Source organism: Dermochelys coriacea, chromosome 7, assembly GCF_009764565.3.
Source record: "Dermochelys coriacea isolate rDerCor1 chromosome 7, rDerCor1.pri.v4, whole genome shotgun sequence".
In the NCBI taxonomy this organism is placed as follows: Eukaryota; Metazoa; Chordata; order Testudines; family Dermochelyidae; genus Dermochelys; species Dermochelys coriacea.
In genome coordinates this window covers 123,297,297-123,579,675 of record NC_050074.1, presented here as the reverse complement: position 1 = coordinate 123,579,675, position 282,379 = coordinate 123,297,297, and the positions used below count along the sequence as shown (strand labels likewise).

Below are 282,379 nucleotides of genomic sequence, written 5' to 3'. Positions count from 1 at the left end.
CAAACCTTGCAGCTGCTTGGCTCCTTCACTTTGCCTCACTTAAGCCCAGCCTGCAGAGCCCTGTAGCCTGCTGGCTCCCCCTCAGTGGCTCTCCCCAGCTAGAGCAGCCTCTAGTCCCGTGCTGGTGTTGCTTTGTCAAAGATCTCCTGTGAGGACAAGGCCCATGTGGCTGAAAGAAGAGAGGAGGTCGCAGGAGCTGTTTAGTTTCCTCACCACCCTTGCCTTTTCTCTGAAACTGGAGCCTATTGTGGGGGCAGACATTCTCCCCATCTAGCACCATTTGTGCCCTATCGGAGAGGAGCAGCTCCAACAAAGCAGCAGCTGTTTTTGCAAAGGTGTTGTCCTTTCTGAAAGGAGCTGCATCAGAGTGCCTCTGTAAAATTTACCAAACGGAGGGAACTACTGTAACAACACTCCATTGTGTAGAGCTGGTGCATAGTTGTTAGTGATTGCACACAACCCCTCCTAACACAAGCAAGGTAATGAAAAGCTGAACCTTAATAGTTCATAAAAAGAAAAGGAGTACCAGTGGCACCTTAGAGACTAACAAATTTATTAGAGCATAAGCTTTCGTGAGCTACAGCTCACTTCATCGGATGCATTTGGTGGAAAAAAAAAAAAAAACCCACCAAATGCATCCAATGAAGTGAGCTGTAGCTCACGAAAGCTTATGCTCTAATAAATTTGTTAGTCTCTAAGGTGCCACCGGTACTCCTTTTCTTTTTGCGAATACAGACTAACACGGCTGCTACTCTGAAACCTGTGCTTAATAGTTCATCTCATCCACCTGGAGGCACATACCTATCCACTATGCACCACTATCTTCACTCTGCCCTATCAGGTTGATCTGTCTTCTAGCACCTCCCTAATAGTCTTCCTGTACTACAGGTGGGCTGCTGAGAACAAGGGTTAGTCCTAATTAAACCCATCTAATCAGTGCATGGAAATTCACTTTTTTTTTTTTTTTGCAATGGAACTTCATTTCCAGTTCACAAAAAACCCCACACTTGTCTTTCTAGTTTTTCTAGTTTTAATGTATTCAATACTCCTGCTTAAATCAATACGGAAAACTGCTAACTTAGCACTCAGTATCCACTGTAAAACCAACTTTTCACAGTGAGCGTTCTCCCAATTATGTACTCAGTCTAGCATACTGTAGTCTCCAGTTTGAGGAGACTTTTTTCCTACTTGGCATTCAAGTGACAGCCTTAGTCTGCTGTAGTGACCATGTTCAGAAGATGTTTCCTACTTGGTGTGCAAGTGACTGCCTTGGTGTATGTGATCATGTAAAAATTTTTACCAGTTGTGCTAAAAGAACTGTTTCTTATTTGCTCTGTGGAGCAACCACTGAAGGCCATCATGCACTCATACACCAAGCAAGTTCATTACATTGCCCCCTAGCCTTACACTTATCACTAGCCTATACTTGTTCTAACAAAGACAGATATCTTCATATGTGTTACTGTACATCCAGACCTTTTACATTATGTACATTAACTATAGCAGTCACTACCACTCCTGTTCTAATAGACTGCATAACTCTATGCTGAAACTTTTAAAACCTAGTCGGACAAATGGACTAGTACAAAGGAAATCTTTTCTTCCTCCCTCCTTGCTAGTTACCTAGTTTTCTCTCTAATACAATGGGAGAGGTAGAGCAGCAAGAAATCTCTCATCCAAATCACATGATGGAGAATCCCTCCAAAGGGAATTGAAGGAAGTGCAGGATATGATGCTGGAACTGAGAGCTAAGCCTCTAGCTGTAAATAACTAGACTCTCTGGAGTTGCAGGTTTATATCTAGGCAAATTTTCTTTCAGTCCTCCATCCTGCTACGGTCAAGAAATCAGAGTTCTATGTCACTTGTGTCACATACGAGGCCCATACCATCTGCCTGGGCTGCTGAGAACCTGTGGCTTCTTTCATGAGTATGGATTGATTGCTGAGGTGTTAGTCAAAACTTTCTCCTCTTTTCCTTTCTTTCAACACATGCTTTGGGGGGCATGGATCAGTGTTTATGATACACTCCCCGTCAGTACCTGGCCCAAGCCGGGGAAGCTAATACTCCAAGCAGCGGACCAAACGTGGTGATGACTCCTGGCCACATGCCACCCGAGGCACATTGCGCATACACTAAGAAGAACACATGCTTTGTGTAGCTTGGGAGGCACAGTGCTTGCCACCGTCTACTCTAAAAGCTGCTCCGTTTCAGTGGTGGTGTCTCTGAAGCACGCTGGGCTCCTTCCTGTGAGGAAAGGTGCCAAATAAATTATTATATAGACGTACTGCGCCCAGTTCATCGGCAGTCCATGAATTTCAACTGAGTTACATCATGGATGAATTCAGCCTGCTTGTAGTATCACAAAATAACCAGATGCCAGTTGCTTCAACATGGTTTAGCCACTAGAGGGTGGCATAGAATATGATAATGGTCTCTGTGGCTTCTACACAGCAGCATGAATCAACAGCATGACGTGCTGCTGAGTGTATTTTCAGAGCTGTTCCTCTCTCAAGGCTCAGAATTATTAAATCTGGAGAGGGGCCCTAGCCCAAAAACTCAGATAGGAACATCACCAACCAAACGGCTGCAAAGTACGCAGAAAAATATACAGCAGTGAGTGGGAAAGATGAAGTTTGAACAAAGTCTTTCCTGGCTCCCAGATCAGTGTCATTGCCTAACTGGTTTCAGAGTAGCAGCCGTGTTAGTCTGTATTCGCAAAAAGAAAAGGAGTACTTGTGGCACCTTAGAGACTAACAAATTTATTAGAGCATAAGCTTTCGTGAGCTACAGCTCACTTCATCGGGTTTTTTTTCCACCAAATGCATCCGATGAAGTGAGCTGTAGCTCACAAAAGCTTATGCTCTAATAAATTTGTTAGTCTCTAAGGTGCCACAAGTACTCCTTTTCTTATTGCCTAACTGGTGTTGCTAATTCTTGTGATGGGTATTTTGTTTTTAAAACCTTACCTCCCGAGGGCAAGTGATTACATGGGGCTCTCACCTTCCATTTTAAAACAGTGTCTGTCCCTCATGTTTGCTGAGAGAAGTGGGAAAATTTGATCCCCTAAAGCAGTGGTTCTCAAACTAGGAGCACCACTTGTTCAGGAAAGCCCCTGGCGGGGTGGGCCAGGCCAGTTTGTTTACCTGCCATGTCCACAGGTTTGGCTGATCGCAGCTCCCACTGGCTGCGGTTTACCGTTCCAGGCCAATGGGGGCTGCAGAAAGCGGCACGGACTGAGGGACATGCTGGCTGCCCTTCCTGCAGCCCCCATTGGCCTGGAGCGGCGAACCGTGGCCAGTAGGAGCCGCAATTGGCCGAAACTGCGGACGCAGCAGGTAAACAAATTGGTCCAGCCCACCAGGGGCTTTCCCTGAACAAGCGGCACCCCTAGTTTGAGAACCACTGCCCTAAAGGTTCAAAGCCCAGAAGACAAACTTTGGGTTCTTGTGATTTTTGTTCTTTTTTTGTTTTTGAAATTTCTTGATTTGTTTTTATGAGGGTGGGCGATGCTGCCTATGGTAAAAGGTATTCTGATGCCATGTTCTCCTTCCCCTGCCTCCCCCAGCAAACAAACCTGGCAATATTGGCCTTTGCATTAAAGCAGTGGAGGCTTTTCTCTAAACCTCTCTTTATTTAAACAATACCTAAAAAGCTCCAAGAACCTGCGGTAACTTCAGCCTGCTCTCGACTGTTCTGCCTTCTGCACTCCAGCATCCCACCTTCCAAATCAAAGGAAGATCCTTTGCCACCGTGTCATTGCACAATAACAACTGTTCCATACAGCAGGAGCCTGACTCAGCTGCAGTGGGGGAGGCTGGAGAGCTCTGCCTGCCATGTGAAGGTGAGACTACCTTTACGCAAGATGGGTGACATAATATCTTTTATTGGACCAAGTTGGCCCAGTAAAAGAGATTACCGCACCCACTTTGTCTCTCTAATATCCTGGGATACGCGGCTACTCAAGGTTACAGCCTCTTGGCTTTTTTGTTTTTGCTGGGACTGAAGCTGAAGGCGGCCCCTAGGCTCTATGGTTAGGGAACTGTAAAGAGATCCGTGCTACAAACCTTGGCCCAGCTGAGGCGCTTGGGAAATGGAAATTACAAGCTCCAGCGCTGGGAGCTCTCCAACCTCTGAAGATGGGGAATACCAAGGTCCAGGAGACATCTCGTAACAGTAGGCTAATGCCTTCATAGAATGTTTCCACTGTCAGTGACCTCAAGTACAACCTTATTCGCCAACCCCGCCTCCACTCAAACATACAACTTATTGCATGCTGTTGCATGCATGTAACCCACAAATCTGTGTGTGCTACATCATCTCTCCCTCTGACACAGAGGATGTGGGCTTGTTATAGCTGCCTCTTCTACTCAGACCATAGTGATGCATGTAACGAGCTCTAGAGCAGTGGTTCTCAACCAGCAGTACGCATACCCCTGCGGTACGCAGAGGTCTTCTGGGAGGACATCAACTCGTCTAGATATTTACCTAGTTTTACAACAGGCTACATAAAACGCACTAGTGAAGTCAGTACAAAGTAAAATTTCATACAATGACTTGTTTACACTGCTCTATACACTGAAAAGTAAGTACAATATTTGTATTCCAATTTATTTTGTAATTATATGGTTAAAATGAGAATGTAAGCAATTTTTCAGTAATCGTGTGCTGTGACACTTTGGTATTTTTATGTCTGATTTTGTAAGCAAGTAGTTTTTAAGTGAGGTGAAACTTGGGGTATGCAAGACAAATCAGACTCCTGGAAGGAGGACAGTAGTCTGGAATGGTTGAGAGCCACTGCTCTAAAGGTCCGCAGCTTAATGCTTGCTGTTGGCTGTCACACACATCAACCCTGAATATTTGCTGAGGTGGTAGTTGATGTTCCTTATCAGTTGGCGGAAGAAGAATGTGCCTTGTGATCAGGCAGAGTCTGTCACTTGAAATGTGCCCTGTGGGTATTTGGACCAAGTAACTTCTAAGGGGCCCCATAACTTGGTGTACCTTTGTTCCTTAAAAAGAAAAAGAGTACTTGTGGCACCTTAGAGACTAACACATTTATTTGAGCATAAGCTTTCGTGAGCTACAGCTCATTTCATCGGATGCATTTGGTGGAAAAATGAAGTGAGCTGTAGCTCACGAAAGCTTATGCTCAAATAAATTTGTTAGTCTCTAAGGTGCCACAAGTACTCCTTTTCTTTTTGCGAATACAGACTAACACGGCTGCTACTCTGAAACCTTTGTTCCTTAGGTGTTGCAGAGGAGAGGAGTAGGGCATGTTGCATCTAACCACCTTTAATCCCTCTTTAAATAGAACTTTTGTTCAGAGTGAACCACACACCAACCTTACCTTCAGTAAATTCTTTCCATCACTTTTGCTGCTCTGCCTCGGAAGATCTTCACTCCCAGATGTTGGGTGGAGGAAAGTGGAGTTTTGTGGTTCTTGTGAAACAGACACAAAAGCCAGTACACCCTTGTCAACTCCTCATGCCTGCTTTTGAGCCCACCAAGCTCATTCAAAGCTAGAGCTTTTGCAGGGATACCTGTGTTTAGTGAGTGATTTATATACCCTAGATAAGCAACCAATGTAAGCACCCACCAGGTTGGGCTTGTATGTGGGTAGCCCCATCTGCAATAAAACCATAGTGGGGATGCTCCTTAGGAGGTCATGGATTGCAACAGTTGCCATCTCTAATAATATTGTACTTGGATATACTGTTACTGGCATTAGTATAGGTACGGATCCGACCCACCAGCCTGTATACGATTTGTGGCTGGTGGGAGAGTTTGAAAGCCAGATCCTAATTATGGGGTGCTTCTATATTAGCGTAGGGTGGCTTCTCTCCTACAGCCTGAAGTGATCTTCTGTTTTTCACCTACCGCTTAGCCCCTTTATCCCCACTCCCTGCTGTCTTCACTTCTAAAGGCAATTGTCTGGGACTCCTGGTAGCTCCCTAGATGGCAAGATTTTGAAAGGAGATCACCTACATGTGCTAGCCACCATTTCCTGTGCCAATAAATTGTTTTCCACTGTACGGTTAGCTAGCCATGAACCTCAAAGAGCTGCTGTACTTGTAGACATAATTGCTGCGCTAGTGATATTAAATACGTTGCTTTTTTCAAGCACTCTGACCAGCCTGGACTGCTATCAGCACATTACCTTCCAGGGCCATGAAGGGCACTAAATGGAGCCAGATCCCGTGAATGAGTTCACTATTAAGCACTGAAAGGCTACCTGAGACTGTGTTTTGAAGCAAGAACCTTGTTGTACAACCATGTTTTGTGTATGTCTGAAACACATTGTGCCTGAACTGTATCACATGCTTTTGTTAGATCAGTGAAGACACTCAACAGATCCATGTTTTTTGTTTGATATGTTTTTCTTGTATTTGCCTGATACTAGAAATCATAGAATATCAGGGTTGGAAGGGACCTCAGGAGGTCATCTAGTCCAACTCCCTGCTCAAAGCAGGACCAATCCCCAACTAAATCATCCCAGCCAGAGCTTTGTCAAGCCTGACCTTAAAAACTTCTAAGGAAGGAGATTCCATCAAGTCTCTGGTGCTACAACCAGGTCTGAATCCGCACTGAGTCTCAGGTAGTTTGGCTTCTAAGACAGATGAAATCAGTCGGTTCAGGAGGACACGAGCAAAGATTTTTCCAGCGACAGATAGGAGAGAGATCCCACAGTAGTTATCACAGACCATTTTGCTGCCTTTATTTTTAAATAAAGGAATAATTGTGGCATCTTTGAAGTCTTGTGACATCTCTTCGTTTTCCCAGATGCCAGTAAGGATCCTCTGGAGTGCTGTTACCACCTTTGGACCCGCAGATTTATATATTTCTGCAAGTATTCCATCTCTGCCTGAGGACTTTCCTGACCTCCTCATACTGATGGACTTTTCTATTTCTTCAAGTGAGGGCGGTGAGTCAGAGTGGTGCTGAATAGGCTTTTGAAGTATCTGATTAATAGCACTTGTTTCAATTGAGGATGGTCTGTTCAGTAGTTGGCTGAAATGTTCAGCCCATCTCTATTCCACGCCATTTTGTCTTTGACTGTCCAGCCATCATGAGCAAACCTGTGTCCACCTTTGAAGGTCCATAGACTAGCTTCAAGAAATCAAAGAACTTCTTTGTTTCATTTGTTTCCACATATATTTGAGTGTCTTCTGCTACCTTCTCCCACCATTTATCTTGTATTAAGCACAGTTGTCTTTGTGCCTTGCTTTGCAGGTGTTATTGTAATAAATCGTGTGGAATTGGCAATGTGAGCAGATGCAACTTGAGCCGGTAATACTGCACTGGAGATAGGAAGAGGTAAAATAGAACACTGCTGAGGCCACCTCTTCTTACCCCAGAGCATGGCTGGGCAAACTATGGCCCATGGGGCCAGATCAAGCCAGCCCACAAGCTCCAGCAGGGGAGCTGGGTCGGAGGCTGCACCACGCAGCTCCCAGAAGCAGCGTCATGGCCCCGCTCCAGCGCTCTAGCCAGGGTGCAGGGTTGGGGGCCACTCCCAGAAGCTGTGGCATGGCCACACTCCAGCTCCTACGAGCTCCAATGGCCCCCTCCAGCACTCCCATGGGAGCTGCAGAGGCGGTGCCTGTGGATGGGGCAGTGTGCAGAGCCACCTGGCCGCGCCGCCACATAGGAGCCGGAGAGGGGACATGCCACTGCTTCCGGGAGCCACTTGAGGTAAGCACTGCTCAGATCCTGCACCCCTGAGCCTCTCCCCATGCCCCAACCCCCTGCCCCAGCCCTGATCCCCATCCTGCTCTCCAAACCCTTCAATCCCAGCCTGCAACACCCTCCTGCACCCCAAAACTCTCTTCCCCAGAGCCTGCACCCCCATCTGGAACCTGCACCCCTTCCTGCACCCCTGCCCCAGCCCTGATTGCCATCCCACCCTCTGAACCCCTCAGTCCCAGCCCAGAGCACCCTCCTACACTCAAAATCCTCATCCCCAGCCACACCCCAGAGCCCACACCCCCAACCAGAGCTCTCACCCAAACCCCAATTTTATGAGCATTCATGGCCCGCCATACAATTTCTATTCCCCGATGTGGCCCTCAGGCCAAAAAGTTTGCCCATCCCTGCCCCAAACCCACCCAGACCCAGCACTTTGCTGAGGAGACCTCCATCTGTGGGCACTCACACCCATACAGCGCCTCCTGTCTCCCCAGCCATGTGGCTTTTCGGAAAGGGAGGAGACCGCTAGTTACTGAACCCAGTAGAAAAGCTGTAGAACCAGTTTAAGCAGAGACCTGTGGGCATGGATAATATCTTCTGTGGTTTGGACTGGTCTGTGCTGTTCTTTAATCAAAGCGAGTGTCCTTCCTAAAATGAAAGGAGCGGGGAAACCCCATAGAGCGTAACGTTCAAAGTAAGGTCTACCGGGGGGACACGGTAGCTGTTAGCATCTGACCCACCTTGCTGTTTCTTGTAAATGATCTGGATTCAGTAAATGGAATAAACTGCTGACTGCTACCCTCAAGGTTCTTGCGCCGCACTCATCCCATTTTCAGTTCTGCTTAAAAGTGCAGCTTTCATAATTTGAGCGAGTTTCTACCTTGTAATGGAAACCTTCTGGAATCGAAAATCTGATGTGCCTCCTACAGCTGAGTGACTCGGGTAGTGATGCAATGACTAAACCTACCCAAGAGCTTCAGAACAATGAGCCACGGGCAATAGCGCCGTTATCACAGCAAGATCTTTTAAAGCAAGGCGAAGGCATTCCTGTAACTTGCCTTGTGTCACGGGGGGGGGGGGGATTCATCTGGAACTTGCCCAATGCAAACGGCTTGTAACGCATTATTCAGCCTTGTGGTTTTCCTCCCCTCCCTTGCTGTAATCTGTTGCAACGTAATGCTGTTTAACTGCTTGCTTAGAAACGGACAATCTCCTGCCTTCAACAGGGACCATGCCCTTTCGCTAGGAATGTTTTATGGCAGGGGTGACCAAACTGTGGTTCGCAAGCCTCATTTGGCTTTTACACTTTAAGTGTAGTTTGCAGAACTCCCTGCCACTCCCCTTCCATCCCCCATTCTTCACCTACTAGACTTGGAGTGGGGGTGAGGATCTTAGGGCTTCAGCCTGTGGTTTACACTACTAGGAGAATATGTCCCTTCCCTTGGGATAAAGTGAGGACAAACATCATATTTGTCTAACCTGCTCTTTAAAATCTCCAGTGACAGAGATTCCACAACTGGGGTTGGCTTTAAGACGGGGAGGCACTATGGGCGAATAGCCTAGTTTTTCCCAGGATGCACTGATATAAACACAGCTGTGAAACGTGGGTGTGTCAACACAGCAGCTCTTTCACAACTCAACCAAGCAGGTCAAAGTCGGCTCCTTCTGAGACAGTCGTGTCACCAAGTCAGCTGAGAATGTTGCCAGCTGGTTACAAAAAACGAATGATCCTTGAAGTACAGGCCAGGCCTCAAACCTCAAACTTTTTTCCTAACTCGTTCAGGCAACATGATCTCATCTGGGTATGAGTGGTTTCCAATTGGCCACCACTGCCAGCCAATTGGAGCGCTCCATCCATCCTGCATCCAGTGCTTAATTTGTAATGAAAGAGGTACCGGGGCTCAAGCAATATTGTTACTTTCATAACTTGCCAGCCCTGGCAAGTCCCGCAAGTTATGCACTGCCTGCATCCTAAAGCCATTTCATCGCTTCTCAGTCAAGGTATTTCTCAGCTGGCATAGCTGTATCATTACGAATAATGGGCAGACTAACCATATTCCGTACTGCTGGTTGCAAGCATTCAAAAATCATGAGTCATAGTCCCCAGAAAGGGGGTTTTTTTTAAACAATTTTTTTGCCTTCTCATTTCCGAGCCTGTAGAGTTCACTGGGGTCACATTTTCTATGCACCCATGAGGGCTAGACACCTGTGTTTTTAAAAGGAAACCTGAGATTCTCCTCCAATGACATGGATCCAGGAGCAGAGGGTTAGGAAAATTGGCAGATTCACAACAAAATCAAGAGAGTTGGTGACACTGCATATTACTGACAGCAGCTACGATTACATTTCTTCATATAGCCACTTGACTTCAGGAGCTCTGGCCTTAAGGAAAGCCATAATTATTATGAGACTCATGGCAAAATCATGCAAGTTGGCAACGTTGCTAAAATCAGAACCAGGCTAGCCGGAACTGGGGATAAAAGATATTCCTCAGGGCAAATCCCCCGCCCCCAAAGCAGCCGGTTAGAATTCAGTGTCTCTCCCACCACAGCATCCCCTCCGGTAAGGTTCTGCCTACCCAGAATTATGCAATACTCTGGCTCTGAATTTAATGAGATTCCAGGAAATTTTTGGTTTCTCTTTGATAAATGAGCTGCTGCTGCACTTCCTGAAGGAGGCTGCCCCACTTGATCACTCCTGTGGGCTGACTTTGTCTGTCGGGAAAAGCAGCGGGGGAGGAGAAGGAGTGGGGCAATGAGATGGACCGGCATAGGAGACTTAGCTCATTCAGAGGCAGGAGTCCAGTCCACTCTGGGCCATTTGATCACTGAGTAGCGTATGGGGGTGGGAACATTTGAAAGTTTCATTCTTTTCTCTAGCAAAAGAGTAATGGGGCCACTGATTTTAATATTGCAGCAGAACCACATTAAATCACACTCCTAGTATAACACTTTGCTCTGATCTAGTACTAGCTGGTCTCCCTCACCCACAGAAGTGGGTCTGATGAAAGATGTTACTTCCCCTGCCTTTTCTCTCTTCCATAGTCCTCTCAGCCATAGACCTCAAAGCAATTTATGAAGGGGAGGGTGGCCCAGAGCCACAAAGGTGAAACCAATGGGAGTTAGGCACCGACATGCCTTTGACGGTCTGGGCCTAAGTGTCGCTATTTCAGGTTTAAAGGACAGAGAGAAGGGTGGAGTGACTCGTTCACCATCACAAAGTGAGTCTGTGACAGAGTCAGCATTTGAACCCAGGGCTCTTGATGCAGATCAGGGGCTGCAGCAGAATCAGTCTCGGGGCAACCTAATGGGCACAGCTGGGTGTAGTAGGCTGCCTGGCTAGCTCCACCACCTGACTGGGGGAGAGGCAGCAGACAATCTCTAAAGCACAGTACAGCAGCAGTTTGGCAGCTGCTCAAAGCATTTGCCCCTGGCTGGGATAATGCCTGTGTGTGTGCTTGTTCTGAGCCCTGCTCGTCTCTTGCCTTCTTCCAGGTAACCTGGCTCTGGCATCTGATTTCCAGCTCGGATGCTGGGGTTCTCTTCCTGGCTACTGTCTCCTGCGCTAACCGCTAGACTGACTGTCCACATCCCTGTTTCTGACAACTTCCAGCCCTCTTCACAGACCAGAGATCATTCCCCTAGAGCAGAGGTGGGCAAACTTTTTGGCCTGAGGGCCACATCGGGAATAGAAATTGTATGGCGAGCCATGAATACTCACAAAATTGCGGTTGGCGTACGGGAGAGGGTGAGGGCTCTGGTTTGGGGTGCAGGCTCTGGAGTGGGGTTGGGGATGAGGAGTTTGGGATGTAGGCGGGTGCTCTGGACTGGGACCGAGGGGTTCAGAGGCGGATCAGGGCTGTGGCTGGGGAAGGGGTACAGGAAGGGGGGCAGGTTCTGGCTGGGGGTGCAGGCTCTGGGGTGGGGCTGGGGATGAGGCATTTAGGGTGCAGGAGGGTTCTCCAGGCTGGGATTGAGGGGTTTGGAGAGTGGGAGGGGGGGATCAGGGCTGGGACAGGGGGTTGGGGCGTGGGGAGAGGCTCAGAGGTGCAGGCTCCCAGCGGCACTTAGCTCAAGTGGCTCCTGGAAGCAGTGGTATATCCCTTCTCCAGCTCTTATGCAGAGGCGCAGCCAGGCGGCTTTGCACGTCGCCCCATCCGCAGGAACCGCCCCTGCAGCTCCCATTGGAGCGCTGGAGGGGGCCATTGAAGCACTTAGGAGCTAGAGGGTGGCCAGGCTGTGGTTTCTGGGAGTCGCATGGTGCGCCCCCGATTCTGCGCCCCAGCTGGGGCACCAGAGTGGGGCCTAGATGCGTGGTGCAGCCCCCGACCCAGTGCACGGCTGGAGCAGCCCCCGACCCATTGCCCCAGCCGGAGCGGGGCCAAGCCGCATAGTGCGGCCCCCAATCCAGCACCCCAGCCAGAGCGGGGACAAGCTCCAGACCCCGCTCCCCAGCAGGAGCTCGTGGGCTGGCTTAAAACGGCTCATGGGCCGGATCCAGCCTGTGGCCCATAGTTTGCCCACCTCTGCCCCAGAGGCAAAAACTTGGGAGGTGCAAACTGGCAAACAAATGCAATTTTCAAAAATCCAGGATTGCGCATCAGAAATGCATGGATCCTGTTATACTGATAAGCATAACTTCTGTGACCACTGCTGCAGCAAATGTTCTCTAGTATATTACTGTTGCTCTTTAGGCTGACTGGCTAGATAATATTGTGGGGGCTGGCCAGGTTGTTTCTGTTAGAAGAAGAAACTGATGATACAAGTCAGGTAATTGTTTGATGCAATTTATTTACCAAGAATGTACCCAAAGTCCTGTTTCCGTGAATAGTAGAAACCAATAAAACCAAAAAAGGCAGTCCCCTTGCAAACAGTTTCGAAGTTTGCATCTCCAGCCAGTCCTGTGTCCCAAGGAGCTCGGTCTTACTACTCCCTCTCGGGGCTACACTCACAACAGCTTTCAGAGTAGCAGCCGTGTTAGTCTGTATTCGCAAAAAGAAAAGAAGTACCCGTGGCACCTTAGAGACTAACAAATTTTAAATTTGTTTAAATTTGTTAGTCTCTAAGGTGCCACGGGTACTCCTTTTCTTTCTACTCACAACAGCATCTCTCCTTGTTTGTTGGCTTTCTCTGACTCAAACACGCACAGCTTGCCAAATGTTCAGCTCGCTCAGAGTCTGCAACCAACTCCAGGGGCAACCCCTCTGATCACATTGCTTAGCCCTGGCCAGGCCTGGCCATGTGACAGATGGCCTGAGACCAGACAAGCTACTGCCCAAGGCAATCTCACTCCATAAAGAGGCTTAATTGCTCCTTCCATTTAGCCTGAAAGAAGGATGGTTAGCACACCCATCCTTGGCACCCAGGTCTGTGATTGATGGCCGCCATTAAACTCTCTAACATAACACTGTTTCACTGCACTGAAAGTTAGGGAGTTGTAACACAAAACCTCACTACTACATGTCTTTTAACTAAGTTCTTTCGGGCAGGCACAGTGCCTTCTTTTGTGTTTGTACAATGCCCAGTATACGGTGGATGCTACTGTAAACAATGGTTTCAGAGTAGCAGCCGTGTTAGTCTGTATTCGCAAAAAGAAAAGGAGTACTTGTGGCACCTTAGAGACTAACAAATTTATTAGAGCATAAGCTTTCGTGAGCTACAGCTCACTTCATCGGATGCATCCGATGAAGTGAGCTGTAGCTCACGAAAGCTTATGCTCTAATAAATTTGTTAGTCTCTAAGGTGCCACAAGTACTCCTTTTCTTACTGTAAACAATGGTGAGACTGGCCCTTTAAGGGGAGCTGGGCTCAGCTGCAGCTGTGCTCAATCATCTGCCTCACCCGTGATGGGTTTGGGCTTTGGCTAGTGGTAGGGTCAGATGACCAGGCATCACATGATGATAACCTAGGATTGGGATCCTTATAAAAGGGAACTTGATTCCTGACCCAGGAAGATCCATCTGGGATTAGGAAAGACCCGGGAGGGGAATCTCTGGAGCAGTCTAGAATGGTTTGGAAAGTTGATGACCTGAACTGGTAAAGAGGAGAGAGCTGCAGGAAAGTACTGATGGCCGGGGACCGGGGTTAAAGAGGACTGTGGAAGAAGCTTGCCCTCTTAGTCAGAGGGAAAGGCCTGTCTGGAACTGGCTGCAGTGATGGGAAGGCACAAAGCACTTCAGAGGAAATCAGGAGCCGGGAAAGGCACAATGGACTGGTGAGCCAGGAGCAGAGGGCTGGGAGATTCTGGCTCTTAGTTAAAATTTATAATAATATTAAACAGAACCCAAGCAGGGAAACGTAACTTGAAAGCACTTATTGTGTAGTGGCTTTGATTTCCTGTGGAAATGGTGGCAGTTGTAGGGCCTGACGCTGAATGAGGTAAGACCCTGAACGGACACGTCATTACAATGTTCCTTGCTTTGCTATAGACAGGGAAATGGAAGTACAGAGAGCGATGAGTGACTTGCCCCAGGTCAGACAGGAAGTTTATGGTAGAGCAGGGAATAGAAACTAGAAACCCTGACGCCCAGCCCTGGGTTTCCATAACTTCCATGCTTCATAAGATATTTGGATGATTGCAGAGAGGTTGCAGGGAAATTGCCTTTTTGTAAAAAGAAAAGGAGGACTTGTGGCACCTTAGAGACTAACACATTTATTTGAGCATAAGCTTTCATGAGCTACAGCTCACTTCATCGGATGCAACACACAAAAGCTTATGCCCACAACAGTGATTGCCTTTTTGTGTAACTCTTCACTTAAGGTCTTACTGGGGCTCAAGGGTAGCTTAACTCTGAGAAACACACACACATTTTCATGTCACTTTATGCACTGACTGTCTCTTCATCCTGTGGTTGTAGATGTTCATTCCATAATCCCGAAGATGCTGGTTGGGGAATTTTTAAGTACTGGGTGTTCAGATCAACTGTACATTATTTAAAAAAAAAATAGGGTCAGATTTTCAAAGACCCAAATGGGAGTTGGAGCAGTCATTGTCCTCTGATTTCAAAAATATGCCCCTAACTCCCTGGAAAAATGTCTCACTTGTGTGTGTGTGTGTGAAATTAGATTTAAATCTAACAGCCTCCTATAGAATCCACCTCCTACAGATTGCGGAGTGTCAGCATTTGGGTTTGCTTTAGATAAACACTCAGAAGTTCAGCTGCTTCAGAAAATTGCTTGAACTTTCTAGGTTTGCAAAAGTAGTCTGCTAATCTCACAAGAACAGTCTTCCAGGCACTTCCTGTTTTTAGCTGGTCCTGCCCCAGAAATATAAATGGACACAAAAAAGAAACACCCAGCAAAGATATCTAAATATGTTTGACTGTTGCTGGTGTTGGACAAGACTGTTTCAGACGGGCTTGCTAAGAGGAACTGAATAACCCAATGCAGGGTTCTTTAGTGCATTCGTTAAGCAAAAGATTGTACTATAAGTCATAGGGGACTATAGAAAGACAACTTTTATTGAATCAACTTCTGTTGATGAGAGCTTTTGAGCTCACACAGTGCTCTTCTTCATCTGCTAGGTGTATCCTTTGCACAAACAGTGACTTGAATCCTCAGATAAAGAGTCTGATGCTCTACCAGTGGACCTGTTTGAGCTCTGTCTCAAAAAGAGCAAGCAGGATGACCTGGGTATCTATAAGCTTCTACCAGTCTTAGGCAACATAATGAAAAAGCTGATATGGGATTCAGCTGATAAAGAACTACAGGGCAGGAATATAACTAATGCCAGGAAACATGGTTTTATGGAAAATGGATCTTGTCGAACCGGATTTCATTCTTTGAGATCACAAGTGTGGCTGAGAAAGGTAACTGAGAATCATGGGACTGGAAGAGGCCTCGAGAGGTCATCTAGTCCAGTCCCCTGCACTCAAGGCAGGACTAAGTATTATGTAGACCATTCCTGACAGGTGTTTGTCTAACCTGCTCTTAAAAATTCCCAATGATGGAGACTCCACAACCTGCCTAGGCAATTTATTCCAGTGCTTAACCACTCTGACAGTTAGGAAGTTTTTCCTAATGTCCAACCTAAACCACCTTCACTGCAATTTAAGCCCATTGCTTCTTGATGTTTCCTCGGAGGTTAAGAACAATTTTTCTCTCTCCTCCTTGTAACAACCTTTTATGTACTTGAAAAACTTATGTCCCCTCTGTCTTCTCTTCTCCAGAATAAACAAACCCAATTTTTTCAATCTTCCCTCATAGGTCATGTTTTCTAGATTAATTATTTTTGTTGCTCTTCTCTGGACTTTCTCCACTTTGTCCACATCTTTCCTCAAATGTGGCGCCCAGAACTGGACACCTCCAGTTGAGGCCTAATCAGCGTGGAGTAGAGCGTAAGAATTACTTCTCATGTCTTGCTTACAACACTCCTTCTAATACATCCCAGAATGATGATCTTTGCTTTTTTTTGCAACAGTGTTACACTGTTGACTCCTACTTAGCTTGTGATTCACTATGACCCCCAGATCCCTTTCCGCAGTACTCCTTCCTAGGCAGTCATTTCCCATTTAGTATGTGTGCAACTGATTGTTTTGTATTGATATACATAGACTTTTGACTTCGTACTGCACAACATTCTAATTAAAAAAATTAGCAGTACACCATATCAAACCACATGTCTAGTGGATGAAGAACTGAGTAACTGGAGTAGTTGTCAAAGGGGAATCTCCATCAAATGCGGGGGAGTGTTTCTAGTGGGGGTCTGCAGGGATCAGCACTAGGCCAGACACTGAACAACATTGTCCTCCATCTGGAAGTAAAGGTGAAAACACTCCTGATAAACATGAAGATGACACACAGATTGGCGACGTGGTAAATAATGACGGCAGGGTAGTTATACAGAGTGATCTTGATTGCTTGGTAAGATGGGCCTGTTCTAGCCATACATTTTAATATGGCCTAATGCAAAGCTATACATCTACGAACAAAGACTGCAAGTGACACCCACGGAACGGGGGTGGGTGGGACTGTCTCCTGGACAGCAGTGACTCTCTGAAAAGGATTTAGGGGTGTTAGTGGACTAGGAACTCAACATGAGCTCTCAGTGCGATTCTGCGGCCAAAAAAAGCGCCCAGTGTGATCATTGGAAGTATAATAAACAAAGGCGAGGAGTAAGGCGGTGATTTTACCTTTAGTATACGGCATTGGTGATGTGGATACAGGAACACTGTATACAGGTCTGGTGTCAATATTTAAAAGGATGTCAAAAAAAATAGCAAACAAAAGCCACATGGTTAGAGGGCAGGAGAAAAAGCCTTGTAATGAGAGACTTGGCACTCAATCTGTTTAATCTCTTGAGTTGATCACAGTGTAGAAGTAGCTTCATGGGAGATAAAATCCCAAATATTAAAGGGCTCTTTAATCTATTAGTAAAAGGCAGAATAAGAACCAGTGGTTGGAAAGTGAATTCAGACAACTTCAGCTGAGAAATAAGACCCACATCTTTAACAGTTGGGGAAATTAACTACTGGAACGCAAACCATGAAGGGGGTGGATCTTCTGTCTCTTGGAGCCTTCAGTCTTGATCTGAAGGCCTTTCTGGAAGACGTGCTTTAACCAAACCTAGGTTGTTGGGTTCAGTACAGTGGGAACTGAATGAAATTCTATGGTCTGCTAGTCAGGAGATCAGACTGGATCTAATAGTTCCTTTTCACCTTAAACTCTCTGCATCCTTGTGTGCACTACTACAAGTGCACTACTACGGTGGTTCGCTCACATCTGACGCCAAAGCAGTCGTGTCCCTGGATAGTCTTGCTGAATGCAAAAGTAAGGTCTATCTGAGGCACTTGTAATGGTGTCCTAGTATGAGCGCCTCACAATCTTTAATGTATTTCGCCTCCCAGCGCTTCGTGAGGTCTGTCAGTGCTTTGATCCCAGGTTAGAACCCTAATCACTGAACAATTCTTCTCCTTTGCTATTCTTCTGCTAATAGCTTGAAAAGTTCCATCTTCCAAAGTAATCTCTTCTGAGCCTGCGATATTGTCTCTGATTTTCCTTAGGCACCTGTATCCGTCTTTAAAGGTGAACACATGACTTTTGAGAGAAGTGACTTCATTCCGAACCAGGTGCTCTAAAAATAGCTTTCTGCAGAAATACTCCCAAGGATCTGAGTCACCCTGCAAAACTGATTGGGCTTAACGATGTTGCCTTGCTGCCAGTCCCCGTATTAGTCTGACTCTGAGACATGGCTCTTGCTAAGATGGGATACAAACAAAAACTAGATTTAACAAAAGAAAGTGGCTTTCTGAAAACTACCAGCACACTCCATCCACTGGCAACTTTGCTATAGGGGGTTGTGTGGGCAGTCGCATGTGGCTTTTGAGAGGCTGTTATGGTTCCTGGCTGAGCAGTTGTCATACTTGGTATTAATTAATTAATGAGCTGCTTCACTTTCATGTCCTTAGCTATAAAACCAAGTCACGCTATTAAACTCTGCTTTTGCCACTGCACTCCAGGGGAGATGGAGTGGCCTGGTGAAAAGGGCATTAGACTGGGACTCAAGAGAGTAGGGGGCAGCTCCTAGATTTCTGCCACAAACCTTATGAATAACTGTGGGCAAGTCACTGTGCCTCTCTGCCTCAGTTTCCCTATCTGTAAAATGGGAATAATAATCTTTTTACTCTTCTTAGTACCGTGTTTTTGAGCTCTATGGAAGAAAAGTCTTTATGTAAGAGCAAAGTATAACGAGGCAGTTTTCAGAGGCTTCGAGTGACTCACCGTTCCCCCAACTTGCCAGGTGATGTTTCACTCGGCTTGTTGTGCAAGCTCACTTAGGTGAGCAGTTTCTTTCAGCCTCTAATCTGCTGCTGAGGAAGGAGCAGGAGCAAGCAGAAACAGTTGTTTTGTAGATACAGTCCCAGGGTGGTTTCTTGCATTTAAAAAAGTGCATTTAAAACTTTCTGGTAAGCTGCCAATGTGGCCCATGGGTCACAAAGTCCAGCCATCCCTGGCTTGGAAAGAGAAGAGGGTACTGATCAACTCTCAGAAGTGCCTAAAACGTGTTGCCCTTTTGCCCATGATCCTGGTAACATCAGAAATTGTTCCCCTGCCTCCTCCTCAACTTCCCAGGGAAGCAGGACCTTTGGAAACCCTGTCTTTCCTTTCCTGGGAACAGGAGGCTAGTCTGACTGGTGCTGGGGAGTTTCTCAAGAATTGAGTTGAATCGAATCCTGGTAATGATTGTGTCACTGGCACGGGGATGCCGATTTTTACCCTCCCACATCTTCCTCCTTTCTCAGAAAAGCCTGGAAACCAAAGGTGAAAGGAGGGGGTGGGTGGTGGAAGCTGCGCAGCTCATGTGCACACTTCAGTCCAGGAAGAGAAGTGAGTAAGTTGGCTGTAATATTTAAAAGTATCTCAGGCTGCGTCTCTCTCAGTCTCACAACAGCTGGAGCCGCTACGAAGACAGCTACTGGGTAAGTGCTTTATTCACTACTGTGACTCTTTCAAAGAGATCCATTCCTGGAGCAGGGAGACGCACATCTCTGAATAAGACAGATCTTGTCCTACACTAATCAGTTTGATTTTTATGGCTCCAGAAGCTTTACGTATAGAGAGCTTGTTTTTTTTCTCTGCGCAGCGTGTTAATTTCAACTGTCGCAAGATGACATTTACAGACAACAATAGCAGTGGAAGGGACGGGGGACTGGCCTGACAAAATGCTAAATTTAGCAGGATCTCGGGAACGCTCTGGTTGGAATATTGAGCTTCTTTTGTAAACGGTGAAACCAGATTAGCTCTTTTTTAAAACCCTTTTGGACAGAGAGAGTTTCCTTTTCTGGAATATAAAATGGAATAGTTTGTAGTCATGCTTCTATAGGTGTGCTACTGCCATTCCTCAAATCCCAGCATGCCATATGCAAGTTCTGCTGTCTGGCTCATTAGAACCCTTTCTCCAATTGGTAACTTTTTGGGTAATTAGTGGTGGACATTGGAATTTAGGGTTTTGTGTTCTTTTTAATAAACAAATTCCAACATGTCCAATGCCCGTTATGATCTCTAGGTTCCATTTAACAGTATGCTGTAGCAAGACACCTTAAATATTAGCCAGACTTGTGGGTTTATGTTAGTTTTACAGCAGTGTAACTCTGTTGACTTCAGCGAAGTCACTCCTGCTTTACACCACCATAAGTGACAGGAGGATTGAGCCCCACATCTCTAAATCCTGGATTAGTCCTGTATGTGGGGAAAAAGGCACAGGTAGAAAGATAAAGATGACAACTTCATTTATTATTTTCAGTTGTGTAAGATTTATATGTTCAGGATTTATACTGCACCTATCTCAGCTGTAACTGTATACTTCTACCAGGCATTTCTCTTTAACCTCATTAAATCCTGACTCATTTAGCCAATATAGATAAGTGATTTGTTGTTGGAAAATAACTTACTAAACTCTCTTGCTTTTCACAAAGAACTTGTTTTGTGTTTTGCCTATAATACTGTGCTAATTATTTTTTAATGAGGGTTTTTTCAGGAAAAGTACTATATCTGCTGATGGACATGGCAAAAATATGACCTTTAGCAAATTAATGAAAACCCAAATATTTTAACTTGGGGGACATGGTGGTTTAGAACAGTTCTAAGGGTTTGATCAATGTTTTGTTAAAGTCAGTGGAAAGACTCGTTAATTTCAGTGAGATTTGGGTCAGGCCTGAAGGGTGTGAGTGCATAGGTAGTGTGTATGTATTTATCCGGAGGAGGGAGGGGGCCCTTCTACAATGCCCATTGTATATGGTTGTTTGTAAGTCTCTAACCCAAATTCAAAGATGATTGAAGTCAATGGACTTTGGATCAGGCCCTAAGGCAGTAGAGGGAAGTCAAAAGAAGAATCCTGAAGCCAAAATGCTTAAAAACAAAATGAACATTTTGTGTTTATTGTTTTCTTGGGAGGGTGTCTGGTTTTGAATCCCTAGAGTTAAACCTCCCTGTGGGGTTCTTCACCTAATTCAGACACAAAGCTGAAAGTGGGATTGTGATGCATGTATGTGCCTCACACCCGTCCCAGCCAGGGAAGATTTAAAACTCCGTGTTGGGAGCAGAGATGGCAACTCGGCCAATCCTTGGTGTTGGGGGTTCTCCAGCGAGGGCTTGTGAGGCTCGGCGTGAGAGGCGGCAGAGCCAGGTTAGCCATTCCAGCGAGACTGATGAAACTGCTCTTGAGTCGCTCTCTGTAGGAGGCTAATTTGTGTACATAGGGTACAGGGACACAGTAAAATTCACCCCCATGCAGAGGGCCAGCACAAGGCTGTGGTACACTTAGCCTGCCTCGTGCTGGCCTCTGCACAGGGGTGAATATCCACACTGGGTGGATCCCGCACTAGCAGAACCCGAGGAAGCAACGATTCTGTTCTGTGCAGAGTCTCCGTGTTCTTATTGTCCTGGCATCTAAGTGCCTGTTACTGCAGCCCTTGGACTCTGCCTTCTTTCTGACAGCATGATGGATTTATAACCCATGGGGCATGGGGGTAGTGTCACATTTTATGCCAGTCACCCAAGGGACTGTAAGGGCTCCATCTGCAGATTAAAGCTCTTTAAATATTCATAGAGATGCTATGGCCTCAGATGTTAAGAGGGAAGCTTAACAGTCTCAACCCTACGTCTTTTCTTTTTGCGAATACAGACTAACACGGCTGCTACTCTGAAACCCTACGTGGTGACATTAAGATATAACGATGCTAAGATGCTGGTTTACAGTGACATAAGAATGAAAGCCCAGAATCAAAGCATCTTTCATATGATCCTCCATTCCTTACCCCTGTGCCTTGTACCTGGAATCCCACTTACCGTGCTGCTGTTGACACGCTTAAGTCCAGCTAAGAAATAGCTAATAAGAATGGGCTGAGAAAGGCATACAAGTGGCATCTCTTTAAATCAGACCATTATAGTCACATGACTTAGTATCTTTTAGTTTTTTTTATCCCCACATTTGGGGCAATGGGGGCGGCAGCGTGGAAATGCACATAGTCATAAACAGAAATATAAAAGGGCAAATTTTGCTCTCTGGTATGTGTCCAATAACTGAGAGTCACATGTATCCTAAGGCAGGATAATATACACATTGTTCAGTAATGAATCTCAGCTGGGCAATGGGGAAATGCAGCCTTCTAGATTGTCAAGCTCTTTGGAGTAGGGTCTGTCACTTATTGCTGACTTTTATTTAGCACTTTGAGAAGTACTGATGACAAACACAAGGTGAGAGCTAGGAACAGGGTGTACAGCAATCAAGGCCTGGCCTCTAGACACTGCAGTGATATAAACGTTTAATAAAAAAAAACCTGTCACTGGCCCAGGATTGAGCACTGCAAGTTCTGCTCCGAAGATCAGTGAGGTTTTGGAGTGTCACGATGCTCCTAGGCATGAGGGGAGAGAGAGGGAAACACTGCTGAGGCAGCTTTGCTTGGTAATTGTTTTCAAGGCTCTTCAGAGGCCGTCAGAAATCTCAGCTGAGACTAGGGAGCAGAGTGCAGGTGAAGGACCAAACGAGCCAAACGAACGCAGTTTGATGTGTGGTGTGGGGAACTAGGACATGGCTACTGCCCTCCCACGCTGCTGTTTTCATTCTGTGAAAAGGGCGGAAGAGGCAAAGTTCACGTTTTAATATGGGGCAGGTTTAGGGTAAATTTTGAAATTGAACCAGGCCTCAGGTTTTATTATTACATATATGTTAGGAGAGACCTCATGGAACTTGTTGGACGTGTGCCAATCACTTTGCTTGTACAGTATGTTGTACAGTATCATTTTCCTCTGTTTGCGTCTGTCTTTTGCAGCTTCAGATGGTAAGCTCTTTGGCGTCAGGACTGTCTTTCATAGTCGAATATCTCATATTTTTTGGCCTCTTCTGTAGCATAAACAGTCTGTTGGAAATCTCTCTCTGAAGGCCTTGGGCCAAATCTGAACAGGAATCTTTCCAGTTTTGAATCAGAAGCCTTTAGCTGAATCCTTCTCTTTCCCTTCTTGTGAATCTCAAATCACCTCTCTAGCTCCTCCTCTTGTTGGCTTCTTGCTCAGTAGGGGAATCTGAATGCATCCGATGAAGTGAGCTGTAGCTTACGAAAGCTTATGCTCAAATAAATTGGTTAGTCTCTAAGGTGCCACAAGTACTCCTTTTCTTTTTGCAAATACAGACTAACACGGCTGCTACTCTGAAAGGGGAATCTGTGGGTCTTGTCACTTACAGCACAGAATCTTCACAGCTGGATCGTGTAGACTGATTCTTCTTCCACCTACCTGCCCCTGAGCAAATGGATCATCTAGAAAGTGAATCTGGAAAACACATATGGAATATGTGGGCTGAACCAAAAGGAGTGAAACAAAGAGCATAACTGAGTTCAAAATGTTAACATCCTTGGCCACACTGGGAGAAAGGGTTGTCCATACAGTTTATGTATAAACAGAGCTTTGGCTTGTGAAGGGAACTAATGCTATAATCTTGCAAAAATTATCTCTTTTGGTGGGGGAGGGGGGTAATGTCAGTGTAGCCAGCTTGATTTTCAGAAGAGGTGAGACTTGTCCGCTTTGATCAGACAGATATCTGATATTTGAATTTGGTATTTGAATACGAAATGCGGCAAATGTATGTTTAATCACACTGTGCACGAAACCCCAAACTGATCGCTTGGGACGAAATCTGGGATTGAAGGCTCTGTTGGGGAATTTAGGGAAGCTGAACTAAATAAAGGGGATGACCTGCTGAGCTAGCTGACCTCTTCCCTGATCCTACCATTTCTGTCCCAATCCAGGCTACTTGGACAGTCTAGTAAAACCTGCCCAGGAACTGAATCCAATCTAAACAGGTTTCAGAGTAGCAGCCATGTTAGTCTGTACATAAAAGAATAAATGGACACAAATCAGACGTCAAGAATTATAACATTCAAAAACCAGTTGGAGAACACTTCAATCTCTCTGGTCACTCGATTACAGACCTAAAAGTTGCAATTCTTCAACAAAAAAACCTTCAAAAACAGACTCCAACGAGAGACTGCTGAATTGGAATTAATTTGCACACTGGATACAATTAACTTAGGCTTGAATAGAGACTGGGAGTGGATGGGTCACTACACAAAGTAAAACTATTTCCCCATGTTTATTCCCCCCCCCCTCCACTATTCCTCAGATGTTCTTGTCAACTGCTAGAAATGGCCCACCTTGATTATCACTACAAAAGGTTTCCTTCCCCCCCCCCCCCCCCGCTCTCCTGCTGGTAATAGCTCACCTTACCTGATCACTCTTGTTACAGTGTGTATGGTAACACCCATTGTTTCATGTTCTCTGTGTATATAAATCTCCCCACGGTATTTTCCACTGAATGCATCCAATGAAGTGAGCTGTAGCTCACGAAAGCTTATGCTCAAATAAATTTGTTAGTCTCTAAGGTGCCACAAGTACTCCTTTTCTTTTTTCAATCTAAATAGTGTGACCTCATGGTACAGAGGAAGAAGAGAGACCTGGGTTGTCCCTATGACACCAAAGCGTGGAGATGACCTTGGGGAACAACCCAGCCTCTTCATCTCTTCTCCAAAGCCTTGGAAAGCTGCTCTGCAGGTCCAGGGCCCAGACTTGGGAGCAGAGACTAAACTGGGGAGGGTGAAAGGGACACATTATCTTCCCTCGATTCTCATGGAGATTCCCCAAGAAAGACAGGGCAGTTGCCACCAGGGATTCACCTCTGGCTGTATGGTTCCATTGCCATGTTGCCAAGAATGGGGGTGGGGACCAGACACTCAACACAGGTAACCCTGGCTTCCTGTGGATGGGTTCCTCGTGTGGTAGCAGCCCTGTGGCCTTTTCCTAGGGGGAGAGGAGGCAAACAAACCTACTAAAGGAATAATGTGGTAGGAAATCTTTGCAAGGATTCCTTTGCAGAGATCTCATCTCCGAGCCCCTTCCTGGGACTTCTACCTTGGACAAAGATGATCTGCCCCAAAGGAAACTTGTCTAGAATTACAACCTAAATTTCCTGATTCTCAGGCCTGGCTGATAGGCAAGGTTGGTCTGGTGGCTCAATTATGGTCTATCCAGCAGCCTGCTCCGCTCTCCTGCCTGGTGTAGTGTGACCAAAACCAGACACTGGGCCTTCAGAAAGCCATAGACTGCATGGTGAAGGTCCAGGGAAGAACAGAGTTGCTACTTTACATGGCTAGCAATGACTAAAACCCAGATTGGTGTTTTAGGAAGGAAGAACTAGCAGCAGGATGGACAGAGAGAAAACTAGCCATCTGCTGATTCTTATGCTGCCCATAACATAAGAACGAAGGGACAGGAGGTGAAAATGGGGGGGCTATAACTTAGAACAAATCAAAGGGCACACGCTGCTCTGCACAGCCGTGGCTTTCAAGGCCTGTCCTAGGGTCTGAAACAGCAGCTGACTAATGTCATGTATGGTCCGTGGCAGTGCGTGTAGCTCCTTTGGAAAGACGGGTGCCTTGTGAATATATTTATCATCCTACAGGCTTCAGACATGCATACAAAGGAGAATGGTCTTTAAAATAAAGGCATGTGTAACATCCTTCCCTCCTTTTGTTTGATTCGAGCATATGCTGTGTAGGGCAAGGATCTCTGCATGATTTCAAAGCATGGGGCATACCTCCCTGCTTCAGGTCACCAGGTGACTGCCTGCAGAGGTCAGAAAGAATCTTTTCCCTTCCATGTGCAGAGTTGCACGACTGGCCAGTACCACAGCCTGTTCTTTTTACTCTCCTCTACAGCATTAGCTACTGGCAATCAGCAGGGATAAGATACTAGCTGGACTAAATAGTCTGATTTTTGCATGGCAAATCCTGTATTCCCATGCCTGGCTTTTACTGGAATAAGCCAGCATCCAGGACACCTATAATACTCTCACTGTATGTGTGTGCAACGTGTATGAAGTGGAGGTAGCTGACTGCACTGATTTTTGTGGCAATAGTCTCTTCCTAGACAGAGCTGGGTCAGCAAAGCCTCTTCTGCTAACAAAGCTGTTGTGGTTCCTCATTTCACTTACTAGAAACGAATACCTTGTAACCAGCACAGGAGCCTACCACTCCAACTGATGGCAGGCGTTCCCAGGTCAGTTCATGTGGCCATCAGCCCGGTCAATGGTTCAATGGTGCCGGGCAGGAAAGCATGGTGGCAGAATCTAAGCACCAGGATCCATGAGCAAATAGTCTACGCCTCCAGCACAGGCTTCTCCACCGAGACATAAGAGTTTTAAGCTAAAAGCTTAATTGCAGTCCCTGTGAAGTAGGTGAGTAATGCTACTCCCACTTTAAAGACAATGAAACCGACACAGGCTGTGACTTCTCGGCTCGCCTTGGGTTGCCGGTGCTTGAGTCAAGAACAGAATGCAGGAGTGCTGACTCCGTGACCCACAAAATATGACTCTGTGCTCATAATCCCCGTCCACCTGCCCCTCCTCCCTCAGCTCTGTGATACTCTGACTGGTGTGAGTTTTTATGTTAAAGTTTAAAGAGGCAGGGACGTAGCAAAGCATCATGAGACGAGCAAACAGCTAAGCTCAAGAGCAGAACCAAAGCACAAAACCAGCCACACTCTGGGCTTCTTGATTTGCTGTTCAAAGGTATTCTGTTTAAATGCCCTCTGGACTGGGAGTCGTCCTGTTTGGTTTCAAGGGTGCACATGAGATCTAAATCGGTGCTAGACTTACAGTAAGCGGAAGTATTTATAGAAAGTGTAGCTGGGGGTGGTGGTGATTCAGGCTGAGGGCGGTGGTGATTCAAGCTAACTGTAACTCTGGCCTTAAGTCAATGAATAGTTTGAATTGTTAACATCAGTTCTGCATGTCTGCATTGCCAATCCTGGTTCAACAGATGCTCGATTAATACTGTGGAAGTTAATTTGTGCATTAGGGCAACTGTGGCTTCTTGACCTTCTTGAGCTGAGTCTGTTGATTCAGAGCATGTGCTGACAGGATGTGTGTTTGAAAATGTTAGCAAAAAATATATATATAGTTTACCTAGATTTGGACAAAACTGCCTCTAAAGGCAAAGGCAGCAGCCTGGGTGCAAGAATGGCTGAGTTCTACATTATGCTTGATTATGCCACTGACTCTCTGGCTGGCCTTTGGCAAGTCATGTCACCTCTGTGAATCAGTTTCCCCATCTGTATTTTTCTCTTCTTTTTTTTTTTTTTTTTTTTTAAATGGAGAGAGAGAAATTGAAGGGGAAGCCAACTTGAAATTACTCACTTTCAAAAAATGAGTTAAAAGATCTGAAACTACTTTCATCTTTCCCCCAAGTTGTCCTGTTAATTTTTGTGGTTTTACAACCACACTTTCCTATTTTTAAAATGTTTCTCCCTTGTTGTTTTGTGTAGGTCTCTCATAAAACAGCAAAAGGGGAATGTTCTCTATGCAAAGCATAATCAAATGCACAGAACTGCATTTAAACTGCAACCTTCCCCCCCTCCCCCCCACCTTCTAATTGCTTTCAATTCTCGTAACCATAATTTTTACATGAAATGACAGAGGGTAAAGTTGGAGACCAGTGTGGGATTTAAACTGACAGTGACCTAATTACCCTTTTTGTAAAGTGCTTTGAGATCCTTGTATGAAAATTGCTACTTCCTCACTCGGGTCACTGCTTTAGCTGGGGAGTCCTCGGAGCATTCAAATCAAGCCCACTTTCTGCCATGCAGCCCAAACCCTTGCTGGAAGAACAGTTTCAGCTCCAGGGTCCACAGGAGGCAGCACTTCTCCAGGGGTGCCTCAAGGAAAGAGAGCCCTCCTCAAGAACAGCCCGCTCACCCTACTCGCTCTTCGGCCGCCCAGGGGGCTGGAAACTACACCCACATGCTTTCAAAAGTGCTGAATCCCCTTTGCAAAAACGACTTGGCCACGTGGGCTTTCACGCCTATTGACTGAGGCTCCGAAGTCGCTCTTGAAAATGGGACTTCGCTGCTTTCAAAACATCTCCCCACGCCTCCCTCTGTCCTCCCAGAGTAGGACCTCATCCTGCTCCCAGTGCCTCGGAGGGTACAAGCCGAACCCTCTGCCATAAACTCCTTTCCCCAAGGTATCCAGCTAAAGGTCACTCGGTAAGCGGCAGAGAGGCAAAATGCCCAGTGCAGCGACACCCTAACAACAGGGATAAACATTAGCGCTCGACAAGTTAGTGCTCCCAGAGTGATCTTAATCGGGTACCAAGAGACGTGATCTCCACCAGCCTAGTGCGTAACAACAGAACAGACTTCTTTTACTAACACATACTTTATACTTTCCCACCTATTTTATTGAAAATCAGAGCACCAAGTATAAATCTCAGTGGGCTGAAAGACAGCAAGAAAGAGAGAAGATTGATTAGTTTTAATCAGCATATGCCCCCTACATCTTTTATCACTAGGAGCTTGGATCCCTCTTTATCACTGTAGTATCTGATCAGTTCCTTGCCATTGCTCCAGATTGGGAAGGTGTGGGGATTCCCACCCTGCACAACTGGCTTACGAATACCTGCGTCATCTCAGAAATGACCTGGGGTAAGGACTGCTCCCATGAGAGATGGCTGCATTATTCCCCCCGTTTAGTACATATGTTTGCACAGAGCAAACATAGTTGCCAGTTGGACTCCACATGTTCTCACTGCATCTCTCCCCCAGGCCCTGCTACTGCATGACAATACCACAGAAAATGCAACACAAATACCAAGTAGCAGCATGGTACATTTCTCTTGGGGGCTATGACTATCTGTTTGTGCAGTGCCTAGTGCTATGATGCTAGGGCCTAAAGATGTTATCACAATTCTACTAATACGTTTTCCTCCACACACACACCCAAGCTTGTTCTATTAGAAAAAAAAACTCGCTGTCTCTCTCTACTGCTAGCAGGTTTCAGAGTAGCAGCCGTGTTAGTCTAACACGGCTGCTACTCTGAAACCTGTCATTATGCAAGGCACTGAATTTAGCCGTATAGAGTAAAATTTGTTAGTCTCTAAGGTGCCACGGGTACTCCTTTTCTACTGCTAGCACTTAGCCTTCAGTCTGGCATATATAAACAAACTCAATTATATTAAAGTAGACATGTTCACTCAGAGAAGTGATAGGTAAGATCCCATGGAAAAAAAATCTAAGGGGTTCAGGAGAGCAGGCAGTTTCTCAAGGAGACTGTAATAAAGGTGCAATTGCAAACTATTCCAATGCAAAGGAGAGACCGGAAGACTCGTAAGACACCAACATGGCTTGAAAATCAAAAAGGAATTCCACACAAGTGGAGACATGGTCAGATATGATAAGGAGGAGAACAAAAGATGTAGAGACAAAATCAGAAAGTCTAAGGTATAAAATGAGTTACAGCTGGCAAGGGCCATCAAAGGGAAGAAGAGGCCCTTTAAATACAGTAAGAGCAAGAGAAAGCGGAAGGAAAGTGTAGGCCCTTCACTTAGTGGGGAAGGCGAGCTAATAACTGACAACATCAAGAAGGCTTCAGAGTAGCAGCCGTGTTAGTCTGTATTCGCAAAAAGAAAAGGAGTACTTGTGGCAGGTGCCACAAGTACTCCTTTTCTTTTATCAAGAAGGCTGTGGTGCTTAATACCTGTTTTGCCACAGTCTTCACTAAAAGGGTGAGTGGTGACCAGATACTCAACCCAGTTAATACTGACAACTAAGGGGAAGGCATGGACGCCAAAACAGGGGGGGAACCAGGTTAAAGAATAATTAGAGAAGCTAGCTGCATTCAAGTCAGCAGGGTCTGATGAAATTCGTCCCAGGGTACTTAAAGAACTAATCTTTGAGTAGGGGGTGCTAGAACTGGGGTGAACAGTGGGGGGCCATGGTCCCCCAATAAAAGTGGGAGTGCCAGGCCTGCCCATTTGTTAACATGGGCATAGTTTGGGTGGTAGGGAGGGCCACTCGGTGGGGGTGGGGTTTGAGGTAGACCTTAGCCCCCTAGCCATGAGGCCTTGCCCCTCCCCTGCCAGGCCAGAAGGCAGGCATAGTAAGAGTCACCCAAGAAGCCTGGGCCACTGTGAGGAGCCCCAGACCCTCCACCTGCCCTGGGCAGCACACCCGATGAGGGGAGACATGGGCTGGGGGCTGTTGTCGGGCACCCCAGCACCTGCCCAGGGCAGGTGGAAGGTCTGGGACTTCCCACAACAGCCTTAATTTAAGTTCTGGAATCGGCTGGCAAGGGATGTCATGGAGTCCCCATCAATGGAAACTTTTAAAAACAAGTTGGACAAACACCCGTCAGGGACAATCTAGGTTTTCTTGGTCCTGCAACAGCACAGGGGACTGGACGTGATGACTTCTTGAGGTCCCTTCCAGCCTGAGGTTTCTATGATTCTGTGTTAAGCCTGTGATGATAGCCATACCTTGCCAAATGGCCACATCTCAGATGACATGAAATAAACCAGATTTTTTGTTGCTTTAAAAAAAGATCTATTTATTGGGCAGCTGCTGTCACCTCTCTGAAGGGGAGAGAAGAGAATGAAAACTTAGTTCCTCTAAATTCTTGTACTGGGTAGACAGAATCTTTAGTGAGTAAAACTGTGCCCCCGTGAAGTGCTAGCAGAGTTCTCCCCCCAACTTCATGCATAAGTTAAATATAGAAATTGAAAGGACAGGCTCATAGCTAGAAGCAGCAATGCCCTGTAGTGTTAGACTATGCAAACTATGTGTTTGGAAGTAAAGATCAAAAAGAGTTTTTGTCGGTTTTTTTTTTAAGTGGAATTTTGGGCAGCAGATTTGTATAAGTCTCTTTGGAACGAACTGTCTGAAGGGTTAATTTTCCACAGTGTGTGAAAACGTACCCATGTGTCCTTGGCAGGTCTCAGAGGTCATCCTGAAGCTGCCATTTTTGCACTGTGAAAAAGCGGAATGAACAGTATTGTGTAGAAAAGCTTTTGAGATTAATCTTCCTTCCCAGAACTGTACTTGCGGTCATTTAAGGAAGGTTTCATGCTGAAATCCTATTTTCTTTAGTGAATGGCCTTGAACTGAAGATCAAACCAATTTTACTGGAAACCTTTGGGAGATACCAAGAAGCTTTAGTGTATAAAGAACACTCACACTGGGACTTCCATATGAGCTTGGACTAGTTATCTTGTCTGAGAGGGGCCAGCACCAGACTCTTCAGAAGAGGGTACAAGACGACTTAATTATGGAACAACCTGGCCACAGGAGAATTTTCTTCCCATTCGTCAGAGGATGATGGGGGTAAAAATGTATTACCCTCCTAAGAATCAAATTGTTAATCCTACTAAGCTTGTGCTCTCCCTGATACCTTTAAAGTAGTTAGTTCCCCACGTAAAGCACCTGTTATGTAAAAATATTTCTCTTTATTTCTTTAAAACTTGTTGCCTTTCAGTTTCACAGAAATTCTATATCCTCTCCATCTGGCTTCTGGATCAGTGGACCCCATACGTTATAAGCCGTCATTACGCTACAAAGGAAAAATAAGCTATTGTAAAGCATCTTGCCTGCATCTAAAGGTGACGGCTCACGCTCTAAATACAGAAACTTGCTTAGTTCCAACACTTGGTGCACAACTATTCCTATTTAAAAGGGTTTACAGCTCAAAGATGAATGAGTTAGACTGTGGAACTCATTTCTGCAAGTTATCACCGAGGCAAAAAAATCTCAGCAGGATTTTAAAGTCATCCACATTTATGTGGCTCACAAGCATAGTTGAAGTTGTAGAAAAGAACCTTAGCAGGGATATAAATTCTCAAGCTGGACTGATCCAGTGTGGCAATTCCTATGTTCCTAATAATGGAACAGAAAACCTGAGAGCACTAAATAGGAACCCTCACTGATTAAAGTTACTAAATTAGGAAACATGGCCACTGCACCCTACCTCTAGGATAGAAAGATGCCCAAGTACTTTTCTGTATCAGTTGCAAAATCAATGTCAATTCAATATTGTCTGTGCTGCTTACTAATACATTGAACCAGCTTATTCTACTTTTCCTTACAGATGGAGGCTAACATGCCATGGCCCAGTGAGCAGGAGCTGGAACCTAGCTGCTTGGCTTTGAGAACTGAATTCCATAGGCTTTAAAATAATAAAAATGCCCTGTGGATTCAGTTCTGTAGCTGGGTAGCAAATAACCTGCAGCTTCTCTACAGTGGCTGGTTGAAGAAGGAACATACTGGAGCCTCTTCTATTGGAGCCTGGATCACCCATTTTAGGAACTAACTTATAATTATTTGCCCATTGGCAAAGAAGGAATGGGGAACTAAAATTAAAAGTAGTTTGCAGCCTATACTAGGAAATCTCAGTGTTTAATCTAGAAAGTTGCTAGATGACAGACTTTAACTGTGTCTTCCTCTTTCGCAGACAGGGGGGTGAAACAGAGGAGTCAGAGAGAGGAAAATTACAACAGTGTTTCTTCTGTCTGGAAATGGACAGGCACATTTAAGAAAACAAACTTGTTTGTGTGCTGATTTATTGTGTATAACTGTATCCCTGTGCTAAAAATACAAATCATTAGACTAGCAACGAGCTGGGTGTGACCAGCCGCGTCTCCCCAGCTTAGCTGGAAAACTCGAACAAAAGAGAACAAAAGTACAACTGGAACAGCCCTAGAGAGGTCCCTATTCTTTCTGTGCTTGAAGTGGACAAGTACCACTAGAATGGTTAAGAGAGATTCCCCAGGGAACCACAGCTCAGGAGAAAGAGCCAGTGGAAAGAGAGGCCTAGTCTAAGGCTAGAATAGCCTGGTAGTAGATGTTGCGGGAACAGGTCTGTGTGATTACATGAAAAATTACTTATTGTGGTTACTAGTTTTTCTCCTGTCTATTTAAACCTCAGACCCACCAGCTGCGGGAGGCCCTTGGATTCAATGACATCCCCTCTCAATACAGGCCAGTAGGCCAATATTAGTTTATTATGCAAAAATGTGTAAGTTGTGTTGAATTCGGTGCTGGATCTATTAGTACACTCGTATTGCATGAATAAACATGACCAGATGAATTGCAGTCTCCTCTCTCACCCCTCTGTAGGTGAAATTCTGCCTTATCGCCATACCAGACAAGTAGCAAGTGGAATGGGGGTGGGAAAGAGCAGTACAACAGTGGCAGCATCTCAGATTGTGACCTTCTACTTCCCACATATTAGTAGGTAGGAGGACTCAGTGCTGCAACATATGCCCGTTCAGTGGCAACGAGCCTCCACTCACAGCAGTATGGACTAGAAAACACCACCTCTGAATGATCACCCTCTGGCATCTCCTGTCGATAGCAGTTCCCCCTGCTACGATAAATCTAGTGTGCAGAACAAACCCCTCCTAGAGCAGAGGTGCTTACTTCTCCACACCCATTTGATCAAACACTGCAAAAAATAAAATAAAATGGAGTTTTTAAACCATGACTCTGACAAACAGGCTTGTAACGGAGTAGGAAGAAGTAGGAGAAGAGGAAACATGCACTGGACAGTCCCCTCTGTAATATAAGGGCAAGTAGTACAATTTTTACATGGGCAGCATGGATAAGAGGCCAAACTAAAAAAAAGGCTGGCCATGCAGCGGGCAAATGCTGAATGTGGGTCACCTGCCTTTGGAAGCACACTGGCCTGCCACCTTTTGCACCCTGGTAGCAGGAGCATCTGAGGCTCCCTAGAAGGGGGAGCACTTGTACCCACACTGTGGTCCCAAGGTCCCAGCTATGCTGTCCTCTCTCTCCCCCCCATAGATCCACCCAAGGCCCCATCCCTGCTCAGCCTTTTCCTGAGCTGCCCCCTTCTCGGCCTCTCCCTGTCAGGGCCCCCGCTCCACCTCTTCCCCATCACTTTTTCCTGCCAGAAGCAGGAAGCCTACCAAGCAATCATTAGGTCCACTAGACAATCAAGGTGCTAAAGGAGCACTTGAGGTAGATAAGGCCCTTGCAAAGAAGCTAAATAAATTCTTGGCATCCATCTTCGCAGCCATGTGTGTGAGGGAGATTCTCACACCTGAGCCCTTCTTTTTAGGTGGCAAATCTAAGGAACTGTCTCAGACTGAGGTGTCAGTAGAGGTGCTTTTGGAACTAATTGATAAATTAAACAGTAATAAGTAAGCAGGACCAGATGATATTCATTCAAGTTCTGAAGGAACTCAAATACGAAATTGCAGAACTAACTGTGGTAACCAACCTATTGCTTCAATCAGCCTCTATAGCAGATGACTAGAGAACAGCTCATACAACACCAACTTTTTTAAAAAGATGCAGAGCTGACCCTGGCAATTATAGGCTAGTGAGCCTAAATTCAGTTTCAGGCAAATTGTCTGAGCTATAGTAAAGAACAGAATGACCAGACACAAAGATGAGCACAACATGTTGGGGGAAGATTCAGTATGGCTTTTGTAAAGGGAAATCATGCCTCACCAATGTATTAGAATTCTTTGTGGGGGGTGTCAAACAAACATGCAGACCTGGGTGATCAAGTAAATTATATTGACTGGAACTTTCAGAAAGTCTTTGACAAGGTCCTTCACCAAAGACTCTTAAATAAAGTAAGGAGTTATGGGATAAGAGGGAAGGGCCTCTTCTGGATCAGTTAAAAGACAGAAAACAAAGGGTAGGAATAAGTGGTCAGGTTTTACAGTAGAGAAAGGTAAATAGCAGGATTTCCCAAGAATCTGTACTGGGACCAGTGCTGTTTAACATTCATAAAATGATCTGGAAAAAAAGAGGTGAACGGTGAGGTGACAAAGTTTGTAGATAATACAGAATTACTCAAGTCCAAAGCAGACTGCAAAGAGATCTCACAAAACGTGGTAACTTGGCAAGAAAAATGATAGATGAAATTCAATGTTGACAAATGCAGAGTAATGCATATGGGATATTATCCCAACTATATATACAAAGTGATGGGTGATAAATTACCTGTTCTCAAGAAAGATCTTTGAGTCATTGTGGATCGTTCTCTGAAAACATCTGGTCCATGTGTAGCAACAGTCAAAACGCCTACAATGTTAATCATTAGGAATAGGATAGATAGTAAGACAGAAATTATAATGCCCCTATATAAATCCATGTTAGGCCCACATCCTGAATACTGCATGCAGTTCTGATCACCCCATCTCCAAAAATATATACTAGAAGAGTACAGAGAAGGGCAACAAAAATGATCCGGGGGATGGAATAGCTTCTATACAGGGAGAGGTTAAAAAGACAGACTGTTCAGCTTGCAAAAGAGACAACTGATGGGGTATCATAAATATAAAGGGAAGGGTAAAAACCTTTATGTATGCGGTAATATAAAATCCCTCCTGGCCAGAGGTACAGAATCCCCTTATTTGTAAGGGGTTAATCAGTTCAATTAACCTAGTTGGCACCTGACTAGAAGGACCAATGGGGAAAGAAGATACTTTCAAATCTGCGGGGGGGAGACTTTGATTTTGTGCTCTGTGTTTGTTCTCTCGAGAGACAAAGAGAGAGACCAAGCAAGTAATCCAGTTCCTATTGAATGATGCATCTAAACTTACAGGAATAGTAAGTTATAGCAAGGAACTGTGTTAGAGTATCTCTTGTTTTAGCTTGTGTATTTTCCCTACGCTTAGAGGGAGGTTTATCCCTGTTTTTTGTAACTTTAAAGTTTTGCCTAGAGGGGAATCCTCTGTGTTTTGAATCCGATTACCCTGTAAAATTATCTTCCATCCTGATTTTACAGAAGTGCTTCTTTTACTTTTTATAATAAAAGTTCTGGATGGTTTAAAAAAAAAAATCTGATTGGGTTTAGTGTCCTAAAAACCCAGGGATTTGGTCTAGGTTCACCTGTACCAATTGGTTAGTATATTATTCTCAAGCCTCCCCAGGAAAGGGAGTGAAGGGACTTGGGGGGAATATTTTGGGGAACAGGAACTCCAAGTGGTTCTTTTCCTTGAATCTTTGGTCTAACTCACTTGGTGGTAGCAGCGAATACTGTCTAAGGACAAGAAGGAATGTGTGCCTTGGGGAATTTTTGACCTAAGCTGGTAGAAATAAGCTTGGGGGGGGTCTTTCATGCAGGTCCCCACATCTGTACCCCAGAGTGGGAAAGGAACCCTGACATGGGGGATATGATTGAGATCTAGAAAATTATGCCAGGTGTAGAGAACACCAAGACGGACGTCTTACTACCCCTTCACATAACACACAAACCAGGAGTCACCCAACAAAATTAATAGGCAGCAGGTTTAAAAAGAAACAAGTTCGTACATCACCCAAGGCACTGGCCACCTGTGGCACTTGTTGCCAAGGGATATTATGAAGGCCAAATATACAGCTGGGTTCAAAAAATAATTCTGTATGTTCATGAAGGACATTCCATCAATGGCTATTAGCCAGGATGGTCAGGAACCCCATGCTAGGCTCTGGTGTTCCTAAGGCCCTGATTGCTTGAAGTTGGGACTGGATGAAACACTTGATAAACTGCCTTGTTCGATTTGTTCCCTCTGAAGCATGTGGCACCAGCAACTGTCGGAAGACAGGATACTGGGCTAGATCAACCGTTAGTCTCACCCAGTATGGCCGTTCTTATGACTCCAAGATCTCTTTCTTGAGTAGTAACAGCTAATTTAGACCCCATCATTTTCTATGGAAAACAATCCCAACTACACAGTGTGCATTACTTTGCACTTAACGTTGAATTTCACTGGGGGTTGGCACACGGAGTGTCTGGCAGGAGGCAGCTTCCTGCTCCCCTCTTGACCCTTCAGCATAGCCCCATTTGCTTCATCTGCACAGGGAGTGAGACAGGCAGGGAGCTGGGTCCCCGCTGCTGAGACTGCCCAGCCATTGCAGGGAGTAGAAGGCTTCATCATATGGAAGCTGAGTCGTTAAACCCCCACCCCACCCCCATCTGTGGGTACAGTGTGGGTGGCAGCTCTGCCCAGAATCCTCATTCTGTGCAACACCACTGTTTCTTAGAATTGAGGGGAAAATGGGTGCACATGGGACATGAATCGCCAAGGAGGCGCTCAGCAAAAAAAGCTCTACCTCTGATCAAGAGGCTGCTGCGGCTCTCCATTAGCTCAGCAGTCTGGGCCACGGATCTAAAAGCAGCCAACCCTGCTGATGGAATTTTCCCCTTTTTAAGCAAAGGAAACTGACCCACAAAAAACTACACTAGAAGAACATTAAGGTTGCAAAGTCAAGCCCTCAAAAGTTAGAAGACCTGAATTAAGGCTGCCCATGCAACCTTAATTTGGCCTCCTCATGCCTATGCATTTGGCTACAGGCTTCAGTTACATGATCATGTTATTTTCCCTCCCATAGGACTCCTGCCTCATTCAGTGCATGGGATGGCTGGTGCTCTGAACGCACAGCTATACAATAGCTTGTTTTATCCTCATTGTTCGGGGCTGGTCTTGTGGCTCATTTACTGCACACTTATGCAAGCTCTGCTGTGAAGACAGTTAATTTCCTCACAGCCTTTGGCAGTATAGTATATAAGGGCTGGTCTGCAGAGGTTCAGTTTTCTGCACTGGAGGGGGGGGGGATGGGGGTTGACGTTTTATCTGTATTAGCATGTTGCTGACTAACTGGCCCATGGAGAGATTTATTTTGAAGGAATTGTTAATTTTGGGTACCTAATTTGAGACCTAGGACCGACTGACACACACCCCCACCCCCAGAAAACTTAGTGCATTATTTAGTACTTTTCTGTTCAAAGCCACCGCTCCCATTGACTTCACTTGCAATGTGAGTACTCAGCACTTCTGCAAATCAGACCCTAGTATCTGGGAAGATTGCTTTAAGTGATTTGCCCAGAATTGCACAGCAAGTCTGGCAGAGCCAGGAATAGGATCAAGTTATTCAGGGCACAGTTCAGCTGCTTTCACCATGAGACCCTCCTTTCTCTTTCACTATATAGCTTCCAACTTCCACAACAAACCAAGCAAGGGTTCTACTGACAACAGCCTCCTTCACTGCACAACCCTGCTTCCCCCCCACCCTGAATAGCAGATTCATCCCATGCACTGAATAAGGCAGGGGTCTTATATATGGGGGGGGAGGGGAGTATTCAATCATATACCTGTAATTAAAAACTGCCTCATCATGCATACCTCACAAGGAGGGCAAATTAAGGCTGCCTCTGCAACCCTAATCCAGCCATTTCTTAACTCTCAAGTGCTTAATTTTGCAAGGATAATTTGTGTACACACACACACAGCGGCAAAGAGTCCTGTGGCAACTTTAGACTAACAGACGTATTAGAGCATAAGCTTTTGTGGGTATATAAGGTGCCACAGGACTCTCTGCTGCTTTTACAGACCCAGACAAACACTGCTACACCTCATGCATCCGATGAAGTGATCTGTAGCTCACGAAAGCTTATGCTCAAATAAATGTGTTAGTCTCTAAAGGTGCCACAAGTACTCCTTTTCTTTTTAAGGAAGTGTAGTCACTGGCAATGAAGACACAAGCACACATTAGGGGTTCACATTTTATTTTTTTTATTATTTAAAAAAAGCTACATAAATTTGCAAGCAACTTAGGGACTGCCCTCAGGCCTGCAATAAGTTTCCAGTGCAGCCTGCCCTACAAGCAGTAGATCCCCTCTTCAGACCTCGCAAGGGGAAAAGGCTAGTGCTGTGGAACATACAACAGCTGTGACATCTGAAGTATGTCAGTGGCGCTCGTAAACTGGCATCCACAGTTGTGTCTTTTCCAGTGCCCACCTGGCAATAGCTGTGCTCACCTGGATCCGAGTGAATGATCAGAATGAGGACATGAAGTCAGAAAGAGATCACCAGACCCAACAGTGTGTACAAGGGGATCTCTTTACACCACCTTCTTCCAGCCTGTAGTGAAGCATTGACACAAAATTCCATTGTGAACAGTACAATCTTCTGTATGAAGCAGTAATTACAGGGTGTACAAAAAAAGACAGCTGCATGTTTAGTGTTCAAACAAGACACTTTCACCACACTGTCCTCAGAAGTGTGGCAAGTTGGCAGAGATGGAGGGAGTCCAGTCTTCCTCGCTATTCACCCTGCAGAGGACTGCCAACAAGAAGCCAAATTAGTGACTTGTGGGATAGTGCTCCTTACCCTAGTTTAAAAAAAAAAAAAAAAAAAAAAAGACTCACCAACTCCTCTTCTAAAGGAGCACAATCTAGCAAGCAGATTGTGACTGTATTTGGTCAGCCAAATGAAGCCTATACATTCTCATTCAAAGCCAATATTCAAGAAACCAACCAATACTGAGGTGCACATGGGAAGGGTGGGAGGCATGTGTAGTACATGTCAGCTGGAGTATAATCTACATCCGTGTGTTTATGGAGTGTGGGGAAAGTAGGCAAAGGGATTAAATAATTACATTTTTGGCAGTAGTTCAAAACTTGCCTAAGGGGAGTGGACAACGTTGTATGCCCATGCTAGTTCCCAGTATTCTTCCCAAGCACCAGAATGCAGCTGCCAACTCTTTGGCCGTGAGGACAAGGAGCACCAGTTTTGTGTGGTGCTGGCTACATTAACGTCTAGATTTCTTTTTCTTCTTCCTGTTTCGTTCCTCGCTGTCATCATCAGCTTCGCTAGCTGTTGGGGTGGGATCCCTTCGGATGACTCTCTTTTCAACTGTGTAGTCCTGTTCTCCCACTCTGGGGTCTCCTTTCACCAGGAATTCCCTGTTCTGGAAGGTTATGGAAACATCAGTCCTCGGGTAGGTGCCATAAACCCTGCGGAGATCCTCCTTCACAAACTCTGGAAGTTCCCGTCTAGGTCCAAAGACCCTCTCTAGTTTCCCCCAATGAAGCTCCCCTCTCATGGTGAAGCCCTGTGGCCATATGTCCTGACCCTGGCTTGGCCTTTGGTATGCTGCATATGGATTATAGTTTGCATAGGGGTTGTACAGAGACATGGGAGTCACCGGAGAGAAGTGCCAGAAGGGGTAAGGATGGAAGTATGGGTTGGTGCCATAGAAATGATGATACTCTAGTTGGTTTCCTGCATAGTCATGGTGGCCGTTCCAATCCATGATGGTGGTGACAGGCCGGCTATAGAGGTTGTGCATCTGGATAGGAGGGAACATTGTGGAGTTTGGAGATTCAACGAGTCTGCCAGGACCAAGAGGCAGGTAGGTGTATGGGGAGGGCTGGTTCATGCTTGGATAATGCTCTGGAGGCACAAAACCATAATGGTACATGGTCCCGATCCTTGTGTTAAACAGGGGTCATTGCTTCAGAGCAGCTTGTGTCCTGAGCTGTGGAAATAAACAGAAGATGCAGGAGGAGAGGATAAGTTAAAAAAAATGCTTTGGTCCCAGCATTGTTCATGCTGGATAACAAATGAGTTTCCTAGAACTAAGGTGTACTGAGCAATTAACTAGCCTAGAGGAACAACAAAATGTAACACCACAGCAGTTCCAGCGTTTCCAATGTACGGTCAGATGCCACCCATTCGCATGCAACATTTACCCAGATCTCTTGGAGCTGCAGGACTAGGAGTAAGTGTTGCAAAAAATCAGCCATCTTGCAATTGATTTTTCACATGACTCACCAATTAGCTATTTGACACTCCTGCTTCTGGAAGAAGCCAAGAATTGAAGAGTTAACCTAAGTAACATGTAGAGGTTAGGATTAAAGGGTTTGGGTTTTTCTAAAAAACTCATTCACCTTTCTTGAGTTACTAGTTATGTCTGAACATGCCTGTCTAGGTTAGGACATCACCAGTGAAATTCCATTGCAATTCCTCAACCAGCCTCATCACTAGTACCAGCAGTGTATTAAGCAACACGATTAACATCGGTTACATGTTATTCATTCTCTCATCCTCTCCCCGGGGGGAAAAGTTATGCACTATGTATACACTGCTGTATGTTTATATTAGTGAAGGCAAGACAAAGAAGGGCACGGGGGGGGGCTGGAACAATTTGTATAGTGCGGGTGCTGAGAGCCATTGAACCAAACTGTTAACCCTGCATGTCAAATATAAAGGGAAGGGTAACCACCTTTCTGTATATAGTGCTATAAAATCCCTCCTGGCCAGAGGCAACATCCTGTTACCTGTAAAGGGTTAAGAAGCTCAACTAACTTGGCGGGCACCTGACCCAAAGGACCAATAAGGGAACAAGATACTTTCAAATCTTGGGCAGGGGGAGGCTTTTGTTTGTGCTCTTTGTTTATGTGTTTGTTCTCTCTTGGGACTGAGAGAGGCCAGACAGAAATCCATCTTCTCCAGCCCATCCTAATCCAAGTCTCCAATATTGCAACCAGTATAGGTAAGCCAGGCAAGGCAGATTATCTTTTGTTTTATGAATTTTCCCTGTGTTAAGAGAGAGGTTTATTCCAGTTTTCTGTAACTTTAAGGTTTTGCCCAGAGGTGGATCCTCTGTGTTTTGAATCTGAATACCCTGTAAAGTATTCCATCCTGATTTTAGAGGTGATTCTTTACCTTTTCTTTACTTAAAGTTCTTTTTTTAAGAACCGGATTGATTTTTCATTGTCCTTAAGATCCAAGGGTTGGGGTCTGTGTTCACCTGTACAAATTGGTGAGGATCATCATCAAGCCTTCCCCAGGAAAGGGGGTGTAGGGCTTGGGGGGGAAGACGTCTCCAAGTGGTCTCTTTCCCTGTTCTTTGTTTAAAACGCTTGGTGGTGGCAGCATACTGTTCAAGGACAAGGCAAAGTTTGTAACCTAAGCTGCTAAGAATAAGCTTAGGGGGTCTTTCATGTGGGTCCCCACATCTGTACCCTAGAGTTCAGAGTGGGGAAGGAACCCCGGACACTGCATATGATGGAAACCACTTGAAGCCAGGAGTGTGGTAGCACCCATAGCTCCACTAGTTTCAGCACGAATGGAAGTGCAACTGGAATGGAATAGCAGAAGATGGTGAGGCTTCTCGTGTTTGTGGGGCCTGATGAAGATCATACCCCAGTGTGAGAAAAGCTTCCTTCTCCTGCACAGACATACTTTGCCTAAGTGTTGGGTGACCATTCTGCTACTCAAGCAGAATGGGGCTAAGTATGGTCATCAGCCCAGAGCTTTAGGTATCCTGCATCCAGGGCATTGTCCTTTTCTTCAAGGCACTCAGACCTTGAGGAAAAGAACCTTGAACTGGACTGTGTTCCATGGGAAGCTAAGATGGAGAACAGAGGAAAGGAAGCAGGTCACTGGGGAGCAGTGTACCAGCACAGATTGCTCTTCTAGTTTACCAGAATAAGTTGCATGGTCGTTTTACACTGGTGCAGGGTTTCTGAACAAGGGGTTTGCACTGTAAATACACAAGTGCCGCTATCCCCAGTTTAGACCAGACTTACCCCATTGCCTGCCTTCCATCAATGCAGATACTGAAGTGATAGGCATAAACCTAAGTAGATGATTATAACTGCTGCAGGGATCAAACATCAGCAAGCATTCCATCCAGACTTAAAGTGGCTGACTGGTGGTTTATTTGGTACCACAAGTGCACGCTCGTAACTGATCTGAGGCCATCAACAAGATTGACCAAGAAACCTATTTCCAATGCACCCATCAGAAAGAATGTAAAAAGAATCAGGAGAGGAATGGTGAATTGAAAAATTGATTAACAACCCCAGGTGTGATGAAGTAGAGGGTCACAGGCTCACTTCCTGCAGCGAGTCATCTGGTTGCACACTAACCAGGCTTTATTCATGCTGCAATGCATCAATTCCCATTTAGGAACAGACACAGTGCATATAGATCCCCTATACTAGCGCATCCCTGGGTGCTAGCTGCAATGCTGACGGAGCTGAACAGATTAGGCATGCCACATATTCATTCAACAATTGTCACCTCCACTGACAAACTTCCCCCTAACCCCACGATCAGCATTTAGTTAAAGTTCTGCATGTTTCCTAGTCTTTAGATGGAGTACACAGAATGAAGCTGTATTGGTCAGCCTGGAATGGATCTTTCCATGCCCTTGTTGGTTAGGTCCTACTCTAAGAGGAGCGTTTCCTCTAAGAAAAAGAAGTGTGTGGGTGGAAGGACACTGTTGGCACAATCTCATCTAGGAGGCTGGTTCTCTGAGAGCAGGGCAGAGAGAAACCAGGCCCATGCAGTGAGTACAATAAATCAGTGAGTTAGACACAAGGAAGGGAGATTTTTATTCCCCCTTCCCAAGTGGATCTGAAGTGAAGTGACTTGGGAGCTGGTGGAGGTGTCTGACAATAGCTTGTGACGTGGTCATGCCAGTCTGGAATGGCCACAGAGAAGCAAGTTATAGAACTGTCAACAACAAGCTGAAAGGCTAGATAAGCGTCTCAATGGGGACGGAGTCAAGGAAAGATGCTTGGATCAGGAGGGAGCGTTCCATGTTGGGACCTCTACTAGCGGAGACACCAGTATGACTGCACTCTCCTCTGTTTTATGCAAGGGTAATGCCCCCGTTGGGTTCCTAGCAAGTTGCCATCACAACCTTTGTTTGGGCAACCCTGGCTGTGAAGCACTAGATGGAAAGTTGCCAAGATGGCTGGTAAAATGAGACTAAATTGCTTTTCCTTAGATACGAGGACCTCCTTGTTCTACAGCCAGCCAGAATAACTTTGGCTTAACTTCTGGAACTGGGCCAAGCCTGCTGTCATACAAGTTGGAGACTCCCAAGGAGTCAAGAGGGATGCACAGCAGCATATCACATGCCAAACCACAGAAAGTTCAGGCACCATTTCCCATGCAGACAGGTCACTCAGCAATAGGGCGTTACCACAATGCAGACAATACAGTACAGCACCGTGGGTGTTTGGAAGCCTGCTAGGGCCAGCCCGTGTTTGCCAGCTAGAATAATACATACCCCCCACTTGTTTTGCTTTCACAAGCCCACATTCTTCAACTGTCTAGTGCTGCCCTGCTCCTTCATCTCCTCAACTAGGGCTCTACCCTGAGACAGAAGAAATCTCTTAGCCATAACAGAGACTTTCTTTTTACACACCGATATCTGGAGGTCTTAATCCCAGTTTGCCAAGTGTGTGTGTGTGTGTGTGTGTAAGTAACCCACACCCTTCCTGGGTGTGTTCCTTCCCATCTAGTGGCACCAAGACCACTTAGAGATAAAATGAATCTGCTCTACAGCCTTAGCTACGAGCCAGTTGGCTTTTAGTTCACGTGGTAGAGGCTTATGCACTAAGCTCCAAAGGTCCCTGGTTTGATCCTGCCCACTGACAACTGGGGTCTTTTGACGTTACATGTTCAGTATTTATCTAGTAGTGCTATTGCAATACAAGCAACACCGAGAGGGCACTCCCAATGAGAATCAAGCCCCTGTTGTGCTAGCTGGTCTACAGAAAGTAAGACTGCTCCCGACTCAAGAGCTTAAATCATGGACAATAGACACACTTTTGTCCCATCTCTACATTGCTGGGCACAGGATAAATTGATGTTATAGACCCTTCAGTTCTTTCTTCCACATTCCTTTTTTTGGGGTCTTGCAAAAGGTGGGGTTTGCAATGCACTGAGAAAGATTGCTTCCACGAGGCTATATTTCTCAGAAGCTTCAACACCCATCCCAGCTGTCAGAGTCTGTATTTATAGCAGTTGTGGACTTAAGCCTGTTGGCATAATTGGACCGACAAATTTACCTTAATTGTAAGCTCAGCTGTAAGAAGTAGCTGGAAGTTCATAAGATGTCATAACAGATAGCAACAAATGTTAATAGGAAAGGGATAGACTCAATTAGTCCAAACAAAAAGGCCTCTTGTTAGAACTCAAGAACTGTGTTAAGGTCATGACTGGTACACACTAAAAATCAGTGAGCCAAAATTAGTGTTAGAAATTTGGTCTAATTGGGGAACAAGATGGGAAGAATAGTCCATCCACCCCACAATGCTCCCTTTTGGGGGGGGGTCTTTAAAAAGAGGACGGGGGAAGCAATAGAAGCAGCTTTTGACAAACCATCATGGCAGCCAGCTTTGTCCTCATGGCTGTCACACACACACACACACACACACACCCCTCCCCTGCAAGAGAAAAAAAGCTAGCAAGGATAGGAAATGTTTTTTTCTCTCTCCCCTTCTGTGTGGGTTTGTCTTCTTAGGAAATGGGATTCAACTAAGAAGGTCCAGCCCATCTCAGCTAACTTCTCCCCCCTGCCCCCCAAAACCAAATAAACAGTTATTACCATCTTAGGTTCCCACTAAAAGATGGTCAGACAAGGGTGTTTTTGTCCCTTTTAAAACAGCTCTCCAGCTAAAGGGAAAGGCAAGGAGGGATGTTGTTCAAATAAGAGCCTTATTTAATACTCTACATTTCAAAGGCTCCATTTTTCTTTTCTGTATCTTTAGTAAAGAGAGAAAGGGGTTTAAGGGAGTGTTTGCCATGGTACTAAGCAGGCCGAAGCCTCAGAATACCAAGCCCCAAATCTTGTTTAGCAATGTTGAGCAGTGACAGGATCTTGTGACACCTTTACCGCTTTGGGCCCATTTATTCCATGTAAATTAATAGATCAAGCCATTGCAACCTATTTGCCCACATAGGACCCTGCTGTACATGCAGAACCTTGAGCAGGAGCAATAGCTGTCGACAGTCACTCTCAGTCACACCCCACACGAATCTCTTCCATTGCACTGCATGGCTCCCTGCTTGGAAAGCAGGGCTTTGACTCTGACCCTTGGTCCATGTCAGGGTGGTCACTTGAAGCAGCAGAGTATGGCAGACGTGCCAGGGATCAGTACAGGCTGGGTGTTAGGGGTGCAGGCAGGAAGCTGCTGAGGTGATGGTAGGGGTACCATGGCAAGGGGGGGGGGGGGAAGAAGAGTAACAATGTAAGTGGGGACAGAGCCTAGAGTTGGCTATGGCCAGCAGCTGCTTTGCTGGATAACAGCAAGCAAGTGGTTGTAAGTGCACAAGGCCCCAGCATTGATAAAGCCGCTTTCATTCCCAACGCCCAGTAGGTACACATCAGTGCTGAAATGCAGCCATCTCTGGGATGGAAGATGGCAGTCTGAACAATGCACAATAGTTACCCAGGTACTCAGCACAGAATCACACCTTGACCTCCTGTATCTTAGGGGACAGTGGGAAAAAGAACCCTGGTGCCCTCAGGTCAGAGTCACTATAAACAAGAGTGCAAAACAGACACTTTAGGACATGGCCATTTCTAGACAGCAAGCACAACTAGCCAGAGAAGGGTGGTAGTGTAGCTTAGCACCTCAAGCAGCTAGGAAAGAGGTCATTACCTGTCTCTGTAGGCAGCAGTGTGCGTTTTGTTTCCTTAGCAAAGACTTGAAGCTCTGCTGTGCTTCCCTCTTTGGAAAAATCAGGCACACCCAGAGTGGAGTCAACCAGGCTGTTCTCTTAATGAGACAACACACTGGAGCAGAGCATAATCCTTGAGGTTAGAGATTCACACCGAGCTCTACTCCTTGCCTCCCTGATTCTTTAATTTTAAATGCTCTAGTTATCTCCAGAGGAATTCTTGGACTAGCCAACTATTGTGTTTAGTAACCACTCCAAGCACCTCCCAAGCCTGGGCACATTCCAGGCAGCTATGGTTACTAGACAATGACTAACAAGTACTAACCTGGCAAAGAAGGACACGTTGAGAGGTTAGTCAGTTTCCCCCAGCTAATTGGTCTTCTTCCCAATTTTGTGAGCGTACCCTTCCCAATTCCCCCCATACCCCAGTTAGAAGGGTGTCCACCCCAACTCAGCTAGTGCTGCAGTCAAGGCCACCCACAAAATGGAGATATTGCCTTAAAAAAAACAAACAAAAACACTACTAGTTGACACGTGATCTTCACCATCTCTGCTTGGAAAAAAATTCGGATAGTTCATACACTCCATTGTCTTGCCCAAGTCTACCTCATGGATTGTGTCTGCTCCTCTCCCTCTGCATCCATTCATCTTGCATAGGCCTCCTCTAAACCTTTCACAACATCTGGCTACTGCTGATGGAATCAGGTCAGAGTCTAATATACAGATCTGGAAAGGCCCTTGAGAAGTCATTAAGTCCAGCCCCCCACGCCAAAGCAGGACCAAGTAGTTGGTCATGGGTGGTCTAGGTTGCTTGTTCAACTTGTTCTTACCCACCAGTGATGGGGATTCCCAGCGCCTCCCTTGGAAGCGTATTCCAGAGCTTAACTATGCTCATAGTTAGAAAGCTTCCCTCCCCTCCTCCTCAATATCTAATCGAAGTCTCCCTTGCTGCAGATTAAGCCCATTACAGTCCTTGTACAACCTGCAGTGGACATGAACAATCAATCACAGTCCTCTATAAACCGCCCTTACCATATCTGAAGGCTGTTAGATTCCTCCCCACCACCCCACCTCAGTCGTCTTCTTTCAAGACTAAACACCCCCAGTATTTTTAAATCTTTCCTCATCATCAGGTTTTCTAAACCCTTTATCATGGTGGCTCTTTTCTAGACTCCTAATTTGTTAAGATCTTGCCTAAAGTGGGGCACCCAGAATCAGACAATACTTCAGCCGAGGCCTCCCCAGTGCCAGGTAGAGCAGGACCATTAACTCCTGTGTTGGACATATGACACTCTTGTTAATATGTCCTAGACGGATATTATCCAGTTCCATAATTGCATCACATTGTTGACTCATTCAGTATGGGATTGACTAACCCCCAGTCCTTTTCAGCAGTACTGCCACCTAGCCAGTTATTCCCCCTTTTGTAGTTGTGCATTTGATTTTTCCTTGCTTAGTGAAGTACCTTGCAAGTATCTTTACTGAATTTCATCTTGATTTCAGACCAAGTCATCAAGGTAGTTTTGAATTCTAATCCTGCCCTCCAAGGTGCTTGCAACTCCTCCCAGCTCGGTGTCACCTGCAAGTTTCATAAGCACATTCTCCATTCCTCAGCAAGTCAGTGAAAATATTGTATAGTATCAGATCCAGAAATGACCCCATGGGACCCCACCAGAAACATCCTGCCAGTTTGAGAGACCACCACTGATAGTTACTTTGAGTATGGTCTTTCAACCAGTTGTACACCCACCTTATAGTAGTTTCATTCAGATGACACTTCACTAGTTTGCTTATGATAAGGCCATGTGGGACTATCAAAAGACTCACCCCCCCCCCAAAAAAAAAAAGACACCCCCATCCACACCTGCTACTTTCCCCCACTCTCCATTAGGCCAGTAACCCTGTCAAAGAAGGAAATCAGGTTGCTTTGGCATTTGTTCCTGACAAATCCATGCTGGCTATTACTTTTAACCCTGTTACCCCTAGGTGCTTATAAACGGAAGAGCCTTTTCCACTGCAGCTCTGAGAAAGAACTAGATATACACAGAGGAGCATGCTTCAGAGCTGACTTGTGCCATATAGAATTACTAGGGAACAAACAATCAAGTAGAAACCAAAAACATTTGCAGCATACAACCAGAGTGTTAATTCAAATATGCAGAATATTTACTTTAGTACCCTAATCCAATTCAGGCACTCAAAAGAGACAGTTCTTCAGGGTGCCTTTTGAAACAGGGACTCCATCCCCAAATGATGACATTGCCAGTTCCCTCTTTAATGCCAGCAATTTTCACAAGGGAGAGGTTTTGTTGATCAAGTTGTCCAGCAGCAAAGCAGCTCCGATATAATCAGATTTAGTGTGGAGAAGCAGCCAGATATTTTATCATGTCATCAGATCTGGGCTGGATGTATTCTGAACCCAGGGTTCCTGCTCTAGAGTGTTACCCTGCAGAGTACTCAGGAATGCAAAAAAAAGGTGTGGGGGGGAGGGGGAGGAGAAGAGAGCAGAGATAACAAGGGTACAATAATAAAGTGCCCCAAGAATGTTCAACATACTACCTGAGCATCTTCCAGAGTTTAATATTATCAGTTAACTTACATCAGTTAAATACTTGCCTCTCCATTCCCCCACCCCACCTTCCTGGAGAGTAAACACATGATTTATTGGTTCTACAAGATGTAAATAAACTTTTTCCTTCAATAGCATCATGCTGCTTGTCAATCTTGTGGAAAAAGGAAATCTGAGACAGCCAGGACTTGCATCTGACTGGAAATCCTACAAGAGAGACTCAAAAGGGTCAGTGTTTGGTTCTTAATCATCTTCCGTTTTACCCATCCCAGGGCCATAGCTCTTTTGGAGCTCCCCAAGCAAGCAGGATCTGAGAGCACTGCAGAAGTTGCATACATACCCTCCCCTCCCCCCGTCCCATAGGATGAGCAAATCTTGCAGCATTTCAATTAAGCTACACCATTTCAAGGAGGCTCTGGAGGTGGTTCACCACGACAGGACTTTTGTTAGAGGCCTTACTTAAGAGAGTTTTCAAATAAAATCTTTAATTTTCTGACCAATGCACTAAGAGGGGATGTTTCCAAAACACTGTTGCTGAGGAGCATAAGTCCCACTGACATACAGAGTCACTTAAACACAAGTGGAAAGTGAAACAATCATGTTAGAGTGTGGATTTCCAAATATGTTCTCCCTCAGTGATGCTTCTGCTCAAGTGCATTGCATTAACAAGTTAAGACAGGATTTTTCCTTCAACTGTTGCTGGCGTCAAGCAGAGTCCTTTATACCTCATTACCAAGCACAAGATGACATAGCATCAGAGAAATCAGAGATGGAGCAGGGAAGCTTTCTTCCCTTGTCTCTTCACCCACTCTTCACTTCCTCTGGCCAATACAAGATGAGGGGGGAGGGGAGGGACACAACAACTCAAATGTTCTATAGAACTGTCTAGTTTCAGCAATACTCAGGAATCTGACCTCTGAGTTTAGCCAACATGTTTGTTGGGGAAGCAGGAAAGAGCAGTGTTGTTTTGTTCCTCCACAGCTAGCATCAGTTAGCTAAGCAGATGTGATGGACACTCTCTCTCTTTCTAAAAAAAGATGCTCTAGCTCAGGCAGGAAGCTATGGGCTCAGTGTAGGAACTGAATTGGTGAAAGATTCCATGGCTTATTAGGTTATGCGGGAAGTCAGACTAGATCAGAATGGTTCCTTCCTTCCAGCCTGAAAAAGGTCTACAACAAAGAGACAAGGTGGGTGAGGTAATAGCTTTTATTGGACCTGAAGCACTTAGAGGAGAGGAAAGTGATCAGGAACAGTCAGCATGGATTCACCAAGGGAAGGTCATGCCTGACTAATCTAATCGCCTTTTATGATGAGATTACTGGTTCTGTGGATGAAGGGAAAGCAGTGGATGTATTGTTTCTTGACTTTAGCAAAGCTTTTGACACGGTCTCCCACAGCATTCTTGTCAGCAAGTTAAGGAAGTATGGGCTGGATGAATGCACTATAAGGTGGGTAGAAAGCTGGCTAGATTGTCGGGCTCAACGGGTAGTGATCAATGGCTCCATGTCTAGTTGGCAGCCGGTGTCAAGTGGAGTGCCCCAGGGGTCGGTCCTGGGGCCCGTTTTGTTCAATATCTTCATAAATGATCTGGAGGATGGTGTGGATTGCACTCTCAGCAAATTTGCGGATGATACTAAACTGGGAGGAGTGGTAGATACGCTGGAGGGGAGGGATAGGATACAGAAGGACCTAGACAAATTGGAGGATTGGGCCAAAAGAAATCTAATGAGGTTCAATAAGGATAAATGCAGGGTCCTGCACTTAGGATGGAAGAATCCAATGCACCGCTACAGACTAGGGACCGAATGGCTCGGCAGCAGTTCTGCGGAAAAGGACCTAGGGGTGACAGTGGACGAGAAGCTGGATATGAGTCAGCAGTGTGCCCTTGTTGCCAAGAAGGCCAATGGCATTTTGGGTTGTATAAGTAGGGGCATAGCGAGCAGATCGAGGGACGTGATCGTTCCCCTCTATTCGACACTGGTGAGGCCTCATCTGGAGTACTGTGTCCAGTTTTGGGCCCCACACTACAGGAAGGATGTGGATAAATTGGAAAGAGTACAACGAAGGGCAACAAAAATGATTAGGGGTCTAGAGCACATGACTTATGAGGAGAGGCTGAGGGAGCTGGGATTGTTTAGTCTGCAGAAGAGAAGAATGAGGGGGGATTTGATAGCTGCTTTCAACTACCTGAAAGGGGGTTTCAAAGAGGATGGCTCTAGACTGTTCTCAATGGTAGCAGATGACAGAACGAGGAGTAATGGTCTCAAGTTGCAATGGGGGAGGTTTAGATTGGATATTAGGAAAAACTTTTTCACTAAGAGGGTGGTGAAACACTGGAATGCGTTACCTAGGGAGGTGGTAGAATCTCCTTCCTTAGAGGTTTTTAAGGTCAGGCTTGACAAAGCCCTGGCTGGGATGATTTAACTGGGACTTGGTCCTGCTTTGAGCAGGGGGTTGGACTAGATGACCTTCTGGGGTCCCTTCCAACCCTGATATTCTATGATTCTATGATTCTATGAACTCCTATTGCCAAACTATTACCCCACCCACCTTGTCTCTTTAATATCCTGGGACCATCAGGGCTACAATGGCACCGCATACGGCAAAAAGAGCAGATGAGGCAGTAACAAGCATCAGCACCTGGTCATGTCAACATTCAGTTTCTACCGCTTTTGCCCCCCCCCCCCAGGAAAGGGCAATGAAGGGCTAAATGATTTGCTATATAGCCTTGGTCTACGCTTAAAAGTTTATCAGCATAGCTAATGTCAGTTGGGGTCTGAAGAAAAAACCCACCAACACCACTGACTGATGTAGTTATACTGACATAACCCCAGCATAGATGCAGCTATAATGATGGAAGAGGGCTTCCATTGACATAGCTCATGTCATTTGTGGAAGTGATGTTCCTACACCAACAGAAACACATTTTCTGTCAGCGTAGGCTGGGCCTACACCATGGGGCTGCGGTGGCATAAGTACACCAATCTAGTACACTAGTCTCCGTAGTGTAGATGTACCCATCATCTTTGATCTAAGAACAAACTTGTGCTCTTAGATGAAGCACTTCGATGACCAACTAATCTAGGGGGAGATACAAGTATGTTCTCCGGTGAGAAAACTGCTAAGTCACTGTTAGTGCACCATTGGCATCTTAATATATAGCACTCTGGAGATTTTGAAGTTTCCTCATCAGTTCCAGAAGAGAATGTTCCATAAAGGGAAGAGACCCCAGTCTCTGTTCACTAGCAACCTGTTGGAGGAGAGCCCAGGGCATGGTCTGTCAGGGAATAACCCTTGCACTGACTGAGGTGAAGGCCAATGGCTTAGACTACATGAGTGAATGGTTCCCTTCCACCCCCATATACAAGGGTACATTTACACTTCAAACACTACAGCGGAACAACTGCAATGCAGCTACTCAGTATGGTGATGGGAGGGGTTCTCCCATTGCTGTACTGAATCCACCTCTGCAAGAGGCAGTAGCTAGGTCAGAAGAAATCTTCTGTTCACCTAGCACTGTCTACTTCAGGGTTGGGTCAGCTAGATCTCTCAGGGTGTAAAAAAAATCCACACCAAGAAATGTAGCCATTTCAGTGCAAGTTTTCAGCATACACCAGCCCCAAGATTTATAAGTTCTTTCTGGGGGCTTGTCTTCACCACAGCATTAATTCATGTTGCCCATAACTTGAATCCCATCCACACACAAAAGCTTTAACGGGACTGTGGTGGTACTTTTAACCAGTGCTTAATTGTAATGAAAGAGGTGCCAGGGTTCAGCCAATATTTTTTACTTTCACAACTGAAAGAGAAAGTCCAGAGGTGCCAGGGCTATGAACTGCAAAGTTAAGCACTACCTTTAACTCAAGTTAATTGACTCATCAGGGGTGTATGCTATTGCCCCAGTTCATGCAATTCACCAGCCGCTAACACACACACACACACACACACACACACACACACACACACTGGGCAGCTCGTCATTTTGCAGTGTGGCTGCTCTCACTTGAGGTAGGCTATCAACACACAAGTTAAGACAGAGCCTAATGTTACACATTATAATTTTCACCCCTTGATCCCAGAATGACAACCTATAGAGGACACCCAAAAGAACCTACCAAATCTTCCCTATTTGGTATAACCCTTGATTCTTTTGGCCCTGTCCCACAATAGAAGGAGGAACTAAGGCCACTAAGAAGAGGCAATGGATTTAAGAGAGAAAAACTAGTAAATCACTATGCACAATATGATTAACAAGTGCAACTTATTGCTGCAGGATAAGAATTGAGGGCTAACACTTCTTCAGGGCCCAAGACTATCAATAGATTGAGTCAGGAAGAAGTTTCCACTTGGCACAGCATGGCATAGTTAAGTATATTGTGGGATGGGGAGGTTGATCCTTCAGAGGAAGGTACAGCTACCAGGCACTGTCGGAGACAGCAAAAAGAAAAGGAGTACTTGTGGCACCTTAGAGACCAACAAATTTATTTGAGCATAAGCTTTCATGAGCTACAGCTCACTTCATCGAAAGCTTATGCTCAAATACATTTGTTAGTCTCTAAGGTGCCACAAGTACTCCTTTTCTTTTTGCGGATACAGACCAACACAGCTGCGACTCAAACTTGTTGGAGACAGGGTATCCAAGCAAACAGACTAGCAAGTATAACTGTTGTTGCTATGTCATAGCCGCTACCAGTGGGACTGAAAGCTAGATGGAGACTAATTTCAGAATATCAAAGCTGTTCCTGGATAACCTGAGAGGCTATTGCAAAACACCAGCAACCCACTCCACCCAGAGAGATGCAATGCTGCCAAAGGAGTGAGGCAGGTGCCCCTACCCACCCTAGAAGTGATAGAATAAAGGAGAACCAAAAGAAGGGAAGGTTTCTAAACTAGAATGCCCATGTGTTTTTAAGTTCCCACCCTGAACGAGATCTTGCACGCTATCCTTTCCCACTCCCACCATTCCTAAGAATGAAGTGTATCAAATCCACAAAATACTCCCCAAAATATTCAAGACATTGCTGGCAGGACGTTCTCATCCTTTGAACTCAGTCCCCAAACTTTAGTCCAACATAGGCAAAACCCATCATCCTTCAGTGCATTCTCATCTTTTTATCAGTGTTCTCACTGAGTGCGAGTGAGAGTGCACAACCCATTGCATTTTTTAAATGGGTTTGTTGGTTGTTTCTGCTTCATGGGGAGGTTTGGCTGCTGGATTTATATTTTTAAGGTCTTAAGGATTTCAAGAGCCTAGGATAGGTTTTTGCTTTTACAAAGCTAAATCTAGAGGGCAGAGAGGAGAAAAGGAAGTGTCCTTTATAAAGTAGTAGGTGCAGTGAATTCCACTTATTACTGCAGTAAAGTATCTTAACATTTTAATTTGACTTAAATTTACAAATTTTACATTGCACTGATTTTTCCCCCTTCTCCTCATTTAGGATAGCATGAAGTTTGATTTTAGGTACAGTGCCTTTTATACACAATCTTAACCAAAATGCTTTCAAGTGCATTAGATACTGGGAGTGAGGTGACAGTTTACAAAAATAGCAACTGTTTTATACTCAAAGGCTTAGACACAATGTTTTTCATTAGACAGGTTTCGATTAAAATTTTGGGTTGCCCTAGAGAATGCTTATTCTTTACTTTTCAGAAAAGTTGCAAGGATATTGGATATACTCCCTTGTAGCCTCAAAGGATTAAGATCTGAAAAAGAAAAGGGTCTCTCTGACAGCATGATAGCAGCATACAAGAGAATATGACTTAGCATACAAATGAGCAAATACTCTAAATATAGGCTATACAGTTGAATAGTTTCCAGTATGGGTTTTAAACAGATTACGTTTGTCTAGATAGCAGCACAGGGTCTAGGGTATTTTTACTAGCTTCCGGGTACAGTTTAAGAAAATTATCCAAACAGAAAGACATGGTTCAAACCATTTGGGTTAGAAAGGTGCTGTCGATCATAGATAAAATGTACAACATTTCTCCCAGCAGGCTTTGTCCTTTAACATTTCAGCACAGCATTGAAGCTCTACTGTGCAGACCTGCTGGAGTTTGGTTGATAGGCCAAAGCTACAAGTCAAAGGATTCTCATCTACAGACCACCACCTCAGCTCCATTGCACCAGAAAGAGAAGCAGAAACAAGGAACAAAGGGTGGAATCCACAAAGGGTCTTAGGCGTTGCAACGTTCAGCTTCACAGCACCTGAGGGGAGGAAGGGAGAAATCACAGGAACAGCATTGATCTAGGCTTCCTATACTGTGAATGGGGAGGGGAGGCCCCCCCCGCCCCAAGAAGGAGATTTCCAAAAGCCAGCATGCCAGTCTGGGAGCTGCCTAACGTAGCTAAGCCAAGGGTGATGCTGATAACAGGAGTTGATCCTAAATCCTGTCACGCTCATTGCGGTTATCCAAGTCCAGGCACCTTCCTTTACTTTGCAATCCATGAATAGGAACCCTGCCAACCTGAAGAGAGGCTGCTTAGGCCCCCAGGTGTTTCCTGCAGGAATTAATTAGGCAGCTGGCTCTCATTACACCCCCCATTAGTCAAGCAAAAAAAACTCCTACCCCTTTCAAGCCTTTGACCTGGTAGCAGACTAGCCAACATATCTTCACTTCCTTCTCGTAGATGGAATTGGATTTGCTCAGCTGTGGTCATGGGCCTTGCACAGCTAACAATTTATTGAGCTCAGGTGATGGGAGGAGGGCCTGCTTTTCTGAAGCAGGATGATCTGAGTCCTAGCCCTGCTCCCTCTGGACTTCAGGGTGGACTTAAGTAGGTGCAGATCTGGTACAGTACAATTAGTGGTTAAGACTTGTTACAGAAGATCATGCTTTAGACAGGTTTGGGTTTTTTTGAACTAAAGCAGCAGATTTACTTCACAGACACAGACTTAGTGAAGTTAGTGCCCACTTCCCATTGAAATCCAGTGAGAGTTCAGTAATTACTTCCCTTAAAAGTCTTTGAAAATTCCAGCCCCAATACCTAGCAGAGGCTTCTGGGAAAGACCACAATTAGCAGCAGTGACTTTCTCCTGTGCATACTGTAGCCCTGATGATATGGAGAAATATATTTATGCTCCACTTTGCACCTATGAATAGCTGGTGGCAAGTTTAATCTTTACAGAGGATATTTTATAATGAGAAGCAGTTGGTATGTTTACTGTTATTTCATAACCTGTCTCACACACACAATTGAAGTATGCTATATAAAATACAGATTAATTTAAGATGGGGTCCTTTTAATATTTAACAAAAATCTATTGGATTAACATCTTCAACTATTTAAGTCTAAATAATTTTAGAATGCATTCTATACATTTGACTGCTTCTTGCATTTTGCTGATCTTAGTTAATTAGAACAGTAAAACTGACTAGTCAATTTCAGGTGACTTACTGTCTCATGCACTAACACAGTGGTTCTCAAAACTTTTGTACTGTTGACCCCTCTCACATAGCAAGCCTGAGTGCAACCCCCCCTTATAAATGAAAGGCACTTGTTTATATATTTAACACCATTATAAATGCTGGAGGCAAAGCAGGGTTTGGGGTGGAGGCTGACAGCTCACAATCCCCCCACGTAATAACCTCATGACCCCCTGTGGGGTCCCAACCCCCAGTTTGGGAACCCCTGCACTAACAACCTGTGTGTTACAGGTTTCAGAGTAGCAGCCGTGTTAGTCTGTATCCACAAAAAGAAAAGGAAGTCTCTAAGGTGCCACAAGACCAACAAATGTATTTGAGCACAAGCTTTCGTGAGCTACAGCTCACTTCATCGGATGCATTCATTTTCCGCTGAATGCATCTGATGAAGTGAGCTGTAGCTCACGAAAGCTTATGCTCAAGCACATTTGTTAGTCTAAGGTGCCACAAGACCTCCTTTTTCTTTTTGTGTGTTACAAATATTGCTGAGACATGATTACTTGATTATCTTAAAATAATCCCATTGCCATCCAGATCAGAATGCTCCAGTGGAAAGAATTATAACAAGAATTATAACATTCAAAAAACAGTTGGAGAACACTTCAATCTCTCTGGTCACTCGATCACAGACCTAAGAGTGGCTATACTTCAACAAAAAAGCTTCAAAAACAGACTCCAACGAGAGACTGCTGAATTGGAATTAATTTGCAAACTGGATACAATTAACTTAGGCTTGAATAGAGACTGGGAATGGATGAGTCATTACACAAAGTAAAACTATTTCCCCATGGTATTTCCCCCCCCACCCCACCCCCCACTGTTCCTCTGATATTCTTGTTAACTGCTGGAATTAGCCTACCTGCTTGTCACCATGAGGTTTTCCTCCTTCCCCCCCCTGCTGTGGTGATGGCTTATCTTAAGTGATCACTCTCCTTACAGTGTGTATGATAAACCCATTGTTTCATGTTCTCTGTGTGTGTGTATATAAATCTCTCCTCTGTTTTTTCCACCAAATGCATCCGATGAAGTGAGCTGTAGCTCACGAAAGCTTATGCTCTAATAAATTTGTTAGTCTCTAAGGTGCCACAAGTACTCCTTTTCTTTTTTCTCCAGTGGAAAGTAATCCGTCTTGGATGGTTTAGCCACAACAAATCCTGTATCTTGGCAGGGGGCTAGACTAGATGACCCTTGTGGTCCCTTCTAACTCTATGATTCTATCATCCCGTAAACACTTCTGCACATACATCACCTGATTGACTTTAATGGAACTACTCATGTAAATGTTAACAAAAATGTTCTCAAACGTCATTGCACCATGATCCCCTTCTGACAACAAAAAACTACTACATGACCCCCAGGATAGGGAATAAAGCCTGAACCTACCAGAGGTCCGTCGCCCAGGCTGGGGTGGGGGTCAAAGCCAAAGCCCAAGGGCATCAGCCCCAGGCAGGGTCCTAAAACCTGAGCCCTGCTGCCCAGGGCTAAAGTCCTCAGGCTTCAGCCCAAGGCTGTGGGGCTTAGGCTCCAGCAAGTCTAAGCCAGCCCTGGCAACCCCATTAAAATGGGGTTGAGACCCACTTTGGCGTCCCAACCCACAGTTTGAGAATCATTGCTCTAGATATTAGATTTTACAAAATTCTCTGCTGGAGACCAATGTGACAATGACAGTGGCATTTTAAACAGAAGATTAGCACATTTTATGTTCAGGTGATCTTTAGAATTAGGGACTGTTTACACAGGAAAGTTGTACTGGGATAAGTGAAAGTGTGAATTTAGACTAGTGTCATTATACTGATATAATTCACCATGTGGACACACTTGTTTGGAATAAGAATAGTTAGTGTGATTTTGAACGGAGTTTAACTAAACTGAAAAAAGCCACTCTTATTGTGGGATGAGAGTTACAGAGCTATCAGTTAATATTTGCCAATTTTTACCCAAACTTTGGGTCACTTATGTACATGAAAATACTGATTGTGCTAAGCAAATCCAATACATTATTAGGTAGACGCAGGGGTGAAAGTAACTTAAAGGGACTTACCCATACATGCAGGGCTAGAGTCCTGAGCAATGAGCCCCCCTCAGGCAGAAGGGGCAGGGCCTTTAAATCGCCACTGCTACCCTGGGGCTCCGGCAGCGATTTAAAGGGCCCTGGGCTCTGGCAATGGTGGATGAGAGCCCTATGGTAGTGGTAGCTGCAGCAGCAGCTGGGAGCCCCAGAACTCTGGTGGCTGTATGGTCAGCTGTGTACCAGCTCTTGCTGGTACACCGGACAGGACCGGCTTAAAAACATCTACCAAGAAGTGACAGTAAGTTCACAGAAGTGTAAATGGGAGGCTGTTTGTCAAGGACAGTAATACAATTGAAGACGCACACTCATGCATGTGTGTATGTTAATGTACAGTTCATTAAATAAGCCACAGCATTAAACTGCTTTTAACTTTCAACATCCTTACTTTTTTCTGTCCTCCCAGCAAGTGGAAGCAGGTATTTATATAGTACCTTAGCTACTCTCAGACTGAAGTAGTGAGTTAAATACTCTAAACACTTATTTAAACTGAATAGCAGCTGGACAAATTCCAGTTTTAGAGTAGGACCCCCCCTTAAATTGCTTACTAATTTAAAATACCATTAGATGAACTAAAAATACTACAATTACTCTATACTTAGACATTCTTTGCCTGCAAGTAGAGCTTTAAAAAAAAAAAAAAAAATCTAAAAGGGTCTTTTTAAAGTTACAAAAGAGCATTTAAGTGATAGAATACAATAGAAGCTAGCTAGCTGTTAATAATATAATATAACTGATAAAGCAAGAAGAGCACTTTGTCCTTTAAGAGAGTCACAATACATGAAAATAGAAGTTAATAATGAAGTGGAGGGGGGGTGAGATCACCACCTCCATCAATATACAGTCAAACTCTTCAAAATAAGAATTTATGAAAGTACACCTTAAAACTTCAGACCCCTTCCCAAGGCAACAGACAAACAGTTAGCATCACTCCTCAGAAGATCATAATTTTGAACAGCATTAAGAACAAATTTTTAAAAAAATTACCATTTACTGCTTTGAAGAACACACCTGCTCCCCAGCTTTTCAGTGAGCTTGGCAGCACAACTTCTATTTGTAATCACTGTGATAATTCCAGTTGTTACAGTTGGAATGACCCATATTAGCTACTATTGTTGGCACCTGTAGTATTATGTTGCTATCCCAGTTGTCCATAAATAAATCTTACAACAAACTGGATATTAGTATTAGTTTAAAATGTATAAATTGAGCTATAACCCAAAAGGCGATGGTTCTATTACCAGGCCTGACTGATACTATAGAAACAACTTTTCAATGATAGCTTGTGTCTTGCTGTGAGTCAACATTGCTTTTTTAGTTCTAATTGAATAATTTATTAAATAATTAATTTATTAAATAAATTTATATTTAATAAATAAATTTATTAAATTTGTTAGTCTCCAAGGTGCCACGGGTACTCCTTTTCTTTTTGTGAATAATTTATGTTATACATGGTAAATTACCAAACATGGTAGTGTGTGGGGGGGATTATCACCTTTTGTAGTGATAATCAAGGTGGGACATTTCCAGCAGTTGACAAGAAGGGGGGGGGAATAAACATGGGGAAATAGTTTTACTATGTGTAATGACCCATCCGCTCCCAGTTTATTCAATTCTAAGTTAATTGTATCCAGTTTGCAAATTAATTCCAATTCAGCAGTCTCTCGTTGGAGTCTGTTTTTGAAGTTTTTAACTTAGGCTTGAATAAAGACTGAGAGCGGATGGGTCATTACACAAAGTAAAACTATTTCCCCATGTTTATTCCCCCCCCCCGCCGCTGTTCCTCAGACATTCTTCTGGAACTGTCAACTGCTGGAAATGGCCCACCTTGATTATCACAAGAAAAGGTCCGTCCCCCCGCCCCCCACTCTCCTGCTGGTAATAGCTCACCTTACCTGATTACTCTCCTTACAGTGTGTATGGTAACACCCATTTTTTCAAAAAGAAAAGGAGTACTTGTGGCACCTTAGAGACTAACAAATTTATTAGAACATAAGCTTTCGTGAGCTACAGCTCACTTCATCGGATGCATTTGGTGGAAAAAACAGAGGAGAGATTTATATACACACACACAGAGAACATGAAACAATGGGTTTATCATACACACTGTAAGGAGAGTGATCACTTAAGATAAGCCATCACCAACAGCAGGGGGGGGGAAAGGAGGAAAACCTTTCATGGTGACAAGCAGGTAGGCTAATTCCAGCAGTTAACAAGAATATCAGAGGAACAGTGGGGGGTGGGGTGAGGGGGAGAAATAACATGGGGAAATAGTTTTACTTTGTGTAATGACTCATCCATTCCCAGTCTCTATTCAAGCCTAAGTTAATTGTATCCAGTTTGCAAATTAATTCCAATTCAGCAGTCTCTCGTTGGAGTCTGTTTTTGAAGCTTTTTTGTTGAAGTATAGCCACTCTTAGGTCTGTGATCGAGTGACCAGAGAGATTGAAGTGTTCTCCAACTGGTTTTTGAATGTTATAATTCTTGACGTCTGATTTGTGTCCATTCATTCTTTTACGTAGAGACTGTCCAGTTTGGCCAATGTACATGGCAGAGGGGCATTGCTGGCACATGATGGCATATATCACATTGGTATCATGCATTCCTACAACTACAATACCCACCTGCTGAAGTGAAGAAACAGATTGACAGAGCCAGAAGAGTACCCAGAAGTCACCTACTACAGGACAGGCCCAACAAAGAAAATAACAGAACGCCACTAGCCATCACCTTCAGCTCCCAACTAAAACCTCTCCAACGCATCATCAAGGATCTACAACCTATCCTGAAGGATGACCCATCACTCTCACAGATCTTGGGAGACAGGCCAGTCCTTGCTTACAGACAGCCCCCCAATCTGAAGCAAATACTCACCAGCAACCACACACCACACAACAGAACCACTAACCCAGGAACTTATCCTTGCAACAAAGCCCGTTGCCAACTCTGTCCACATATCTATTCAGGGGACACCATCATAGGGCCTAATCACATCAGCCACAATATCAGAGGCTCGTTCACCTGCGCATCTACCAATGTGATATATGCCATCATGTGCCAGCAATGCCCCTCTGCCATGTACATTGGCCAAACTGGACAGTCTCTACGTAAAAGAATGAATGGACACAAATCAGACGTCAAGAATTATAACATTCAAAAACCAGTTGGAGAACACTTCAATCTCTCTGGTCACTCGATCACAGACCTAAGAGTGGCTATCCTTCAACAAAAAAGCTTCAAAAACAGACTCCAACGAGAGACTGCTGAATTGGAATTAATTTGCAAACTGGATACAATTAACTTAGGCTTGAATAGAGACTGGGAATGGATGAGTCATTACACAAAGTAAAACTATTTCCCCATGTTATTTCTCCCCCCCCACCCCACCCCCCACTGTTCCTCAGATATTCTTGTTAACTGCTGGAATTAGCCTACCTTGCTTGTCACCATGAAAGGTTTTCCTCCCCCCCCCCGGCCCCCGCTGCTGGTGATGGCTCATCTTAAGTGATCACTCTCCTTACAGTGTGTATGATAAACCCATTGTTTCATGTTCTCTGTGTGTGTGTATATAAATCTCTCCTCTGTTTTTTCCACCAAATGCAGCCGATGAAGTGAGCTGTAGCTCACAAAAGCTTATGCTCTAATAAATTTGTTAGTCTCTAAGGTGCCACCGGTACTCCTTTTCTTTTTGCGAACACAGACTAACACGGCTGCTACTCTGAAACCAGTAATAACTTACTAATGCATAATTCCTATGTGGTTCAAGCACCTCTTTCAGAAAGGTGTCCAGTCTTGATTCATCTCAAGACTAAAAGAAAAGGAGTACTTGTGGCACCTTAGAGACTAACAAATTTATTAGAGCATAAGCTTTCGTGAGCTACAGCTCACTTCATCGGATGCATTTCAAGACCGTGATCCCATGAGACGCCCCTGATCGAGCATGGGAAAATAAGTGATGTTCGTAAGAATGGTAATGTATTTAGATGTTTTTAATGCTCTAAGTGTTTTGACCTCTCAGAAAAACTATTCATGGTGGCGGTGTTTGCTCTTCATTTCAACCTGTCTCCCATCTATTCTGTCTTTCTCAGCTAGACACAAGGAGCAGGACTCAGCACAATGTGAACAGCCAGATCTCTGCTGACCACTGGCATGTGTTCCATAGGCCACCAATGGCCTGCAGTCCAAAGCTGGGCTATCTGTCTGCTCGCTGATCTTGTTCTGGAGATATAAATCCAAAAAGTGTTAGGAAAATCTTTGAAAAGAGAAGGCAGGGGCTGTGGATCCTGCATAGAATCTCATGGGTACTTGGCTATAATCGGTTTCCCTGGGGATAAAAGGGGTGAGGGCTAGGATTCACACAGTCTTAAGGGGACATGGGCCCCAGTGGGGCTCCCCAGGGGTGGAAGGGACAGGCATTGGGGTCGAGGGATCTCGCATAGAGTCTCAGGGGAACAAGGTCCCCAGCAGGGCTCCCCACAGTAGAAGATGTGATGCTGACAGACCGGGTGCTAGCTCATGCTAAGGAGCCCAGGCCTTTGGGGATTCCGAATTTGGATCTCTTTGGTTTGTGGCTTTAGGGGCATGACAAATACATAGCTGGAACCAATCTGACCAGTGTGTCTGTATTGTTACAATAAGTATTAGAATTATAAAAATGTGCTTAATATTTAGACTTTATTGAATGCTTATAAATTGCTGCATGCATTAATCTCACTTATAACATCCGTATCCCATATTGTAAGGTAATGTTTAAGCATTTGTGTAATGAGCCTCTATGACTGTGTAAACCATCAGAGAGGAGAGAGACATTAATTGGTGTAAAGTGCTGATCTCCAACCAAAGGTGTTATTTCCTACCCCCCAAGGAAGGTCCCTTGCAACAGATGAAGTATTTGCTGATTGCTCTTCCCTCCCCTCCCCAAATGGATTCCTTCCATCAGCTGAGTTTGCAGCTCAAGAGGGGGGAAAGGCCCTAGCAAGGAGGATCTTTATGCTGCTTGGAATCACTGTGGCAAGATTTATTAATCATAAGCAAAAGATCCTCAGGGTTGAGCCTGGGTTAGCCCTAAAGGACGTATTGAGTTTGCTTATTAGAGAAACTTCTATTACTGTACCTTAGAGACTAACAAATTTATTTGAGCATAAGCTTTCATGAGCTATAGCTCACTTCATTGGATGCATCCGATGCAGTGAGCTGTAGCTCACGAAAGCTTATGCTCAAATAAATGTGTTAGTCTCTAAGGTGCCACAAGTCCTCCTTTTCTTTTTGCGGATACAGACTAACACGGCTGCTACTCTGAAACCTTCTATTACTGTGTGAAACTGAAGCTAGGAGCTCCTTGGGAGGTGTGTGCAGATACAGGGTTACCTGCTTTAGCCTTGTAAATAACTCCCATTTCTTTCCCCTCTATAATAACTCGAGATACGAGACAGGGTGGGTGAGGTAATATCTCTTATTGGCCCAGCTTCTGTAGGGGAGAGGGACGAGCTTTCACCAAGCTCTTCTCTAGGGCTGGGAAAGTGTTACTGCTAAATACTAGGTTTGGGGTGGGGATCATACCCAATCTGTGGGGCAGGGGGCCCGACACAGGTAGGGGGCTGGGGATCACACAGTCTCCTGGTCATGGGCCCAGAGAGTCTGAGGACTATGGGGGGAGGGGTTGGGGGCAGGGCCAGGCCTCCCAGGCTGAGGGCTATGGGGGGGGGGTTGGGGGCAGGGCCAGGCCTCCCAGGCTGAGGGCTATGGGGGGAGGGGTTGGGGGGCAGGGCCAGGCCTCGCAGGCTGAGGGCTATGGGGGGAGGGGTGGGGGGCAGGGCCAGGCCTCGCAGGCTGAGGGCTATGGGGGGAGGGGGGGGGCAGGGCCAGGCCTCGCAGGCTGAGGGCTATGGGGGGAGGGGTGGGGGCAGGGCCAGGCCTCCCAGGCTGAGGGCTATGGGGGGAGGGGTGGGGGATGGGCCAGGCCTCGCAGGCTGAGGGCTATGGGGGGAGGGGTGGGGGATGGGCCAGGCCTCCCAGGCTGAGGGCTAGGGGGGGTATTGGGGCGGGAGGGGTGGGGGGGGGGGGGGCGGGCAGGCTGAGGGCTATGGGGGGAGGGGTGGGGGATGGGCCAGGCCTCGCAGGCTGAGGGCTATGGGGGGAGGGGTTGGGGGGCAGGGCCAGGCCTCGCAGGCTGAGGGCTATGGGGGGGAGGGGTTGGGGGGCAGGGCCAGGCCTCGCAGGCTGAGGGCTATGGGGGGAGGAGTTGGGGGGCAGGGCCAGGCCTCGCAGGCTGAGGGCTATGGGGGGAGGGGTGGGGGGCAGGGCCAGGCCTCCCAGGCTGAGGGCTATGGGGGGAGGGGTGGGGGCAGGGCCAGGCCTCCCAGGCTGAGGGCTATGGGGGGAGGGGTTGGGGGGCAGGGCCAGGCCTCCAGGCTGAGGGCTATGGGGGGAGGGGTTGGGGGGCAGGGCCAGGCCTCGCAGGCTGAGGGCTATGGGGGGAGGGGTTGGGGGGCAGGGCCAGGCCTCCCAGGCTGAGGGCTATGGGGGGAGGGGTTGGGGGGCAGGGCCAGGCCTCGCAGGCTGAGGGCTATGGGGGGAGGGGTTGGGGGGCAGGGCCAGGCCTCCCAGGCTGAGGGCTATGGGGGGAGGGGTGGGGGGCAGGGCCAGGCCTCGCAGGCTGAGGGCTATGGGGGAGGGGTGGGGGGCAGGGCCAGGCCTCCCAGGCTGAGGGCTATGGGGGGAGGGGTGGGGGGGCAGGGCCAGGCCTCCCAGGCTGAGGGCTATGGGGGGAGGGGTGGGGGGGCAGGGCCAGGCCTCCCAGGCTGAGGGCTATGGGGGAGGGGTGGGGGGCAGGGCCAGGCCTCCCAGGCTGAGGGCTATGGGGGGAGGGGTGGGGGGCAGGGCCAGGCCTCGCAGGCTGAGGGCTATGGGGGAGGGGTTGGGGGGCAGGGCCAGGCCTCCCAGGCTGAGGGCTATGGGGGGGGGGGGGGGCCCGGGCCAGGCCTCGCAGTCTCGAGGCCGCGGCCTGTGTGGCGGCGCCAATGGCAGCAGGGCCAGGTCAGGCCCGCGGCCCATAGAGAGGGAGAGCGGCCCGGCTAGAAGGGCCCCTGTCCAGTCCCCTCCACATTCCGAATCCGGATCTCTGCGGTTTGCGGCTTTAGGGGCGTGATTATGTAAATTAGGTGCCCTAGGGCTTTCTGACTGGCTCGTCGCTATGTCACTCAACTGAGCGACGCCCCCCCTCACCTGCCCCACCTTCAAAATCTGCGCTCACCCAAGATAGCCGGAAGGGTGGGGCTGGCTGGCTTCGCCTGCCCGGAGTAAAGATGGCCGCCGCGGGCTCCGCCTCAGGTCCGGGGGGCCTCCCCGCCCCCTTCGGGCAGCGTGGGCGGGGCCGAACGCCCGCTGTGGCGGCAGTTGAGTGCGCACGCGCGCCTGGTGCTGACACGGGGGAGCTGGGCTGAGATTCGAGGCAGGTAGGAGGCGCCGCGCGCTCTTGGGGGATGCGGGGGTGGGGCCTGCACGCGCTTCCCCCCCCCCCCCTGCCGGGGAAGTGCGGGGGATGGGTGCCCGCTTGTAACGCTCGCTCCTGGCGGGAGCTGCCTCTCTGCCATGTCCTGGGCAAAGCGCGGTGGGGGTGGGGTTCTGCCCCCCCCCCGTCACTGGGGTCTGTCCTGGGCAAAGCGCAGTGGGGGTGGGGTTCTGCCCCCCCCCCCGGTCACTGGGGTCTGTCCTGGGCAAAGCGCGGTGGGGGTGGGGTTCTGCCCCCCCCGTCACTGGGGTCTGTCCTGGGCAAAGCGCAGTGGGGGTGGGGTTCTGCCCCCCCCCGGTCACTGGGGTCTGTCCTGGGCAACGCGCGGTGGGGGTGGGGTTCTGCCCCCCCCCGTCACTGGGGTCTGTCCTGGGCAACGCGCGGTGGGGGTGGGGTTCTGCCCCCCCCCGTCACTGGGGTCTGTCCTGGGCAAAGCGCGGTGGGGGTGGGGTTCTGCCCCCCCCCCCCGTCACTGGGGTCTGTCCTGGGCAAAGCGCAGTGGGGGTGGGGTTCTGTCCCCTCCCCCCAATGTAGGGGTCTGTCCTGGGCAAAGCGTGGTGGGGGTGGGGTTCTGTCCCCTCCCCCCAATGTAGGGGTCTGTCCTGGGTGGGGGGGTCCTGCCCTAGGTAAAGTGCTGGGGGGGTAAGGGTTCTATCTCCATTCTTCTCTATAGGGGGCTGACCTGGGTAGAGGTGTGGGGGTGAACTGGTTGTTAGAGGGGTGGGCAAACTCCAGCTCGCGGGCCGCCTGCGGGACCATCCTGTCCGTCCCGCCTGAGCTCTCAGATGGGGAGGCTCCCCTGTGAATTTTCACCCGGCGGCACTCCGAAGCTTCCGGCGGCGGGGTCCTTCAGTGCTGCCAAAGACCCGGAGCGCACGAAGGAACAGGTTTCTTCAGCTTCTGGCAGCTCATCACTGGCTGTAGGTGTGTGTTATCCTCATTTCACAGTTCAGGAGATGGAGGCATGGAGTAGAGACTTGACAAAGATGACACAAGAAATCAGTGGTGGAGCTTGCGACTAGAACCCAGGAGTCCTGCTTCTCCATTCCCTACTCTAGTCACTAATCTCTTCTCAAAATTCAGTTTCAAGGGTGTCTGAATAACCAGGTGAAAACTTGATCTGAACTAGGACTTCAGGTGGAGATGATATTGTCACCACTTCTTGAACCATCCTCCTTTGCGACAAAGCAAACAATTCCTGTATCCAGCACTGCACAAATAGTGTGAGTGGGTAAAGGAGAACTTGTATTGTTCAGTATTTTGAAGTTCGTTCTTGCATGGGGAAATGCTCATAACAGTGTAGGTAAATCTGCTTAAACTGGTCCAGTGACATCTTTCAGGACTGAAACATTACAAAGGTTCCTGACTGCCTCAATTTTGGGCCCTGTGACAGGCTTCAATAAGCCTTTCAGGAAACACCTTATGATCTGGTGATTGAAACCCCAGGCTGGAGAGAGGGAATGACTGAGTTTTCAAAAGATTGTAAGCAAAAACAAAAAAAACCCTCACTGACCAGTCCATACTGAAATGAGTTCTGTGGAGAAATCCTGCTCAGATACCATGATGATGGGTGGAGAAGAAATACCTAGACAGAGATGTTTTCTTTAACAGCATGAAAAGTGGCACCAACACTTCTCAGCTTGTTGTACACTTCCTACTAATGCTAATGACAATAATGGGCAGGTACTGAAGTGCTATACCTCCAGGGTTTCAGCACAGGAGTAAGAAAAGGAGAACTTGTGGCACCTTAGAGACTAACGAATTTATTTCAGTATAAGCTTTCATGAGCTACAGCTCACTTCATCGGATGCATGCAGTGGAGTAGTTGGTTGTGGATTGTTTTTAAATGCAAAAAACGCAAAAAAAACAAAATTAGAGTAATGTTAAATATCTGGCTTGTGAGTGAACCTATCAACTTGATGTTTTATTAAGATTCTTATACCACCCTTATCACTAGTATCTGAGCACCTTCCAGCAATTCACTAAGCCAGGAGACTAACATCTGTGAGGTATGGTTCATTCTCTTTCTCGTCCTCTTTGTAAGGAAGAATTTTGTGTGCAGCTGTGTCTCAGTAGGGGATTGTTTTAATATTTTTTTAACATGTACACATTGCTGTGTGTTTGCTAGAGAAGGCAGTTGGAAGACAAGAACCTTGCATTTGGAGCAGAAGGTGGTGCTTTTGATGGTCATTAGTTCCTGCGGGGTTTGTCCTGCTGTCTGTGACAGGCCCCCAAGAAATCTCAGACTTTCGCACAGATGAGCTTTACCCTTTTGGTAAAAAGTTCCATTCTGCCTGAGGAGCAAAGCTGTCTAGAAGGATCTTCATCCCGGAGCATGAAGCAGTCTTTTAGGTATGCTGGGCCCAAGCCACTGAGTGACTTGAAGATAGATGGAGATATGTGATGCTATGCCATAAACTCATCTTTAAAGGCACGCTGTCAGTGTCAATCTTTTGGTTCCAATTACTCTTTTAAAATGTGGTTTTTTTTCTCTGTTCTCTCACTGACAAGTTGCAGTCATTTCTCCTTTGCTAATTGACTACACAGGGAAACAGTGAAACTAAGTACCAACTGATGGCAAATGCACAAAGTAAACAAACTTGATCAGGGAGGCTCTTGCTGCTTTATTTTAGAAAGTCTACTTGTTGTAATAACAAGGTATAAAAGTCAAACAGAAATGGCTTTCAAGATGACTGTGTCCCTTTAACATTCCCAGTATTGCAGTAGCTCATGTGTTCCTCAAATAGTGAGTTAATTTTGTGTTACATAGGCACACCTGGACATTCTCAAACCCTTGGTTGTGGCTGTCAAAATAAGCTTCACTGTTTGCAATGTTGTAGCCATGTTGTCTCCGGGATACAAGAGAGACAAGGTGGGTGAGGGAACATCTTTTAGTGGACCAACTTCTGCTGGTGAAAGGAATAAGCTTTTGAGCTCCACAGAACTCTTCTTAGGGCCTGAATGTCTGTCAGCTTCTTCAGACCTAAAGAAGAGCTCTGGGGATCTCAAAATCTTGTCCCTTTCACCACAGAAGTTGGTCCAGTAAAAGATAAAAGAAAAGGAGTACTTGTGGCACCTTAGAGACTAACAAATTTATTAGAGCATAAGCTTTCGTGAGCTACAGCTCACTTCATCGGATGCATTTGGTGGAAAAAACAGAGGAGAGATTTACACACACACACACACACACACACACACACACACGGAGAACATGAAACAATGGGTTTATCATACACACTGTAAGGAGAGTGATCACTTAAGATAAGCCATCACCAGCAGCAGGGGGGGGAAAGGAGGAAAACCTTTCATGGTGATAAGCAGGTAGGCTAATTCCAGCAGTTAACAAGAATATCAGAGGAACTGTGGGGGGTGGGGTGGGAGGGAGAAATACCATGGGGAAATAGAAAAGGAGTACTTGTGGCACCTTTACTAAGGTGCCACAAGTACTCCTTTTCTTTTTGCGAATACAGACTAACACGGCTGCTACTCTGAAACATGGGGAAATAGTTTTACTTTGTGTAATGACTCATCCATTCCCAGTCTCTCTTCAAGCCTAAGTTAATTGTATCCAGTTTGCAAATTAATTCCAATTCAGCAGTCTCTCGTTGGAGTCTGTTTTTGAAGCTTTTTTGTTGAAGGATAGCCTCTCTTAGGTCTGTAATCGAGTGACCAGAGAGATTGAAGTGTTCTCCAACTGGTTTTTGAATGTTATAATTCTTGATGTCTGATTTGTGTCCATATATTCTTCTACGTAAAGTCTGTCCAGTTTGACCAATGTACATGGCAGAGGGGCATTGCTGGCACATGATGGCATATATATATTAGCTAGATGTGCAGGTGAACAAGCCTCTGATAGTTTGGCTGATGTGATTAGGCCCTATGATGGTATCCCCTGAATAGATATGTGGACAGAGTTGGCAACGGGCTTTGTTGCAAGGATAGGTTCCTGGGTTAGTGGTTCTGTTGTGTGGTGTGTGGTTACTGGTGAGTATTTGCTTCGGGTTGGGGGGCTGTCTGTAAGCAAGGACTGGCCTGTCTCCCAAGATCTGTGAGAGTGATGGGTCGTCCTTCAGGAGAGGTTGTAGATCCTTGATGATGCGTTGGAGAGGTTTTAGTTGGGGGCTGAAGGTGATGGCTAGTGACGTTCTGTTGTTTTCTTTGTTGGGCCTGTCCTGTAGTAGGTGACTTCTGGGTACTCTTCTGGCTCTGTCAATCTGTTTCTTCACTTCAGCAGGTGGGTATTGTAGTTGTAGGAATGCATGATACCAATGTGATATATGCCATCATGTGCCAGCAATGCCCCTGCTGGTGATGGCTCATCTTAAGTGATCACTCTCCTTACAGTGTGTATGATAAAACCCATTGTTTCATGGTGGGTGGGTGTGTGTGTGTGTGTGTGTGTGTGTGTGTGTGTGTGTATAAATCTCCCCACTGTATTTTCCACCAAATGCATCTGATGAAGTGAGCTGTAGCTCACGAAAGCTTATGCTCAAATAAATTTGCTAGTCTCTAAGGTGCCACAAGTCCTCCTTTTCTTTTTGCGAATACAGACTAACACGGCTGCTACTCTGAAACCTGTTTCTGATAGAAGATTCCTACATTTACAGAGTTTAGAGCCAGAAGGGACTCTTAGATTATCCAGTCTGACCTGTATATCACAGGTCATTACATTTCACCCAGTTATCCTTTATTGAGCCCAATAATTTGTCTGACTAAAGCGAATCTTTCAGAAAGACTCCGTCTTGCTATGAAGACATCAAGAGTTGAGAATTCACCACTTCCCTTGGTAGTTTTGTTCCAAAGCTTAATCACTTTCACTGTTTAAAAACTTGTGCCTTGTTTCTAATTTGAACATTTCTGGTGCCAGCTTCCAACCACTTGTTCTTGTTGTGCCTTTCTCTGCAAGATTTCTCTGCGTTAGCAGCACCTGGTGTTTTTTTGTGTTTTTTTTTTTTTCCTCCCCATGAAGCTACCAATATACTATAATCAAGGCAGTGCTCAATCTTTTTGATAACCTAAACAGCTCAAGATCTTTAAATTGCTCACAACAAGACATTTTCTCTAGCCCTTGAATCATTTTTGACTCTTCTGCATCTTGTCCAGTTTTTCAACATCCTTTTTAAAACATGGACACACACACTATATGCAGTATTCCAGTATTTGTCTCACCACAATGCTGTACAAAGGTAAAATTGCCTTCCTATTCCTGTTCAGTACTCCCCCCAAATCCTTTTTTGAATCTCTGCTTTCCAGGATACAGTCCTCCATTCTGTAGGGATGGGTTGCATGCCTTATTAGATGTATAACTTTGCATTTGGCTGTATTAAAATACACTTTGTTTGAATCAACCCTGCTTATTAAGCAATCCAGATTGATCTGTATGACTGCTTTCTCCTCCTCATTATTTACCACTCTGCCTGTCTCGGTCCTTCACAAATGATACCAGCTGTGATTTTCTGTATACTTTCAGATCATTGATGAAAATGTTGAATAGCATTGAGCCAAGTACTGATTCTTGTGCAACATCACTAGAAACCCTCCCATTCAGTGGTGATTCTATATTGACAACTACTTTTTGAGATCTGTCAGTTAGCCAGTTCTTAATCCATTTAACATGTGCTTTTTGTTATGTAGTACTAATTTTAATCAAGCTGTCGTGTAGTGTGAAGTCAAGTGCCTAATAAAGATCTAAGTATTTTGCATCTATGCAGTTACCTTTATCAACTAAGCTTGTGATCTTTTCAAATAATGACATGGGTTTGTTTGACAAGACTGGTTTTCCATAAAACCATGTTAATGCAGAACATCAACTAATACAAATCGTGTGAATTATATAATCTGTGTAGCACAAAGTTATAGATGCACCAGTGAACATCATTAAGGGTGTGAACCAGTTTGACAGAAGCACGATTGCATAGTTATAAAAGAAAGGAGATGTTCAATTTCCTCCATTATGGGGATGTCATATGGCTGGTTAAGTAAACCAGCTGGGTGCCTCACTGTTGTGCATAGCAATTAAAGTGCATGTGATATGTTTCCTTATTTGTGTTCTTCCTTGTCTGAGCCAGTTGGTATCGCATTATTGCACACACATTCCATTGCTTTATAAAAATACAATTATAGTAGGAACCTATTTACTGAGCGTTTGTTAGTATTGTAAGTTGGTGTCCCATCAGTACTTTTCCGTAAAATCTACCTGCATTAGCAATGACTACCCAATGGACTCTTGAAGAAACATAGAGGAGTTAAGATTTCACAGGTGACTTGCAACTGAATCCACAGTCCTAGCACTTGACCCCTACCCTAGTGCCCCCTTGAGAACAGTTAGAAAGTCTGCAACAGCTTTATCCATCCATCCCACGGGCTCATGAAGTTAAGAATAAAGTATTAATGGTTTTATGGAAGATGGACCAGACTGTCTTAGAGTTTCGTTTTGCTCTGGGGTGGTGCTTGAGGGAAAGAGCTAAGGTTGTTTGGGTGAACTTAACTATTAAATGTGGGTTTTTTTGTAAAGAAGGAACTTTGCAGTGGACTTCTCAGGGGATTTTAACCTTGTATCTTTCTCACAAGAAGGGAGAACAAATTCAAGGCTTTTTTGACTGAATTAAGATTGAAGGAATCAATCACATCAGAGTTTAAAGGTGGTTTTTTGTTTTTTTTGTTTTTTTTTTTTTTTGCCTAGAAATCTCCATAGATTTTTAGGAAAAAAAAGTTATAAACTGCTGCTCAGTGATGAACAAGTCATTTAATACAATAAAGGTAAATTTATTGTAAAAGGTGAAAGTTGTCCTTTATGGAGAGCTTGTATGAGGCCTTCTGTGCTCTGGAGAGTCCCAAGGTAACAATGTGTGGAGTAGGAAGGGGGGTGTATGGAATGGTGGTTACCTGTTTGCGCTCTATCTGTGACTGGCTAGAAAACTAGGCCAGATGTTGCAAGAATCCTAAAATGCAATGCCAGCTACAATCTGCTAACATCCTTTGTAAGAAAGGCAGTGCCTTCCAGGTGTTTTATATATGAACATTGCCTTCTTAGAGAATAGACCGTAATTGGCAGGAGTGAAGCATATGTACTAAATGCAAACTTTGCAAAAGCTGAAGTTTCCAAAACTGATGTGTGTATATATTGCTTTTTAACTTAAAATTCCAGCTTGGTAGTTGTGCTTATGAGATTCAGAATAACTAACTGACAGATATACCTCTCTTGAAACTCTTCTGGCCCTTTATTTCTTGATGCTGAATATTGAAAAGTTCTGAAATATGTCACAAGTAACTTTACCCAAGGGAAAAGACTCTAAAAATAGCAGTGTGGCAAATTTAAATGTAGTGCTTTTATGGCTCTCAGAGCACAATTAAGTTCTTTACGTGCAAGTTCTTTATCATTTTATTCTTTTCGTCCACACATTTACAAATAGAAAAAATGAATGACCTCACGACTACCCAAACAAACTTTTATTGCTTACAGATGTCAATGCTTTAACCTTCTGTGAGAGATGATACATCTGTGATGGAGTCACGGGGAGAATGAGTAAAAGAAGCTTTGCTTACTTAAATCAACAGTATGGTATGTAAATGGCAAAATGGAATGTCTGTAGAAGCTCCAATAGCTCTGTTGCCTTTACAAATTCAGGGCGATGTACAGTGTTGGAGTGACTTTGCTCTGATACAGGGCTCCACTTCTCAAGATATGGAATTCTGTTAGTGCTTGTGACAGATGCTGACAGCACTGGAGACTTTTTAAGCCCCCTGTTTTCTCACTAAATGTTTGATTTAGTACTGCCTCACACTGAGGCAAAGTAGTAGGGAGATTTTCTAGTCTGAGAATACATGAGAATAAAACTTAGTATGGTGGACAGCATCATTTTGGGCTCAATGGGGATATCCTGCATGGCCAGAGAAAATAGCTCTGATGCTATGCTGGCACTGGTAAATCAGGAATAACTTGAGTGACTTCAGTGGCATTACCCCAGTATAAAACTGGTGTGCATGAAATCAGAATCAAGCACAGTGGGGGTTGGTTTTGGCTTTTCTCTGCACACTGGAGCAGCACATGTTTTTCCTCCAGATTCTCTCCTCTTCCATTTGATAAACCGTTTCCCTTTCATTACCCCAAGGGAATTCTGCGCCAAAATGTAAAAAATCTGCACACGATATTCTAAAATTCTGCACATTTATTTACTGACAAAATTTGAAGGCTCCAGCATGGCAGTGGGGCACACAGGCCCCTGACTGCACAGAGGTGGGAGATCACCCTGTAGCCCCCACCCCATGACATAGACTCAGCAGTGAGGCTGCATGCACTGCAAGGGCCAGGCCTGCCTGTCCATGCCATGCACGCTTGATGTAGGCAGGCAGGCTCAGCCCAGCAGGATCCAAGTGTGGAGGGGCTTGGTATGGGATGATAGGGTTTGTGTGGAGCAATCTGGTTGTGGGCAGCTTGGGGGAGGGGAGGGCCCGTGTATGGGGGGGGGGGGATCTGGATGAACAAGGGCTCATTGGTAGGGGGGTTCTGGGTACAGAGGCAATGGGACTGCAGGGGGGTCCAGGTGAAGGCTCAGCAGTGGGGAGTCTGGGTGCTGGCTAGATGGGGTGCAGGTCCAGGTGCTGGCTTGGTGGGGCTCGGTGGGGTGGGGGTCTGGGTGCAGAGGGCTAGTCAGGGTGGTCCAGGTGCAGATGGGATGGGAGTAGGAGTTCAAGTGCTGTGGGGCAGTCTGGATGCAGGGGTAGGGTCCAGATGTAGGGAGGTGGGGCTTGGCAGGGGAGTGTGGGTGCAGGGGGGCTCCAGATGCAGAGGGTGAGGCTTGTTGGGGTGTGGCTTTCGGTTCAGGGGCTAAGTGGGAGGTGCAGGGAGTGAGGCTTGGCGGGGCAATCTGGGTATGAAGTGGGTCCGGATGCACAGGGGTTGGGTGGACGGGAGAGCAGCTCCCCATACAGTGACCCCTCCCCCCCCATGGCTGAGGAGCAATGGGGGCAGGAAGGAGGGGGGTGTGAAGCTTCCTGCAGCTGAAGAGGTTTCAGCGGGGTGGTCTGACCCTGGTCGCTCCTTGCAGGGGAAGAGGAAGTCCCATCTTTCCCAGTCCTGCTGGGACTAGCAGCTGAGCCTGGCACAGGATAGGAACCACTGGCTGTGGCGTGTCTTCTCCCCCCCGCCCAGTGATCGACCTCTTTGTTTGCTGCACGGATGCACCCACGCTGCTGGGGAGCGGCACGTGACCGCTTTTGTGGCTTCCCTTTGTTTCCCCATCAGAGGGTCATTTTTCTGTGGGGAAGCAAAGAAATCTGCAGGGGATGTGAATTCTGCACACATGCAGTGGCACAGAATTTCCCCAGAAGTACTTTCATGAGGGAGTTGTAACTTACATGGCTGTCTTCTGCTTACTTCTATTGTACAGCAGCAGACAGGCTGATATTACAGATTGGGGAGTACTGTGTGATCTTTAACTGCAGAGCCAGCACGGACCCTGAATGACTTCCTCTTTGATTTCTTAGCAAAACTGCAGTAACTTGATTAAACGTAATCAAGAATATTCAGGATGCTCTCAGTGAAGGACATAGGAATTACCAGACTAATGGTCCCGTAAATCCAGTTCCCAATGCCAGGGGTGAAATCGTGGCCCCATTGACACTCATGGGCCAGCATTTCACTCTAAATGTCTCAGCAGAAGGTGCAAAAGAAACCTCTGCAGTAGGGGGAATAATGGAATAACCCATCCACAGAGAGCATGTCTTCCAAACCTCTGTTAGAAAGAGGAACTGATGGGATAAAAAGATGTCCTGCTTTAGTTCATCTAATGTAACTGCAGAAGTTCTCCCTCTATGTATAAGGGCGAACTCCTACTGTTCTTGTGGCCTCTACTTTCTTGAGTTCCTCCAGTTAATAGGTTCCGTATGTGTGGGTTGGGGAGGGGGGAGAGAGGGTTTTTTGCTTAGTTTGAATGTTTTTCTTGCATGTTTTTGTGTTGAGGATAAAATGAAACATCCAATTTTACCTTCTCTGTTCCATTCCTTATTTTATATATGTTAACCGCGTCCCTATTAATCATCTCTCCTCTAGATTAAACGGTCTTGATCTCTAGTCCATCTTCAGAAGTCACTCCAGATCGTCAGTTGCTTTTGTCACCATTCGCTGGACCCCTTCTGTTTCTGCTAATTTATATTGATATAGGGTGACTAGAAGTGAATCCATATTTCAGATGACAGTCAAACCTTTGACTTTGGCATTATACATGTTCAGTGTTTTCTATGCCATTCCATAAGCATCCTAAAATAAAGGTATGCCAATCAAAGGACAGCTAAATTATGGCTTTTAACCCTGTTTTAAAAAACACTTCCTTGATTACACGGGTAAAGCACCTTGTGCTATTGAACACCTCTTTTTAGGATATCAACGTATCCCTTTCTTTCAGATTACATTTTTGGGAAAAACAGTGCTAGATTAAATGAGGCAATGTGTGTTTTATCTGGGTATAATTTGAGATGTCATACAATCTTTGATCCCTTGTTAATCCCCCCCAAATTAAAAAAAAATCCCCATTTGAGGCTTGTCAGCATGTCTGTCTATAAATAAATGCTTATTATCTAGTAGAATTCCCTTCCAAGATCTGTTTTCCGCTCTGGAGGTGCGTTGTTGTTTTTTTTTTTTTAAATATGGTATCCATGCAGAATTACAGCTTTAACTCCTAACACATGATATGGACTATGTTGAAGTTAGATCTAGTTGCAAAACAGAGTATTTGACTCCAAGTGGGATATTAAACCTCTGTGTAACTGGAATAAATGCTGCGTATAATGAATGAGTTCGAAGGAGGTGACTGAGCATTCCTTGGGCTGGGCAGATAGCCATTCTTGCCTTTGCCATAAAGTGCTGACGCTCCTGACTTCTGGTAAACGTTGAATGGGTCTGGAATTTTGCCCTCAAGTTTCATCCCAGCCCTTGATGCAACTCCTAGTGAACTCAACAGGAAGATACCAGACTCCATTGGGAGCTGGCCTAGCCTTTAAATGAGTTACTGTCACTGTTAGGGGACTTCTTACACTGCTAATACTACAGAAATGACAGTGCTTGTGTTCATCTGCAAGTTAGCTTAATAAAATGTGAGTTCTTTCCATAATTGCCATCAGGCAATCCTTGGGATTCAGCTTTTTGTGCTGAAGATGCAGTTTTCTTAACTGTGAATATATTTAACTTCCTTCTGTAAGAGAATGAGGACGTGCCAGTGGGTTTAGTTGTATTGCAGTAGTGACTAGAGGTCCTAATCAAGATTCAAGGCCCCATTGTGTGAGAAACTGAAACCTCTGTTTCCTCTTTCTGGGGACCTGGATTCCAAAGTGGTTTCTGTCCTGTAATATCGTGGTGTCAACTAGGTATTACAACAGTCTGGTATTGACTTTCCACATCACAAAACTGCAATATAACTCAAAATTAAGTAACTTCTGTCTGAGCGAGACTAGCTGTAGCAAGTTACGATTGAGGTGTTTTGTGAAAGAAGTGTGCATGTGTCCAACTGTATCACACCTGCTTGAACTAGGGCTTATTCCAGCCGGTTTCCTGGCATTTGTTTTTGAGTCTAAAGTTCACCCTGGTAACTAACTCTTTCTTCTTCAATTTGACTATCTAAAAATATCTGCGATTAGTTTGAAGACTTCTGAAGACTGTTTCTGTATGCAATCATAAATCCTATTTCTGCTCGTGTTCTTGCCTTAAAGTATGGAAATAGCTAAACTACTCTATGCCAGACAACAAAGAGCATTAAAGTACAGTATATAAAAACTGTCAGTATTCCTACTGGTAAACAGCTGAACCGAGGAGAGCCCTTGATCTAATCTGATAGTTTGGGCCAAATGATAACTCAGTTTAAGGGAATGGCTTTACCACAGCAGATGGCCTTTAGCCTTTTAAATCCCATTTAAATCCACTTTGAACAACTGAGCAAAGCAATCTAATTCTAACTTGATATGTATTGGCTGGTAAAGCTTACATTTGGGTGGGTAGATTTTGTGGTCTTTGTTAAATAAATGGATTGACTTAATTCTATAATCTTTTTTTTTTTTTTTTTTTCCCAACAGGAGGAACAATGGACTGGCCCCCCAACAAAAGTCAACAGATGCTGGGGGAAGGTGTCCCACCTGAAATGGAGATGATCTGGAAAGCTGAAGCACTCTGAATGAACCAACATGGGTTTGCGACTGTTGGGTTGTCTCTTTAATTTACCCACTGCTGTGATCTATGGGTCCCTGTCCCTCTTTGTTTCCATTTTGCACAATGTATTCCTCCTATATTATGTGGACACCTTTGTTTCTGTTTACAAGATTGATAAACTGTCCTTTTGGATTGGGGAGGTAAGTTTCTGAGATGTATGTTTTCCTACCATTCTCAAGACATGCAGTAGGATCTGAAACCAAAGCATCAGGTTAGAATATGGGAGAACATTTTGGTAGCTTAATTTCTTTTTTGGCAGGAAGTGATAAAGGAGCTAGTAGTATTAGGGCTAAATTGGGTGACCTAGCACTTCTCACTCATACAAATATAGAAAGATAGTCAGTTGGGGTATAAACACCAGCAACTTACATTTTAAAGAGTGCCTTTCCTCTTGGAGAATCCCAGCGCATTTCAGACTACACACAGCGGCGATGAAACACAGCATTGAATGAGTCTGAATGAGACTTCCTGAGTGCCTGTGTCTAGATTTAGGTTCCTGACATTAGGCACCCAGGTTTGAAAATGTTGGCCTTTGTGCATTATTCCATCATCTCCCAAAGCATGAGTTCAAACTTGACTGAGTCATGTATGAAAATGGGTGGTATAACCCTATTTGCCAGTACATATTTTTTATACAACATTAAGCCATTAAACAGTATGACTCTCAGCCTGGAAAGGCACAGTATTGGCACAGAATGGGCACAGAAAGGCGGTTTGCAGTATAGTGACAAGGCATATGTTGGGTGGTACATTATCACATTATCAGTACCAATTGGTTATTATCCCAAGGAACTGTAATGGGTCCCCATCTGGATGCTCGTTACCTCAGGAACAAGACTCGACTGCTGATGTGATTCATTGTGGCTTGTCTCACTATTGTATCTCTCTTTTCTAGACAGTATTTCTAATTTGGAACAGCCTCAATGACCCTTTCTTTGGCTGGTTGAGTGACCGGGTATTTCTTAGCACACAACAGTAAGTTTTTGCCATTCATATCCTCCGTTAAATGCTGGAAAGCTAATATCTTCAGAGTAGGCTGGAAAAGATCTTAAAAAGACTGATTGTTAGAAGAGGAATATTACTTGGGTATGAAAATCTTAAACTCCCCTGCTCATGGTATCCTGAAAAGTTGGATGTTGCTGTTGTGGCTTCAGGGTTGGGTGCTGCTTGTCCATCACTTCAGTGTGTGGAGGAGGAGGTGGTCATCCACAAGAATAGTTATACTAATGCCCCCAGTCAAGTCACCTTGCGGGACTGAGTCTGGAACTCTGGATCTAAAAGCACGAGCCTCTGCTGCTTGAGTTAAGTCCCATTAAACTTGGGGTCAATAGCTGACGTACAGACCTCTGTACATGGTCCGTCCACTAGAGTGAGACAGAGCTATTCTGTTACAACCCGTTGAACCATCTGCATTGCCGCAGATTTACTGTGGGATTGTGAAGAAGGCAGTGCTGGCCTGCCAAGAAGGGCTCCGTTCGCTCCTGTGTGTTGGCTTATGTTCCTGGTGTTGGGGCCTGTTATCTCCTCACATTAGCAGAGCCAGATGGGAGCTGAACAAAGACACTTACTACCCTGACAAATGCAGTGTTGAGATCCCTTCTACTTCCTCTGAGCCTTTCCTATAAGGGAATAGAGGGTGTGGCAGGGACACTTCCCAGGGGTTGTGACCAAAGTTTCTCTCTTCTCTTGCAGGTCAGGGGTGGAGATCTCCTCACCAGAAGTCATTCTGAAGAGACTTAAGGCACTGAGCCGCAACGGGCCCCTTTTTGCCATCTCTTTCCTGGCTTTCTGGGTTTCGTGGGCCCACCCAGGTCTGCAGTTCCTCCTCTGCCTCTGTCTCTATGACAGCTTTCTTACCATGGTGGATCTCAACCACAGCGCCTTGCTCGCAGACCTTGCTGTTTCTGCAAGAGACAGAACTAGCCTAAATTTCTACTGCTCGCTTTTTAGTGCCATCGGTTCCTTCTCTGTCTTCATGTCCTATGCAGTGTGGAACAAAGACGACTTCTTTTCTTTCCGGATATTTTGTGTGGCGCTGGCTCTCTGCTCTGTTGCTGGATTTGCTCTGGCAACGGGGCTGCTCAGACAACGATTTGAGACTGAAGTGAAAGTGAAATGGGACCAAGAATCAACTTTAAAAGAGTAAGTGGCACCAAACTACATAGCATCAGATAAATGCCCCTTTGATGTTGTGGCTCCGAGTCTCGGGTTCATTCTTGGGGTAGCTAGTCCCTGTTGCTGCTGTGACTACGCTCTTTTTAGCGTGCAGCTCCAGTTTTCTGGGACCCGTACCTGCAGCTCCAAGTGTAGATATACCCTTAGTCTCCTATAGCACTTTTCAAAATGGGAACCGAAGAAGCTCAAGTCGCTTAGGCATTTTTGAAAATTTTACCCGACAGCTGTAGCTTCCTCCCTTCAAAATTCAGAGAAACCAAAAACAAACAAAAAAACCCCCAAAAACCTAAGGCGATAGAGGGACAGAGTCCTGAGGAAAGACTCAGAAAACTGGCCCACGCTAACTAGTCTTTTAAAGTCAGATGTGCCATTGCACATGCCAGGAAGCATATTTAGTCTGAGTGCAGTTATCCTGAATAGGTGTGGTGTTGGGAGTATCCTGCTTGCAAATGCCCGAGAGCCCATCTGCATTGCACTTCAGTAGTTGCATGTGTAGTTCTGCACACAATTGTGTGACTGGCTCACAAAAAAATGGGCTCTTTACGTCTAGCTTGGCTAGCTGACGACTAGTAGGTGGTTTTCATGTCTCCCTACGAGTATCTAAGTGTAAATACCAGTGAGGAAAAGGGGAATTACTCAAATTGTGTTTGGAGCTATAATTGGGAATTATGGGATGAATTTAAGAGAAGGAAGATTTAGGCTGATGACCAAGAAAGGTATCCTAATGCTGAGATCTCCTAGACTGTGAATAGGCTCCTAAGGGAAGGGTTGCGCAATCACCATCTCACTAGACATCTGAAACTAGGCTGGGGCATAGCACTAGTGAATGCATTGCTGACAGTAGTCCTGTTCTTGGTGGCAGATGGAAGCTACAGGTAACTTTTTGTCCATCCCTTAATTTCTAGAGGATACACTAATAGTAAAAGGTCTGTGCCTGTTAAAATGTCAACACAGCATTGTCATAGAAATGTACTTGCTCTCCCTTTACCATGAGGATGGAAAAAGTAAATACCTTTCTTGCCTCTTACTGCCTGACACTCGCTAAGCAGCTGGCGTCTGCGTGCTGCTCATTCCAGTGTTCATAACTCACTGTGCCCTCGCGCTGCCCCCTCTGTTGTATCCACTTGTCTCATCTCTTAAACTTAGATTGTAAGTGCTCTTTAGGGCAGGGACTGTCTTTGTTTGTGCAGTGCCTCACATCCTGTAGGTGGTCCCACAATAAAATGGACAATAAAGATTGAGACTAGAGTAGTAGGAATCTGCATTGGACTGTAATAGCTACCCAGGGGAGGGATGCTCTTACTGGTGCAGATTTGAGTTGCTGACTCACTAGGCAAATATTCCAAGTTTTTGATGACCGTGGTTCTGGTTGTGGCTTCCATCAAGGAGCAAATATCCTGCCAGTTTCTGACTTGCTCCGTGAACAGAGAAGATGAATGGTAGGATGAGGAAAGTAGCCAGCATTGCATCAGTGCATGCACTTGTGAGCAAAGCAGGGAGCACTGAGTTTACAAGCCCCTTGGGAGTGCAGAGGAAGGGGGATAACAGAAATTCTCACGTGCAGAAACAATTAGAGTGGTTTCATTGTCCCTGTAGATTGTACATTGAGCAACCATCTGCCCCGCTGGAGAAGAGGATTACGTTGGGAGAATATCTCAAACAGCTGTCCCGGCACCACAACTTCCTCTGGTTCGTCTGTATGAACCTAGTACAGGTAGGTCTAGCTCGGACGCTGTACCCTAGTGATTCAGATGAGAGCTGTTAGCCAAGCCAGTCTGAAATTGACTCAACAGGATATTGGTTCCTTATGAGGAAAGTAGAGGTGTCTGAGTAATGCCATAACTCCTCTTGGTGTTTTCTGCACATGCTTGTGTGGCTTCGCATCAGCCAGCTGTTCTGTTACAGGAGGATTCCTTGCGGAATGTGTGGGTCTTACTCTTCCATCTGCAGCCAAGAGGGGTGATAAGGCTGAGCTCCTGCTTCACTAAGGAGTGGAAACTCTCAGCCCTTCAGAGACCATCATGTGCAGTTTAACAAGGATGCTGCATTTTAATGCCTTATCATGGCTGTTGAGGAGAATTACTAGTGCAAAAGCAATGGCCAGAGAAATCCTAGTTCCTGTCATCGAATGCCTTTGAGAACAGTTTGGAAACGCATTTTTTTTCCCAGCCTTCCTGTGAGAGCACTGAACCTCCCCTCCCCCCCCCACATTCCTGAGGTTCATGTCACAGCCACTGGGCTCTACTCAGAGCTAGTTCTTGGTTCCTCAGCTAAGTGCCCATAGAGATGACTGCCAAACAACAGAAAACTCCACAGCATCGCTGCAGCACTTGCAGCCTCAGTTGTCTCTGAGTGTTTGGTTCTCCCACATAGTAATGCACAGAGTAGCTGCTGAGCTGGCCTGGCCTGGCCTGGCCTGGCTGTGGGCCATTCATGGTGGCCATTTGTTTCATGGGGTACAAGGGTGTAACTGATGGCTCTCAGAGGCGAGTGCAGATGGCTCTGAAGACAGCATGCTTTATTTATACAAATGCTCTGATGCCAACTTCTCTGCTTTACAGATCTTACCTGTAAGAATTGCATGTTACCCTGGCACTAGACTCCTAGTGGAATGGAGCCTAGCACACTATTGGCTTAGGCTTCCTCTTCTTGCTCCGAGTATTGCTGGTCAGTTAATCTTTGTGCTGTTTTGTCGCAGGTTTTTCACTGCCACTTTAACAGCAACTTCTTCCCTCTCTTCTTGGAACACTTGCTGTCAGATCGGATCTCTCTCTCTACAGGATCCTTCCTACTAGGTGAGCCTGCATGGGGAAATGGAGTAAGCAGCACCCTAGAGCTGCTGGGTTGGTACTTGGCTCAGCCCTGGGTTTTAGTTCGAAAGCACTGAGACTCGGGAGAAAGGTGCACTCTTTTCTCAGGGCTCCAGGAGTGACACTTGGCCTAGCTATCCCCAGATGGAGCCATTGCTGCAACCATCTTGGATCTTAGACTTTCCCCTCCCTTCACAGACACACAGGAAATAATCTCTCTAACACTTTTCAGGGGCAGGATGGGGAGAGGCAGGCATTGGATCTCTGACCTGGGTTTCACAGAGGGGGGTGTGTGGGGGTGTGTGTGTGTGTGTGAGAGAGAGAGAGAGAGAGAGAGACCTAGACCTAGACTTGGTCATCTCTGCAAACCTGGGTTCAACTCCAGACCTGGGGAACAAGACCATGAGCTCAGTCACTTTCTCTTAGTTGCTGTTGGAACATGCCCAAGCTGCCACCCAGATCTGCCTGATTGGCACTGCAAGGTTCAATGGCAGTTCAACTCTGGAATACTAGGGTTGTCTCTGGGTCAGGGCTGAGATGCATTGGCACTGCCATGTCATCTGACTTCTACCAACTCAAGCAGCTTCTGTGTAGAATCTGGTTGGGTAAGCACAGAATTGGGAATTCGCAGCTTCAATCCTGGTTCTAATGCTAACTGCCTGTGTGTCACTGGACAAGTCACTTACCTGCCAATGCTCCCATCTGTGAAATAGGGATAACACTTGCCTCCTTCAGGGGAGGGTTGTGAAGATCTTTGTGCAATGCTTGGGACTAGAAAGTACCATGTAAGGGCTGAGTATTTCCATTATCCCCAAACTCACTCAGTTTAAATGTCTAGCTGTTCTGTGGTTTTCTTTCTATTGCCCTGCTGGATGAATTGTGCCTTGTCTTGTATCTACTCGGTCTCAAGGCACTGCTAGATGCTGAAACTCCCTTGAACTGTTTGTGCCTCTCTCTGCAGGTATTTCCTACATCGCCCCTCATCTCAACAACCTCTATTTTCTGTCTCTCTGTCAAAGATATGGGGTTTACGTGGTGGTGCAAGGGCTTTTCTTCCTGAAACTGGCTCTCAGCATCATCATGCTTCTAGCTGGACCCGACCAGGTGTATCTGCTCTGCATCTTCATAGCCAGGTAAGTTGCTTATCTAGGGTTTCATTGACCTCTGTGCCTATAGGTGAGCTGGTGGAAGCTGTCCAGGTGGTTAGCCACCCCAGGGAGGCTATGAGCCATCTCCATTTTACAGCTGGTGAATCTCGGGCATACAGGTGAGCCATGGTCTTGCAGCAACTCACTGTCAGAGCTGAGAGTAGAACCCAGGAATCCTGACTCTTGACCAAGTGCTCCAACCACTAGATCATGTTGTCCCTTCTAATGAAGAACTCCCTCACCTCCGATGGACTGAGCAAGATGAACTGAACAATCCATGATTACACCACACTTCATAAAAACCTTGTTTAAGAACAAATGAGGAAATAACATGCTCTTCTCAAAAATCGGGCTGTGTCTGCAAATGCTGGCTTGGCTCTGGCGTGTGGGACTGTCCTCACGTAAGCAGGGATGACTAAGGGCAGCTGTTTTCAAACATACTGTCATCTAGTGTGTGAACTCAACTCGTGGGCATTGCCACGTGACCTGTTCCTGACAGGACTGTCCCTGGACCAGGTGAACCACCACAGGTCACCAGGCTGTACAATGGACTCAAGTGTTCAAGATGAGGCAGACTTGTTCTCTGGATCAACTGCATCTTGGTAGTTCTGGATTGGTGGGAGGAAGGCTGGGCTTGTGGCTAAGGTGCTAGCCTGATACTCGGGAGCACTGGTTTCAGTTCCCAGCTCTGTGATGATGTGACCTTGGGCAAGTCCTTTGTTTCCCCAGCTGTAGAATGGGGCTAGTACCTGCCTCAGGCGTGTTTTGATGTTAAACTTCAGGTAAAGTGGCTGGCAGGTGCTAGGGAGAGGCAAAGCAGCATTGTTCTGTGTCAGCCCTCTCTGTATTTAAGTGCACCCTGTTTCCACGATCTGCTGTGCTCCGCAGTAACCGGGTGTTCACAGAAGGAACGTGCAAGCTGCTGAACCTGGTTGTCACTGACCTGGTGGATGAGGATTTTGTCTTGAACCGCAGGAAGCAGGCCGCCTCAGCACTGTTGTTTGGGATGGTTGCCTTGGTAACCAAGCCAGGCCAGACCTTTGCCCCCCTGATTGGCACCTGGTTGCTCTGTACTTATACTGGTAAGTGACGTAAGAAGTGTTGTCTGGAGACAGCAGTAGGGTGGGGCTGAGATGAGTGTCTCTGCTGGCTTTTATGATGTGAAATACTTGGACAAGATCCACTGGCAACATAGTTTGCAGGATGTTTTATTACTTAACAGGTTGTCTAAGTTAACACTCCATGTACCTTTGCACCCATGCCCCTGGGGTGGTACTGTCAGAGCTAATAACCTGACCAGGGGAAGGCCTGGACAGTATTTGTATGGGAGACCAGCTGGGTGGGAAGTGGTTGTAGTGATTCACTGTGGGTTTTTGTACTGGACCCATGGCCCAGTGAGGATCCATGTGCTGCATTTCAGTGAAGGATTAGCTTGACGACACCACCACCTACCTCTCATGTTGAGAGACATCAGATTTGAACCCAGGCCTGTGAGATAGAGATCTGATACGAATCCATCTCCCCACACCTGTGCTGAACTCCTCCCTACACCTGTGCATTGTTATCCCAGGGACACTGTATCTGAATTGCACTGAGAGTTGCTTGGGCTACGGGACCTTGTTCGGTGGCTGTGAAGCCCAGATCCCTGGGGGAGATGTGGTTAGCTCGAGGTTACAATGGTGGTTTGAAGGTGCGTGGCATTTTTACAATTTCTAGCTGAGTCTTACAAACTGTTTTGGCCTCAGGTTATGACATTTTCCAGCGGGCCCCTCTGAGCAACGTGGTGAGTGCCCAACCAAAGCTGGCATCCAACACAGCCTGGGAACCAACTCTGCGCCAGGGCTGCTTTTACCTCCTCGTCTTCATCCCCATCACATGTGCATTATTGCAGCTCCTCAGCTGGTCGCAGTTCAGCCTGCATGGAAGGCGCCTCCAGACGGTCAAGTCCCAGCGCCAGAGCCTGACTCAGAGTCGATCACAAGAGATCAAAATGATCTAGATGTGCCTGAGCCCTTCAGCTCTCACTGGCTCTGTGCTGTGGGTGTGGTTACGCCTCTGTACAGTCCAGGGGATGCAGACTGAGGCAAAGGGACTTGCTGGTTAAGAACTGAAAGTGTTTACAATTCAACTGTGAAATACTCACAATGCAGATGTTTCCTCGCTCCAGGGGACAGTCGGTTTGGCAGGCAGGTACTCCAGAGACAGGGGTGACTGGTGCGTGCTCAGATTGGGGGTGTTTGCTCAGGCTATCAGATGGAGTCTTAGCTCGTGCACTTTCACCCAGGGCCCACTGAGGTGTTGCTGATCTCAAGGGAGGGTGGGTGACAGTGACATAGAGTAAAGGAGACACATTCTAACACAGTCTCTAGTGCAATATCTCACTCCCATCGGTGGGAAAGCAGATGCTGTTGGGCCAGCCCAGTGGTGGTTTTGTGCAGTTCCATCCAGGAAACCTGGGCTCAGGGTAGCTCTGCATTGGAAACGTTACCAGTGTGCTGCTAGTTAAGGGAGTGACTTGTTTTTATTTTTTACTGGCAAAAGTCCCAGTGTAGATGCAGTTACACAGGCAAAATAAAGCTTTTGTGGATAAAGCTTATTTGATTCAGGGAACTGGTATCGGGCACACAGGCAAAGCACTCTTGTGTGGCTACAGGCTGCCTCTCCACCTAGCCCTACCTGCAGCCCTTTCTAGTGTGAACTAGGCCTATGTCTCCTGCCCTGCTCTCGCGCCCTCGCTCACCAGGAGCAGGCAGGGTTGCAGAGGCACTGTGGTCATCTCCTTCAGGGAATGGATGCTGTTCCTCACCAGGCCCTGCAGCCAGTTAGGGGGCAGGTGTGACATTCTCTGGCAGGGGAGGGCTGGAAGAAGTGGTGACTCTGAGGCAGGGCCCTCGAGTTAGAAAGGGGTTTACAGGATGAAAAATTGGGACAGGGGACTCTTTTGGGAATTGGGATTTGAGACTCTTCAGTGTAGCTACTCCCTGCTGACGTAATGTCTTACACCTAATTCACTGCAGAGCAGTGACGGTTCTTAGATCAAGCCCATTCTGTTGGGTTCAGGACAGGCCTGTTCCCTGGAATCATTTAATGTGAAGCAGAATCTCTTTAGCAAGATCAACACTAGTATTGCAGCTGCAGAAGTCTCTCCTGGGATGTTACTAAATGTGACACTTCTTGAAGTCATTCAACAGTCCAGAAGAAGCTGGGGGGACTTGCCCATTGAGCTGGGAGCCCAAATGAGGGGAACTCTTTGCTCAGAGTCCCAGTGTTAATCGCTTTCATGCAACCTGCAGAGGCTTGTGTGAACGGGATGCCGGACTCTCTGTAGTGAACGGGCACCTTCCCTGTGTTACTGCCTTTCTCGGGGGTTGATTATCTGCTTCTTTCTCTGCTAAATGGCTCATGGTTCTTGAAGCCCATTTTTAAACAGAATGTAGGACCTCCTGACGCGGGGAGGGGTTGCTCTAGAGCCAAAGGGAATTGGTACAGCAACACCAGCTTTGTTGGGGACCTGTACACCAGCAAGACCCATACCCAGTGAGAGTGCTGAGCACTGTAACCCCCCCTCTTTGCAGCCCGTAAGTAAGGCGGCACAGGGCCTTACCACACAAGCCCTTGCTCACAAAAGCATTCATCCCTGCAGTACAAGTAATCCCCCTGCAATCAACAGAACTGCCTCAGCCTGGAGCTGTAGGATTGAGCTCCATGGAACCAAACTACCTGATAAGGGGAATAGTTCTGTGTCCCCCCCCAGTCTGGGGGGAGTGGAGACTCTATTTTAAATCATCTTGACAAATCTTATTATGAGCCTAAGACTGAGCCTCTCTACTGCTGGGGAGGGGAAGCTCAACCCTGCCCTGCTACCAGGTGGTTCTTGTACTCGTGGTTCTTCTCTTCTACCATTGGTGAAATTCAGGCCCCATTGAAGTTGATGGTAAAACTTCCACTGACTGCAGTGGGGGCAGGATTTCACCCCATCTGTGTAAATAGATTTTTATTTTATGTCATCAGAGTATACGTGCTGCGAATTTAGAGCAGTATCTAAACTAGTGAGAATGGCAGCTCTGATGATAAATTGCTTAGACTTTTTTGTCTTGTTTTAAACCATGTCCTAGTAGTTGACTAGCTCAGCAGCCAAACAGAAGTTCTGGAGCGAGATAGCAAGAGAGGTTGAAATCTATAAAAGGCCTTGATCACGCTGGGGTCGGAACAAGCACACATTTGTAGCTAGCACAGTTCTGATCCGGGTTGCATGCAGGGGCTGTTGATCTGTGAAATCCCCTAACTGGTTTGTCTCGGAACGGTTTATGCTGAATCTATTTCTGCTTGAGTCAACAAAACTGGATCATGACCAAGATGCATCATGCAAAACATTTTGGGATTTGGTTTCAGTTTTGGCTGGAGGAGGACAAGCACCCGCCTACTCTCTCAGCTGTAGGAGAACAAGGAAAGCATAGGGAGCATGTGAAGGCCAAACTCCCCCATCATGTATGTGCTGTGTATTCAGTTAGACACCAGCTAGGTGCCCCCGTTGGGGCTTCCTCTTGTTCTGCTGTTAAGGGTGGAGCCAGCCAAACTACTGCCATGTCACCTCAGGACACAGCCGCCTCGGCTCTCGGACCAAGATGTAACGAAGCTGTAATAGTTACTGCCTGGAGGCGTCTATATCTTTTGATGGTTAAATCATAACTTATTTATGTAATTTTTAACAAACTTTGACAGATTCTTCATTTCCTAATGAGCTGATTAAAAATTACCTTTTCTGTATTGCTGTTCGGTGGTTCAGTGTGGGCTGGGCGTGTTAATATTGTCAGTTTCCGGAGTGCTTTACAAACCAGCTAACGCTGGAGAATCACTTTTCAACTTGCTAAGCTTGGTCTGAAGAGTTCTGGACTAGCTTGCTCCTCTTGGATCTCAAGCTCCCAGCATGAACCAAGTGGGATGTGTAGTTCCTGAGGTTTTGGCCTTTCAGTGCCAGTAGCTGTTGCACACAAACCAAATACCAGTGTCCTCCCAAATGCTCCCCTCAAGTTCTTTTGACTGCAGCCTAGGCAGGTGCTCCCTATCCAAACTGCAGCCCTTGTGGCAGACCATGCCAGTTTTGGTTTGGTTTGTGACTGGGCTTTTGTATCCTTGGTATCTGACCTGTTCCAGGTTCTGCCGGGCTTGGAGCATCAGTCTCTTTCCAAGCCCATTTCCTTGGGCAACATCACCCCTCAGGTGCTGCTCTGAACTGTAAACCGCACTTTCCAGTCTTGGACATATGCAAGGCAGCCATGTGGTCCCTGCTCCAAATGCTTACAGTACTGTTGCTTCAATTCAGCCCAGTATGGCAAATCCCACTTGATTCTCTGGCCTGAAAAACCTTTTGCTGGAATAGGGGAACCTAGGCTTTCCCTCTCCGTAGGGTTCTGTTATTGGCATTCATCTCCAGAGAAACCAGAGTGTGTGAATGTCTGTCTCTGATAGTTCACTCTCTGCGTGGAAAACGTTTGCCTTGGTGTGTATCTGTTTGAGGTTCACGCTCCCCTTTCTCTAATATCTTGCTTTGCATCCCTCTGGTGGTTCTTCTGTTCTTTGCAGTGGCTATCAATTTTATGTGGGGGGAGGGCCACGGGGGAAGGGAGGGAATTCAATGGTGTTGAATCTGGGTGTCTGGCTCCCCCCATTTTACATTCGGCTGTTGGCTCTGAGTGCAAGTGGCCTCGCAGCCCCATCCGTGCACAATTCTCCTTCCCACAAATACATTTTGAGGTAAAGTTCTCCTGACAAAAGCTTTACCTGCTCCTTCCCCATCTGTGTTAATATGGCTTTTCCATCTGCTCGGATTCCCCTTCCTGGCGAATAAACACTTAGTGGCACCCGGACACCGTCTTAAAGCTTGGGGTACAAGTGCCTTCAGGGTAGCACCAGCTGAATTATTCGAGCAAATCTGGTGTGAACACCAGTGGGCTCCCTGTGGCAAAGGATAACCCCTAAGCCCAGCTGTTCTACCCTCAGCTGCCTAATCTCCCTTGGCTATAGCTTTCCTCTGTTTGGCACCCTGCTGTCTCCATGCTCTACACCTTCCTCTCAAAGCCACCTTGTGACAGGGTAGGAAGGGGGCAGCCCCCTATGGAACAGCTGTAGCTGAGTAGTGACCCTTTCTAATTAAGTCAGTGCATGAGTAAGCTGAGATAAAACTAGCCACAGGTGACTGAGGGGCAGCCTGGGCTCATGATTCACACCCAGCTCCAAGGCAGGAAGCTGACTGAATTAAATACAGTTCAGGGCTGGCACTTTCAGTGCATGCTCCACCTGCTACTACCTCACCATTGATGCTTCAGACAAAACAGGAACTTAAAATGCAAAGCAAGGGCTGGGGAAGCTGTGCTGGGATCCTCTGAAATAATTTCTGGTCTGGCTCCTGTGTGTTCTGTTCTAGAACCACTGGCCTTCAGCCTCATGGGGGCTCGTCTTCAGCTCCACAGAATAGGAGCAGGCGCCAGGTGGAAACTAAGTCCAGTTTATAGGACCCTTTTAAAAACACTGTCTTGTACTTGTTCTGGCCTGGCTTCCAGCTGTGATTACTGGGACTTCACCTTTACTACTTTCAAACCATAGCTCACATCTTTCCTTTCAGCAGGGGTCCGTTAAGTTGTTCAATAATCCTTGCTAACTATCATACTGTGAAATGAAGTCTCAACTGCGGACCCATTTGTTGGCTCTGACCAGAGTCTGCCCCCATCCTTTCAGCCTATTCTTGCATGTGGAGTAGTCTGTTGTGAACTGTTCCACCAGGCTGTTACCTTCTCCAGAGTTGGATTCCTCCTATATGCCCCACTTCTTCTAAATTACCCAGCTGCCTGGGGTGAGGGCAGAGGGAGATTTTTTTTAAAAAAAAAAAGTCTGTCAGTCACCCTCCTTCCCCCCCGCAACTTGTCTGTTTGGTCCCTTTGTCCTACCCACTTCGGATGCTGTGGAGTGTAAGTGTACAGCCCCCAACAGTAACTTCTGAAATGACCACCAGTGTTCCAGGGGAAGAAATTGTCTCCAGAGCAATTGCTGTAAGAGCCCATCCAGCCCCCCTCTGCAGACAGAGAGATGCAGGTTTTTGTATATGAACAGCTTTATTTAGGTATGTTGGGCACGGGCAGGCACCGCAGTTGGGAGAGGTGTGCGAGGAACAGCATCAGGCTGATAGAACAAACGCTAGATTGCAGACAGCGCCTTTGGCTGGCGAGTGGGGCTTACAAACAGAACCCTGCCCAGAGCTGCTGCTCCTGCTAGCTCCAAGTCCGGATAAGGAATATGGGGTCAGGCAAGGGAAGAGGCAGCAATCTTGTGAGCTGTCCTGTGCTGTAAACACAGAGTCATTCCCTTCCACGCATCACCTGCTATCAGATGCTGTCCAACAATGTGAATACAAGTACAGCTTATTTTCCAACAGAACAGGCTCTTTGGGTTAGCAGCTATTCCTCAGCAATGGGCTTTTACTTCAACCCACCATTATTTTGTTCTTAGAAAGACTGGGATTAGGAGGAAGCTAAACATCAGCCCAACTTCCCACTAGTTATTTGCAAGGGAAATGAGTTCAGTAGTGGGGAGGGGAGGGAAAATGGGGGAGCCTTTGCAACACCAGCTGTAGTGGCTAAGCCTTTATAATACATGCTACTGCTTGAGTAGTGCTCTGGGTACCAAAAGTGCACTGCAAAACAGACGATGCAACAGTGTAGCTGGCTTCTCTGCCTTGTCCAGGTGGGAAGCTGGCACTACAGAAGACCTGGTACTGCACGGAAGTATGTTCCTAAACTGCCCTATCCCAAAGTGGACTGTTGCATCTCATTGCTTTCTACACCTACATCTGGCAGCTTTGGCTGAGGCCAGAGGTCCCTGCTGGTGCTTTGCAGCTTGAGTAGGTTAGTTCTAGGCCAGGGTGCAGCCTGCATGGCTGAACCTGCTCCCACTTTAGAAAGCGAATCTGCTACAAGTCATGCAAACAAATGGATGGGGGGGGGGCACATAGAATTTGCCTACATGCAAATTAAAGTCTGATGTCTAATCTTCTCATTTCCCTTTTCTCTGCACCAGCATCTGCAAACCACTGAAGCTGTAATAAACGTGTAGCATTTTCTAGAAGTGGTGATCCAAACATGAGCAACTAAGACCTGTGGGAATTATATAAGCCTATTTCTTCCTTGTGTGTCTGGAAGAGACAGTAATTTCTTAGGCTCATGTCTGATGATATAGCAAAGATTTTAAACTCAAGTTTAGCTCTCTAGGGAGGCAGCAGATTGGCAAGGAGTGTGGGGGCTCCATGGGTGGCACTAGCTGGTTTCAGCCAAGGGGAGCCCTCCTCCAGCTCCTTGGCCTATTCCAAAGCAACTCTCTAAATCAGGATGTTAAATCAGATTTAAGGAGTGCACAGACCTTCAACAGCCGCTGGCCTCACAGCAGGCTAGTTAGCCAGACTTGCAAGGAAAGGAGACTGTTACAGCTCAGGGGTAACTTAAGAACAAACTTTTATCTAGCTGGTGCAGGCAGGTACAGTGTGGAGTGCACAGATGGGATACAGAAAGGGAATCAATAAGCAACTGACTTACAAGGCTGTGAAAAGAGACTTGGAGCTAGCGGCTACTGCAATCATATCCTATGTCACTTTTACCTTGGTGCAGGGGATGGACTTTATCAGCTGGCCTAGGAGAATAGGCCCTCCTTGCAGAGCTCTCTCTCATGCTGTTTGCTTTAGGCTTCGTTGCTTTTATAACAAACTACATCGTAGCTGCAGCCTACCTGGCTGCTGCTAACATTTTATAGACTACTGCCCACTGTCCCCCTGCTACTCCTAAAGCACCTGACCTCGAGGGAGACTTTCCATAGAAAATTCTCTGTAGTCTAACTACTGCCAGCCTAGAAGTCTTAGGGCTTGTCTACACTGGCCATTAACAGCGCTGCAACTTTCCGCTGGGAAAAAGCACCCCCCGAGCACAGCAAGTTGCATTGCTGTAAAGCACAAGGGCAGACCATGCCCCAGCGCAGACTATGCCCCAGCGCTGGGAGCAACACCTCTCGTGGAGGTGGGTTTTTTTAGGGCCTCTCCCAAAGCTCTGTGGCGATTCGACAAGGCACGTTAAAATGCTGCCACAGCAGCACTTTAGCCTTGCCAGTGTAGACTAGCCCTTAATGTCACCAAAGTCTCACTCCAAAACGCTAAATGGTGTTAATGAGGCAGCGTCAGGCTGTCTAGTAAGCCTTTATCAGTTTACACCAGTGTTCAGATAGGAGGGCCCTGATCTTACCTTATTCAACACCCCAGTTGCATTAAGGTCTGGCTCAGGCATACTGGGCCTCTGTGCATTTTAAAAAGGTGGCAGCTGCCCCTCTATACAAATGGCACTAGCCCCACTCTGGATGGAGACAGCACTGTTTTTGGAGCAGTATAACAAATGAAATTGGTGTAGCAGGAGCTACTGCCCTGGAAAGGTCCTATCTTCCACCCCTCCCTTTCTATCTTCTTTGTTCTTAAAGGGGTGTCAAATCTGCTCATGTTTTGCCCTGACTGGATTTTAAGACACTTGAATATACAAATACAACTTGGTGAGACTGCAGCAGCTTTCAACAGCATGGTACTGCCAGCCTCGCTCTTCTTCGTGGGGGTGTAAGGTGAGACTCTGACTCCCACTCACGTTCTCGCTAGTGTAAACAGACACTGCCCTGATAAAAGCAGTAGGAGAGGCACGGGGATTGAGCCGGGAGCAGCCTCCTCCTGGAATTTATTCCGAGGCAGGCTAAGAAGAAAATTCTATCCCTCCCACCACACAGTATCACTCCATTGCAGAGCTGGGGTGACCAGATTCTGTTCTGCACGGGCACTACCAGCCAGAAGTTGTCCTGGAGCCTGTCAGTACCACAGCTGCAGGCATGATGTTAAGAGGGGAAGGGTGGCTTGTGAAGCAAAGGATGCAATTGCACATGTGGGAATTACTGGTGTTTACACCTTCTGTTTCAAGACACAAAGCAGGGATTTACCACAGGCACATTACTTAAAAAACAAAACACACTATCCAGACTGTCTTCTAAATGAGCAGGCTTTAACACTTTTTTCCCTTTAATGATAAGCACAAAGTCTGCATTTGCATCATTGCATGTCTGATGGAGGCAGCTGGCTTTTATAATAGAAATAAAGCTAACTGCATATTCTAAATCCAGAGATTGAATCTCCAACTAGCCATGTAGTATCTAAAATAAAAACAGGTGGTTTAAAAAAAAAAAGTTTTGGAAGGCTCCTCTCCCCCTCCATGCCCCTAGAGGTGCAAATCCGTTAGGAGGTAGGAAAAGCTCTGGGTTTTCCCAAGATGCTTCTTTCCTACTTAAAATACCTTCCCCTCCTCCTACCCCAAGCTTGTTCTTTTCAAAGATCCAGACTTGGCTCTATGTAGAGATAAGGCTACTACCCTGACTCCACAACTCCCTTGAGTTCTCCTCTAATACTTAAGTGGCTAAACCAGGCAAAATATTTGGTTCTCAGCAGCAACCTCATTTAAAAAACAAAACACTGAGAAGTAAAAAGCACCAGCTGCTCCCTCAGAACAGAACACACCCACCCAGAGCAGGTACGTGGCCTTCCATACGCTGTAGTGGTGTCATTACAGAAGGGCCAGAAGGGTTAGCCGAGCGTTAACCCTACAGTGGCATGAAGAGCTAATGCTCAGGAACCTGATGATAATGCCAACGTACTAACACAGTTTATTGTCCTCTCAGGTGGTGCATTCCTAGAGAACTCTGACTCTCTAACAGTAACCAAGGAGCATTGCGGGGTTGACTAGCTGGCTACTATGCTATGCATGTGTGCTGTAAACATTAGTGTTAGCATTAAACAATGGAAAATTCAGTAGAAGGGTATTGGAAGGAGAGCAGCAGTCTCACCCAGAGGGGTAGCCGCTGCCCCTGGAAACAGCAGCCCTGTTAGTAATGTAGATATTAAACATTTCAATAAATAAAATAATTCAAAAGTTACAATGTGCTTTTTCGCCCAAGGACGGATCAAATGGAAGAGGTTTTGTCTGGCTGAAAATGGATGGTTTCTTGACCCTGCTGTGGGAGAAAGGGGGAAAATGCCGTTTCCTCTCTTACAGAGAGAGGACACAGCACTGTAAACCTCTCAAAACAAAATCAAAGCAAACACACTAGTGCCTTTGTACCCACCCTGGGCACCTGCTTCACAAGAAGGAACGTCAGTGAACAAGAGACTACGATCATAACCGGCTAGTACAATCAATCAGAGCAGAGGAGGGGTGATTGTGACCTACACCATGCAATACAAACTAAGTCCTATCAGCAGTTGCTCCAGCTGTGCGGTTGTGGTCCATACCCATGGAGCAGGCTAAGAGTTTACACACACACACACACACACACACACACACAAAAGTGGAGGGGGTTGTAACTGCTCCCAATGTGTTTTTTCTGTATAAAATAAAAATAAAATAAAAAGAACTGGCCTGTGAGACACTCGCTGCTGAGCACCCACAAAGAGCTAAGCAGCCAGTGCTGTGGAGTGCCGTAGGGTAAGGACACACCAGGGTTTGGAGTCTTAGGCTACGTGACTACAACCTGACTAGTTGACTTGCAGTGGTCAGATCCCTTCTGTCCAGCTGTTCCATTTCTAAGCCATTCCCTTTCTCTAGAGTGAGAGGTGGCTACAAGAGGAGTGAAGATCAAAGGGGAATGGGTCATACCAGAGAAATGGGGCCTGGTTATTTTTCCTCCTACAGTTTAAAAAAAAAAAAAAAAAAGTTATCTAATCCTTCTCCTCCTCTTTCCTCCGTGACATTCCAGGGCCATGTTTGCACGCGTGCGCACACACACACACAGAGCTCCTCACAGACACTCGGACTCAGAAAAGCAAGTTTAGGACGGGTCCCAGGCTAGAAGGTTTTTCGGTGGATGGCACGGGCTCCATCTTCTTCGTATTCCTTCTTTGAAACCCACATTTTCTTAAAAGTGTCCAACGAGGCCAGAATAGAGCCCCTGGGGGGAACAAGTGAGTGTGTTAGCACAGTGGGACAAGCCAAGGGCTCCTAGTGTGGGTCTTGTTCCCTCGTGTGTTATCTGGACTGCAGCAGCACCTCCAGGCTGCTGTCAGGGGCCAAAACCCCAGGTGCTAACGGCTGTGCAAACACAGAGAGAGAGCTCCTGCCCCAAAGAGCTTACAAACCGAATCCCAGTTTGCTTTAGGCCCACACTGGTTATGCTGAGCTTTCAGCCACCATCATCCATGCTTTGTCCATGGGGGAGCTGAAACTGCACCAACAGCCAGCAAGTCGCAAAACACAGGCGTTGCCAGCAAAGTGGGTTTTCTTATTTCAACAGCACCTTAAATGGGCACGGTCAGATAGGAGCCTATGGTCCCAATTCCCCTCTCGCTTATTGGTCTAAATCAGCAGTAACTCCACTGAAGTAACTGGTATCAATGAGAGGGGAATCCAGCTCCAGACTCTACCATCCAAGGGCCTGCTCCCACTGACTGGGATGGTGCAGGATGAGATGAGCCTGGGAGGATTGGGGAGACCACAACAGGATAGCAGTGTTTCCTTGGCAGAGGCTGCACCTATGACTGTGCTGAGTCCAGCATGGCTTTATGATGAACAGACCACGCCCAAGATGAGACACAAGACCACAACCCTGCTCACAACAAACATGACCCAGTATGGTCGGGGCTACCCTGGCTCTAACTGTAGTGCGAGCAGGGCCCAGGTTTGAGCTACACAGTTAAAGCCAGGCTTGGAGGCCAAAGTACTTTATGGTGTCGCTCTGCAGTACGTACCCGATCCACGTGGAATATAATCTCTCCTGAGGAGCAGATATCTGAAAGGAGAGGCAGGGAATGCAGATTAATATTGTCCCCAGGATACAAGCTGCTCTCCAGTTACCTTCCCCCCCAGTCAGTCCCACCCATCAGACACCTGCATCGGGACTGCTTTTGCCATCAAGCTGCACTGCCAGCGGATGACCATGGCCAGAGATTCTGGAGGTGGGCTGCATTGCCAGCAGGACCCCTCTCTCCAGAGCCCAAATGGGTTTCAGCGCTAAGAGCAGCCACCGCCAGGGTGCCCGGGCTATTCTGGAAGAGCTGGAGTTGGTTGGAAGTGCAGGCCAGCGGACACCTCAGCCTGGTGTCTCCAAGGGACTCAAGGCTGCTGAACCTCGCCGGTGCATGGTAGGGGAAAGGCAGGCCAGGAAACCTCGAGAAAGAGCACCCCTACCCTTATTTTGACGTCCTTGGGTGCTAGTTTCTTCACTTCACTCAAGAGCCTGTCTCCAAAGCCTGCACAGAAAAGGAAAGTTGCCTTTAGTTTGGGCCTCTGATCACGGCCCCCAATCAGTTATTGCAGATGCAACAATGCTCCGCACAAAATACTGCGGGGAATGGCCCTTGAGCCCAAGCCAGAGTCCTTGGTAGGCTCAGGGAGCCCACAGAGCATAACCAGAAAGAAGATCCTGATACAGCGGATGTAGGAGCTTTGTATAATTTAGAGCTGTCCCACTCTGTATTTTTACAGCATTTAGCCCACTGGGCCCTGACCTTGGTTGGTCCCTACACACTAACCAAGATTAGTGCTAGTAATAACTGGATTCATCCTCCTAGGCAACCTACTCCCTCCAAAGGTCACCATTCTCGGCCGGGATCAGCGGAATGGCTTTATCTGGACAAGCGAGAAGACAAGCTGTCCCTGGGGAGAAAGGAGAAGTCTCAGAAGAGCTAGGTAGGCTTGGCCTCCTGTTTCTATCTGGTTGAGTCAGTCTCCCAACCACAAAGCTCAGAGAAGGTTGGGTAGGCGCACCCTTCCCCCCTCAATTCCTGTCCCTCCAGGGCTACCAGAGGACCAGGAAGCAGGTCCTGGAGAGTTTCATCCTCTTACCAGAGGGGTGGACTCATGCCATGGTGCAGAGCAGCCCTGCCACAAAGTGGAAGGAGTAAGCCCCATGAGCATGTCCGATTCCCTCAGAGCAGAGAGTGGGGGAAAGGCGAGCCTGGCGTCACTCATTTCATTGCAAAGCATGCTGGGAAGTGGGAGGAGTCTGTGGCCTTTAACACAGACTCTGCTTCTGAGGGACTTTCAGGGAGGCTTGCACTGAGGAAGTGGTCTTGGGTGACTCCTGAAAAGCACAGATCGGGAGGGCCCAGGAGAGACTCATCTATATGAGTAGTGTTTGCACCTTGACTCCTGCTGGAGTGTCAGAGTTCTTGGGATTTCTATTACAACTAGGAGCTAGTTGTTCCATTAGCATCATCTCAGAGTGTAACACACGCCTTGGCTATAAGAGCAATCTCTCCCTCTACATCCTTCTCTTATCGCCCCCATTCTAAGGTGGGCAGGGACATCCAGACGTGGATGTGGCTACAATCATTGCACCTGCTCAGTTCACGCCTGGGGGGATTTCAATAGCCCTGCCACCAAAGCAAAGACCTTCAGGAGGTGCACCAGCTTTCTAGGGATTTAATAAAGAAACTGCCCTAAAACGGCACAATGGAAGAGCAGAAAGAGCCTGGCTGTTCAGTGCTTTCTTAGGCAAAATGATGATGGGAGAAGGGGAAGGACACGATAGCAAGGGGAGAGCATCAACGACACGTGTGGGAGCCGGATGCCAAGGGTCTCTACTTTGGTCTACAGAAGCTTGAGAGGCAATTCCAAGCAGGGAAGGGATTATCTAGGGGTATGACTAGGAGTAACGGGATGAGACTGGATGTTGGTAGAGGTTTTGGAGAAAAGAATGAAGTCTCAGGCTGTGGCATCGTCTTCCCAGGGAAGTGTTGGCGTCTCCATTGCTAAGCTAGACAAAGCCTCACTCCTTCCCTGACCCTTTGAGAGCAGCTGCAGGATCTAACGGGGCTTTCCTAGGATTCCATGACCTCACCCCCCACCCCCAGTGGTGTCCAGGGGAATTCGGCTCAAGGCGTCGTGCCCAGTCGGAAGGCAAAGAGACCTTTGAAGAGCGTGGAGCCCCCAGAGAGCACAATGTTGGAGAAGAGCGTTCGCCTCAGGTCCATGTCAGATTTCTGAACAGCAAACACCAACACCTCGTGCAGCCCCTCGCACTCTTCTCCAATCAGGTCAGGCCGGAACAGTAACTCGGGGGCTCGGAAACGGGCAGGGCCGATCTGCAAACAACACAAGGGAACAGGTTAGCTTCCAGTGCGGCACAAGCAGTAGCGTGGCCTATGCGTGTATAGCAGAGCCGCTTAACCCTTCAATGACCAAAACATCAGCGAGTTACAAAGAGTCTCTCTGACTTACCAGATGTTTGTGTGACATCATTAACATCCTGATGAGGAACACAAGGCTGATGGGCTGCTCCCTTTAACACACAATAACCCATGTAGCTTCATAGATCCAAAAATTTCATGAACATGAAGCAAGCTCCAACATGCCACTAAAGTACTAAGTAAATTATTACTCCCACTTTATAGAGGGGGGGAAGAGGGGAAACTGAGGAAGCAACTTGCTCCTAGCCCCACAGTAAATGAGCAGCAGAGCTTGGAGCAGAACCCAGACCTCCTAATTCCAAGTCTGGTGGGCTAGAGGAAAAAAAACCCCATACTCCTTCCCGTCCTCATCCGGAAGGTTTCACCTTTAGGTTTTCTTTCTGTGCTGCTAGAGGAGATAAACCCCATCTACAGGTTGCTGCTGGATTTGCAGTACGCTGAGACCCATTCATCCTGTCCTGATCCTGCATCAGAACCTCCTAGTGCAGACCCCTTGCACTTGAGGTCTCCGTGTCACTGATTTAACAGCAAGCCGTGTGCCATTAGCCAGGAACAGCACATGTTTCTGGATCACTGGGATTTCAATGAGTTACGGGTGCGCAGCGATCCTCAGGGGGGAAGCTGTATTTATCAGAAACCATTTATCAATTGGTTCAATCACTGTAGGTCTTTAGAAAGAAATCAATAAGGAACTATTCTAACCATTTACAAGAGAAATCCTGTCCCCACAGCAGCCACATTTTAGCAAGAGATTTCTGTCAAGACATCCCAGACCCTGCAGTGAGAGGGCCAGGACGTTCTACTAACATTGAGCTTCTTATGAAGAATAACTTAGTATTTGTCCTTACGCACCTCAATAGTGCTTCCATCTGGCAGGTAGTACTGGGCTTTCTCGGTCTCTAACGTCTCGTCCTTCTGTGGGTTTATTGACAGGTAACAGGCACGCTGCAAAGGGAATGCAGGCAGATGAGCAGGGCTCCTAACCAAATGTTTTCCTCTGGGAAGAGAGCAAATTTTAGCAGAACCTTCTGTCGGGACAAACAAATATTTCAGATCAATCTGAACTGAAACGTTTGTTATTCTACCCTGAGCCACTGAGGTACCTCATTCTGGTCCCCACTCTCTAGCTGCGCTACATCTCCCATGATGCACCAAAGACTCCTGGCAGCTTAGCCCCTATAAGGCTTCATGGGGAAACAAAAACATTCTGATATTTTCAAATAGAAATTTTGTGACCTTTTTGTTCTGCAAGAAGCTTTGCTATTTTGACTTGGTCCCTTTTTGGGACGCACGTATCAGAGAGATGGAAATGCTTGCCAGGCAACTCCACAAGCTAGTTAGAAAGGAAACAGTGTGAAAGTCAAAATGCAAAGAATAAAAAAAGAAAGGGTTAAGCCCAGAAATCCACTGCTACTGTCCTTGCTGACCAGGCTGAAGCAAGTTAAAAATCCTTTTAAAAATTATTCTCTCTGAAATCCTTAGCACCACCAACTCCAGTCCTTCAAAAATCATGTCAGGCACCAAAAAAAATCATTATTGGTTTAAATATCATATGACAAATAATAAATTAGGGTTTCTTTTTTATTTTTCCTCCTGGTTTTAAGCCTTTAGGTCACACTCAGGTTTTCTCCACAACCAGGAGGGCTACAAACTTTCATTAAAAAAAAAAAAAAAAAAAAAAAAAGTAAGTAGAGATTCTCATATTTATCCCTTGTCTCCACAACCTGGGTCTTTAAGGAAATCAAACAATAAAGCTTGTGATAAAATCATGAGCTGGCAGCACTGCCTGCTGCCTTGGTAAAAACCAATAGCAGAAATCTCACTGCAACCCTTGGTATTTGTTGGAGAATGATGAATTCTGGCATCTCTGCGGTGAACCAGGAAATACTGGGGGGGGGGGGGGGGGGGGCAGTGTGGGAAGGAAAAGCAAATTTAAAGCTCTTGTATGTGCTAACTCTCCACTCCCCCAGCTTCGCTAGTGAGGAGGTTCAGCATGCAAGTCTGGGCTCATCTCCATTTTTGTTCTGGAGCTCAGCTTTCATAACGGTAAGGTTCAAGAAGTCAACACCTTCCTGGGAGATGGTGAGCCCAAGAGCTAGAGCAGAGATTACAATAAAGGCGGTTTCGTTGTTTATTTTCTAAGAGGCAAAACGCACCAAGGACTCTGGCCATTTGTACGAGCGTTTCCAAGGTGCAATATACCACCGATTTGGAAGCATGCATGTTTCTCACTTTTCCCCATCCTATCAAGCCCGGCATCTTGCAAGGCATGGGAGCTACAGGATGTTTCCTAGTCACTTTTGAAGAGCTGAAGAGAATCTTCTATATTTCTCTCCAGCCACTGAAATGTCAGCCCATCCTCTCTTGTAATCAGCACTCACAAAACAGAAACAACACCGCCACAGGTAACAGAACAACCACCCACAAGCCTCACACCTCCAGAGCTTTGTGCATTTGACTGAAGTCACTCAGCTGCTGCAGTGAGCAAGTGTGGGTGCCTCTCACTTAGCAATCTAAGCAGCTGCACTTGAATTTGACTCCCAAGCCACGAGCACATTTTCTATCTTCTCTCACTCTCTTGCTGGCAGGAGATCAGAGACTGTGACCAGGCACATGCATCATCAGTCTTAAACCAACTGTACAGACAGCAATTATGTGACGGGATTATGCAGCGTGGCAGTTATCCACCAGATGTCACTACACAGCAACGAGAGTCAGAAATTCAAGGGCTCTAATCACTACCGGACTGATCCTGCACTCTGATTTCTATGCTATCACTCCAGTAGCTCAGCACCTAGAGAGGCAAAGCCTCCTTTGCAATCAATCAGTGGGAGCCCTGTGTGTGTTCGAAACTGCTGGACGAGATCCAAAGAGAGAAGCAAAGCTACTCCTAAGAATCAGTCACTCTTGTAATTAAAATATTCATCTTCCTCCCCCCCCACCTCAGTTTTGTCCTCTTCTTTGGCAGAGATGAGCTGCCTTCCTCTGTGTTTCTAACACAACAGTAGCCAAGATGGCTCAGGTTTGTTTACTTCCTGGAGTGTGCATATTTGTGAGAGACTTTGCCGCAAATGATCACAAAATATTGTTTAGGTCGGGGCTCCTAAGAAGAGTGTCTCTAATCTGGGCACTGCATTTTAAATGTTATCGTTGTAAATAGTGGATTATGGAAGATTTCACACTTCTCATTTACATCCGGCACAGATTTAACTAGTCCTTTTTCCTCAGAAGAGGACTTTAGTGCTAATGGAAGGTGCCACCCTGCCAGCCCTGGGACTGGAGTTCTGCATTTATCTGCACAACCGGTACAGCACAGGCATTGGCAATGCAAGCCTCCCCCAAGCTGACCGGCCTACGTGTCTCAGCCCTGACATGAAGAGAGCCTCTGTCGGAATCAGAGGGGAGTTCTGGCTCAATGGCCTATTCAGTTTTTAGGGGCCCCACTGCCAAGACTGCCATCAAGGAGCTGGCCATTAAGGATCTGCATCCCCCACTGCATAGACTCCTTGGCTCATCACTGCAGAAATCACCCCTAGACCAATCACAGACAGCAGGGCACCTCTTTGATTGTTTTGACGATCTCAAACTCTGATGACGTGTGGAAGTCGTAGCCTTCTTTCCGGAGATAAAGGCGAAGGAAGCGGGATACATCGCGGCCAGCAATATCGATCCGCATAATGGAGTGAGGCATGGCAAACCCTTCGTAAATAGGAACCGCATGGGTAACGCCATCCCCGGAGTCCAGCACCACCCCTGTGGTTCTCCCTGTAGCGTAACTGCAACAAAGGAGGGAAAGATCGTATCTGAGTGACAGGCAGAAAATTTCATAAGTGTCACCTGAACTTGTACCTGGCCCAACGGACACCATGTTTACACTACAGACAAATCATAAAGCAATGGAGAGAATCAAATAACTGCAGAATAATTCAGCTTACTTCTGAAATGGGCATTTCTACTTTTTTTTTTTTTAAAAGTAGTTTTTTCAATTCTGAGGAACTCTGTTTAATTTTGACCTTGATGCAGGATTTGGGGTGATTGTTTTTAAATAACATTTTACAAAATGCACCATGGATCGAAATAAGTAGTTATAATCAATATATGTAAACGTTGGTAAAGTGAGAAAGTAAAATTGATCAGTCCAATTTCATAAGCGAAATGCAGAAAGAAAAATGACCGGAATGAAGAATACTATATTAAGAGTTAAAAAATGCATTTAACAATTTAGTGGGTTACTAATAAAAAAAGAGAAGGATTTGAAAAGAAATAGGACTAATCCCAGGTTCACTAGCTGATCCATTTGAAACTGGACAGCGCACAAAATACAGCCATTTTATAAAGCCTCCATTGGTTTAATATGGCTTGGTAAAGACCAGGACAGAAGTCCTTGCAGATGAACTCTGCAAATCCTTCTTTTAGCCAGCCAGTCACACACAGTTCCCTGCTCACCCCATCTCCCAAAATGCCATACTCTAATGCCACTGGAGGGGCAGGAATCACTATGTCGGCCAGCTCAGGTGCCTCACATTGCCTAGAGAGTACTGCTGGTATGCAGCATGAGCCCAGAGCTTTCCACAGCGGGCACAATATGGCTGCAATGCCAGGCCAGCGGGCGAGAGATACTGCTTTGGATACACTAGCCTTTCCTCCACCATTGCCACCAACCGTTTACCTCCCGCAATGGTAACAACCATGGGTCACTAATTTACTCAAGGCACCAGCAGCCACCAGCATTGTAACGACCACAAACCACTACTGCAGGCAGACCTAGATGACATGGTGGTATTATTACAAATGCCAACGAGATCCTTGCCCTTGTTTATACCAGCACTCCCACAAGTGGAGCTGAACTGACCCCTACTGGGAGTGGCTGAGTCATTACACATATTGAATCTATTTCCCCATGTTAAGTATCCTCACACCTTCTTGTCAACTGTCTAAATGGGCCATCTTGATAATCACTACAAAAGTTTTTCTCTCCTGCTGATAATAGCTCATCTTAATTAATTAGCCTCTTACAGTTTGTATGGCAACTTCCACCTTCTCTCTCTGTGTGTGTGCGTGCGTTTGTGCGCTTACTATATGTTCCATTCTATGCATCCGATGAAGTGGGCTGTAGCCCACGAAAAATTATGCTCTAATAATTTGTTGGTCTCTACGGTGCCAAAAGTACTCCTGTTCTTTTTGCGGATACAGACTAACATTGCTGCTACTCAAACCTTTTCAGTGTGGCGTTCTGCCCCCTTTAGCCATGGCTGGACCAAACAGAGGTTGAGCCTGCTGCAGCCTTGGTTAACAAAGCTGGGTCTTCTAGGTCAGGCAGTATTGGCTCCTGCTTTAAGATGCCCAAGATGCTTGGGTGATCTAGGGTGCAAAGTTGCAGACTGTGGCTTTTACAGGGATTTGCGTGTGGTGGACCTTGTTACACTAGCAATGACTGGAGAGATTTTTCAAAAAGAGCCTAATAGCTGGTATATTTCTACTTCTTTCCAGGAGGTTAACAACAGAATTACACATGGGACAAAGCTGCAAACATCAGAGCTTGACCCAAACGCCCCTGTGGTTTTGGGAAGGGCCAAGTAGTCCCCATTTAAATAGTCATCCTCCAAAGGAACGGCTGGCTTTCAGGACAACCTCACTTGAATTTTATTTCTGCCCTTCTGCTCAGGCCGTGCAGAGAAAGGGGAAGATACTTACAGGCTGAGCACCGCTTGCATGGAGATAAAAAGCGCTGGCACGTTGAAGGTCTCAAAGAAAACCTCAGCAGCATCGCTCTCGGTTCTTACGTGGTTCAGGGGAGCCTCCGTCAGGAGCACAGGATGCTAGTTTAATAGAGGACAAACAGAACTCAGCAGAGGGGTTCATTCTGGGGCTCTGAACACTGCAGCTGGAACGCTCTATCCCAGCTAGAGGTAGGAGTGGGGCTCTCTCCCTCCCCACAGTTGCGAGTGTCCATACGGATTGGGGGCATGATTGGAAATGCGTTCCAGAATAACTCTGTTATTAAATATTAATTATTTAAAAAATTAATAAACTCTGTTTATTCGTGCACTTTAGGCACCGCAGGGATATAAATAGCAATGTGGGATGAAGTTAAGGAATGAGGGAACACTGCCAATCAGTGAGATCTCAGAGGCTGTGGAATAATCTCCCACTGGAAGGGTTGGAGAATCCTCAGGACTTGGGCCAGTTAGACAGAGCCCTGTGGAACAGACTATAGGGGACTATCCCTTTCCGTGACCGAATGGATCTTTTTTCTATCTGTCCACTCAGAAGTCCATCATTAAGTTTTCCAGCAGGGCTGCCTTTAAAACACAGGCCCTGACTAGGGGCTGCAGGCTTCAGTTCATCACCATGCTGCAGAAACGCTTCTAAGCCACTTCCAGAGCCATTTCGCAGTACATCTCGCAGAGGCTGCCCTATTTTATTTCTTTCTCTCTCTCTCTCTCCAGGTTGAGTGCACAGGGTTTACTCCTCCTTCCTTTCAAACAATCTCATTAGTAAACATTTGGTGAGCGGATAAAGCAGAACAGGAACGATTAGGAGCACCCGGCCTAGCTCAGAAATAATGGGATGCTGCATTGGGGAGAATGTGAGTGCGGGGCATGAATGCTGGATCATCGGTAAAGCAACAGTATCAGATTAGCCACAAGGTCATTCTGCTTGCATACTTCTTGGCTGAGGTCTAATGGAAGCAATAATTTTTGATTAACGAACAGGTACATTTAGAGCTTCTGCAGGGAAAAGCAAAGAAAGGTGCCAGATGTACCCCATAGCTGACACACTTAGCAACAAAGCCTGGGCCTGCATGGAATCTCACCTCCTCTGAGAAAGTCTGAAGCTGGTCTTTCGAATACACATACTGCCAGATGCGCTCCATGTCATTCCAGTCCTTCACCTATGCATGTTTCCATGGGATATCTGATCGAGAGCAGACCTCTGTGCTCCTAGCCACATAGAAAAGACAACGTAACACGACTTTCAGTGAGATTTCCAAACATATTCCTCACCGCCCATTTCTAGTGACACTGCTCCTCTTACAGATGCATCTGCTTGCTGTAAGTCCAAGAAAAACACTGAATGTTTGTATTAATTAAAAAGGATAGGAGGAATTTTTAAGAGGCCAGGACTGTAAATTAACCACAAACTCCTTTCCCCCAGTATTCCCAGGTTATAAGTAAGGTCTTTTTATACTGACAGCACATTCAGATCTTGTATTATACAGCACCTTCATCCCTACAGTCTCAGAAACTGATATACAATATCCATAAACTGGTACATTGGCTGCTCTAGTTTATTGCATGATGGGAAGCTCTAATGGGGGTGTGCACTGACCTTTAGGAGAGTCTATAGGCCAAGTTCAGCCACAGACAGGATTGTTAATGGGGGGTTTGTAGTCTGGAGGGATTCATGGGACTATGTGCTGGGCAAGACAGGACTATATAGGGCAATCTTCCTTGCTCAGGCTATGGAACCAGAAGCAAAGCAAGATCTGGTATTTAAGGTTCTCGACCATTAGAGATGGGGATTCTTGCAGCGCAAGAAGGAACTGTGAGCTGGCTAGAGAAAGGCCAGAAATAGGAGGACCCAGAGAGGAGTGAAGTGAGTGATGGAGGAGGCTATGGGCTAGCTTCCTGTTTCTGGGGCCTGCAACAGGGGTGTCCAGGCAGGGTAGAATGAAATCCACCTCCACCCTGTGCATCAAACAGGGGCAGTTGCTGGAGGAAGGACTGCTATTGGCACTGATCAGCCCTGCATCAACAGGGGGTGAAGTTGGATGCGTGAAGGATGGAAGCGTTTAGCCCAAGGAAGACTCTCTTGCTGTGGCCAGAGGGTCAAAGAACTTATAAAAAAAAAATCAACTGGCCTACGACAAGAGAGAGACTGCAGATCAGAGGAGGAGGCTGAAACACAGATCTGGAGCGGAAACTGAGGCACAACTGTACCCAGTGACAGAGAGATAGGAACCTGTTACCGAATCCCATCACGCCCCACTAAAATGCAGCCACCTCTGGGGAGAAGGACGGCAGTTGTTTAACACCCCACAGCACCATCACGTAGCAGTCAATGTATGTTGTATCCAATTCAAAACTGTAGGGGAGATTAGGGAGGGAGGATGTAATTGTCCAATTGGAATCAAGCCAGGACACTGGGGGGTGGAAATCCCCTCTAGGAAAGGGCTATGGACTCCCGTAACAATCATATCTGATCAGGAACATTAGTTTTATGTCCCTTTTGACAGGGATGTTGTCTAAAAGAAATACTACCCTTCTACAGGCGCAGAGAACAGGGACAGCAGAGAAAGACTCCGCAGTTTCTGAGCTAATATAAAACATGTTTAGCTGAAACAACTAACACTACCACCCAGGGGAAGGGCACGAACATCAGCTTGCTGCAGGCGCACCTGGACTGGAAAGTCTAGACTACTCCCCTTCACAGCTCTTCCACTTTCAGTGGTAACATTGCCCTCCACTAGTGCTGCAACTCTTCTCAGCTGGGAACTATGACATCCCCACGGAGCCGATACCCAGACACATGGGGATCCCTGATAAACAGGCACTCTTACCTCTGCTTTTGGCCCAATGAAAATGTCCCCTTCTAAAGCACCAGCCATGACACGAACGTGCTTTGGTCTGCCCACACTACAATGGAGGTTACAAGTATTAGTGAGTCTCATGCAAGACAGGATACGTACCTGAGCATTAACTGGTCAGTGCTTCTCTGTTTTCTGAGAAGCTATTGCTAGCAATGGTGCAAGGGACCCCTTCTCCTGGGTGAGCACACATACACCCCTGGGAAAGAGAGTGAGTCTGGTGAACTAACAGCTGTCAGTGGTGCCCAGGCATCCGGATCCTGGAGTCTTTTCTCAGCTACAGCTCCCATTGACTTCCACAGCCATTTTAAAGGAGTAAAGATGATAGAACTGGACTCAGAATAAATATATAAAAGGTATTTTTTACCCATCCTGCTTTTGTTTTCTCAGTTTTCCAGAGTACCTCAGTTGTCTAAGAGCAGGGTGACCATTGTACTGGGGTTAAATTAATTCCACCTTTGGTCTCTCTATAGTTCTACAACTACAACCAGTTACTGGGAGCCCACGGGACTTGACTAAAGCGATACATAATTATCCTTTGCACGTTTTTAGCAACTTCAGGCAATCTCAGAGCATTTAACATTACTGAACTCAGCTCCAGGACACCTCTGGAAGGTGAGTATTATCCCAGTGACAGAGCCAGAGATAAAACCTACTTCTTCAGATTCCCAACACTTGCTTAAACCACAAGACCATTCCTCCCTTCTATGTAGACTGCAAATGGTCTGGGATACTCAGAGCAACTACAAAACCCCACCAGAGTTACTAGAGTACTTACTAGTTTGGAAAACAGTACTTCGGTATCTGGTCACCTGCAAAACCTGCCTTGATCACACCCGAGCCCTGTGGGAGGAACAGAGAAGCGTGTGAAAAACAAATAAATAATATTGAATAATTCTGCATGTCAGTCACATGGCACTTGTGCTCACAACAATTTAAAAACAAGTAGCATGTTAAATGGAGCACGAACAGTCCTCCCCTATATCATGTCAACCCCGCATGAAGAAAGCCCCCCGCACGGACGATCGAAATCCAGACAAGTTCTTCCTCAAGAAGATGTGCTTTACAGTGTGTGCTCAGGAGGGAGTAATTTCCACCTTCCACTGACAACACCTTGCTGTGCAGGCCTCGAGTGTGAAGGCCTAGGAACGTCAGCAAAAAGTATCAGCTCCTCTCAGCCGTCACACGGGTGCACAGAGCAATCCCAGAAAGCGGAGTCTGCGTCATACAGCAAATTATTTTAGACCCGAACATTGTCACCTGTTTAACATCAGAAGTATGCTACGGGCTCAACAGACACAGGAAAAGAGGCCTCCACCCCAACAGGCCGCTGGTCTAATCTGAACAATATACAGGTGGCGGAGAGGGCAACACAAAGCAAATAATTATATGGCAGAGTTTAGCAAAACCATGCCAGTTTCGTGTCTTAGAAGGGCAGGAGGAGGGTTCACAGGCCTTTCAGAAGAAGCATGCCTGAAGATGGGCTCTGGAGGAAAGGATGGAGGCGTGGATGACTGAGCCAGGGAGGAGTATTAAGGGGAGAACCACATGGAAAACAGACTGGAGTTGAGGCCGGGAGAAGAAGCTAAGGGGGTGTGCCCTTTGGGGCAGGGACAGACTTTTAGTTCTGTGGCTATACAGCATTTAGCACAATGGAGTCCTGGGCCATGACTGGGGCCAACAATAATAGGTGCGCAGCCTCGGCAGAGCTATGGGGACAAGTAGAGAGCAAAAGGAAACAAGAGCAGAGAGCAGTGTGGGAGCTAAATTGCACAGGGCTTCGGACGCAAAAAGGAGCTTGGATTGGATTCAAGAGGAAGCCAGTGAGAAGAGGCTGGATACAGCAAGGACGGTAGATTTATTTTATTTTATTTTTTTGAGAGGCAGGGAGGCACTATTCAAAGCAGAAAAACCCCACAGGAGCAGCATGTAGAGTAGTTAAAAATTGAGCACTTTGAATCTTTGGTAACAATTGGCCTGGGCAGCTGACCTCCTGGAGCTGCAGAAACCTCTCAGACCAAACAGCAAATCCTCATGGATATTTTCAGGATACATCCTGGGAATGTGGCTGCTACCACAATCACTGCAGATCCTCTCCCCTCCTCCACTTCCTCTTCCCCTTTCTATAGGAGCACCATCTTGAAACAAAGAGTGATCTCAGGGAAACTCCCTGGTTTTTAGTATAAACAACAGAATCTCACATGCTCTCTCTGGAGATAATCATGGTTTACTCACTCAGGACACTGAAAACGAGCGCCTTCATGGAAAGGCATGCAATTAACACATGAGAGTGGAGTGAGGCATGTGATGCAAGCTGAAGCCAATCGATTCTAATAATGGGGTTCTCTATTCACCTTCAGTGACTCCACAGCATGGTTTCTTGGTTTACAGGTCAAGAGGATTGTTCTACCTGCCACACAGGATCCCAGACAACCAAAAGTGCTCTTCACCCACAGATCTCACAGCACCCCCAAAAGGTGGGTTAGTGTCTCTGTCGTCATGTTACAGATAGGAAGGCCGACAAACTGACTCGCCCCAAAACACTCAGCCAATCAGTGGCAGACTAGGAATAATACCCGGGTCTTGCCTCCTAGGCCAGTGCCCTACCCCCCGCCCATGCTGGAGCACTGTGAGTCATCCCCATCCTGCCATCAGAGCACAGTTAAGACGTTCTGTGCGACCCAGAGTAGACTCCTGCTTGGTGGCCCATAACTTTCTCGGATGGCTGCACTAACCTACTCACAGATGGAAATGATCTGTGAAATAAGAGATGGGGTCAGCTTGACGTGGACTCTTTTCTGACACCAGTTTTAGAGCAAAGCCATTATTCTAGTCTACAAAACACAGTCTTGAGTTTCCTAGGCAATAGCTTTAATATATACTTGGCAATACACAATTTCATTCTTTGATATTCACCGAAGGAAAGAGCAAAATAAATAAATACAGTAAGGCATCCTCCTCCAAAGGCAGTTCTTATTTAATATTTTAGTCTAGATAATAATTCAGTACACTGCCAGCATGCCTGGCTCCAGGGAAGCAGCTGCAGGAGAACAATGATGCTCCTATTTAACACTGAGAGGTTCCCAGCAAGGGATGCATTTTTAAACTTACTTATTAAAGTTCAAAATCAGTTGAGATTATTTGTCCCTCAAAAACATAAATTGGACTTCAGTGGAACACACGAGCCTGCAGGACTTGGCCCAAATGCAGTAGTACCAGGCACTAATCCAATCGCAATTGTTAGCCATCTCTCTATTATGAGAGTTGACAATGCTTTCCAGTCTATTTAGTTTCCCTGTAAAACGCTTTAATCTTCCTAAAGAAAAGGTACACTTGTGTGCACTAGATAGATGGATCAATTTAATCTTTGCTCACTGTCCTGACAGATCCACACAGAAAAGAATTTAAGTGGTTAAAGGGACACTGCCAGGTCAAGAATCATGGTTTTAAAATAAATATTTTGGGGAGTTATGTTGCCCTGGAATGAAGTTCATTTCAAGGAATGTGGTGGAAGCAATTTTAAGTACAGCAAAAACATATGATCTCCCCCCTGGCTACAACAACACTGCACACCAAAAGCATATTAAAATTTATTAAAACAGATTTAAAACTCTATCAAGCTTCCTTTATCAGTTATCCTGATTGGTTTTGCATTTTACATACGGGAAAGAAACCCTAAAGATTGTTTTAAAAGTCAGTGAAAATATATTTTGTTTACAATACCTAAACTTTGGGAGCACAAGCACACCCCTTTCACCAGCTTTGTAGTGGACTACAAAACTGATTCACTAACCCTGAATGGGTTTACGATCTGAATAAACATGGAATTCACTGACAGATCAAATCTGCTCTGTTCTCACTCTCTATGGAAATTATATATTCCATCCTCTTTCACTTCCATTTTGGTAGATATTATTTTGCTAACATCAAGACTATAAAAAAGAAATTCAGTCAAAGAAACAATATCCAGTAGTGCTGTATCAGCTGTGGAAAACAACAACATTCAGATTACAAAGACACACTTGATTCTCCTCTCTCAGATCAGGCCTCATGTAAGTAGGGACGACTACACAGAGGTCAGTGGAGTTGCCCTTGCTGAGGCCAGTGCTGAATCTGGCCCTTCACCTCGACTGGTTACACTTATGTTCACCAAGGCCACCCATCCATTGATTTTGGTGAGGCTCCATAGGGGTGCGGCAATCTGCCCACAAGGCACTCATCATAGAATGGAGACTCAAGTCATTTACAAATTACTTATGGAAAAAGGGGGCGGGGGTGTTAAGCCAGTATTATGCAGCAACCCCAACCTCCAGCTTTGTACAACAAAAGACCAGTGCTGTAAACGTGAGTCTTCAGCTGGCAATAAATAACAGTAATAGGTAAGAGTAGGTATTACTAGTGGTAACAGCAGGACTGGAATCGGGACTCTCTGGATCTGTTCTCGAGTCTCACTGCCTCATTTTACATGCCTAAAACAGAGATAATAGCCAACTTTGTAAAGCCCTTTGAGACTCTCTGATGAAAGGCACTACAAAGAAGTGCAGAACAGTAGTATATTGTATGCACTGTTTCCACTTTCTCTCTCCTAGCATTTTCCTCTAATCACTCACGGACAGCTCCAAAATTGCAATGTCACTGTAAGATCCTGATATGGGAGCCTTGCCAGTGAAAAATGCTGCTCTCACAACATAAATTGCTCCATTATTTCTCTCACATATACTGGGAAAAATCTCAATTTAACTAGTAAGGGACAAAGTGAAACCAGATATGCTAATATGGCTCTTTATACCTTGCTCGACTCCAAGCAGTGTCTGCAGATTATTAGCGTTAAGTTCTAATAACATTTCCTTTGCATTTCTCCCATGGTTTTCATCCTAGGAGATCACAAGCAACTAAAGCACTGAGAGGTTAAGCAGCCTGCCCAAGGTCACACAGAGTTAGTGGGAGAATAGGGAGAGGGGAACAAACTGTCTGGACCAGGTTTCAAAGTTTGAAGTGTTAAGATATGGTATTCCAGTTCAGGAAAATCTCTTTACAAGGAAAAGAAGCCAGGCCTACCAAGTCAAACCCTTGGTCTAACTTCTAGACAGCATTTCTCCTCGATCCTAAAGGGAACCATCAACTGTGGGTGTAAAAGCCAGCAATACAAACTATGGCAGGAGCCACAGGAAATTTGAGATGTTTCCCTAAGAGCAAAACAAGAGTCATGCCTTCCATTCAGACACATACAAGTCACAACACTGAAATATATTTGGAATTAGTTACTGGGAAAGGCACATTGGTACGAAAGAGTTCAAGAGATGGGTGGATTTCCAGGTTCCAATTGGGATGGACAGTGAAAATGCAAGAGGGAATTAGGAATCACCCAATATAAGGGCAGACAAGGTAGGATGTCCAAGCGTGATCCTAAAAGGGCTAAAGTTGCAAGGTACAAGAAAACAGGGAGTGTGTTCAGAACTGCAAGGCAAGCAAGCCCATTTATCATTCCTGAATCCTTTTGTCAAAAGTGATGGAGAACAATGGAAGCCCAGGCAGGATCCCCTCATTTGACAAGCGAACAGTAAAATTTGTTTGGAATATTGGCATCAAGGGGCTGAAGGGAGGAGACCGAGTGTGTGATCCATTGTAACAAATCAGGTTGCCTCTAAACCATCCCCCTCCTTCTCTCATCCTTTACTGTATGCTCTGTTAAATTTGTTAGTCTCTAAGGTGCCACAAGTCCTCCTTTTCTTTTTGCGAAGACAGACTAACACGGCTGCTACTCTGAAACTTTACTGGATAGTCCCTGTTGTTGGGAGGCCCCGCAGATCAGAGCTAACGAAACTGCTGTCTGCATGGGGCTCTGAAGTACTTCACTAAGGCATGTAGCCAACCTCATCTAGAATACGGAGGTGTCTCCCACAGAGATTAAAGTTCTGGCTTGAATCAAGGAGAAGGGCCATGTGCTAGAACCTGTCATCTCTGCAGGCCATGCCCCGACTCTTAAATTCAAGGCAGTGCAGTGTATTATGGGAACAGTCATGTCATCCCCATGAGCCTCACTTCTCACTGGTCTGGAGATGGAGCAGTGCACGCTGGGAGCTCTTAGCCCCAGGAACAGGGCATACCCTCTGAGCTCAGGATGGAGCAGTGTCTCTGAGAGGCTCCACCTCCTGCTGGGCACTTCAGCAGTGCATGCGGGGTGCCTGGTCAGGGCAGAGCCTTCACCCCAAACCTGCCCAGACTAGCCACAGATGTCCTGGGATCCCAGCCTCTACCTATGACAGACAGCCACGGTAGCCAATCACCGCAGGTATATTCCTCAGGGGCGGGGCTCGTGAGGTGTAGCAAAGGGACAGGGCATCCCATGCGAGTGACAGCCGAGAGAGCCAATCAGGCCATCAAAACACTCCCGTGCCCGGGCACCACCGCCGAGGTAAGACCGGTCGAACCAGCAGGTTAGGATGATCCGTCCTCGGTGACGGACAGGCGAGAGAGCCAATTAAAAAGCGGGAAGGAGGGCGCGTACTGAGTTGGGTTGACCCGTCGCTGAGTCTGGGAGAGCCCGAAATCAGGACGGGGCGGGGCTGAGGGGACTCGCCCGGGGAGGGGGAGCGGCAGGGCGGGGCCCCGGTGACAAAGGGATCGTGCTGGCGGTGTCTTTCCCGCCCCCCCTTCCCTGGTGCCGGCCTGAGGGGTCCGGGCCCGGACTCACGTTATCTATCACCACGGGCTGGTTCGCGATCACATCGTAGGACTCCATGGCGGGGACTCGCCGCAGCCGCCAGCCAGAGAGCGGACAGCCCGGGCTGCGGGGCGCATGCGCGGAGAGGGAGCGCAGGGCAGCTTGGGCGCTGTGCGCTTTATGAGCGCTGCATGCTGGGAACTGTAGTCTGTACGGGAGGGGAGGCCCGGGGCTTCTTGGGAATTGTAGTCTGTGGGTGGGTTCTGGCGTGGGGGGGGCGGGGTCTGTTTTGCCGGACATAGGCTGTAGTGTAGACATAGCCTTATGTTCACCCAGATAAAGTGACCAGAGAGACTTAGGCCACGTCTACACTACCCCTTATGTAGGCAAAACTAAGAGCTTCTCCCGCCGACAGTGCTGTCCACACCGGTGCTTTTGGCGATGAAACTTTTGCCAATCGGGATGTGTTTTCTTCACACCCTGATGACAAAAGTTTTGCTGACAAAACTTAGTGTCATCTGCGAACTTGCTGAGGGTGCAATTCATCCCATCATCCAGATCATTAATAAAGATGTTGAACAAAATTGGCCCCAGGACCGACCCGTGGGGCACTCTGCTTGATACCGGCAGTCAACTAGACATCAAGCCGTTGATCACTACCTGTTGAGCCCGACAGTCTAGCCAGCTTTCTATCCACTTTATAGTCCATTCATCCAATCCATACTTCTTTAACTTGCTGGCAAGAGTACTGTGGGGGACCGTATCAAAAGCTTTGTAAAAATCAAGATATATCACATCCATTGCTTTCCCCATATTCACACAGCCAGTTATCTCATCATAGATAGGTTGGTCAGGCATTACTTTCCCTTGGTGAATCCATGTTGACTGTTCCTGATCACCTTCCTCTCCTCCAAGTGCTTCAAATTCCTTGAGGACCTGCTCCATGATTTTGTCAGAGACTGAAGTGAGGCTGACCGGTCTGTAGTTCCCTGGGTTCTCTTTCTTCCCTTTTCAAAATATGGGCACTATATTTGCCTTTTTCTATTAATCCAGGATCTCCCCCAATCGCCACGAATTTTTAAAGATAATGGCCAATGCCTCTGCAATCACATCAGCTAACTCCCTCAGCACCCTTGGATGCATTAGATCTGGACCCATGGACTTGTGCATGTCCAGCTTTTCTAAATAGACCTTAACCTGTTCTTTCACCACTGAGGGCCGCTCACCTCCTCCCCAAACTGTGCTGCCTAATGCAGCAGTCTGGGAGTCTTCAACTTCTCTGAGGGGCAATAATCTCTATGGATGTGTCAATTAGCAAGTGAGTTCTGATGGCAGGGAGGGAGGTTCTCAGAGAGACCCTGCCTCAGGTCATTTATGGCAAGAGTTACCAACTTGTTACACACTGGGCAGTGTTCCAGGAACAGTCTGTAACTGCCCTCAACTTTAATACAGACATGCAGCCTCTGATCTCAGAATGTAATGGGGCCCTAAGAGGGGAGGAGGGGAGCTATCTGGACCCTTTGGGGAAAGAATGGGGTTCTATGAGGGAGAATAGGGGAGGAGGAGGATGTGTAGGATGCCATGTAGCTTCACTTAGGACACCTGGGCTATGGGTAGCAGAGATGAAGCTTTTGCCTATGCTACTCTGTAGCAGACACCGAGATTAACACCTGATCAGTGATCAGAGGGTATCCTCCTCCCACTCTGAATGTCCATGGCAAAAGAACAAGGTGTGTGTCACAAACTGCCCAGCTGTAGCTAGTGTAGGCCACCATGTGGGATTAGGGGGAAGAACGGGCCACCACAGAAAACCATGAGTTGGTCTCCCATAGCCTTAATACAGCCTCTTAGCTGTGCTCAGAGTCTAGGAGGCACCAGTATTGCCTAGAACCTCACTAGCCTCTCAGGGGCCCTATTACCAGCCTTAGGGCGTTTTCCAATCTTAGGGTCCATTCCTCTTCCCAAATGGTCCCTATAGCTTCCCCCCTCCTCTACTCACACCCTATAGGGCCCCATTCTGCCACCATGTGGCCCCTATAATTCCCACTCCTGCCCTATTCTTCCCTATAGGGTGCATTCTTCCCCTCCTTCCTAATCACCCCCATAGGGCACTCACACCTCTCCTCCTCCTCCTCCTCCTCTATAGGGCCCCCGTGTCCCCTCCACAGGGCCCCCAGGACTCCTATTCTGCCCTATAGGGCCCCCATCCTCCTCCCCCCATAGGGCCTTCATAACTTCTCTCCTTCACTATTCGTCTCCACAGGACCCCCATCACTCCCCTCCTCAGCAATAAGGCCCCTAGAGCGGCCCCTATAGCTCCCCCCTCCCAACAAGGCCCCAGAGTTCCCCATCTCCCCTTGTTTGCCCCATAGCCCCGCCTCCCCTAGGGGGCCTCACTCTCCCCCGCCCGCTGCTGCAGCCGCAGGCCGCCGCCGCTAGGGGTCGCGCACGCGCCGCCCTCCGCCTCAGCAGGGGGTGGGGCCGGGCCGGGCCAGGAGGCCGGGCCTCCGGCGCTGCGATTGGCGGAGCCGCCCGCCACTCAAAGTGCGGACGACGGGGCCCGCCTGGCGCCTCCTCCTCGGGAGTCGCCGGCGGACGGAGCCGCCTGGGCCGGGCGTGTGGCGAGCCGGAGCCGGAGCCGGGAGCAGCCGCCTGGGCCGGTCCCCAGCCCCGTATCCCCGAGCGCGGCGCAGGGACCCCCCGAGCCCGTCCCGCTCGCAGCGGCGGCCCCATGGAGGGCGCGCGGCCTGGTGGGGCCCCCCCGGGGGCCGGGCCCGGCTCCTTCCCCCCGCTCTTCCCCCCGGGGCTGCACGGCATCTACGGCGAGTGCCGCCGCCTCTACCCCGAGCAGCCCAACCCGCTGCAGGTCACCGCCATCCTCAAGTACTGGTGAGAGCCGGGGGGTCCTGCGGGGGGCTCCCTGCGTGGACGGGGGGGGCTCCCTGCGTGGACGGGGGGGGCTCCCTGAGCGCGGGGAGGGATCCTGCGTGGACGGGGGGGGCTCCCTGAGCGCGGGGAGGGATCCTGCGTGGACGGGGGGGGCTCCCTGAGCGCGGGGGGATCCTGCGTGGACGGGGGGGGGCTCCCTGAGCTCAGGGGGGATCCTGCGTGGACGGGGGGGGGCTCCCTGAGCTCAGGGGGGATCCTGCGTGGACGGGGGGGGCTCCCTGAGCGCAGGGGGGCTCCCTGCGTGGACGGGGGGGGGCTCCCTGCGTGGACGGGGGGGGCTCCCTGAGCGCGGGGGGGGATCCTGCGTGGACGGGGGGCTCCCTGAGCACGGGGGGGGATCCTGCGTGGACGGGGGGATCCTGCGTGGACGGGGGGCTCCCTGAGCACGGGGGGGGATCCTGCGTGGACGGGGGGATCCTGCGTGGACGGGGGGCTCCCTGAGCGCGGGGGGGATCCTGCGTGGACGGGGGGGGCTCCCTGAGCGCGGGGGGGGATCCTGCGTGGACGGGGGGGGCTCCCTGAGCGCGGGGGGGGGCTCCCTGAGCGTGCGGGGGGGGATCTTGCGTGGACGGGGGGGGCTCCCTGAGCGCGGGGGGGGATCCTGTGTGGACGAAGGGGCTCCCTGAGCGCGGGGGGGGCTCCCTGAGCGCGCGGGGGGGATCTTGCGTGGATGGGGGGGGCTCCCTGAGCGCGCGGGGGGGGATCCTGCGTGGACGGGGGGGGCTCCCTGAGCGCGCGGGGGGGGATCCTGCGTGGACGGGGGGGCTCCCTGAGCGCGAGGGGGGGGATCCTGCGTGGACGGAGGGGCTCCCTGAGCGCGGGGGGGGGCTCCCTGAGCGCGGGGGGGATCCTGCGTGGACGGGGGGGGCTCCCTGAGGGCGCGGGGGGATCCTGCGTGGACGGGGGGGCTCCCTGAGCGCGAGGGGGCTGGGCTCCCTCAAGGGGAGATCCTGGTTGGGGGGCTGGAATGAGGGAGATCCTGTGGGGATGGCTGGGACGGAGGCCTGGATGAGTGGGGGTCTGGGCCATCAAGGGGCCTTGAATGGGGGGCTCCCTGAGTGGGAAAGGGAGATGTTTGGCCAGGGGAGGCTCCCTGAGTGGGAGAGTTGGCTGGGTCTGTGGGAGAGGATGCGGGGGTGGGTCGTGGGGTGGTGCATTGTTTTGAGGGGAGTTAATTTTGTGATCCACTCTTGCTCTTCGTTTTACTCTGCTCTTACTTGGCATCAAGGAGAGCCAGCCCCAGTGTGTATGGTAACACCCATTGTTTCATGTTCTCTATGTATATAAATCTCCCCCACTGAATGCATCCGATGAAGTGAGCTGTAGCTCATGAAAGCTTATGCTCAAATAAATTTGTTAGTCTCTAAGGTGCCACAAGTCCTCCTTTTTCTTTTTGCAAATACAGACTAACACGGCTGCTACTCTGAAACCTGTCCCCTCTCTGTGGATAGCTGGGGGGCCACAGACTCTATTTTGGAGCTCTGTAGTGGATCATCCTGGCCTGTGCAGGATTAGGATTTTTCCCTACAGAATTTTTTCTGGTGCTTTGCAGCGACCCTTAACTAAACTTTTTCATTCTGGCATTTTTCCCTTTAATTTTGTCAGGTCTGCTTCTGGTTAGGCAGAAATAGAAAAGCGGTTCTTCCTGTACCCATCTCTGATCGAACCAGGAAGTAACTGGTATCCTTGCAAAGATGCATTGCTCTTGTTAGAATCCAGACTAGTGCTTTTTGGAGGAGAGAGTCTGATTCTCTTAGGTTTATTGGCTGCTAATCCAAATCTGGGATGTAGAGATAAAATAAATTGTTGCTGAATATCTGAGGAAGCTTGGAATAAAAATGGTTGTTGGTTTTGTTTTGTTTTGTTCTTTTCAGTCTGAGTGCAGGCTAACACTTTCCAAGTTTGGTACCTAACTAAGTGGGCAGATCCGGTCACTACAGTTACAGCAGTATAGAGTTAGATGCCTTCCTTTAAGTGTTCAAGTGTGACAAGAATTTCCAGTCATTTCTGTTTAGGAGTCAGCGTTTCTCTTCTGTTATGCCAATGTCAACTAGAATGACACAAGATTTGTGTGAGACAAAGGTAGATTTTGGTTTGTGGTGACGATGATGATGAAGCCCTCTTTGGTTTTTAGGAATAAATAGCATTGAATGTTTCACAAGGTGCTGATTGGTTGAGATCTGTGTGCACTCACCTCCTAGATCCTGGGAAAGGAGCTAGTGGCAGGGATGATTCTGTTACTTTTCTGTTGTCAGATCTGAGGCCTTGGCTCTAATGTTTATCACCATTGTTAGTCTGTAAGGTGCCACAAGTGCTCCTTTTCTTTTTACCAGTGCAGTGTAATCGGTGGTCATCATAACAGTGGGAGTTCCTCTAGCACCAACAGAGCACCAGTGGTGCAATGTATACACACCAGAGTTGTCTCCAAGAGGAGATTTTAGCACAAGGGCTAGTGAAGACGTAATGTAATGAAGGGGAGATGTGACCTGTCTGTCGGAGTCTTTAAACATTTGTGAAAACTTTGCTGAATTCACTTCTGTTGTTCGCTCATGCCTATGTTGTCTTCACTCTCATCCCTCTGGACTGTAAGGTAGATCAGTGATAGTCAGACTGAGGCTCATAACTGCAAGTGGCTTTTTAATGTGCACATGATACTAAAACACTGTGATTTAATTATTAACCAACCTAAAATATTAATAAATAAGAATGCTTTTGCTATGTTATTAACCAATTGTAGTTGATAAAATATTATTTGGTCAGTTTTTCTGTGAGAATTGTTTCATTTACTGTATAAAAATAAAATTTAATAGTAAATGGAACAATGAATTCACAGTACTATGGTTCTTTTGGATAATGTTGATCACTAATTTAATTTAGCTCCTGAACCACTGAGGTCTGAGTATCACTGTTTTCGGTTAAGAGGAAATAGCTCAGTGCCTCAGGAATAATATTGCAAGGCTAATCAGTTTTTAATTATATGTAATCAGTCTCTTTAAAAAAAAAAGTTATGATTTTTAAACAGTATTGCAGTGTCTAAAGAGTTTTCTGGCTTGCAAGGGAAGTATCTATGTAAACATGGAGCAAAACCAAGTGACATGCATACCTCCTTGAGGGGAAAAAAACTGAGGGATGAAAAATACTTCATGCAACAGGTGTGTCCTTTTAATTTGTTTCATTTGTGTATTTTTGGGAATTAATTCAGATAGCTTTTGGAAGCACTCCTGTGCCTATGTGAGTGGAAATTTCTTCTCTGTAATCTTCAGATGAATACTCTTATTAAGAGAAGTGGTTAAATACTTCTGAAGTAAAATGCCTCCAGGACATAAAATTGAAAGCAATAGAGCAGCATTGTTAGTTGTGTTCCTTGCTTTAATAGAAAGTTGTTCAAAGTTTGTAGAATCGAAGGTGACTGTTTCATTTTTACTCTTTCACTAGTCTGTTTCCTGCCATATTTTATATTTCAAGGCATTTTTCTAGTAGTGCTATATTACCCAGTAGTTCCTTTTCTAATGACTGTATCATGTTACCTCCTTTCACTAATCATCCCTTAGGAGGCTCTAGCTCAGTGGTTCTCAATGGCTACTTGCAGCCCAATCATCACAGAGCTGCGGCCTGCTTGACGTCCTCTGGGCCATATAAGTAGTATTGGAAGTGGCCCACATAACGCGTTGGGGCCTACAATGGTAAATAGGTTGAGAACAATGCACTAGCTGAATACTTGGTCAGGTCTTTCTCCATGACAGAAGCCCAGGAAGTTTTAACATTGGTCAACAGGGAATTCTTCATGGAAGTACAGTTTCTCCCTGAGGCTAACCTTGCTGCTCACATCCACTATCCAACTGAACGTGGTGTAACACATTTATTTCCCATGCTAGCACTTTAACTTTATGCAGTTCTAATTTTCCAAAAAAATTCTAAACACTTCCATTTATCACAACTTCGTGTCTGAACCTTTACACAGAAAAATGAAGATTTCGGTACAATTGCAAAGTGTGCATTATAGCAAACTCTTGCAGAGGACAGTATATGAAGAGGTATTTGGAAGGCCAAAAGTAATGACAATTCAGATATTTGTGCAATATATGGATTGTTCTGGTGGATTGTTTGTATATCATGAAGAGTGTACTTAAGTGTCTTACAGACGAGTCTCTGCCCTGATGAAATTACAATCTAGGGCCCTGATATGCCTGTGAGCAACAAATTATAGGATTGGGGCCTGACCAGACAACATACAAAGGGATGGGGGCTAGCTTGTTATAAGAGGTTTGATTGTATGCAGCCATTTTAGTTCCATGGCTTTTTTGTTTGGCTCTTGTTACATTTGTTTTGGATAAGAGTATTTTTGTTTTGACCAGAAAGCAGGTCAGACAGGAAACGGTTAAACAGCTACTTTTTGTGTTCCATAAATGTGGCTGACATCTTGTCTGTCCTTTTTCATCTGTCCTTTCTGTTTTATGATAGTACAAATAGCAAGGAAAACGGTTTGGCACATTTTCTCATATTGACGGGGAGTTACCTTTCTCTCTGTACAACCAGATGTGACTACAAATTGCTAAGGAGTTCACTAACCTTGTTAGAGTGTCAACCAAATTTCTTTTTGTCTTACAGCAGTAAAACATTCTGCAAATTCCATTTTTATATAAAATGGATTATTCCATTAAGTAGTCTGGTAGTTGCTATATCCTGACTGTAAATAGTGTTCCACTATGCAACCAATTCTAATATTTAACTTAAAAAGAAAAGGAGTACTTGTGGCACCTTAGAGACTAACAAATTTATTAGAGCATAAGCTTTCGTGAGCTACAGCTCACTTCATCCGATGAAGTGAGCTGTAGCTCACGAAAGCTTATGCTCTAATAAATTTGTTAGTCTCTAAGGTGCCACAAGTACTCCTTTTCTTTTTGCGAATACAGACTAACACGGCTGCTACTCTGAAACCAATATTTAACTTGATGCTGTGGGATATGTTTTTAAGTCATTCTAAATTGACATTCTTAGTGTACTAAGAAGACATTAATAATATAACTTTGCAGAGAGAACGACTTTTGTCTCCAGTATTCACATTTTGTTTGCTTTCAAAAATATACAGTATTCTCTTAAAACTCAATCTTTTCTAATTCTACTTTAAGAAATAGAATGATTTAGAAAAAGTAGGAGTATACATTTCTGAACTGAGTTAAAGGTTTGCAGTGTGAGTATTGATATCGCTGTTTTTCTAGTATAATTTTTCAGTCGTCTTTGGGTGTTTTGTGGAAACTTTTGTGGAAATAGTCCTCCAGATAGTTTCATTCTTTAACTTTGAAAACACTCAACATATGAGACACATGCAACCTGTCTTCCTATGTTTAAAACTCTGGATTTAACTTGGCCTTATTAGCTTTTCTAGAGGGAATTCAGGTATGCTAATTTAATTTGTCACTTGCAGTGATTTGAAGCAAGCCTTTGTCTAAAAGGCCCATACCAGCATCTGTGCAGACTTCGTATTAATTTAGCGTAAGACACAGTCTTTCAAGACTCCCATGAAAATAAAAAGCACAGCTGAAAGTGTCATTAACAAGACAAAAAGAAAAGGAGTACTTGTGGCATCTTTTCTTTTTGCGAATACAGACTAACATGGCTGCTACTCTGAAACCTGTCATTAACAAGACAGTTGAGATAATACATAGAAAAGTTCACCTTTGTCTTCATAGCTTTTTTTTTTTAAGGGACTAATGATACTGAGATTATTCTCTTTATCTCAGCATGTAAAACAGTTAAAACCATCTTTCTCCAGTATTGTACTAGAACTTCCTTTTGTTTTTTACAGGTTGGGGGGACCAGATCCTCTGGACTACGTTAGCATGTACAGGAACTTGGGAAACCCAGCGTTGAATGTTCCTGAGCACTGGCATTATGTCAGCTTTGGGTTAAGTGACTTGTATGGAGACAACAGAGTTCACGAGTGAGTGCCTTATGGATTCTATTGCTGCATGTTGTGCTTTGTATATGTTGTGGATGAGGAGGAGCAAGGGACAGTAAAACAGCATCATCTTTGTGGGTCAAACATGCATATTTTTTGCATTGTAGACTAAGACCATTCAAAGGGAACTGCAGCTCCTCATGGGTGCAGAAGTCTACCATACAGTTCTCCTTGCAGGACCAGGGCCTACTTTAGAATGTGATTGGTTAACTTATTTGTTTAATGATTTTAACTTTTGATAAAATTCTTATTTTTCTTCTGCTTGATACTTTGGTATTTAAACTGTTCCACTGTGGTCGTCTTAAACCCTCACCAATCACCTGTTATGAACCTCCTCTTTAAAATGCTGTTGGAGCATCTTTCCTTGAGCTGGGAAGGCAATGTTAATATCGGTGTGTGGGCATAGGGAGGCATTTGTAGATGCTGGGCCCCCATCCCAATCAATATAAAGGTGCAAAGATACAGTAATAGAAGCATAAGAAAATAATCACTTGGTCTCTGTTCTCACTCCCCTACTGTTGGGCTGCTCGCACATGGAGATGGTTCCTCTCTCCCTGCTACTTCCTTCTCTTTTTTTAGCTTCCAATATGGTGGCTTTTGTCAGGTATGTTGCATCAGGCTAAGAAAAGTCATACTGGATCTCATTCTGGTCTTTTCCTACTGGTCTTGACCATTAGTTATAGGTAGAGCAAGCAACAGTAGCTGATAAACGTATGGGCTGTGGTTTCTAAGTCTTCTCAGAGTAGTGTATCTAGTCTTCTAGCCAGGGGAGGAGAGACCTTCCGGTGGTGGTTGTTACCTGGCTTTTATGAAGCAGAGAGAATTGATCTAGTGAACCTCTGAATGTAGTGTTTTTACAGTTGAAGGGCAAGTACCCTTGATTGTTGGTATGGTTGTGGGGGTCTAAACTAGCTCATCTAAACTTTACCTCCTCTTTCTGGCCTGAGTTAAGCTTCAGCCAGCTGTTTTTCACTCATGTCTTTTGCTTTGTCTCACCAAAGCAGGCACACAGCCAGTTCCTTTAACTTCTCCCACATCCACAAGGCAGCAGGCAAAGTGACTAGGGATCCACAGCCAGATACTTTATGGTCCTTAAATTATGAGATTTACATGGTAAGAGCACAGTAGAGTTAAGAGCAAAAGACTGCGTGTATGGCCAGATTTTAAAGAGTTCAGCATCAAGTAGCTTTCAGTGGCTGCTGCTATGTGTTGAAAATCTTTTTAGTGTCTCGACGAACATATAAACCTGGTGTGCTGTAGTTCATTCTATGTGCAATCTGAACAAATATAGTGATTTCCCCGCCTTAAAGAGCCTCTCATTCTTTGGAAGTAAACTTATTAAAGTCCTTATGAAAATATCTTTAACAGAATTCCGTTCAGAGTCCTTCAGGAGGGTAAAATGGTCATGTGGGAGAGGTTGGCAGTGGTATAAAGTAGAACTAATGTTGTTTGGATGACTTTCACTGTTGCCATACAACCTTAGACCTTTTTTAAGGTGGAGCCTGCAGTAATACACTATAGATCAAATCCAAAGCCCACTGAAATCAAATGGAATTTTTCCATAGGTTGCAGAGATTACTGGACCTGACCAGATCACAGCAGACTGTAAGATTTTTAAGAAGTGTGCATTTTCATAACTCCTCCCTGCTTAATCTGTTACAAAATACACTGTCATCTTCCTAAATGAAACCTGCCCTGATCCAAAAGCTGTGCAAGCCTTTAAATCTCTCTCCTTGTGACCTAGTGTAGCACACAATCTCTCTCTCAAACAGACTTTTTTGGTAATACTTCTGTTATTCTGTACAATTTAGACCAATTATAATACAATATAGCTGAAAGGTTTTTTAGGAGTGAACCCAGCCTGAATTGGGGGGCCCCCTGTATGTATATTAATAATGAAATAGCAAACAGATGTTGCAAATGAAGTGAACATGTTGACTTTAATTTATATTTTTTAATAAGAACCTGAAAAGTCTGAAGTGTAGCTCTCCCTGTGACTCCTTGCTGACAGATTTATTTTCAGTTAAAATAGCACTATTTCCTGCACTGCTTAAATATCAGTTATGCTCTGCTTAGAAAACAGGTCTGTTTTTAGGAGCCATAGAATAACGTGGAAGAAATTTAAGAATTTCAAGTGGGAGAACTTTTTTTTATTTAAAAAGCACTCAGTGTTTCATAGTATAATGGCAACCATGACACCAGCTGTGTTGGCTTGATTGCCCTCTGCATCCTAAATCATTGCATCATGACAGTGTTACGGAAACAGAGGTCTTTGATTGGGACTTCACACAAAACTATATTTATGGAAATAGGTATTTCTAAATAGCTGGGCAGCACTACCTGAGTGGTAGCAGAGATCCCCTTCCTAACCTTTTGAAAAGGTTTCTCCACCTTCTTTAACTTCTCTGCCTTTAAAATTCAGACTTGTTTGTAGCTTGATTCAGGGGAGGACCCCACTGCTCTAGAAAGCAGCGAATCCATAGAGTATAATCCTTTTGAATGTTACTTTTTGAAGTCTATATATGGCATAGTGATAGTGTATTTATAAATATATAAGATTCAGCCTGTCAAAGGTATCTGAAACACTCTCTTAAAGATAGCCTTGGAAGGATTAGATTTGTATTGGAAAATGCTGGTAAATGTTTTTTCATTGGTTTGTGTGTGTATATGGTGCAGTGGACATTTCCTCATCAATAATAATTGAAATTTACAAAGGCAAAGAAAGAAAAATGCTGCTGGAGGACTTCTGAGATTTTTGATTTAAGGATATTTATTTTGTATATTGATGTGATGCTGACACTTGTGTTTTAACAGTTATAAAGCTTTAACTTTCTGAATCTCAGTATCTACTATCATTAAATTGTCTGACTGTCACCCATTGTCTGATTCCTTCCATAATTTTCTGCAACTGTGAAAATTTAAATCAATAAAACAAAAAAATGCTTAAAAATAGGCAGTGGTATTTTCTGTAATTTTTTTTTTTAATCGTATTCTGCTACGTCTACTGCAAGGTCACACACCTCTACATCCTGCTCAGAGGAATAACCTCTATTCCAAGAATTCATCCACCTTTTTGTAATACACTGCCATCTTTCCACCTGGGTTATTTTTGTTTTATTATAGTAGCACCTAAAGGCCTAGCTGAGTTTAGGGCCCTGTTGGTGCTACGTGCTGTATATACACAGTAAGAGAGAGGCCTGCCCTCAAAAAGTTTATAATCTAAATAGACAAAGGGTGGGGGGGAAAAATGAGCCCCATTTTACAAAGGGGGAGGTGATGTGCCCAGGGTCACACAGTGAGTCTGTTGCGGAGCCATATCTCCCATTTCCCAGGCCTGCAGTTCAGCACAAGATTCCCCTCACCCCCAGTAGTTTAACAAGCACTGGAAAAGAGGGTACGTTGCTATTCCCTGCATGCTGTAAAAACTGTGAAGGGGTTGAACAACTTCAGTGGTATGAAATCTGCGAAGAAATAGTATAGAGTCACAGCAGAAAACACAATTTATATCGGGACTGAATTGTGGGGGTGTGGTTTTTTTTTTTTTTTAATTTAACGTTTGCTGTCTCCAGAGGAGAAAACTCAAATACTGCTCTCATGTTCAGGTGTTTTTTAATACAAGTTCCTAAAACTGAAGTTTGTGTCCTGATCTACATACAAATGGGGGACTGTTCTGGCAGCTTGGCAGAAGCCTAGTTGCTTCAGCAAATTTGCGTAAAACAGAGATGAAGGCAGCTGCAATCAGCTCTAATACAGCTGCACAGCACCACCTGCTGAGACAACAGGTCCCAGTTTGCAATGCTGCTTTTGATTTGAGGTGCTCTCCACTCTTATCAAGAAGGAGCATTGCATGCTGGGACAACATGTTGTCTCTGTGGGTGGCACCTCCCTACTAAAGGTAAGGGTATGTGCAAATCTTCTAAGAATTTCATGGTATGCACTAGTTGCTCATACAGACCAGGTGAATTGATAGGGTATTTGTTATGGCTATTAAAAGTGCAAAAACTGGAAGCTGTAACAAATATGGGATTGAGGAGGAGAATAATTTTTTCTTTAAAGCTCTTATTGAATTTGGTGGGATTTTTGTATCTTAAAGTTGGAATTTTGATATTTTGAAAGTTGCAATCAGTATACTCTCTCTCCCCTCAGTGAGAACGGTCTTCCCCTTATGAGTTTGCCTGAATGTAGATTGATAGTACTGACACAGGTGTCACTTTAGTGGGCCTCTTAGTTCTGTAACCCCTCATATAACTTCTTTTCCCTCAATTTGGCAGCCCAGAGTCAAATTTAGATCCTAGAGAGTCCCCAAGTGCTTTACAAACTACATAAAGCACCACTGAACTATAACTGTGAAGTGAGAATGTGCAGTGGTGTAGTCCTAAACTGCAGTGTCAACCCACTAGCCTGGCATTCCTACCCCACCCCCATGCTTCGGGGGGGTGGGGCATAGTGATGTAGTGGAACCAGAATACTGTTCCATTGTGTTCTGGCTACACTGTGCCATTCGGAATCTGACAGCTAGCACACTGAAAGGTAGTGGAGATAGGGATTCTGGGTTAAGCCTCTTTATTCTATGAAAAGTGGTGTTAGAGAAATGTCCATTTAGAGCTGATAAGACACTAGAATTTTTGGTTTTTGAGTTTGACATTTGAAAGATCTGCCCACAAACTTCATGAAATTCATTGTATTTGCCTTTAAATCATGAAAAATGAAGTCAATCTGGTTTGGATTCAAGCCTGGGATTCCAGGAAAATTTATATAAACAGTAAATTTCTAGCTTCCATGGCTGCGAAGATGTGCAAATGTGTGAACTGAGCATAACTACTGCAGACGTGTGCCTCAGTTTGCCTTAAAACAATAATCCAGAGATGCAACCTTCCTTCTGCCTTTGACTCATTTCACTAGGGTATTAGATCTCAAGTCAACTGACACTTAAGCATTAGACTCTTTGGTAACCATTTTAGTGGATTGAATAGGGAAGGTGGTTTGAGTGAAGAGCCAGGTGTTGCTAGGGAAGGAAATACAGCTTGTCAGACAGAGGAGAGAGATGTGGGGGGAAGAGAGAATCAGAAAGGAGGATGGGGTGGGTGGAAGGATAGAAATGTTGGTGGTTCTACAGTTTGGTGCACGTCCCTTGCTGAATGCAACAATAAAGTGTGACAGATAAGGCAATTGCCAGCAATATCTTTGGGACCTTATTGAATTTTAAATATCTTTAGAGTCCATTGTATTAAGTGAATGGTTTGTGTATTATTGTGGGCTGGGCTTGTATGCAACCTTTTGAGGGGGAAGATATGGCACATGAGACCTGGAGGTTCCAAGGGCTATATTGAACAACGTGCCAGCCAAGAATGGACTTTGAGTGTTGAGTGGTTTTCCTAGGGGAAATCTACGGGCAGGTGAATGCAAATGTGCCACCTCTGGTTATGTAAAACCCCAACCTTTTGAAGCTATGCCCTGAGGCTTGCGCCATTGTCTGCTGATCATCTGCTGCCTGAGGCCAAGATCAAAGGCCCAAGTTGTATGAAGGAAAGACTGAATTTTCTCAAAAAGAAAGGAGGACTTGTGGCACCTTAGAGACTAACAAATTTATTTGAGCGTAAGCTTTCGTGAGCTACAGCTCACTGCATCTGATGAAGTGAGCTGTAGCTCACGAAAGCTTATGCTCAAATAAATGTTAGTCTCTAAGGTGCCACAAGTACTCCTTTTCTTTTTGCGAATACAGACTAACACGGCTGCTACTCTGAAACCTGAATTATTCTCAGTTGTTCTGGTTCTGAATAAGAAACGGTTATGAACTTGAAATCATGATTAATTGCCATTTTAATTGCACTGTTAAACAATAGAATACCAATTGAAATGTATTAAATATTTTTGGATGTTTTTCTACATTTTCAAATATATATTTCAGTTACAACACAGAATACAAAGTGTACAGTGCTCACTTTATATTTTTGATTACAAATATTTGCACTGTAAAAATGATATAGTAGTTTTCAATTCACCTCATACAAGTACTGTAGTGCAGTCTCTTTATTGTGAAAGTGCAGCGTACAAATGTAGATTTTTTTGTTACATAACTGCACTCAAAAATAAAACAATGCAAAACTTTAGTGCCTAGAAGTCCACTCAGTCCTATGTCTTGTTCAGCTAATGGCTAAGAGAAACAAGTTTGTTTACATTTACGAGAGATAATGCTGACTGCTTCTTATTTACAACGTCACTTGAAAGTGAGAACAGGCATTTTCATGGCACCTTGCGGTGCCGGCTACAAAAGTATTTACATGCCAGCTATGCTAAACATTCGTATGCCTCTTCATTCTTTGGCCACCATTCCAGAGGACATGCTTCCAAGCTGACAATGCTTGGTTGTTTTTTAAAAAGCCTTAATTAAATTTATGACTGAACTCCTTGGGGGATAATTGTATGTTTCCTGCTGTTTTACCCACATTCTGCCATATATTTCATAGTTATAGTAGTCTCAGCTGGTGAACCAGCACATGTTGTTCATTTTAAGAACACTTTTTCACTGCAGATTTGATGCAATGCAAAGAAAGTACCAATGTGAAATTTCTAAAGACAGCTACAGCACTCAACCCAAGGTTTAAGAATCTGAAGTGCCTTCCAAAATCTGAGAGGGACGAAGTGTGGAGCATGCTTTCAAAAGTCTTAAGCGCAACACTCTGATTCAGTAACTACAGAATCCAAACCACCAAAAAGGAAAATCAACCTTCTGCTGGTGGCGTCTGATTCAGATGATGAAAATGAACATGTGTCGGTCCGCATTGCTTTGGATTGTTATCTAGCAGAACCCTTCATCAGTATGGATGCCTGTCCTCTGGAATGGTGGTTGAAGCATGAAGCGACATATGAATCTTTAGCATACCTGGCACGTAAATATCTTGACACTGGCTATAACAGTGCCATACAGGTAACATTGTAAACAAGAAGTGGGCAGCATTATCTGCTGCAAATGCAAATTGTTTGTCTGAGCAATTGGCTGTACAAGAAGTAGGACTGAGTGGACTTTCTAGGCTCTAAAGTTTTTACATTGTTTTTTATTTTTGAATGCAGTTTTTTTTGTACATAATTCTACATTTATGTTCCACTTTCATGATAGAAATTTCACTACAATACTTGGATTAGGTGAATTGAAAAATACTATTTCTTTTTTACAATGCAAGTATTTGTAATAAATATGAAGTGAGCACTGTACGCTTCATATTGTGTTGTAATTGAAATCAAAATATTTGAAAATGTAGAAAACTTCCAAAAATATTTAAATGTGATTAATCACAATTAATTTAATAGCTTGATAGCCCTGGTTTAAACCTGCAAGTGACCCGTGTTCCATTCCACAGCGGAAGTTGAAACCCTCCCCAGGGGGTTGACACCTATCAGAGCCTGAAGTCTGAGTTTGTGTGATCTAAGGCAAGCTTTTCAGCATGTGTGTAGATTCTTGTATTGTTTTTAGTGTGTTTTTTCTCACATGCTTTCACCTTAAGGATAAATGTGCTTGCTGATGAAGAGCTGTGGTAACTTGCAACTGTGGGCATTATACTGTTTATAACCTCTGGAGAGAGAGCAAAGCACAGATACTGGCTGGTCTTTTAGGCAGTCTGGCTTGCTGGAGATATCGCAGTGTAGGTGGGGAGCTGTGCAGCAGGTCCCTGCCCAAGGGAGGTGACATCTGAGGAGCTGGGAGCCTAGAATGGGTAGGAGAGACTATGGAGGGCAATATAAGTGCGGTTGCCCAGACCTGTAAAGCATAAATTACTGGACAAATAAAAAATTGTAGTTACAAAATGAAGTCCTTGCCATATCTTTATGCTTGGTCTTTGTGCAAATGTGCTGTTGACATCCAGTGGGAAATCCATTAGGGATTGAAGGTGGCATGGAGACCTGAGCTTCTGTTCCAGGTCACCCCATAATGAAAACCTTAAATTCTGTAGTCTCCAGTTAACGGATTTGATGCTCCTGATCTATGGCTTCATAATGTGCTCACTGCTGGAATTTCTGGGCACCAATTAAAAGAATAGTAGCTTTCGTATCCATTGTGGAACCAAATTCTCTGCTCTTTCCCATAATATCACAAATTGAGCTTTAGCCAGTGCATCCAAAAATCGTCACCTGGGACAACATCTGCTACAGGGGAGGGGGAAATGTAGAGCTGAGTATTAAGGTCAACTGAGGGGGAGGAGCTTGAGTCAACTGTCCTACATCTAAGTTAATTGGACTGAAAGCAAGGAGTCTTGAGTTTATGGAGGAGGGCATTTTATTCTGGAACTCCCCCTCTCTGCCTTCCTCCCCTGCTTGTTGATCAGAGATGAAATATATTGTGTTGTAATATAAGTAATGCTCCTCTTTTCATTCAGGCTTTTGCCTGAGGGATGGGGCGAGGAAGGGCGGAATCCATATACCTAATTGTCGTTTTTTTTTTCTTTGTACGTTGGCATAGTTAAGCAAATCTGATACAACTGAAAAAATAATTTAAAACAAGCATCACACCTACCATTCAACACACTATAGATACCTCACCTCACTGAGATAATGCACTAGGGCTGTTTTAAAACTTCTGATTCTGTGTTGGAGGTAGACCTCCCTTGAAGCTATGGTCACCATGTGGAAACATCCCCCTTCCCCCCCCAAGCGTATTTGGTTTCGAAATGTCATTTGTTCGAGGTAGCTAGCTCCATTAATAATGCAGACATCTTGGGCCACCTACAGAGAAGTCTGCCTTGTGCTGTTGTATGTGTGCGTGCAGAGGCTGGAACCAAAGCACATTCTTATTGTGTTGGATTTGGAAATTAGACTTTTTTTTGAAGTGTTGAGGGGAATTATAACATTTACAGCCCAGTCGTTGAATTTATAAGGTGGTCTGTTTTCAATAAAATGAATGTAACTAGGTTTATAGCGCTGCATTGCTGGAGGCAAAGCCAGCTTTCCAATCAGCAGCACATCTGCATGTGCATCCTGGTAGGATAAACATCTTCTCTCTGATGCAAAACCATTTTCCTGACACACAACGAAGGTGGCTGAAGAAAGACAGCACATTTCCAAATTTTTTTCCTCTCAAAATTAGATTTGAATGTTTGTCAGCACATCCTCTGCCTGTGTGTGTTCATCCAAAATGCTTTCTCTTTGAGAGAGGCAGGGCTTCCTTCCGAACCTATCTGATAGGTCACTGGTGCAGAGAGCCAGAGCTGTCCCACCTCATTCAACATGCTCTGTCTGTCAGCCCAGGGGAAGAGATTGGGAATCCAGCTTCTTCAAATGACAGCTTGGAGCATTAGGACCCAGGTCCATGTCAACTAGAAAAAGTTTAGTGGATTTGGAGCATGTTCAAGAAAAGAATACTTCGAGGATGGCTTGATTTCCATAAAAAGATGTGAAGGAAAATTTTTGGAGGAGAAGAGTGGAGATGGAGGGAGAACTAGGTATACTAGTAGTAGACAAATAGCATTAATAGGTGGAACGCATTAATGAGTGATCTCTGAAGATGAGAACCAGTCATACCCATGACTTTTTAAGCCTGGATACTTTTGGATATTGATGGGGGAACAAGAATAACACTAACTAAATAAGAAAGTTTATAGGCGTTTAAAAGGTAAAGTGGACCTAACAAGATGCTCCACTTCCATTGCTGGACAATGGCTCATATTAAACTCTCCAGTTGTGTGGATGGGCTTGATCTGATATATACAAATGCCAGACAGGAAGGAAAGTCTCCTTACTTATAGAGGAGGAAGTAAGAAATTTTCATTAAAGTGCAAAGGGAAAATCAACTGTCTTAACCTCAAATCTCTTCTAAATGCCTCTCTCTGGTTTGTGGCAATAACTTGCATAAACTTCTGAGGTTATTGCTGCTGCTTAGTTTTTCTTTGTAGTTCACATTTTAAAAACAGAGGTCTTGTGAAAATATCCACCCATTGCTCATAAGGAAAGGGCATTAGTTGTAGGTGGAGTAATTTCTCGTCTAGCTCCCCAAAGTATGACTATTCTTATGTCAGCAGTTTCACTATTCAAATGCTTTCTTTGTAATCCCATCCCAAATAAGTCTGGGATGGCTTGGTGGCTTGAAAACTTGCTGCTCCCAACAGTATATTGCTGGACATTACCATAAGAATTACAGAACCCCCGTCATCAAATTTTGCATTTACTCTGTTGCAGGTAGATCACACTGTATTAGACATTGAAGGCCTGATTTTCTGTTACCCTTCGCCTTAAGTAATTTATACCTGTGTAAAGTGAATGCACAGTCTATCATCTCTGACTAGTTATGTTACACTCACTTTGCTCTGGTGAAAATGAACCTATCCTTTGTGTAGTAACAGAGAATCAGACTATGGATGTGTCTGATCACAGGCACTCTAGAAACCCTCTCAAAAGGATAAATTGTGGTGAATAGAATGCAGGCACTGTCCATGTGATGCAAGGCCCCATTTTAGGCTATATCTACACTAGAGGGTTTATAGTGGTGCACCTGCACTGATGATGTGCCTCTGTAAGCGCTCATGTAGCTGCTCTGAGCTGATGGGAGAGAGCTCACCTGTTGGCATAATTAAACCACCCCCAGACCTTGCTGTTAGTTCAGCTTTTCTAGTTGTGTGGACGCTCCTGCTCCAATATAGAAGGGGGAATATATTTTTCTTTCTTTAGTACCTAAATAATGATGCTAACAAAGTAAATAATGCAAGATATGCATGTTTTGATTCACACCTCTGTGTGTGGTGGTTTTGTTTTTTGTTTTTTTCACCTGACACAGTGGTATGGTAGAAACAATTTTCCATCTAAATCCTATGCCATAATAGATGTTACTGCTACTGCTTATTCTGTGGCATAAACCTGGTTTATAACTTGCTTTGAAAGAGGTCTGTATTGAACTTCGGGTTAATTCTCCAGTTACTCTTCATTTTTTTTTTTTTTTTTTTTTTAAGCAGTGACTAAAGGCTTGTCTACACAGGAAAACTTACCAGTGCTACTATACCAGTATAACTATCCTGTCATTAGCTATCTTGATGTTACTCCCTGTGTAGCTACTTTTATTTGGAATCGCAGTGCTTTCTTCGGTTTAGCTTATGTTGACATAATGATACTAATGCCATTAAATTGCCTCAAGTGGATCAACCCTAAATTGATGTTTCCTATGTTACTTATATCTGTATAAGCTCACAAAAGCTTATGCTGAAATAAATTTGTTGGTCTCTAAGGTGCCACAAGTACTCCTTTTCTTTTTGCGAATACAGACTAACACGGCTGATACTCTGAAATCTGTATGTACAGTTATGCTTCTCTTCTCTAAAATCTTTTTTATGGGTAATGGAGAATTTACTGTTGAAAGATGGATGGGGAGTTCTGTTTAGCAAAATGGGTGTGAAGAGCTGTATGCTAGGCTTCCGCATTTTGCAATATAGTTTATGCCTCCCTGAGGTGTAAACACTCTGGATTAGTGCAGTTACGATTATAATATTATGATGATGGTGATACTGAAATGTGCTATAAATCTACATAGCTGTTTGATGTGCATCTCCATGAAACTTCTCTATTTCTGTTTCAGCAAGTAACTGACTCTCTCCAAAACTAATACTGCTTGGCAAAGAGACAAGGCTATTTACTCTTGACTAAAATTTTTGGAGGAAATCCTGACTCCATTGAAAATTCTCTGATTTCGAGGGGCCAGGATTTTACCCTTTGTGTAAAAACTGTCTATTAAGGTTGCAGCACAAATAATGCACTAAGGACAGCTTTTTGACAGCAGTAAGTACGCTGCAGAATCCATGCCCCTGAAAGCTTAAGGGTTACGAGAAGGATAAACTTTCAGGAGAAGCCTAAAATTTAAGAGTAAAATGTAGTTCATCGGTCTCAGCTATCTGAATTTCCCTTCTGGTATTCTTCTGTTGCTATTGGTCTAATTCTTTGCCTTTCCCTGCTCTAATGAGATCAAGGCTAAGGCTGGGGTTTCTTTCCTTATTTAATGTATAGATTCTTCTCTGGTGCTTATTGCTACATTTTCTGAACCAAGCTTGCCATCATCCTGGGCGGTAAAGGAGTATTATCCCAACCTTTTACAGATGGGGAAATAGCTCTCAAATTAAGTGACTTGACCATAATCACTCGGGATTCAGGAAGTATATGGTGTGGCTGGGACTAAAGCCTAAATCTGAGTTCCAATCAGTGCCTTAACAAGACTCTTTCCTTGCTTTGGAGTAATTTTTCTTTGTGATGATTAAGGATTTAGGTTGAATCCAAGTGGTACACTAAAGATGCTTCCTATATGATTTATTTTACCTACATAATGTAGCTGAGGGGGGGGTGGGGGGGAAACTAATAGCAGACACCAATGTTTGTACAGTACATGGTGTGATAGAGTCCGGATCACTGGCTGAGACCTCTAGGCATTATTGTAATAAACTAATTATTAGATCAGCTATTCATTTTGGATTATTTGTCTGTCGTCCTTCCTACACAATCCTCCGGTATTTACAGAGCCACAAGAAGAATGAAATCAGCAGGGAACATGATTGCTTGGAGGACAGATTGCTGTGGGACAGATGGAGAACCAATTCAAGGTTGTTGATGGCATTCACAGATCAGCAGCACATGGTGGACCACCACTTCTAGGCCTGAGAAATGAGCACTGACTGGGATTGCATTGTAATGTAGGCTTGGAATGACAAATGGTGGTGGCTGCAGAACTTTTGGATGTGGATTCTGGATCTGTTCCCAAGTTCACTTCAGCCTTCCAGCACAGGGACACCGGAATGAGAGCTGTACTGACAGTGGAGAAGCCCGGGGCACTCGTACTGTGGAAACTTGCAACGTTGGATTGCTACTGGTCAGTGGTATCCTTTTGGAGTTGGAAAATCCACTGTGGGGTGTCTTGTCATGCAAGCACATGGGGCCATTAATCACCTCCTGCTATGCCAGACTGAGAGTCTCAGCAATGTGTCGGACATAGTGGATGGATTTGCCGCAATGGGATTCCTGAACTGGTGTGGAGCATTAGATGGCATTCCTATGCCTCTTTTAGCGCCAGCCCACCTTGCACAGAGTACGTTGACAGAAAGGGCTACTTTTTCCATGGTTTGCAAGTGCTGGGGGATCACCAGGGATGCTTCACTGACATGAACATTGGCTGGTCAGGAAAGGTGCATGACGCTCGCCTCTTTAAGAATGCAGGATTGTTCAGAATGCTACGGGGGCCTTCTTTCCCAACTAGCGGAATACCATTGGCAATGTTGAAATGCCAATAATGGTCCTGGGGGACCCAGACAACCCCTTTCTCCCCGGCTCATGGAACCGCATACTGGCTACCTCAACAGCTACCAGCTCAGCAGGTGCGGAATGACTGCTGAATGTGCTTTTGGTAGATCGAAGGGACTCTGGCCATTCTCACAAGACTGGATCTCAGTAGGGGAAGAAAAATCCCAATGGTTATAGCTGCTTGCTGTGATCCACATAATCTCTGTGAAGCAAAGGGGGAAAACTTGCCACTGGGGAGTAGGGCAGAGGTGGAGTGGCTTTGCAAGAGCACTTTAACAGTGAGCCACAGTAATGCATTGTGATGTATGCATTACTGCTCTACCTCTACCTGGCGCTGCTGTTTTGGGCCTGTTAAGAATTGTGTGGTGCTTGGTGTACATGTGTGAATATAGCACTGTCGATGCACCTAATAATTTTGTTGTACTTGCTGTACATTTATGATGAGTTGTCACGCTCTACAGTAACAAGTACTGAAATGGGTGCTTTCATTGCTCTTTGCAGCATACGTTGGGAACGAATAAAGATGAATTATTTTCCAAACAATAGAATTTTGGGTAACAAAACCAGCGCAAAGAAAAATCTTCGCAATTTACAAGCGAAGTTAACAAGGGGAAGGAACATTTACATCCATTTAGCCTAAACTTACACTGACCTGTGACAGCCACAGTTGCTGTATATGAAGCTGTGGCTGTCCATGCTTTCTTCTTGTGTGGGATGGTAGGGGTAGGTGTGGGAACCCTGAGGCCGTATGAAATGCTGAGGGGAGAGGCATAGGGACTGCAATGGAAGTCGAGCCCAGGATTGTTGAATATGGAAGTCCCAAGAATCTGCAGCATCTGTATTTGCTGGCGGAGAAGCCCTATTGTGTCCTGGTGCATTTCCCTCTGCTTGTCTTGCTGGGACTCCTGGGTTTTTCTTCTGCCCACTCATTCCTTCCCCAGGCTGTCTGCAATATTCACCCTCCTTCCCCTTTGCTCATGGTCTGATGCAGCATTGGCTTGTAGGATCTAACTTAACGTGTCATCTCAAGTCACTTCCTGATTTAAGCAAGATGGGGTAGCTTTTTATCTTTGGAATGTGTATTGATTTTAGTGTATATCACTTCCTGTGGAAAAGCATATAGAGTGCCTCTGTGGTTTTATTTTAAGAGGGTGACCCTTTGAATCCGAGCAGTTGTGTTAGCAAATCAGCTCTTGCCCAATATTTTGCTGAGAATGAAGACTAGGATGGTCTGTTAACTGAGATACTGGTACATAGCCTACGGGGGTCCCTTAAATATTTTTTTAAAATAGCCTTTTTATTATTACTATTAACTTGGCAGAAATGGTGCAATATAAATGAGATCTCTAAAACTTTGGATTTCACACAGTTTGGGACTGTGAATCAAGACAGGTTAGTGTCCCTTTCTGATTCCTGTGCACTAGCACAACACTTTCGATTTTTTTTGGTAGTGTTTTAACAAAAGTAAGACATACACTGGCACATCAGAAAAATCTCCATTTTAATGTCATTTATCTTTTTGTAAAACTTATTCATGTAACCAGAATTTGGAGTTTAAAATTCTTTGGCCCAGTTCTGCTTTTATTGACTTAAGTGGGAGGTGCACTGAACTCCCTGTCAATGGCCTTGTACCATAGCTAACTTCTTGAATGAATAACTAAAATCCTTTGAAAATTACAGACTAACGGTAATTAATACTTACAAAGGCAACAGGGTAGATAGGCAATTACTGTTCACTTGTGGGGCAGAGTTTGGAACACACTTGACTTTGCACAGAAAGAAATAGTAGCTGTTGCTGACATCAGAGTCATGGGAGCTCTGTCTAGGTAATTTATATAGTCCTCAGTGCCATAGTATCTAAGTGCTTCACAATTAATAAGATTTAATCCTCGCAACATCCCTGTGAGGTAGGGAAGTGCTATCACCATTTTACAGAGGGAAACAGAGGCACAGGATAGCTGAAATGACTTGCCCAAGGTCAGACAGGAAGTACATGGCCAAGCTGAAAATTGAACCCAGGGCACAGCCCATTGATTCAGAAGCCCTATCTGCTAGCCCAGTTTTTTTGGGGAAAGATTGATCCTATTATTGGGGCCAGAAATGGTTGTTTAGAACTGTTCTGTAACTTACCAAAGTGAAGCTATAATTATACTAAAAATTATTCTGAAGTGCTTCTCATTTGCTAACTGGCGTGGCTACAGCTAAGGGTCAGTGTTTCCAGTTGTGAATGCCCCATTTTCAGGCGTTCATAACTCTGATATGTTTATACACTCACTCTCAAAAGTAAATACCCAGTACACTCTTCTACTTGTCCAGGAGTCTCTCTTTTTCCCATAGCTTTTAAAAGTAGACTGAAATACTGCCATCTTTGCACTGGAATGAAAAGAAGCTTTTCTTGTTTCTTGCTACAGTGAGAACATACACGCTTTGGCAAGCAGCTTTGATTTAAACTAAAAGGCTCCAGTTTTTAGCACTGATTTAATGCAGAGTGCTAGTTTGGCTTTTGATCCTCTTAAAGCTGGGTTATTTGATGTGAAAAACACCCTGGATACTCCGCTGAGGAGGGGAGCAGCTTTTCAGTTCTCTGTGTGTGGCTTCTGGAGAGGTCTTGGCAGAGCTCTGAGTGGCAGGGGGCTTGGGGAAGCTGGCTATGCTGATCTATAAATAAAGGGGCCTCTATTTCTTTGGATTCCTTTGCTAGAACTAAATGTCATGATCAGTGAAACTCTTACCCCATTAAAAGAGCAAGCCAGACTTCTGCAGCGAATGTGCAAAATGTGGACAGTTCCATTGGTCTTATTTGCTGAACAGAAAGATTTCTTAACCAAAGAATGGCCTGTAGTATATGATTCTGGCTTTCAAAAGGTTTATTTTTATTCATATGACAAAATAAGGTTTTACTATTAAATATGGGGTTGGATTTGACTTGGCATATACAAGAGCCTTCTATTACTGCTGTAGTTAAAATATGAAACTGCTTGATGCATGTCACTGATGCTAGCCAGTGGACATGTAGCAAGCCAAGAATTCCCCCATCAATGTCTGGTTTTGTGAAAATATGGCTAGCTGAATGCTTAGGAATCAGGATACTTCCTTTATTGGAAGAGGCAGAAATAATGGGATGTACCTAGAGGGTTGAGTTTTTTTGGTTTTGTTTTCTCTTATCTAGTATCTCTGGAATTTGGGACAAGTATAAATATTCCTCCTTCCTAGCATTTTTATTTTCTGGTCAAATCTCTTTCACTCAGTAGTTCATAGTTCAGCCGTAACAAGGCATAAACCAAACTATGTGAGGTATTCAGTTCTGTTAGTATAGAAACTTAATGCTGTATTGGAGCTCTCAGTTGATGTCTATGGATAGATACAAAATGTTAGTTCTGTGTTCCCACCCCGTTTCCTCCCTCCCCCATCTGCAGTGTTAATTTCTAAATGTTGGTCAGACTGGAACTTTAATGTTACTGTAAATCTGAAACACACCTTCAAACTAAGGTATAGCGATTCTCCTACTGATGGAGTATAAAGAAATTAATAGAACTACGGTGTTGGTACAGTGAGGTGAGTTTCAAATCTTCTGTAGTGAAGGAATAACGTCCTGTCAGTTTCACGTTGCTGTCACACACATGAACTTTGTCTTGAGGGGCAAAAATGGTGTATTCATCAAACGTGTTAGCTCACTCAAGTTAGCTTAATGTTATTGAAAAGCCCTGGAAAGACTCAGACTGACATGTTTGAAGCCATGATAGCTGGTTGTATTGCAACCTAGGGGTACTATTATGTTAATCTGTCTCAGTTGAGAAACATAGTGTTTGCCTGTCAAGACATACCCATGGAGAGACTTTGCGGGGAGGAATAGGATATGAAACTATTGAGGAGTTGGAGAAAATAAACCAATAGAGAACAAATTAAAGGCTGCTGAACTCCTGGTCTTATGTTGTCTCCGATTCTCACTGACTTAAGGATTTATCTGGTTACTTTCTGGTTGAATTGGACTCTTATTAGACATGACAATGGTACGGTCATTGGTTGAGGAGAAAATTCACTTCTTAAATAGGGTAGCTGGATCTCAGTGTCTACAGGATTTAAGCACTTTCGCTTATTATGGACTTTTATAGCAACTACTGTGACTATACCAGATTTATTTAGAATTTTATTTGGGAATGTTGATCATGGGAGAGGAGAAGCAGCAGCTTTGACTTTATTCGAGATTGTTTGTCATTTTTTCAAGTGGTTTTCAGTTCAAAATACCTGGGGTATTTTTAATAATTTATATTTTGGAAGTTAAACAAGACTTGCTTATTTTTGGAAATTAAAAAAAAATTTAACCCAATATTTCACTTGTACAAAATTCTTAATAGGCCTTCAGTAAATATGTATGGATTTTATCACAATCATAGATTGGCTTCTGAAATTACACACTGATCAGGATTAATTTTTTAACAAATTACAAAACTAAAAGTAAAACTTCAGATTAACGATTTACACTTCATAAATTATTATTGCATTGGATGTTAATAGAACACTGGTGAATCACATCTGTTCCCTCTCAGTACAGTGTCTTTTTTCAGCGACCACTTGTCAAGAATATAAAAATTTGAATCAGGCCTTCAAATATAAGCTCTGTTATCGCTGACTCAGTTTATTTAGTGGAATAAAGAACTATGCAAATAGTCATCTTTCTTAGTAATTGCATGCTTTATTTAAAGAATTGAATGCTGAGTTAAGAAATGAGAACTTAAGAACCATCCATGTTAAGTATTATGAGCTGTCACATTTTTGCAAAAAGAGAGCATGTTTCCTAAAGTAGATAACTCGTAACTGTTCAGTGTGTATAACTGAAGTTTCATCTAAAGTTTTAACTTTTTAAAAAACCCTAAAATGGGTAATCCATAGCACAGAATAAAAACTTGGGGAGAAAAGAGGGTTTGCTATCCTGGTCAAGCGAATGGTGTTGATTCTTTCTTCGTTTCCTAGTAACAAGCCTCAAATAACTTTTGGTAAGGTTGATAATTATCCTGTAAAATTAGCTGGTAGTAAAATTGACTGCCAGTAATCTACCATTGGAAGGTAAAAGTTGGGTTGCTAGCCTACACTGGTGGTCTAAACAGTCCCTTTTGTGTAGACTTCATAGCCACATACGTGAACACTTTTTTTCATTACTGCATAACTTGTTCACACATTAATTTATGGCATGTGTGTGGACTTTTGATAAACAATTATTTGTAGCTAGAATCATGCATTTTGCTTTATAGCAGCTTTTTCAAGCTGAGCAACTGAATAACACACTTTGAAGTATATATTTAGAATTCACGTATTGGGGACATAATCCTGCAGAGTTCTATCTTGCTTTACAAGAATTTTAACTGTGTAAGATCAGTTTGAAATTTCAATGTCAACTTTATTATTTTTTTAATTTTTTTTAAAGCAAATTCCAAGTTGCTGATACAGCACCTTTTTAAAAGTAATATATCCTGGAATTAAAAAAAAAAAATTGTAGTAGTTTTCCTACTCTTCCCTATTATAAGGGTTTCTTCTGTAAATTTCCCCCTTACTAACTGATACATGGAAGCACTGAATTTTTTATACAAAAGTGTTGTCAAATATGCAAGGTTAAAAAAAAAAAACAGTTTAAGTGAGCATTTCTATATACTTTGCATTTTGGTGTGACCTGTGAGTTCCTTTCCCAGACCCAAAGAAGAGCTTTCTTTGGCTCCAAAGTTCCTCTCATCAACAAAAGTAGGTCCAATAGAAGATATTACCTTGCCCACCTTCCTTCCCTAAAGCAGCCTTTTTGGTTGGTCCTCATAACTGGTCACTTAAGACAGGCTCCACTAATCAAAATTCAATTCCATGATCCCAAACTTTCTGTATAACCAATAAGCATTTCCATGGTTTATGTACAGTTTGTAATTATGCATTTATTGTGGCTTGTTACTGCAAGCTATGTTAGTTTCTTGGAATTATGTATTTACAAGCCTTGACTAGCCATTCTTGAATACCAGGTCTGTCCTATTTGCAGCAGATATGCTTTTTCTTTATGCCAGTGATTGTCAATTCTTCATATGATGGAGTGTATTAAGTAGTCAAGATGAAAATGAACATGCTTGAGTGTGTAGGGTAGAGCTCCTTAGTTAGATATCTAATTTTTCTTCTCTGTTTCTTTTCTCCCCTGTGCTTAGTCTTTCAGTAACTTCTCTCATTGCCCGCAATTACAGCGGCTCTAACCTTTTCAGGTTATTTCATAGCTTGGCCCTGTCCTTTGGTATATTTGCTGCCTCTCCAGTTCCATCATCTGCAAATTGGATCAAACTTGCATCAAAGAAACCCAACAAAGAAAGTTATGATTAGGCTTGGCATGATTTGACTTTTATCTGTAAATGTCAATTTCACTGTGCAGCAAACCCATGAAAAATATTTCCCTTAATAATCAAAATTTACAGATAGGCAAAGAAAGAAACTTAAGGCTGCTTAAGAACTTAGTGTGATTTAAGGATATTTACGTTGTATATTTTGATGTGATGTTGACAGTTTGTGTTTTTAATTGTTATAAAGCTTTAACTTTTTGAATCTAAATATCTACTGTTATTAAATAATTGTCTGATACTCTGTTTGACTCCCCTGTAATTTCCTACAACTGTAAATTTAAATTGATAAAAACCAAAAAAAAATCTGTTGCAGTTACCAAAAAAAAAAAAAAAAAAAAAATTCTGACAATCCTAATGATGATGCAGCTCTGGAGAGTAAGTACACAGTAGTACTTGGGTTTGGGTTTTCTTGTTAGTCTCAAAACCCTGAGAGCTGTTGTCCAACCCAGAATTTCTCTGTGCGAGGAGACAAATTCTTTGCCATTATGGCACCTGGAAGTGCTCTGAGCATCACTGGTGGTCCCTGCACCACAACTGGGAAATACTTTAGTGAGCTTTTTGATCGCCATGTTTTGGGTGTTTTTAATATAAATAAAATGTTAACACCTCCTGCATTATATCTTTCATAGATGTTAGCAAGGGATCTGGATCCAAGAAATTCACTTTTTCCGTGAACTTTGCCAGTTACCATAAAGTTTCTTGCAAATTTATGCAACTTACAGAATGGTACTGGCTTATGAAGGCCTGTTTCTGTGTGATGCCTCTATGCTGTCTGTAAATCTGTCTTTCTTATGCCTGCTTTAAACTTCATGGCACAGCCATAACAAGCAAGTAAGGGATGTGATGGCATTAATATGAAGGAGGCTAGCGTCACTAACTGGTCTCAAATTTTGTGGACTTTAAATATTTGTCCATGTGGCTTAGAAATTTCACAGCAAGTCTGATGTTTTGTCAGTCTTCGGCGTCTGGGAGGGCAGACATTTTCCCTTCTGTGTGAGTGTAAAATGTAGAACTCGAAGTGATGGACTAATGATAGTAAAGCCAGAAATCATAGGACTGAAAGGGACCTGGAGAGGTCTTCTAGTACAGTCCCCTGCACTCAAGGCAGGACTAAGTATTATCTAGAGCATCCCTAACAGGGTTTTGTATAGCCACTCTTTAAAATCGCCAGTGACGGAGATTCTACAAACTAAACCGCACATGCTGCAAGTTAAGCCCATTGCTTGTCCTATCCTCAGAGGTTAAGGAGAACAGTTCTTCTCCTTCCTCCTTGTAACACCTTTTACATACTTGAAAACTGTTACCGTGTCCCCTCTGTCTTCTCTTCTCCAGACTAAACAAACCCAGCTTTTTCAGTCTTTCCTCATAGGTCATGATTTTTAGACCTTTAGTCATTTTTGTTGCTCTTCTCTGGACTTTCTCCAATTGTCCACGTCCTTCCTGAAATGTGGTGCCGAGAACTGGACACAATACTCCAGCTAAGGCCTAATCAGCGCAGAGTAGAGAAGAATAATTAGTTCTTGTCTTGCTTACAACACTCCTAATGCATCATTACATTGTTTGGTTTTTTTGATTTTGTCCAACAGTGTTACACTGTTGACTCATATTTAGCTTGTGGTTCACTATGACCCCCAGAATCCTTTCCAGAGTACTCCTTCCTAGGCAGTCATTTCCCATTTTGTACATGTGCAACTGATTGTTCCTTCCTAAGTAAAGTACTTTGTATTTGTCCTGTATTGAATTTGATCCTGTTTACGTCAGTGTTTCTCCAGTTTGTCCAGATCATTCTGAATTTTAATCCCATCCTCCAAAGCACTTGCAACCCCCTCCAGCTTGGCATCGTCCACAAACTTGTAAGTGTACTCTCTATGCCATTATCTAAATAATTGATGAAGATATTGAACAGAATTGCACCCAGAACTGAACCCTGTGGGGCCCCACTTGTTATGCCCTTCCAGCTTGACTGAGAACCACTGATGATTACTCTCATGGAACAGTTTTCCAACCAGTTCTGGACCCACCTTATAGTAGCTCCATCTAGGTTGTATTTCCCTAGGTTGTTTATGAAAAGGTCATGGGAGACAATATCAAAAGCCATACTACTTTTCCACTGGACAGTCTTGCTTACTTTTCAGACTTGATCTCCCTACCTCTGCCAATGTGACCTTACTCTCCTGAGTAGCACTTGCTAGATACAATCAAATAAACCTGCCACCTAACTCCTACAAAAGTAATTGGCCAAGCATTCACCCGGTTTCTTCTGCAGTCAGTTTCCTGTTTAACATTTTCAGTGCTGCCTGCCTTATCTGCATACTCTGGACAAAATGCACTTCTAGTGCTAGTTCCAGTGGACTGCTGACATCCACAACAGAGACTGAAGTATTTGAAGGGTTTAAATCAGTGCTTCTAGTAAGACTTTTTCACCTTTTTCTGTTGACCTTCCCCAGTACAGAATATTCCATGCCATATCCCAGAGTAGAGTTTAGATTTTTTATTTAATGTCTGAATTACTGTATTAGTTTTATGCAGAAGCGAGCTGGCTAACCTAATGATTCTGTGCCATTTGGATGCATGTAGATTTAAACACAACTAGAGAAGCTCTGAACTCCTCATTCGTCCTAGGAGGAAAAGAAAAGGCACAGCCTCTTGAAAACCATTGCCCAGCATTGCTGCTGCTCACATCTACCTAATCCTTAGGCTCACCCTTGGTGAGGAGAAATATGTGACCCATTTGCTTTTCCTTCCCTCCAGATTTACAGGAACGGATGGGCCAAGTGGTTTTGGTTTCGAGTTGACGTTTCGACTAAAGAGAGAAACAGGGGAGTCAGCACCACCTACATGGCCGGCAGAGTTAATGCAAGGCTTAGCCAGATACGTCTTCCAGTCAGGTACTGTAACATTAAACAATTGCTGCCTTGTTTTCTATCACTCTAACTCTGATGGGTTTCGTGAACATCAAAGTGCTGGATTTGAATCTTGTATTTATTCAGTTAAATCTCTGCCATTTTAGTCTTGATCTGTCTTGTGAAAATGTTTGGTCAAAATAAATGTTGCTTTCAGCAGCCTATTGGTAGATCTCTGTGCTACTGTATAGGTGATCTAGGTCCCCCTACCGTGAGCTACTTGAAGGTACAGAATGTTTAGGCCTTAATAGGAAAGGGAGTCTTTGGGATTACCTGTTAGTGATTCCTCTAGACAAATGAGGAGCTGCTCAATGGTGGAAGAAGATGGCTGAGATATGAGGTCTTAGGGAGGCAGGGGTTAAAGCTGAGACAAATGGAAATCCTCAGGGCTGTGTCAGTGATATAGAAGATCTCCTAGGAAATGTCATCTTTCCCATGTTGTACAATATAACTGAACTTAACATAAAAAGTGGTTACAAGGAGGAGGGAGAAAAATTGTTCTCCTTAACCTCTGAGGATAGGACAAGAAGCAATGGGCTTAAATTGCAGCAAGGGCAGTTTAGGTTGGACATTAGGAAAAACTTCTTAACTGTCAGGGTGGTGAAGCACTGGAATAAATTGCCTTGGGAGGTTGTGGAATCTCCATCATTGGAGATTTTTAAGAGTAGGATGGACAAACACCTGTCAGGGATGGTCTAGATTAGAGGTTCTCAACTGGGGGTCCATGGCCCCTGTGGAGCTGCAAACAGGTTTCAGGAGGTCCACCAAAATAAACAAGAGAGCAGGCCTGGTATCAGACTTGCTGGTGCTCTGGGCACCAGCAAAAGCCCAAGCAACTTAGCTTTGTGGGGCCCCCCTGTGGCGTGGGGCCCCCCAGCGATTCCCTGCTTGCTGCCCCCTAATGCCAGTCCTGGCTTTTAATCTACTGGATATGAGAGAAACAATTGTGGCACAGGTGGGTCATGGAGTTTTTATAGCATGTTGTGGGGAGACTCGGAAAGAAAAAGGTTGAGAACCCCGATGTAGATAACTTGTTTCTGCTGTGAGTGCTGGGGACTGGACTAGATAACCTCTTGGGGTCCCTTCCAGTTTTACGATTCTGTGGTTCAGAAAATGGCCCGTTGGGTAGAGTATCAATTCACATTGTGTTTATACATGGGATTCTGTGGAGTGATTGTGCATATAGTGAATGCCTTTTTGATCCAGTTCTGGGGTTCTTAACTGTTAAAATAGCTTCCTAAATCAGTAATTACTAAGCACACACAGATTTGTAACTGTTTCTTTGCCAGTTAATAAATTGCTCAGTAACTTCTCTGATTCTGTGCTGTTTCTTCAGTCAGATGAGTGACTTTTAAATTGGAGGGGCCCAGAAAAAATATGATCACAGTCAGCTCCCTTACTGCTGATCATGAATGCAACCCCCCTGTGCTCAGTAGCAGTACTCACATGGTTGCTTTCTTTCAAATGCTGACTCAACAGAACAATCTACCCACAAATCACTTGTCTTGATCTTAAGAATGTCACTTGATGCCGGGTGGAATGAAGACATATTGTCTAAATTTGGCTATTGAAGTGGTGTGCAGGCCCATTTTTACTGTTGCATCATTGAAATTCAGGTTCAGTTGTTCTTTGAGATTTTTTGCCTTGGTTCCTCACAACTCCTAAAGCAGTTGTATTCTATGTGATTCCCATCAGCTGTCCCAGATTGAGAGTCTGGTTCAGAGTACAAGATTTCCCACCTAAATCTGATATATGCAACTCTTACTTAGCTTTCTAAAGCATTTGCTGTCATTGACTATCAGGGCTGGAAGGGACCTCAGGAGGTCATCTAGTCCAACCCCCTGCTCAAAGCAGGATCAATTATTAGGGAATTATCAGCTTTTGCCCCAGATCCCTAAATGGCACCCTCAAGGATTGAACTCACAACCCCAGGTTTAGCAGGCCAATGCTCAAACCACTGAGCTATTCTTCTCACGTCCCTGTCAGTGGATGCATTAATAAGACTAGCTTTTTTTCATGCACTTCTGAGATGTTTGCTTCTTTCTTTGCAATTGCCTCTAATGTCTCACTTATCGATGTTAATATTATTTAATCAAGATTTAAGGCCTTTTTTGTAGCATTTCAAATCCCTAAAATTCTGTATAAGTTCTCATACCAGGCTTATCAGCATAGTGTCTGAGCGCCTTCCACTTGTACATTAAGCTATGTGACTAATATCCATCACTTGTTTGTCCTCATTCTCTCCCCAGGAGGAGGTGTGTACACAATAGTGTTTTGACAGGATTTAAAAAAAATACTTAGTGGCCATTTAAACCATGTTAATCGAAGAGACAAACTTTTGAATCTCCATGTTGCATTTCTTGGAGCAATCCAGTAATAGGAATTTCGTGTGGACAAAGTGACATTTTTTTGTTTCTGTGCATTTCGAGTGAGCAGCAGACGTGTAATTGGTGTTAAGCCATTTAGAACAGATTCCCTACAAGAGGACTTTTCATGCTTTCTTCAAAATACATAACTCCATCTTTCAGACCTGAAACCATAAAAACAGCTTTCAGATATTCTCTGGAAAGAGCATTTATGTCTTCATAAATTTCTGTTTTTCATCTTTGCTATGTACTTCACTTTTAATTGGTCCATGACATTCAGTATTATCCTCTGTTGATTCAGATTGATGCTGTCTTTATAGCCCTCATGACTTGTGTTCCAGACACGCTTCAAATATTTTTAATAGACTGTTTGTGGTTCTTACACAATTTAAAAAAAAAAAAAGTATGTAAATCGAGGATTAACTTGCAAAGTAAACTGTCTGTCCCTCGTGGTAGCAGCTAAGCTTGCAATTGTGAGGCTATAACTAAGCATTAGAGAGGCCATCTCTTTCCCAAAATAGAAGGAAATTGTGTGTTGCTCAATGAGTAATCAAACTACAGTTTATTTTGCTACAAAGCTTGTTTGGCAAACTCTATCGCTTGCTTTTCTGGCGTGAATAACTGTCTCTGAATTTACCTTATTGTAGCTGAAAAGCTCAGCCCTATCTCTCTCAATCATTGACATCGGATCAGAGCACTGACGTACACATTTGAAATGGATTTGGCATAGGGCATGCTCAGTGGTGGATTTCTTCTTATTCCCACCAGTCACCACAAGTAATGCCTGCGGAATCTAAATGCACCCGCCCCTTCCCCTCACAGCTCAATCTCTTGCCCCCTCATCTGATACAACTCAGTACTTTTCTCCGCTCCCACTCAGTCCCACCAGCCACCTCGGCTGTGGGACTCCAAGGCGCTATGATAATACAAATAATGATGACTGACAGCTCAGAGCAGCTGTATCTTGTGTCATGTAGCCTACCTCTAGCCTCCTCTGTTGTGCTCGTGGGGGAGGCGGAAACTGACACTAATAGTTTTTTTTTTTTTTTTTTTCTTCTGGGTAATGAATATTTTCATCTTGTCTTGATCACTTTTTGTAAAGCTGAAATGGATAATTCTGCTTTGTCCTGCTTTTCTCCCTTTCTTGGGCTTGGGCAAAACTTTAATGCTATACATTGAATATTAAAACACATGTTTCAGAGTAGGTTCTTTCTCCTTGAAACACTATCTGCCCAAGGCATGTTATGGCACTAACAGCATTTTCTTATGCTCAAATGTTTCCTACTCGGAACTCTGTGCCCATCCCGTTGTGTGGTGTGGCTGTCAAATGCCACCGCGATCAGGCTGGATAAGGACCTGGATATCAAATCAATAGTACTTTTTAAACCTGTGGAGGTTTTAATATTTACAAATGACCTTTAAAGCATCTGCTGAATCAAAACAACTTGAGTAATTCTCCGCACTTCACTCTGCACAAGTAGAAAAGATAAAACTGGCTCAGTGTATGGATGGTGGTCTCAAAGCCACATCTGGTAATGGGCTCCAAAGCTGTAGGGCCAGTTAATGAATTAGGGCTCGTCTACAGTGCACTAGAATCATAGAACTGGAAGGGACCTTGAGAGGTCATCTAGTTCAGTCCCTTGCACTCAAGGCAGGACTAAGTATTATAGTCTGCACTAGATGGGTATAAATTTTAGTGCACACTAACTGGCCCTTGTGGATGTAGTTATGTTTCAAACGCATACTAGGGAACTTTGTGGACCCCAATAGGGTCCGTAGGGGCTGGTTAGTGCACAACACGCTAGCACGGTCTAGAATTTACACCCCTCTAGTGTGCACTATGCACCGTATTAGAGGTAAGATTGTACCTGTGAATAAAAGCCAGTTTGTTGTCATAGGTATGCTTTACCATATCCTATAGGATATGGGGGCATGGGATGATGTTATAACCTCACTGTTACTGAGTAGTTTCATATGAAGGAGATAAAGGGCAAAATTCAACCAACTACTGTTTAAAATAACATTACCCATGATTCTAGAACACTTCTCACAGATGGCACCTGTGCCTTCACCCAAGTCTCATTATATTTTGTGATGTACACTTTTAAGCGCACAAGTGTCTCACTCCTGTTTCTTTTACTTTTTCTGCATTGCTTCTTTACTTTAGGCAATCTGTCTTCTGCACCGATTTTTAGAATTCTTCAAGCTTTGACTTTGCTGTTCATTGTAACAAACACTTGATGCTTTGTGCTTTTGATTAAATTGCACTGGCTCCCCTGCTTCAACAAAACCAAGTTTGCAAATCTTAGTTCTATTTGTGGCTTTATCTGTTTTTGATTTTTATCACTGTTTGACCATGACCACAAATTCCAACTCTGTTGTTTTTAGTTTTAAAAAAATAAATAAATAAAATCCTAGAAACTTTGAAAATGAAACTGTTCACGATTTAGTGACCTTAACTCGTCATGGTTCATGGTTACATTGGGAATATCTCATGGTAGAACAGATTTATGCCTCAGTCCAAACTGAGGGGGGTAGGGGAGGGAACACTGCTCCAGTGGAAAATCTGTTCAAGGCTTTTTAGGTTTGTGGTTAACTCTATGCTGCAGTAATGAAATAGTTTTACCAGTTTTGAAAGTGTGTGGTGTGTGTGTGGTTTTTTTTTTTTTTTTTTTTTTTTTTTTTTTTTTTTTTTTTGTAAATTAAACTATGCAATACCTTCATTCTCAAGTCAAGTCTGATTGTTTCCAATAATCTACCTAATTGCCACATGAAAGTAGTACTGTATTCATGTCACACAAAGGTTATTGGTATCTGAGAACTTGTACAGTTTCCATGTTTCTTGGCCTGAGACAAACTAGTTATATTTCAAAATCCAACTGCTTGCATGCTGTAGGAAAGATCTGCCAGTAAATGGTACATCATAAAAACACCAAGGCAGAGTATGCATCATATTAGTTGTCTGTGAAGCTTTTTGCAATAAAAGTTTGTAAGTTTCTTAAATCAAATTGACTTAAAAATATTAGCAGCAAATCAGGTTTTTAAAATGGAGACCTCTACAAATTAAGCACACTTAAACTTTCTGTGGTTTTCCTGGTTGCAAATTGTTCTAAAATCTGTAAATGACTGCTTTAAAATAATTATTTTAAATACTGAAAACTAGTATTTAAGACTTGTGTCTAGTTATTCATATGACTGACAAAGTATGCCTCTTTGTACAAGCTCTTTGTTGCAATAAACACTAAGTTGTAAACTCCTTGGGACAAGGACAGTCTTTTCTGTGTTTGTACAATGTGCAGTCCTGGTCCATGCATGGGGCTTCTAGGTACTCTGGGTAATACAAGTGATGATAAAAAGGAAGACTTTGATTAAGCAGGGCAGCCTTTGCTCCTGTGCAAAAGTTAACGTGGATTTTGGTTGTTACTTTACCACATGGAGGGAAGTTGCTTTTATAAGTAGAGCTCAAATCTCAAGTCTCTTAGATTGTCACTGAATTATTCTTTATTGATTTGTTAGTCTCTAAGGTGCCACAAGTACTCCTTTTCTTTTGCGACTACAGACTAACACGGCTGCTACTCTGAAACCCGTATTAAACTGTTAAATTTCTTAAAATTTATTACATAGAATTGATTCTACCAATTCCAATCACATGTCAATAACAATGTCATCTGGACTACCATAAAAATTAGAACAAAGGAATTTAGGCTTCAGAAAGCCCTATTGATATGTCTGGGCCTTTGTTTCTAGTGATCAGTGAGAATTTCATCTTTAGTGTTTCAAAAAAAAAATGTAACTTATTGGGTTCTCCTTTTCCAAAGTTACTGTAGGAAAAAAATTCACAGCTTTGAGTGGCTCTGAGCTGTGGGTAACAAATGTTGCGATGTTAGGAACTGACAGAGCTTCCATGGCAGTTACCTGCCTGGCAAAACTTGCTTCTTACTAGCAAGGTGGAGAATTTTGCTTCTGTTCATGTAACTGATTTAAGAAGTTATCACTTTTTTATATGGATCTGAATATAGTGACTATTTAGGCATAATGTAAGGTGCTCTTTCTCTTCCACCCCCCCAAAGGTGCAGAGCTCCTACAACCGTGTTAAAGTCAATGGGAGCTGTCTCAGCATCTCTTTAAAAACAACAAACGCAACTAAAATGAGGATTGCCCAAAGCATCTTAATCCCAATTCCAATGAGAAGTAACATCATCTGACTATCTCAATCTGCTTTATGAATGTTAACTAATTAAGTCTTAGTCACAAGAGCACCGTGAAGGTGGCAGGCATGTTAATTTTCTCTGTTGAAAGAGACACTCATTTGGATTAAGTAATTTGACTAAGGTCATACAACCCAAAGCAGTCAGACTTCATAAGATCTTGGCTCCTAGAGTCCTGCACTAATCACTAATCTCTTCCCCTCAAAGTCATTAATATCTACAAGTCTATGCTCTATCCAAATGACTGTTTTTACATACATGGTTTTAAATGCTCTTTTATGCAGGCACATTCTTCTGTAAAAGGGTGCTTCCCTGAATACAAATGAGATTTGTCTAGCTTTTATAAAATATTGCTTATTTCCTCCTAGTAGGATGAATAAAGCCAAAGATATTTGCCTAGTTATTCATATTATTTTTCTGGCTCTATGCTTTTTTTTAACCCCAGACTCATTTTATCATTTTTTACTGGTTGCTATGGTTCTGAAACGTATAGTTTCCAGTATAGAACTGGCCCTGCCTTCCCTGCAGTATTTCAGAACTTTAGATTAGAAATGGAGGGGATTACCTGTGTTTCAACTCCACAAAAGAATAAGTCAAATTATACATTTGTTTTAACAAACCAGGTATGCAGTTAACTTTGCTGCACATAAACATTGGAACTTCTTCTGCACAGTGAAGTTCTTATAAAATATACTGTGGGCCAGTTGTTTGCCTTAGGTGAGTAGAGCTCAGCTGTGTAAGTAGACTGCATGGTTCAGTTCTGTGAAAACGTAAGTTAAAGTCCCTGTTTCCAATTTAGCCCGAGTTGGACATGGCCAAAACCTATCACTATCCAGAAGTGTGCACAGGAATTTAAATTTGACTGCTTTTGGAGGGGCATGTTACACACACACACACACACACACATTATACACATTAAACCATATCAACACACACGCATACATCATAGTGTATATGCATAGAAGTAAACAGCAGTACACTCACCATTTCAATGAAAATCGATGTGCCGTGGAACCATCTGAATAAATGTATCCACAAGTACTTGGCTGCTTGGGGAGAGTGTACCCATGGTCACTATCTGATAGCTGTGTAGTGGTCCATGTGAAATCATTTGGGTCCAAGCCCAATTCCTGTTAGAGGGATCATTCCTACACACCCCCACCCAAGGGGGAGGGGGGGAGAGCCCTGTATTGAAGACATTTTTGACACTCACAGGAGAGATGGTCAAACACTGATTTGTGTGCAGATGGAACTACCCTCGCACTCCCTGCATATACGAGTAAAGGTTTATGTGGTAGTATATGGATAAGCTTGTGCTAATGGTGCCAGTGATCTAGAAAAGAGAATTGACAACTCTGGAGGCAGAAATTGGACGACCAACGTTAAAGACTAAAGAAAAATTATTTGGCTATATCTAGAATGATTCTGAATCATAATTTTGTAGGGATGGATATGTGCACTCTCTTGAAATAAACGTTTCCAAGAGTTACACAAGCAATACATTTAAGCTATGTCTGTGCTAAGCTTTTTCTCTTAATTTCCCACTGGTTCAACTACCCATAAAGCTCCAGGGATGAAAACATTACTGTAGATTGCCTGTTGGCATTTTAAGTAATCATCTAACCCTGTTCGAAGTAGGTCTAGATGAGATTTTGGTCAAAACACCATAGGCTTAGCTATGTTCATATTCCCACCAGCAGAGCTGGCCTGGCAGTAGCAGTGGGGAAATTAAGAAAGTTGAGAGTAGGTAAAGCCTTTGGATGTCTGTTTGGGTCCCAGGATTCAGTTCTGCATACTTGTTTTTTATTAAACGTAGATCTGAGTTGGGGAGGGGGGCTAAACACCTATCTGCTTCCCTGATATAATTACTGTAGGGCTCTCATGAAGTCTTATTACTGTTGCGTTTAGTCTTTGATATCATTTTTCTCTGCTGTTTTGACATTGTGAATTTTCTGGGCAGAGCTCACTGAAGGGGGTTTTATTACAGTTCTGTTCTCTTCCCTCCCCCCCCCCCCCCCATGCAATTGTGGTCTTCTGGCTTCTTTTGGCATGAAAATGGTTTCACTGTCTATGAAGAGGAGGCAGAAAAGAAGTTGCAATGGCAGTAACAACTGTCAGATTTTCTTCCTAGTTTGTGAACTCTTTAGGGCAAGGACTGTTTCTTTGTGCAGCCAGCACATAGCACATTCTGGGCACTACCATAATACAGGTAATATTAACAGTCATGAATGGAACAGCAAATACAATACTGGGGACTGCTTCTGAGTTATCTCTAGGTATGATATATGAAGCAATTCACTTTCTGAACACCTCACAATCTTTAATTATTGTCTGAATGCGCCTGGGAGGTGTGTGTGTTTAAAAAAAAAAAAAAAAAGTGCTGATCCCCAATTTTGCAGATAGGATACTGAGGCAGAGTGAGACTAAGCAATTTGTCAAAGGGGTCTCCGACTGGAGCTGAGACTAGAACCACGGCCCCACAAGTCCTAGGTTGGGGCCTGGCCTCTGGACCATCCTCATTTCATTTAGCAGGACTAGTTTGCAACAGCATATTGATTTTGATGATACATCTCAAAGACTTTAATCAGAAGCTAATGAGGAAATCACAAACAAGTATAGATTTAAATACTGTGCAAGATTATGGAGAATGTTGCTTCACAGAATTTTGCAATTCATGCAGTATTGCCACTTCTGCTATTCCTGAGAGCATAAATGCAATTAAATCAGTGGTCCCTGAACTTTTCAGGCTCACATGCTCCCTTACCCCTGTCCACGCCCCACCAGGAGTGAGGCCACGGCTCGCGGGGGTGGAACACAGACAGGAATAAGGGGAACAAGGCTGGGGCCACAGCTGGGGGTGGGTCTGGGCCGGGAACAGAGCCATGGCCTAGGCTGGAGGAGGGACTGGAACCAGGCCAGGGACAGGTGCGGAGTCGCGGCTGGGCCACGATCTGGGGCTGAGGCTGGGGATGGAAGTGAGGCTGTGGTTGGGGGCGGGGCCGGAGCAGAGCTCAGAGCGGGGCTGGGTGATGCTCCCTCCCCACTCCTCATGGGAGCTGGCCTAGGCCCTGATGTGCGTGCCCCCCCAGTACTCCTCCATGCTCCCTTAGAGGGGTGCGCCCCACAGTTTGGGGACCTCTGAATTAAACTCTCAAGGATTTTGGATTGGTAAGTTCACTTTCTGCTGCACAGCTTCCCTCATTCATAGTAAGTGGGCAATGCTTGTCACCTGGGGAGTTCAGAAGCACCCGTGTTGTGCTGGAAGCTCCAGGACTCTAAACCCACCCTTCAGCTCAGCCCACCAGAAGTTCTGCCTCCATTGGTGGAACAAGTTGGCAGTTCAGCTTCTCCCGACCACTTGGTTTTATAGCTTTAACTTGTTTTTGTCATTTCATCTTCTGGCTCTGCACCTCCTATTCTCAGCTCAGGAATCAGCTGAGCATTGAAGCTCTGACCCACTGGTCCTCCAGTACCACACCTCTCTAGGGGGTTCCCTCTGCCCCAGCAGTAGAGAAGCTCTGCAAACATCCTGAAAAGCTGTTCCTACTGCCTCTTGAAGTGGTGTTGAGTGAGTTGTGCATTGTTGCCACAAGCTAGTGACCTTTGCTCTGCCAGTACATGGGGCTTTGAGTTGAACTGGTGTGTCGAGGCTTCACCCACCACTCAAATCCACAACTCGGCTGTGGGAAGGATTGACTAGGAGCATAATGGTTCCCAAGCAGATGAGAACCGTTCAAAGCCTGCTTGGGGTAAATGTAGCAAACTCCAGAAGCCGCAGGTCAAAAAAAGAAAGTACTTCGCACCCTTCTTAAGGGTGTAGATCATGTTGTTAATGAGTGAGCAGTGTAAAAACAGGGTTTAAACTAGGGCTCTAAAGTGATTAAAAAAAATTAATTGCAATTAATTGCGTGATTAAAAAAATAAATAGAATACCATTTATTTAAATATTTTTGGGTCTTCTACATTTTCAAATGTGTTGATTTCAATTACCACACAGAATACAAAGTGTGCAGTGCTCACTTTATTGATGACAAATATTTGTGCTGTAAAAGTTTTTCAATTCACCTCGTACAAGTACTGTAATGCAAGCTCTTTATCACGAAAGTTGAATTTACAAATGTAGAATTATGTACAAAAAACCCCTGCATTCAAAAATAAAACAATGTAAAACTTTAGAGCCTACAAGTCCACTCAGTTCTCTCCCCACTGTATTTTCCACTAAATGCATCCAGTGAAGGTGAGCTGTAGCTCATGAAAGCTTATGCTCAAATAAATTTTAGTCTCTAAGGTGCCACAAGTACTCCTTTTCTTGTTGTGGATACAGGCTAATACCGTTGCTACTCTGAAACAGTTCTACTTGTTCAGCCAGTCACTCAGACAAACAAGTTTGTTTACTTTTGCAGGAGATGATGCTGCCCGCATCTTGTTTACAGTGTCACCTGAAAGTGAGAACAGGCATTCACATGGCACTGTTGTAGCTGGCGTTGCAAGATATTTAAATGCCAGATGTGCTGAAGATTCATGTGTCCCTTCATGTTCAACCACCATTCCAGAGGACATGCGTCCATGCTGATGATAGTTCTGCTGGATAACAATCCAAAGCAGTGTGGACCGATGCATGTTCACTTTCATCATCTGAGTCAGATGCCACCAGCAGAAGGTTGATTTTCTTTTTTGATGGTTTGGGTTCTGTAGTTTCCGCATCGAAGAGTTGCTCTTTTAAGACTTCTGAAAGCATGCTCCACACCTCATCCCTCTCAGGTTTTGGAAGGTACTTCAGATTCTTAAACCTTGGGTTTAGTGCTGTAGCTATCTTTAGAAATCTCACAGTGGTACCTTCTTTGCGTTTTTTTTGTCAAATCTGCTGTGAAAGTGTTCTTAAAACAAACATCATCTGCTGGGTCATCATCCGAGACTGCTATAACATGAGATACATGGCAGAATGTGGGTAGAACAGAACAGGAGACATACCATTCTCTTCGAAGGAGTTAGGAGTTAAGTCAGAATGTAATTAATGCATTATTTTTTTAACAAGCGTCCTCCGCATGGAAGCATGTCCTCTGGAATGGAAGCCAAAGCACGAAGGGGCATATGAATGTTTAGCATATCTGGCACATAAATACCTTGCAGTGGTGGCTACACAAGTGTCATGAGAATGTCTGTTCTAACTTTCAGGTGACATTGTAAATAAGAAACCAGCAGCATTATCTCCTATAAATTGTAAACAAACCTGTTTGTCTTTGCGATTGGCTGAATAAGAAGTAGGACTGAGTGGACTTGTAGGCTCTGAAGTTTTACATTATTTTCTTTTTGAGTGCAGTTATGTAACAACAAAAAATCTTCATTTGTAAGTTTCGCTTTCATGATCAAGGGATTGCATCATGGCTCTTGTATGAGGTGAATTGAAAAATACTATCTTTTACAGTTCAATTATTTGTAATAAAAATAATATAAAGTGAGCACTGTACACTTTTTATATTGTGTTGTAATTTAAATCAATATATTTGAAAATGTAGAAAAACATCCAAAAATAGTTGTTAAATGTCAATTGGTAATTTATGTTTAACAGTGCGATTAAAACTGCTCTTAATTGTGATTAATTTTTTTTAGTTAACTGACATGATTAACTGCGATTAATCGACAGCCCTAGTTTAAACCCTTTCTCCTTTCCTCCACTCCCTAGGGGAATGTTTGGGGCTTTTCTGCAATACAGGGGTGCACTCTCAATCCTCTGCTCCTTCCCCCACTCTGCAGAAAAGCCTGTTACTTCTGTAGAGCCCTGTCTTGGCAGGGCCTGTTTGGTTTTCAGCCCCAGGGGTCGTCACTTGCCAGAACAGGGCTCCAGGGGAAGGAGTCTCTCTCCGACCTTCCCCATTTCTGTAGTCTAGCTCCACGCTGAAGCATAAGGACCGCTGCAGGCCATCTGTGCCCCAAGGGGAGGTATGTAAGGACTCCGTTCCCCATGCATTTGCACCCCCAGTAATCCCATGGTGAGTAGGTGAGAAATCCATGCACTTGTTAAAACGGGGGAAGGTGGCTGTAAAGCCACAGAAACTGGCAGTGGGACTTGCAGTCATAGGACCACAAAGGATGTAAATTTTTAACTAACGTTTGCCTTCCAGCAGTTTATCGCTTTCTGGGAGCTGAGCTTGACGGACTGCTTTTCAACTGTCTGTGCAGTGCATTAAAATGGTGTCTTAAAAGTATCTTCCTTTTGCTCTTCTGATCAGTCCAGGTGCTTGAGGTACAGTTCTTCTGAGCCACCACGTGAAGACCGTCGTAAGACTTTTGATGATGCACTGCCACATGTATAAAGATGTAGTCATCTTAGTCTCCTACAGTTTGTCTCCAGCAAGTGGAGAACATTGCCCCTAGCAGACTTCTGCTAAAGGAGAGAAGAAAGAAGCAGGCCTAAAGGAACCCCCATGACACAATTGTAGCAGCATACATGATATACTGACAATCTGCAGGCCCTCATTCTTGGGTGCAGCTGAGCACCACCCCTTAGCAGGTGTCCAACATGACTAACCCAGCAGGGGGAATCAGGCCCCAGTTCAGTGCCAGGCTCCAGCTCAATGGAGCAATGCCAACCCCTTCTGCCCAAAGTGCAGGGGTGACTCAGAAGGGTCTCTCGTTGGGGAATCCTGACAAGGGGGGAAGCCCCACATCACCCCTCTTTGCATCCTTCTACTAATTCCCCCTTCTCTATGGCATCACATATAAGCTATTTGTCTTCACTTTCCAGGCCCTTGCTGGCCTATCCTCACCCTACCTTTCATCACTCATTAAGATCAGCTCCTGCCGCTGATCAGCCCTGGATGCCAGCCTCCATCATTCCCTTGTTAACTTTTCAAACAGGTATCTTTGTGCTTTCTCACATGCTGTCGTTTTGTTCTGTCTCTACAGCGCCTAGCATGATGGAGTCCTGGTCCGTGACTAGGGCTCCTTGGCGCTGTGATACTTCAAGGAATGTCCTGGGGTCTCTGCCCCTTTAGGGCAGAAGGGGCTTCAGGAGTCATGTCCCCCTCCCTGCCCTCCCCTGAGCTGGGTGAGTACCTCGGAGCCCCTGTAGCCCTTCTATTAGGATAAGGAAGGGGAAGAAAACTTTGCAGAAGCTCACTCTGCCTTGGATAAAGACTGTTCCTTGATTTGAAGAGGGACATGGGTTACAGGAAACCGGCCTCTGCAATGTGCTCTGGCATTATCTGCAGCTCAGGCTGACTGGGGCCTCTGTCTCTTGCCCAGCTATCCCGTCCAAGAAGCAGGAGCAGCCATCTTTAATAGCTAAGGCCCAGACAGCCTGAGCTGCAGATAATGCCAGGGGACATTGCAGAGGCCTGTTTCCTGCAACCCATGTCCCTCTTCAAAGCAAGGAAGGACAGAGCCTTTATCCAAGGAAGAATTTTCCTTCCATCAGGAAGCAAGAAGTCAGGAACCTGAGGGACTGAGCAAATGGTGGCAGCAGCAGCTCTGGAAAAACTGCTTGTCTGCATTGACACCCCTCATCCAGAGAGAAATGGCAATAGTTTGTATTCTGAGGTTGTAACCACAGAGTTAATGAAAACAGGACTTTTCTGCTTTCTTTTTTAATGGTGGTGGCTTGTGAACATAATGTTAGGACATTTGGGACAGACTCTCAAGGGACACTTTGTGGTCAGGTTAATCATTTTTACATATCAACTAGATTAACAAGAAAAAATTAGATCTCACTGACGCATCTGCTAACTTCTTCCATTTCCTCTTACGCTTGCACCTTTGTCTACAGTTTCTCATTCCTGGTAACTTCAGGTTCTTATGCACAAGCCTAATGGTGGAACATTGATGCACAGAATTGTTTCAATCTGTTTTCATTTAACAATTATAATTGCATGGAAACATCTTTATTGACTTCAATGAGCAAAATCCTAAATCTGCTTGATTACTCTTCAAGGGAGGCTCAAGAATTATTTTTTTTGATTTCCACAGTAATGAACCTTCACTGTGTGCAATTTTAAAAAACATTTCTTACCAACAGTTAGAAAATTTTTATAATTCCAAAGATTTAGGAATTTTTTTTGACAGAATTTGGTGTGAAGACAGTTGCACCCTGGTTTGATGATAGAGCTGGTTAAAAAATGTTCGTTTGTTTTTTTCCCCTTGGAAGACTTCAATTTTTCTGTGAAAACTTGAAATCAAACATTTTGGCCAAAACCAAAAATATTTATTGTTTCGGAAAGGCTGCTGTGATACCTAGGAAGAGTTGTAGTTTGGGTGTCATAATCATGTTCCCCTGCAGTTCCTGGTTGCACTATAGCTCCCTTGATGCACCATGGTTTCCCATCTTAAAAAGGGGAGTTGATGTATAATGGGAGTGTCTTGCCATGGTGCATCAAGGAAGATGTTCTTGATTTGGGGAGACTGACACACGGTGGAGAGGAAGGACATTTGGTAACCAAACTACAGCATCTATGATATATCAGGGAAGCATTTCCAAACAAAAATACTTTGGATTTTGGGTCAAAATAGTTTATTTTAATTGAAAACCTAATTTTGTTAGCCAGCCCTAGTTGAGTCACTTACACTTTCTGTCTCGTGCTCAGTTTGTGTGTGTGCTTCCCTGGACCTGTAGCAGCAAAGCTGAAACTGAAGAGGCAGGAGTATGCAAAGGGAACAGAAGTGGGCTGAATGCATTTGGCGCTACTCCTGGGGGCTCTCAGACCTTAATGTCAATAAGGGAGCAGAATAACATCGCTTTATAACTTTAAACATTGGATATCCTAGACCAGAAAAAAGGTGAATGTTCCTTCAAACCTAAGCTGCAGACATGAGAGAGACTGATCCATGTGATCCAAAGAAACCTATTTAAACGGGGGGGGGGCAGTAAAATCAAACAGTCTTTTTTTTTAAAGGGGGATTCATGTGGGATTACCTTTTTTGTTTTTTTTTCTCCCACCCCAGCTGAGGCAGCGTAGTCATTGCTTCTTAATCAGTATATTTAAAATACTGTCCTTTTAGGGCTAACTCTCTACAACTTGTTCCATTCTTTCTCCAAACAGTGCAGATGCAGACTTGCAGCTACACAGCTGACCAGTGGGCGCTAGGTCCAGTGTTCGGTAAAGTGGTATATAAAAAGTGACAACATTGCCACAGTGTATTGCCTTGTTAAATGTACAATGCACAGCTGTTTTCTGTAGGCTCACCTATGGGAAATCCTATGGATCTGCTGTAATGCTGGTGCACTGCAGGACACCTAGCTAAACAAGCGTGACTAGCACTGCCTGAGCGTGGGGAGCCTCATGCAGTCTGAGACTTTATTAGGACTCCTATTAACTGCTGCCATGCCAGACTCCTCATTATCTGTCCACAGAGAGGGGATGGTGCTCCTGCCAACCCCTTCCAACTGATTATTTTAGGGAGAGGTGATGAGAGAATATCCCCATGCCTAGATGGTAGGAAGCAAAGGACACACGAGCAGACCAACTCAGAGGTGCCTGTAGGAGTACGGCTGAGTGGTTTTTGGGGCTGGGGGTAGAAGACTCAGAGCATGGAGAAAGGAAGTGGTGGTTGGTAACAGGGCAGGAGGTGAAGGAAGGTTAGTGGGGTGGTGCTGTTGAGTTCATATAAAGTGCTTTTGCAGTCGTATCAGCTGGCACTTGAGGGTTTCAGTGTTTCACTGGGTTTGCAGCACCAAGCTGTCATAATAATAGCCAACATGTACGTGAGTGAGTGAAGTCCACAGCTTCCACTGCGTCAATCCATCTTTGAAGGCACGCTAAATTCAGTGGCTCTAGTAGGGATGTTGCAGTGTTCCAGTCAGCAGACGTTTGGTATTCCTGTATCAGTCTTTCAGTTTCTGGCTCTGTCACACTTGCTCTGAGACCTTAGGCAAGCCATTACCCTTCTCAGTGCCTCAGTTTCCTCATCTGTAAAACTGGATAATGCTTTCTTCCATTACATGGGTGTTGTGAGGATAAATCCAGAAATGAGAGGTGCTCAGTTGCTACAGTGATGTAGGTTGTAAAGGCACCTAGATAGACGATGCATGGAAAGGAGGAGGAAAACCAGGGAAAGACTAATAGAGTTGGAGGAAGAAGGAAAAATGAACAAACCAGCAAAGAGACCAAGATGCATAACAAAGAAATAAATGATCTGACAGGCAGGAGAAGGGGTAAAGGAAGCACAGAGACAAAAAGAATTAGTTTTAATATATTTAGAAAATGGTTAAAATTCTACAATAAAATAGATGTGAATGCTAGAATATATAGCTGCACTCTTATCGCTATTACTCCAGGTATGTGCAAGTTGTCGTATTATCTAGGGCTTACTCTGCACTAGAAAAACTAGTATCTTTAATTGTCTACCAGTGGAAGCTATAATATAAATTGGCCTCAGTCGCTTTCCCATGTTGCCTAACCCTACTCTGAGTAGGATTGAATGACAATTTTTAATGCTGAGGGAAAGCCTGAATCCTCTTTCTGCTGGTAGAGCATTACAGGCCCCACCCTTTGCCCCCTGAGCCTGCTGTCAGGGCAAATTGGATGATCAGGGAGGTCTTTATAATCTTTAACTTGTATGAATTGGTTGGACTCTGTTGAAAAGCTCATTAAACATAGTCTGTTTTTACATCCAGACTGGACTTTTGAAGTCATTAAGCTTGAGCTGTGCAATAAAGAACTTTTTTTTTTTTTTAAGTTGACCATCAGGTTGAAAATACAAGATCAGTCACTGTTCTGTCCTTAGGAACTAAGTTTTTAAACCACAAAGGCCCAGCAGTACTTGTGGTACTGCTGATCTGTTTTTTCACACGTTTTTCTTAGAGAACCTTCTGTCTTCGCTCCCTTGTTTTTAAAAGCCCAATTTGAATCCCTGCAGCTTAGGCATTGTTTAATTGTGCTCCTGGGATTTAATTCTTCCTTAGGCATCTTGTCTACGGTGCATGTCTTTGGCAGGCAGCACAATGTGACGTATTCTGCAATTTTGTACCACTTTATATTCCCTAGGCTATGGCAGTTCCCTACTGTTTCCATTTTCCAGACAGAAGGTAAGTGAGTGCAAAACCAAACTGCAGAAGAGAAACACTGGAGGGAGAGCTCTAATTATTTTTTTACGTAATGCACATACATCATGGTTTTTAAATTCTGTTAATTCCTTGTGGGAGCTTTTCCCAAAATACGTTCAACTCAAACTGAAAATGTAGTTATAGACCAGTGCTGCCAACACACCCTGCAGATTACATTGTTGCTTTCCCTTTTACCAGCCCATCTGTTAAATGCTATGTAGATTAGACAGCGTCGTATACATTGCACCATCATTAGGGATAATTTAATCATCCCTAGGTTATTTTAATGTAGTGTGGCCATCAGATGGACTGGAAAGATATTTTCTTCTTTATACTACAGTTTTATTTACCTTTTTGAAAAACAACTTGCTATGACCGTGTTTGCTGAAGTGTTTTAGACTTAATTTTAGGTGTCTAATTCATATATCAGGTGTGGTCATAAGATTATCTTTAATCTATTAGTGAGCATACTTGGAAATACAGTGAGGGTTTTTTTAAGTGATGGCTAATATATTAGAATTGTGCCCTTCATCTGCACTTAATGCTTCCCAAATGATGGTAGCTGTTCAAAATGGTAAATCGCTTCTGAAAATCTACAGTAGATCTAATTTATAGATGAAGAACTGCCACTTTAAAAAACAAAAAACAAACCCCTGAATTTTAAAACCATGCTGAAGAAAAGCAATTTATATGGAGATAAATTACACATACTGGCTGGTAATGGTGAGATCAATGTAAAAAATTCCTGTATTTCTGCAACTATATGATAAACTGCATTTAATTTAAAGTTTTGGCTGCGTCACCTCCATTCTGCTCTCTAATGCATCAGGGATCCTTCTAACATTCCACAATGTCTTAGCCTCAGACTATTTAAAATCTTGCCACAATACTTCCTCCTCCACACTCCCTATACAGATGGACTTTCTCCCAAAGTTACATTGGCCTGAGGTGCCTGACTAGTCCCCAGTGAAATGTCCCAACTCAGAACTAGAAACATGGGTTTTTTGTTTTTGTTTTGGTTTGTTTTCACTTTGGAGAGATGAAATGAGATTCCAGACTTTCCTGTGACACAGACAGTGTTTATCTGGCCCCTGGGAGGAATGTGGTAATCTTGTAACCATCGCTACCACACTCCATCACATCTATTTATTATTAATGTCTTGTACCCAGACTAAGACAACAAAGAAATGGAAGATGCTAAACTTTTAACTAAGAATATTAGATCTAGTGATCAAAATATAATAGCCAACTTTATCATTGGCCTGTGTTGCTGAAAATTCAAAGATTTTCAGGACCTGAAGAGAGAGCATGTTCTATGCAACTCAGCAGCAGTCCCCATCAGACTCTAAGTGCGGTTTAATTATTTTCAAAAAATTCCATCCATCACAACTATGACCAGAATCCTAAACAGAGTTTGAACATTGGAAGTAGAAGGAGAATAGATAATCCCTGACCTTGTTAAGTACATGGAGAAATGACCCGCTGCTTGTAGAAAAGGGGTAGGAATGTTTTTGCCCTTTAACCAACTTCCATCAATTTTGAATAAAAGCAAAGAGTGACGAATTGAACACTTATTCGGCACCAAAACTGCACAGGACTTTCTAGACTAACGAAAGATACTGTCCTGCAGAATTTAGTCTAAATTTAGAATAAGCATGATGAGATAGAACAGGGGAAAGGAGGCTAAAGGACTGTGTAAGATTGTGCAGTTGGGTGACTGGTTTGCATCTTGAGTCTTTGGTTTTGAAAAAATTTTGTTTGTAGTTTTAAAGTTAAATTTAGCTTGAACTTCCTCTATTTCTTTCACGTCTTTGTGAAACACGCCCATGGTGAATGAAGGATATGAGCCAGGAGATTAGAAGGGATTAGGCAGTGGTGATACTGAGGGGGATCGCAGATGTGGGGGTATGATGGGGTGCATCAGCCCCCACTGGTGCAGCAGGGGTTAACCCTTCTCTCTTGGCCAAGGAGGCCATGCACCCTCGACTCTGCTGGGCATGCTCCAGATGGAGACGGGATATAAAAGGCAGCAGAGCAGCTCTGTCTGGGCTGACCACTGGCGAGGAAGGAGATGCGCTGCTGACTCCAGGGGGAGAAACGTCTGCACTCCAGGACGCGGAGGCCGGCCAGCCAGAGATAGACCCCAACTATAGACTTCGGACACCACAGAGAGGGGAGAGACTGCAGAGATGGCGAATAAGAGAGAATCGGGTAGGAAGCGACCCAGGGAAACTTTGTGAGGAAGTGATTGTAGAACCAGAGACAGGCTCGGCATGTTTCAGTAGGGTCCCCACCGAGCTGGTGGTGGGCATCCCCACCACCAACAGGGCCATGGGTTGGGACCTGGTGGAGAGGGCTGGCCCAGGTCCCACTATCCTGGCCACCGCCCACCCCAGGGTGATGCCTCAGCTCCCCTACACTATTGACTCTGGCCGCTGGGCTGCACTGCCCTGAACGCAAGAGCCGTATTGCTGTCTCTGGCTGCTATACCACACAGCCCTGAGCACAAGGGCTGGACTACGAGCTAAGGCCCCAGGGCCACACAGCCAAGGACTGGGGGCAGCCCTACAGACTCAACCATCGGGCTGTAATGCACCTCTCCCCCGCCCCCAGAGAGTGACAGGGTGTATCAGCCCCTCAACAGGGGGCTGTCATTGAGGAACAATAAAATGCAGAATGTGACATTTCTGTTTTGTATCTGATTAAGCAGTAGCTTTGACCATAAAAGTTATTGCCGTGAGTAATGTTCAGGTCGCGGACAAACATTTGACTTGCTTCGAAGCACCAACTTCTTAAAAGAACTACATTATAAACTATCCCAGCAGCTTTCCCAAGATCTAGCTGCCAATTACACTTTTCAGTCTCCTTGCAACAGTATCACCTGATGACAAGCAGTACTACAAGGCTGGCATTATTAAATTGACTTGGCAGGAGGCAGTTACTGATTTGAATGCAATGGACAGCTCAACTAATTGCAATGAGAGATTTTGTGTATCCTTAGTGCCTAGCTGCTAATCATGTTGCAGCTCTCAATCTAAAACTCCTAAGAGAAGGTGGCTGAGAAGAGATTGCGGGGGAGAGAGGGCAGGGTAGAAATCTATTTCCCTGGATTGAAACTTTCTCTGTGTAAAGCACCTGACCACACTTTTTTTTTTAAATTTTTCTAAAGCTTTTTGTTAGATTATGCTGACAAGTTTTCGATTCACTTGTTTTGCACCAGCTGAATTTGCTCTCCTTTTGTACTTTTATGTGAATATTCTAGTGAAAAGGTTTACTAACCGGAAGGTTTGTGGAAATGGCAGACTTTTAAGGAGATCCTGAAGAATGGGTGTGGAAAAGCAAACTTGAAACGACCTGATCTGTTTCTTTCTTAGAACTGCACCTCTTAAATGTTGAATATGTTCAACAAACTGTTCGCAAAATATCACCAGGCCACAGTTGTGACTTTGAATTGTTTCTATTGGCATTAAAATAGCCTGTAAAATTGTGGCTAATTTCAAATAACATATATTGGAGAAAAATCACAATTTTCTTCAAGGACAATTAATGAACAAGGGCAAAAAAACAAAGGTGTGGAACAGTTCCCTGTGAATTATGTTCCCAGCTCTAGCTGTGGAGCTGCTAGACAGTGTCTGTAGGACAACCAAACCCCTGAATTATGACCACTATTCCAAGAAGAAAAGGAGTACTTGTGGCACCTTAGAGACTAACAAATTTATTAGAGCATAATTTGTTAGTCTCTAAGGTGCCACAAGTACTCCTTTTCTTTTTGCGAATACAGAATACAAACACGGCTGCTACTCTGAAACCTATTCCAAGAAGGGGGTTCAATTGCTTAATGTGGGCTGTAAAAGCCAGTTGGTACTGATCTTTTAAAGCCGTGGATTTAGGGAAAGATGGGGTAGATCTGGCATTATTGTCTTAAAGACATTACAAAACATAAACACTGAGCTGGTCAAAAAAGGTAATAGAGATTTCAAAACTTTTGCTTTGTCCCAATTGGGATGAAAAGTAGAACTCTCTGAATTTTTTGTGAAATATATGTTGTTTGTACCGTATTGAAATGTATCAATATTGATGATACAAAAATTGAAACATTCAAACTATTATATAATCAAAACATTTTGATTTTTATATTGTATTATAAAGTTGAAATGAGATTTTTGACTTTACTGAAATAAAATGTTTTGATTAATTTCCTATCAAAAATTTTAATTGATAGTGTTTGATTTCATAGAATTGATGATTTCTGTCAGAATAAACATTGTATCAAACACTTTCAATCAGCTCTAGTCCATACAAATACCTAATAGAAATTGAGCACATTCCAGCCTGGCTTAAATTATTCTGTTAAATGCTTTCTCAGGAATTTCCGAGATCCACAAAACATGAACATTTTAATGTTGGTTCCAGTTTTAAATAAATGTTTTCTTTCCAGTTCCCATTCATTATTCAAATCCACCTGCCAGTGCAAAGTATTTCGGGCCTGTGCCATAGCTTTCCATTTAGCTAACTCCCAGCACCCTTTCTGTGCTTTGTTCTAAGTGCGCAGATTTGATTGATACATCCTTAAAGAGACTTTTTTTTGAAGTTTTCTGGTTACTTTAGTTTTGCTTTTTTTTTTTTAAAAAAAAAAAAAAGTTAAATACATTTCTTTTGTAAATTAGCTGTTTTTGGTGTGTCAGAGGAGTTGAATAACATGCTTAAAACATATAGTGCTGGCAGAGAACAGAGCATTTGGAACACTCCTCCATCCCCATCCGTCTTTACTTGTACCTAAGGTAATCTCTAGTGTGTTGCATGTACAATTAGAATTACTGGGAGAAAAAACAGTCTTGCTTTAAAGTTTGGTCTTATGAGTCCTATCCCCCCGCCCTCCTTCCCATCTGTGTCTTATGGTTTCATAGCTCACTGAACCCCTGCTCCACACAATTGGCATACCTTACACTGTTGTGCCAACCAATGATGCTTTCCTCCATTTAACCCCCCCCTCAAAAAAAAAAATGCCTCCAGAAAATCTCCTGGGGCGTGAACATTCCAGCTGGCTTCTTCCCAACTGACAGGACAATCTGTTAAGTAAAATATTCTTGCTGCAAGTGCAGATCAAATTCCTCACCTGCTATATAAAATTATTTCCTCTCGGCACAACAGGGCTCTTGCTAGCTTCCTGTAAGGGCAGAGTTAAAGTGTAAGGTCAAAGAAGAAACCACAATCCCACCATGATCCTAGCTTTCGGTGCTAGTATTACTGTCCTGTGATTGATGGCTTCCTCACTTGTGGTGGTAGTTAAGGAGATGTTTGCTTTGTGGTAACTTCTCCCCACTTTTGTTATAAACCCCTCCATCTATCATTCAGGTTTAGGTTCCAGCGCCAAATAAATATTTCTTACATTTTGCATTGTTAGGATGTGTGTGTAAACAAAACTGATGTAAGAAAGAACCCCTTAGGGTGATTTCAAATGTGTGGTTTGTTCGTTTTTTTTTTGCAACTGCTGACTACAAAAAATCCTAACAGGAAAAAGTATATCTAAATAATGCTAATCTGCATAGCCTGTCAATGGTTAAGAGGGAACCATGACAGAGCACATCAGAGGGGCTAGATATCATGCCAATGGGTGCAGTATAATGACCGTTATGACCATAGGAAGCTTCTAGAAAAGCTACAAGGACATGACAACCCCTGCCTAAGAGGTATCAATGATTTACCAAACAATTCACTTATTTCTGAAAATTTGCCTACTGTAGCTTATAACACCTATGAAAATCTTTTTTTTGCAGTATTCTATGCATTTGCCAGCACTTCCTATATAGATGTTGTCCCGCTGTGTAAGTCTGTCACGCACTAGTATGGAGAGAAATGTGTAAAGAATAGGAAGTGGTGGCTGCAGAATCACAAAAATTGGCAGAGAGAGGGAGTCTAGTGAGAGCCAGCTTGAGAAAACGTTCTTAGAGATGTAGTTGAGTACAAACTAAAGATCCTAAAAATGAGTTTGGAGACTATAAATTTCTGCGTCTGTACACTGATTCCCATAGTGTGGGAACAATGGACGTGCACTGTAGCCGGAAGATGCTGTTCACTCCAAAGGAGCAGGTATACGGTCAGCTCCCTTACTCTTCTACTTGGTCCTGCCTCAGGGTGGGAGGCTGGAGTAGATGACCTTTCCAAGGTCCCTTCCCGAAGGTTTCTGATTCTCTGAGGCAGCCCCCTCGAGCATGCCACAATTCACAAACACTTCACATTTGTTTCAGAGTAGCAGCCGTGTTAGTCTGTATTCGCAAAAAGAAAAGGAGTACTTGTGGCCCCTTAGAGACTAACAAATTTATTAGAGCATAAGCTTTCGTGAGCTACAGCTCACTTCATCGGATGCATTGTTCACTTCACATTTGGGCAGGAAAGATGTTTCTCCCACGGCACCAGGTGTGCTTCCCATTTACCTGGACTAGTGCCCGTGGCCTGTTCCCACTTGGTTTTGCGTGAGTATGCACACTTCATGAAGCTGGCGTACACATCACATTTTTGGCATGCCTTGGGAGAGGGGAGAGAAGCCTTATGAAGTGTTGGAGTGTCTCATCAATGGGATTATAGGCCATTTGAAGGGGGGCAAACAATGCAGGGGACTTTTCCTTTAACGTCTTATTTCCATGCTTTTAAGGTTTTGGGTGGTAGGGAGTGCTCCGATGCAACCGTGGTTGTGCCAAAACTTAGTTTGTTTAATCTAATTTAATTTTTAATTGGAGAATCTTTTATAAACAAGCTTTGGGGTTCCTAGGGTTTTTTGTCCATCTTAAACTCGCACAAATAAAGACTTCCATTGTTCTTTCACTCTTTCAGAAGTGTGGTAAATTTGAAGGGGGCCCGGGGAGAAGGTCAGTCGTGTCAGCTGTTACCTCTACACGAGGAAGTGGACCTAGATAGTGTATCTGGCCCTATTTTGCTCCTATAATTTCTTGGCTCATGCTGTTGAAACTTCTCTAATTCAAACTTGCCTAGGTATAGCAGTAGTTTCTGTACAAGAGCTCATCTCTCATGGGCTACATTTACAGTGCAGTAAATTAAAAGCAGAGTTTTACGGCTAAACTCTGAATTTCCTGGCTCTTGTGGGTTTAAACTGGGGATCATGTTATTTGCACATTAGGTTTTTTGTGGTTTAATTGAGCAGTCAATGTGAATTTTGTGGGGTGTGTGTGTGTGAGAGAAACATTTTCTAAGTGTTCAGCATTCGAATAGACATAAACAGGTGGGTTTCCAGCAGAGACATTTGCATTTGAAAACCTGCTCTAAATGGACTGGGATTTCCCAGGAGAAGCAACACCAGCAGTGAAACTTAGCGATCGATCAGCATAGAATTGAGTGAGCATTTGATGTGCAAAATCTTGTGGCATAAAGACAGGGCCCAAGAATGAGCTCTTTTGTGGCTTTGTTTAATGCCTGAAAACTGTGACCAAAAGGCTTTTATCATTAAAAAAATTTGTTAATCGGCCGGATCTCAGTTAATAGGCTGGCTCACTGGAAAATATTGGAAGGATCTTTCATGAAATTGTAAACACTGTTTCAAGTTATAGTTTAAAAATAAACATACTGAATTTTGATGCTTGGAAATCTTTCTTGCTTTTTATTTTACAATCTTCTTGTTGTCTCAGTAACCCTAAAAGAAAGGGGTATCAGAGCCGTGCACTAAAATGTGTGTCCCTCATTCCCTTCAGTTGAAGAGCTCAAGGCGTTTAATTTATCGTGTGCAGTGTTCAACGATTTTTAAGCAGCTCTTATCCGATGCATTTTTTCTTCTCTAGTTTTAACATATGAAATCTTTTCCCTTGCTTATTACAGCACATTTGTTCCACACCCAACCTCTCTGGCCAAGTTGCCCTTGGCACTTGGAGTTTATTTTGATTTTTTTAATCAAATCAGCGCTCTCCAAGAAATGCAGCTGTAAAAGATGACTTCTAACTTTCGAATAAACAGTGGGGACATCTGGTGGAGAAAGGTTTCAGAGTAGCAGCCGTGTTAGTCTGTATTCGCAAAAAGAAAAGGAGTACTTGTGGCACCTTAGAGACTAACACATTTATTAGAGCATAAGCTTTCGTGAGCTACAGCTCACTTCATCGGATGCATTTGGTGGAAATTTTGCTTATGCTCTAATAAATGTGTTAGTCTCTAAGGTGCCACAAGTACTCCTTTTCTTTCTGGTGGAGAAACTAAGCATTGCCACAGTAAATTAGTCCAGAGCTCTTCAATCTCTCATTGTCTAATGTTAGTTGATGACACAGTTACAGGCAAACATCCTTTACTCAACAGGATTAATTCATACCCACCCAAAGAGTGCCATAGAAGTAAGCAGAACTGCTTAGTGAATAAGAATTGAGAAGTCAGTCACATAGATATTTATTTAAAAGGAAATGTTCCAGACTGGTGGTCATGCAGCTGGAGGGTGCAGTATGGAGGGGATACCACAAATAGTACAGAAAAGTGTGCGTGTTAATAGTGGGGGTGAGAACTTCAGAACAGACAACACGCCTATTCTAAATGGGATCACGCTCTGATGCCATAGGCAGTATCCCAGATGGAACAGTACTTTACACAACCCATTCACATTTTCCTTTCTGCAGGATTAGTGTTCTGTGTGAATTTTAAAGGAAAATGCTTCCTCTCACCTCTGGTACAACTGTGACATGAGACCATTCCCTTGTGAGGACAACAGACTCCCCACCTTTTGAGACAGCTGGCTTTATAAAACATTCCTACAGAAAGGAAAGGCAGTGTGATAAACTGTGATTTCAGAGGCATGCACACAGTGCCCATATCCACTGACTAGATTGGAAACCCCATATTTGCGTTAGAGGACAGAATTTGGTCTCTGGAATGTTAATTAGTACCTACCAAGAACAACAAGCATGCGATGAAGAAGAGAACCAAACACAGGGTTCTCAGTTTACAAAATTTACAGAATTATCTCTGGTGGCATTCACAGGGGAACCTGCTTATATTGAAGTGAAAATGTCTGAGTTGTGTCATTGCATTTCAGGGTACTTCACTCTGGTTGTCGCAAGCATCACACCTTTACAGTGAAGTTTCTCTCCAATATAAACAGGTTCCATTGTGCCACTCCCCTGGAATACCTTGCCTAACAGCTGCCAGATACAGTGCATGGAGCTAATCTTCTCTCTTTCTCCTCTTCTGTTTGAGCAGGAGAGGAGAGAAATTGTCACACACTCATAGCAGGGAAGGGTAAGGAGGAATTTCTGGATCCTAATCTGTTGCAGTTATCCCAGCATAGAGTGATGTTTATAGCCATCTAGAGGCTTTTCCACCATTGTGGAGTGAGGTCAGAGAGCACTCTGCTATTCAAATTGTAGCACCAGAGTAGTTAAAACGTAGTTGCGGGAGAAAATAATTTTAGCTTTCCTGCCAGACTTGTAACAGCCTATTTATGAACTTCTGCAGATGATAAACTTCATCTGTCATTTAGCATCTTTTCTTCATTATGGCCATGATTTGCCATTCAGTAATCATAAAATATAGCTAGATGATGCCTTTATGTATTATATTCTCATTACTATGTCCTTCCAAGAGAAATTTTAAATGGATTATAATAATAGGTGGAAGCAAGAGAAATGCTCTTAGTGGTGGTGGTAGTCAGTCCGGAGCACTGTGCTTGCAGGTCTGTGATCAAAAACAGATCAATTTTAAGTTGTAAATTCAAATGTCTTAATGTTAGCTAGATAACCTTCCTTCTCTAAGGATAAGTGCCTGCAGACAATTCAAAGACCCAGCATGGGTGGATACTGGCAGCTGTTTTATTACTAAATATCTGTTTTTTTTTTCTCCCTCCACAGAAAATACCTTCTGTAGTGGCGACCATGTGTCATGGCACAGTCCTTTGGACAACAGTGAATCAAGAATCCAGCATATGTTGCTGACTGAAGATCCTCAAATGCAACCAGTACAGACCCCTTTTGGGGTTGTTAATTTCCTACAGGTATAGAAAAGTAATGGCTGTTCCGGTTATTGTTTTCTGGGAACTAATACTTACCGTACAGAGCTGACCTCACGCTCGTCCCTGATGATAAATAGCACTATTCTGCAGCATTTTCTGCTTAATGATTATTTGTCTGATTTCCACCTTTCTTCTTGCAGCATTAATGATCCAGAGGTTTTGTCACTGAGGAGTCACAGCAGGCTTTAAGATAGGGATTTACCTGGGTTTTCACTCTTCTTTTGCTTATAACCAGGAGGTATCATCCCCTGCACTCTAGTTCTCAGATCAGGAGTGGAGCTGTGTCCTTTCTGTGGCAGATAGAAAAGTAGTTCGACCCACTGAAATGCAGCCAGGTGCTGAATGAACTATAATATGTATTTGGTCCAATTAAACTTGGAAAATGAATGGGAAAATAAAACCTAGTGAGCAAAAATACTTCCACAAAATATGCTTTGCTTATGCTGGTGACCTAAATTATATCTAAAATATTATGGGAGTGTCAGTAGGTGGCACCATAGTTAAGGTTGCATTGAGATTTGCACTTAGAGCAGGAGATGCTTGTTGGTTGAATTTTAATTGCATACTTAATGGTTGAATTCTAGTCTGCAAATCTGATACAAAACACTCTTCGGAGGCCAGTGAAAGTTTCCATCTAACAAACTAACGTTTAAGAAAAGTATTGATGTGCAGAAGAAACTTTTTTTTTAAAAAAGACTCCTTGAAACATAGCCCTGAATCTCATTTCTGTGGGGTCTAGCTAATGACAATCTTCCCCTTTCCCAAACGTGTATCTCGCTCACATCTTAGATCACTTATGAATTTTTTTTAATTGAAAGGGTTATTACCCTTATTCAGGAGATCCTAACTGAGCTATGCCAGTAAAACTAGCTGCTGCTCAGATCCACCAGCTGCTTTAATTGTTCCCATGCCACAGGGAGCAGCTTCTCCTGTAGGAAGAGCTCTCTTCCTTCCTGTCATATCCCCTACTAGTAACAGGGGGAGGGGGTCAAGGATGAGACCAAGAGAAGCCTAGAGTTGAAGCCTATGAAATCAGAGACCCACACCTTGCAACTCTGCTGCAAAGGCACTGACTCTCTCTTAAGTTCATCAGCAGGGAGTTCCCATGTGATGGGCCTGAGGAAGTCTGTCAGATTAAGACTTGACTTTGGGGCTTTACTATATAAGAGGAAGAATGGCTGGGGAAGGGATAGATAATGGGGGAATCAATAAGAAGGTCATGGGTGAGATGGAGGCAGGGGAGCAAGGCGAAGCAATGGAGCTCCTAGCTGACTCCTTGCTCTTCACTGCTCTGCAGTCCCTATCCCTTCTGTAGTACACAGCCCGGTTCCCTACATTCATGGATCCTAGCTCTCCAATCCTATTCCCAATTAAAACATTTATTCCCCCCCCCCCTTCATTTGTATGATGGTTTATTGTTGTTTTATTTTGATCCATGAGGAAAAAAAAATGATCATGAAAATGAAGAAATTAATCAGATATTTTTCTATTTTAAAGCTTGATTGTCGTAGGGCATGTAGGAGGGGCATGTTGAAACGGAGGGGCGGGGGCCATGGGGGTAATTCAGGTTGCGCATGGAGAGGGGAAATGGGGCTCTAGGGGAACACGGAGGGAGTGCAACTCTGTATGGGCCAGTCACAGAAGACGGAGCTCTACGATGATACGTACCGGCACTGGTAGTTATTCACATGGATCTCTATCGGTATTGATATTTACTTATACGGAAGGCAAATTAAGCACCCCATTTGTCATATTTTCATTATATAAGAGCAAGGAGAAGTTTGAAAGGCACCAAATTTAAAATTGTGCCCCATGTTTCCTTTTATCAATTAGCCCATGGAACCCCACACCACAAGAGATTTTAGCCAAGAGCTTAATAGCATAAAAAACATAAATTGTATGCTTGCAGAGAAGGTGAAGGCTTGCAGCCTTAAAATAACTTTCTTTTTGAAGGCATAAGCCAACCACTACATGACAGGGGTCAGGAGAAAACTGCTCCTATGGGGTGGTATAGCAGCCTCAGTCGGGGGCCAGCAGGCTGTGGCTCAGCTGTCCCCAAAGCCCTTGGATGGCTTTGCTGGGCAGACTGCAGGCTTGGCAGCTGAGTTAGTCTGTAATTCACTGGTGCTCCCTGGTTTCTCCCAGCCAGACTCAGGGAGGGGAAAGATAGAGGGACCCAAGCCTCCCTCACCCCACTCCTCCAGGTCTCACCCCAGGGCCCGGAGCGGGGAGGTGTGGATTGTCCATCACCCCTTCCTGGTGCACCTGACTAGCCTCCCTGAGCTGTTTCTACTTTCCTGCTCTCTCTTTGGTTCGGGTTGTGGTCACAGCCCTCTTCCCTCCTTCCTCCCCGCCCTGCTGCAAGAGCTCCCAGTACGTCCCAGCAGCTCAGCCAGTCAACTGAGTATTCCCCAGCTCTCTTGTTAGTGTCCAGTTATTCTCCCTCAGCAGGGAGCAGGGTGGAAGGGGAGAAGAGGGGCAGGCCTGTATCTTCCTGGTTGGGCCTTACCCATAGACCAGACCCTTTCCTGTGCATTGCTTTGTCCCAGAAGCTGTGAACTGGCTTCCTCCCTGCAGACAGTGTCCCTTTCACTCACCCCCGCTTGACTGTCAGCGTCCCCTTTTAAGCAAGTCCTCCATTTGGACGGGGCCATCTTGGCCCAGTACTGCTCCATCACTCCCTTAGTCTTTGTGTGGGGTCTGTAAACCCCATCACAGATGGCTGTTCCATAACTCTCCACTAAAAAGAAAAGGAGTACTTGTGGCACCTTAGAGACTAACAAATTTATTTGAGCGTAAGCTTTCGTGAGCTACGGCTCACTTCATCGGATGCATTAGGTGGAAAATACAGTGGGGCTCCACTGTATTTTCCACTGAATGCATCCGATGAAGTGAGCCGTAGCTCACGAAAGCTTTCGCTCAAATAAATTTGTTAGTCTCTAAGGTGCCACAAGTACTCCTTTTCTTTTTTGCGAATACAGACCAACACGGCTGCTACTCTGATCTCCACTAAAAGGTTTCCCGTTTTTTCATCTGAGGCGACGGATACAGCCACTGTGAGATGGACCTATGGTCTGATCCAGTGTGGCAATTCCCGTGTTGGAAGGCAAACACTTTAATCGGGGGGCGGGGAGAGTTTTCCACTTCCCCTGCAGTGAGGAGTACATCATGCAGTGGATAATTAGCTACATTTTATGATGCCAATTGAGATTTAGCCAGTCAGCAAACTGAATCTGCCTTGAGTCCGCGAGTGCCTGAACTTTCCTTCATGGCATTGTTCCTTGAACCTAGTTGAAGCTGCTAAAGCAAATGAGGGAGGAGGGTGTCTTGTGCACCTGAACCATTGCTCCTGTCCATCCGCTTACCGTGTTGGGGCCGTAGTGCATAGACCAAATTGTTATAACCATATTGTGAACTTTACTAAACCTTTGTCTTTGCTGGGCTCGTGCACAGTTTGGTCCCCTCTACACTGGCAAGATCCAAGTATGTAGTAATGTGCTCAGTGCACAGCACAGAGAAAGGAATAGATAGATGGGACCAGCAGGGCTCATGTAGACAACAGCTTAAAGGGCTGCACAGTAGTTCTTCTGTACAAGCCCAGGCTTGTTTTATAGCTCCAGCTAACTTAAAGGAACAGCCTCGTGGCCCCGTATCTTACCCAGCCAACACTCATTCCATTGGCACTTGGTACGTTTGCACCTGTTGCATTGTGCTTAGTCCATTTGTTCTTGCTCTAGATCGTTGGGGTTTGCACTGAGGAGCTGCATGCAGCACAGCAGTGGAATGGACAGGGGATCTTGGAGCTGCTTCGGACTGTGCCTGTGTAAGTACAGCACCCCCACCCTGACTTCTGAAGCAAGAGCTCATAAATGCTTATCAGCCCAAGCAGCTTGGCAGAAATGGTGCCTAACAGGAGGCAGTGCTGTCCCTTGTTTTTTTATTTGTAACTTGTAGATTTTGTTTGTTTGTTTGTTTAAACGTACTTGGTGGGAGGCGGGAGCTCAGTGCAACTCTTTCCTTATGTGCAGAGACTGAGATGGCTATTAATGCATGTGAGAATACTCTCGTTCAGAATAGAGTAGAATGAGATATTCAACTTTTAATTTCCTTCCTCTTATGCCTGTGGCATTTTCTCATTAGCTCTTCCTAAAAGAGCCAGGTGCTAAGCCAGAATAATTTACTGAAGTGACCTTTTAATACAGCTCAAAATAAGCGAGGGAAGGAGCCTAGTTTGCTAGAGTACTAGCAAAGTTTGGACAGCATCTCTAGAATTGACCTATTGAGTCCGATCAGCTGGGCTATTCACACGAGGAATGGTACTTATTTTCCTAGTAAGACTGGTTTTGTAGAATTTCCCTCTTGCAAAAAACAAAGTCAGTGTTGGGCAAAGAAAGATGTGGTTTTAAAAGTTGTCTGATATGAGAATTAGCAACAGATCACGGTTAAACTATTTGCTTGCTAGGATACACATCACGAGATGTTTTATTCAAATGTTTTTCTTGTATCTTTAAAGGCGAGGAGGGTGTTGCGGTGCAGTAATAGTTCAAAAGGTGTAATATTAAATGTTTTTGCATGCACACACCAGAGCTCCATTAAACTCCTCGACAAAGCCCCAGCAACATGCTTTATTTTCTAAAATCCAGCCTAGATTTCTGGGACAGTCCAGAATTAGGCGGATATCTCTTTCATTCTGAACCCTTCCTCTCAGCACAGGTGCAGACAGTCCTTGAGGATGCCCTAGGGAGGAAAACTTTAGCATGGATGCAAGCCTTTTTCCACTGAAACAGTGTCTGACCCTGACTGCTCAAAGTCTGAGTGGAGCTGTTTCATTCTCCTTTTTAAATACTCAAAAAGACAAAACAAAGAGTGCAATTCTTTGACCAGCTCTACTAGAATGGGCATTTCTTTCAAATACATCTCCAAGGGTAGAGCAAAAACCAAGAAATACAAATGTTTTGAAGCCAAAAGCTGCCTTGATTTTAGTTACTGCAGATGCAATTCCTGATTATCCCAATTTGCAGGGATTGCAGCGAATAGCATCTTTGCAGTTAACTGTCAATCCCAAAGTGATCAGATAAACCAGTGATCACGAATACATATCAGGAAATATGAAATACTAATTGTTGCCATTTTAACATCTAGTGTATAAGGAAAGTGTAAGGTGAACATCTAAGGCAAGAAGAAATGTTTGATTGCGATAACTTATTCAATGAGCTAATGAGCTTTTGCATCAATTTGAGTAAATCAGTTAAAAAATACAGCTCTAAACTGATGTAGACCATCTATGCTGCTTGTGACCCAATGTGAAAATTCAGGATGCCTCTTTTTGCAATAAACTGTCTCCCATCACCTCTGCTAGGAGAGGTGTTGAGCCTTTCGACTCTCATTGCTAACAAACGCTAAGGCTGCTCTGAACCATTTATGTGCACAGTGGATACTAACCAGGCAAAATGTAGGAACATTAGCCATGGTAGAAAGCTAGTTACGATACTGAATGTGACTCTACTGATCTAGGACTGGATTGACAAAGGTATTTAGTCATCTAAGGATTCAAATAGGCACCTAAATATTTTTGTCAATCTGGGCACTGATCTTGTTAAATTTAGCCTCTGTGTAAACACTGAAATTTTATTTGGTTACAGGGCTTAGCAAGGCTAAAACTTAATTCAGTCTTGCAATGTAAATGGGCTCAAACCATATTAACTGTCTTCCTGAACTGTGCAGCAGCTGTGAACTTTGGAAAACTTCAGCAGAATTCAGGAATAGAAGAGAGTCTCCAATTCAAGGCTGAGCAGTGTTGAGCACAACCATGCAGTAACCAGGTCATGCAGTGTAATGAACTTTCATTATGTAATCGTGGATTTAAAGGATCACTTGGCACTCTGGGTCTTACAAGCAGCCCGTATGGAGGTGGGGCTTCTAGCTGGTTTTTAAAAGACAAACCCTCCATTACCTGTTTCGTCCAGGCACCTGTCCCGATTAAGCACCATAACGGGGGGGAACTCCTGATGAGGGTGAGTAACTTTGGTTCACTGCTTTTCTTTCTTTGTAGAGCTGGAGGCCCGTGGCTGATAACAGATATGCGAAGAGGAGAGACCATATTTGAGATTGATCCACATCTGCAAGTATGTCTTTAGTTAGTAAATGTGTCCGCCCTTTTGTTGGTAGTCCCTTTGATTTTCTGTGAAGTTGAACTACTTGTTCAAGTGGATCTTCCCACAGCACTTCTTAGTTAGGGATAATTCCTGTGTTCTCATTAACGTTCCCTCTCAGGAAAAGTAGTTCTTACGATCAATTGTTGCCAGGCACAAAATCGAATATATCTGTTTAGTGTTGCTGTGCATTATTGAACTGCTGCATTCCACCTGAGAGATGGCTGCATTTCAGCCTTGAATGAATTGATTCCTTTAAGCACTGCTGTAAAATGCTCTAGGACAGTGTTTCTCAAGCTTTTTGATACCAGGGACCGGCTTGCTACCTTCCTAAAGTGTATCAGGGAGATCTTGGGGACCAGTGCTGGTCCACAGGCCGGTTGTTGAGAAACACTGCTTTAGGATCCTTCAAGATAAAAGGTGCTACAGTTGTTGATGAAGGGCCAAATCCTGAAGTCCTTACTCAGTTTGTCAGAGTACTGTCTTGGTAAAAAAATTCTCCCACCTTACAGGATTCTAATTAAGTTGTCAGCTCAGGAAAGAGAGAGGATGTTATTGTAGACAGCTCATTGAAGTCCTCTACTCAATATGCAGCTTTTTTGGGAGGGGGGAAGCAAACAAGATGTTAGGATACCTAAGGAAGAGTGGAAAATATTACAATGCCTTGATGTGAATCAGTGGTGTGGACAGTACTGTCATCCCATCTCAAAAAGGGTATTGCAGAACCAGAAAGAGTCAAAAAAAGGTAATCATAGAATATCAGGGTTGGAAGGGACCTCAGGAGGTCATCTAGTCCAACCCCCTTCTCAAAGCAGGACCAATCCCCAATTTTTGCCCCAGATCCCTAAATGGCCCTCTCAAGATTGAACTCACAACCCTGGGTTTAGCAGGCCAGTGCTCAACCTACTGAGCTATCCCTCCTACCCCCCAAGTGAAATAAGACTGATCAAGGGTGTGGAGAAACTCGTATGTGAAGAAATTGAAAAATTGGGAATTTTTATCTTAGTTAGGGGATGAATAAGAGGGGATAGAAGTATACAATCCACATAGTATAGAGAATATGGATCAGGAACTTCTTATCTCTGTTTTGTAACACAAGAACAAGGGGACATTCAATTAAATTTCAGTGTAAGAAATTCAAAACTAATAAAAGAAACTCTCGCACATGATTGGTTGTGGAACTCATTGCTGCAGGAAGTCATTGAGGTGCATTGAGGAATTTAGTAAGATACAAAACAAAATTGGACATGGATTTCATGCATTCTTAAAACTACAATACCCACCTGGAGAAGTGAAGAAACAGATTGACAAAGCAAGAGAGGTACCCAGAAAGTCACCTACTACAGGACAGGCCCAACAAGGAAAATAACAGAACACCACTGGCCATCACGTACAGCCCCCAGCTAAAACCTCTCCAGCGCATCATCAACAATCTATAACCTATCCTGGAAAACGATCCCCCACTCTCACAGGCCTTGGGAGGCAGGCCAGTCCTCACTTAGACAGCCCCCCAACCTGAAGCAAACACTCACCAGCAACTACACACCACACCACAAAAACACTAACCCAGGAACCAATCCCTGAAACAAACCCTGTTGCCTTCTCAATCCCCATATCTACTCTAGTGATACCATCATAGGATCAACCACACCAGCCACACCATCATTGGTTCATTCACCTGCACATCTACTAATGTGATATATGCCAGCAATGCCCCTCTGCCATGTACAATGGCCAAACTGGACAGTCTCTACGTAAAAGGATAAATGGACACAAATCAGACATTAGGAATGGTAACATATAAAAGCTAGTAGGAGAACACTTCAATCGCTCTGGATATTAAATAACAGATTTAAAAGTAGCCATTCTTCATCCAAAAAAAACTTCAAAAGCAGACTTCAAAGAGAAACTGCGGAGTTACAATTCATTTGCAAATTTAACACCATTAATTTGGGCTTGACTAGGGACTAGGAGTGGCTGGCTCACTACAAAAGCAATTTTCCTTCTCTTGGTATTGACACCTCCTCATCAATTATTGGCAGTGGACCACATCCACTACTTGTAAGATAATTCCCTTCTCTTCATGTGCCAATATATATTTATGCCTGAATCTGCAATTTTCATTCCATGCATCTGAAAAAGTGGGTTTTTTACCCACGAAAGCTTATGCCCAAATAAATCTGTTAGTCTTTAAGGTGCCACCAGGCTTCTCATTGTTTTTGTGGATACAGATTAACTCGGCTACCCCTCTGATACATGGATTTCAAGAAAGTTGGTATAAAACAAAATTTGGAAGGGTTAAACCTCAGGCTTCAGGGTTTAAGTCAATCTAACTACTAGAGATCAGGAAAAGACCCTGATGCACCTTCCTCTGAAGCATCTGGTACTGGCCACTGTCAGAGACGTGATACTGGACGAGCTGGGCCATAGATCCAATTCAAATGAACAATTCTGTGTTTCTTTGACATCAGTAAGAATTTTGCCTTCGAAAAGAATTCAACATTTGGCCCAATATAACAGGTTTTACGCTGGCTATTCCATTTGTCTTATGGTCCATACATCTGTGTCTAATTGTCCTACGTAACTATTCAATATCTTTAATGTGAAAGCTTGTATAGTAAAATCAAATTCTATTAATTTTTTTTCTCCCCAGGGGCACGTACATTTAAAATACTAATCAAAATCTGACAGAAACATAATTCTATAAATCCAACAAATTTGTGGTTTTTGGTGCTCAGATTCGACAGTGGCGGGCACTAATACAAAACCTTGAAAGATGCATAATCTCCTACCATGGAAATGCAAGGCTGAAACATAGATGTTTAACAGTGAAAACAACACTACACAGAAGCTTATGGCAGATTGTAAAGAATCCTTTTTCATTAGAATATACAGAGAATAAAGGCAGGATGAAATGAACCAAACAGGAATCGGGCCAAGGCATAGATTAACACCCCTACTCTTACGGGAAATGCAATGGGATGTTGAATGAGCCCAAGTGGATTTCATTTTTACACTTTACATAGTCCACAGCACTCATCACGGTTAACCCCAAACTGGAGTGTTGGTTCAGTATTAACTTGATAGGGTGAAGGGTAGAATGCCACTTTCCTGAGTCACTAACTCCCCTTCTTCCAGCACCCTTTTATCCTGGCCTCCCATGAAGTGCTGATCAGGGCTGACAAGATCTGAAAAGGTCACAGCCTGAGGTATGGGCATATGGTTATACCTTGGTATTGTTTTTGTTCTTCCACTCCAGCTAGCAAGATTTGACCCCTACTTTTAAAAGTTTGTCTGTATATTTAGTTTCTACCTCTCTGTGCATTCCACAGGGTTCCCTCCCCACTCTGAACTCTGGGGATGTGGGACCCGCATGAAAGACCCCCTAAACTTATTTCTACCAGCTTAGGTTAAAATTTCCCCAAGGCACAAATCCTTTCCTTTCCTTGTCCTTGGACTGTATTGCTGCCACCACCAAGTGATTTTGACAAAAATCCAGGAAAAAGGCCACTTAGAGTCCCTGTTTCCCCAAAATATTCCCCCAAGCTCCTTCACCCCCTTTCCTGGGGAGGCTTGAGAGTAATATACTAACCAATTGGTTACAGAGTGAGCACAGATCAAACCCCTGGGGTTTTAGGACACTGAAAATCAATCAGGTTCTTAAAAGAAGAATTTTATTTGTGCTAGACTATTCTTTGCACAATGGTGCCCTCTAGTGCCCACATGTTTGTTCATAGAGGTTCTAAGTAAAAGTGTGTGGTTGGGGTTGGGAACCAAACTTCCTGACATGCAAGTCAGCCATGACAAATTGAGGCTCTGACTGTGCTTTCCCTGATCTGTTTGTCATTGATCTATTTGGGTATAAACACTCCACAACCTCTGCTTCTCCTGCTCCTGTCCTATCCAGGTGCATACAGAAGCAGATGAATGTACGTTCCCAGCTATACTGCAGACCAGAGGTTCTGCACACGGCTGCACAGGTATAAGCAGCTGCTGCTGTGTTGTGTACCATGCCAGGCTAATGCTTAATGTGTGGCACGAAGACACATACAGAGAGTGGTGGGCCTCAGAGAGCTGCATGCTCAGAATGGGGGTGTGGAGGCTGAAGTTGTACTGTGTGGTGACAGTGATTGGAAATGTTTCTCAGGAAAAAACCTCCCCACTTTCCTGAGAGCTGGTAATGCCCAGCTGCTCAGTAACTAGTGAGGGGTCTAGCGTGTGTTTAGATTGCATTATCTTGTGTGGGAGGGGGAGGTTTGTCTTTAGCACAGTGGTTCCCAACCTCTTCTAGACAACTGTCTGTTAGCCAGCCTTGGAACCAAATGCAGCCCGGGCATAAGCAGACATGCTTCCTGTTTGAAGTCGATGAGAATTGTGCCTAGTTAAGCCGGGGCTGAACTTGGCCCTAAGATGACAGCTATTTACTCAGCAGTGTTGGTTGCCTCTGGCTGAGCTGTGTGGATCTTGAACTGCTCTGAATCCATCTCACAATCACAAGAGCAGTCCACGCTGCTTTGTAGGTTACAGCATATGCCGGTGTGTGTGGGTGACAGAGGTACATCAGGGATTAGCAGAGACGCTTCTTGTTATGGGAGTTGCAAATGCGAAGTGCTCCCAAGACTCCCATGGAAGTCAATGGGAGTTGAGTACGCTAAGCACCTAGCAGGATTGAGCTCTTAAGGTAGAGATAAGGAGTCGTCATTGCTGATACTAGAGTGTGTATGTACCACTTGGAGAACCATTCTTTCACTGAATGTCTGAAGTTGCTTCACATGAAATGTCCTTGAGGTATGCATTGAAGCAGACACATTGGTAGCACCACTGAAGGATGCTAGCAAGGGAAGGGTGAACCTGACTTTATTCAGTGCTGAGAAATTTGCACTGGTTTAGTGGAACCCTTGGAGATGGCATCAGTTTTGCCTATAAATAGAATGACCTTCACCCTCTTGAGCTGGCTCCTAGCCCCGCTCCTTGTGTCACCAGTCCAGAGCATGCAGGGACCTCACAACATAAGCAGGAATTTTGGTAATTGCAGACATTAAACTTGAGGTACCTCTGAAGGTGAGGATAGGGTACATAGGTAATGCAATGTAAAACTGGACAGAAACGCTGGTGGTTGATGTTTACTTTAGCTTGGAGTCAGCCTTTTAAACCACTGCAATGGCGAAGAGGCTTGCACTGAGAATCTGGAAACTCTGAGGATACAAATACTGCATGTAAGTTTCCATTAAAATTTGTACTTGTGGCACCTTAGAGACTAACAAATTTATTTGAGCGTACGCTTTCGTGAGCTACAGCTCACAAGTACTCCTTTTCTTTTTTCGAATACAGACTAACACGGCTGCTGTTCTGAAACCTGTCATTAAAATCTGATGACTGAAAAACCAAGTTCAGAACATCTAAAATCCAAGCATGCTTGAGTCAGTACACTGAAGCAAGAACTCTATTTAAAACATCGCTGGAGCAGACAAAACTCTCACTTTTACAATGTACGCATTGAAACCAGGAAGAAAGCTCCACACTTGCATTCAAATGCATACAATGAATAGAAGAAAAGGAGTACTTGTGGCACCTTAGAGACTAACAAATTTATTAGAGCATAAGCTTTCGTGAGCTACAGCTCACTTGAGCTGTAGCTCACGAAAGCTTATGCTCTAATAAATTTGTTAGTCTCTAAGGTGCCACAAGTACTCCTTTTCTTTTTGAGAATACAGACTAACACGGCTGCTACTCTGAAACCAATGAATAGAAGCTGAGTTCATCTCTGTATTTCAACCTTAAAGTGGTTTAGCTTAACAGCATCCCCTAGTGGTGAAAGCTGGAAATCCAGACTAAAAATAGTTCCTTCACTAGGTAGGCCTACACTTAAATTTTTCGCTGCGGCTCAAAGTCTGAACATTGCTAGCAACAAATGTGTGTGTCCTGGAAAACTTTTGGTATCTAAGAACGTACAGTAGTGATAGTCAGCACTTATTATCTGACATCCAAAAAGTCAGATGTGGACATACTCATCAGAGTAGTCTCTTGTGTGCTGGGAAATTCTAACTCCAGAGGTGCAGGGCATTCATGTGTTTGTAATTAAAGGGCATGTTATGCAAAATCTCAGAGAACATTGCACAAAAAGTAATTGCTCATTTCTATATTCATTGAGTTTATCTGTAGTTTGTAACATTGATACAAGGTTAAGAATTGAATGAAGAGTGGAAGTAATCTGGTCATTTTGCAGAGAGATAGTATATCCACTCTTGTGCTTTGGGTCTTAGAAGCCTGTCAGAGGTCATAGCTTTAGTCACCCAGGAGCTGATTTGGAAAGAAGCTGTTTTGCACTCAGCTGGTAACAGGTGAACTGCAAGACTGTGCTGCTAACAGCTGCTTAGATCCAAACCACACCCAAAAAAGTCATGGCTCTTTGGATCTTTTCAAGCAGGAGAGAGTCGATAAAGGGATTGAGACAGATGGCTCGAACCTGAGTGGAGTGAGCGCCAAATGTGCCTGGGATGATCTGAGCCGGCCCCCAGAGGACGACGAAGATAGTAGAAGCATTTGCATTGGAACGCAGCCACGACGGCTGTCTGGGAAAGGTAAGAGTCAGTTGTGTGTCTCCCAGCCCTGCCCCCCCACCCCCCAAAAAAAAGATATTCCCCATGTACTTGAAGCATTTGGTTTGCATAGCCTTAGGACTATTCTGTAGAGCTTGAAAGTTCACATTAACGTTGTGTCCAATCTTCGGGTACATTACAGACCCCAACCCTGCTCAACGTCACCCTCTTCAGAGAAGGAGGGAATTTATTGTTTCAGGTGACTGTCTGTCTGAGTTTAGCTTTGTTTTGCGGTTAATTCCAATCTGAAACTCCAGAGTAAAACTCGGGAAGCAAGGCCATGTGACATGAAACCAAAAAGGTTCATCAGACACCTGTGCAAAATAGTCATGTTTCCCGCCTGGCTCTAATTCTAATATAATGTTTTCAAGTATTAGCTATCAACTTGGACTGACGTTGCTTGTCGCAACAATAACTCAAATGGTACCTGTAAATAAGGGGCTCTGGAGAATAGGCTGAGAACATTTGGAGGTTCCTCCTTATAGTGAGGTGGTATTTTGGGTTACATATGGGGTTGATGTGGTGCACACATGAATGTGTGTAATTTAAGTCCTGTTTAAATGAGATCTTTCAAATACATATAGATTTATTACAATAAAATGTGTGGAAGTCTGTTATAGGAGGAGTTGACATTAAAAGCAAGTAATTATGTCTACAGAAACCATCATCAATTAATATTTTTCTTGTCTTCCATTTTTTTAACTGAAAAATGCAGTCTTGGGAGTATCAGAGTAGCAGCCATGTTAGTCTGTATTCGCAAAAAGGAAAGGAGGACTTGTGGCACCTTAGAGACTAACACATTTATTTGAGCATAAGCTTTCGTGAGCTACAGCTCACTTCATCGGATGCATTTGGGGGTATGTAAGTCATAGTACATAAGACACCAATTCCCCCTGTCTCCCCAGTCTCCCAAATGAGAAATCTGGGACATCTATACAAAGTCATATTTATGTTATGCCCTTCAGATGATTATGAAATGCTTTATGTAGAGTATTTCACTCCAACCTTTCACAAAAGTAGGGGGAGCTTCTTAGTAAAGCTTGCATGCAAATTTCCTGTAATGTATTTGTCTGTCAGACATTATTGAAAAAATGTAAAGGTTAAGGACTGCACTGAATGTGTATTTGAAGCTAAATGTGAAAATTAAGTTTCAGGCTGAACTTTTGCCTGTGTAAAATTCAGTTCAGTTCATTTCTTTCTTGGAGCCCACTCACGAGTGTGTTTAAATTAACTGACAGGCTTGCAAAGCCAAATATAGAAGTTTAGGGAGTCATGTTTAATCTGATAGAGAGAAACTTCCATTGTCACCTGGTTTGGAAAATTCTTAGCATCAAAGAGTTAGATGTGTCTTGAATTCAGGCGATTCTGGGAGAACTTTTTCCTATGAAAAGGGGTGGATGAGATACCTAATTGCTTAACATTGCCCCCTCTGGATGACTTCTTACCAAAGGCTCCATTCTTCCTTGCTGGAAGGTTGGATATACATTGGGGGCACCAAAATAGAAGAATTGAAACTGACTGCAGTGAAATCACTTCATAAGCCTGAGGTGTCATGGAGAGCACCTCTTTCTGCACCCAGGAAAAGGGGGTGAGCGCAGTCAAATACCTTTTATAGAAACAGACTCCAAAAGAAGCTGGCTCCCTCAGGTTTTCATTAGCAGGTGTTTTTGGGGGGCGGGGGGAGGTTGTGCGCGCATGCACTAAATCATGTTCAAACAAACTCTCTTTGCAGATACAGAGCAAATCAGGGAGACTCTGCGGAGAGGGCTTGAGATTAACAGCAAACCTGTTCTACCTCCAATAAACGCACAAAGACAGAATGGGTTGAACTATGATCGAGCACCGTAAGTAGGATCCCGTGCTCTTCAGATGTGGGGAAAGGGGAGAGTAGAAGAGTTGAGAGTGAAAACAAGATTATGGCTTGGTGGGACCATTACATCGGGAGTAGGGAAAAGGGTAACAATGGGTACTTGCTGCCTAAAAACGCAGAGGGAGACGCATTTGTCAGGGTGGTTTAATGCCGTAGTAAATAAAGAGATATCCTGTACTGTGGGATAGTGTTCCAAAAGAAGCCCCTTAGCTTGAGTTGTTTGAAGTTGGACTGGAAAAAGCACTGGAGAATGTATTGTAGGGAACAAAGCTGCAGTATCATCCAGAGAGTTAGCTGGACTAGATAACACTGTAGATCTTTTTCCTATGCAACTTCTGAGTTGGTCAGTGCATGGCAAATGGCCTACTTGCTCAGACATCTGCAGCACGTGCATTTTTGCCTTTTGGGGGCTTCCCCACTCACTGAACCTGAGACCTTGTTTTCAGTTATCATTGGTACCGTTTGCCCTGAGAGAGAGCAGTGGAGGAAGACTGTTTTTAGCAATGCTGTCAAGCCTAGGAGCACCACAGTTTACCTACCTTGAATGATTGTATCTGGAGGGTCTCACTTTCTTTTTTCCCTCCCTTCTCCAAAGAGTAGAGGTCAGCGTGAAATCTTCCTTTTTCCATAGCGTCAGAAATGCTGACTGGCCTTCAAATTGCTCCTTTCCCTTCACCTCCCACTGTTTGCTGCCATTCCTATGCTATTTCATTCTTAAGTGTCATAGCCAATGTAATATCATTCTTAATACTTCATTCTAGTCCTCTCGTCCTTTTTTCTGTTTCTTCCTCTCTGTTCCCTGTTTGACTGATCGAATCTTTTTGGGTCACAGGGTCTCTGTGAAGCACTGTGCTAATTCATGATGCTATATAAATATTAACCAACATGAAATACATGTGGCATCCCTGTTTTTTAAAAAGGCACTTGAGATTTTTCCTCATTTATAAAATCATTCTTAGATTCAGTATAACAATACTATGGGGCCAGATTCTGACATCTTTATTTATATTGAGTAACATCTTGCTCCATGAAGAGTGGTCCCATGGAAATTTAATTTTTGTTGTTGTTGTGTTTGTTGTTTTTGTTTTTACTACTTTGTGGGATAAGATGCTATTTGGCTATCACATCTGCTCCTTGGGAGGTTGAAATTTACCAAAAATCTTCCCCTGTGATGCCTGTATGCTCATCTGTTATAGGTTTGCTCCTGAGTACTGTGCTACTGCTATGGAATTAAATAGGCAGTACAACTCCTATGCTGACAACTTTTCAGGGACAACAAAACATTTGAGGTCATTGTCGGTATGAGAAAGTGTCTGACATACAAGCACTAATGTTGGATGGCAGCTATAATTCAGACAAGACAGGCATTCAGGGATCAGATAAACAGGGCTTTACTGAAGACAGAGCACTGAAGCATTGGAGGGGGACTTCAGCAAGGGTGAGAGGTGGAACACCTGCATAAATATTGACATGTTTTTTTAACCGCTCAAGGCAAGGAGGAAGGTGAATCAAATATGGAACCTCCTGACCTTGACAGTGCCCACTGTAATGAACATATCTCTTTTCCTTATCTTATCAGTAATTCCCTGAAGCTAAAAAAGATAGGGAATGACTGCTTCCCAGGATTCGCTTGCTGAAAGATCAATAAGTTGCTTTGCTCAGTCTATAGTTACCACTTTGGAAACAGATAGCTATCCTATTTCTCCATAATAGTGGATCTCATTAAGGGAAGATGCTTCTAGAATGCTGTGTCTTTTTCCTGGAGTCACTTTGATAGCTAGCACCCTCAGTGCTAAAAGAGCTCCCTCCTCCCCTCCCCCGTACATCAAACAGCCATATGCTCCCCCCATGTCTTCCATTCTTGCTGTCACCTTAGATGTTGGTTTATAAAGAGGAGCTTTATACTTCATGCTGCTTTCCCACCGCATCACTATGTTTGTGGAAGAAAGTATAGTGAAATCTCGACTAGGCCTTCTCTATCATGGGAAAATGACTCGTGTTGAAAAATGTGTTAAATGAGATTTACCATTGTGCTAGTTAAAATGTATTAAGACATGGGGCAGTTGTGTTTACTGTTGTGCTAGTTAAAATGTATTAACACATTTTCCCAGTGTAGACAAGGCTAAAGAAACCAACCTGATTAGGCAACTTCCTGCCCTAAGAGACCATCGTAGGGTATCCTTGAACTCTGAGCAGTGTTAGATTAGATGGTGGGAAGAGCTTCAGCATCATTGATACTAAAACAGTTCCATTTTTTTGCATGTGTGGACAAAATCAAATATCCAGTCTTTATGCAAGTATTTTAAGTGACAGTAAGGTTGAAAGACAGGGTGCATGGTTCTCTGCACACTTCCTGTGTGACCTTGGGCAGGTCACTTAGGATATGTCTATACAGAAACTAGACACCTGTGTCCGTGCCAGCTGCCTTGGGTTTGTGGGGCTCAGGCTCCAAGGCTGTTTCATTGCTGTGTAGACTTCCGGGCTTGGGCTGGAGCATGGCCTCTAGGACCCTGCAGGGTGGGAGAGCCTGTGCTCAAAGTCTACACAGCAATGAAACAGCCCCACAAGCCCAAGTCAGCTGGCCTGGGCCAGCTGCAGGTTTTTCTTTGCTGTGTAGACATACCCTTAGCCTCTCTGTGCCTCGGTTTCCACATCTGTAGAATGGGGGTAGTAGCTCTGCCCTCCTTCACAAGGGTGTTGAGGATAGATACACTGAATATTGTGAGGCTCCTCAGAAACTACACTGGTGGGGCTAGTGTGTGATCGTACACTGCACTGTTTACACCAGACTGTAAAACATCAAATTGTGGCTTTTTTGAAAGCCATGTGAATAAGTCTGATGCTTTAGGGGGTCTTCAGGAATGTGATAGAAATATTCTCTCAGCCAGGGCAAAGGGTATCTCATCCACTTGGCATGTTGAAGTCCACAGAATTTAAGGCCATAACATTTGCACCTAGCTGACAGTAAAATATTAAAATCTGAGACACAGGCAAACTCAAATAGCTTTATTCAGTAAAGTGTGTGCTGTTTGTTCCAAAGACTTGCAGTTGCTGACCACTGTCTTTCCTTCCTACTCCTTACAATAATGCATCCGTGTTTAAATCAGCAAAACATTCTAGTTTTCTAATAATTCTATTCATAAAACTGTGTGGCGGGGATGCAGACTTGAGTGTAATTTGCTAGTCCCGCATCAGTACAACTGAAGCACTTGTATTCTAAGACCCATATTTCTTCAAATGCTTGCTCATGTCCATTCCACATTAGGTGTGTGTGCTCACCACATGCACCGGTGCCGGAAGTTTTCCCTCCGCAGTATCCGTAGGAGACCGGCTCTGGGGCCCACATGGCGCAGTATAAGGGGCGCCGTCGGCTCCCCACATCCTCAGTCCCTTCTTGCCACCAGTGATGGTGCTGGAACTTCTGCTGCTTCAGCTAGCGTTGTTTCGTGCTCAGTTCTTGAGGACTTTGAAAACCTGTAATAGAGTTGTATGTAGTTAGTAGTTCTTAGTTACCCTTAGTAGTAGTTTCCAACTCTTTGTTAGTCCGGCATGCCCTGGTCCCCAGGCTTTAAGCGCTGCGATCACTGCAAATGGCCTATGCCCACCAATGATCCACATACCACCTGCCTCAGGTGCTCAGGCAAGGGCACATAAGTGACAAGTGCTGTATCTACAAGTCCTTCAAACCTAGGATGAAGAGGAGCACGATATCCATCTGAAAGCGCTCCTGATGGAGTCGGCACTCACTTCGGCACCAGAGCAGTGGTCTGACTCCGCACCGAGCAGTGCTCCGATGGCACTGGTCCCCCTCCACGGCTCCGGTGAAGAAGCCGAAAAAGACTGTGAAGGGAAGATCTCCTACCTCCTGTAAGGGAAAGGAGAGGGCTGAGGGCGAGCCATGACCCATGCTGGGCAGCTCAATGCCTCCATTGGGATCTCGGGCCCCAGCTCAAGTCGAGCAGTGCAGCCCATCCCATACGTCGCCTGCAACCCTAGATAGCAGTTTGGGCCCAGGCCAGCTTCAGTTGCCATCAATGCCTGAAGCCCTTCAAGTGGCTCAGGAAATCCTGACCCTCCCTGTGCCACTCACGCCGGCTCCAGCGGTACCCCAGTCTTGGGGAAAACCCGTGTTGGGACCTTTACATGTGTCCCTGCCTCAGCGGCACCGTTCCCCATCGAGAAGGATGTCCCGCCAGCACTCGCCCGCCCGAAGCTGTCCTGCCTCAGGACTGGAGAGGCAGGCCCAGTGGAGCCCTCTTTGGTCCCTGCGCTGTGGGCACTGCTTGAGGGACTTGAGGCACACCTCACTGGTGGAATGGCGCAGACCCTCTGAAGCACACGCCATCCAGCAAGAACTCTGGGACCGGCCCCAACCATCTCCAAGGGCCTGGTACCGATCTCGGGACCAATCGGACACCAGAGACCGCTGATCGCCAGGCTGTCATCGTCCATCTCCAAGAAGGAGATCGCCCTACTTGGGGCAAGAAGGAGATTACCCTACAACCAGCTCGTAGTAGCTCCTGGTCCCATTCGACATCCCGGTACCAGTCGAGTAGAATCAGGCGTGGATCACCGGGTGTCTGATGCAGATCTACCGAACTGTCAGTCCATGAGAACCTGACCAAGACAGTCTCGCTTGGACAGGTCAGCTTTGGGTCACAGCGACTGGCACTGGTTGGACAAGAGCCACCGCTCAGCCCAATCCTGGTCACCCAGTACTGATTGCTTTGCTGGTAGCTCCTGCTCAAAGCAAGGTTCCCTGACTGCAGGACAGGCCCTGGTACCGGCAGTACCGTCTACATTATCAGCACCAAAACATATCCCATGACCCCAAGCACATGGGCTTGTGCCATGGTACCCGTGAAACCTCTGGGGGTTCACCCAACCTTCCTAGGCTACCAGATCAGTGTCTGGAGTCTCAGAGAGGCCAGTGGCCTTGGTATCCCATCACCCTCTGGTGCTTGAGGCTTCAGGGAGTAAGACCCCGCAGGTCCAGGAGGACCCAGGGGAGAAGGCTGTTGGACCACCCATGGACATGGAGGTTCCGGTGGCATGGCATCATCCTCGTCATCACCAGACGAGGCTATCACCGGGTTCCCTCACCCAGTTCCTCAGGATGACGCCAAGGAGCACCAGGAACCTTTTAAGAGGGTCGCTTCTAACCTGGGGCTTCAGGCAGAGGAATTGGAAGAGCCCTTGGACTCTGATGTTCTCTGTTCCTTGACTCCCACCAGGGTGGCCCTACCCCTTCATGAAGGGGTTTCCGAGATCTCTAATGCCCTATGGCAGACCCCTCTCTTCCCTGGCCCCATCTCTAAAAGGGCTGAACGAAAGTACTTCGTGCCAACCAAAGGGCATGAGTACCTATATTCCCACCCAGCCCCCAATTCCCTTGTGGTCGAGGGGGTTAACCACACGGAGAGGTAGGGACAACCCGGGGCCACTCCCAAAAATAGACTTGAGGAGGCTGGATCTTTTTGGACGTAAAGTTTATTTGTCTTTCAGCGTTCAGCTAAGAGTAGCCAACCACCAAGCCCTCCTTGGCTGATATGACTTCAATATGTGGCAAGCCATGGCCAAGTTCAAAGAGTTGTTCCCTGGGACTTCCAAGGAGTTCTGGGCGATCCTTGGTGAAGGCACGACTGCGGCCAGGGTGACCCTCCAGGCGGCGGCAGCTGCTGCCTGCACCATGGCTTTCGCTATCTCCATGCGGCGAGCCTCCTGGCTGCTCCTGTCTGGGTTGTCCACCAAGGCCCAGCAGTCTATGCAGAGGACCTCTTTGCTACCAGACAGAACAGGAAATGCCACTGGTTTTGTTCTCAACTGGGTCTGAGCAAGGAGTCCCTCTCCGATGCCTTCCTCCTATCGTGGTCAGGGAGCCATGTATGCGTTCCCTCTGATTCCACTCATCAGCAGGGCCCTGGCAAAGATCAAGAGAGACACGGCACAGGTTATCATATTCACCCTGGCATGGCCTCGCCAGCACTGGTTCAGCATGCTCATGAGCTTGTCAGCAGCCCCTACCTGGCCCCTACCCAACTGACCAGACCTGCTTTCTCAGGACCATGGTTGGCTCTTACACCCCAACCTCAAGTTCTTCCACCTCTCAGCATGGATACTTTGTGGCTGAACCCAGAGGAGCGGACCTGTTCGGAAGGAGTCCAACAGGTCCTCTGGGAAAGTAGGAAGCTCTCGACTAGACTGACTTACCTGGCCAAGTAGATGAGGTTTTCCTACTGTGTGTCTGAATGGGGCATCTCTCCCTCGCATTCCTCCATATAGGCTGTCCTGGACTACCTGCTCCATTTGAGGAACCAGGGCCTGGCACACTCTTCCATTAGAGTGCATCTCGCGGCCATCTCTGCTTTTCACCCGCTGATCCAAGGACAGATGGTGTTCTCCCATGACATGATGGTCAGATTCTTGAGAGGGCTGAGGAGACTCTTCCCTCAGGTGCAGGCTCCCATCCCACAGTGGGATCTTAGCTTGGTCCTCTCTAGGCTCACTGGCCCACCCTTTGAGCCGCAGGGTTCCTGCTCCCTTTCCCATCTGTCATGGAAGGCCGCATTCCTGGTGGCAGTGATGTCAGTGAGACGGGTCTCGGAAATCAAAGCCTTGACCTCTGAACCGCCGTATACAAAGATATGGTTCAGTTGCAGTCCCAACCAGACTTCCAGCCCAGGGTAGTCTCCACCTTCCGCATGAACCAAGATATCTTCCTCCTGGTGTTCTGTCCCAAACCGCACAAGACCAGTGAAGAGAGGCATCTTTATGCCCTGGACATCCAGAGGGCCTTGGCTTTTTACTTAGAATGTGTACGTACACACACACACACACACACACACACACACACACACACACACACACACACACACACACACACACACACACTATAGAACGGACATGAGCAACACACACACACACACACACACACTATAGAACGGACATGAGCAACACCTCTCGAAGAACACCAGTTATGGAAAAGGTAACTCTCTTTTTGGTTGCTGAGAGGGCTCGATCCTGCAGTTTGCTCAGCACTCCGGCCCCAATCCAGCACAGCACGTGCTTAATTGTAAGTATGTGACAGGTTTCAGAGTAGCAGCCGTGTTAGTCTGTATTCGCAAAAAGAAAAGGAGTACCGGTGGCACCTTAGAGACTAACAAATTTATTAGAGCATAAGCTTTCGTGAGCTACAGCTCACTTCATCGGATGCATTTGGTGGAAAAAACAGAGGAGAGATTTATATATACACACACACACACAGAGAACATGAAACGAGTAATTCCACTGATTTTAATATCAGTTCGGTTTGCCCCAAAGTCCTAAGAAAAGTTCCTTCAGGGAAAATTTGGTTTTGGTCTAAACTCTTCAGGGCAGCTGTAGCATGTGTCATAAGATTGGACTTTCTTTTGTAGTTATTACTGTAGACAGTTCAGTTCCTCTTCTCCTAAAGATAAGACTGAAAACACTCGAGGTTTAAAAGTGCATTGGACAATTGTTTCTCAAAATGACTGTTCGTTCCGTTCATAAACACCTATTAGTCAGTTCATAGAAATTAAATAAAAACATGTCTAGTAATCTTTGGAAATGATTTGTCATTTGGACCAAGATAACGTAATACTCTGCTTCACTGCTTGGGAAAAATGGGGCTTGTATGCATAAATATACTCATTAGTGACAGGTTTCAGAGTAGCATAAAGAAGGTAAAAAATCCATTGCAATTGACATACTACACTGACTATGGTGAGAGACTGTGCCACACACTCTCAAAGAAACTGAGGCACCACCTGATCAGCATCCTGTACATCAGACAGGAGAAGATCAAGAATGAGCTGTCAAAACTGGAGACTTTCATACAAAACCAACGTTACACACAAACTTCCACATGGCTGGACTTTACTAAAACGAGACAAGCCATTTACAATGCACACTTCACTTCTCTACAGAGTTAAAAGGATAGTAAACTATCTAAACTCCTACATGCCACAGGGGGCTACAACAGTGGTACCCTCAACTCACCTAACAATACTGTTAATCTATCCAACCACACACTTAGCCCAGCAGAAGAGTCTGTCCTATCTCGGGAACTCTTTCTACTCCACCACCCCCACGAACATGATACAGTTCTGCGGTGATCTGGAAGCCTACTTTTGTCGTCTCTGACTTAAGAAATATTTTCAGCACACTAGTGAACAGTGCTCTGACCCAGAGGAACCCTCCTACCAATACTACAAGAAGAAAGATTCTGCATGGACTTTCCTGACAGTCGAAATGACAGCTTGGACTTCTACATAGAGTGCTTCTGCAGACGTGCACAGGCTGAAATTGTGAACAAACAGCATCACTTGCCCCATAACCTCAGCCATACAGAACACAATGCCATCCACAGCTTCAGAAACAACTCTGACACTATAATCAAAGGGGCTGACAAAAGAGGTGCTGTAGCTATAATCAACAGGTCGGATTATGAACAGGAGGCTGCCAGGCAACTCTCCAACACCACATTCTACAGGCCACTATCCTCTGCCCCACTGAGGAGTACCAAAAGAAACTACACCAGCTGCTCAAGAAACACCCTGCTACAGCACAGGAACAAATCTGCATGGACACACCCCCAGAGCCCCGACCAGGGGTATTCTATCTGCTACCCAAGATCCATAAACCAGGAAACCTTGGAAGCCCCATCATCTCAGGCATCGGCACTCTTACAGCAGGATTATCAGGCTATTTGAACTCTCCTCAGACCCTACGCTACTAGCACTCCTAGCTATCTTCAAGACACCATCGCGTTTCTGAGGAAACACAATGCGTTGGTGATCTTTCTGAAAACACCATCCTGGCCACCATGGATATAGAAGTCCAGTATTCCACATGAGGATGGACTACAAGCTGTCAAGAACAGTATCCCTGATGAAGCCACGGCACACGTGGTGGCTGAGCTCTGTGACTTTGTCCTCACCCACAACCATTTCAGATTTGGGGACAACTTACACCTTCAAGTCGGCGGCACTGCTGTGGGTACCCGCATGGCCCCACAGTATGCCAACATTTTTATGGCTGACTTAGAACAAAGCTTCCTCAGCTCTCGTCCCCTAGCGCCCCTCCTCTACTTGCGCTACATTGATGACATCTTCATCATATGGACCCATGGGAAGGAGGCCCTTGAAGAATTCCACCTAGATTTCAACAGTTTCCACCCCACCATCAACCTCAGCCTGGACCAGTCCACACAAGAGATCCACTTCCTGGACACTACAGTGCAAATAAGTGATAGTCACACAAACACCATTCCATACTGGAAACCTACTGACCGCTATACTTACCTACATGCCCCCAGCTTCCATCCAGGACACATCACACGATCCATTGTCTACAGCCAAGCCCTAAGATAGAACCGAATTTGCTCCAATCCCTCGGACAGAGACAAACACCTTCAAGATCTTTATCAAGCATTCTTAAAACTACAATACCCACCTGGGGAAGTGAGGAATCAGATTGACAGAGCAAGACGGGTACCCAGAAATCACCTACTACAGGACAGGCCCAACAAGGAAAATAACACAACACCACTGGCCATCACGTATAGCCCCCAGCTAAAACCTCTCCAGCACATCATCAATGATCTAGAACCTATCCTGGAAAACGATCCCTCACTCTCCCGGACCTTGGGAGGCAGGCCAGTCCTTGCTTACAGACAGCCCCCCAACCTGAAGCAAATACTCACCAGCAATTACACACCACACCACAGAAACACTAACCCAGGGACCAATCCCTGTAGCAAACCTCGTTGCCTACTCTGTCCCCATATCTACTCTAGCGACATCGTCGGAGGACCCAACTACATCAGCCACACCATCAGAGGCTCATTCACCTGCAAGTCTACTAATGTGATATGTCATCATATGCCAGCAATGCTCCTCTGCCATGTACATTGGCCAAACCGGACAGTCTATGCAAAAGAATAAATGGACACATCAAACATCAGGAATGGTAACATACAAAGGCCAGTAGGAGAACACTTCAATCTTCCTGGACATTCTATAACAGATTTAAAAGTAGCTATACTTGAACAAAAAAACTTCAGAAACAGACTTCAAAGAGAAACAGCAGAACTAAAATTCATTTGCAAATTTAACACCATTAATTTGGGCTGGAATAGGGACTGGGAGTGGCTGGCTCATTACAAAAGCAGCTTTGCCTCTCCTGAAATTGACACCTCCTCATCTATTATTGGGAGTGGACTACATCCACCCTTTCAACACTGGTTTTCCACTAGTTAGATAACTCCCTTCTCTTCATGTGTCAATATATAATGTTGTAATCTGTAATTTTCATTCCATGCATCTGAAGAAGTGAGATTTTTACCCATGAAAGTGTACGCTCAAATAAATCAGTTAGTCTTTAAGGTGCCACTGGACTCTTTATACAGTCTCAGGCAGTCTCCCTGTCCCCTGCGCTGACTGCGCCACTCCCACAGGCCTCCCTCTACCCCAGGTTCCAGTCCAGGGACCCTTGAACTAGCAGTTCAGGTCTATTCTCCTAACCCTTTCTGCTCCTTCCCTGAACTGCTTCCTACTCTTCCCCCCCCCCCCCAATATATCAGGGAGTGTGTCTGCAGGATTTCTCACTGCAACCCTCTATGTTGCCAGCTCCTTGGCTTGGTAGAAGCCTGTACCTGTTTCTGCCCAGATGAGCTTCAGCCCCTATTAAGCCTCGTTGCATCCTAGCTCCCCTCCAGGTGCAGCCTACAGTTAATTGGCCTCTCTTGCCAGTATTAATCCCTCCAGGGCTAGTGTGAGGTGAATATCTCATCGCAGAGGGCAACAGTATTTGTAAACACTATATCAATAAAATGGTTCAAGTCATCAACTAAGGGATAGAATATAAATCTACAGTTAGTGAAGTGTACAAACCAAGGTTAAAATTACTAATGGCTACAACTCACTATGCCAGTGCCTTTCACCCAATTCCCCAGTGATCTGACCCATTTCTCAACAAAGGTTTGAGCAACTGAGTTACTGTTACTGAGATTGAATTACTTTGGCAAAATACTAAGGAGTCTCCTGTTACTGAGACTGAATTACTTTGGCAAAATACTAAGGAGTAGTATGGTCAACCAATATTGTATTGGGTTTAGCTCTCTTCATCCAGAGATCTTAAATAGCATAAAGAATTAGAGCAGCAGTACTCACTGCAGCAGGAGAAGTACTCAGTTCATATATCTGACTTTGAAAAACTGTTTGTACATTCACTTACTCATCATTAAATTGTCGTTCTCAGTAGTTAAAGTGAATTAACAAGCTCTGTCTCAGGTATAGACAGAGGTATAGGTATCCTTACATTCCATTGACCCAGACAGATCTGGTTCATGGAATGACTAACCATGTCTGCCCACCCATGAATCAGGATCTGTCCATTTCTGGATCTCCTAACCCAGGATTGGAGTAAAATCAAACATCCCAGCCTAGGCTCGCTCCATCTCGGGGCCTGGTGTTTGGATGGGCATCAGAACCTGAACACTCATGTTCTACCCCCGTTCAGAAAATCTTAACCAAATTATAAAGGATTTTACTAGAATCTGCTACCCTGCCAAATAGAGATGCTTTTTGGTCTGGGCACGACTCCACCAACATTCTCCAGATTTTGCGGGCATTCTGGTTGTCCTAGACTATATCCTGTCCCTGAAGGCTTCAGGTCTTGCTCTTATTACTGCTAGGTGTACCCATAGCAAACTTAGTGCCTTCCTTCCTCCGGTAGAAGGGCGTTCCATCTTTATCCACCTAACTACTATATGGTTTATGAAAGGCTTGATCGCGACCTTCCCGCCAGTCCTTGTACCTATGCCTCAATAGGTCCTTACCCTTGTTCTGTCAACATTCATAGGTCCACCTTTTGAACATATGGCGACATGTGCCATGGCCCAACTGTCCATGAAGGTTGCATTCTTAGTGGCCATCACTTCATCCAAGAGGGTCAGAGAGCTAGGAGCCCTCAGGACAGACCCACTGCATACAGTGTTCCACAAAGAGAGTTTTCTCTTCGTTTACACCCCCAATTTCTCCCCAGGAAGGTCAGAGTTCCACATCAATCAAATTATACTTACCTGTGTTTTTTTTTCCTGAAACCCCATGCTTCCTTCAAAGATAAGAGGCTTCACTCGCCTGACATCTGGCACCCTGGCATTCTACCTGCAAAGAACCAATCCCATTAGGAAATCTGAAACTTTGTATTGCATTAGCAGAAAGGTCAGGTGGGCAAGCCATATCCTCCCAGAGGATTTCTAAATGGGTTTCAGGATGCATCTTAGAGCTAGAAAATAGCAAGAATCCCTCCCGCTGCAGGTATTACAGCTTACGCCACATGAGCACAAACTGCTTCCATGATATTCCTATCTGACATCCCACTGCAGGACATTTTCAGGGCAGCAACTTGGAGTTCTGTCCACACATTTGCTACACACTACACTAGTTCATGCATTGGCTGTGGATGCAGTGGTAGGAATGGCAGTATTGCAAGCATCTTTTACTGCCATCTTCCTCGCACCTTCTTCCAGGCTGAACACAACTTGCCAATCCAATCACCCATGTGTGGAATACACTTAGGGGCCAGCACTCCAAGAAGTGGAGATTACTTTCTGTAACTGGAGGTTCTTCAAGATGTCATCCCTATCTGTATTCCACTATCTGCCCTTCATCCCCTATATTTCATATCCTGTTGGATTTGCAGTGATTGAAGGAACTGGAGAGGTGTTGACCCACACTGCCTCTTCTAGCCTCAGTCGGGAGCACGAAAGGGGAGCTATTGGGCACGTGTGGGTCCACGGACAGTGCTTTGAAGAATTTCTGGACTTGGGCACACGGCATGCATGCGTACCCAGGTGTGGAATACAGATAGAGACCAAACAGCTCTCAGAACCTCCAGTTACAGCAAGTAACCTGCACTTTCTTTTAACCAGCATGACCTTTTTCCTTGATTGAGGCTTTTTGGGCTTCTAGTAAACTGTTCTTGAACAATTCCCAATTACCATTCACATTTTTCTGGTTTAAATTGTCCCTCTAGCTGATTGTTTTCAGCTTTGTGGAATTTTTACAGGGTGTGTGTGTGTGTGTGTGTGTGTACTGGTCTGGCCTCTGTTCTATTTGCACATTATAAATGTGATCAAATCGTCATTGTTTGTACCTAAGCTACCATTAATGTTTTAGTGCTGTGATCAGTTCCTCTTTGGCTGTCAAGATGAGATCTAATACAGCATTCCCCTATGTTGGCTGGAACGCTTTTTGAGTTAGGAAATTGTCATCTCTGATATTTAGGCACTCTCAGGCTGTTTTAGTACTGGCAGCATGAGTCCTCTAGCACAGTGGTCTCCAAACTTTTTGGCTCGCACACCCAGGGTGAAGACCGGAAGACCAGCCACAGGCGTGCCGTCGGAGGGGAACACCCGCAGTGGACGTGCAGAGCTGCCACTGAAGGAAAAAAACGGTGGAGTGCCGTCTTGCAATGCTCCTGCTGCCTACACCCCCCCGGGGTGCAGGCACCCCGGTTTGGAGGCCACTTCATCCTGAAGTCCTCCATGATCACACAGCTTATTTTCTCAATCTACTACTCTTACTTAGACTAACTCCTATCAATTTCAGTGGGAGTCTTGCCTGAGTAACAAATGCAACACAGACCAGAAGCAGGTGCATTTTGGGGTGTTAATATATTTCAGGGGTATCACTAGGCATAGGCCCGACGATTGAGTGACTAGTCAGCAACAGCGTGTAGCGAGCACCTGGAAATGCACTGTCTGTTGTATTATATTGCTGTCACTGATATAATAGCTCGTTCTCCTATAGCTCGCTCCATCTGAGAATCAAAAAGTGCTTGATAAGCATTAAGGGGTTAATCCTTATGGCATCCCTATGTGGGAAGCACACTCTCAATTTTACAGATGGGGAAACTGAGGCATAGAGAAGTTGTGTTGGCTCAGGATCCCTCAGGGAGTCAGTGGCAGAGCTGGAAATACAACTCAGATCTCCTGATTCCAGTCCAGTTTTAGCTACAGGGAGAATCAGTTACCCTCAGTGCATTAACAGCATTATCATACAACTTTCAAAATGGATTTGGGGGTTGGGGTGGCTTGTTGTTGCTTGTACTGCATTCATTTAATGTCCCCACTATGCTAGGAACTGTGCAAAGCCCTACTAAGGCAGTCCCTGCCCTGAAGAGCTTAGTCTAAGTAGACAAGACAGACAAAGGGTTGGAGGGGCACTGGTTGCCCAGAGCTGAGAGGACATGCACAAGGTCATAGTGTAAGTCAGTGACAGAGCCACAAATGAATCCTGAGTCCCAGGTCAGCACCCTATCCACTAGGTATTGCTGTTCCACAAAGAAAGTCCCCTTACCCCAACCAAACCTATAAAATAGCTATTGGGACAGCTTGAGAAGAGGTTGCTATAAACATGACTTGCTTCATAAAGAAGGGATGTCCAAACTTGTGCAACCAATGATTACACTGGCAATTTTCTGGGAGCCCCAAGGGCGGCTGCTTCTTGGCATAAATTGAAGCAGATTGCAGTCACCCTCACCTTTTAATATGGGCTGAGAGCCTAGGGCGACTACAGGTCCCAGCGCGTGGCCACTCAGATCAAGATGGAGCATCGCATGCTGGAACCTGTAGTCTCCCCAGGCCTCTTCTCCCTGCTTAAGTGGAAGGAGGTTGCAATCTATGTTTGCCCACCCGTTCTACAGAAGCCAGTTTTAGAAATCTGATGTGGCTTTGGCTAACTATTGCTGTTAATCTTCATTCACAAGATTTAAAAAGAGAAAAGCAGATTCGGGCAGATTCGGGAAAAACAGATAGTTAAAAGTCAGCTAAAGTCACCTTGGTAACTGCTGCAGTACACTCTCCCAGAACAAGGAGACATCAAACCCAGCTACAACCAGCTTTAAAGAAACAAACAGAATTTAATCATCTAAAGAATTAATCTGACAACTGCCCACACTTACACCTCCCACAAGTCTTCAATCACTTGGAAATGTGCTTTAATCTCCTCCAACTCCCCTCCAGTTTCATAAAATGCTAGATGTGCAGTCCTCAAACTGGGGCATTTCCAGTATACTGCTTGCATTTAAATGTGCTGCCTCCAGCCCTGGCTTTTACTGACTTGTTTTTTCTGGACACAGAGAAACAAAAATTATTTATGTGGGTTGGATGAAGTATTAAATCTGGAATAGACAAAGTTTGCAACAATGTACGTAGTAGTAAGCTTGCTCTGTCATAACAATAAAAATTACACCAGCCTTTGCTCCTGATTTATTTGGTGATGGGGTGGGGAAGTGGAAGGTTATGGGTAAACAACAATCATAAAATTGGAGATATTGGTGCTAGAGAGCAAAGTGTTTCTCAACTTTCCTTTAAAATTTGAAACTCCAAGTTATGCATGGCAGGGAAAGCTATGCCATGAGCTTCTTATTAATAACGCCCCAGCAATTCCATCAACCCTTCATCTAGACTGTCACCCTTTCTACGGGCCAGAACAAAGATTTCCATTCCTGCTGAAAGAATGTTAATGTCTCTTGCAGAGTTCTGTGTCCATTGCACGCTCGATAATCTGAAAGTCAGATCTAATTCTTGGCCTTTCTGTAGCGCCTTCCAGCTGAGCATCTCAAAGCGCTTTACAAACACCACTCGGTTAATTATTGCAATCGAGGGAAGTATTTCCACTTCACAGATGGGAAAACTGAGACACAATATAAAAAGAAATCTAGAGCTTTGTTTTCACTGCAAAACACTGAGGTGTTTTGTTTTTGTACCTTGAATTAGCTATGTCGAGGTAAAATCCAAGCAGAGGTGAGACATGGGTAGTTTTTTTATATCTACTAGCTACATGGAGGTAAAAACTACTTGTGCAGCCACTAGGTTTTTACATTGAGAGAACTGGGTAGGTCTACATTAGAAGCATTACATATGGACTTCCTGGTGTAGAGGCCCAGTGTTGTAAACAGGCAGTAACTTTCATCTGACCCAGCTACAACAACCAGTGATTGAGTAGTGTCCTCAGTACAGCTGTCTTTTCACCCAGCCCCCACACTGTCTGCACCCATCATGCTGCCTACCCGTGTTCGTATCGGTGCATTTTGGGAAAATTTGGGCAACTGCCCCCGCTACCTCAACAGAGGACCATGTGCCCTGGGGATGTGTGCACAGAGCAAGAGCAGCAGCCACGGGGGGGGGGAGGAATGCACTTGGGCTGTCTTATTGTGCAAGGAGGGGGATAGGCCAGCTCTGCTACACATTCATAGTTGTGGGTTTACATTTATACAGCAGAAGGCATGTTACAACCCGATTATAGGAATACAGTGATGTAGGCCACGTAGCTACTGTGGCTACTGACTTTTATTAACTACATTATGTGTGGACGCACATGTCTAGAACGATCCATGTCACAAAGTGTTCAGAAAGTTTCAGTGTAGACAGGGCCTAAACCTCGATTCAGCTACCCAGCTTTACTCTTTTTAACATAAACAGATCCCACCCCAGACCACAATCAGAGGAACAACCCACATTTCAAAGAAACAACAAACACAGCAGTTGTAACTATTTTAGAAAGGCTTTTAGCTGAAGGGATTGCTAATTATTTGATCACAGGTTTCAGAGTAGCAGCCGTGTTAGTCTGTATTCGCAAAAAGAAAAGGAGTACTTGTGGCACCTTAGAGACTAACAAATTTATTAGAGCATAAGCTTTCGTGAGCTACAGCTCACTTCATCGGATGCATGTGAGCTGTAGCTCACAAAAGCTTATGCTCTAATAAATTTGTTAGTCTCTAAGGTGCCACAAGTACTCCTTTTCTTTTTAATTATTTGATGTTACTTAAATGTTAACCGCTATATTGCTTCACATATTCACCCTTTTTAACAGAATGGCTGGTTACTGATTAATGTAAAGTCTTAATTATTTAGGGTCTGAGAAAACCTGTTTGAAATACAGCTAAATGATATATTAGTAGTCAGTGTCATCTTGTGAGTACAGAATGCACAGGCAGCATTCGCCATTTAAAAACAAGAGTTTTTAATATGACCTACAAGGCCCAGCCCTTGCTTCACAGTGTTATCATTATTATATTGGCGCCTGTGGGGGCTAATCAGGAATCAGAGCCCTATTGTGCTAGGCATGGTACAAACTAGTGAATTAAAAACAAAACAAAAAACCTCCCCAACCCCAGAGAGCTTGCACGCTTTAGGTTTGTGGCAAACGCTATGGAATTCTATTGTGTAAATGCTTATCCATTCTAAACTTAAATTCCCGGACAGAAGCCACTCAAAGCATTAACCCGTCTGGGTAGAAAAAGGCCGATACCCAGTCTCCCATCTTCACTAACAAAATTGCTGAATAACTCTGGATATGCCCATATGTACACCAGTTCTGTAATTGCACATGAGTTGATAAACTTAAGGTCTAAAATCTCTCATGATTCTGGTGGCCGACATCCTGTTGGGGGGCTTGGTAATGAATAATTGGAAAAACTAGATCGGGGTGGGCAAACTTTTTGGACTGAGGGCCACATCAGGGTTGCAAAACTGTACGGAGGGCCGGGTAGGGAAGGCTGTGCCTCCCCAAACAGCCTGGCCCCTGCCCCCTCCCACTTCCTGCCCCCTGACTGCCCCTTCCTTGGACCCTACCCACTATTCAACCCCCCCTGTTCCCTGTCCCCGACCGCCTCTTCTGGGGACCCCCCATCCAATCCCCCCTGACTGCTCCAACCCCTCTCTATAACCCCGACCCCTGACAGGCCCCTTGGGACTCCCACACCTATCCAAACCTCCCCTGTTCCCCATCCCCTGACTGCCCCCCGGGACTCCCACATCTATCAAACTGCCACCTGCTCCACATCCCCTTGCTGCCCCTCTGCCCCATCCAACCACTCCCTGTCCCCTGACTGCCCCCGGGGACCCCCTGCCCCTTATCCAACTGCCCAGCTCCCTGCCCCCTTATCTTGCCACTCAGAGCAGCAGGACCGGCTTATTGGAAAGCCTGGGAGGTGGGTGAGCTGAGCTGCCCACCTGGCGGCATAACTGTGTGTGGGGGGGACAGCAGGGGAGGGGCCGGGGGCTAGCCTCCCCAGCTGGGAGCTCAAGGGCCGGGAAGGACGGGCCCGTGGGCCAGATGTGGCCTGCAGGCTGTATTTTGCCCACCTCTGCTCTAGATGACAGGCTAAGGCTTTGTCTACACTGCACAGCTGTGTTGCTAGAAGTTGGGCAGTATAAACGCTGTTTATCAGCACCGACAAAATACTCTGACCTCCTCGGAGCAGGGTGTGCGTTGTGGCTGCCCACAAGGAGCTGTTTACACTGCCACTTGCCTCGGCAAAACCTTTGTCTTTGGGGGGGAAGGGAGGGAGGGCTTTTTTAAGCACCTGTGAACGACAGTCGTTCAATTGGCAATGTAGACAAAGCCTCTTTCCCACAGGGTAATGTGTATATAAGATCTGATAAGGAAGTTCAGGTAAACCTTAGGTTAAGGTCAATTGATCATTAATCAACCATGCACTTCTTGGGTAATCAAACTGTAAAATGTTTTCTTCAGTATCTGGCCCATTCCACTGTTTTAAGGCCCCACCTACATGGAGCTGTAAAAAATGAACCAGTTTAAACTCTCAGGTTTAGATGCCAGCTAGACTACAAAGGGATGTGTCTTTGCTGCAGAGTTTATCTGATGACTGGTTTCAGAGTAGCAGCCGTGTTAGTCTGTATTCGCAAAAAGAAAAGGAGTACCGGTGGCACCTTAAAGACTAACAAATTTATCTGATGACTGGCATTCAGGTGATCAGCACCTGGGTTAGCCTAGCCCGGATAGGAGTAGTCACAGTGCAAAGCCCACTTACTGTGTCCTCACCAATGCTGCACTCGCCCATGTGTGTCACTAGGGCTGCAGGGGACACATACCATGGTCTTTTGTGCTGCTCTGCTTCTTTCCCAATAAACTGGGAGAACATGTCTGCCCTTCTGGCCCAAGAGGGCGGTGGGCAGTGGAATTTTGGAAAGGCTTTGGAAGACTGTCAGCACTCAAGTTGTTTAGCCTGTTTCCTCACTGCATAGTGAGAGTAGGTTACCAGCCCTCCTGAAAGCCTCACTTAGGTTTTAGCCTATAGCCCTAGGTTTAAAGCCAGCTAGCCCAGGTTTAAAGCATCATCAAACTCAGATGAGAGAGTTGTGGATGTGGATGGTGAGGGGAGTGAGAGCCCGAGTTAACTCTACAGTGAAGACAGACCCCAAATCAACATCCTTGGTGAACAAGCTGTTACGTCATGATTCTCACATTCTGCATCTGAGACATGGCTCCATCTTACAGCGTAGAAAGGGTCAAGCCATATTTTAATTATGTTCCTGAACTGCACTGTGACATGGTAACATTTTATTTGGTCTGCCCTGCAGGATGGAATTGCAAGCATGTTTTAACTGTCAGGGGACAAATGCTTGGAGTGTTGTCAGTCAGTCTCCTTCCTCTCTCCTCTCCTCTCCTCTCCCAACCAAACACAATGATTCTGAGACCCTAGCAATGTATTGCCTCTATTAAACCAGGATTGACAGATAAGAGAAATGTAAACCCTGTCTCTTCTCACATCATGTAAGTTGATGGCACTCTATATGTCCCTCACTTTCCAGCCAGTTGGCTTCTTCGCTGTCTCCCTCCTTTCTGTCCTTGATCCCAGTCCTTCTGATCAATCAGTGCTTTTTGTTTGATGTGTTTTTGGGAGTGGAGTTTTCTTATTGCATGTAAGATCGTTGGGTCAAGCATCATCTTTTCCTGTGTTCTCACAAACACACAAAGAATTATAATGCTACTCTTTGAACATATAAAGTATTTTAGTTCATGATCTGGTGTTTTGAGATATCTACCTGATTATATTGAAGATTTTGTCTTGTGAGGTTCATAATTGCAGAATGTACCCTCTAAGTTAAACAACATTACCATGTGTAATGTACTGCCCTTGTAAAATATAGTATAAAGACTGCATTGTTTTAAAGCAGCTCTGCTTCAAAGGGAAAACAATCTACAAATAGTCTGTGAATTGTGTGTGGCTTTTGTACTTGGAATATTGTACTTAATACTAGCAGAAGTTAGAGTGTTTAAGAACTGGTTATGCAACATCTAAAGCCTTTGATTGGTCTGATGAAGGAAAAGGGTGAGGTTGATTCAGATTATGTCTCTTTACTATAGGTCTCTAATGCTAAGCTTCTATAGCAGTGAGTCAGGACAGCACAGAGCTTTCCAGACAGCCCCGTTTCTTAAAGAATACTAGAAATGGGGTGTGGGTGACCTGCTAGGTCCCACAGACCTTGCCTCTGGCCATGCAGCATTGTACCTTACAGAACATTTTGTCATGCTTCTGGCTTCACGGTATAATTTTACTCCCATTCTTTATTAAACTTTATTTCCAGAACTTTTAAGTTCACTGGATCAAGATGAAGCATTGCATGCTAGGATCTGTAGTCTGTGGGCCACAGCTGTAAAATGGAGACACGGGTGGCTTGCAAATTAGCTATGTCCTTCTGACAAACTGTTGTGTCCTTCCGTTAGACAGCTTTCACGGAACTGATCTAAATAATCATTGAATTTTTCTGCTGCCTTTTCAAAAGGCTGACAATCGTTGGAATGTGAGTCTCGGGTTCTAAATAGGTACACTCTGTTTTTTCTCTTAGAAGCCGTAAGGATAGTTTAGAGAGTGAGAGCTCAGCAGCTATCATTCCTCATGAGCTAATCCGCACAAGACAGCTTGAGAGCGTGCACCTGAAATTCAACCAGGAGTCTGGAGCACTGATTCCACTTTGTCTAAGGTGAGAGGAGCTGGTTTCTTTGAGCTCTGCTTTAATGGCTACAATTCTGCCTTATGGCCTTGTTTCTTCATACAGATGATCCTGTATAGATTTTAAAAAGACCATAGCTGAAACGCTTTGCCAAAAACATTAGAAACAGATGACACCATCCACAGACCTGAGGAAGAGCTCTGTGTAGCTCAAAAGCTTATCTCTTTCACCAACAGAAGTTGGTTCAATGAAAGTATTACTTCATCCACCTTGTCTTTCTACTGTGCACATAAGTTCATCATGCCGAAATTATTTACTCTTTTTGTTTCCCATGTTTTATGTTGCGGGTTGATCGGCAGAGTTTTTTTGATCAGACTAATGCTGCTAAAGTATCTTATCAAACCAAGGGATGGCTCCTACAGTCCTGTCACAGAAATCCCTTAAGACATCAACTTTAACTTGTGCAGTTCTATGCAAACATTTGCTATCATTTATGCACACAGTTTTGTATATGCAAATTCTGTCACTTGTACACCTAAGTGCACATGTTGCACTGCACATATACTGTAAGCGTTGTATTTTGAGAAGTTGCACCTAAGGAGGGGATCAGGGCTTTGACTGGTTAATGACCTGTCTAAATCTCCAGAAAATTCAGCTGGTGATTTTTTTGTTTAAATGTTTTTGTCAGAAATTCGCAAAAAGAAAAGGAGTACTTGTGGCACCTTAGAGACTAACAAATTTATTAGAGCATAAGCTTTCGTGAGCTACAGCTCACTTCATCGGATGGATGTAATGCATCCACTAATTCTTATTGAGTTTACAATTATAATTTTTGTTGACTACTTTAAAATTAAAAATTCAATAAAGGATGCAGTAACTTGCCTCTAAACTTTTTTCTCTCAGATGTACTGGTCAGGCTGATATCACTAGATATTTATGTTTTGAATTGTGCAGCATCATAAATTAAGGGCTTGTCTACATGGGTACATCCAGGAAGATTAATCCAAATGACAAAAAGTGTGAATTTGCTGAGGGTTAGTTAAACCTCATTAAACACCTGTGTGAACACCCTCATTCAGAATTAAGGCCACTTTAATTCTAATTAATAGCACTCACATAGGGATTTAATACGATTTAACTAATCCACTTCAAATTCACACCTTTAGTTAATTCAAATTATTTTTTCTGGATGTCTAGGAAAGATAGACATGGGGCTAATGCACTAGGCTGGGAATAGAATATGAATTCTATCCATAGTTGTTTACACCAGGTCACATGGGAAGCCACTTAACTTCTCTGTGCCTTAATTAGCTCCAGCTGTAAAATGGGGATAACATATTCACATCTCACTCGTGCTGTGAACTTCAGTGCCTTTGGTGTGGCTTGAGATGCCTACATGGAAAGCACCATCACAATAAAGTATTATTTATTATAGATGAACAAACATGTTTTTCTTCTCCTAAACATTTTAGTTAAAGAGAGTCCACTGGCACAGACTAAATTTAATAAATTACTAGCTAACAGATTAATATATAACATGAGCTATTAATTTGCAGAAGTTAGGGCCAGCTCATTATCCTAGTGGAACTGCTTTGTGCCACCACAGAAGAGATGTGAATTCTGTACTCAGTCCTGCTGGTGTTCTCTGAGCTGATGGAGTTGGGAGTTCTGTGCCTTATGCATCAGTGGCGGTGACTGGGGACTGGTGCGAATGGGATGCTAGTAAAGTCCCATTCAGTCTTCCTCGGATAGAAGCATTGTAATGCAGAAGTGGAGCCTTGGGACTGAGGGTGTGAGAGCACATATGCTCTTCCAGAGTTCCAGAAGAGACTTGTGACCCGCACTTAAGGGACAAGGCTGTGAAAGTCATTCGTACATTCACTGAGAATTCGTGGTTACTAGGGTGTGATGTATTCCTAAGACTGATCACAGATGCTCCAGTGTATATCCTGTGGTGGGTCTGTACTGATCTGCTTATGACCTCTCCATTTATGTATGTGTATTCTATTCTCCAGGGGCAGGCTGTTACATGGACGGCACTTTACATATAAAAGTATTACAGGGGATACAGCAATCACGTTTGTATCGACAGGAGTAGAAGGAGCCTTTGCTACAGAGGAGCATCCTTATGCAGCACATGGGCCTTGGTTACAAGTAAGAGCCTCTCCTCCTGTTTCTTCTTCTTCCTCTTTTTACCTCCTTCCTTTTCAGTTCCTTCAAAAAACAATCCCTGTGTACAGGTTTCTCTGGCCTACAAATCTTACAACAAAGCTATACATCCTGCTGCAGCTTCTCTGACGATAAACACCTGATTATTATATGATACTCTCAGTAGCTCCAGAAATGATTAAAAATGTAGAACTATTCCTAGTTAGGTGAATGGAATTGGAAATCTAAAACATTGATTGGCAATTTCTAATATCTTAAATGCATACAGCAATTTTCATCGCTGAGCCCCAGATCACTTTACAAATTCTACATATTTTGGTTCCTTCCTCCTGCCACTACAGTGCAAATACCTTAGGGGTAAAAGATAATAGGGGAATTCAGGGAGGCAGAATAGAGTTACCTAAACTAGTAGTTAGCCAGGGCCATCAGGGTTAACAGCTTAATCTTTTGGAAAAGTTATGGGCTCTTTAATCATCAGAAGTGTTCAGGAACTCTGTCTTACATTGTCCCCAAAATAGGGCACTAACTGCAGCACATCATCCTATAGCACCCTCACCACCTCAAATCACTGCACAACTTCCTGCACCAGCACCCTAGACTTCCCTTGGAGTTTCCCTATCCACATATTAACAAGGGTCAACCCTGGTTATCTTAAGACCACCAGTGGTGGGATGTCATAGCCATTTCCTAGTTTTGTTTATGGCCAAGCAAAAATAAAATAGCTTTGGGAGGAAAGCTCCATTTCTAAAGAATTAGACACCTGGTGCACTCACTCTTTCTGTTTATTGTTCACTGTCCCTCCAAGGTGCACTTCTGGTTGAACACTATTTAGGATCCTACTGTTCCAGTATCATAATTAGGCTGGCTATGTCTAGTATTCAAGGCATCACAGTGTATATGTTCACAAATCTGCAGAAAACCATACATGCAAATCTGTAACTCCTAAAGGAACTGATTGGGTAGTGCAGCACTCTTACAATGATTAACAGGGAATGGTCGGTTTAAGGGGTGGGTCATTCACTGTTTGGTGCTTGTGCTCACCAACACATGACACACAGGATCTTGTGACTGTGTTAACTCCAAACATAACAGTATTTGTTTTAGTTTACACCACGTCCTGAAATGTATTCATGTGTAGAACTGCCAGGTAGCCTCTAAAGGGTGGAGAACGGCAATAATTATGCCATCATTCAAGCATATAACTAATATTAACCCTTATGGAACGAGCTAATTCCCAAAGGTCTGTTACTGGGGTCACATGGGGTTGCTGGGAAGGAAGGAAGGTTTCTGGTTGGTGGGAGGTAGGGTGGGGCTCCTTGCAAGAGCAGTCCCCACCTTGCTTCCTGCACTGGGGAACTTCTTTGGTCTTCACTTCTGCTTTGACCTGCTCCCCTTGCTGCTGGCCACTGCCCCGTCCCTTAGGTTAGTGCCAGCAGAGGTAAGGAGGTCAGACTGCAGATAGGCAGGGCCCAGCAGGGAACACTGACAGGCATGCCAACATTGTGTAGAGCTGGTGGGGTGCCTGAGACTCTTGATTTAATGTAAGGATCCCTTTTTCAATGAGCAGCAGCTGAGGGATTGGGAGGGAAGATGTGAGGTCCTAAAGACAAGTCCATTGGCTTCAGCCTGAGGGGCGAGAGAAGTTGTGGTACGCAAGAGACATAGTGGCAATTCTCAGGTCTGGTTTCTCCTCTTAGCTTTTGGAGTCGCAGGGCCTGAGAGCACTGGTGCTATCAAAGTAAAGCCTGGAGAGGAATCCTCGCATCACTCTGCCAAGACCTCAGCCACACAAAAGCATTGATGGGCTCCAGAGGGAGTCGGTCCGTGGCTGAAAGCAGATCACTGTGGTGTGACTGCTTGTTGTGAAGGAGTATAAACCGGGGGGTTGCATAGAGGAAGGGAAACGGCAAGCCTCTCCTGATGTAGACTTTTTCCATACCTTGGGGAAGGAACAGTTTATGAGGGTCTGAGAAGCCCTGGGTATGAGTCCTAATAGACAGGTGTTTCTTACCACCAAAACACCACCACAGCTGGCACTATTTGGTATCATTTTGGGCAGTCTCGGCAAACGGATCAAGGACTGACTATGGACCATGGAGACAGAACACCCCACTCCTATAAGTAGTTTTTCCAGCTCAAGTTTAAGGCATATTAGTGGAGGAGTACATGTGGAAGCTTGCCATGCTGCTGTCCACGCTCTGGGGATGATTAGGTTATTTCATTCTCCCGAAGCCGTCAAAATGGAACCTTTCCCAAGTACTTGGCATATTTTTCCTGCAAGTAATGTTTAATTATTTATAAAAGCTAAATTCTAGTAAAGGTCTATCATGTCAGCCTGGGTTATTTCTTAGCTTTTTCCATGCTCTTGTATTATTGAATACAAAAATTATTTTGATTCATAAAGGTACTGACGTATTCCTGAAATCCTACTTGTTAATGCTATACATTTTGGCTATGTGTTAGCTACTGTGCCAGTCTCTAACATTGCACATGACAAAGACTTGCACAAGGCTTTTTGGCCCTTCCCCAGAACACTGGCTGTCCCAAGGCAACAGCAACAGCAGCCTGACCATAATGCTGAGCAAAACCTCTCTCCCCGCTATGGGGAGAGTCGATGCTCCAGGTGCGCAAAGAAAAGATAAGGAAGAGGTGCCCATCCTGACTCTCAGGGTTAGAGAGTTAAGGCTGGTATTCCCAACAGCTTCAACACAATTAATTTGGGATGGTATTAATATGTATTAACGGTTCTTGGGACAAATTGTCTGGATGTGCTGAACCTCTCATTGGAAATCTCGCTTGTCTATCTTTAAACCTGCTCAAGGTGAGTGAGAGTGATGTATGCTCCCCCCCTCTTTACTTGAGTCCGTTTAGAGAGTATGTGTGAAAATTTGCTGTTGAAATTAATCTGTCCCAATAAAGTTTGCCCAAACCTTTAATACATATTAATGTTATCCTAGGGTAGCTTGTGTCAAAGCTTGTCGACATGCCTGCATCAGCCGTTGGGAATTACTATCCTTAGCTCTCAAACGCTGGGAGTCAGGACTTGCTTATGCAAAACATTTCAGCTTTAACGTGGCATTCCCTACCTGCCTAACACAAGGCACACTGCTCCTGACCCCTATCTTGCTTATTTGGAGCACTTACTCTCTCTAGAGAGATGGTGAGTGATGGTGATGATTTCTGCCCCTGCTGCTCTGGGCAGTCATTGTTCTAAGAAGGGAGCCTTTGATCGTGCACAATGTAAATGTTACCCATAAGCGTTTGCTGCAGTACCTGTTAAATATACAAGCCAATCTGTGTAGTACATTTAAGAAAAATACTATGGTAAAAATGTCCATTAGGTTGCACAGTCAAGCACTCCGAAGTTAGGAAATGCCTGAAGTAAGACTGCCTGTACAACCATAGTTTGACTACCTTATGCATGCGAATTATGATACAATCTCTAATTACATGATCAGGTTTTCTCCACTGGACCTGTCTCACTCACTGCACCGTGTGGACCAGGCTCTGGGAATGAAGTAGGGCTGTGTAGTGAATGCAGCTGTTTTCTGTAGGACCTATATAGCATTTATTTAATACAGCTTTGAAACTTTACGGTGCAGAAGAAAAATGCTGCTTTTAATCATCTTAATTTAAATGGAATAAGCACAGAAACAGTTTCCTTTCCTTGTCACATGTTTTTTTAAACTTTCCCCTTATTTTGTTGTTAGTTTACATTAAATACAGTACTGTACTCTGTGTGTGTGTGTGTGTGTGTGTGTGTGTGTGTGTGTGTGTGTGTGTGTGTGCGCGCGCGCGCGCGCACTCCTGCCTGATTGCATATTTCTGGTTCCAAATACAATTTATGGTTGACCGGTAAGCTCATAACTCTGAGGTTCCACTGTAATTGAAGACTGTATCATAATGTGTACACAAAAGAGATCCGAATTAATATTGTGTGGGCAGCTCTGGTGCCACTATGGCCCCTGCAGCAGGGAGGTATAATTGCAAGAAAAGTACTGCTCAGCCCCTGTATCCTTGAGCTGGAGCATGCTCTGTGGGGCTGGAGCATGCTCAGTGAAGATGAAATCTTCAGAGAATTTTGTTACTAGCGTCTAATAAGCTTCTTTGAAACATACAAATGGCAATTTTCAGAGGCTTATAACTCTACCAAATTTGGGTAGATCTTCATGAGGTCAGCAAAGGCACATCCTTGACCCCAGTGGGACCACCTGCTAAATTTCTAAAGTCCTTCCTCCAAAGCATGGAGTCACTAGGGCTTCTCAACATAACAAGGGTAAGAATTTTTTAACATTGTCAAAAAGTATTTTTCCTAAACTTGTTCTCTGAAATGACTGCATCGTTCTTGCTAGAACCTTTCCAGTGAGGCACAGATACCGACATTGGAAATTTCAGTCTGAATGGTTAGAGTGGCAAAGTTTATAAACAGGTGAAAACAGGACTTTTTATAAGTATTAGGAAACGTTAACTCTAGGCACAGCTACCAGCTGTATCTGTAATATAACATATGTATAGTACTGTGTCTAGGGCATCCATCATGCTAGTACTATAAACGTGATAAAATTGTACAAGCAAACCATGAAGCATATTGTATTATCACCTCCTGTTATTTAATGAGACCCTATTAAGATCATACATTAAAGATAGAAGAACCTATTGGGTCATCTAGATCCTCCCCCAGAAGCCAATGGAGGATTGTTCCTGCGGTATGTTTTCTAGTGCTTCATCCAGTCTCATTTTGGATGACTCAAATGTTTCTACCTCTTCTTAGAGAAATTGACCATCCCTCAGCCTAATGCACCTTACTGTCAGGAAGCTTTTCCTGCTAATCAGTCTAAATTATCCATTAATTTCAGCTCTTTACTCCCTAGCTTTTCTCCCAGCCACTGGTAACACCCTAGAGAAGTCCTTTCCCTCCTTACCACTTGCCCCCTTAAAATGCATGGACTGTTATCTTATCTCCCTTCAGACCCTTGTCATCACTGAGCCAAGCTGTACATAGTCACACAGCAGTGATCCTATCCAGAAGATCGATAGAACAATGTTGACAGGCTCCAAAGAGTACCCTTCCCCAGGGCAAGTCCAGGTGGAGTTTTAAAGCTGATGAAACAGAGTTGGGGAGTCCTGGCAGCTCCTTAGTGCACAGTGACCCTCCTGGTAGAAAGCATTTCAAATCATCATGTACTTCTTCTAGCAGAATTGTAATATCCCTGAATGCAGCAGTATGGTGCCTGGGGCATGTGTAAATATCTTTTCCTTTACAGGGAAGGTCCATTAGTTTCCTTGGAGTATAGCAATGGGATTCCACGCCCCAGAGAAAACCCCCTTGTTTGTTCACAGTATTAATGTGAGTGACACTCTGGTGAAAACTATCATGAAATCATACAGCATGGTGTCTGTTTAGAACTCGTGTCCTTTTTCATATAGTGCTGTTGCATTACAGAAAATAAGTAGACAAGGTTTCTGTCCTGAGCTGCTTGCAATCTAAATGAGAGACAGCACAATGAAAGGGGGAGGGGAGATGAGAGAGCAGGGGGGTCTGCTCATGGCACACAGCACTATTTACAAGGAGTTTGATTAGTTGCATTTTGAATTAAAGGAATTCCTTCTTCTGCTATACAGTATTAATGGCAGGAATTCAGCAGGAACACTTTCAGTGCTGTCTGCTCCCAAGAGTTGCAGGAAATTAGCCATGTTGTTGATGAAAGGAAGTAGGCCACAAACTTTGGAGCTGCTGGCTCATCCAGTCTAGAAGCAGCAGCTTTATGGATGGAGGATTTCTTAGGGGCTTGTTATATAACTTACTTTGGGGTATATTACAACATTTTACAAGCCAGGCATTCTGAAGATGAAAGGTGCTGTGGTCTGCTTGCCAGCTGAATTTGGGGGGCTCTTTCCTGATCAGAGATTTACCAACTGTGGCAGACTATAAACAGCTGTATGAAATGTACTACTGTAGCCTGGGGTCAGAGCCAACCTGTTTCAAGTTAAGAATTTCAAGCCCTTGCAATGGATTTGAACACCAGAAGTGAGAGATGGTGCATTAGTCATGCAGTTGCACCTGTAGACTTTAATCTAAGGCTATGATTTTGTCTTAAATATTTTTTGGGTGCCAGTCATCATAGTATGGAGGTTGATCTACAACTTGTCAGATGTGGTTAATAGACTGAATTTTGATCTTGGGCACTAAGTAACACACGTGATATACAGTTCATGCCATACCATTGCTGGTTAAGTACAAAAAATCATGCTAACAGTGTAGGTGCCTCAGTCATCAGTGGGGATCGAACCTTGGACATTCAGTATAAAAAGTACAAACCCACTCCCACCTGAGCTATGGAAGTAATTCATTAGTTTAGTAAGCAGCAGAATATTATCGTTGCTGAGGCTAACCTCTAGAGGGAGACATCGCACACAAAGCCAGTGTATTACATAACCATAGAGATTTTAATCATTACATAATATAGCATTTTTAACATGGCTCGCCACACACAAGTTTCAGTAGGGGTTGCCAAACTTTGGCCCTTCAGTTGCACTTTTGACACCCTAGTTTAATGATAAAATTGTGGACTTTCTCTTCTATGTTTTTGCAAGCAATATGTGTAACAATGTAGCAAGGGATTTGCAGAGCCACAGCATATATATAAATTGGAGCCTGATCCTCATAGCTGTGAGTTGTGGGCGGGAACTCGGGATCTGACCCAGAAAGCTCCTGGCATGTCCCTGGTTGTGTGGTGTTGAGGGAAATGTTTTGGAAACACTGGCTGGATTCTTCAGCTGTTGCTTGTGAATATTGCAAGTAGCCATTACAAAGGCGGAATGACGCTCCAGTGTGTGAAACTGGTGGCAGCAGGTCCGTAGGGCGGAATGTTTGTGCGCAGTTGCTGAACTATGAAAATACTATGTTATAAATCTATGGCGCTTGTCTGACATCAGAGGGAACACTAACTTGTTTTCTTTGCCAGTCGTGGCTAAAAGATTTCACAGTAGGAAAGGTCTGCTCTGAGTAGAGGCACATCCAGCTTTGAATATGCAGAAAGCCATTTAATTTGGCCTCCAGATTGCACAGACTTTCTCATAGCTGCATCACAACAGAGAGTCTGTGTTATTCTTCAGAGAGCAAATAAGCTGCTCCATCGTTTATGATCTCCCTGCAGTATCCTGTTGATAAGATCTGGTAACTGTTCTCAAAGGAAGACTCTGGGTTCAGGTCTGAATACACAAAGAACAGGGCCTATTTGTTCAGTGTGAGCTTCTAAGGTTTACATCCCAAAGGAAATTAAATTAGATGCCTAGAGCTACGATGGTCTGTCCTGTTTATTTGCTGGAATGTCACCTTTAATACCATGCACATCTAATGTGTGTGTGTTCATGTGGTGGTGTACTCTGCAGGCATGGGCATGCTAAGAGGACTAAAAACCTAGGAAGTAGTGTGGGGGGGGCAGTAGGTATTGATTTTTATTGATATTCAGGCTCTTTGTAAGTATCAGAATAAAAGGAGCTCTCCTCTGTATGAAGATCTACTTGCTGATCACATGGATAGGATCTGCGTGGTCTGTGCATTCCTGCTTTGATGCCTTTATTACATTTTGGTTGGGCTAATTCTACTGGGAGGAACCTGGTTTCAGCGTGTGTCCAGTGTAGCTATGTTTTTAGCCTCTAAATCTTTTCAGCAGTTAGATGTGCCCAAATGCTATGGTAATGGATACCTATCCCCAGCACCCTCCAGAGACTATGATGGTGAAGATTTTCCCCAGCTGCCTGGTCTAGCAAACCATTTTTTAAAAGATGGCTTACAGGCATTCCTGAGACACAAGAACACACTATACATTTGGCTGTTCCGGACTTCCAAAGCTCCTTTCAGAGGAAAGAAGGCCCTGTTCACCCAGGACCAGAACTGTGCTGGCTAAGAGGCTTTGTGCTCTTGTTTCAAGTGGAGTTAGTTGATTGCTGGCTAACTGAAGTTAACGAACACAATTGCAAATGCTAGTCTAGATACTCCACATACGTTTGTTCCAGGATCCAAACCATGGTGGTTTACCCTAGGGGCTGCACCTTCTGTCCTTTATTCTGTACACATCCTTCCCTGCTCACACCCATTGAATTTTTTCATTCCCTGCCTTGTTCTTCTCTGGCCTGCAATGAGATTGGTTCATTTGTGCATGTATTTTTCCTTCCCCTCTCTCCTCTGACACCCTAGATATGTCCCCTGGGCTCCTTCCCTATTAACCATGGATTTTATTCCTATTGCCACATCTGATTTTTATCATTCTTGCCATCCCCACTGCCCTATAGCCCCCCCCTTTTTTTTGAGGCTCGTTTTTGCTCATCTGTGTCACTGCTGAATATGTATTTCCTCCTTGCCCACTCATCTGATTGCTTTTGGTGCTGGTTCCTTCCTCTTATTTGCTGCTGTGTAGTTTGCTATGTCTGCCATATCCTCTGTCCTCCACTCTCCACGCACTGCCCTGTCACTCACTGCCAGGCTACACCTCCACAGAAGCTGATCTGCTACATACAGAGTCCCAGAGCCCTCCCTAGACAATCCTTGCCTGCTGCACCATCTTCTGAGTTAACCATGCAGGTGACTGTTCTGTTTCTGAGCATGGATGGCTTTGGTTGTATTTGTGAGTAAGCAACCCTTTAGGTGCTTCAAACCTTTCATTGACCAACAGGTATTTCCAGTTTAGCATGCACCAGGGCTACCATCTCCGCCAAAGAACTTGCCCACTGTAGTATAAACCAGCCCTGCTGTAGTGCTCATAGATGTTTGGATTTAGTGTGCCAGCCAAAGAGATGACAGTCTAAGGCCCAGCCTACACGATAATAAACCCGGAATCATCTGATGGAGCCAAAAAGCCTCATGGAGCGTGTGGTCTGTGATGTGATGCCGCTGACACCTACAGGCTGACTCCACTGGCAGATCCTGCTGGGCTTCAGAGGTGGCTCCATGCCACACCACAAACTGGGTGCTGAGTCTAAACTCTAAGTTAGACTGAAAGCTCTTTGGGGGCAGAGACAGGATCTTCTTTTGTGTACAGTGCCACTGCCATGTATGATAGTAGCTGGAGTGGCCAGTGCCTTTTTTTTTTGTCCATCTAGCCAATTCAGGGGTTCTCAGATTGTGGGCCATGGGTTCCTAGTGAATAGATCAGAACTTACTAGGGAATCTGCAGCATCAGTGCTGTTCAGTGCTTCCCTCTGCGAGCTCCGTGCTGCAAGGAAGGCTGTCAACAAGCAGCACTCAGATAAGCTCCAGTTTGGAGCTGGAGGGGAGCAGAAAAGGGGTGGAACTGGGGTTGGCCTCGCTCCCTTTCAGCACTGGGAGCTGGGGAGAGTTGCCTGAGCAATGGGAATGCAGAGCTGAGGGGCCAGAGGGGAGGAAGTGGGGGACCCATGAGTGGATTTAGAGAGGATGAGTGAGGAGGAGAGAGAATGCAATGCAGGCAGAGCAAAGAAGCAGGAATGCCAAGCAATGTAGGATGGAGAGGTGCTGGAGACAGACTGTAAAAGGAAAGGGTGGAGTGAAGGGAGGAAAAGGGAACACAAGGAGAAGCAGAGAAAGAACAGAGCTGTGAGCTGCAATTTGCCAAGTTAATAGCCTGCTGTCTACCCAAACCCTGCAATACCACGCCCAGCGCCCCTCACCAGACCCATGTGTGGTGGTGGTTTCCTTGTCTTTGACTCTTCCTCTGCTTGTCTCCAGCATCCTACCCCTCCTCAGCAGGGCTTGTATTTATCTCTGGCCCTCTAAAAACCACACCGAAGAGAAGTTGTGTGTGCAGGCACCTTCTGATATGGCATGTTTCTTTTTAAGAGAAGGGCGAGGGAGGATCCTGTGAAGGACTGGTTCTGCCCTTAATACAGCTGATGTCAGTGGGCATATCTGACTTCAGTGGAGCTATGTTGAGTTACACCTGCTGGGGGTCTGGCCCTCTTTTTTTTGAGGGGGGTGTAGTCAGAAGTTATAGTCCAAGGAATTTCATGTTTGCTAATCCTACCCTGGAAAAAGTCTGAGTCTTTGCCCTTCTACCTCACCCCTAAACTCTCATGCCGACTAGCAAGGCTGGGGGGAGGGGAAATCATTCTGACTGGGAGTTGGGGGAGTTGCGCATTTGGGAAGGACCAGTGACTGGTTTTCAGAGCCGAGTCTGAGAGCCATGCTGCATATCCCAGAACCTCCTGCTCCTGGCTTGGGCACCTCTCTGAATGCCTCCCCTGCTGAATCTATGGCTTTTTCTAAATCATACACCATTTAACAAGCCAGGTCTCCAGATCAGAGTCCTCGAGGTGCCCAAAATGCAGACTCTGTGCAGGTTCCAGGCTGTCCTGCCCTGTCCCCGTGCACCAACTGTAGCCCAATTATACTAGAGACTTAACTTCAGTGTGCCAGATGAAAGTGTCTCTGTTTTCCACTGCCTTCCTTTGCAATTGTTCACTTGGCCCCTTTCTGCCCTCCCCTGCCTCCCTTCCCTCCTTCCTCTCTGAAGCTGAGCCTCTAATTTTAGACGTAGGAAGATAATTGATGGTAGCAAAAGATTGCCTTGTAATCTTAGCATTTTTTGCAGTGGTTGGGGTTGTGGGGGGGAGTAAAGCCAGGAGCTAGAGGCCTCAAACCTTTGTGTCGCCAAAGAAAAGTATGTACAGTCTCCCCTCTGTGCAGAAGAAAGGAATCTGTTGCTTGGCAATTACATAAAGCTTGGAGTGTAAAAGAGTAAACTAGTGTCTCCCCCTTGCAGATCCTGTTGACTGAAGAGTTCGTAGAAAGAATGCTGGAAGACTTAGAAGATCTGACTTCTCCAGAGGAAGTAAGGCTGCGTTGCTCCTATATCTGGCATCTACTGGCCGAGAGAAAAGCGGCACAGTTTGCTTGTTTTGTTAGTTTTTGAGTTTGGCAGCTTCCAGCCCTTCCCACAGCTTCAGGGCTCAGCCACCCTTTGAGCTTGCTGGCATAAACCAGGCCACCTGGAAGTGAAGAGACTGCAGAGGCAATCGGGGAGCTGCAGCTCATCCAACACAGCCCCAAAAGTGGAGGGTGTTGGCTAGCGAAGAGGCCATAGTCAGTGCTGCTGCGAAATGCACTGATTCAGCACACTTCCCTAGGCAGCCTCCACTGGCGGGGGTCCGGACAACAATTTGAGTGCTGCCATCCCCCAGCCAAAGCCCCAGCAGAGCGGAGCTGTGCAGCAGCCCTGGCCAGTGCACTGGGGTGCAGCTTGTGCCCTCCGCAGCAGCATGGCTGAATGACCCCTTTGTACGTTCTCTGTGCAGCCACGGTGCTAGCCACACTTCGTGCTGGGACCTGCAGAGCAATGCGGAACACCCAGCAAATTTGCTGCCACTTCACTTCAGAACCTCTTTTGGGTGGGGAGGGAGAGGCTATTTAATACCCGAGTTAGTTTCCTTTCCTCCCAACCTCTGTTAAGCTCATGTGTGGCACACAGACACACAGGGCCAGCCTGGTAATGCTGAGCCACAGCAGCAGGGGACGCATCATGGTGACGGACTTTCACCATCGTGTGACCCAGTCGTCAGGAGCATTTAACACCAGCTCTCCCCTGCACACCACATAAATATCCTGCCTCATTTCAAAGAGCAGTGGCAGCAATGACATGTAATATTTTTAATCCCATTTTTTACAACTCCCTGTGAATTTTAAAGAAACTTTCCTAGGCTTGTAAAGTAGCCCTCCTGTCCCTCTGTCCCTCCCTGCTTCACCTCCCAGGAAAACCTCAGTGCTCTAATTGTTCAATCCTGAGCTGACATAATGTTGGTTGTATATGCCCTGTGAATGAGTGCAGCAGTGGATCAAGCACCTTGCTAGGAATGTTGTGAATATCAGGCCAGCTCTTACCCATTTAAACCTAAGCCAAAGATCATTTGTGCCAGTGACTGGCTAGCACAGAAGTGTTCATTTTGGAGTCCCTTTTTCCGGGGCTAGTGTTCCTTAGCTTTATTGGGAAGCAAATGCTGTACGTAGGGTGATTCTGTAGTGCCAGACAAAGGATAAGACACTGGTTTCCACATTGCTTTGACATTACTCATTTTAAAATGTTTTCTGACGTATTCTTCTCTGATGTGACCATTTTGGAACCTTCCCAGTTTAAAAGAAAAGGGGTGGGGGATACTTTAGAAGGTTATGATCTTTCATCACCCAAAATCCTGCAGGACTTCATAAGTTACAGGATCCTAGTTTGTAAAGAGTTTTGGGTCAACTTTATACATTCCCCAGAGTCTCCCTTTGGTTGTTGCTGGTATCCAGCTAAGTAGAATAAAAATTCAATTTTGGGTTCTAGGAAAAGAACCCCTCTTTCATGATGTAATGAGCCAGCAGTGGAAGGTGAAATGAATACCAACTGCAACACCACACAAATCTGGCTGAACACGTCAAAAACTCATGCTGTCTTTGTGTCTCTTCATTAATGTTAGAATGGTTGTCTGTTATGTGCATGAGACACCTGAGATGGAAGGGGGGCCTGTAGGCTAAATCGGATAGTGACCGAAAACAAGAGTGCAGGTTATACAGAGGTTTATTTAAACGGTTGGAAAAGTAGTGTAACTTGTACCAGTTTTTGTTCACTAGAGGAGTAAAATTGAATGTCAGTTTAGGAACTGAGGGGGCAGATGTAGCCGCAAAAATCCAATTATTGGAATGGTGAAAGGTAAATTTAGGGGTCCTTTACTACTTATGCCCACTCTCCAACACACTTGTACCAAACATAGGCAAGTCTACGCTGGGGGGGGGGGGGAGAATGGCAGCTCGTGTTTTCATAGACAAGCATTTGCTTGTGCATCTGACGTTGAAACCCACTCCACAGCATCCTTGCTTCTAGTTTTAGCGAGCTAGCTGGAGTACGGCTACTGTGGGTAAGTCTGTGTGAGCTGCCATTCACACCCCTGGCTGCAGTGTAGACATACCATAGTTTACATGGGCACATGTGTCACCACTGAACGTGGCCCAAGAACTTGCATGGGAAAGGAACCCATTGCACTAGTTCTGAATTTAACATCTCTGGTTTAGACAATCCTCCATAGTCAAGGCGGGACTCCGGGCAGAGGCCCCTGTTCAGATATCAGGGAAAATCCTTCTATCAGCTGGTGCTAAGCTGTGGATGCAGCAAATTTTTAAAAACAAAACAATTCATTTTCCAGAAGTTTCCCATGCTTTGTCTGCACAGGCTGGGAGTGACTGGGACAATCCTATTCCCTGAAACGGCTTTCAAGATCAGTTCATTGAATGTTTATGAATGGGGCAAATGTGTAGTCTGGACAAGCCCTAAAACATGAAGCATCTCTTCTTCCCCCCACCCCCCCCCAACTTTCTGTTCTTGACATTCTTTTTCCACTCGGACTTTCCTCTGCGAAATCAGCAGTGGGAAGCAAAAATGAAATGGAGTTGGGATCTTTTTCCTCCTCTGAGACGCTTACCCTGTAACTCCATGATCGCCCCAAACCCTGCTGCCCCACAGCATGGCTTTACATCTGCTTTGCCTGGGCTTACCCTTAGTGCAGACACCCTTCCATTTGCTTCCTGCTCAAACAAACTGATGCAGGGACACTGACTCTCTGAGATGGCCAGTCATCTTGTTTCTCCTTGCAACAGTTCAGTGCATCCCACAGCAAAACTCTTTTTGACCGGGCAATTCTGGCACATGCATGTTAAAGCCATGGTCAGACCAGTGCATTGTAAGGACTCCTCAGACAGCTGTCCAAGAGTGCCCAATGCTGGTTCTGGGAGCAGGAGTTTTGGGGTTACTGTCCAACAGGAGGGTCTGTGCTGTGGGGTGGAGCTAGGACTTGATGAACCAGAGCAGCTGTAATATTTGTGTCTTCCCCTCCACATGAAGTAGCCATTGAAAGCAATGGTGTGTAAAATCCGACTTGAGCTCAAGTTCCTATACTGGGTATTGCAACCAACACTTAATAGTCAGGGCAGCTGTGTGTGTGGACATAAGTCATGGTACATGCACTGCAAAGTTAAGGGGTTTGTTCCAGAGGGTTTTTTTGGCCATAAAATAAGTGTCCAAAAGACAGTATTCAGAAACACTGGCTCTCCTCCACCAGGACAGCATGACTAGCTGCTGCCCATGTGAATCATTGTGCCACTTTCTGCCTGCTACATTCAGAAGCATACAGCCTCATGTATATCACATGACACAGAGAATCTTAAAGCCACTGTCTGATTCTTGCTTTAAAGCAAACAAAGGAGGCTCATGGGCCCTGGGGGTAGTTGGAGAAAACACAGTGAAGGGGAAAGAGAGATACTCTTGCAAGATGCAGACTTTCACTGAGATGCGGGAGGGGAGGGAAAATGGTGGTGGGAACAGTAACCCTGGCAGAATTCACCGAATGAAATGAACAACACTTGGGCTGGAATCTCGTAACTTTACTTTGGCAACAGAGACACAAATTTCGTTATCTAATGTCCACTGCTGTCCAAAATATACTGATGGGGGAGGAGGGAGCGTTTTCTTAGCGGCCTTTTGCTTTAAAATAAAAAAAAAAACAAAAAGAAAACCTTAGCTCTTAAATGGAGGACTGCCTGCTTTCAGAATAGCTTTGGGTTAATGTGGGTTAGGCTGCAGGGAAATACATTAACTGACTCCCTTTATTGCCTCGTAGTTTAAACTTCCAAAAGAGTACAGCTGGCCTGAAAAGAAACTGAAAGTCTCCATCTTACCAGACGCTGTGTTCGACAACCCTCTGCATTAGAGCTGAATTACACCCTCCTGACATCAGGGAGAGCCAAGAGACTGTACGTTGCTTAGTGACTCACAGGATAACTAATGCAGTAAGAACTGTGCCTTCAAATAAAGGAGATTGCTGCACAGCCACTGCAAACAGAAGAGGAGTTACACAACACCAACCCAGACAGAACGGGACAGTGCTGAGCCCTTTCTTCCCCATTCTTTCCTGGGCTGAACTCTCTGGGAACAGCCTGTGTATGTTTGAGTGCAAGTGAGAAATATTTAACTATGAAAAGTAGTGATAAGAATTCTTTCCCTGTTCTAGTTGGCTACAAATATCCCTGCAGTCTTCACCCAGGGTGTCGATACCTTGTACGCCTATATTTACATATGCACTCTGCCAGGTGCAAGCACATGGATTAAATGTTCTCTACGGGACTCTGGAATCCTTTTTGTTAGCCAGACGTTTACCGACTGCAGAACTGTTCCTCCAGGGGCTGTATTGCCTTTTCAGAAATGGAATGGTGTTAACGAGGCCAGAAGCTCGTATGCTTCATTTAAAGATGAACTCTCAAGTTTAGTCAAATAAACAAAAACAAACCCCCTCCCCGCCACTCGAATTAGGAAAAGTCTGAGCGTTGAGCTCGGTCTGATTAGCTCTGGTATCACTGCAAACAGAGGCAACTTTCTTCTTGCACATCCTGTCCTAGCATATGAATGTATGCATGAGCCCCAGAGAAGGTTGTGACCTCTGCTTTTGTACAAGCAGGAGGAAGAGAGACTACTGGGGCAGAGGAGGAGATCTCCTGTTTACAGAATGTTTATCTTTCAAGGGATACTGTCAAGTACTTTTTCCTTGCTATTGTACAGAATTCCTTCGAATCCTAGAAGTGGGAAAGGACCTGTGTGTTCAGAGGGGCCACGCTCCAGGAACCAGAGGGCTGCTCTAAATTGTTTAATATGGAGATCGTATCCACCCTCCCCATCAACAGAGAGTAGACACCAGCAGAGTCCTGGATGAAAGCCCTACCTGCGCTACAAAACAAACCCTGCTGGGGACCCGCTTACAACACAGTTGTCCTTAGCACAGTTCCATCTTACCAGACTCTGTGTTCAACAACCTGCTGCATTTTCTCAGTGCACTTGGGACCGTAGCCATGTGCTAAGGCCTTGAACCTTGCTTTAACAATTGGGGTACGAGCAGGCTGTAACCGGGTCCCACCAGTTGTATTGTAGTATAAGCTTCAGGCTCTGCTTCCAACATGCAACTCCCTCTTGGTCCCAGCGGCCTCCCTTAGACCAAGATGAAGCATGCGTGCTGAGAGCTTTTGTCTCCGCAGGTTGCATCCTTGTACTGAGAGCAGGCCGTTGGTGGGTGCATTACGGATGGGCTGCAGGCTACCCCATGCTTGAATCCTTCCCCTGCCAATCCTGGATTGTTCTCTAAAGCAGATTCTCTAGTGCTTTTTAAGACAGTATTTATGTGAATCTGTCACTTCTAATTATGTGGGTGCAAATTTCTCCCCCCACCCTTTTCCACTCACAAGCTAACATGGCCATTTCTTCATCTCTGGTTGTACACAATACATTGGTCTTAACATGGCTGGGACAAGAACTTTTAACAACTGACTGCCTTTGATCAAACAGCAATGGCTAAAACTGGCCCAAACCTCACAGAAGCTGTTTGTTGTCTTAATTTCTTCCCAACAAAGTGGGATTTTTCAAGATTTTTAAAATATATTTTGGAGCTGGTTGATGTTGGATGTATAGTCCTGTGGTTGAGGCATGTATCTAGGAGCTGAGAGATCTGGCTCTGCTCTGGATATCCTGTGTGAGTGTAGGCAAATCACTTCACTTCCTCCTCTGCAAATGGGGATAATATTCCCAGGAGGGTTGGGATGCCTAATCCATTAGCATCTGTGAAGTGGACCAAGATTCTCAGAGGTACAAGTACCATTATTTTTATTATTATTTAAGGCAAGCCAAATCCAGGTCCTATGTTGCTTAACAGCTTCCTTTTAACGAAGTTATGAAAGCAATTTAGATGTAAATGAGTCTGTTACTTTGTCTGAACTCAAAGGATCATCTTGAAATCATAATTTTAAAGAGCAGAGTTTCCAAACTCGGGGCTAGCCAGAGTGACTTTTGTGTAGCGGCAGACTGCATTTATCCAGGAGAATCTTTGGCTGGCTTTCAGCGTCCCATTTAGTATGAAATGTGTACGCAGTGCTGGTCTGTTCTGTTCCTTAATGTTGGTGGGAGTTATAGATGCATTTCCAGGGGCCAGTGGACTAGAGAGAGACTGGAAATTGGCATGCAAATCTACCAACCCAGGCACAGAATGACTCCCCTTCCCACCTCACTGTGAAGAAATAGTGGCATCATGCCAATCAGAAAAGGGGGAAAGTGGGCAATGAAAACTTTGCCCTAAATCCACAGATTTCAAACAGCAGCCCATGGACTGTGTAGAATGGCAAACACTTGCCAGTGGGGTTTGGAGAACTGGCTGATTGCCATGGTGCTGGCTCCTCTTCCTTGTTTCCAGCTGCGAAGTCTCATTAAGAGAAGCTGAAAGAACAGGACTTTCCTAAGGTGATTTGTCCATGTCAGCAATTTCTACTGTTCCCACAGAAGTCACAAAGGGGCAGAGACCAGAAGGCCATCTCTGAGTTCTGTCCCTCTGCCCTAACTCGAATTGAGACTCTTTGAAACCTTTCCACAAGACACATGACCGAGTGCTGGACTGTAGGTAAAATAACTTCTCTCTGCAGGATTTTTCTCCAAATCTCCTCTCTCAGATTTGTTCTTCCATTCTGCATTCACTCCTCTTTGACGCTGTGGGTGGGATGTTCATTGGCTTCAGAGGGAGATGTGAAGGGACCACACTTGAGGCTTGGCCTACGCTACACGGTTAGGTCGATGTAAGCTGCCTTGTGCCGACCTAGCTGTGGAAGTGTCTTCACTTGAGTTTGGCTCCTGACGATGTAAGTGCCTGTCTACACCGATTTAGTAACGTCACCTCCCCAAGCGGGGTAGAGTCACAGTTAATGTAATTAGGTCAATGCAATGTCAGCGTAGACACTGTGTCGCTTATGTCAACTGTTGCTGGCTTTCAGGAGCCGTCCCACAATGTCCCACACTGACAATACAATCTATACAAGCGCTCCTGGGGAGGATGCATGCTGCCAACACAAGGAGTGAAGTGTGCACACACAAGCGATTTAATAGCTCCGGTGGCTGTACGCCGAAATAAATTAGGTTGACATGATTTTGTAATGTAGACATGACCTGAGTGCTTTGGAAATCCCAGCTATATCCATGTGTTTTTGTTTGTGTCACGTTTGTATATATAGTCATCAGTATCTGAGATATGATCAGTTGGCAAGATAGGTACCTTTTATTTGTAAGACACTTTCTCACAAACCCTATTCTTAAAGCCTCGCTGGCTGCCAGATTACATTTTGTTCCAAGGGAAGGAAGTCGGGTCTTCCTAATTAGTTTAGCAAATTTAAAAAAAATAAAATAAACAAATCACTGCTAAAATAGCAATCTACAGCCTATTGCCAGCCTCTCTGAAAGGGATTCACTGTTGAAAGGAAACTTTTTGACTCTAATATTGCACTCCTGTCTCCATTCTTTTAGAACAAGAAAGTTGCACATTAATCAACATTTAGAGACCTCGTCACCCATAACACTTTTCCCCGGGTGCTGTTGAAGTTTGCAGTCGTGCCAAAGACTATTCAGTTGGCAGCTAAACTAGATCTTGAGTTTTGATATTTTTCTACTTGTTTTTGTCTTGAACAGGGGGAGGAGGAGTGACATGGAAAAAAGAGAACTTTTGAATATATTTTTTTAAAATGAGTAAATGGCTTGGAAAGGGAAAGACATAAGTGTTAATTCCAAGGTGATTTTTCAGGCCAGTCTTGCTGAGAATGGCTGCTTTTAGATTTGTTCAGGCTGGTGGAGATTTGAACAGGGATTATACAAAAACCAAGCCATGCAATTTGTGTTGGCTGGAAGCAGCAATCTGGATGTAAATTGCATTTTAAAATAAGTGTGTAGAGGTTTCTCTTTCCCCTGCTCCAATGCAGATAGATAGGAATACTTCCTTTATGGCAGACCTGTGATGCCTTGAAAGTCTAGCATGGGGACAGCCACCTTCAAACAAGGGAAATCCCAAGAGCTGTAAACACACTTCCTCTCACACACTTGGTTTAAAAAAAAAATACAGTTACAGTATTAAAGAAACTAGGCTCTCAGCAGACTGGAGAGAGCCCTTAAGTGTTGCAATTGGCGTGACCTATTGTAATATTTTCTGTGGCTTAGATGTAGAATATCTGCTATGTGTAATGGCTTTGAGGACAGTGATAGGTTGGTTTTATTGTACACAGATTTGCCAAGAATGATTTGAGATGGCATGCTAAAGTCCTACATTTTAAATAATCTGTAGCTCTTGAATGGTCACAGGGCACAAGATTGTCTTTGAGGAAATAAACATTTGTTTACAAAACTTGAGACCAGTAGAAATACTTAGAGGATGGAATTTAAACATAATAATGAATTGATGCATAGTTTGTTAGATAAAACATTGACCTGCAGTGTCTGTGACCCAAGTGTTGCAAATTGGGCTATTGCAAGCAAACCTGGAAGTGAAATTAACTAAAACGAAAGTGAATCTGACTTAGGACCCAATTCCGCAAAGGGATCCATGTTAGCAAATCCTCATTCCAATGCTTAGTCCTAATGACATTAGCGAGGCATATGGATCTGCTCGCATGGAGACTGGCCCTCAGTCTGTGTTGATTGTCAACACAAGGCGTAACCACTTGGCATAAAAAGCAAAAAGCAAATTAAGAATTTTTTAAATCTACAATAGTGTCACTTAATATACAGAGCAAATGGTCCTATTTGTTTTTCCCGACACTGCCCGCAAATGGCTGTCTTGTTAGGAAATGGAAGGTGAAATTATGACGTGGCTGCTTCTTACTCTGTTTTAATCATTAACAGTTTACAGAAGTTGCTGCTGCTTCTCTCTCAATCCCCTTGTGTGACTCTGCAGGCTCTTTAATTGAATGAGCTTCGTTATCATTACTCATGTGCTGTGCATTTACCACATCAAGCTAGTCAGCAGCTCCTCCTAAGGAAAACTCTTTCAGACTCCATTTAGAAACATGGCTGCTGCTCGCATTGTTCTCTGGTGGTGGGCAGAAGTGATGTCTTCTCTTACATTTCTCTGGCCTTTTTATTACTACGAAAGGCCTGTGTGGAAAAGGAATCTTTGTTGCTTAACAGCTCATCTTGCACCTGCTGTTTATTGCACCTGCTGTTTATTCCTGCCTCACATGTTCACATCCAAAGTCATAACCCCCATTTTGTTGCCTTGTAACTAGCTACTAGCAAGGATTGCTCTCACAACTGGGGTGGGGACTGTAACTTCAGGGGGCTGGAAATAGATAAATAGACTTTTAAAACAAGTACGGACTATTAGATAAATCTAGTCTGACTTCACCTATAACCCAGGCCACAGAACTTCACCCAGGCACTGAGCCCAATGACCTGAATTTGTCGAAAGCATCTTTTAAACGGATAGCATTAGATGGAGAATCCACTAGTTCCCTTGGTAGATTTTCCAATGGCTAATCACCCTCATTTATAGATAAAATGCACCTTACTTCTGGTTTCATTTAAACGACAGGAGCAGATTAATTGTTAAGCAGCAAAGATCTTTTCCCTGCTTAATAAAAGCAAGGGAAGTGGGGGATGAATGGGGAGCAAATGTTTCAACAGGAATCTATCCGGATGGAACATTTTTGTTCTGAGTCATCACGTCCTAACATTTTAAGCCTAATTTAGGTCTCCGATACGATGGCAATTTCCAGCGAGATCTGTAGCAGCTGCTTGTTTTTGTGAAACTTCCATAGCATAATGATGTGTGCCCGCTCTTTCCTTTTTTGTAAAGCTTTCGTTCAGTGCCAGTCCAAAATTTCAAACCGAGAATAAGCCTGTGGCTGGCAGTGTGTTTTAAACTGAGCCCCATACTGACCTGTATCTCTCAGGCAATTAACTTGTCGTATAATACACGTCACCACTTACTCATTTCTAGTACCATTCTATTTCTTCTAAAATTGCTCACAGACCATAAAATCATAAAAAGTGGCGTATTAGCTTAGAAATGTCATTTCAAGTCTGCCATAAAGGTGCCTATTTCCTTCCCTCCATGAGATAATGGGAGGTGGTAAAAGTGTTAAATAATCTTGTGTGCCTCATTATTCACGGTTGAAATTTTAGGTCCCTGATAACAGTGTTACACAAATATAGAAATCACTGTGTGGTAAATGTTAAAAGGACACTGTCAAGTGCTTTTTTATTTTTGAAATGACTTAAAAATATTTTTTCTCTCAACACCCTCTTAAAAGCAGGAGTAAAATTTCCTTTGTCGCTGATTGTTCTGTTTTGCAAACACTGATTTTTCCTTTTCTGCACTTCTCCATTCTCTGCTAGGGAGGCTGTTAAAGCAAAATGGTTCCCTTCCCCAAGGCCCAACTACAGTATTGTAAAGCACAGCTCTGTAAATTCTCTTCTGTTGCGGAGCCAGTGGAGGGGGCAAAAGATTGCCCTGAATTTAGGTCCTACATAAACAGTTGTAGCTGTTGGTTGTTTCTTGACAGTGGAGTGGTTAGAATCCACGGGATATTCCACGGTATAATAGTCTCCTGATACCAGTAGGTCCAGATTAGGCTCAAGATGCCTTGGCCAGTTTCCTCTGAAATAACATACAGAATTTCAAGTTACCACCTGCCTTAGAGAATGTGAAGCCCATTGGGGACAGAAGAAAGGGGAATTGAGTTTAAACGACTGTGTCCTTCAAGCAGCAACTGATCACAGAATTTGAGGATTGTGCCCTTTTAATTTTGTCCTTTTGCCTTTCTTTGAAGCAGCAATTTACAGCTCAATGGTACTAGACTGTTTCCTGCACTTAGGAACCTGCCATTCCAAATGCAGGATTCTTAACTGGCCCAAATACATTCAAATCCTGCTCCCGCCCTCCCTTAAAGTCCCAGTGGGCTTGGATTTAGCTGTACTCAGAAGCAGACAAGGAGATGTTTAAAGGAATGATTAGCCATATTCACACCGAAGGGATTTACTTGCTTATTCAAAACTCTTTTATATCCATAGGGCCCGGGTTGGGTACCAAGTCCTTTTCCTTACCTATAAATATTTTTGTAAAGGGATAGAGCTTTTGTTGCTGTTGTTATTGACGACACTTAACTGTTGGAAGGCCTTTGAGCTGGATAACCTAGGAGAAAATGAGCATTTATTTGTGGGTTACATAAAACGGACAGAACCCTGACTGCTGTGGTGGCTTTTTGCAGCCATCAGCTGAGGTGAACATTTTTGTAGTTCATCTGTTTCTTTTGTGTGTGTGTGTGTGTGTGTGTGTATTTTTCTTACTAGAATTCTAAGGACACTACTGAATCGGTCTGCAAGGAGCCTGTGTTCCTGCAGTCTGTGTCAGTACTTTGTAGTTGGACTTTTTTTTTTTTACCAAAAAAAAAAATTAAAAATGGAAAGCTAAACTAGCAGAGGTTTTAAAATATTTTATATTAGTTCCTAATGTAAATTCTTACTTTGTTATTGGAGTGCCGGTGCAATCCACTCGCACGTGACTTTTGTAAAATTTTTGTGAATCACTAAACATTTTCCGCCCCGTGTATTCTAAGTGCATTAAACATATTTGCATAATTGGTTGTGTCCTTTTCTCAGGGTGGTTGCAAAAGAAAGATAATGGGATGGATTGATTCATGTTCATTATCAGAGCTGCACTTAGATCCTTGATTATCAACCACTCTCTCCTTAGTCTTAGAATTAGCTAGACTATAGGTCTTCTCTATGGGGGTAACTCCTGTTCTAAATAGTTAGGGCAGACCATAAGTTAGAAAGGAATAGAGAACGTAAGTACTTCAGGGTCAATTTCTGTCCTCAGGTATGTCAGCCCCTTGGCTTCAGTGGGAATTTGTGGGTATGTGTGCAGAGAACAAGTAAATTGGGTGGGACAGGAGAGAGAGCACAGAGAACACGTATGGAAAAAAATATCACTGAGCTAAATGTTGCAATGATTTCCGAGTAATGCAGAATGATTTTGCAGTAATCTTTTTACAGTCTTCAGTAATAAATTCTTTTAAGGTCAGAGAGAGGGAATGGAATGGAGGGTGGAATATCTGAGCTCGGGGAGGGGAAATGACCGCCTAGAAAGGAAGGGAGAAAGATGGATGAGGAGAAGAAATCCACTTTCGGTCTAGATTCTTTCTCTCTCCTTGAAGGGATACTGTTGGGTCACATCATCCTTAATTTAAATGGAAACAAGTTATCCTGTTGTCAGCAGAAATGGTTCCATGAGGTTATTTTTGAAGTCTGACCGTGGAAACCATTCATTTCTACAGGAATAACCTTTGTCCTATAAACAGTGCAGCATCCTGCTACTGGGAGAAAAAACAGCAAGTGAAACTGACCGTAGCAAAAACTGAAATTGACTACCTTGTTTCTACTGCTCATCCTGAATGATATTAGGATTTTTGGGTTAAATCCGATCAGGGTTTCAAATGCCCCACTCGTTAATGTCTGGTTTCAGAGTAGCAGCCGTGTTAGTCTGTATCACAAAAAAAGAAAAGGAGTACTTGTGGCACCTTAGAGACTAACAAATTAGCTGGGTTTCTAGGTACCACTGAGCACTGCAAAGTGCTCAGCTTTACATGGGGATGGGCTATTCTAGGAGGGGGCGAGAGAACAGGGTGCTGACTTGATTCCAAGGCCAGTGGCACTGAAGACATGCAATTTGTCTTGTTCCAATCAGGTTGGCTGGAGTTCAGGCTGACACGCTGCAGGAGGGGATGTGCCCGGAGGTGTGGCTGGGTTTTGTTTCTGTTGGAGAGCCCTGCCAATCAGCTGAGAACCCCAGGGAAGTTACCGGTATTGGGGGGTACCCAACGGCCCGAAGCAGCATTCAGGGCTCCCTTGTGCTCGGCCCAGGGTGGGTTCAGATACACGCAATGACAAGATGCGCCCCCTGCCCCAAAGAGTTTGCTGCTGAAATAGAAGACAAGGTAACAGCACGGATGGGTTGATAGTGTCCTGAGCCTGGCCTACTGTGAACGTTCTCTCCAGCCTCTAGCCCTGACCCTGACCCTGAAAACAACGGCTCAGCCCTGTGCACCTGGCCCATGGCACTTGGTTAATTCAAATGCTGGAAGGTTGTGCTGAGAGCTAAGCACCAGGTAGAGCAGGGGCAACGTGCCCAGATACTACAGTGTTGGGCAGCAGTATAAAAGCAGACGATAGGGAGGGAGGATGGGTGGAACTGAGGTCACCCTTGAGGTAACTGAATTCTTGGGTCCACATTTGATGCAGTTTCTTTGGGCAGGCAACTTCTCTTCACACCCAGACCTCGGAGCTCGGTGGGAACATTGGCCCCTATGGTGGACCCTTCCACAGCAGCCAAGTGGGGAAGGTGCAAACACTGGAGGAAGGAGGCAGGTCAGAAAAGAAAAGCCTCTCTGTGTCACCAAAAGCCTGTCTTTGGATGCAGGTGGGTTGTGGGGGGGCTATCCATGTGCTGCTTTGGTTACAGCCTTAGATCATGCCTGAAAAACCCCAAGACTCTGACTTGGCTTCTTAGGGGCGCGGGGAGGAATTGTCAAGATCATCTGCACACCCACTTGTGCTCTAGCTTTTGGGACTGCCTCTGAGCCAGGCAGCGGCAGCCGCTGCGTTCGTCCCTTTCAGCTGCTCGCTGAACTCTGCCTACACAAGTTTTGTTTGAGTGTGGACTTAACCAGATTAGTCAGTAACACTTCCTGGAACCGATGAGAAGCACTGCTTGGCCCCCACACATTCTTTGGTTTCCTGCTTAGGCTCCTTTTAAACCCAGTAGGAGTTTACATGTCGCTGCTGTGCTCATGTTCCTCCAAGGGGCGGGGTTTCAGTCTCCCAAGACATAGGGAGCTGGAGTCTTTTTTGCCCCTTTTGGGTCTATTTTATATAAGCTGATGCCCTTCAAGAGGCACTGTCTGTGGAGCTCTCTTGGGTGGTGCGGTTAAACACACTGTGCTGCTTGTGGCACCCCAGAGCTGATGAGCAATAGTTACTGGTTTGATGGCTCTTTACCCACAGCTGCCTTGTTAGCAAAGCTCAGCAAGTGCCATCGTCTAATTAATTACATATAAACTGCTCTGGGCAGCACAAAGAATTTGGCCTGGTCTCCTTCCGATGAGGTTAGCATCTGGCATGATGTTTTGCTTCTCTGGGAGGGGAGAGAGGGCCCTCGTTGCCTTGCTGCGGATTGGACATTTTAAGGGAGAAACCTCTCTGTGCTGCAAGGACGGAGCAAGGAAACGCCACTGCTGCTTCTGGGCAGCCTCCAGTTAAGACGAGCCAGAAGCAACAGATCTGCTGCTTCCTATTAACCCCTCAGAAAGGCACAGACATGGCACGTTAGATAGATAATGGGTAGATGATAAGACCAAAAATATCATATTGCCTCTATATAAATGCATGGTCGCCCACAGCTTGAATGCTGCGTGCGATGTGGTTGGCCCATCTCAGAAAAGATACACTGGACTTGGAAAAGGTTCAGAAAAGGGCAACAAAAATGATTGGGGTATGGAACGGCTGCCATATGAAAAGAGATTAATAAGACTTGGACTTTTCGGCTTGGAAAAGAGAGGACTAAGGGGAGATACGATAGTGGTCTATAAATTCATGACTGGTGTGGAGAAAGTAGACCTGGAAATCCTGGACGCCCCATCATCTCAGGCATTGGCACCCTGACAGCAGGATTGTCTTGCTATGTAAACTCCCTCCTCAGGCCCTACGCTACCAGCACTCCCAGCTATCTTCAAGACACCACTGACTTCCGGAGGAAACTACAATCCATTGGTGATCTTCCTAAAAACACCATATGGCCACTATGGATGTAGAAGCCTCTACACCGACATTCCACACGAAGATGGACTACAAGCCGTCAGGAACAGTATCCCCGATATTGTCATGGCTAACCTGGTGGCTGAACTTTGTGACTTTGTCCTCACGCATAACTATTTCATATTTGGGGACGGTGTGTACCTTCAAATCAGTGGCACTGCTATGGGTACCAGCATGGCCCCACAGTATGCCAACATTTTTATGGCTGACATAGAACAACGCTTTCTCAGCTCTCGTCCCCTAATGCCCCTACTCTACTTGTGCTACATTGATGACATCATCATCATCTGGACCCATGGAAAAGAAGCCCTTGAGAAATTCCACCATGATTTCAACAATTTCCATCCCACCATCAACCTCAGCCTGGACCAGTCCACACACAAAGATCCACTCCCTGGACACTACGGTGCTAATAAGCGATGGTCACATAAACACCACCCTATACTGGAAACCTACTGACCGCTATTCCTACCTACAAGTCTCCAGCTTTCATCCAGACCACACCACATGATCCATCATCTACAGGCAAGCTCTACGATACAACCGCATTTGCTCCAACCCCTCAGACAGAGACAAACACCTACAAGATCTCTATCATGCATTCTTAAAACTGCAGTACCCACCTGCTGAAGTGAAGAAACAGACTGACAGAGCCAGAAGAGTACCCAGAAGTCACCTACTACAGGACAGGCCCAACGAAGAAAAGAACAGAACGCCACTAGCCATCACCTTCAGCCCCCCAACTAAAACCTCTCCAACGCATCATCAAGGATCTACAACCTATCCTGAAGGACGACCCATCACTCTCTCAAATCTTGGGAGACAGACCAGTCCTTGCTTACAGACAGCCCCTCAATCTGAAGCAAATACTTACCAACAAGCACACACCACACAACAGAACCACTAACCCAGGAACCTATCCTTGCAACAAAGCCCGTTGCCAACTCTGTCCACATATCTATTCAGGGGATACCATCATAGGGCCTAATCACATCAGCCACACTATCAGAGGCTCGTTCACCTGCGCATCTACCAATGTGATATATGCCATCATGTGCCATGTACATGGATCAAACTGGACAGTCTCTATGTAAAAGAATAAATGGACACAAATCAGACGTCAAGAATTGTAACATTCAAAAACCAGTTGGAGAACACTTCAATCTCTCTGGTAAAGTGGCAATACTTTAATAAAAAAACTTCACAAACAGACTCCAAAGAGAGACTGCTGAATTGGAATTAATTTGCAAACTGGATACAATTAATTTAGACTTGAGTAGAGACTGGGAGTGGATGGGTCATTACACAAAGTAAAACTATTTCATGTTTATCCTCCACCTCCTATCCCCCGCAGTTCCTCAGACATTCTTGTCAACTGCTGGAAATGGCCCACCTTGCTTATCACTACAAAAGGTTCCCCCCTCCCGCCCAGCTCTCCTGCTGGTAATAGCTCACCTTAAGTTACAGTGTGTATGATAACACCTATTGTTTTATGTTCTCTATGTATATAAATCTCCCCACTGTATTTTCCACTGAATGCATCCGATGAAGTGAGCTGTAGCTCACGAGAGCTTATACTCAAATAAATTTGTTAGTCTCTAAGGTGCCACAAGTACTCCTTTTCTAGATAAGGAAGTGTTATTTACTCCTTCTCATAACACAAGAACTAGGGGCCACCAAATGAAAATAATAGGCAGCAGGTTTAAAACAAACAAAAGGAAGTATTTCTTCACACAACACACAGTCAAACTGTGGAACTCCTTGCCAGAGGATGTTGTGAAAGCCAAGACTCTAACAAGGTTCAAAAAAGAACTGGATACGGTCATGGAGGATAGGTCCATCAATGGCTATTAGCCAGGATGGGCAGGGATGGCGTCCCTAGCCCCTGTTTGCCAGAAGCTGGGAATGAGCGACAGGGAATGGATCACTTGATGATTCCCTGTTCTGTTCATTCCCTTTGGGGCACCTGGCATTGGCCACTGTCGGCAGACAGGATACTGGGCAAGACGTACCTTTGGTCTGACCCAGTATGGCCGCTCTTATGTTCCTCAGGTGGTAACAAGGGGTTCAAAAGATGGAAGGGGTCACACAGATTCCCTGATTAATCCCCTTCACCCCTCCCTTCCTGCTGTGCTACATCTTGGCACTGATAGTCTGACCTTCTGCCTATAGACTTCAAAGCACAACACAAAGATGGGGCGCGCATCACCATCCCATTACTTCAGGAGGAAATTAAACTATTGGCCAAAGCTGTAGTAAATCAGTGACCGATTTGGGAAGATAACTTGGGTCTCCTGACTTCCATCCAGCCCTGTGCTCAGTCCATTAGAGCCTAGCTGCCCTTAAAGAGGGGCTAGAAAAATTCCTGAAGACTCATCCTGGTAAGAATCTCTGTGCTTGATTCTGCCCTCTGGTTGGTCATTCTGGTCACTTTACGCCCCACTCTGCGCTGGCTTCCTTTACATTTAATAATGAGAATTCTTAGCCCTCTGTGACAGGATGTATCTATTCTGCACCAGCATAACTGGGATTGACCACACACTTTGGGCTGAAGAGGCCATGCCCCTTCGCCCCCGCTGGCCACGCTCTAACTCAGTGGTTCTCAACCTTTCCGGACTACTGTACCCCTTTCAGGAGTGTGATTTGTCTTGTGTACCCCCAAGTTTCACCTCACTTAAAAACGACTTGCTTACAAAATCAGACCTAAAAATACAAAAGTGTCCCAGCACACGATTACTGAAAAATTGCTGACTTTCTCATTTCTAGCATAGAGTTTATAAAATAAATGAATTGGAATATAAATATTGTACTTACATTTCAGTGTGGCGTATATCGAGCAGTATAGACAAGTCATTGTCTGTATGAAATTTTAACCAGTAGTCCAGGGTTCAGGCTCAGTTTCCCATTTCAATCTTCGTGTTCCCTGGGCCGCTTCCTACCCTTGATTCCTGCTCTGTCAGTTCCCTTGGGGATAGCTCCTGACGCTCTTGTCCTCCGCGGCCGAGGGGAATTTCGGCTTGGATTCTGCGTCTTCCGCCTTAGCAGTCTGGAGCTCCAGCAGCTCTCTGCAGCAGACATCCACTCTCCTCCTCCGTCAGTCCAGCCTGAGCTGGACCACTCCCTTTTATATCCTGCTTCCAGTTAGAGCGCTTTCAGAACGGTAGCCGTGTTAGTCTGTATCAGCAAAAAGAACAGGGAGTACTTGTGGCACCTTAGAGACTTGGCTGGTGCTTTTTCTGCAGCCTGTTGTAAAACTAGGCAAATATCTAGATGAGTTGATGGACCCCTGGTACGTGTACTCCTGGTTGAGAACCACTGCTCTAACTAAAAGAACGTGGCCCTGGGTCAGGACCCAGTGGAGTAGGGTGGGTCCAGGCTACCCCTACCCCACTCCACGCTTACCGCTCGGTGCAGGCACTGCCCGTAGGCCGGACATAGCTGCCCAAGGGCAGCTCTAAGGACTCTGGTCTCTAGGCTGTGCCACCCCAAGGGCAAGGGCAGGCCTTGCAGACTCTGGCCGCTTGAGCTGTAGCTACCCCTTTGTCTGCCTCCACCGGACAGTGTTTCTACCCCAAGACTCCATCTTCAGGGGGCTTTGCAAACATGAACTGCAGGGAGGGAATCCCTATATTTGACTCCAGCAGTCAGTGTCCTCGACTTCCTGGCTGGTCCAGCGGGCAAAAGGTCCCCTCTGCTACAAAAGCTTGTGTCCTTGTGTTCACTGCCCCAAACTTACTTTGTCCATCTGACTGACCCAGGCTTTGTGTTTTTAAAGGGCTGCCCCCACATCTCATCTCATGTTGACCAACGGTGGGGAACGCAATCCCACTTCCATCAGGAGGCAACATTGTTGATCTGCATTTGCCTGGGGTGGGCCAGATGAATGAGCTAGTCCAGTGATTCTTGACCTTGGTAAACATGTTTTGAAAGCCCTTCCCTCCCATCTAGTCATAAAGATAAAGAGGGAGGTGGCAAGCTGATGGAACCTGCTTGCAACCCCCTGTCGAGAAGCCAGAAGCTGATGATTCAGTCATTTCATTGAATGAAAATGCCTGGTGATGCTGAAAAGCAGGAACATTGCTTTCTCGAATAGCTTGCCGTGGTTAGTTAGTTATGGGTAGAAAGCCTGTTTTAGTAAGATCCCTAAAGAGGAAACAAACTGTCAACAGGGACAGTAACTCCAGCTCCACCCCTGCCAAGAGACAAGAGGTTCAAGCCATAATCCAAGATCCACTTCTGATGATCATGCCCTGTTCCTGGGAAGACATGTGGATAGTTGGACAAGGCATCTCAAAAATGTAGCAGAGGAAATCCCAGCAGAGGTTGCTTGCCTTCGGATTCAGATTGGGGGTTGTATTGCAAGGCTTAGTTTGGACTTTGATGGTTTCTGTTAGCAAAATTGGGGGGGAAAACCAGCTCCCTTAATTGCCCAGACCGAACAAAGGAGGTTTCACTTCTTTCAGGTTAGTCCTGCCTGCTCTCTAAACACGTCAGTGGGCTAATTAACAGTATCAGCACAGATGCCCGGCCCAATGGACTTGTGACACTTCCTTGAGCTGCAGGGCCTGGGGATGCTGAGTCTTAATGTCATGAATCCCGCAGCTCTCTGCATTCTCCCTGGGCATGTAAATATCCACAGAGAGCATTTAATAGGGACACTCCCAGCCAAAGGCCTCATGGATGGTGGGAGCTTCATCAGCCTGGCATGGATACGTGTAACTGCAGTGGGCACCACTGGCTGCTGTATCCTGCTGGAAATTTAATTGGCTGCATATTTCCCCCCTTGTTTATCTTTCGGTTGTCATCTTTACCCAGCCGTCGTGCCTCTCCACTGCGTTGGGGGGTCTCATATGATCCCCTTGAATTTCAGTCCCAAGTGTTTCCTCTGCTTGGAAGCGACCAGCAGAGAAACCGAGCAAACTGGAGAACAAGAAAACCTCCCATTTCCTGCCCCGGGATGGCTGGATCCCCTATTGCGTCTGCAAAATACACAGTTAAAACAACAGTTCTGCACAGCCAGATAACCATGCGAAGGCTACAGAGACTTGGTGGGGGGAAGTAGCCATGCTACTTTGGCCAGTGAGCTTGTCTGATGACTTCAGCTAAGAAAGGTGATGGTCAGGCTGGTACCTGAATGGGGAGGTGCCTAAGGAGCAGCGCCAGCGTTCTGTGAGGACTGCTCTTACCTTTGAATCAGTGAATTAGTTGGGGATTGGTCCTTCTTTGAGCAGGGGGTTGGACTAGATGACTTCCTGAGGTCCCCTGATGACTTCCAACCCTGATAGTCTATGTTTCTATGATTCTATGAATGGCTTTGTAATGCACAGATGTTCTCCAAGAGAGGTGTGTGCATGCAGGCGCTGACTCTGCACTGATCTAATCCAGTTGTACACCATACATAGGTGGTTAGCTGTGTAATGTACATGAGAGAGCAATGTGGGGGAGATAATTTCTTTTATTGGCCCAACTTCTGTGGGTGAAAGCGACAAGCTTTCAAGCTCTTCTTCAGTGACATGATCGCTCCTATATCCTGGGACCAGCGCGGATACAACAACACTGCAAATAACACGTACATGTTACAAGTACCTACCTTGCTCTCTCACGCTGGATTTTGTGGTCTAAGTTTAGGTGAGTACAGATGCCGGACACCTAATGTGCTTCAATCTTGATTGTGTCAACAGGAATTCAACTAAGACCAAGCCCTGCTCATTTGAAGAGACAACTCGGGATAGCTGGTAGAGTAGTGCTCTCTATTATCAGAATATTCTCCCCAAATAGGTACTTGACAACTGTGATCAAGTCACCTCTGAACCTTCTCTTTGTTAAACTAACTAGATGGAGTTTCTTTAGCCTCTCACTGTGAGGCCCGTCTTCCAGTGGGCTGTAGCTCATGAAAGCTTATGCTCAAATAAATTTGTTAGTCTCCAAGGTGCCACAAGTCCTCCTGTTCTTTTTTCGGATACAGACTAACATGGCTGCTACTCTGACACCTGCATCATTTTTGTGGCTCTTTTCTGAACTCTTTCCAATTTTTCAACCTCCTTTTGGAAGCCTGGACACCAGAACTGAACCCAGTCTTTTAGTTATGATCTCACTAATGCTCTATGTAGTGATAATCACACTTCCCTACACGCAGGAACATAGGAGCGGCCAGACTGGGTCAGACCAATGGTCCATCTAGCCCGGTGCCCTGTCTTCTGCCCGTGCCAGATGCTTCAGAGGGAATGAATAGGACAGGGCAAATCCATCCCCTGTCATCCAGTCCTAGCTTCTGGGGGGTTCAGGGACAGCCAGAGCATAGGGTTGCATCCCTGCCCATCCTGGCTAATAGCTATTGGTGGACCTATCCTCCAGGAACTCAACTAATTCTTTTTTTAAATCTCGTTATACTTTTGGCCTTCACAACATCCCCTAGCAAGGAGTTCCACAGGGTGACCATACTATGGGTGAGGAAGTACTTCCTTCTGTTTATTTTTTTAAACCTGCTGCCTACTAATGTCATTGGTTGACCCTTGGTTCTTGTTTTTATATCAAGGGGTAAATAACCCTTCCTTATTCAGTTTCTCCACACCAGTCATGATTCTATAGACCTCTGTCATATTCCCCCTAAACTGTCACTTTTCTAAGAGGAACAGTCATTGTCTTTTTAATCTCTCCTAATACAGAAGCTGTTCATACCTCTAATAATTTTTGTTGCCCTCTTCTATACTTTTTCCAGTTCTAATGTATCTCTTTTGAGATGGGGCGACCAGAACTGCACATATATTCAAGGTGTGGGTGTGCCATGGATTTATACAGTGGCATTACATTTTCTGTCTTATTATCTATCCCATTCCTAACATTGTTCGCTTTTTTTGATGGCCTCTGCACACTGAGTGGATGTTTTCAGAGAACTACCCACAATGACTCCACGATCTTTCTTGAGTGGTAACAGCTAATTTAGATCCCATCATTATGTATGTATAGTTGAGATTATGTTTTCCAATGGGCATTACTTTGCATTTATGAATATTGAATTTCATCTGCCGTTTTCTTGCCCAGTCACCCAGTTTAGTGAGATCCCTTTTTAACTCCTCATAGTCAGCTTTGGACTTAACTATCTTAAGTGATTTTGTATTGTCTGAAAATTTTGCCACCACACTATTCACCCTTTTTCCTAGATCATTTATGAATGTTGAACAGTACAGGATTCAGTACACATCCCTGGGGGACCCCGCTATTTCCCTCTCTTCCTTGGGAAAACTGGCCATTTATTCCTACCCCTTGTTTCCTGTTTTTTAACTTTGTGTTCCCCTGCATATACAACCAGAGATTTACTGTCTTAACCACTGAGTCACTGCTTTCCAAAATTGTCAGCTCCTTCTAGAAGTGTGACCTATATTCTTGGCTCCTAGAAGTATGACACTATATTGAGCTATATTAAAACACATGCTGTTCAAGCTGGCCATGCAATCCAGCTTTCTCTGTAAAACCAACCTCTCCTTATGACCCTTCCACTAATTTTTGTGCCGTGTGCAAACTTGACAAATCCAGGTCATTGAATAGCATTGGGCCAAGAACAGATCCTTGTTGGATCTCCTTAGAAAGGCCCCCAATAGATGATAATACCCTATTTAAAAATGTTTTTGAGATCTATCAGTTAGCCAGTCTTTCATCCATTTAATGTCTTGCACTAATTGTTTGCAGTGCTAATTTTTTAATCTGAATATTGTGCAGTACTAAGTCAAATGCCTTATATAAGTATATTATATCAGCACAGTTACCTTTTGTCAACCAAACTTGTGATCTTATCTGAACACTTTATCAAGTTTATTTGAGAAAAACTTTCTTCCATGAAACGACATTGATTGGAATTATTTATGCTCCATCCTTTAATTCTTCACTCATTGAATCCTGTGGTAGCCTTCAAATGATTTTGTCTGAGATTGATGTCAGGCAACTGGGCCAGGATTACCCAGGTTATTCTGTTCACTTTTTAAAAATATTGGCACACTAGAACTTAAACTTACTGGCCTTAGATTTTTTTCGTTAATAAATTTAGCTTCCCTTATTAATTGTCTGCATTTTATGATTGCTAATTTAGCCATTTTTATAAATTTCCTCCTTTTTTCATTGATTTAAATTTTTTTTTATTGCTGCTTTCACTTCCCATCTTAAATAGGCTGTGGTTTTTTTAACCAACTAAAGACATTTTTTTTCTTGATTGAGGAACTGTGGGGTTTTGGGGCATCTAATAATCATTCTTACACAACTCCTAGTTATTAGTTTTATCTGCCCTATAGCTTGATACTGCTTCCCTCGCCACCAGTTTATTTCCAAAATCTTCGCCGCTGTATGTGGCTTAAAAGCACAAACACTCAATGCTTATTGGAAACATCTCCTTTTATTATTGGCTTCCCCCCACACAGCCCCTCAGTGGAGATATGGGATGGGAGCAAGGAATTTTGTTAACAGTAGCGACTAAGAGCAGGGGAAATGAAGAATCCTCTGCAATCCCTGGCTATTTCATCCCCCTTCCCCCTTTTCTCATTACCTTGTCTAGGGAAAGAAATTAACATATTACTGATAATGATCATTAGACCCTTCACAACTAATGCGATTAGTTTAACATAGAGTTCTCAAACCTTGGCATCACATGCCCCAGGGTTGGGACCACCCTCCTGCACTTTCTGGCTAGCTCAGGGGTCACGTCTTACCTCTTTTGGAGGGGACTAATGGGGCCCTTTCCTGTTGTAACATGGGGTCGTGGCCCGGCAATTGGCCCAAATCATTCCCAGCCCCACCGCAGGAAGCCTGGCTGAGCTGACTCCATCCTGCACCACCCCTGGGGGGACCTATCAAGTGTCTCCAGTCCTGCAGTGGCCACAATCCTCATCCACACTCAAGCGTCCATCCATGCTAGAAAATGGACCGATGGCAGACAGCTGCCTCTGTCCCACCCCCCTCACTGCCCTGGATGCTAGCTCTTAACACCTGGGGAGGGGAGGGCCCATTGATGATAACCATTGTCCTAGCATAGATGGGGGTCTCGCCCGTTTGTAGACATCCTGTGGAAGGCTGTGCCATAGCCTCCTAGATCCCTCAGCGTTTGTACGTGTTCCCTGATGGGCCACTTAAGTGCTGGCCTTGGATACGGGCAGGTTCGCAGCTGGCACTGCCTTGGTGGGAGGTCCGATGCCGAGGGAGGAATCCCACCCCAACACCTGGGTGAATTAGAGGGCTTCCCCTCCCCGCCCTGGTTGGAAAGTTCCCTTTCTCTGAGTCAGTCTAAGCTGCCTGCTGCCTTCCGGAGGGGCTCCTCTGGCTGGAGACAGCCACCTCTGGGCAGCGAATTTAATTAAGGTTTCTAACAAAGGAGTCTGAGATCCCCTCCTGGCTCTGATCTTCATTAGGAGCTGGTTCGTTGCTAACGGACGCCCTTCTAATTAATAATGGCTCAGAGCAGCTGCCAAGCTGGGATGGGGAGGTCCTTCTCCTCTCCCACAACCCCTGTCCCCCCATGTGGCTTGTTTTTTTTAAATCAGCAAAAATAAATATTCCTATCTGTGGAATGTAAATAACAAGGGGTTGGGATAAGCCACCTATGGGGCGGAATTAAGAGTGGGTTCTCTGGGGTGCTGTGTCCTTTATTAGAGCCGAGGGGGGCTGGCTGCTTCCCCCATTTCCATGGCAGGAAACCCTCCACCAGCTGCTCTAGCGCTGGGTGTTAGAGGCCTGCTCTGAAACACCCCTCGCGCTCTGGGGCTGCCCCACTGAAGCGTGGGAGACAGCAGGGAGCAGAGGAGGAGAACAGGGAACTTGATTGAGTGGCAAACTGACCAGCCGGCCCTTTATTCCCTGCCCCGTATGACAGGCCGAGGCCTGAATGACAAGGGCTGTATGCTGCTCCTGCATCCCCCCACCCCACGAGGATAGGGAATGGCCAGCAGATCTACACCAGCCTCCCGGCCCTGCGCACAGGGATCCCCTGGGCTTGCAGCTCCTCTCTGCCGCGCAACTTCCCAGTGCCACTACAGTCAGGCTGCCCCAGCCCACCGTCGGGGAGGGGGCGGGCCCCGCCCATGTCAGTGACCGGGAGGTGGGCAGTCGTGCCTCATGGGGGGAGCAGGACTCAGGCCTAGTAATTAGAGCAGGAGTCAGTAGCCGGAAATCTGAGCCCAGGGTCAGAGGCGGGTGCCAGAGCCGGAGTCAGAAATCCGAGGAGAGAGGCAGGGCTGGGAACAAGCAGATCCAGGCGCTATCGCGGCTGAAGAGCCGGGCTGCTGACCCTGCAACCAGGCAGCCAGCTGCAGGCCAGCTGTGTTCTGCTTGTCAGGCTGCCCAGAGCCTGGCTCTGCCGCAGGCCCTCCTTCCCGACGCCCTGCATGGAAGGAAGTGTCCGCAGAGGAACTGCTGCAAACGAATTTGGCTGGGGTGATCTCTACTGCCCTTTGGGCCCTGTCCGAGGAGCACTCGGCTGATAACTAACCCAGTTTAACCCCGCGCAGGTTGGTGGGTAGAAGCGAAGAGTCCCGCTTCCCTGGCCACAACAGGACCTGCCCCCGCAGTGCTTTGCGCGACTGGAAATGCTTCCTGAGCTCCAGAAAATGGTTTGTCTCCTGCAGGACAGGGGAAAATCAAAGCAGCCTACCAGAGCCCGAGAGGAATAGAGCAAGTGGCTCGTGAGGTTGTGCCATGCATGGGAGCGTCTAGCAGCGGAACTGCAAACCTCGCGGAGGGAAGCTGCATTTCCCCCTCTCTTGCTTTTCTTTCCTCTCCCTCCTGGTGCATTTGTCTTTGCTCTGGTCTATGCTACAAACGTCTGTCAGTATAACGACCTTGCTCAGGGTCACCGACAGCCCCCAGTGTAGAGAGCCCTGTGCTGGCAGGAGAGCGTCTCCCGTGGACGTAGCTACCAGCTCTCAGGGAGGTGGAGTCCCTACCCTGAGACAGAATCAAACTTTAACAGCAGAACCTGAGATGCCTTTGAAAAGACTCCCACGCCAGGGCCTTTTCCCCATTTTGGGACGGGACATGATTAACATGGTTAACATGATTTCTAACAATTTAAACCTTTTGACTATTTCCCTGGTATCAGGACCCCAGCTGGCCACATGTCACTGCTAATGATGTGGAAGGGGAAAAGCAACTTTAAAATGATCCCCCATGAGATCCTTTCTGTCTAAAGCAGTGGCTCTCAAACTGTGGGTTGGGACCCCAAAGTGGGCCGTGACCCTGTTTTAATGGGGTCTCCAGGGCTGGTTTAGACTTGCTGGGGCCCAGGGCTGAAGTCATGTCCGAGGGCTTCGGCTATGGGTGGCAGAGCTCTGGTTACAGGCTCCCCTGCCCAGGGTGGCGAGGCTGGGGCTGGCTGGAGCAGGCTCAGGCTTTGGTCCCGCCCTCCTGGGGTCGTGCAGTCATTTTTATTGTCAGAAGGGGATCGTGCAATGAAGTTTGAGAACCTCTGGTCTAAGGTTTCTACAGCCACCTACTGTTGTAGAATCTGTGCACCTTCCATATCAAATCAACAGCAATAGCAAAGACCCTGGTGCATTAGAATGGATGTCCAAAGTCTGTGATGTGGCTGACAAAATCCAAGAAGCCTGACTTTGCTGGTATGAACACGTGCAGAGGGTGAACAAAGAGGTCCTGGTGAAGACAGCATGGCAGGAGAGTGATGTTAGGAAGGAGACCCCATGGAAAGCAGAGGAAGTGATGGATGGATTGCATCAAAGAGGATGGCAAACAGGTGGGTCTTATTTCCACCTCAGACAAAGATAGCGGACGCTTGCATGAGGACCCCACCCCAGATGATGGGATGAGAAGCCTAGCAAAGTCCCTAGTGGACTTAGTGTAGTCTCTGGCCCTTTTCCTGTTGGGATAGGGTGGGGATGGTTGGTAGATTTGTTTGTTTCACTTTTGGGGAGGAGGGTGCCCGTGTTGAGTGTCATTCTTGCTATGTGGGAAGGCAACTAATTAGGGTCAGGCTCTGAATATGCTTGATCTCCTCTGGAAGATCCCATAGCTGGAGCCCCTTGACGGAAAATGCTTTGTCCCCAGCTCTCACCCGCTTCGTCCTGGGCTTTGAGATCTGCACTGTCCCTGAGGAGCCCAGTGTTGCCCTGGTTCAGAGATCAAAATTCGATCCTGGACGTAACTGGGGCTTAATCCATTAACTGCTTTGACATTTAGGACTAAGGCCTTGAACTGGCATCAGAAAGTGACTGGGCAGGACTTGGGCACAAGCCTGATGTGCTTACAGCAGCCTAGATCATGGCAGAGGCAGGTGGCCGCCTTCTGTACCCCGCGGAGCCTGGGGTGCTTGGCTTCAGAGACAGTGAGTGACGGCAATCCAGCCTGGTGAATGCAGCCAGGTCCTCAACTTACTGGAGCCTATTAGACCTTTGCCTGCTAGATTGAAGAGCCCTCTGTTATCAACTTTCTGTTCCCTGGGTAGTTACCTATAGACTGTGGCCAGGTCACCCCTTTATCTTTTCCTTGACAAGCTAACCAGCTAGACTGAAAGAGCTCAGTCATCGTAAGGCAGGTTTTCCAGTCCTTTAATCATTCTCTTGGCTGTTCTCCGATTTATCAATCCCCCCCCGTTCTTGCATTGTGGACTGGACATAGGCTTCCAGTAACGGTTGCACGGGTGACAGATACAGACGTAATGCAAGCTCGTATAAAAGCCTTCCCTCCACACTCGGCGCCCCTGCTGGACAGGCCCGGTATTCATAGATTCATAGATACTAAGGTCAGAAGGGACCACTCTGATCATCTAGTCCGACCTCCTGCACAGCGCAGGCCACAGAATGTCACCCACCACTCCTATGAAAACCTCACCCATGTCTGAGCTATTGAAGTCCTCAAATCATGGTTCAAAACTTCAAGGAGCAGAGAAGCCTGCCTCCAGTCAACCATGCCCCATGCTACAGAGGAAGGCAAAAAAACCTCCAGGGCCTCTCCCATCTGCCCTGGAGGAAAACTCCCTCCCGACCCCAAACATGGCAATCAGCCAAACCCTGAGCACATGGGCAAGATTCACCAGCCAGATACCCATGAAAGAGTTTTCTATAGTAAATCAGATCCCATCCATCTAATATCCCATCTCAGGGGATTTGGCCTATTTACCCTGAATATTTAAAGATCAATTACTTACCAAAATCCCATTATCCCATCATACCATCTCCTCCATAAACTTATCGAGTAGAATCTTAAAACCAGATAGATCTTTTGCCCCCACTGCTTCCCTTGGAAGGTTATTCCAAAACTTCACTCCTCTGATGGTTAAAAACCTTCGTCTGATTTCAAATCTAAACTTCCTGGTGGCCAGTTTATACCCATTTGTTCTTGTGTCCACATTGGTGCTGAGCTTAAATAATTCCTCTCCCTCTCCTATATTTATCCCTCTGATATATTTATAGAGAGCAATCATATCTCCCCTCAACCTTCTTTTAGTTAGGCTAAACAAGCCAAGCTCCTTAAGTCTCCTTTCATAAGACAAGTTTTCCATTCCTCGGATCATCCTAGTAGCCCTTCTCTGTACCTGCTCCAGTTTGAATTCATCCTTTTTAAACATGGGAGACCAGAACTGCACACAGTATTCTAGGTGAGGTCTCACCAGTGCCTTGTATAACGGTACTAAAACCTCCTTATCCCTACTGGAAATGCCTCTCCTGATGCATCCCAAAACCGCATTAGCTTTTTTCACAGCCATATCACATTGGCAGCTCATAGTCATCCTATGATCAACCAATACTCCAAGGTCCTTCTCCTCTTCCGTTACTTCTAATTGATGCGTCCCCAACTTATAACTAAACTTCTTGTTATTAATCCCTAAATGCATAACCTTACACTTCTCACTATTAAATTTCATCCTATTACTATTAGTCCAGTTTACAAGGTCATCCAGATCCTCCTGTATAATATCCCGATCCTTCTCCGAATTGGCAATACCTCCCAGCTTTGTATCATCTGCAAACTTTATTAGCACACTCCCACTTTTTGTGCCAAGGTCAGTAACAAAAAGATTAAATAAGATTGGTCCCAAAACCGATCCCTGAGGAACTCCACTGGTAACCTCCCTCCAACCTGACAGTTCGCCTTTCAGTAGGACCTGTTGCAGTCTCCCCTTTAACCAATTCCTTATCCACCTTCTGATGTTCATATTGATCCCCATCTTCTCTCCAATTTAATTAATAATTCCCCATGTGGCACGGTATCAAATGCCTTACTGAAATCTAGGTAAATTAGATCCACTGCATTTCCTTTATCTAAAAAATCTGTTACTTTTTCAAAAAAGGAGATTAGATTGGTTTGGCACGATCTACCTTTTGTAAAACCATGTTGTATTTTGTCCCATTTACCATTGACTTCAATGTCCTTAACTAATTTCTCCTTCAAAATTTTTTCCAGGACCTTGCATACTACAGATGTCAAACTAACTGGCCTGTAGTTACCCGGATCACTTTTTTTTCCTTTCTTAAAAATAGGAACTATATTAGCAATTCTCCAATCATTCGGTACTATTCCTGAGTTTACAGATTCATTAAAAATTCTTGCTAATGGGCTTGCAATTTCAGGTGCCAATTCCTTTAATATTCTTGGATGAAGATTATCTGGGCCCTCCGATTTAGTCCCATTAAGCTGTTTCAGTTTCGCTTCTACCTCTGATATGGTAATATCTACCTCTATATCCTCCTTCCCATTTGTCATGCTACCATTATCCCAAAGATCCTCTTTAGCCTTATTAAAGACTGAGGCAAAGTATTTGTTTAGATATTGGGCCATGCCTAGATTATCTTTAACCTCCGCTCCATCCTCAGTGTTAAGCGGCCCCACTTCTTCCTTCTTAGTTTTCTTCTTATTTATATGGCTATAGAACCTTTTACTATTGGTTTTAATTCCCTTTGCAAGGTCCAACTCGACTCGACTTTTAGCCTGTCTCACTTTATCCCTACATGTTCTGACCTCAATTAGGTAGCTTTCCTTGCTGATCCCTCCCATCTTCCACTCCCTGTATGCTTTCTGCTTCTTCATAATCACCTCTCTAAGATGCTTGCTCATCCAGCTTGGTCTACAACTCCTTCCTATGAATTTTTTCCCCTTTCTTGGGATACAGGCTTCCGATAGCTTCTGCAGCACTCGCTTCGATAGCGCCCCCTGCCAACGGTTCCTCCGGCGCTCGGTAACTCAGCCTCCGGCCGGGTCACTCTCTTCAGTCCAGATCTCTTGGGGTCACAATTGTCCAAACTAAAAGTTCCCAAAATGTCTGAATAGAAACAAAATCCTTCCACCCTCACTAGAGCCGTTCCTCAGCCTGTCTTCAGGGCTCCTCCCACAGCCCCCTGGCTGGGCTCGATAACCCTTCCGATGGGCTTGGCTGCCTCCTTCCCTGGGCCAGGAGGGGAACCCAGTCATACCCTCCATCTGGGGGCCGGCCCCAAGCCCTGCACTGCACAGCTAGGTCTGCTGCTTCACCTGTGCTCCGATTTGCCCTGGGCCACTCCCTACCTGCTTTTTATGTTTCCCTCTGGATCGCCCAGACTCTTTGCTGTTTAGTCAGGGTCTCTCCCAGGCCTCCCTGCCCTGAACTTCTTGCCCAGCTCTCCCACTGCTCAGGCCAGAGAGGAACATGGGGCCCATGACTGTGGCTTGTAGGTGAGCTAGCTGTGCCTTGTGGGATGTGCCGTGACAAGAATGATCAAAATATAGCCGGGCCCAAAGCGTGCCATGCGTCCCCCAAACCCTGAGCCCTGTAGAATTCTGGACCGAATTTACGGATGGGGATGCCAGCTGATTTAAACAGGCAATAAATCTAGGCCTGATATTGCAGGGATGGGGGAAGGTACTAAAATCTGATTAGAACTGAATGGTGTAACTGTGGACAGGACCAGTCCCCTCCCTCTGTCTCAGTTTCCCCCTGTAAAAGAGGGATGTTGCGAGGCTTAATCCCCTGATGTCCATCAAGTGCTCTGAGATGCTTGGATGGAAGGGCAGAAGAGGTGGTCGGACTGGCTCTGTGGAGTCATGGGCCACGCGTCAGCCCTCGGCGCAGGACAAGTGATGGGTTGCTCAGCCCAGGTGGCTGAGGCCTTGCTGGGTCTGCTGAGCAGTGTGTGCTGTGCTTTTATTACTGTGTTTCTGGAGGGGCCTGCATCAGGGTCTGCCTCGGTGGCGGCTCAGCGCTCAGGAATGCCTCCCCGCCTGTGTAGGAGCTGACACATTAACACCCTGAACTCCTGCGGGGCTCTGAGTCACACCACCGCCAGCCACCGTAACAGGAGATGCAGAGTCACCCAGCTGGGAACAGGGCAGCACTCCTTCCCCACCCTGGCGCTGGTGCCAAAGGAGGGCCCCTTCCAGTTTCTCAGCCGCCTTCCCAACCCACAGGGCGGAGGGATGGCAGTGAGCCATCTTCCTTCTCTGACTGGCCCCAGGCTATGGGATTTTCTGCTGCCACCCTGAGATTGCCTTGGAAAGAACAGAAGGGGGCTGGTCATGGGATAGGGAGCGTTTCCCCTGCAGGCTGCCGGTCCACAGCCCAGAGCCAGAGTGTGATGGTGGTTCGGTGTCTGAGGACCTTTCGCGGCTGGCGCTAACCAGCCCCTTTGCTGGCAGCCTCAGCATGGATTTGAATAGGCCACGGAGACCGACTACTCCCAGATCCGATCCATGGTCCCTCCGGCCCAGGGCTGCGGCGGGCATGGCTTGTCCTGCCGTTGTTCCTCCTCTAAGGATATTACAGAGTTCCTGAGGTCTCCAGGGTGCCCTTCACCAGAGATGAATTTCTGACACTAACGAACCAGCTGGGCTGGTTTCCTGGTCCCCCTGTAGTGATCCAAGTGTTGGTTTCAAGATTGCCGGCCTCAGGAGACAACTAGCTCTTTGCTTCTAGAGAAACTGATTTGGTGTAGGCCCTATGTAAACGTCAGAGTTTGTTTGGGTTTAAATGCTCATGACAAGATTGTGGAGCGACTTAGGAGATCGAGCTCTGGGCTTAGTTTGGCTTCATTATTCGTTTCCGGCAGTGCCCGCAATGTGCCGGGTGCTGCACAAACCAAAGGAAGGCGCAGTTCTCCGCCCCAAAGAGCTTACCATCTGATGTGTGCTTCGGAGTCCCCTGGGAAGAGTCTCTTTCAAGGCCCTCTCCTCAGCTCCGATTCACTGATGCCACAAGGCTCGCCGATCGTACCTCCGAGCTTTGGGACTTGGTGGGGGAAGGGAGTCCTCTGTCCCGTCACTCAGCACGATCCCTTAGCTGGCTGGCTAGTGGATCAACCTTGGCTCCAAACGTGGATACCCACCCAGTCCATGGCAAGATGGTGACAGTCATGGGAGACCGGGGGTGAGGGTGGGGAATTGGGGGAGGAGCAGGTGGCTGCTATTTCCAGCCAAGATGGTATTTCCTGACCAGGCTCCGACAGGTGCAAAGCGGGTTATGTTTGGGGCAGGTATTGCCCGCAGGGAGAGCAGGCCGTGGGGAGGAGATCTCTGGCCATGTGGCGGATAAAGGCAGCGCCAGGAGGCTGCTCGCTCTCCCGGGAGGTGGAACTTGCCTTGGTTTGACTTAAGGAAGAACATGACGTTTGGGATCTTGGAACTTAGAAATGACCCGACTTGGGTTTGCTCTGAACTGTTAGTCCCAGCCAGGCGGTGCTGGGAGCTGCAGGATCCTGCAGAGGTGATGGGTAAATCACAGGCCAGCCTACAGGAGGCTGCAAAACCCTGTGTGTGAGAGGGAGATGATACTGTCTGTCTGGCATGTGTTGCCCGCTGGGGCATGTGTGCTGGGGGCCCCTCAGTGGTTGACTCACAGAAGAGATGAGCCTGGTCCAGCCTCAGCTAAGCAGCCTGGCGTTTTTAGCTCAAGCTGCAGCAGCTCCTGCTTTTAGTTTTGCAGGTCCTTGGTGCGTCGTCCAAGATGGCTGTGTCACATACCCGTGCCTCTTTGTGGCTGGATCTCGGTGTGTGAGGCCTTGCTTTGTGCACTGATACACATTCTTGTGTGCACCGCTCTGTGTGTGTGTGTGTGTGTGTGTGTTTGCACCAGGCTGTGTTCACACCTGCTTGTGTGCACATGGCTATGGCCCTGAGTATATACACGGGTGCCCACGTGTGTTTCTGTATGTGCTGCCCGTACACACATGAGCGCCTGCGGGCTCCTGTTTGAACAGATGCAGAAGTAGCAGCGTGACCCTTATGGGCTGGTGCAGAGGGTTCAAGGTGTCCTGTCGCTGTCCCTGAGCGCAGAGAGTTCTCCACGTCCGTATGGCCAGGCAGCTCCTGGGGAACCAGCCCTGAAATCCTGTTTACTCGCCCCCAGCAGCTCTAGTCCTTGCTGGCTTTGCTCAGGACAACTGCAACCGTTCTCTGGCCATGGCGTCCACCTTGCCCCAGTTGCTTACACCTAATTCCTTTCCCTGTCAGGTGATCGCTGTGGGATGCCCGTTCTCACTCATTTGTTCTGCTTTCATCCTGGCCTCTGCCCTGGTCCCCTTTTCTGCTCACTTGTTTTGCAGGTGACATTCTGATCTCTGGGCAGAGGGGACAGGAAATCCCCCAGGGTCTCTCTGCAGGCAAGGAGGCATGTACTTCCGTGGGCCTTAAAACTGCCATATAGATCCCAGGATCTCCCTGCCTGCTTTTGGCACTCCAAAACCCTCTCCCTGGAGAGACCTTCTACCCACCCCACGCTCAGCTTTCACCTCACCTTCGTGGACCGAGCGGTGCAGAGTGTGGGGGCCGGGTATCTCAAGGGCTGGATGCGGCAATTCAGAGCTGTCCGTCTCACCCGCTCCCACCCAGCCCCAGGCAGTAGGAACAGCATTGTTACCAGGCAATGGCTACCAGTGCCCTTTGTGCATCAGGGAGAGGCTAGCGGACACCACGGGTGGCAATCGGGACCTTCGTAGGCAACCTGAGCAGCCAGGCCAAGGACCGAGTGGACCACACAGACTCTCATCCCTATGTCTGTCCAGGTAAGGGCTGGGGCACAGGCTCTGGGCGGTGCTTCCTAGCTTGCCCTTCTTCTGTGTCTAAAGGCAGTGTGGGGTAGTGGCCAAAGCACAAGGCTGGAAGTCCAGGGCGGAGGGTCAGCTAAGTTTTGCGCAGTGCTTTGCAAAGTGCTTATTACATTTTTTTTTCTCCCCGTGTTCTAAAAATGCTCCCACATCTTGCTGTGGGTGCTAGGATGACCAGGTAGCAAGTGTGAAAAATCGGGACGGGGGGAGGGAGGGAGGAATAAGGGCCTATATAAGACAAACCCCCTAATATCGGGACATCTGGTGACGCTAGTGGGCACACATGGGCCCAAACTGCCCCACACCAATCGGATCAAATAAACCCAGAGCTCCTCCCCATTACACAGAGAGCTCACCCTTCCCTTTATGTCCCTTTCACTTCTTCTCTGCGGGGAACCCAAAAAAGAAGCAGGGGCTCAGGCAGGAGGTGCTAGAGAAGGGCTAGCTGTTACTGTTAAGGAGCTGGGCACTTAATTCTCCTAGGAAAATCCCAGTGCAGATCATCATCCCATTGGGGCATCTTCCGTCCCAGGGGTAAATCAGCGGGGGGCCCAAGTGGCAGCCACATCTTCTTTGCAAGGGAAAGGGAATCTTAATCTCACAGCCTGGCCGCGTTTTAATGTGGGGTCTGTTTTGTGGGCACGCCATTGCATAAGGCCCCCGTGCCAGCCACAGGAACTGCTTGCACAGGAGCCGTTTGTTGGGAAAGGAGTTCATGCATTTTTAGCTATGAAGCAGCTGGGAATGAGGGGGGGGGAGGCCAACTGCCTGTGGGATCACCAGCCAGGGCTGTGCACACCGCAGTCTGAGAGCCCCCAGCATGTGCATGTAGCCTCAGCAGGGTGTTAGGCGCTGTACGGACATGAAGAAGCCCAAGTCCCTGCTCAGTAAATATTACAATCTTGGGATCCAATCCTGCTTGCAGGGCACCTCTTATTGGTGACTAAGTCCACAGGAACTGAGGCGCTCGGCGTCCTCAACTCCTGTGGACTCAGTGGGACTCGGTCACCAACAGGGGGTGTCCTGCACCTTGCAGGATTAGACCCACCGAGGGAAGGGGATCAAAGTGGTTGAGGGGGTGGGGAGTTGAGCACAATCTCATTAGGCCCGTGCTTCTTGCACTGACTCTCTTTATCCTATTCTCTCTCTTGTGACCATTGGCGCTGACGCTGTGGGTGCTCCGGGGCTCAAGCACCCACCAAAAATAATAGGGGTGCTCAGCACCCACAGGACCGGATGAATCTTTTGTGCACCTCGACCGTGGCCCTGCTCCACCCGCCCCACGCCCTGCCCATGCTCAGCCGCTTCCTCTCGAGGCCCCGCCCCCACGTGGCTGCTTCCCCCGAGGCCACACCCACTGCTCACATGGGGGGGCAGAGAGGAGCACCCACCCGCAAAAACAAAAGTCAGGACCTGTGTTGTGGCTAAATCCCAGCAGCTGAGTCCGGGATCCCTCTCCTTCCTTTCTGCAGGGACAATTGCCTCTGAAAGGGGGTGACCCGGGGGGGGGCTGCTGGAACCCAGACCGAGCCCTGACCTGTCTCTTGGCTTTGCATATGAAGCAACCATACAAAGCCGCCCTCCTGAGCCGAGGGCTTGGCGCCCTTCCCCCCACTCCACGGCCGACGCACTGAAACCTTTCGCGGAGACGCTGATATGCCCAAAAGCTAGAGCAATTACGAATTCTCCAAATATCTTTCATAACAACGGCTCCATCTGTCCAGCAAAGTTTGTGTTGGATAAAAAATGGCTCTGTCTTGCCACAACACCTCATCACTCACTCTAACTCAAACAGCACGAGAGACAGGTGAAGGCTGGGCCACTGGGGTCAGCTCGAATGCTTTCTTTGTTTCCTGTTATTTACCTCCTGGCCCTGGCCTGCTCCAGTTCACCTGCCTCATCCCAAGGATAATACATCGGAAAGCAGGAACGGGCTGCCACACTTCAGGATTTGCACAAAATCGGCTGGGTGTGGGGGTGGGGCGGGGGGGGTGATTTTAGCTCAGTTCAGGAGCCGCTTGGATAGGCCCGAAGGCTGAAGCCTTGACGGAGCATGTGTCACGTGGGAGCCAGCGATGTGAGATTCCCCCCTCCTTGATTTCAGGTTCTCTGGTCCATTCAATCCCTGGCCTGGAAGTAAGGGGAATTCCCACCCTGCTCTGAACAGAATAGACACACATCCACCAGGATGTTTGGTTGGACTCGACACCCACGCTTGGCGCACGCGTTTTGAGAGCGGTTAGATTTGCAGGCTAGCTTTGCCCAGTGGATGCCAAGTTCTCTTGAAAATCTAGCCAGGAGCGTCAGCAGACCTGGTGGTCTGAACTCGGTCTTCACATCGCGGGGCAGCTTTAGCGGATGATTGTTTGTGTTAAAGTAGTGCGTAGAAATCTCAACATTGCTCCGGGGGCCCATTGGGCTAGGTGCTGTACACGGAACGGGAGAGACGGTCTATGCCCCATAGAGCTTCCAAGCAAAATCAACCAGACAAACAAAAGTTGGCAGGGAAACTGAGGCACGGAAGCAAAGTGATTTGCTCAAGGGCGCACAGCTGGGACTACAACCCAGGTCTCCAGAGGCCTAATTCAGCAGTGACACTGATCCTTGATGTGGTCTTTCAGGGGGTCTCTATTGCCCCCTGACTGGCTTTCTCTGGTTAGCCCCTGGTCAGAACAGTTCTTGGCCCAGGCCCCTAATTAGGCCTAGTGGTGTGTGTCAGTCCCCGTGGGCTGTTTCTGGAGGCCGCCTGGTGCTGGAACATTACCCCTTCATTCTCCCAGGCCTTTCTGCCTCTCTTCCTGCTTTGAGCCCTCTCCTTTTATAGCAGGCCTTGTTTTCCCCTATTGCCTGCAGCTGTGAGTTCCTGCCTCCATGATTGGCAGCTGCACAGAGGTGTGGCCAGGCTGCTTGCTTGTAGGCAGGAGGCGCTTCCCTCCCCCTTCTGTGTCTGCTCAGTATGGGGTTTCTAGACTGCACTGCACGCAGCCTGGCCACTAGGCCACACTGCTTGCCCCGGGCCTGCTGGCATTCTTTTCTTATTGCATGCTGGTTCCCTCCCCTGCAGTGCATCTTGTCTAGTGACCGCCGTGACCTGCTAGCCCAGGGGCGCAGTGCTGGATAGTGTCGAACGCCGGCTTCGCCAGAGCCACGCTCCAACCGGTGCAGCCCTTCTCCAGCCAGCTGGCCATGCACAGGCGGCAGGATGGGAAACCAAGGCGAGACGAGAAGAGAGAGCACCAGCCAGAGAGCACTAGAGAGATTTGACTGAACACCAGGCCCCCCCGGTGCAGCTCCGGTGCTCAGAGTTCCATGGGAATTGCCATCGTGGATCAGAGCAGGGGTCCCTCTAGTCCAGTGTCCTGTCCCCAGTAGTGCTATGGAACCAGAGGAAGTGTGTGAGCACCCCAACGGAGTGGGAGAACATCTGTCTGCCTTACCCCTGCCAGCCAGGGCTTGTTTTGTGCCCTGAAGCATGAGGTTTGTATTTATTTTATGTTTTTATCCCAGCTATTCTAGGTATCCCTGTACATCGACAGTGAGGCCAGAGGCGACCATTTTGATTACCTACTCTCTCACCTCTGGTGTAATAAAGGCCAGAGATTTTTACCCAGTGATTCCTGCACATCTCCGCAGTCTTAATCCAGTACTACATTATTGCCTTCTTGTGGCAGTGAGTTCCACAGGCTCACAGTGTGCTGTCTTTTACATGCGTTACCTTTTAATGTAACTGGCTGTCTCCTTGTTTCTAACATGACAAGGGACTGGACAGGACACTTCTTTCTGTCCCATTCATTATTTAATTTACATGTCCTCTGTTTGTTGCACTAACCTAATCTTTCCACTCTCTCCTCTTATGAAAACGTTTCTGAGCCCCTTAGTAATTTTCATAGCCCTTTGCCATTGTATTAACCTCAGCTGGGATGCCACCTACCGTTCTGGCTGCCTCACCTCAAAAAGAGTAGAGCAGAAAGCAATCAGCGTTATTCGCCCTTAATACTCTCTAGCCTTGCATTGGATCATTTGGGGGATCTCACTTTATACCAGACTGAAATGTGGCATGTTCCAGCATGGCCCCACCCCTGGGAGCTCTCTATTCCAATCGCACGTGCCCTTTGAGCATCCACTGCGTGATACGGAGCCAGAAATTCTGCTGATAGTAATGAACAAAATGATTATATTAATTCCATTTCCGACAGCACCAAATCCCAGAGCTTTGCACGCCTCATGAAACAGGAGCTCATCTCCTTAACCACGCCTCCCTACCCATCCCAGCATACAGCCTGTCGCTGAGCACATGCAAACACAGCTGGGGTATCCTCCCTGATTCCCGCAGGTAAACCTGACACTGGCCCAGTCCCGGCTAGCAGATGATTAAAGATTTAACTTGGCGTGTAATTGATCAGCTCCTGAAAGGTCCCAGCTTGAGTGAGGACAGTAGTTTGAATTGATTAGACTGTTCTGAAAACAGGCACCTGCTGACCTTGCCCACATCAGTAGCCTAAGGAAGAGGGAAACGGAAAGCAGACAGGCAGCAGCAACTGCTGCATGGTTTATGGGCTGGAGGCAGATCAGGGTAAATTTCACCAAGTGTTGATTGAAATATACTGGATGCTGCCTCTTTAGCTGCATAAGTCTTGATGAATTCTGCAGCTTGACTGGTCATGGGAGCACGGCTTAAGAGAGCTCCCGCGGCACAGAAAGGCACAATGTTGGCTGAGGTTGCAGGAGTGAGTGGCAGAGGTGGGATTCGAATCCAGGGCTTCCTGCCCCTTGCACAGCCCATGAGGCAAAGCTGCCCCTCGAGTAAATTGAATCATTTTCTTCTCTTGATATGCTTATTTTTCCACAATGAAAAAATAAACAATTCGTCGCTATAGTCAGAGTTCTGGAAACAATTGGTCAGAGGGCTTGTCAGTCAAGCGATTCTCATTGTGTGTTCAAAACTTCTGACCAGTCGTACCTTTTGGGGGTGATAGTATCATGGCTCAGCTGTCATATGCTATGAAGGGAAATGCCCCTGAGCTAGCCCTTAGTGTATTGCTGTTCAGAATTTGTCTAAAAGATACAATACGAAAAATGCAATACTTCACTGCAAACCTATCTTGGGGTTAATTCACACAGACACACTCCTCTCTCACCCTCTGCATGTGTTCAATGCAGATAGTTAGGCTTGGATTTTTATTGGCGAATGTCGATTTCACCGCGCACGCACAAACTGATGACAAATATTTCAATCAGTAATACTTTGCCTCTCTATACATTTCAATTAAGAGAACTGCTGCTTGAGAACTTAGTAGAGTTGGATTTAAGGATATTTACTTTGTATATTTTGACACGTGATGGTGACGATTTGTGCTGTAACAGTTAGAAAGCTTTCCCTTTTTGAAATCAGTTTCTGCTGTCATGGAATAATTATTGCCTGATCTGCCCTGTTGTCTGACTCCCCCATAATTGCCCACAACCATGAACATTTAAATCGATAAAAATTGGAAAAAAAATGCTTCAAACTAACCATCAATATTATCTGTCTAAATGGTTTAAAAAATTAATTCTGCCAAGCCTACACATGGTCCATATGTAGAAATGGACCCAAACTGCCATGTTGATAGCCAGATGCCAAATTCACCATACTTCCAGGGTAGTCTGAGTGGGGAGATTAATGTTTCACCAAACTTTTGAGGCTCTTTGGATCCACGATTTTGATTCAGGTCTTTAAGCAGCATTAAACCTAGAGGCAGCCGATAGGACACTGAACTGGGAAACAAGAGACCTGGGTTTTACCAGTGACTTGCTCTGTGACTTTGGGCAGGCCCCTTTGTTTTTCTGTATCCTTTGTTTCTCTTTCTTATTTACTTGCTTTAAAGCTCTTTGAGCTTTCCAGATAGAGGATCCTACATAAGAGCTAAATATTGTTCCTCTCTCAAATTCATCCAGCACTAGGGACTGGAGAATGTATTCTTCACTCAGTGTCCTAACCTGTGGTTGCCATGTTCTTTGAAACAGCTGCAATGATCCACCCTAGAGCTGGCTGCATTTCAGAGGTGGGTGAGGCCATTCTTGTGTGTCTATGTTGTAAAACACTTTGTGAGCCTTTGGTGCTACAGAAATGCCAAATAGCGTTACCTTTGTTTCCTACCTGATGTTTCCTTTCATGAGTTGCTGCAGCTGATTTAACAAACTCACTGGTAGTAGCAAAAAAGAAAAGGAGTACTTGTGGCACCTTAGAGACTAACAAATTTATTTGAGCATAAGCTTTCGTGAGCTACAGCTCACTTCATCGGCTGCATGCTTGGTAGTAGGTGAATCTGTGAATCTATTTTAACCGGTTAAAGAGCAAAACAAATAAAATCGCTTCCTATGTATAGGGGATTTACCATTGCAGGGGTGGATTTTCCTTCAAATCAGATTGGATGCCTTTTCTGAAGAGATGCTTGAGTCAAACCCAAGTTATTGGGCTCAAGTCAGGAATGACTGGGTGAAATTCTTGAGCCTGGGTAATGCAGGAGGCCAGGGGTAGTTAATTATTTTTTGTCAAGGTCCGAATTTCTTGGTCACGGTATAGTCAAGGTCCAGACTCAGGAGAAAAGAATAATAAAAAAGAAGAGTCGTGATGATGATAAGTAAATAAAAAGATTTTGGGGTCTGTTCAAAGTGTCTGGCTGTCTGGATTTGGCCCACAGTCTGCCTATTGACTACCCCTGGACCAGATGATCTAATGAATCCGCCTGACTTAAAATCTATCATCTTATGAATTATCTTTGGTCTTTCCAGACTAAATTTGTGATTTTAATTGTGCAGCCATGACATTCCATTACTACAGTATTTAGCATTTGATTTCTTAGCTTTAAAAGCAAAAGAGAAAATACATGTGCAGATCTTACCATCTGAAATGTGGGGGCCTTTGATCAGGGGAGTTTGTAACTCCACAATCTAAGCAGCATGCCTGCAGCTCGGTGAGAAGAGTGTGCCCTCCGTCCATTGTTAAGGGCCTCGTTGTAGATTTCATGGAACTTTTTACTTTGCAAAAGTAAAGTAAAAAAGTGATTCACAAACACTCATAGCCTTTATGAAATCAAAACCAGTTTTTTTCAAACCAGACTGAGATACTCGGCCTAAAAGGCCCTGTTGACATGAGGAAAATTTGGAAGCGTATTTCTGCTCCAGGGCAGTGCCCCTGGTGCTACCAAAGGTAGATGCTATAGTATAAAGAAGGGGGAAAGCATTTTTGTTTATATTATGAATGTGTTCAACAGTAGCTCTTAGAGGCCCTGTTGTGCTAGGACTGTACGTTTGTCATGAGTGAGGGTCTCTGCCCTGAAGAAATTCCAAGCTAGACATAGACTTGGAGAGGGAAATGACTCACCCAAAGGTACAGAACCAGAAATAGACCCCAGATCTCCAGAGTCCCAGCCCAGTGCACTCTCTGTTAGCCCATGTTGCTTCCTCTCCTACTATTCTTAGAACAGGGGCTCTCAAACTTTTTTTGCTGGGACCCCCTTTGAAAATATTTCAAGCTGTGACGATCCCCCCCCATATGAGGCCACCCATACTTCTGTGCTGCTGCTGGGGGCGGCGCTGCCTTCAGAGCTGGGCACCTGACCAGCAGCTGCCACTCTTAGCTGCCCAGCTCTGAAGGGCTCCGTCTGTCACCCTGACACAGGGTTGACAGCTGGAGCCCCGGCATGTGCAGGGGCTGACAGCTTGCAACCCTCCTGTAATAACCTCATGTCCCCCAGTGCGAGAACCCCTGGCTTAGAAGATATGGGGGTGAAAATGCTTGCATCTGTTTCCGCCAATTGTAACTCCAATGGGGTCAGCCCAGTAGAAGGCAACACATCCTCCTTGTCCCATTCCAGCTGTGCCCGAGGACAACGCTGACTGCCTCAGATTTCAAAGTGCAGCTATTTGTGCTGCAACCGAGCTGGATCAGCTTTTCACCGCATGGGAACAGTATTTGTAATTTGCTTTCCCGTAACTCTAATTTTCTCAAATTTACCACACCCTAACCACAAATCATTCACCTTGGGGCAGACACCGAGGCCAAAAGATGAGTGGATTAGAGCAGGTGTATGCGGGAGAGCCCCATAGAAACGGCTCTGCCGATACAGTCTGAACATCCAGGCCGAGAATTGGTCCCAAGGCGGCTCAATGGGAACAAAATGGAAAACAAAGGGTGACGCTTAGGGATAATTCCTAGAGTGAGATCTCTAAGGCAGCTGAACAACTGCCTAAAGCAAGCGGCTTGAATCATTTAAACATAGACTGATCAAAGCACTGGAGAAGAGACTGTGTGATTATTTATACAGCTAGAGGCCTGCTCTGCGCAAGACAAGGAAAGGGGCAGCAGAAGAAAGGTCAATATTCGCCAAGCCAGGCATAGCACCCTGGTCTCCAGAGTCTCTGTCTAGTGGAGACAACACTGCCTCTGAACCGGAGGAGACAATCCTGACCCAACCGAGAGAGGGTGCCGACGGTGAAGTGGTAGATTTTTGTTTTTCTCTCGCAATTTTCTCTGATCTTATCTACCCTTGTCCACCTCACCGTCAGGAAGAAAAAAACCCACTCCACAGCCTGCGACGTGTAGCGTACAGAGTTCACCGTGCTGTACTAATCGATCTGATATCATCAAGAGGCATTGCATGTCATATCCCGGTGCACTTCAATTGCCACCATTTTATCTATTTTTAGAGCAGTCGTGAGCCCCATTAGCATGATTACTGCTCCAAAAACTTTACAACTCACGGCTTAATACGCTGCTGAGACTCAAGTGTATTTCATACTTTAGAGAGAAACTAATAGCTGCAAACATCTCCTGTTTGTCCCTACTCAAAAGGCGGGGGGACTCTGTTTATTTCAATTGACTAGATCAGAATATTTGTGGGATGCTGGTCGTTCCTCAGGCCAGATCCTAGTGAGCAGCTGTCCTCATCACCCTCTCCCGCTTGCTCCAGCCGTGTCACTTTCAAGCAGATCTGCCAAGCAGACAACTATTTTCTCCTCTTTGGAGCTGGTCCCTTCGGGTCAGGGCTGAGGTATGTTGTTCGGTGAAGTTGGAGCTGCTCGGGGCCTAATCGGGCTTTTGGGCCAATACGTCATTGCTGCTAAGCACAACCAGCAATGAAAATAAACAGCTAAAGGAAAATCTCATTGCCCTGGTGGGAGCTACACTGCAAACCAAAGAGGATTTGTGGGAGCTGTCGTTAAATTCAGCAGTTCCACTGCACGTGGCGAGGGACAAGGAATTCTTCTTCTGAAAACCTCTTGCACAGATCTCAGACCCAGACTAAGGGGAAGAGCAGCATGCTGTGATCTATCCCCGAGTGCTAAAGTTCTTCCCATAATCTCTCAACACAGCATCCAGGACACCTGATAAAAGCTTTTGAACTCTCCTGGCACGTGCTCCCTCCTTTGCCCAACTCGCTCCTGTAGATTTAGCCTACAACCAGTTTATAATGGGGAATTGTCCTAACAATAGTTAAGAGAACATGGTAATGCACTTGCATGTGTGGCAGAGCTCGCTGCTGGGTACAAGTGGTATTACTCCGCTGTGTCTCATAAGCTCCATACTGGTAGACATTCATGGAGGTTCTCCTACAGCTCAAGTTGCAGTAGCTTGGGATTTTGGAACAAGGTGATCGGCGTTCCAGCCCCCTTCCTGCAATGATGTTCCAAGCAGACAGCATGCGTGTTTGTTACACTCCTCAGCATTCATGTAGTGCCTGACATTTTTTTCCAAACAAACTGCAGCTAATTAAGCCTCACCCCCACCCCCCTTCCACTCCCACACACAAACTCTGAAACCCAAAGGCCGTTCCAATTGCTCCTGCTTTATCTCTGATGGCCTTCTGGACGACGGCTTGGAAGGGCAGCTCGGAGTCACGACACCTCGTGATGGAGGAAAATGCTAATCAACACATGGACAAAAAAATTCTCCAAATACAAATTCGAGGAAAAGTGCCGGGGTTCACAAAAACACCTTTGGAGTGAGCTATTTCTGAGCCTGAGTGGGCACTTTAAATAGTAACAGGCTTCGTATTTATTCTTAGATTTGTTTGCGAATTTCATGTAGCTGGTGGTTTTTAGAAAACTAAAACCATTTTTTTCTCCCATATCCCAGGGTAGCAGCCCAGTATGCAGGAGTGACCCGCTGATAACACCCTGGAGTGTGCATGCCTAGCCCACACGAAACACCCTCTAGTGCTCAACTGTGCATTTGTGAGCCACTGTACAACAACAAACTGTTGTATAAAACCCAGTGCTCAGGAGAGACTCTACAATAACAATCCAGAGCACGTAATTCAGTCCTCATAGGCAGCCCTAGCAAATGAGTATGGGGAAACCTTACAGCTGACCTGTGGAACTCATTGCCACGGGATGCTGAAGTCAAGAGTTTGCTAGGGTTCAAAAGAGAATCTATTTAGCTGGAGAATGAGATTATCCAGACTGGATTAAAATGAATAAAAGGGATATTGAACCTTCCTGCGGCAAAGCCTAAGCCAGTCATTAATTGGTTGGGATTTGGATGAACCTTCTCCTGTGAGTGGCTTCTTCCATAATTGTGTGCCTCAGGAATCCTTTCACCTTCCTGTGAAACATTGCTGACTCCAGCTAGAGCCAGGCCACTGGACTACATGGACCCTAGAGCTGATCCAGTCTAGCATTTCGCATGGAATGAGCTGGGAGAAAACTTTTTTTAATATGAAGAATACCGTGAGAATCCTTTAAAGAACAAAGGGAAATAATCAAAACCAGAATGAATTCGTAGATGCCTGGCAAATAGTTCCGTCCTAGGCCTCTGAGCCAGCCAACAAGTCGCTGATCAGTCTTCTCTGATGCATGGGAGGCTGACTTGATGATTTATGGGCAATGGAGCAGGAGCAATAGGCACTGGGAACACGATCAGCAATGGGAATGCCAGTCATTGCCTTCAAAGGAGTCATCAGGGTGCTTTAATTGGAAATTGTGTTGCAAATAATAAGATGAAACTCGGCAAGAGGGCTTTGGGGAGGCAGCCGACTTCAAAACAGCAGCAGAGGGTGTTTTCATACATTCATAGCATTTAAGGCCAGAAGGGACCATTATGATCATCTAGTCTGACCTTCTGTGTAGCACAGACCAGAGAATATCACCCAGTCACACCTGTATCTTAGCCCAATAGATGGTGTTTGACTCAAGCATATGGTCCAGAAAGGCCTCTGGTCTTGAGCAGAAGACTTCAGGAGGTGATAAATCCAGCACTTCCCTTGGTAATTTGTTCCAGTGGTTAAAAATTTGTGTTTGATTTCTGTTTTGGAGTTGTCTGGCTTTCCTTGGCCTAGGAAGGCCTAGTCCAGATGGTGCAATGACACCTCCCTTTGAGGCACCCGACATGATGAGACTGCAGGTGGTTAACACAGGCAGGGTTGATTACCTCTCCTGATGAGAGAGAGACAGAGATTTCCACAGGGAAACTCAGGCTCTTTCTAAACGTTGACCCTTATATTTTTATCACATTTGCTATTAAGGTTCCATTTATAAATGGCTTGTAAAGAGTTAATACACAATTCACAGACATGATAGGCATGTCACCCCCATGAGCAGGATGTGTCATGGAGGTTTAGAAGCATATTGGTGGAGGGTGTTTATACATGTTTATATGCCCCGGCAATAAGACACCTGTTGTCTTGTCTGGACTCTATTAGATCAACCATCTATTAAAACATCTAATCGTGTATTAACGCTTTATAAACTGCCTGCCCATCAGTTTGTCACACATGTATCACCCAGTGTTTTTCTGCGCTGCCCTTTGTGCACAGAGCACTGTCCCAGGCATCAGCTGTAAGTCACTGCCCTCGCCTTCAAACCTCATCTCAAGACCCAGCCACCATAGGTACTGCGTTTTACTTTTCCCTGGGGCTGCCCCACACCTGAACCACTCTGAAGCCCTGCCCCCACTCCACCTGTTCCCCTGAGGCCCCGCCCTTGCTCCGCCTCTTCCTGCCCCCGCTCCACCTGTTCCCGAGCCCCCGCCCTTGCTCCGCCTCTTTCTGCCCCCGTTCCACCCTCTCTCCAAGGCCCCTGAATGCCTGCCGCTTGCTCCTCTCTGCCTTCCCCCAAGCTGTGGCTGGTGGATGCTGAGCACCCACTTTTTTTTTTCTGTGGGTGCTTCAGCCCCAGAGCATCCACAGAGTCGGTGTCTAGGACCACCTCTTCCACGGTGCCTATGGGAAACCAGCCCACTCATAATGGCTCCGTTGCAGGGAGATGTGGATAAGTGGCACACCCTAAAAAGAAAATTACAAACATGCAGCCCATCTTGTGTCGTGATCTTACCACCCTTCATAAGTCACTTGTTTGCTTAGACTATGTCTCTGCATGTGTTTGTACAGCACCCTGCACAAGAGAGGTGCTGCTCCTGACTGGGACCTACTGTAAAACAAGAGATGTTTGTTCCTAGAGATAACCCTGACCTGCATCTTGCAGTGTGTTTGGATCCAGGTTTTGAGGTGGCCTGTGATGGTGAATGGGGCCGGCTGCACAAGATGGACCCAGATTCAATTCCACAAGGTTCCAGTATTCAAGTTTGGGCCCTTTTTTTATTTTTCTGGTCCGTTAGTGGGGTGTTTGGTTTTTAATGGCTGGGTTAACCTGTGGATGATTTTCAAAAGGCAGCCAAGAACAATGGGACCATTTTGTGGCTACTGCCGGTCATGTGTTTTCCTCTTAGTAACTCACACCCCAGCAAATTAGCCAGCATGTCACGCCCTGCTGTGATATGTGGATTTGGTATCTGATGTGCCTGACTCAGATTCCCCAAGGGCCTGGCCTGGATGAAGTGATCACAGGAGGAAAGCTATCCTATTCGGCTGCCAGGGCTCATGGGACCAAACCCACACCCACGCAAGGAAATTCTGCATCAGAATTCCAGTCGCTTATTGCGCTCAGTCTCCATTCAGTCCTTGGCTGTTCTGCTGAAGCAGCCAACAAGGGAGTCTACAAGAGCCACTTTCAAAGTCAGCTGTTTAGAAATCAGCTTCTCTTTGGCTTTCCAGCCAATGTTCAGGATTCTGTTCTCTGGAAAGCGCCAATGGGCCAACACTAAATGATCTGCGAGATGCGACCCACAAAGGGCCCCAAAATCAGCCTTGGTGCAAGCTGGAGCCACAGATCCGCATCTATATGGCTTTTGTTTGTCACTAGAAGTGTTTAGGGAATCTTTCCTTGCTCTGTTAGGAGCTGCACGTACTTTATCCATCAGCTATTGGCTTCAGATTGGAGAGAGATACAGTAGTGTGTCTCCCGAAGACCTGATTAAGCCTGTCGTGTACAGTCAAGGACAGGGGAGTCTGCCTGGCTCCGCAGAAGTTAATTCCACATGGTCTCTCTTGGAGAGGAGGTTGCTTTTTAGCTGAGCTTTAACCCAGCCTTTCATGTGGATTTTTGCCCTTATCCAAAATGGTGGCAGGCTGCCCTCAGCGGAGATGGCTACCATTTATCCTCAGGCTTGTGGAAGCAAACTGCTCCTAGTCAAGATGGCTGCCATCTCCCATTATTTCCCAGTGGGACTGAAGTCAGGCTGCCCTCTGGGTCTGGGTTCAGTGGTTAGGAAACTGGCCAGGGAACTGCGAGGGAGACTGGGAGCAGCCTTGCAGGAGGGTTGCAGAGGAATTGGGGGAGGGCAGGGTAGACTGAGGAGATGGGTGGGAATCTGGGGACCAGAGGGGCTGACTGCGAGGGGATGCAGGAGGTAAAGAGGGGAGCAGAGAAATGTGCGTGCAGGGAAGATGGGGGCTGGGAAAATGGGTAGGGAGAGAGAATGTAAGTGGTAGGATACTGGAGGGAAATGGGGTCAGGTGGCTGTGGGACAGTCTGGTGGGAGAACGTGAGTGGGGCAGGAGGCTGGGTGGGGCTCAGAGGTGTTAGTGGCAGCAGGTGGCCCAACTGGGGAATGTTGATTTGGCCACCCTGACTATACCTAATGAATAAATACTTGTGCTCCAGGTATCGGATACCAAGGTGATGGGCACCTTAGAAACACCTGACATAAGGGTAGATTTTGGTCTGATCCCTCATATAGGAAGAGATAGCATTAATCAGATTAATACAGTGGACTTTATAGAATGGTGACGCCCAACCTCCGGAGCCTATATTGTGACCCCCAGGGGTGGGTGACTGTATTAGGAAAAGGTGTGTTGGATTATGAATGGAAAATGTGTCCCCTAAGGCAGACCCCACAATGTGAAAGCTGTGAGCCTGTAAGCAGAAGCTGACTATTGCCCGGCTGCAACTGCTCTGCAGCGTCCCCACTGGCTGCCTGCTGTGTTGCAGGAGAAGGAAGCGCGTAGCTTCTGGCTGCGGGACTCATCCGGGGAGAGTGGAATAGTGGTTCAGCTGGTGAAGGGGTCGAGTCAGGAGAGCATCCCTATAGGTGCATAAATCACCTGGCACATGCTTCAATGCTTGCCTGAATCTCCTAGCAAACTGAAGGTGGTAAGAGACATTGCTTGACCCTGTTTCAAGCCGCTTGAGCCCTCTGTCAGTAGACCATCCTCTTTCTTTGATCTCAAGGAGTCACTCCGAAAGGACCTTGTTTTTTTTTTTTGTCGTGTCCTTTCCAAATATACACAGGTCTAGATCCATAATTGCTCCTGGTACACAACCAGCACTGATATTTGACTAGCACGCATTCCTGGCCTCATTTATACTGATATCTTTGTGCTTTTAAAGGGCTTTTCACATTGCTCTTGGGCAAACAAAGTTTTTGGTCTTTGGCGAGGAGAGTTGGTTTTGTGGTTAGGGCACTGGACTGGCAATTAGGAGGTCTGGATTCTATTCCCAGCTCTATCCCTTTGGGCAAGTTACCTCACCTTTCCATGCCTCAGTTTCCCCATCTGTAAAAGGGCAGGTGGGAGTACCTTCTCTTCTCTACCGCTCAGGGGTGCTGTGAGGCTAAATGGATGTTTGCAAAGCGTGCTGGGATGGGTAGGTGGAATGTGCTATATAAGTTTGAAGCATTAATAGTATTTTGTTAGAGCGTTCAGTAACTTCCTGGGCAGTGGGTTTATTAACATGCATGTGACGCTAGTTGTTTGGAGGCAGCAGGGTTTAACTGTATGACGCATGTAGAAGAGGAAGGAACGGCAGAGAAATAGGTCCTTAAAAAGCATAAATATAGATTGCAAAGGTTACAAAAAGAACAGGAGTACTTGTGGCACCTTAGAGACTAACAAATGTATTTGAGCATAAAATTTATTTATTTGAGTATGCATCCGATGAAGTGAGCTGTAGCTCACGAAAGCTTATGCTCTAATAAATGTGTTAGTCTCTAAGGTGCCACAAGTACTCTTTTTTTTCTTTTTGCGGATACAGACTAACACGGCTGCTACTCTGAAACCTGTCAAAGGTTACAAAATGTCTCAGCCAGCCTGAGACCTGCAAGCCCGAGTTAGCTGACTGGGCCAGCAGTGGGTGTTTAACTGCTGTATATATAGATGTAGCCTGAGCGGTAAGACTTGACTGCAATCCTGAAGGTCGTGGGTTTGAATCTCATTTGATCTCATGCTGAAAGGCCACCTCTAGTTCTCCCAGCGCTAAATAGGTACCTGATCCACCCAGTTAGGGCATTCAAAGGTAGTCAGTGCTGGCCACTCTCTTGTGTACCTTTTGGAGTTCATTTTCCGTGGTCCATTCAGCTCTCAGCTGAGGTGGGCAGCAAGAAGCCGTTACTTCCGTGTCCTAAACATTTGTGAAGTGTTGCCATGTGCTGTTCAACAGCTGCTGCGTTCTGCCCAGAAGTGGCTGCATTTCACTGGTGGATGAAGTGATTCCTGAGTACGTAGCTAAGCCCTCTAGAAATATGAGGAGGAGTTCTATATGCAAGGCACCAAATTCATCAGAGGGCTATTGTGAGGGTATATTTCTAACTGAATGTGCTGTTCCTCAACAAACCTCCCTACCCAAAAAGTGCTGAGATGTCATAAACAGCTCAGACAAAAAGTTCCGGCTCCTCCAGGGGAGTATGAACAGTCCCCGGGAACAGGATTCGGGAGGGCTGGAACCAGACCATGGCCCTGTAATTACAGCTTTGACTGCTTCCTACGTTCCCATACACTCTGGGCACCCTTGCACTAGGAGGTGCCTGCTGCACACCCTGCTGCTGGCGGAATCCCGTGGAGAGGAAAGTGGCAAGAGGCTCATGAGCTCATCCCCGTAGTGTCTAGGCATCTAGGGCCGTGCGCAGCTCCAGAATGAAGTGGCTCTATCCGCATGAGCGAGTTAGGCAAATCGTGCCAAACAGGTGCCAATAAAACCTTTATCCCCTCCCCTTCCCCCAACTCCAACACGCTTTCTAGAAATGCTGTATCTAACAGAAAACCTGTTCAAATAAACCCCACTCCCCATCTAATGTTTAAACCCCTTTTTAATTGCTCCATCTGCAGAGCCAGGCCTGGAAGGGAAAGGAAAGTTGAACTAATGACATTGGAGGAAATATCCCTCAAATAGCTTATCTTCACTCATCTCAGCTTTCTGAGCCGATAGAGCTAGACCTGCTTGGGCTAGAGAAGTAGCTGCTGGAAAATCCTCTCTTTCCGACTGTATAAAGAGCCAACTTCTAGCCCTCAAGGGTTGCGAGCAGGGCCGGCTCTAGGTTTTTAGCCATCCCAAAAAAAGAGAAAAAAAAAAAAAGGTGGCCGGAATGCCGCCCCTAGAATTGTGCCGCCCCAAGCACGTGCTTTGCTGGTGCCTAGAGCCCATCCTGGAGCGAGATATCGGAGCTTTCACACCACACCGTGGTGTATTACACAGGCCTTGTCTGCACTAGGGTTTGGAAGGTGTTTGCTAAGTGATTAACATGTATTAGCATAGACCAGTGGTTCTCAACCTATTTACCATTTTGGGATGGTCCTGCTTTGAGCAGGGGGTTGGACTAGATACCTCCTGAGGTCTCTTCCAACCCTAATCTTCTATGATGCATATGCAGCTCTCTCTGTGTTATGTGGGCTGCGTCCACACAATATATATACTACCTCCACGGCCCTGAGGATGTCACATGGGCCACAGCTGTGTCCTGACTTGGCGGCAAGCAGGCCGCAGGTTGAGAACCACTGACTTAGACACATCAACTCAACCAGTTTAACAGGTGCTAAAGCTGAGGATGTCTAGGCTTTAACTTGACCAGTTTTACGCACGTTAAAGGAACGCTGGCTTGACTATATTGGGCTGCTGACGCATGTTGGCAAACACCATCCAAATCCTAGTGTAGACAAGCAGTAATACTACTGTTAAATATCTGGACTGTGGGAGACTGGAGTTACAATTAGCCGAGGAATCACATCTGTAGTTTTACGTTTTCTAGTGTTCTGCAGGAACCATGTGCTGAACTTTTCCGGTTCTTGTCCTTCTACCCCTGTGGCTCCCCCATTGTGCCTCTGAATTGGGTCATCTCCCCTGGAGAAACTGAAGGTGCGTGGAAGAGGAGGAGTTTGAGTTTGTCTTTCTCTCTCCCAACAACACACTTTACTGTACTTTTTTTTTTCTGCTTCTTCTTCTTCTGTGTGTGGCTTTGACGCAGTTTCCTGAAAATCCTGCCTCATTCTGCCAGGGCCTGAGTGAACACACACCCCTGATCTTGGAGGAGGAGCAGAGAGCTGGGGAAAGTGAGCAAAGACTTTGCCAAACTGGCCTGACCAGAACGTGACAGGAGAGCAGGAAATGAGTCACTCCACTGGGGCAGCTGCTCTGCTCTCAGGCATTTGCACGGAAAGAAACCTCACCAGCCAAGGGGAAATTGACACCATCCCTTGGAGCTTTAGCTCAATCTGAGGTGCCAGGGGGTTATCTAGCTGGATCCATCTGTCCATCCTTGATTGTTTCTCCAAGCTTCGGGGGGAGTGCGGGGAGACCTCCTACCATGTCAACCCATCAGCCTCTGTTTAAAACCAAACCAAACCAACCCCTTTGCTAAGCCAGGAAAGGCTCTGCCTTGTGCCCCAGGATGGGCCAGGCCAGTGGGAAGGCCACTGGGGGCCCTGCTAAGTCCCGCTGGCCTGCTCGTTGCACAAGGACAAAGCTCTGTTGAGGGGATGATACAGACATAACTGGTTCAGCATCAGAGCTATTGTCTGCACTGGTTCCTAGCTGCAAAGGGATTTATTTGTCTCTTGCGCTGGACCCAGCCAGCGGTGGAGACGGGGTGAGGGGGGACAGGAGGGGTGAGGGGCTCGCTTTGTGTGTTTAGATGTTGGTAGCCTGGGTGGATTGTTGGCTGGCTCTAAGTCCCCTTTTATTAATCATTAAGGACGGGAGCCTGTCCCTTCAAATGGCAGCGCTGGCTCTTAAAAGGGCAAAGCCACCCGCACCTCAGGCGCCAGGGCAGGTGGGAGGCTGCTGGAGAGAAACCCACTGAAAAGATCGTACTGTGTGTGCAGCACACGTGTATACAGCACACACCTTCACCAGCAGGAAGGCATACACCTGTGTGTGTGTGCGTGCACACGCACACACTAGTGCAATTGTGCGTGGGGGTGAGTAGTGTGTGCATGTGCATGTCTGTGCAACTGGTGTGTGTGAGAGACAGAGTTTAGGGTGTGTGAGGGTGCATGTGTGATCATGGGAGAGTGGTGTGTGCATGCGTGTGTGTGTGTGTACATATGTCTGTGTGACTGGTGTGGGTGTGTCTGTGGAGTGTAACTAGTGTGCGACGGGGGGGGGTGTGTGTGTGTGGTGTGTGGCTTGTGTGTGTATATGTGTTTCTAGTGTGTGGCTGTGTTTATATATGTGTGTCAGCATGAATGGTGCGTGTGTGTCTGTATGGTGTGTGACTGGTGTCTGTGTGTGTCGGAATGGTTTCAGAGTAGCAGCCGTGTTAGTCTGTATTCGCAAAAAGAAAAGGAGTACTTGTGGCACCTTAGAGACTAACAAATTTATTAGAGCATAAGCTTTCGTGAGCTACAGCTGAAAGCTTATGCTCTAATAAATTTGTTAGTCTCTAAGGTGCCACAAGTACTCCTTTTCTTTGTGTTGGAATGGTGTACTTCTGCAAAGATGTGTGTCTCTATGACGTATGTGTAGACCTGTATGTCTGCAGGGTGTATGTCTGTGTGATTGTTGTGTGGGAGTGTGTTTGTGAGGGACAAAGAGATGTGTATACCCTCTCAGGCCGGATCTGAGAAGTGACAAGTGTTGTGTTAAGTAATTTCTGTTCTATGACACTCTCTCATAGCATGTTCCAGGGGCTGCCATTAAGCAGACACATTTATGGCTGCAGCCATTTGAATCCTGGCTCATGCCACCCTGTGAGTTCACTTAGTCCATAAACCTTAAACCCAGTCTTAAAACTTCAGCTGAAGCCTTTACCGTATTACTCAGTCAGATCTGAGTCAGGACTTTCAGAATTGCCCCTGGCTGTTTAGTTTAGTTGTAAAAATCTGTGACCTTTTAAAAAAGGTTTATAAGAGTAGATTTCTGGCAAATTAAAGTGAACCCTCTGCTCAGAGCCGGTGACCATCATCCTGGGCAGCAGTGGAGAAGGGACCTGTCACTTTAATAAACCGTCACTCAGTAAATCTGTGCAAACAGCTCCATTCTCCAATCAGATTATAAGGGTCTGCGGCCCTAAATAGCAAACATCGGTTCTGTAGCTCTGTGGGCTGATTAAATATAGTGCAAGTAGCTTTGGGAAGCAGAGGCAAGCTCTTAATGCGATCCACCAGGCACACGTACATCAGCCTTCTTTGTAGACAGCATGAAACAGCATTTTCATGCGTGCTGAATGACAAAACGACCTTCGCTTCCTGGATGTGAAGCAATTTTTTCCTACAGTGCCCGAAACATTTACAGCACATAAAAGCTGGTTTGGGGGATTGAGATGCCTTGGGCTGGGGAACCTTTTGCTGCTAGGATGCCTGTTTGAGCCCAGAATAGGTCACTAGTGAAGAAAGCTGTTGCCAGCCAATGGGCATTTTGGTGGCCTGTGGCCATACGTGAAATAAGCTCCTGGACTCACATCAGTTTGAAATAGGCAGGCATCCAATACCTCCCAGAGCCAGTAGCTCTAACTTGCAGCTCAGCAGAAAAGCCAATGATTTAAAGGGCCAAAGAAACTGAATTCCTTTCTCATCTCTAAAAAGAAAAGGAGGACTTGTGGCACCTTAGAGACTAACAAATTTATTTGAGCATAAGCTTTCGTGAGCTACAGCTCACGTCATCAGATGTGGTGGTCCCTCCCCATCAGAACTGAAAGCAGCAAGGTGGCTCCCCGTACATAGATGAGAGTGGTCAATTTATCAGCGACCTGGGTGCCATTAAGATCATGTCACTGCAGGGGAAATTAGGAAGCAGACAGGTGCAGTGACCACTCAAGCTCTGATGCAAGTAGGGTGACCAGATGTCCCGATTTTATAGGGACAGTCCTGATATTTGGGGCTTTGTCAAATATAGGTGCCTATTACCACCCACCCCCAACCTGATTTTTCACATTTGTTATCTGGTCACCCTAGATGCATGGCCTATTGCATGCAGCCAGGGTTAGGGTTATATCCCCTGGTGCATACAGTGCCATATATGCATATAGCAAAGCCGCCCCGACCTACTGCCTCTAACCACACCTCTGTTTAGTATAAACACATCCTTTTCTGCAGCACCTGGTGCATCAAGTGTGGAACTGAGGGGCCTCAAGGAGAGGGTAAGAGCACTACCTTGTTTAGTTGGAAGGACCTGAGTTCTATACCCGGGGCCTTGCCACGTGCAACTCAATCTCTATCTATCGGATTCCCTGTGTAAAGTTAATGGCCGTTAATGATTGTAAAGTGCTTTGAGTTCTGCACACTGGAGCCATGAAGTTTTAGAGTCAAGGCTCCCAGCACAGATTACCCCTTTCCATCCTTTATAGTCCTTGCCCCAGTGGGTCTGGGAAAGGATTGGCAGGTGAGAGGGGAATTCTAATTCAGCTGGCCAGGAAGCCCCAGTAACAAGAGTTACCAGCAATTAAACACACGAAAGCCTTCAAGTTCAGTGAACAAATTGAGTTGTCTGTTTGTTTTTAAAGCTTTTCTAATATTATTCTTATGTTAACAGTGAGGGTAATTAACCATCAGGACAACTTTGAAGGCCGGAAAGGACTGTCTGATCGAATACTGACGTCCTGTGTATCACAGGTCAGAGGATTTCACCCGATTCCCCCTGTACTGAGCCCAGCCTCTGGGCTTTGGCTAAAGCATCTCTTCCAGCAAAAAAGCCAGACTGACCTAGCTGTGGGGTGGATTCTCCATCACTGGAAGATTTTTAAGTCCCACTAGGACCCGGGGTGGTGGCAGGGTCCTAGAGCTCGGGGGCTGCAGCCAGAACATCTACACTGCAATTCTGTAGGTGCCTTTTTAAGAGACATGCTACATGCGCAAACAGAAGGTCTGGGCTTGATGCAGCAATTTCTGGGTGAGGCTCTCTGACCTTTGTTAAGCAGAGCTCAGACTAGGTGATCCTCATAGTCTCTTGTAGCCTTAAATGCTATTTAACGATTGCAGGGTGGGTTCATTTTTGGCTTCAGTTTACACCATTTCATAGGTTGCTATTTGTAGCATCCCTGATCCCAAGGGGGTGGCGAGGAAAGGCAATCTAGATCTGCGTAGAATGGAACCCTGGACCGGATCTCTTCTGTAGACAGACCCAGAATGTCAAGACATTAGGAAGTACAACTGCGGGCTGCCTCTCGGGAATGAGACTATTTTGTCAGCCTCTTGAGCCCTAGCCTCTAAATCCTGTGAGTCTCAACTTCATTTGGTTTCAGAGTAGCAGCCGTGTTAGTCTGTATTCGCAAAAAGAAAAGGAGTACTTGTGGCACCTTAGAGACTAACAAATTTATTAGAGCATAAGCTTTCGTGAGCTACAGATGAAGTGAGCTGTAGCTCACGAAAGCTTATGCTCTAATAAATTTGTTAGTCTCTAAGGTGCCACAAGTACTCCTTTTCTTTTTGCGAACTTCATTTGGGATCATCCTCATTGCTCTGTGGGTGTGGGTGTGTATTTACTACTGCCTCCCACTGGGTGGAATCAAAACAGCTGTCCCGTGTGTCATGGCCCTATACTGTTTCTAGCACACAGGGATTCTCCTTTAGTTCAAGTGGATGGGTGCCAATGTTTTACAGTGCATCTACACTTTGAGCTTGGGGTGTGATTCCCAGCTTGAGGAGAAATACGTGTGTAGCCCTGGCACTGCAAGCTAGTCTTCCAGAATACATACCTAGAGTCTCAGACAGGTATGTACTTGGTGCAATTAGCCCCTGCTGCTACCTCAACAAGGGCTAGCGCAAGAATGTCTGTCTCTTGGAGCTGGAAATCCCCCCCACTCCCAGCTCTGTGTCCACATTCCCTTTGAGCAGCATCAGAATTGATTCCCACTGCTGCTGGGCCATTCCAAGTGTGCCACATAGTGACAGCCATGAATGCCCAGGTGGATGCTGATTTGTTACCAATTAATTCTGCATTCCTGCAGCGCATTCTAACTCAGGATCCCAAAGCACTCTACGAAGGCTAATACGTTTAGCTCTACAGCATCCCATGGGAGTTTGGGAGCTGCTAATGTCCTCTTTTTGCAGATGCGGAAACTGAGGCACAGACTGGCTAAGTGACGTGCCTATGGTTACATTGGGACTCTTGCCCAAAAATAGCCTCTGTAGCAGTTTAGTACCCCCTAACACCATGATGGGATATTGGCTTTAATACTGAATCAGAGGGCAGAGTGCTTCTGCCCACAAATCATGAACACCACATTCTGCTGTGTGCTGGGTTATTTTCTTTTCCGAGCTCTCTCCTCTCAGTACTGGGTCTGGTCCATGCCTACTAGCTATGATATGATCCCAGCCCATAGGCATGTAGCTGTGAACCCAGCTTACGGTGGTGTCTAGGTGGAAGCAGTAAGAAAGGCAAGCCACTTCTTCATATAAAAATCCAAGGAAAAGCCGTGTTGTGTGGTTGAAGAATGACAACGACCCACTTGAATTTCCTTACAAAAATGTTTTGCTTTTATTACCCAGGCAAATATTGTTTCTGACGTGTGAGAGTGATCAAAGCAGCCCTTTAACCAGCTTCCAGAAGCTGCAACCTCCACTCTCAAGTTGCTGTTGTACACAGAGTTGTGTCTTCAAACTAACTGAACAAACACAGCAGGTGCAGGATAGAACATTTGTTGAAACAATGACTTTTTTTGTCTGCAGCACTTGTAGCCAATAAGAAAGCAGCAGATTTCATAGACTCCAGTTTAAGCCTTGTTCATACACGCTGAGATAATTAACCCTTTTGTTACAGGTCTAAAAATATAACATGGGTCAAAGCACATATCTAACGACTTAACACCGACTCTTTCTTTTTTAGAATCAACTTGACTGAAGTCTGCTAATGGAAGAATGAAACACACACATGAATGCTGCCAGGGCCCGTTTGTCTGTGTGTCATCTTAGGATCTAGGTGTTTGCAGCCTTACATTTAAAGCAGTGCACTCTTGAAAGTTGTATTAGATAGCAGGGGTGCGGTCTGTTGGGGAGGGATGCATAGGAAGAACTGGAGAGAGGAGTGGCCCCAGGACAAACCAGCCGTGGGTGCTACGCTTCAGGACTGCTCTATGTTATCGAGCGGGAGGCCCAGGACTGGAACAACAGTGGGGCTGCGTGTCAAGGTTGAGGTATTTGGTAGAACTTCATAAGGACTAGTGGGAGGGCCTGCAGGCCAAAGCTGAAATGCTGTGCTGAGCTGTGCCAAGCATGGGCTAAGCAGGTCAGTGTTGGCAGAGCTGCATGTAAAACTCTTGCTCAGCACTTGCCTTACGCCTGTGTTAGTTGCCTGTCACGTTTACAAGCCCTCCATGTAGGTTCCCCTCCCCCAGAATGAAAGCCCTGCACTTTCAAAGTTAGAATCAAAGTTGAGCATTTTCTTCACTGACGCAGCCCCATGCCTTCCGGACACAGTGGGGATTGCCAGGGAGTGACTTGTGCCGTTTCCAGGGTGGAGCCAGTCGGCTGTCACTCACGATTGCCAGGGCGTGCAGGAGTTTATATAGAAGCAAGAGTCATGAATAGTTTTGAGCTGAGCTTTTCCAAGGGAAGGTTTTTCTTATTAATAATTTGTCCGGCTGACAGAGCCTCTGACACCCGCCACCCTGCCCAGCTCCCACAGATCTGAGTCTTAAAAAAGCTTGTAAAATCCAGGAGGAGGAGGAGAACAGCCCTAGGCTTCCAGTGCTGTACAAGAAATTACTTTCCACTGTTTAAATAGACAGATTTTTTGAGTTGACCTTATCCTTTAAAACAAAACAAAAATCATCCAAGGAGCTCAAAGAACTTTAGAGACCTTAATTAAGTCTCACATCACCCTAAGCAGTAAGTAAAGGCACCAGAGAGGGATCATGTCACCCATTACTGGAATGCAGCCACCTCTGAGGTGGTACATAGCAGCTGTTTAATACCACAAAGCAACATTATGCAGGCGTTCAGGACAAGAAGTCAAAAATACCATATCCAAGTCAAATAGCAGGGCTAAATTTAAGGTGCCCAGGAAGGCAATGCTGGAGCTAACATTTGGCCAGCACACTTGGGCATTACCCTTACTTTTGCAAATAAAACTGTAATGAAAGTAAAGTCTCAGAAGTTTGGCTTTAAGTATTATTTAGATGGCAGAACCTCAGTGCCCCTTAATACCATGTTGCATTCAGAGGGACGAGTGCAATCTACTGCATTGCTAGCATCCTTTCCTGTACTAGCATGAGTTTTCTTATGGGATCTCATCCACCTGTAGATGAAGCCAAGCTCTGCACAGCGTGTGCACTGAAAAGTTCTCAGTACAAAGAGGCCTGATTGCAACCACACCTTATTTAACTGCATTCTAATGTTAAAGGCAAATGATGTACCACACACACAGCAGCAACTCTGTGCTGTTGGGGCATGACCTTTTAAGGGATCACAGCAGTTTTCTGCCAGGAAGTTGTTAGGTTCACAGGCCCACACACATACACAAAGAAGTTAGATAAAAACAAAATACTCTTGCTGGAAGGTTGTAATGTAACATGACTTTATATCTTAGAATTCGGAACGATAACACACAAGAAGCGAAAAACAGAGAGAGAGAAAGCAGGCTGCTCCCTAAAAATGGATTGGCACAACTCACCCTTCCTTATTCTAGACTGGTTCTCTGCAGAGTGATTGCTGCTAGGTCTGAATTGCACACGTCCACACAGAGCCACCTAAACTGCAAGCAGGACCAGGAAAACCCCCTGCAATTTAAAGTGTCAGCCGACAATTTTAACAGCATTTTCAACGCACCGCAGAGGTGGGCCTGCCCCCTCTTGTCCATTTCTGATCTTTACTCAGCCACCAGCTACCCCAAGTGCCAGGAACCCATGCGTTAATACTTGTGGCTCCTTCTTTGAGGTGCTATTGGGACTGGCACAGAGGATTCTCAGGGAATAGTGTCCAAGGAGTATAGGTGGTGAGTGCCGTATGGCATGAGCAAGGCTGTGAGATCCTGACATGGAGCCCTATAATAATCTGTATTAATGGCCCTTTAAACAGCCTGACTGGTCTGTATGGAGTAAGGGGCGGGTAGCAATCAAAGCTCCAGTTCCAAAGACGGATCCTATTCAACAGCGATGAAATTCTAGCTGGCTCAGGGTTGCTTCCACCCTCTGCTGCTTATGCTTTCTATTTATTCCCTAATAAACGGCAAACCCTCTCAATTAAGCCTCTCCTGACCCAGGCTATGAGAACCGCCTCACAAGTCTGCTAGCTCTAGCATTCCCCATCTGGCCCCAGACTCTTTTTGATTGCCGTCATTCTTGGAGAACTTTACAAATATCAGCTCCCTGAACCTCAGGGCAGCCCCTGGGAGGGAAGGCGTTAAATAAATGCTATTTTACAGGTGGGGAAACTGAGGAAGAGTGTGTGTAAATGGCTGATCATTCGAGAGAGTGTGTAAAATCAGCACCTACTCACTGAGCTGACGTGCTCCCTGTGGGTTTTCAGGGTTTGTCTACACTGCAATTAAAAACCCGGGGCTGGCCCTTGTCTGCTGAGTGACTCAGTCTTGCTAAGGGGCTGTTTAATAGCAGTGAAAGGGTCCCAGAGCTTGGGCTGCTAACCTGGTGAGGATGGCTTTAAACTAGGCTCAATGGGGGCAGGTGACCAAAACCCACAGGTAAGTCAAAAACATGGAGACTTGGGAGAAGGGTTGGAACCTGGGAGGAGCATGAGCTGTTATAACAGGGATAAGGGAGATACAAGACAGAACTGAGCAGGGGGGAATCAAATCAGTATCTTAGATGTCTGTATACTAATGCAAGAAGTATGGGGAATAAGCTGGAAGAACTCAAAATGCTAGTAAATAAACACAACTATGACATAGTTGGCATCACGGAGACTTGTAGAGATAACACGCATGACTGGAATATTGGAATAGAAGGGTACACCTTGCGCGGGAAGGACAGGCAGGGAAAAAAGGGAGGAGATGTTACCTTATATATTAAAAATGTAGACACTTGGACTGAGGCTGAGCTGGAAACAGGAGACAGACTTGTGGAAAGTCTCTGGGTAAGGCTAAAAGGGGTAAAGAACAAGGGTGATGTCATAGTCGGGGTCTACTACAGGCCACCAAACCAGGAAGAAGAGGTGAATGAGGCTTTTTTAAACAACTAACAAAATCATCCAAAGCACGGGACTTGGTGGTGAGGGGGGACTTCAACTCCCCCAACATCGGCTGGGACATCCGGGGCACAGATTATCCAACCAGTTCTTGGAATGTATTGGAGACAATTTTTTATTTCAGAAGGTGGAGAAAGCTACTAGGGGAGAGGCCGTTCTAGGTTTGATTTTGACAAATAGGAAGGAATTCTATATTCAATAAGGACAAATGCAAAGTACTCCACTTAGGAAGGATCAATCAATAGCACATGTACAAAATGGGAAATTCAGAGTAGTAGCCGTGTTAGTCTGTATTCGCAAAAAGAACAGGAGGACTTGTG

General features: G+C 45.5%; 4 protein-coding genes and 1 long non-coding RNA gene across 20 annotated transcripts; 3 read left to right on the top strand and 2 right to left on the bottom strand.

Annotated features, from left to right (window-relative positions):
* Positions 1–38,009: 38,009 nt before the first annotated feature.
* Positions 38,010–59,088, bottom strand: C7H10orf95 (chromosome 7 C10orf95 homolog). Of its 8 annotated transcripts, none has more exons than XM_043518720.1 (4): positions 58,768–59,032; positions 47,892–48,177; positions 43,324–43,409; positions 38,010–39,773 (listed from the first exon to the last, which is right to left on the bottom strand). In XM_043518720.1, exon 4 carries the CDS (start codon positions 39,714–39,716, stop codon positions 39,045–39,047), a length of 672 nt encoding a protein of 223 aa, XP_043374655.1. In that variant the 5' UTR covers positions 39,717–39,773; positions 43,324–43,409; positions 47,892–48,177; positions 58,768–59,032; the 3' UTR covers positions 38,010–39,044. The 8 variants fall into 8 exon arrangements, 5 of the variants coding, with proteins under 5 accessions (XP_043374655.1, XP_043374654.1, XP_043374657.1 ...); XR_006282697.1 differs by lacking the exons at positions 38,010–39,773; positions 43,324–43,409 and adding exons at positions 44,651–44,713; positions 45,490–45,578 and having other exon boundaries at positions 58,768–59,013; XR_006282698.1 differs by lacking the exons at positions 38,010–39,773; positions 43,324–43,409 and adding exons at positions 44,657–44,713; positions 45,515–45,578 and having other exon boundaries at positions 58,768–59,013.
* Positions 59,089–65,040: 5,952 nt separating this feature from the next.
* MFSD13A (major facilitator superfamily domain containing 13A) lies at positions 65,041–88,386 on the top strand. Of its 8 annotated transcripts, XM_038411328.2 has the most exons (12): positions 65,172–65,234; positions 67,419–67,642; positions 72,753–72,851; positions 75,342–75,559; positions 77,354–77,626; positions 78,382–78,461; positions 79,179–79,628; positions 81,258–81,375; positions 82,360–82,456; positions 83,433–83,604; positions 84,508–84,701; positions 85,365–88,386. In XM_038411328.2, exons 5-12 carry the CDS (start codon positions 77,462–77,464, stop codon positions 85,616–85,618), a joined length of 1,530 nt encoding a protein of 509 aa, XP_038267256.1. In that variant the 5' UTR covers positions 65,172–65,234; positions 67,419–67,642; positions 72,753–72,851; positions 75,342–75,559; positions 77,354–77,461; the 3' UTR covers positions 85,619–88,386. The 8 variants fall into 8 exon arrangements, with proteins under 8 accessions (XP_038267260.1, XP_038267263.1, XP_038267258.1 ...); XM_038411330.2 differs by lacking the exon at positions 67,419–67,642 and having other exon boundaries at positions 65,141–65,234; XM_038411334.2 differs by lacking the exons at positions 67,419–67,642; positions 75,342–75,559 and having other exon boundaries at positions 65,150–65,234.
* Positions 88,387–94,628: 6,242 nt separating this feature from the next.
* On the bottom strand, positions 94,629–114,303 carry ACTR1A (actin related protein 1A). The gene is given in 12 exon segments (XM_038411342.2): positions 94,629–95,625; positions 96,422–96,462; positions 96,861–96,922; positions 98,584–98,758; positions 99,716–99,808; positions 102,423–102,639; positions 104,558–104,682; positions 105,681–105,767; positions 105,769–105,807; positions 107,427–107,502; positions 108,232–108,296; positions 114,148–114,303. Coding segments are annotated over 12 exon segments (1,131 nt in total). The 5' UTR covers positions 114,196–114,303; the 3' UTR covers positions 94,629–95,522.
* A 2,322-nt stretch (positions 114,304–116,625) lies between these two features.
* Positions 116,626–233,164, top strand: SUFU (SUFU negative regulator of hedgehog signaling). Of its 2 annotated transcripts, none has more exons than XM_038409187.2 (12): positions 116,626–117,006; positions 122,873–123,007; positions 145,399–145,535; positions 172,996–173,138; positions 176,894–176,979; positions 179,209–179,281; positions 185,736–185,889; positions 187,640–187,751; positions 208,461–208,595; positions 210,581–210,719; positions 221,474–221,542; positions 225,357–233,164. In XM_038409187.2, exons 1-12 carry the CDS (start codon positions 116,849–116,851, stop codon positions 225,444–225,446), a joined length of 1,431 nt encoding a protein of 476 aa, XP_038265115.1. In that variant the 5' UTR covers positions 116,626–116,848; the 3' UTR covers positions 225,447–233,164. The 2 variants fall into 2 exon arrangements, with proteins under 2 accessions (XP_038265115.1, XP_038265113.1); XM_038409185.2 differs by having other exon boundaries at positions 116,685–117,006; positions 185,733–185,889.
* A 24,302-nt stretch (positions 233,165–257,466) lies between these two features.
* On the top strand, positions 257,467–279,915 carry LOC122461017. Its single transcript, XR_006282695.1, has 3 exons — positions 257,467–257,637; positions 258,464–258,876; positions 278,746–279,915. It is a non-coding gene; the product is annotated as an uncharacterized LOC122461017 (long non-coding RNA).
* The last annotated feature ends 2,464 nt before the right edge of the window (positions 279,916–282,379 follow it).

Bases quoted from the DNA above. Each gene is read 5' to 3' on its own strand.
- C7H10orf95 (XM_043518719.1), bottom strand. From the start codon at position 39,716: ATGTACCATTATGGTTTTGTGCCTCCAGAGCATTATCCAAGCATGAAC.
- MFSD13A (XM_038411332.2), top strand. From the start codon at position 77,462: ATGGGTTTGCGACTGTTGGGTTGTCTCTTTAATTTACCCACTGCTGTG. The intron at 82,457-83,432 runs GTGAGCCTGCAT...CTCTCTCTGCAG, and splicing joins TACAGGATCCTTCCTACTAG to GTATTTCCTACATCGCCCCT. The intron at 84,702-85,364 runs GTAAGTGACGTA...TTTTGGCCTCAG, and splicing joins GTTGCTCTGTACTTATACTG to GTTATGACATTTTCCAGCGG.
- SUFU (XM_038409185.2), top strand. From the start codon at position 116,849: ATGGAGGGCGCGCGGCCTGGTGGGGCCCCCCCGGGGGCCGGGCCCGGC. The intron at 145,536-172,995 runs GTACTGTAACAT...CTCCCTCCACAG, and splicing joins CAGATACGTCTTCCAGTCAG to AAAATACCTTCTGTAGTGGC. The intron at 221,543-225,356 runs GTAAGGCTGCGT...ATTGCCTCGTAG, and splicing joins ATCTGACTTCTCCAGAGGAA to TTTAAACTTCCAAAAGAGTA.